The sequence below is a fragment of the Lepidochelys kempii genome, chromosome 1, assembly GCF_965140285.1.
Source record: "Lepidochelys kempii isolate rLepKem1 chromosome 1, rLepKem1.hap1, whole genome shotgun sequence".
NCBI lineage: Eukaryota > Metazoa > Chordata > Testudines > Cheloniidae > Lepidochelys > Lepidochelys kempii.
Genome location: NC_136380.1, coordinates 16,387,664 through 16,626,849, shown reverse-complemented (window position 1 = coordinate 16,626,849; position 239,186 = coordinate 16,387,664). Strand labels below are relative to the sequence as shown.

Here is a 239,186-nt window from a genome sequence, read left to right as displayed (position 1 = left end):
TAAGAGCAGCGAAGGGATCCCAGACACCTTCAGGAAATGATTGCAGCCAAAATCGTCATAAATATGAACAGACAGTGGAAAAATCCATAACTGGAGGCATTTTTGTAATGGGTCAGGCCAGTTTCAGTTGTGTACAGAGCAGCTCAAGAGAGCTATGATGGGAGGCAGTGCTGTCCTGGCTCTGCCACTGGCCTGCTGTGACAAGTCAGTTCACCTTTCTGTGCCTCAGTTTCCCCGTCCATAAAATGAGGATAGTGACACTCACATTTACAGAATGACTAAGTTGCACAGATGAAAAGTGCTACATAGGATGATTATTGCCCAGCTCATTAACCAGTCAGATTGCTTGCATTATCTTGCCTCATCACACCATGCTCATTGTTACATGATAAGGGTCTGGCACAGTGCCGACAGAGACACAGCCTTCGTGGTATAAGCAACAGGCTCGGAACACAGTTTCCAGAACACTCCTAGATCCATAGGCTCAGAGATCAGTAAAGTTGCTTCAGTCTTTCATCCCTTCCAAAGCAGACAAAGTGAGTCCCATGCAGGTCACTCTGTGATGTCCTTTCAGACGATACCGTACACAGCGATTCTCTCCACTCAGCATGTCATATAGTGCTTGTTGCTAGTTTTGGTGGCCCCCATCCCCATTGTCCTTGGCCAGAAATTCTGCTGCTCCCACTCTTATTCAGTGTGCTGCGAGACAGCTGGCTTATGTATGTAGGATCTGACTGTGCCTCCTACAATGAGAAAACCTGAGTGGGGAGGGACAGGAACCCTTGTGGGCTTCCTGGGGGAGGGGGGAGAGGGAGTGGGGAAAGGATTGAGATTGCACTGCGCAACCCCACATGGATAAGGGATTTGTCAATACACAAACCCATCCATGGGAAGAGTCCATGCCTATGTACTGGCTCCTTGCCCATTGTTGCCCTGTCCCAGTTCATTGATAATGCCACTTGCTCCAGCCCCCTCCTACCCGTGGAGCCCAGGACCAAAGAGCCCAGCTGTCTTCGGGAAGCCCTGTAAGATTCATCTATATGCCCAGGTTTTTCCATAAATTCCAGCTCACTTTCCCTGATCGTCTCCTGGCAGCATCCTCCTCATCGCTACTCTTCTAGAATCCTGGTGTGGAGTGGGGAGAATCAGACACTGATTTATTGCTCCTGGAGAGAAACATTGACTGAGGATCAGGTAAAGCTTGGTGTGCATTCAAAACAGGAAGCCAATAGGCCAGATCCACTCCTGCAGAGTGGGGTGGGGTGTACAAATTACACAGCCACACCCCAGCAGGAAGGACGCAGAGTACAAAGTCAAGCTCTGCTCCATTCACCAACTTTTGAATGTTATCAGGTAGCTGGAGTGCTAATGATGCACAAATGTCCAGATTTATTGACAACTGGCCTGGAGGCAGACAACAGGGCAAGGTGCTGCTTAGTAGGAAGTGCCAGTGAGCTACAGAGAGAGAGGTTTTGTAATCATCACGACAATTGTTCACTGTGGTAGGCAAGTAGATATTCAGCTCACTGATTTGTTACAGTTCCTTTGGGACAGGTGTATCCTGCACACCTCTTGTAGGCAGGATAAAACAGGGAGGCTGAGGAGTGAGGACTTGATTCTGCATTGCCTTGCACCTTGTACAGTTATTTACAGCTGGACAAAGTGGGTGTACAGAGGCTAGGTAGTGTTATAAACTCCAATTTGTAGAGGTGTAAATGATCACACAAGCGGAAAGGCTATGGGGATCAGGCTGTGAACAAGTACTGGGACGGGATTACTACATGTCAGCCTGACATTGATCTCAGGCAAGATAATGGAGCAGCTGATGAAAGGAGGGGGGTGTAATTAATGCAAATCATTATGGAAAATAGAGCCTGTCAAACTACACTGATACCTTTTATGAGATTACAAGTTTGGTTGATTATGTCAACACTATTACCTTCAAGAAATCTAAGTATATAAAGGCATCCAACTTTGTACCATACAACATTTTGATTAAAAAACTAGAACAGTATGAACTTAACCTGGCACACATTAAATAGATTAAAAACTGGCTAACTGATAGGTCTCAAAATGTATTTGTAAATAGGGAGTTGTCATCAAGTGGGTGTGTTTCTAGTGGGGTCCCACAGGAATCAGTTCTTGGCCCTACTCTATTTAACATGTTTAATCAATGACCAAGAAGAAAACCTAGACTTTTCACTTATAAAGTCTGCAGATGACATAAAAATTGGGGGAGTGGTAAGTAACAAAGAGGACAGGGAACTGATTCAGAGCGATCTGGGTCCCTTGGTAAATGGGGTGCAAGCAAACAATGTGTGTTTTAATATGACTAAATGTAAATGTCTACATCCAGAACAAAGATTGTAGGCCATACTTACAGAATGTGGGACTCTATTCTGGGAAGCAGTGACTCTGAAAAAGATTTGGGGGTTGTGGTGGATAATCAGCTGAACATGAGCTCCCGGTGTGATGCTGGTCAAAAGACCTAATGCCATCCTGGGATGCATAAACAGGGGAATCTCGAGTAGGAGCAGAGAGGTTATTTCACCTCTGTATTTGGCACTTGTGTAACTGCTGGAATCCTGCGTCCAGTTCTGGTGTCCACAATTCAGAAAGGATGCTGATAAATTGGAGAGGGACCAGAGAAAAGCTCTGAAAGTGATTAAAGGATTAGAAACCTGCCTTCTAGCAATAGACTCAAGGAGCTCAATCTATTTAGCTTAATAAAGAGAAGGTTAAGAGGTGGTGATTACAGTCTATAAGTATCTACATGGGGAGCAAATATTTAATAATGGGCTCTTCAATCTAGCAGACAAAGATATAACACGATCCAATGACTGGAGGTTGAAGCTAGACAAATTCAGACTGGAAATAAGAGGTCAATTTTTTTAACAGTGAGGGTAATTAACCGTTGGAACAATTTACCAATTGTTGGCAGATTCTCCAACACTGACAATTTGGAAATCAAGATCGGATGTTTTTCTAGAAGATCTGCTGTAGGAATTACTTTGGGACAGTTCTGTGGCCTGTGCTATATAGGAGGTCAGACAAGCTGATCACAGCGCTACCTTCTTGCCTTGGTATCTATCCTCTCAACTCCTAGGTCAAGACAGAGGCACATTAGCAGGGCCATGCTGAGAAGCTCACACTGCCACTGCCCATGCTGAACCTGTTCTCCGCCCTTTAGTCTCTAAGGCTGACAACTTGGCGTTTTTCACCAGCACTAAATCCTCTCAACTGTCTGCAGCTGAAAATACATATCCTGGGACCAAGGCGTGATCAGTCCTTTGATATACGTACTCTCCATTGGTTTGATCCTCCACCTCCTTGCAACTTGTGGTCACGTACATGTGTCAACCTCTTGATACCTTCACTGTCCCAGCGCTCCTAGCACTCATTTATATTGCAGCTGGGGGGGAGAACGGGAGGCTACCCCAATGACTCTTCAGCTGAGTTAGACTCGAGAGTGACAGCTGGGCATGTTTACCTTATTGGTTCTTAAAACATAATGACCGATTAAAAACCAACAGGGCTGTAGTGCAAATACAGAAAACATAAGAAACATGGACAAAGCTCTACACTGGGTGTGAAAAGCATGGGTTTTCTACTGTAATCTCTCTCAGCTGGCAGTCTCTGAAATCAGTTCATGAAAGACAGATGGAGAACAATCACCTGACAGGCCATACTGCTTCTGGAATCACTCCAGCAAGCTAATGCTCAGGAGCACATGCTAATTAACCACTGGTTAGGAGAAATTCCAGTCTTTAATTCTAAGCACCAATTCTATTCTTCTCTCCTGAGGCTTCAAGTTTCAACTAATTTCTCATCTAAAAATGAATTTGAAGAATCCGATTATCTTAAGGAGGAGTTGCATTTTCATACAAGGGCATTCATTAAAAGTGTAATTATACTTAATATAGCACAGCATACAGAACATCCTTTGGATGGCATTCTTGGTGACCTAACAAGCTGTGAACGGTCAATCAGCATATTCACCATCTTAGATATAGCCCCAAAACAGTCTAGCAGAGAGAGATTAAATACACTGACGCTCTCTGCACATTATCACACTCACCCAGTATCCTCAAAAGGAGAGATTGGGCTGTGGTTAGAGGGTTTCCAATGTATTTTAGTGTTTACCTGAAAAACTACATTAGGAAACCTCAGAAATGGAGGTTGTTCGTAACTCTGCAATGTCCGTAACGCTGAACAAAACATTACAGTGGTTCTTTCAAAAGTTCACAGCTGAACATTGACTTAAAATACAGCTTTGAAACTTTACTATGCAGAAGAAAAATGGCCTTCCCTTTTATTGTTTTAGTAGTTTACGTTTAACACAGTACTATACTGTATTTGCTTCTTCTTCTTCTTTTTTTTTTTGGTCTCTGCTGCTGCCTGAGGGTATGTCTACACTATGAAATTAGGTCGAATTTATAGAAGTCAGTTTTGTAGAAAGCGTTTTTATACAGTCGATTGTGTGTGTCCCCACACAAACGCTCGGAGTGCATGTAGTCGGCGGAGTGCGTCCACAGTACCGAGGCAACCGTCGACTTCCGGAGCGTTGCACTGTGGGTAACTATCCCACAGTTCCCGCAGTCTCCACCGCCCATTTGAATTCTGGGTAGAAATCCCAGTGCCTGATGGGGCTAAAACATTGTCGTGGGTGGTTCTGGGTACATATTGTCAGGCCCCCCTTCCCTCCCTCCTTCCGTGAAAGCAACGGCAGACAATCGTTTTGCACCTTTCTTCTTGAGTTACCTGTGCAGATGCCATACCACGGCAAGCATGGAGCCTGCTCAGCTCACCGTCACCGTATGTCTCCTGGGTGCTGGCAGATGTGGTACTGCATTGCTACACAGCAGCAGCTCATTGCCTTTTGGCAGCAGACAGTGCAGTATGACTGGTAGTCATCATCGATGTAGTCCTGGGTGCTCTTTTAACCTACCTCGATGAGGTCAGGAGCACCTGGGCAAACATGGGAGTGACTCAGCCAGGTCATTTCCCTTTTAATTTTCATCTCATGGCAATTGAGTCCTACCGGCAGTGCACAGTCTTTTAATCAGCAGCCAGCAGAAGACGATGGCCAGCAGTCATACTGCACCGTCTTCTGCCGAGCACCCAGGAGATGACGATGGCTAGCGGTCGTACTGCACAGTCTGAGGCCAGCAAGATGTATAAAGATAGATGAAGTGGCTCAAAACAAGAAATAGACCAGATTTGTTTTGTATTCATTTTCTCCTCCCTCCCTCTGTGAAATCAATGGCCTGCTAAACCCGGTTTTGAGTTCTATCCTTGAGGTTTTGAGTTCTATCCTTGAGGGGGCCATTCTGTTTCTTGCAAAGCCACCCCCTTTGTTGATTTTAATTCCCTGTAAGCCAACCCTGTAAGCCATGTCGTCAGTCGCCCCTCCCTCCGTCAGAGCAACGGCAGACAATCGTTCCTCGCCTTTTTTCTGTGCGGACGCCATACTACGGCAAGCATGGAGGCCACTCAGCTCACTTTGGCAGTTAGGAGCACATTAAACACCACACGCATTATCCAGCAGCATATGCAGCACCAGAACCTGGCAAAGCGATACCGGGCGAGGAGGCGACGTCAGCACGGTGACGAGAGTGATGAGGACATGGACACAGACTTCTCTCAAAGCACGGGCCCCGGCAATGTGAGCATCATGGTGCTAATGGGGCAGGTTCATGCTGTGGAACGCTGATTCTGGGCCCAGGAAACAAGCACAGACTGGTGGGACCGCATAGTGTTGCAGGTCTGGGACGATTCCCAGTGGCTGCGAAACTTTTGCATGCTTAAGGCCACTTTCATGGAACTTTGTGACTTGCTTTCCCCTGCCCTGAGGCGCAAGAATACCCTCACAGCCCTCACAGTTGAGAAGCGAGTGGCGATAGCCCTGTGGAAGCTTGCAATGCCAGACAGCTACCGGTCAGTCAGGAATCAATTTGGAGTGGGCAAATCTACTGTGGGGGCTGCTGTGATGCAAGTAGCCAACGCAATCAAAGATCTGCTGATATCAAGGGTAGTGACCCTGGGAAATGTGCAGGTCATAGTGGATGGCTTTGCTGCAATGGGATTCCCTAACTGTGGTGGGGCCATAGACGGAACCCATATCCCTATCTTGGCACCGGAGCACCAAGCCGGCGAGTACATAAACCGCAAGGGGTACTTTTCAATAGTGCTGCAAGCACTGGTGGATCACAAGGGACGTTTCACCAACATCAAAGGGGAAAGGAGTCCAGGAGAGCTGGCTGTATTTCAAGGAATCCCTGTTGAGGTTACAGGGACAAACCATCCCGATGAGTCAAAAGAATAGTAAATATGGCAGGCGACCAGCTTGGCTTAATGGTGAAATCCTAGCGGATCTTAAACATAAAAAAGAAGCTTACAAGAAGTGGAAGGTTGGACATATGACCAGGGAAGAGTATAAAAATATTGCTCGGGCATGTAGGAATGATATCAGGAGGGCCAAATCGCACCTGGGGCTGCAGCTAGCAAGAGATGTCAAGAGTAACAAGAAGGGTTTCTTCAGGTATGTTGGCAACAAGAAGAAAGCCAAGGAATGTGTGGGCCCCTTACTGAATGAGGGAGGCAACCTAGTGACGGAGGATGTGGAAAAAGCTAATGTACTCAATGCTTTTTTTGCCTCTGTTTTCACTAACAAGGTCAGCTCCCAGACTGCTGCGCTGGGCATCACAAAATGGGGAAGAGATGGCCAGCCCTCTGTGGAGATAGAGGTGGTTAGGGACTATTTAGAAAAGCTGGACGTGCACAAGTCCATGGGGCCGGACGAGTTGCGTCCGAGAGTGCTGAAGGAATTGGCGGCTGTGATTGCAGAGCCATTGGCCATTATCTTTGAAAACTCGTGGCGAACGGGGGAAGTCCCGGATGACTAGAAAAAGGCTAATGTAGTGCCAATCTTTAAAAAAGGGAAGAAGGAGGATCCAGGAAACTACAGGCCAGTCAGCCTCACCTCAGTCCCTGGAAAAATCATGGAGCAGGTGCTCAAAGAATCAATCCTGAAGCACTTGCATGAGAGGAAAGTGATCAGGAACAGCCAGCATGGATTCACCAAGGGAAGGTCATGCCTGACTAATCTAATTGCCTTTTATGATGAGATTACTGGTTCTGTGGATGAAGGGAAAGCAGTGGATGTATTGTTTCTTGACTTTAGCAAAGCTTTTGACACGGTCTCCCACAGTATTCTTGTCAGCAAGTTAAGGAAGTATGGGCTGGATGAATGCACTATAAGGTGGGTAGAAAGCTGGCTAGATTGTCGGGCTCAACGGGTAGTGATCAATGGCTCCATGTCTAGTTGGCAGCCGGTATCAAGTGGAGTGCCCCAAGGGTCGGTCCTGGGGCCGGTTTTGTTCAATATCTTCATAAATGATCTGGAGGATGGTGTGGATTGCACTCTCAGCAAATTTGCGGATGATACTAAACTGGGAGGAGTGGTAGATACGCTGGAGGGGAGGGATAGGATACAGAAGGACCTAGACAAATTGGAGGATTGGGCCAAAAGAAATCTGATGAGGTTCAATAAGGATAAGTGCAGGGTCCTGCACTTAGGATGGAAGAATCCAATGCACCGCTACAGACTAGGGACCGAATGGCTAGGCAGCAGTTCTGCGGAAAAGGACCTAGGGGTGACAGTGGACGAGAAGCTGGATATGAGTCAGCAGTGTGCCCTTGTTGCCAAGAAGGCCAATGGCATTTTGGGATGTATAAGTAGGGGCATAGCGAGCAGATCGAGGGACGTGATCGTTCCCCTCTATTCGACATTGGTGAGGCCTCATCTGGAGTACTGTGTCCAGTTTTGGGCCCCACACTACAAGAAGGATGTGGATAAATTGGAGAGTCCAGCGAAGGGCAACAAAAATGATTAGGGGTCTAGAACACATGACTTATGAGGAGAGGCTGAGGGAGCTGGGATTGTTTAGCCTGCAGAAGAGAAGAATGAGGGGGGATTTGATAGCTGCTTTCAACTACCTGAAAGGGGGTTCCAAAGAGGATGGTTCTAGACTGTTTTCAATGGTAGCAGATGACAGAACGAGGAGTAATGGTCTCAAGTTGCAGTGGGGGAGGTTTAGATTGGATATTAGGAAAAACTTTTTCACTAAGAGGGTGGTGAAACACTGGAATGCGTTACCTAGGGAGGTGGTAGAATCTCCTTCCTTAGAGGTTTTTAAGGTCAGGCTTGACAAAGCCCTGGCTGGGATGATTTAACTGGGAATTGGTCCTGCTTCGAGCAGGGGGTTGGACTAGATGACCTTCAGGGGTCCCTTCCAACCCTGATATTCTATGATCAGCGTGGGATGGCTGGGAAAGGTACATGACGCTCACATCTTCAGGAACTCTGGTCTGTTTCAAAAGCTGCAGGAAGGGACTTTCTTCCCAGACCAGAAAATAACCGTTGGGGATGTTGAAATGCCTATAGTTATCCTTGGGGACCCAGCCTACCCCTTAATGCCATGGCTCATGAAGCCCTACACAGGCACCCTGGACAGTAGGCAGGAGCTTTTCAACTGCAGGCCGAGCAAGTGCAGAATGGTGGTAGAATGTGCATTTGGATGTTTAAAAGCATGCTGGTGCAGATTACTCACTCGGTTAGACCTCAGCAAAACGAATATTCCCACCGTTATTACTGCTTGCTGTGCTCTCCACAATATCTGTGAGAGCAAGGGGGAGATGTTTATAGCAGGGTGGGAGTTTGAGGCAAATCGCCTGGCAGCTGGTTACGCACAGCCAGACACCAGGGCGGTTAGAAGAGCACAGGAGGGCGCAGTACGCATCAGAGAAGCTTTGAAAACCAGTTTCATGACTGGCCAGGCTACGGTGTAAAAGTTCTGTTTGTTTCTCCTTGATGAAACCTCCCGCCCCTTGGTTCACTCTACTTCCCTGTAAGCTACCCACCCCCTCCTCCTCCCTTCGATCACCGCTTGCAGAGGCAATAAAGTCATTGTTGCTTCACACATTCATATATTCTTTATTAATTCATCACACAAATAGGGGGATAACTACCAAGGTAGCCCAGGAGGGGTGGTGGAAGAGGGAAGGACAAGGCCACACAGCATTTTAAAAGTTTAAAACTTTAAAACTTATTGAATGCCAGCCTTCTGTTGCTTGGGCAATCCTCTGGGGTGGAGTGGCTGGTTTGCCGGAGGCCCCCCCATCGTGTTCTTGGGCGTCTGGGTGAGGAGGCTATGGAACTTGGGGAGGGGGGCGGTTGGTTACACAGGGGCGGTAGCGGCGGTCTGTGCTCCTGCTGCCTTTCCTGCAGCTCAACCATACGCTGGAGCATATTAGTTTGATCCTCCAGCAGCCTCAGCATTGAATCCTGCCTCCTCTCATCACGCTGCCGCCACCTTTCAACTTCAGCCCTCTCTTCAGCCTGCCACCTCTCCTCCCGGTCATTTTGTGCTTTCCTGCACTCTGACATTATTTGCCTCCACGCATTCGTCTGTGCTCTGTCAGTGTGGGAGGACAGCATGAGCTCAGAGAACATTTCATCACGAGTGCGTTTTTTTCACCTTCTAATCTTCGCTAGCCTCTGGGAAGGAGAAGATCCTGTGATCCTTGAAACACATGCAGCTGGTGGAGAAAAAAAAAGGGACAGTGGTATTTTAAAAGACACATTTTATAGAACAATGGGTACACTCTTTCATGGTAAACCTTGCTGTTAACATTATATACATAGCACATGTGCTTTCGTTCCAAGGTCGCATTTTGCCTCCCCCCACCGCGTGGCTAACCCCTCCCCATGGCTAACAGCAGGGAACATTTCTGTTCAGCCACAGGCAAACAGCCCAGCAGGAATGGGCACCTCTGAATGTCCCCTTAAGAAAAGCACCCTATTTCAACCAGGTGACCATGAATGATATCACTCTCCTGAGGATAACACAGAGAGATAAAGAACGGATGTTGTTTGAACGCCAGCAAACATACACTGCAATGGTTTGTTCTACAGTACGTGTTACTGGCCTGGAGTGGTAAAGTGTCCTACCATGGTGGACAGAATAAGGCTGCCCTCCCCAGAAACCTTTTGCAAAGACTTTGGGAGTACGTCCAGGAGAGCTGCGAATGCCATGGCAAATTAATCATGAAACATGCTTGCTTTTAAACCATGTATAGTATTTTAAAAGGTACACTCACCAGAGGTCCCTTCTCCACCTGGCGGGTCCGGGAGGCAGCCTTGGGTGGGTTCTGGGGGTACTGGCTCCAGGTCCAGGGTGAGAAACAGTTTGTGGCTGTCGGGAAAACCAGTTTCTCCGCTTGCTTGCTGTGAGCTATCATCTTCCTCTTCCCCAAAACCTGCCGTGTTGCCTCCATCTCCATTGAAGGAGTCAAACAACACAGCTGGGGTAGTGGTGGCTGAACCCCCTAAAATGGCATGCAGCTCATCATAGAAGCGGCATGTTTGGGGCTCTGACCCAGAGCAGCCGTTCGCCTCTCTGGTTTTCTGGTAGGCTTGCCTCAGCTCCTTAAGTTTCACGCGGCACTGCTTCGGGTCCCTGTTATGGCCTCTGTCCTTCATGCCCTGGGAGATTTTGACAAATGTTTTGGCATTTCGAAAACTGTAACGTAGTTCTGATAGCATGGATTCATCTCCCCATACAGCAATCAGATCCCCTACCTCCCATTCAGTCCATGCTGGAGCTCTTTTGCGATCCTGGGACTCCATCATTGTCACCTCTGCTGATGAGCTCTGCATGGTCACCTGCAGCTTGCCACGCTGGCCAAACAGGAAATTGAAATTCAAAAGTTCGCAGGCCTTTTCCTGTCTAGCTGGCCAGTGCATCTGAGCTGAGAGTGCTGTCCAGAGTGGTCACAGTGGAGCACTCTGGGATAGCTCCCAGAGGCCAATACCATCTAATTGTGTCCACAGTACCCCAAATTCGACCCAGCAAGGCCGATTTCAGAGCTAATTCCCTTGTCAGGGGTGCAGTAAGGAAATCGATTTTAAGAGCCCTTTAAGTCGGAAAAAAAGGGCTTCGTCATGTGGACGTGTGCAGGGTTAAATCAATTTAACGCTGCTAAATTCGACCTCAACTCCTAGTGTAGACCAGGGCTCAGTGATTACTTCCAGTTCCAACCGAGGGGTGCGGTTGACTGGTCAGTTTGTAACTCTGGTGTTTGTAAGTCTGAAGTTCTACTGTATGTATAAGGAGCCTGATCTACACCAAGTCAACGATGAGTTTTGCCATTGACTTTAATAGGAACAGGATTAGGTTCAGGAAGCATAACAACCGCCCTTGAAGGGACTGTAGTCTGATCTGCTGCACATCACAGGTCAGTAAAATTCACCCTGTTACCCTTCCATAGAGCCCAGTAACTTACGTTTGACTAAACCATACCTTCCAGAAAGGCGGCCTTGATTTGAAGACACCAAGAGATGGAAAATCCTTCCCTTCCCTTGGTAGTTTGTTCCAATGGATGATCACGCTCACTGTTAAAAAGTGTGCCTTATTTCTAATTTGAATTTGTCTATCTTCAGCTTCCAGGCATTGGTTCTTGTTAAGCCTCTTTCTGCTAGATTAAAGAGGTCTTTAGTATCCAGTTTTTCCTCCCAAGGAAGATACTGACACACTAATCAAGTCAGCTCTCAGGCCTGGTTTACACTATAGTCAGGTCAACCCACACCCCTAAGCGATATAATTAAGCTGAGCTAAGCCCTGGTGTAGACAGCCCTAGGTTCTAGGGGAGGTGGATTACCTACAGAGAACCCCTCCTATCAGGGGTGAAAGTAAGGGGGTACGGGCTGGTACAGCGTAGCAGTAAAAGGTAGCCGCCAGTACCGGCCCGTACCACTGACTTTAAAGTGCTGCCATAGCTGCCCCTTTTGCACCCCCGATTGGTGGCCCTGCTGGGTCCCTACCAGCAGGGTTGCCAATGGGGGAGGGGGGCACAAAAGGGGCAGCGACGACCCGGCAGGGCCGCTGATGGAGGGCGCCGAAAGGGCACGGCAACGCTTTAATATCGCCGCCTCTTTTGCCCACCCCCCAGCCGCTGACGGAGGGGGGGCAAAAGAAGTAGCTGCCCCCGGGGCCGCGATTTAAAAGAGTCTGAGGCTCCGGCTGCCGCTGCTGCGGCTCCGCTGGCCGGCACCCCAGGCCCTTTAAATCGCGGCTGGAGCCCCGGGCGGCGCGGGCCAAGGAGCACAGATGGACTGGCTGGGGGATGCTGACCCCTCAGCCCCACCCCTTCTGCCCGAGGCCACGCCCCTTCGGGGGGGGCGGGGCAGAGCAGCCCCCTACCGATAAGATCTGCATTTTACTTTCACCCCTGCCTCCTATTGAGATAAGTACTATCTACACTGAAGCGTGACAGCGGCCCAGCTGGAGAACTGACACTGTGGGGTTCAAGTGTAGACAATCCCCACATTGTTTTGTTTGTTTTGATAACCTAAACAGATTGAACTCTTTAAGGCTTTGTCTACGCTGCCAATTAACGACAAAACTTGTCGTTCACAGGTGCTTGAAAAAGCCCCTCTCCCGAAAGACAAAAGTTTTGCCGCGGCAAGTGGCAGTGTAAATGGCTCGTTGTCGGCAGGAGCGCTCTCGGCAAAAGTGCCAACAAACAGCATTTACACAGCCTGACTTTTAGCGACACGGACGTGTCGCTAAAAGCTGTGTAATGTAGACAAAGCCTAAGTCTCTCCCTGCAAGGCATTCCCTCCAGCCCTTGAAAAATTGCAGAGGGTGCAGTAAAGAGCCACAAAAATGATTCAACATCCTTTTTAAAGTTTGGGCATCAGAGCAGGATTCACTATTCTAGCATCAGTCTCTGGAATGCCGTACACAGAGGTGAAATTACCTCCCTAGTCTTGTTCACTACTCCCCTGTTAATACATCCAAGGGCCTTCCCTGGCCCTTTTTGCAACAGTGTCGCCTTGGGAGCTCAAATTGAGTTGTTTGCCCACTGTGATCCCTAAAGCCTTCTCAGAGTCACTGCTTTCTGGCAAACAGTCCCCCATTCTGGAGGTGTGGCCTCATTCCTGGTTTCTAGGTACATGACCTTGCAGTCGGCTGTATATAAACATTTGGTGTGAATGGGCCCATTTTACCAAGCAATCCAGATTATTCTGTATGACCGCCCTCAGGGTCTCATTCTGAAGGGAGCTGTACAAACATGTAACTGAGGACAGTCCCTGCCCCCAAGGGGCTTGCACACCCTGTAAGGGACAGATTTTGAGTTTACCAGGAAACACGAACAAGCGATGGAGCATTGCAATGCCACCCAGGGACAGATCTGTGCCTCAGACATAGTTTGCCCCCTGGTTCCTGTTACCCAGTGTTTTCAGAACCCATAGCAGTGATAACTTAACTGTTTTACTTTCAGCAATGTCAGGAATAAATTTTGCCTCTAAAAGCCTACTTTTAAATTAACCCTATACTATGTGGTGTTTTACTTTATTAATTTATGGTGGCTAAATGCACATAATATGGTTGCAATTGGCTTGATTACATTCTGGGGGATGTACACCCCTTAAATTTAGGGAAACAGTTCCCATCTTACTCCTAGCCAGAAATAATCTGCTACTGGCCCATACCTAGAGCAGGTTACTTCTCTCCCATTGCAACTCAGCTGCACTAGCATTATGGGACAGAGGTGGAGGCAAGGCTCTGCCCATTCCCCCCAGTAGTAGAGACAACCACTCCCAGAGCACCCCCTCATGGCCAGGGTTGTCTCTGCCAAGCCTTGACTCCATTTTCTCCTTCTTCAGGGCTCCTTAAACAAACTCCACACAGTCGGAAGGAAATTAAACATTCCCCAGCTGGAGGCCCAATTTATTCAGCCCTCAGGGCCCAACCCCAATTCAGTGTCTGTCCGCTAATAATCCAGAATAACACAAAGTCTTTCAAAACACAACACAAACTCACACAGTCCTCCTCCCAGTTTCAGCTGGGCATAGGCCCTCCTCCCTGACAATCTTCTTTTTCTGCCTCCCAGCTGGAGTCTGTCCTTCTCCACAGGCCTTCCCTATGGGTGCTTTCCCCTCTGCTGAGTCAGGGCCCAGCAGACATTGCCACAGATTCCAAGGCTTTCTCCTTTTTCTGCAGCTTCCCTATTGGAATCTCCTGACTCCTCTCAGGTGAGGCTCATTCTGTGATCTGGGCTGGCTTGCCCCAGCCCTCCAGTGCTTAAGGGGCGAGCCAGCCTGTGACACTCCCTCTCTCAGTGGGCATCTATGATGAGTAATGCAGCTGGTGGTAGCAGCCTGTCAGAGACTGTTCCCATTCCCCCACTGCACACTGGGGATGCAGGGTAATTTCACAGAGGAGCAAAGCAGCAATTCATACTGGTTAATTCTAGCATTTGATAAGAGGAGCCCTCATTAGAGAGGAAGAACGGCCTAGTGGCTAAAGGACTAGCTGGGGACTTGCAAGATGTAGGTTCAATTCTCTTTTGCCATCACAGGCTTCCTGTGTGACCTTGGGCAAGTCATTTAGCCTCCCTGTGCCCCAGTTCAAAATGGGGATAAAAGCACTGCCCTCCCTCACAGGGGGGTTGTGAGGATAAATACACTAACGCCTGTGAAGTGCTGTTACTGCAGTAATGTGATCCACATACATACTCCCTTACGCCAGTAGCTACAGGTGCAACTTGTATCCATTCTCATGGTAAAAGCATCTATCGGGGGTGGGGTTTTGTGTGCGTGTTTGAAGTCCGAACTACCCAGACAGGAACATCGCCAAACCAACAATAACTATAATGCTTATTTCTTGTTATCACAGAAGTGCCTGGAGGCCAGGACCCCCTGGTGCTAGGCGGTGTACAAACACGGAACAGAAAGTCAGCCCCTGCCCACATGAATTTACAATCTCAGTTTAAGATGAGAGTCACTAGGTGGGTGTGACAAACAGATCGGGTTTTAAGGCAGCAGTGAGATGAGTGGCTGTAGCATAGAGTGGAATATGGATGGAGGTGCCTAATGTTAGGCACATGACTTTGAACATTTTAACCAACGCATTTTAAAGGCTAGGCAGCTGGGGGAACTGCCTTCAGGCTGATCCAGTCGTCACAGCACACCAACTGCCTAACCATTAAAGTGCTTAGGCTAACACGTTTAAACTCACGTGCCTAAATTTAGGTACCTACATCCATATTTGTCACCTAAGCGGCTTGATTTTCAAAGGAGCTGATCACCTGCAGATGAGAGGACAGATGGTCCAGTGGTTAGGGAGTTAGCCTGGGACACCCAGGTTCAACTCCCTCCTCTGCCACAGACCTCCTGTGTGAGTCAGTTAGGCAAGTCAGTTAGGCCCTGGAGGTTTTTCGCTTTCTTCTGTAGCATGGGGCACAGGTCACTTGCTGGAGGAGTCTCTGCTCCTTGAAGTCTTTAAATTACGATTTGAGGACTTCAATAGCACAGATATAGGTGTGAGGGTTTTTTTTTTTGTAGGAGTGGTAGGTGAGATTCTGTGGCCTGCATTGTGCAGGAGGTCAGACTAGATGATCATAATGGTCCCTTCTGACCTAAATATCTATGAATCTATGAGTCTCTCAGTGCCTCAGTTTCCCATCTGCAAAGCAGGCATAACAGTACTGCCTTAACTCTCAAGGATATTGTGCAGATAAATCCATTAAAAGATTATAAACCTCTCAGATAATGCAAACTCTATAAGTACCTCAGCCAGACAGTTCCTATTAATTCAATGGGAGCTGCTGGTGCTTGTCATCTTTGAAAATGAGGAGACTTTTTTAGGTGCCTGATTTTGAAAATGTGGACCTTTATCTAGAGCACAATATTTTCTCTTGCTTATCTTTAGCACCTGCAAATACAACTCACTAAGTTCATTAACTATGCTGTGTTTGTACAGTGCTGGTACAGGATCCTGGTTCGCAACTGGGGTTCTTTTGCGCTACTGCAATAATAATGAATAATAATGCGCTTGGAAAAAAAGTTACCCTAAAGTCCAGTTCTGCTCTCAAAAGTGTCTATATGGAAAAAGACACCTTCATGTGCAGCAGATCTGCTCCCTGCGTGAGTTCAGTCGCATCTGCCCACTACATGACAAAGGTCCGATTTCACTGCATTTCAGTCCACTTCACCCTGCAAAGTCAATACACCCCAGAGAGAGTGAGCTGGATCGTATGCCTTCTGGTTTACTAATTTTCAATCAGTCACACCAGTGCAAAGTCAAGGAAGGCAACAGGGCTGCAGAGGTGTCCCCAAGGACTTATTTTGGCTCTCAGGATCTATATTGCTGGTGGTCCTGAGAAAGAAGGACCAAACCTTGCAGGACTGGCAGTCAGACACCTATTGTCAACAGTTAACATCTCCCATCCAAAGATCTTAATGTGTTTTACTAGCATCGTTATATTATGATGAATGGTTATTGCTTATTGTATACGTCCCAAAGATAGCCAGGCACTTCAGAGGACAAAGAATGACACTGTCCCTGCCTGAAAGCACTTACAAGCTACACTGTAGGCGTGACACAGTGAGTGGTCGTGGCATACAGCAGGGAGTGGTGGGAACAAAGGATGAAGGTTGTGGTAATACTGTTACATAGATACTGAGGCACATTATGGGACTTCGATTAAGATTTCTTTTCTCTGAACATATATATTTATAAGTATAAGATTGCTCTCAGAGAGTGAGTCTCTTTGACTTGTGTATTGTGTGTATCACAGAACAGGCATGTGCTTAAGAGCTATTGAAAGCCAGGCTGGTGGTTCTGGAGACTAGGAAAGAGAGGTTATTCTGTCCATCAAAAGCCGCGTGAAGACAGGATCATAGATACTTGCAAACATACTGAATTCAGTGTCACAACAACCTTGTGAAGTAGGAAAGTATTATTACTATTTATTACCTGCATTGCAGTGACACTGACAGGCCCCAGTGGAGATTGGGGGCCCACTGCGCTAGGTGCTGTACAAAAACATAGTAGAAAACAGTCCCCCTTACAGTCTACATAGAAAAGACAAACAATGGATGGGACTAAGGAAGTATAATTGACTCCTTAATTTCAGAGTGGGAACTGAGGCACAAAGAGGTTAAGTACTTGGCCAAGGCCACAGGAAGCTTGAGAATTGTACGCAGATGGGCAATGTCTTAATCACAGGATCATCCTTCCTTCATTCAATGAAATTAATTCTTCTCTGCCTCAAAGGGATTTTTCACTCACAATGCCCTTGTGAATTAGGGGATTATTCATCCTGTTTTTACATATGAAGAAACAGAGGTTATGTAAAGTGACTGGGATGGTGGAAGATCTGGGCTTGGGCCGGTAGAGGTAGGACTTAGGGATGGACGGAGATGTCAAATCTCCAAAGGACTCAGAAAGGTTTGGCTTAGGATCTGCATTTTTGGAGGATTATCTAAATATTTTTAAAATATTTAGATAATCCAAACTACCAAGTGGCACCATCTTGAAAGAGGTAACCACACACAGTGCAAAGGATATCTTCAATAGTACACTATCATTATTAATCATATTTATTATAGTAGTTCCCAAGAAGGAGGGCCCATGGCATGAGGCATTGTGCAAACACCCAGTAGTAAAACATCCCAGCTCTGAATACCATACAAGGGACAATTACTGGATATGCATCTGTAGGTAGGTCGTGTGTCCAACCCCTTCCAAGCTTAGCCCTCTCCACAGAGTAGTGTTACCTCTTGGGTGACTGGAAAAGTCACACTCACTACATTCTACGGATTGAAAAGGATACAAAAAATTGTGGGACAAAGAAGAAATTGTTTAACTAGGCCATTTTTCAGACTGCGTTGTCATTGCCCCATCCCTCGTTTGCACTTTGTCTACCTAGATAGTAGATCTCAGGGCAAGGATTCTGCCTTCAGACATGCCTGTAAAACAACTAACACACTATTGACACGATATGGATGATAGTAATGGTGCATGGAATCACAGGAATTAGAGAGGGAGAGGACACCGATTGAGCCATGAAGTACATTTCCCTGCCTATGCATGTATATTCTCCTGTGCTTTTTACCCATCCCGATTCCTATCATTCAAGAGATTGGGCTTTCACCACATCCTTGGAAAAGGTATTCTTCTATCCAGTAGTCACCCCAGTTGAGAAGTCTTCTCTGACATACAGCCTAAATGTTCCTTTGCTCAGTCTGTCTCACTAAGGCACTTTAATGGTCCTCTGTTACCATAGTATCTGAGCATCTTACAATCTTTAACGTATTTATCCTCATACCACCCCTGTGAGGTAGGGCAGTGTTATCATTCCATTGTACAGAGAGGGAACTGAGGCACAGAGAGGCTAACTGACTTGCCCAATACCACACAGGAAACCTATGGTAGCCCCTGGGAGCTGCAGGCAGCCATGCCTGCGGACGGTCAATGTAAACAAACTGTCCCTCGGCCCGCCAGCGGATTACCCTGATGGGCTGCAGGTTGCCCACCACTGTCCTAAAGTCTTTTTGAGGTATCCATATAACAGACATGTGGGTCAAGTAGAGCACTACCCTCCTATTTCTCTTAAATATATTAGAACACATACATTAGGGTAATACCCTAGAGGCTTCTATTAGGTTGGAGCCCCATTGTGCTAGGCATTGTACTGACATAGTCAAAGGCAGCCCCTGCCCCAGAGAGCCTACGATCTAAAAGACAGGCCAGAATAAGTGGATGATCCCAGCTGGGCCAGGAAAACAACAATAAAAGGATGCTTTAGCACAGACTAGTTGGGTGTGTAATCCTTGACCAGTTAGTATAATAATCACAATTTCTGATTAACAGTAAAACTGTCCATTCTTTCTAATTCTCCCAACAAAGCTGACTGTTGATTTCATGGACAGCAAAGTTCCACCTTTAATTATTCATCTGACTACTTTCCAGCTCTGATCTCAGTTTATGGGGGAAAGGGGAAAAGGGTGAAATCCCCACAAGACTGAAGGCAATAGGATTTTTGCCATTGACTCCAATGGGTGTAGGATTTCATCCAGAATATTTTGTGATGGAGTGGTGGTTTGTTTGTTTTTTTCCAGTAGGAAAGTTTTTAAAAGTGTCTTTAAAATTTACTTTTTATAATTATATACTCTTGGCCAGGTAGGTCATCACACTGTACTTTAACAAGGCAGTCTCTATCTTTGACTTCGCCGGTGCTCTCTTGCTGAGAAAGCTATCTGTTTATAACTCACTAGGTGTCTTTACACTAATGGATCAGCTTGAGGTCATGAAGATAGGTTACACTTGGAATGAGACGAGAACACCACCCCAACATAAGAGTATGTGACACCAGTAACATGCAGAAAATGCTAGAATTAATCACTACTCATGATCTGAATGCCCATGACACAGACTATTGGTAGACTTTTAACATACCAAGGGGCATTGATTAGCTTAGGGTATCTTTCACTTTAGGGGCTTGATCCCAAGCCCATGGAAGTAAATGGGAGTCTTTACATTGACTTCAGTAGCCTTTTGATCAGATCTTTAGTGACTGAGGTTGGGTTCTTGGCTTTGCCAAGTAGAATATTCTTCATAAATATGATGAACATCTGGACTATGGTACTCAGGGCACGAGGAGGAATGGCCATTTTTGACAAACACTGGTAAGTGCTAGGGGGGTATAATTTGCTGTTGGTGCATAGTTATTGACTGTTCAATTATGGCTCCAGCTATACAAAAACTTGCAAGAGAATATATAGTTGAGAAAGACCAAGGGGAAGTGGATCAAGTTTGTACAGGAAGCTTGTATGGCCCCAAAGTAGGTGAAATTTAGATTGGGTTGTGCTGCTGGCCCACCCGGTACCAGCTCATGCCAAGGCTCCTAGACCACAACTGAACACGAATGAATGCATGGCTGGAAACCAGTCTGGCTCGTCTGTGTATTAAAATAGGTATTAGATTTACAAAAATGTGTTTACTCTTTAGATTTTCTGAAAGGCTTGTCGGATGCTGCATGTATTAATCCAATTTAGCACCAGTACCCCATGTTATAAGGTTCTATTTAGGGCAGGTCTCCATAACACATGCTGCATCGGCACAGCTGCACCGCAGTCGTACTTTAAAGAAGACACCCTAAGGGGGCAGGAGAGGTGGTCGCTGACACAGCGCTGTGTACACGGGGGTTAAGGTCAGTATAACGACATCGCTCAGGGTGTGGATTCTTCACATCCCTGAGCGACACAGTTATACCGAAGTAAGTGTGTAGGGTAGACCTGGCCTAAGGGCATGGCTACACTTGCAGGTGTAAGTAGCTGGGAGCTAAACCAAGTGGCTGCATCGTGCTTTTCAAATGGGGGGGGGGTGGAGTGTGACAGGGAGTGTGTTTTGGGGGGCAGAGAGCATGTCAGCATGCTGTCTTGTAAGTTCAGACAGTAGCAGAACACCCTCCCACAGTCTCTCTCACACATACTCACAACAGCAGCATTCCACACTAACGGCTTGCTTTGTCCCTGAGCAGGTAAGCATGCCGGCTGTCAGAAACGGAGCTTTCAAAACAATGAGAAGAGTGGCCACTTGACTTCAGGGGATTATGGGATGTTTCCAGAGGCCAGTCACAGTGTAGGAATGCAACACCTCATTCACACTGATGCCTGGGCGGGGCGCAGCAAGCTCTATGCGTCTCTTGGAGGTGGATTACCAGGAGTGCTCCAGCTGCAGAGTCCAGGCGCCGTATGTGCCTGGCCAGTGTGGACACATCGGGAGTTAGCACGCCCGGGGCTGCTTTAATGCGCTCTAACTTGCAAGTGTAGCCAAGCCCTAAGTGTTTGCATTGTAAACCTCTGTAACTGTAACTCACCAAACAGGAAAGAAGCATTAATTAATGTGAAGGCTGGCTTCCTTCAGAAGGTGTTAGGTCTTGAACACAAGAAGGTCCACTGAAACCAAATGAGCCATTGTGAAACATCAAAGGACAAAGACTTTGTCGATTGCTCCCCCCACACCCAGGAAGAAATGTGCGCAAGGACTGGTCCCATCAGCTTCAACTCTGAGGGAAGGGAATAAAAATCCCTGACAGAAGAAATTGGGTCTTTATGTTTCTTTGATTCAGAGGGGCAAAGATTACTAAGGCCATGTTTACACTATGGATCTTCCAGTGGCACAGGTGTACCACTGCAGATGTGCGACCGTAAGGTCTCCTGTGTAGCCGTTCTGTGCCGGCGGGTGACGCTCTCCCACTGACATAGTGCTGTCCACACCAGTGCTTTTGTCAGTGAAACATATGTCAGTCAGGGGTGTATTTTTTCACACCCCGGGGCTGACAAAAGTTTTGCCGACAAAAGTGCTAGTGTAGACATAGCCTAAATCTTGATCTACACCAGTGTTCCCTCTAATTTTTCCCACCCACGTGCGGAATAAATGTTGTTACGTGCACCCATATGGAGGTGATGTGTGACACATCACCTTCATATTGGTGCACATAACAAAATTCATGTGGCGGGCGGTGGGGCTGAGGTGTTTGGAGTGTGGGAGGGGGCTCAGGCAGAGGGTTGGGGTGCGGGGGGGTGAGGACTCCAGCTGGGGAAGCGGGCTCTGGGTGTGGGGTGGGGATGGGGATGAGGGGCTCAGGGCTGGGGCAGAGGGTTGGGGTGTGGGGGATGAGGGCTCCGGAGTGGGGCCGGAGATGAGGGGCTCAGGCAGAGGGTTGGGGTGCGGGTGGGGGGTGAGGGCTCTGGATGGGGGTGCTGGCTCTGGGGTGGAGCTGTGGCTGAGGTGTTTGGGGTGCAGGCTGCCCTGGGGCTACGGCGGGGAGAGAAAACTCCCCCCAGCTGTCTCTCCCTACAGCAGCACCTGGGCTGGGGGGGAGGGTTTTTATATATATAAAATTATTGCAGGAACAAAATCAAACCCATTATTAATTGTTATTATTACTCACTACTTATTCACTGAGTACCCAAATATGTGCTATGCTGACCCATAGAAAGACCAGACACAGATCCTGCCCCAAAAGAATTATGCTCTAAAAGTCACAGATGCAATGAGAAAGCAAACCAGTGACACAGAAACAAGCTTCCACTAAGTAATTTGCAGCTTCACAAGGGCCCTGAAGCTTCCCTAGCCCCACATACACACAAGGGGAACCGTAACGTGGGCATTGGCTGCCTTCCAAGTGCTTCCCTTTGCAACCTTAATGTTTTTAACATCGTTTTTTAAAATATAATTTCCTAGGTTTTTAAAAAAAACAATAAAACAAAGCCTCTTCTTCCGATGGAACTATTTGCTAGATGAGCACCAAAGACCTCAACCAAAGCCCTTTGCAGTCAATGCCCCTCAATGAGGCATGGGCTTATTCAGAGTCTTGCTCACTCTGTGCACAGGCTAATGTGTTGTATGCTACATTTCACTGAGGCCGCATCATTACAGACACCACAATCATCTTGCAGGGAACTGATCTGGTACCTCCAGGACCACAAACACAGGCGCTGTCCTGTGGTGGGTTCCCAAAACACTCACACCCTTTGAGCTCTCAGAGACTCCAACCCTCAGGATATTTTCATGAGTGTCGGGATTTTGTCTGGGCTGGAGCCAGTGTCATGATGATGGAAGAAGCTCCAGGTCTTTCTGAATTTGAGTCTTCTGATTGGCCGCTTGCCTCATTTGCTCCCCCGCTAGGACTAAGAAACCAATCAGAGGTGGTGTAGGAAGAGCTCTTCCTCCCTCTCTCTCTCTCTTCAGCAACTTGAAGCCATTCTCACAGGAGCAGAGAGAGAAGCTAAGAGCCCAGCAGCTCAGGGCAGCTCCTCTGTTTTTCCCCTCTCACTCCTGCAGCACCTGGGCTGGAAAGGGGCGGAGGGAATGAAGGGCCCATGCCTGGCTACAACATAGACACCGCGGTTGTCTCGCAGGAATTAAATCCAGGTTCCCCAGCACAAGAAGCATAGACCTCTGCCATGAGAACGGAAGGAGACATCCTTTGCCAGGGAGAAAGGAACGGGCTGCTAACCAATCAGGCAAACCACTAGAGGGAGACATGATCACAGGCCCCAAGCCCATATGTTGCAATTAGAGCTGTGAAAACAACTGATTTTCCGGTTCGCTGGCAGTTTTGAAAAACTGGGGGAAAAAACAAATGATTTTCGATCAAGCCAAAACAGAAATTTTTGGCACCTCAAAATGTCAGAAAAAAAATAGTTTGGGGTCATTTGTTTCATTTTTGGACATGGTTAAATGTTTTTAAAATAAGAGCAAAGGTAATAAAGGGCTAGATTCACAAGGGGACTTAGGCACCATTCACAAAACAAGAATGGGGGTGTCCCCCTTCTACCCAGATGTCCCTCCTCTCAGGTTACTGCTCTAATCACTAGACTAGAGGGTCATCCTCATTCTCTGGCCCAGTGACTATTTAATTATTAATACAAAGTGGGCCAGCTTCCACAGGAGAGATTGAGAGCACCCCCAGTCCAGAATAACCAACAGCCCTGTGGGTAGGGCAGTCACCTGGGATACAGGAGACCTGGGGACAAGTCCCTGGTCCAGTGTGAGGATCTGAACCTGGGTCTTCCACCTCCCAGGTGAGTGGCCAGCCTGCAGGGCTAGTGGGCATAAGGGTGGCAACATGACCGCCATAATTTTGTGACTGGCACGTAAGTCGCGTTGTGAATCTAGCCCCCAAAATCAACACACCGCATTACGGAAACGTTTGAAAGGAACCGGTTTGACATTTCTGATGTTTTTCTTCAACCGAAGCAATTCACCAAAATCCACATGAATTCGTGAACCATTTCAGGTGACCTGAATCTGCATTGGAGGGGGGTGCGGGGAGTTTGGGCTGCAATATTTTGCCCTGCTCTAATTACAGTGGAGCAGGCAGAGTGGAGTAGCAGCTCTGCCACATCCCAAGTGCACGTTCAAGCGTCAGGCGGATGGGGTTGCACATACACTTTCAAAGACAGATATTTCTATTCTTATTACACACACACACCCCCTACAGGCACACACCCGACACATGCACACAGGTGACGCACACGACACACAATCACAGTGCCGCAAGAAAGCTGGGGAAATTGCTGCTCGCCCTTCCCCCACCAGGGTTAATTTAAAACCCAAATTGCAATGTGCGTCTGACATCTAAACGGATTTTAGTTCAACCAGGACAACTTGTGCGTGCAGACAAGGCCATAGATATTGCAAGGGGCCATGATACTGACAAGACTCAAGAAAATGCCAGTGAATAAGGCTACACCCATCATGCAGTCTAGGCAGAAGTCCCGTGGTAGCAAACAGATATAAACACGGCACATTACTGCCGTGAGTGTGAATGCCACTCAAACGTAGGGGAGTTATATTGTGGCCACTGTCAGGGTTGCTAGGCTCTCAAGAACAAATGCTGCAGGTGATGCACCAAGCAAACAAATTATATTTACCATGAGTTTTAAAATCTAGGTGATTTAACATGCTCCTGACCTTATGACCAGTAAGGCTTTGATGCAGCTAGCAAGAATGAAATGTCATACAGACACTAACGCTCCGCATTGCGAAACAGCCATGCTTGTCGCTGCAATAGCGCTAGGGAAGGAAGAACAGAAGCAGGGGCACCAGGGAGGCTCTGATGTGGTGTTGATGCTGAAACGCAGTGGAGTGAGTCTCATAACTGGAACGTCAGTATAGATGAGTGCAGTGTCCTGGAGAGCTAGGAAGTGACCAAGAGATGTAGGGGTGAGGCTATTGTAATGCCGACAGACCCTAGTCATTGGGGGGGTGGGATCGAACCTATGACCTCTGAAGCTTAGTGTATGAGCCTCTACTGCATGAACTAAAAGTGATGTGGCACTTAGCAAGGCTGTAGCAGACTCATCCATCTCTAGATGGTCTCGGTGCAATTAGAGGGGGACAGAGCTGCACACCAAGTAGGCCTGAGTTACAGGACAGCTAGGATTTCCAGAAGAGCTCAGCACTCAAAACTGGGGCCAGATTTTCAAAGCGCTCAAGGCACTGGGTACACGGGGGGTGCTGAGATCTTTTGAAAATCTGTTTTTCATTTAGATGCCTAAATGAGAACTGAGTTCATTTGAAAGTCTGGCCCCAAGTTGTGGGTGCTGAGCACTTGAAAGTCTGGCCCTGCGCTCTATTGAAGAGTGGGCCCCACAAGTCAGATATACTGAAGCACCAATGAGAGACACTTCAACTAAACCCCGTGAACATAATGACCTTAAAGTCATTGGGCCAGATCCTCAAGGATCTGTAAACTGGCATAGTTCCAATGGAGCTCCACTGATTTACCCCCCTTGAACATCTGGCCCTGTGAACCTAGGAAGCTAAGAAGAGTGGGTCGGTGACCCTTTTGGAGATAGGATGTAAAGGAATAAAAAACAAAGGAACAATGCCAGTGAACATATGGGGTTCCCTCAAAGTCCACTGGTGCCCCTTTTCTCACACCAGCCCAAGTGGGGTCGATTAATGGCCCAGCTCCTGATCAGCACTACTTTCTCCAGGCCATTTGAAGCATGCTCTACCAGTTCTCCCCCAGCAGCCAGGCAGAGAGGAGTCTCAGCCCACCTGAGTCTTGGCTTCAGCCAAGAGCTGCAGGGAGGGTGGCCCATAGTGGACACCTGAAAGGAAATTCTGATGGCCAGACAGAAAGCCAGCAATACAGGCATGGGGCTAGAGAAATGCTCTGAAAACCTCCGTTTCCAGCCACACACTGCCAGCTTGGCAGGAGTGCACCCAGCAGCAGGAGGAGAGCAAGAGAGGTGATGACAGGACAGGCCCTAGCTCAACTGAATAGCACGTAGCTCCTGTCAGAGCCCAGCTCTTGTCTGCACTCTGGTGGGTGCCGTTATTTTTATGATAAATGTGTATACAGCTTCCTTCTGCTCTCTGTTGAGCTAGCCAGTTCTCATGTGGTCTGTATCGCCATGGCATCTGAGCACCTCCAGTAAAACAGTTTATTTGTAACTGAGTAAATGCAATTTTCCCCATTGCTCTAGGTGCAGATACCTCCATCCACCAGCTGTATCGAGTCCTGGGCACAGTGCTTGTAAATTATACTGCAGTCCAGGCTTCAGCATGTGTGCGCCTGTGTCATCAGCTATTGCTTATTTTAAAATAATAATAGCAACGATTCTGAAGGCTCGATCCTGAGCCCTACAGGAAAAAAGCACTCAGCACCCACCGGCAGCCCCGCTGATCAGATCCTCCCCCTCCCCTCCAGGGCCTCCTGCCTGCCGGCAGGCCCTGCCAATCAGCTCCTCCCCCGCCCTCCCAGCGCCTCTCTCCCACTGTGATCAGCTGTTCAGCAGCGGGCAGGAGGCACTGGGGGAAGGACCGGGGGGGGGGGGTGCGCTTGGGAGAGGGGGCAGAACGGGAAGGGAAGAGGTGGGGCAGGATGGAGCAGGGGTGGGCAGAGGCAGGGCAGAGTGGGGCCTTGGGGGAAGGGGTGGAGTGGGGGCAGGGCCTGGTGCAGAGCAGGGATCGACCACCCCTGGGGAAATGAGGAAGCCGGCAACTGTGCAGAGCCATGTTAAATGGCCAACTGGGGTACCCCCAAGAAGCCAAAAGTATTAGAGGCATTGCCAGAGTTCGCTGTATTCCAGCGATCACTGGCTGGTGGCCGGACCCTTGTGTGCTAATTCAGCCAGCTCATGGTTTAGAGCCATCTTGAGGCAGCTCTAAACTGCACCCCTAGGATCAAGGAGCCACAACTGGCTCCTTTGTGGTTTCCCCACCTCGGCTGTGCCCTAAGTGTTAGTGTCATGTTATGTATATTGTTGTTGATTTGTGTTTGTGCTTTTCTTAAGCGTATTCTCTGTGCTTTTACTTTAGACCGTGATGGCTCACCCAGTCCATTGTTGGTTCATTTAGGAAGTCCCAAAGCAGTAAGCCAGGGCTCTGGGTTGTATTTTGAACACACAGTGCTTTTGGGGTGCACACTGGCAGATCTGGGGACTTCTCAGACCGGGTGAAAATGGCTAAAATCTGAAAATTAGGCCCTTCAATCCAGATCTCAGACCCTAGCCAAAAGGGGCCTGATTTTCAGTAGTGTTGAGCTAATGAAAGACAGTTCCCATCAGAGTCAATGGAGTTGCAACCTCTTACACCTGCACTGAGTTTGGCCCAAAGAGACAACTCAGGGCTGTAGCAGAAGTTTGACATTAACAACAAGCACAGACCCAGAGCTTTCTGTAGTCCACAAAAGGAGCAGAAACTCCATTATTTATGTACTTACATGGCCCTTATCACTGTAATTTCTGGGCACCCCACAATCATTAATGGATTTACTATTATCCCCATTTTGCAGGTTGGGAAACTGAGGAACAGATTAATGTAAGTGTCATTCCCAAGATGAGCCCCAGAAGTCTGTAGCTGAGGTGGGACTTAAATCCAGGTCTCCTAAAAGGCAGTCTAGTTGTGCTCTCCAGTAGGCGATTACTTTTATCAAGCTGTGGAAGGGGCTCAGATATCATGGTGATGAGTAGCAGTGCAAAGCACAATGCAGACAGATGGATGGATCCCCCAGGTCTGCTACAGTAGGTCCAGCAGCAAATAAGACAGGGCAAAACCCCCTTTGGAAACACAAACAAAAAATCAATGGTTCACAGGCATGTATTCATCATCTGAGACTCATCAGGAAACCAACATCAATATTTAAACCACCTCCAGTAAGGTCAGTCGACTTGCCCTGCATTCAATCTATTTGACAGGCCATGGCAGACAAAGGGCCAGAACAAAAGCCCCAACCTTTCCTCCGTTCCCGTGCTTCTGCATAGCCAGAGCATAACAATGCGCTGCTGGGCCATCCGATACAGGCTTATTGCCCTGAAATAGGCAGAGCCTCAAAAGGAGGGTAATTGCCTTTTGTACTCAGACCTCTGACAGCAACCGTGTCTTTGCAACAGCAACAAAATTAATCGAATTACATATCATTTCACAATGCAGCCAGGCCTTATTTCAGCATAAGTAGTCCAGGAGGCTGAACCAATCTGAGCAATATGCTTCCCTTGCTGTTGGAGCCAGCTGGTATTTCTGATCTGTTTCACCTGTTATTTATGGCAGAATTTAAAGATCCCAACTTAGATCAAGGCCCCGTTGTGCTAGGCACTATGCAGGCAAGAGGGTACTAAAGGGCTCTGTAGCCTAGCGGAGAAAGGGAAAACAAGAACCAGTGGATGGAAGTAAAAGCCAGATAAATTCAAATTAAAACTAATACACACATTTTTAACAGTGAGGATGATGATCCATAGGAACAAACCACCCAGGGAAGTGGTGGATTCTCCATCCTTTGATGTCTTCAGATCTAGACGGGATGCCTTTCTGGGCCATGTGCTTCAAACACAATTCCTTGGGCTCAGTACAGGAGTGAGAAGATTAAGTATAGTGGCCTGTAACATACAGGAGGTCAGACTAGCTGATCTAGTGGTCCCATACGGCCTTAAAATCTATGAACACATAGTAAGAGACTAGATTGTAAGCTCTGTGGAGCAGGATCTAAACAGATGAGGAGTGGGAGAGCTAAAGGCATATGGTCCTCATTGCAGAGAGAGGATTGAGGCACAGAGAGATCAGCTGTCTTGCCCAAAGTCACTCAGAAAGTGTATGCCAGAACTAGGAACTGAACCCAGATCTTAGCCTCACATCAGTGTCTTAACCACAAGATCATAATTCCTCTTTCTGCTGCAATTCAGTTTGTCATTTGTTACAGAGAGGGTCTTGCACGCAACTCTATTTGTGTTTTAACAATAACACCACCTTGCTTATAGGTCGTGCTTTTCATTTGTAAATCTCAAAACACTTTACAGGGGAGGTAAATAGTATTAGCCCCATTTCTTAGATCGGATCACAGCTGGGATAAGTGACATAGCCACGGTCACACAGGATATCAGTGGCAGAGCCAGGAATAGAATAATTAAAATGTAGAGGGGAAAGAGAAATCCAGCCACCTACACTGAGGCAGGACCATGTATACATAGACCATCCCTGACAGGTGTTAGTCCAACCTGTTGTTAAAAACTTCCAAGGACGGGGATTTCACAACCTCCCTTGGAAGCCTATTCCAGAGCTTAACTACCCTCATAGTTAGACTGTTTTTCCTAGTATCTAACCTAAAGCCCCCTTGCTACAGATTAAGCCCCTTATGTCTTGTCCTACCGTCCATGGACATGGAGAACAATTGATCTTTATAACCATCCCCTTTATAACAGCCCTGAACGTTTGAAGACTGTTATCAGGTACCCCCTCAGTCTTCTTTTCTCAACATGTCCAGTTTTTTAACCTTTCCTTATTGGTCAGATTTTCCAAACCTTTTATCATTTTTGTTGCTCTCCCCTGGACTCTCTCCAATTTGTCCACATCTTTCCTGAAGTGTAGCACCCAAAACTGGACGCAGTACTCCAGCTGAGGCCTCCCCAGTGCAGAGCAGAGTAGGACAATTACCTCCCGTGTCTTACCTACAACACTCCTGTTAATACACCCCAAAATGATATTGGTCTTTTTCACAGCTGCATCAGAGAACCCATGTCTCTTGTTGACTCCCCAGCCTGTGCCCTGGACCACAATGCATTCAGTAAGGAGTCAATTGCAGCCTAGCTTCTCTTTCTGCTTCATCCAGCAGCAGACTAATAGATAGTGTGACAAAGTTCCTTCTCTACCTTGGTGGGTCTTGCGCTTATTGGCGGATTTGCTCACCTTGGAGCTTCACGGCAGCCCTCAGCTTGGCCATTTTCGTGAACCCACAGTCCAGGTCAACTCCTCCTGTGTCTGACCAGGAGTTGGGAGGATTTGGGGGGAACCCGGGCCCGCCCTCTACTCCAGGTTCCAGCCTAGGGCCCTGTGGAATGCAGCTGTCTAGAGTGCCTCCTGGAACAGCTGTGTGACAGCTACAACTCCCTGGGCTACTTCCCCATGGCCTCCTCCCAACACCTTCTGTACCTCATCATAGGACCATCCTCCTGGTGTCTGATAATGCTTGTACTCCTCAGTCCTCCAACAGTACACCTTCTCACTCTCAGCTCCTAGCGCCTCTTGCTCCCAGCTCCTCGCACACATACCACAAACTGAAGTGAGCTCCTTTTTAATCCCAGGTGCCCTGATTAGCCTGCCTTAATTGATTCTAGCAGCTTCTTGATTGGCTGCAGGTGTTCTAATCAGCCTGTCTTAATTGTCTCCAGAAGGCTCTTGATTGTTCTGGAACCTTCCCTGTTACCTTACCCAGGGAAAAGGGACCTACTTAACCTGGGGCTAATATATCTTCCTTCTATTACTCTCCTGTAGCCATCCGGCCAGACCCTGTCACAATAGATAGCTAACTCTATCACTAAGAGTCCTGACTTTGCCACCTTTACACTGAGTAGCACCAGACTCCGTGTAGCCCCACTGATTTCGGCCTGGGTATCAGTGTCAGAATCAAGCCCTTAGCAGATAATGTTTCATCCTGAACGGTTTTCCCCAGTGTGAAAATCTTTGCCTAACTCGTCAGTGCAATCCAATCCATCTCCCTGACTTCTCTCATCTTCAAGGACCTGATCCAAAGCCAGGGTTGCTACCTCTAAGGGACAAAAACCCAGGACCTCCTGACCCCACAAATCTGGGCAGCTGGCAGTGTGTACTGAGCACGTGCACAGACTTCCCAGACAGCCACCCTCAAAACAGAAGGATCCTGGGAAAAGCTGGACAGCTGGCAACTCTATCCAAAGCCCACTGAAATTAACGGGAGTCTTGTCCCTGCTTTCAATGGGCTTTGGATCCACCCCCAGGTGAAAAGAACGGATCAGGATTAATAATGGGTCACAACTTGAAGACCTACTCAGTGTTTCCTCAGTCAAGACCCTAGTGACTTCAGTAGGACTTTGGCTTGAGCCAAAGTGTCTGTAAAAACCAAGGATCTCAGATTTAGCCCAACGGTAATAATGAAGACTTTGCTTTTCTACGTACCCTTCATTTCAAGCCCTTTGCTAACATGAATGAACGGATCCTCATGTGACTCCTGGCAGATATTATTATTATTTGTGATCTGTGTACAAGTCGAGACACAGAGAAATTACAACCAAAATTTCCAAACTTAGGTGCCTAACTTTAAGAACTCACATCCATATTCAGGAGCCTATATAAGTGTGGTCTGATTTTTCCTCTGATTTGAACAGGAGCTGCAGGGGCTCAGAAGCATAAAAAAGTTCTTATTCAGTTTATTATTTGTATTATGATAGCACCCAAAGGCCCCAACGTGCTAGGTGCCGAAGGGATACACAGTAAGAGACAGTCCATGCCCTGATGAGCATATAGTCTAATGTCAAGGGTGGGAGGGGAATCGGACACATGGTGATTTGTCACAAGTCATGCAGCAGGTCAGTGGAAGAGACAGAAAGTAAAAAAAAAAAACAACCAAGCCAAGCTTAAATTAGGTGCTTAAATCAGACCCGTTTTAAGTACCTGCTCTGTTCCAAGCCCTGTTCTTTCCAACATTCAAAGATTCCCCCTAAAGGGTAGGTTTTATTAGCACCCTTAATAATGATTTGCACTGTGGTCCAGTGAGACAGGGAGAGACAGTCCCTGCCCTGCAGACCTTACAATCTAATTTCTAAATGGGAGGTGAACATCCCATTTGCGCCTGCGACACCCACGGTTGCTCCTCCCACTTTTCCACTGCCCTGTTGCTAAACTGAGCGGTAAGGTTACACTTTTCTTACTAGTGAATTTAGTCCTGGTGAGAGATGCTCAGTTTGCTGACATCCTCTCCCCACACAGAACAGACACAACAAGGTTGGTGGCAGAACAGTTTTCCCCTCAGTCTTGACCTGGAGGGATGATCTCCAAGGGTGAGAGGGTAGTTCAGTCCCCATGGCCCCATCAGCCCTTGACCTCTCCACTGAGATCTTAATAATTTTATTAAGAGGATGTTAAAATAAAAAGGAAAACTGTACAGAGTTTAAGCATAGAAGTTTCTGGTTATTAGGGAATAAGATACAGATTATCAAGGGGCGCGAAGTTCGGTTCAGGAACGGGTGGCGTAAGGAATACATAATCTGCAATATCCCTGATTGGGGGTAAAAGGTTAACGGGTCAAAGTACAGACATTGAGATATGGGGGTATCTTGTTCATATAATGGCTATGTTCGGATGTGGAGTATAATGAGTGGATACGATGATGAGAATGGATTTACCCTCATTTGGTGAGATTTAAGGTTCAGTGAGTTTATGGTTCCAGTTCATACGGTCCAATGGAAAAAAGTCTCTCAGTCCCTTTCTCCTAGTTGAAGCACGATGTCATTCCGGCTCATGCCTCCTGGTACTGTCAGTGGCCGGTGACGTGTTTGGTGTAGATGTCCCTGGACCATCGGATGGTGTCCGAGACCATAAGGCGCCGCATGAGCCGTGCGTAGCATTGGCCGATCCCACAGGTCCGCAGCACACGCTCATTGCATGGGTCCCAAGCACCAGGGCTCCGACGATCAGGGCGTCTATCTGCACCTCGTAGCCCTTCGCTCTTGGGGTGTCGGCCAGGGGGGCGTATTTTTCCAGCTTACCAGCTCAGGCTTCGCTGAAGGCTGGGGTCCTGTTCTCAAAGGAGACTGTGATGTCATAGAATCATAGAATCATAGAATATCAGGGTTGGAAGGGACCCCAGAAGGTCATCTAGTCCAACCCCCTGCTCAAAGCAGGACCAATTCCCAGTTAAATCATCCCAGCCAGGGCTTTGTCAAGCCTGACCTTAAAAACCTCTAAGGAAGGAGATTCTACCACCTCCCTAGGTAACGCATTCCAGTGTTTCACCACTCTCTTAGTGAAAAAGTTTTTCCTAATATCCAATCTAAACCTCCCCCACTGCAACTTGAGACCATTACTCCTCATTCTGTCATCTGCTACCATTGAGAACAGTCTAGAGCCATCCTCTTTGGAACCCCCTTTCAGGTAGTTGAAAGCAGCTATCAAATCCCCCCTCATTCTTCTCTTCTGCAGGCTAAACAATCCCAGCTCCCTCAGCCTCTCCTCATAACTCATGTGTTCCAGTCCCCTAATCATTTTTGTTGCCCTTCGCTGGACTCTCTCCAATTTATCCACATCCTTCTTGAAGTGTGGGGCCCAAAACTGGACACAGTACTCCAGATGAGGCCTCACCAATGTCGACGAGGATGATCTTTTTCTGGGCCTCGTCGGTGACTACCACGTCAGGTCGCAACTGGCTGTCGGTACCGGGGATGGCGCAGTTCATGGCGACCTCCCCCAGGCGTGGTGCGATGGCTTTCACCAGGCGGTTCTGGATGGCATTGTGGCGCAGCTGCCAGGCTCTGGAGTGGGGCTTGCAGCTGCACAGGACGTGGGGCAGGGTCTCGTTGGAGTAGCCGCACTTCCTGCAACACTTTTCTCGGTTCCCATGGCGGACGGCTCCGTTGAGCGGGACGCAGTTGAGCCGGGTGCGGTGGATGAACTGCCAGTCGGCAAAACGGGTGAAGCCGCCCCCAGCGAGGAAGTGGTTGCTGGCATCCCACTTGCTGGTCAGTTCGAAGGCTTTACCCTGGTCCGGTTTACACTTCAGGGCTTCCATGTACAGCGAGTGGATGGCTGCCTTCAGGGTCCTCTCCAGCATGCCCCTGGCGCTCAGCGTGATGATGGTGTTGACCTGATCTGTGGCACCAGGACTCCCAGCTCCTCGCGCTCCTCACACCACTCCCAGCGGCAGCCGATGCACTTCCCCAGGCGACACGTGGCACTGCGAGAGCGGGACCACAGTGAAGCGACGTCACGCCCGTCCCGTCCGAATTCGCCATCCAGGGAACCACTCAAGAAGGTGGCAGTGTCTTGCTTGGAGGGGGCTCTGCCGATCCGCTTCTTTGTCGCATCAGGAAGGGCGTTTGCTGTGATGTTCCTTACCATGGTGTCGGGACACGTCGGCAGGCAGAAGGCATGGGTGATCACCGTGATGTCACACAGGTCACCCATGCGGGGGACGTTGGCACTGCCATGCCTGTGAGCAATGCAGACCAGCTCATTGCTGGATCTCTGGGGATGGAACAGCCACTTCTTCACCCGCTGCCGGACAATCTTGTCTGCCTTGTTGAGGGGTATCTTCGCCACAGCGGATCCCCTTAAGACGAACGAGATGCGGATCAGGAAGGTGTTCAGGGCATTTATCTTCTGCCATGGTGCTAGCAGGGAGGCGTCAATCTTGGCGGCGTCATGCAAGATCTCCTGGATGGTGTCCTCGGGTGTCTGCCAGACACGGAAACCTGTCGGCGTGCCAAGGTGCCCGTATGCCTGCCCCTCTGCCAGGGGGATGACGGGCTCGCCCTGGATCCGGAACCCCGTCGTCTGCACCGAGTCCCTTTTGCTGTCATCAATATGGAGAGTTGCGCACTTCTTTGCATTGAAGCGGAGCCCCATCCAATCGGCAGCTCGACTGGTGGCGTCTAGCATACCTTGGAGGCTCTATGGGTCATCCGCGGTCAGGACCAGGTCATCCGCGTAAGCCAGGACTCTCACTCTCTCACCGTGGAGGTTGAAGCCATCTGCACCACTGGAGATCGCTCGCAGCGACAGCTCCCTGGTGAGGTTAAAGATGATGGGGCTGAGGGGACAGCCCTGCTTAACTCCGCTCCGGATTGGGATCTCGGCGGTCTCCCCTTCGTGTAGATCTTATCTACACTGGAAACATACACTGGCCTAGCTTCATCTCTTAGGGGTGTACATCCACCCCCTGCCCCCCAGAGACGTAGCTGAGCCAACCTAACCCCCCAGTGGAGACAGCGCTAGGTTGACGGAAGTATTCTCCGGTCAACCTAGCTGCCCCCTCTCAGGGAGGTGGATTAACTGCAGGGATTCTTCACCTATTTACCATTGTGGGCCTCATATGCGTCTCTCCGTGTGACGTGGGCCACATCCACACAATATATATACTACCTGGATGGCCCTCGGGATATCACAGGGGCCGCAGCTGTGTGCTGATTGGGCCGCAGTTGGCCCGGGGGCCAGAGGCTGGGAACCACTGAATGATGGGAGAACCCCTCCTGTCGCTGCAGGGGGTGTCTTCGTTGCCACTGTGCAGCTGTTACATTTTTAGTGCAGCCAGAGCCTACGGGCCACCACCAAAATGCCCACCAGTCCATTCATCTGGTCTCCCTGCTCATGACTCAACTCCTCCCTTCCCTGAGATCTGACTCTCCAACATTTTTTAAAAAGCTAAACGCAACCACATGAGCCCACATCCCTGGCAGCTCTCTTCCACATTCCATCTCCCCTTTGGGTGGAGGCCTCAGATTTAGCCGGGGAAGCGAACGCTGGTAGTTGTCAGGGTCTGGCTTGAGAAACAAACAAATAGATTTGTACTGCTGTATCCCAAACGCCTCTTCTCCTCCGAGGCTCATCTTCAGCTGTGACAAAGGCTCACTCAGCAGGCTGGTCTACATAGCCCACAGGCTGGATTACTGCACCTCCTTACATGTCCTCTTTGGCAGGACTTGGCAATCAAGCGTGTGTCAGGAAGGAAATTATATCCTCGCATTACACCTGCCTTGACAGAGCACCCATCAGCTGTTCCCGACCCGATGGCGGATGGGGCTTAGCTTTGCATTCTTTGTTTATAAGCTTCTGCATGCGCCTTTACCAAATTACATGAATGATCTGTCAGCCCCTGCCATAAAGGGCAGCCTCGGGCCAGGCTGGACACACAGCCACAGAGGGAGCTTCTGGGACAGACTCTGTCTCTCGCTCTGGCCCCTGGAGGAGCATACGAAGACTGGAAAGGAGCCACAACAGGCTGGGGGGGAAGTCCCCCATGATAGGCACAGCGTAGGGCCACTGGAAGCAGCGGAGCAGACCCCTCACAAGGCTGGCAGAGGGTGCCGGGGAGCTCAGTAGAGGTGGGCATCAGTCTACATGCAGCTCGGGGTGAACTGCTGTAAATCGGAGCTGCTAGAGGGTTGCTCTAACTTACTCCAGGGATCGTTTGGGCTCCGCAGAGCAGCCCAGAATCTGGAGGGCACAAAGGTGGCATAAAAGCCACCTTTACATCCCCTGGGCTTGACCTCCTGGAGACACAGCACAGAGACAGGCTCACTAACGTCTCGCTCTGGGCTTCGGTGGTCCATGCTCCCTGCTTGCGCCACTGGTCGCTCCTCGGGAGTTAAGATCTGCTCCTGAATCCTTGCCCACCTTTAAGAGCAACTAAGGTCCTGTCTCCTTCCTCACTGGGTGCCTCGGATTGCCTCTAATTGCCCTGTTCCATCTCCCAAACCATGTGCACGTCCGCAAAGGGCTCAGCCAAAGGGCAGGGACCGTTCCAGCTTGTCTACCTGGAAAGCAGTGAGCACACCCTGGCTCGCCCACAAACAGATCATTGCATATGGCTCTCTCCTACCACAGTCAAAGGGAACCAGTCCCATTAATGCCCAGCAGTTACAATCTGACGATGCTATGTCAAGGAAGACAAATAAGATGTGCTTACACCTAAGAGAGCCAGATGTAGTTTCTCCTGATCGCCTCCCCACCCCCACCCCTTCCGCCTCCTTCTGCTGAGCTCTGCAGCCATTCTCCGCAGCTCCAGGAAAGGCTTTGCTAACCTGTGAGCTGGCAATACCTTCATTAATCACAAAATAATCCTTTCCATGGTAACCCAAGGATTGTGAAGTCACAAGTTAGCAAGCATGAGACAGAGACACTGGACGCAAACAGCTGGTCCAGGGAAAACAAAAAGTGATCGATATATCTTGCCCAGAGCTACAAGGGGCAAATTAATTAGAAATAAGACGACTGGGGCTGGGGTGGGCAGGGATGGGGTGTTGTACGTATGGGGCAGATTCTGATTGCAGCTCCGCTGGTGTAAATCTGGAATAACTGAAGATAGAGGCAATTCCTCCAAACTTACCCCTGTGGAACTGAGATCAGAAATCTCATCCTATATATTGAACTCATTCTGCACTCACTGAATTGCTCCTGGCACAGCACAATTGTTCTAACAGTGAAATGAAAAGCTTTCAATAACAAAGTCAATAACCTCCGCTGAAAAGCCCGCATCGCCAGCAGTCTATCATTATGGACTCACAATGACTAATAAATGCAATTCAGATAAAGCTATTTGGAAATCAGAGGAATTCAGAGTTTGCCATGCAACAGGTGATAACATTCCAATCCTTACCGCCCATCTACCTAGGTCCTGAAGTGGCCCTCATTACCACAGTACCTAAGCACCGCTTAATCATTAAAGGGTTTTTCCTTACCGGTAGGGAAGTATTATCCCCATTTTGCAAATGGGGAATTGAGGCACAAGGTAGACACAAAAAGAAAAGGAGGACTTGTGGCACCTTAGAGACTAACCAAGTGAGCTGTAGCTCACGAAAGCTTATGCTCAGATACATTGGTTAGTCTCTAAGGTGCCACACGTCCTCCTTTTCTTTTTGCGAATACAGACTAACACGGCTGCTACTCTGAAAGGTAGACACACTAAGTGACTTGTCCAAGTTCCCAGAGAGTCAGTGGCACAGCCAGGAGCAGACCCCAGCTCTCTTAAGTCCCCATCCAGTGCATTAAGCACAAGACCATGCTGCCTCTTCAGAGCTGTGTTGTGACCAAGAGCACCCCAGCTGTTCCAGGGAACCCATGGGGCCCTCACTGCAGGATCGGAGCTGGAACTGTAATCCAACACAGCTGGGCTTGCCAGAATGAAGCCACATTTTCATGGAACAGCTTCACTAAACGGCCAAAGCCTGACTGACCTGGTAGGGCTCTTTCATGGGGTGAGATCGGAATCCTCCCCACTGGAACATGGAGTCACTCCTGCATGAGCATGGCACCTTGGAGGCTGCAGGAGTGGCCTGGGCCTCTGCCAGCTCCCTCTGTGGAGGGTTTTGGCCAGGGGGAACCAGGAAGTCACAAATCCACTGGCCCATCTCAACTCTAAACTCTCTGTCCACATGGCTTTGGAGGGAGCATTGCTGCACAGCGGAGAGGGGGATGTAGAGCACTCCTATGCGGTTTCTCCACAGCCTGCCCACCATGCATTACAGCCACACTACTTCCATGGCACATAGGGCCTGAAATGGCCACAGGGCCAAGACGACAAAGGATTTTACCCCCTAAGAGACTCAGTGTAACTGGAATTGCCTTGCCATCTGTGCCTTTTACTTAGCTCAGAAGCTAATCACTAACTGCCCAGGGTTAGGAAGAGGTTCCCCCGAATGGTAGATTGTTCTATAATTGCCCATGAGAAACACTGTAACTGGCCACGACCAGAGACAGGATACAGAGATGGACCCACTGGTCTGATCCACTCTGGCAATTCCTACGTTCTACAGAAGCGTTGATGTTGGCAAGTCTGTTCATGATTTGGGATCTGAGGCCATTTTCTCTGTCGTGTCATCATTTGCAGAATCTTTGGTGATCATCCTTCGGAGGCCGGTGCTGGTGCTCCCCTTCTCACACCCACGCACAGCAGGTGGGGAGCATGGCCCGAAAAGCAACATTCTTCTCCGCAAATGAATTCAGCCTCCTTGTTGTTATGAAGTGACCCAAGCTAAATTAAGTAGATGCACGGAAAGTACAGAGCTCTTTAATCCTTGCTATGGAGGCAAAGCAGGACAATGAGTCCTGGACAAATATGGCTCTGAACATTTCTGGGAAGTTTTTACTTTTAGGCAGAGTTGATTTAGACTAGGACACCAGATCTGATTCACGTATCAGTGAACTCTTTAGGTATGCGGTGTCCCGCAGCCCAACCCTTCCACAAATACTCCAGCTGAACCCTTCATTTTCCTCAAACGGTGGAAACGGCTAAGGAGATTATGGACACTGATACGTCTAAAAGAAGAGCAGAGGATTCACGGGCATGATCCTGGTGTAATCAAAATCAGCAAACGCTCTGATATTAACAGCTACGATGAGAGAGCCTGAATGCGCAATTTGACAGGATTGGCAAGTGCACTGACAGCTTTGTTGTTAATAACCTGCGAGAAGCTACATTTTAAACAAAGCATTTTAGTGGGATTCAAAGCCCATAATGACGCCAGCAAAGCCAGGCAGAAAACTCCACCATGCAAATAACTATTTAAATGGTAGCAACTGCCGACTCAGTCAGGGCTGGGACACAAAAAAGCAAGCAAACCACCCAGTAAAGTGTTAATGTATTTACCGCCCAGAGAACCCACAGCTCTAAGAGGCTTTCCAGCAAATCCTTAAGAATCAAACAATCCAGACATCCTGTGCTGTACAGCCCCAGACCGGCACTGGTTACTGACTTACCTTAGCAGTACATCGAACCACTGTCTCCTTGAGTGCTCAGTGAATAGTCCAGGCTCCAGGGAAGCCCAGTCTGCCTGGCGAAGAGATTAACGTCCCAGGTAAACGAACAGCCCCCGCCTGGAAAGAGTTAAAGCACGGACCCTTCTCCTTGCCTGCCTGCCTCTCTCTCCCTGTGCCTACTTTGCCCACAGTACCTGGTACCGCGGAGTTGCCTCCCCATTCACACTCGCTGATCCTTCTTACTGAGGGGAGGAGCCGAGGAGTGATTAGAGAAGTGATGCTCGGGATCGCACTGACACAGGGCGCAGCAGGAGGCCTGGATTTTAAAGGGCAAGGTGACAGCGACATGTCTCCAGCCCCAGGACCCGATCCTGTTTTCCTGAGCTCACTGGGAGGTTTGGATGATTGTTTGCTTGCTTTGCAGTAGCATCACAGTATCCAGTCAAGGTCGGGGGCCCATTAGTAGGAGGGACCTAATCCAATTACAGGCCACAGTGAGCCTTAAAAGGAGACACTAATGCAAGGAATGTGCAAAGAAGGCAGGACAGATCCCCACTCTAGATACCTGTGCAGGATTGCACCTGCTCAGCTGTCCCAAGCCGGTGAAGTTTACAGTCTAAAAAGCAGGCACCAATCCACCCAGAGGCACTGCCAGACCCCCTGGGGGTGGTACCGCAGCTTATCCCATTTATCTGCAAGTGAAGAAGCTCCAACCTGCTACAGAATTTTAAGACAATCAACTTTGTTATGACCGAGTTACTGCAAGGCCAATATTTCCAAACCAGAGCACCTAGGGTTGGACTTCCAAACACAAATTGAGCAACCTAAACGGTAGGGGCTTCATTTACAAAGGAATGCCCAGTGCCCAGAAAACACTGGGGGCACTAGGTGCTCAGCATTGTACAGATCAAGCCATGTATATTTAGATGCCTCAGTAGCGGGGTTTAGGAGCTTAACCTCAGGCACCTGGGTTTGAACATTTTGGCCTCAGCTTGTAAATGCATATGAATGAATTCAATACATAGAAACTAGGGCTGTCAAGCGATTTAAAAAATTAATCTGTTAAACAATAACAGAATACCGGTTATTTAAATATTTGTGGATGTTTTCTACATTTTCAAATAGCTGGATTTCAATTACAACACAGAATACACAGTGTACAGTGCTCACTTTATATTTATTTTTTATTACAAATATTTGCACTGTAATAAATAGTATTTTTCAATTCACCTCATACAAGTACTGCTGTGCAATCTCTTTATCGTGAAAGTTGAACTTACAAATTGTACAAAAAAATAACTGCACTCAAAAATAAAACAATGTAAAACTTTAGAGCCTACAGGTCCACTCAGTCCTACCTCTTGTTCAGCCAGTCGCTCAGACAAACAAGTCTGTTTACATTTGCAGGAGAGAATGCTGCCCGCTTCTTATTTACAACGTCACCTGAAAGTGAGAACAGGCATTCACATGGCACGGTTGGAGCTGGTGTGGCAAGATATTTATGTGCCAGATGCGGTAAAGATTCATATGTCCCTTCATGCTTCAACCATCTTTCCAGAGGATGTGTGTCCCTGCTGATGATGGGTGCTGCTCAATAACAATCCAAAAAGCAATGGTTCGGTTTTTCCTGAAAAATGGGATGTTTTAAAAAAAGTTATCAAAACCATCAGTGGCACGGTTAGCAAGATATTTTTGGTTATGCCACACCTGGGTTTTTGGGGACCAAACCAGCTTATCCAAAATTTTTTTTAAAGGTTTGAACCCTTTGGGAAAGCAGCTGGGCCTATTTTTGAACCCTTTGGGAACAAAACGACATCGACATTTTGAAACGGTCTCAAAACGAGTTTTGCATTTTTTGCCCGCTCTCCGTTGTGGGCGGAGGGGAGCAGGCAAAGTTGGAGGGCAATGCAGGAGAAATGGGATGGTGCTCTCTGCCCTGTGTCACACAAGATGATCTAGTGGGCCGTAAAACTCTATGATATAGTGGCAACGCTTGAAGAATGAGGCCAGGCCACAAGTGATTTTGGTTCCCCAGCCTGAGATCCTGTAAAGGAACCTGCTTGTCAGAAAGTGCTGAAGCGCTGCCCGCTGGAAATCAGCCCCCTTCATGGTGTCTCTCCAGGGACCCAAGAACCCAGATTCCCCAAATCACTCGGGACTTTTTGTGAACTTTGGCCTGAATGCGTAACACCTGCAGGGAGGGCAATGGGGGAGGTGATGGATTTGGAAAGAGGGCTTGGGGATAGCAAACCCAATGATGGCTGGGAGTACCCAGACCCCCTCTGGCTCAGGCTGAGGATACAGGGTCCTGCCTATGCTCTGATCTGAAGTGAGCCACCGTGGAATGGATTGCTGACGACAATACACAGCGTGATCAGCCCCGAGGGAAAAGGCCCCACCTTGCTGGGGGAATTAGTCAGTAGCATCCAACTTGCTTGCAGTGTGCGTGAAGCCAGCAGCTGGAGCTCTCCCACGGACCTACCACCGATTTCCCCTGTGTGCACTCCAGCATCTAGAGCCTAGCGTACATGTGTGGCTGGAGAGAAGCAGCCCGAGGATCCTCTGCCTTGGACAGCAACCACTCAGCACAGCCTCCCGCAACCCTTGGATCACTAGCTAACCCCCAACTATTTAATGCCTTGGGCACTGGCCAAACCAGGGTTCCAACTGGGCCGCGAGAAGGTGCGGTACTAGGACCAGGGACCTGACTGAGATTCTTGCCATCAATTAATTTCAACAGGCCCTGTCTGTTTGTCAGGAGCCCCTCGATTCCTGCAGCCTGGCTCTGCTCCGGGCTGGATTAATGCTTAAGCATGTGCCTCGGGCCCAAATTCATGCAGGGAGCCCAACCTGAGCGGCGCGGCTCCCCCCAGTGGCCTGATCAGCCTTGCCCCACTTCTAGCAGCCTGTCCCTTCTGCGCTGCCTCGCTCGGCGACAGCCTCAAGGCCTGCACCAGGGATGGGAAGCTGTGGAGAGTTCCTGCGGGGGGTGGGGAGGAGCCGGCCAGGAGAGCGGCAGTGGGGAGCACTGCGGGGGTGGGAGGTGGACACAAGGTGGATAACAGGGCAGTGTCTGTGCAGCAGGAGCCAGTAGCCAGGGGTGCTGGAACAATTTTTATAGTGGGGGTGCTGAGAGCCATTGAACCAAATTGTAAACCCTGTGTATGATGGAAACCACTTCAAGCCAGGGGGTGCAGCAGCACCCCCAGCATCCCCAAGTTCCAGCACCTATGCCAGTGGTTGAATAGCCTGGATAGGAGAGGGTTAACTAAGCAACAGCCGAGCAGCAGGAGCAGGCCCTGGGTTAACAGATCACTTGTGTAGCTGCGCTGGTCAGGACATAGGGATCATTTTGCCTGCCACTGAAATGCAGCCACTTCTGGGGCAGAACACAGTAGCTCTTCAACAGCACACAGCAACAATGCACAACTCTTCAGGGCAGGCAGGGAATATAAATGCATCCACAGTGCGGGAGCATCTCGATTAACTGTGTGCCTAGCCCCAGGGATGGGTTAAGCCAGGCCTGGCTCTGATGACGCGTTCACCTCCCCCTCTGGCAGTTCCTGCTCACTCACTCCCTTGTACTGGGGGCCAGAGCGGGAGGCAGGGGAACCAGGGTCTCAGGCCAAGAGCAGTATTGCTGGCTGGCCGCGGAGAGCCCCACAAACAGGAGGCACAACAGCGCCACCTTGTGGACATGGGCTACAATCCTTCCCTCCATGCAGTTGCTCATGCAGATCACAGTAGGAGTTTTGCACACATCAAGGAAACACCAATCCGTTTACCTCTTGTTAAATATAAGTGAGCTGTGATCCTCAGCGGGTTCTTTTAACTCACAAGCAAGGTCCTAAGTGGCTGTTGCCCAGCTGTCTAACTGATCTGCCCTCTCCCTCCTCATTGGTGAAATTCCCCACTGTGCAGAGAGACCTTTGCAATAGTTAAATGTCTCTTAAGACCTATTTGAAAGGGTTGAGGAGGGGATAAATGGTGCCCGGGGCTCATGGTGGCTCTGCACTGGAGTGAATTTCACCCTGAAATCCCAGCCAAAGATTAGCGTAATCAGCAGGTGTGGGGAAGGCTAGGGAGGTAGAAGGGACAGCAGCTGTGGCAGGAAGGAGACGAGAAAATGGATCCGTCCTTGTTTTCTACCTCGTCCCATGATCTGATGCATGTTTCACTCCAGAAGGGGTGCCTTTCAGTGCTTGGTAATGCCATCCCTATGTGCATAGTCGTAAAGTGCTGTGGGACCCTTCGGAAAGAAATGTCCTATATATCTGTAATACGACACGTTATCCAAAGACGCCTAAGCACAACACACACTTTACAGAATGATTACAAGCAAAGTGTTACCAAGTGTCATAGGGATCATTTTGCCTGCCACTGAAATGCAGCCACCTCTGGGGCGGAACGCAGCAGCTCTTCAACAGCACACAGCAACAATGCACAACTGTTCAGGGCAGGCAGGGAAGAATACTGCACCGAGTTAAACGACAAGGAAATATTCAGCTAGGAAACTGACAATGGGCTGGGAAAAGTCTAATGTTAGCTGCTGAACTCCAGGCTCCCAGATCACAGGCATTCGTGCAGTTACAGCCCTGTCCCAACTCGCTCTGTTCTGATGGTTTAAACCATTAGAAGCACAGGGCTGCACTGTGCACAGGTAAGACGTGGGCCCTCAAGCGACTTTCCCCTCCCTTGTGTCCCTGCGTAGGTCCCAGCACCAAGCAGGTTGGTGAATGCACAGACTGTGCTAGTGTGATGCCAACTCTGGCATGAGGCACCCCCCCAAGAAGGTGAAAGTGCATACAGGGCTCCTCCCCCTCCCCCCATGTGCTGGCCAAGAAGAACCATACTGCTGCAGGATCCATGCAGGACTCCTGGCGGAAGCCCTCCTGCAGCTGTGCAGGGGTGGGACAGAACTGACCAGGTATCACGCGAAGGCTCAGCCACAGAAACCTCAGCTCAGAGATGAGCCTTTGCGGGTCCCAGCGTTTGCAAAAGGAGAAGAGCAGCAAGTGCAAAGGGGGCCAGCCTCTGCCCGAGCAGGGCCCCTGGCAGCTCTGAATTGCCAAAGGCATCTCACAGGGGCATTTATTTTCAGCGCTCCCACCGTGGACGTGCACACACGTCTCACCGGCCATGACTGTGTGGCCTTTTTGAGGGATGGAGCCTCTGGGGTGAATTAGGAAGCTTGAGTCCCTCTTCTGGAGGGGGACTGAGGATGTGCCCAAGCCCATTGTTCTCAGGAGTGGGAGAAGTCTCCCCTGCAGGCCCAGGGGTGAGGAGGAGTGTGGCTAGACACGGCTGCTCCCTTCAGTTTCCTCCTTTCCCACTCGTCCCATAAAGGGCTGGCCAGCCAGTCTGCTAGAGGAGTTTAGTGCCTGATCCCAGCAGCCTCCCCAACCCTCCCCTTACTGCAGACAGAGTTCCGAGAGTGGCCTTAAAGCCCCAGATCCAACTCCCACGGAGCTGCCCCCCTCCAGCAGCAGCCCCCCCACAACGCCCCCAGCCTTCTGCCTTCCGCCTTCCATCAGGCCCTTCCAGCATGAATAGTGGAGGCTCTAACATTGCTGATTGTTTGGCTGTTTTAATCCCTCTCCCTCCCTCTGTAGCTCTTCAGGGCTTTTCTGGTGGTTTTATACAGTACCAGGCACACAGCAGGGCTCTGCGCATACATAGAAATGTTAGTGTTTGAGCCAGGGGAAACCAGGGGCTTAGCAAGGAGGGACTGGAACCATTTCTTGTATTGGGCCCCTCCTGCTCCTTCATGTTTTAAAGTCTCTTTATAGTATGACTTTACATTCCCCTTGATTCTATTGTAAACTGGATAGGGCAGGGAATAGTTAGCCACAATTTGTCCATTACATATGTAAGCAGGGTCTGAATGAATTTCCCCCTGACAGCTAGCTGGGAGGGGGAGAGACTTCAGGTACAAACTGTATTTACACCTACTCTGCTTAGTTATCCAGCAGATAGAGCGGTGTTGCTCAAAGTAATCAACTTTGGCTGGTGATGGGTTACAAATAGTTAGTATTGAATGCAGGGGTAGTGAAATGCTGTTATCCATGTTGTTGTCTTTATTGTATGAATAAAGGGGAGCAGAACTGAGATTAACCTGTCCCAATTGAGGGGGCCACACTCAGCTGAAAGGACCTCATTAAGCCAGGGGCTCGAAAACCAGAGCTGTGTGAAAGTAAGATAGGTAAGGACGAATGTCCCAGCTAGGAGGTTTCAGAGTAACAGCCGTGTTAGTCTGTAGGGTCCCTGGTCTGGTTTAACCTGTTCCTGCCTGCTGTTCAAAGAAAGAACTAAATAGGCTTCATTGGGAGCCTCTTTGTTATTTTAAAATGCTTAATGAGAGCTGAAATCACTCATGGTAGGACCCTGTTTCTGCCCAGCCTGCTAAGAGCTAAACATCACAAGGAGACTGACCTGCAGAGGTTACAGCAGAGAAACAGGCAGCAGCAGAAGGTGACTGAGGGGCAGCCAGTGGAATGAGCAGCTGGCAGGGCAGCCAGCCAGAGCAAGTGCTCAGAGGGTGGAGCAGGCAAGGTGCCCTCTTCCTCGGGTGGGAAGTGAACTCACACAGATGCACCTCCAAACGCTCTCTGACCAAGGACAACCACTGTGAGTGGGGCGGGGTGAGGGAGCAGAGGGGGGCACAGTAGGGGAATTTTTGGTTGTAGAACTCAAGAACATGAGGCAGAAGACTCTGCCCCACGCATTCTGGGGTGGGGGTCTTGCTCACAGTTTTAGGTTTAGGAATCCTGCTTGTGGCATTTTCCCTAATTAATGTCGGGTGACTTCCCTCCTTTCATTAAAAATTTCTTTTCTACCTTCAGACTCCGTGCTTGCGAGTGGGGAAGCATTGCCTCTCAGAGGGGCCCGGAGGCGGTGTGTAATTTTCCCAGGTTACTGGGTGGGGGCTCAAGCCGGTTCCATGTCGTATTGTTGAAAAGGAACCTCTAGATGTTGAACTTGGCCCTGGTTGCTGCCGGCTCCACCTGGCTGAAGGGTTATACATACTTACCGTGATATAATAATCAATAATCCACAGAGTGTGTGCTATTGGTGTGGGACTCACTTCACTCACCTCTTTGTCTGTTTGCAGGGATTCCTCTGGTGGCAGTTTCCTTCCTCTTTTGTGGAGGCACCCGCTGGGAAAGGCCTGCTTTGCGAAGGTGGCTTAATTGGGGAAGAGGGGAATTGAGGCTCAAAGGGAGAGGGCTTTCTGGGAAATGTAGTCTTAGGCTGAAAGCTCAACTATGGGAAACGGACATAGGGGCCTGATTTGATTCTCAGTTACACCGCTGTAAATCTGCGGTAACTGCATCAACCTCAGCGGCATGCGTGAGTGCAGAATTTGGGTCTCTAACTTGATGAAGGCACTTTCCTGGAATTAAAGAGGTGTGGTTTTAGTTCACACTATCACCAGGTTGCATCATCACTGGGTTTTGTGGTCTGCTACCATCCAATTTGTAAATTCTCAGCCCTCTTTATGAATTACACCTGTGTGTTTTGCTGCGACAGTAAGGCATGCGTCTATGCCAACGGTCCCCAAACATTTGAGGGTTGCACTCCCCTGACACTGTCCGTGCCTCCCCCACCCCCCCAGGAATGCAGCCAGGGCTAAGGGGCCGAGGCTGGGGCTGTAGCTGGGTGCAGCCAGCGGCTGAGGCTGGGCTGTGAGTGGAACCGCACTGAGGCTGGGGAAGGGGCCAGGAGCTGAGAACATGGCTGGAGGTGGGACCAGAGCAGAGCTGGGGTGCCCACCCCCCCAGGGGATGCACCCCACAGTTTGGGGACCTCTGGTCTATGCCATGCCAAGAGTTCTAGACCACTATGATATCCAAGGTAACTCAGCCAATCACCACCCTTAATGTACAGCTAATCTGCATGCAATAATTTCATTGGTCGCATGAGGGAGACTGCAGAGAGGGTGGATTACCTGGCCCAACTGCCCATTCAGCATAGCATAGACAAGAAGCCCAAACACACACACAGCCCCTCATTGCAGCATGTACCCACCCCCTCCCAATTTGCCACCTACACAAATCTTCCAAGGGTGTCACTCTGTTTGGATGTCACGCTGACGCCCAGCATGTCAGCGGAGTCAGCATGAAGCGATGCAAACAGCCACCGGCCGGGCTGAGAGCTCTTTTGGTTACAGTATCACCAGGTCCAAACACCACTGGGAGACTTCAGCGGAGCGTTGGCGTCCAAAGGGTCCCTGGCAGTTGATCAGACAAAGTGGGGTAACAGCCATGTGGGGTATCAGAAGGTGTGCTGGGGGCAGCCCCGTGCAAAAACTTCAGGGCACAAGTGTGAACAGCAACACTGTCCCTGCAGCCCACCACATGGACACGAGCCCCCCATTATTGGTGTTGTGTACACACAAGACGTTACAAAGTACACCCGGGTGACAGCATGGGTTTTCAGCTATTAGTCTATATTTAAGCGCCTGACTGGAAGTGGCCTGGCTGTCAGAGGTGCTAAGCATGTCTATCTTCCACTGACTGTAAAGATAGTCGGGTTTGCTCCAGGGTGGATAAAAATCAATTTAAAAAAAAATCGGATTTTTAAAATTTAAATCGGATTTTTTTGATAAAATGCTTTTTGAGGGAAAAAAACCTATCTAAAGATCGTTTTAATTAAGATACATTATAGCTCAAAGATATCTCATCATGGAATAGGGATTATTAATTCTAATTCTATGGTATGAGACAACATATTCATGGAATGTTTAAGGAAAGTTTTGTAAATGAGTTCCAACAGTTCATGGATTAGGGACCCAATTTTATGAGGTTCCAGAGGCTTCTGTATAGATTATTTAGGTTAATCTTTCTATCTACGCTGTGGGACTCAGTGCTCAGTCTAGAAGATACCATTAGAGATGCTTAGTTTTGCTGTTGAAGAAAAAAATACATAACGTTGTTGTTTTAGTTAAATAAAACAATTTAAATGTCTGTCTGGTGATGTTCTCCTCCTAATGCAGCATGGCAAGAAAATCCTTCCAATATTAATGATTAACCTGTTGAATTGGAGATAGTTCACCTCCCAGTGACTTCATAAATATCTGCTTCAATTACCTTTGGTAAATGAAATAACCAAACAATCATTCATTTTCAGATATAGCTGTAAAACGAATCTGAAAAGTTTTCAAAATAAATCACTTTAAAAATGTATAGTGTGTACCTTCTAAAAATGAAACCTACATCTATCTCTGAGTTGTGAAGAATATGTATTGAGGTTATAACAACCAATAAGAATGCACTTTTATGTAGAAATCCATGATAAACTCGAGTCTTCCTGACTAGTGATTTAAATCAAATCCACCCTGGTTTGCTCAGCACCTCGGAAAGTTGGACCGCTTTAGTTCCTGTGCCTAACCATGGGCCCCCAATGAAAATGTCGACGCTGCTGCCCACAGGGCAGGCCGTGATGCCTGAGCTGATTTCACTTTCTCTGCTAGATGGATTTGCTGCCCTTTTTGAGTGTCCCCTTGAAATAGCTTCAGGGGTCAGAGGGCAAGCAGCCCATTTCCCCATCTCTGGTGGCTTCAGGGGAACAGGCAGCAGAGCAGCTCCCCCGCTGCACCTTCTGGGGTATTTCCACCTCACTCACTCCTGCAGGTGTAGGGGTGGTGAGGGTCCCTTCCTGCCCACTCCCCATCTCAGAGCTCCATTCTGTCTGGGAGGGATGCAGGGGCTTTTCTGCCACCCCCTTTCTTCTGCCTCCATGAGTATGACCAGGGCCTTTGCCTTGAAGGACTTTACCTGTTTTTTTCCCCCATGTGGGGAGGGAGACTTCTTTCTCCTGTTTGCTCCCCTTCCCTATGGGGCAGAGGGGCCGCAACACGAGGGCACTCGGTTTCCTCCTGTGACTCTCCTGCAATGGAGGCAAAGTGGGAGGGAGTGTGGCGTGGGGGCCCAGCAGTGCGATGGAAGCATACAGTACCGTCATGAGAGTTTGCTGGCTGTAAGCTCATCAGGTAGTCCAGGCAATTCCTCCAGTACAGCGATGCCACCAACACCTAAAGGAAAATGCCCAAAGTCTCATGGCTTTCAGAAGGTCCCCACAGCATGCTGTCCCTGCTTCTTCCTCTGTGACCGCCTCTTCGGCACGTAAATAAAAATTTGTGGGGGGGTAGAAGGATGAAATCACCTGGAGCTGCAGCTACTCCTGTCAGGGCTACCATGCAGCTCGCTGGTAGTAATAGGGCCGCAGAATGTAGCACTGCACAGATTCAGAGGCTGCCGGGGAAACCCCCCCAGGGGCACATGAATTACACTGGTGGCCTCTCCTGCCCCTCGAGCAGCCCAGAATTAGGGCACAAAAGGGGTGCATAGAACAGAGCCTCACACATAGTGTGGGGGCAGGGATCCACTGTCACTGGAATGCTGCTTTTCTGGCTTGAGAAAAGGAGTAACCTTTAACCACCGCAGCTCTTACCTGGACCCGATCCACATTCTCCAGCAGGTCTATCTGTGCCATGGCCGACTGTCTTTCAGGAGGAGAAGAGTTCTGGGGACTGGAAAGTTAGACCTTGACACTGTGTGGCTCATGGCCAGGTACACAGTGTAAGGGTTTGCTCTCAGATGAGAAGGATGCTCCCCAAATCTAGTCCTCCCCGCACATTCCCTTTCCCCATTGAGTGAACGTTTATTAGTGTAATCGGGTGTGCATACCGGTAGCTGTTTACTGACTTCACCTTAAGATCATGCCCATGACTTGGCTTGAATTAAAAGCTTGCAGAGAAATCAATTCGAAATGGAAGTTTATTGAAAAGAATCTAAAACTGAATAACCCAATCCATACAGTAGCCCTTGGGTTTGTGAAAGGGTTATGGAAGACCACGATATTTGGAACTGAGGGCGTTCAAATAAAATATATGCAATTTATTTATAGAAGGTACAATCTGTACAATTTTGGCTTTTTTTTTTTTTTTAACTGCATGTTTGGACTGCTCTTTGATCTGGTACAGCATGACACTTGGATGCTTTTGGTATACAAAGACATTTTCCCAGCCCATTTTAACACATAACACACCACAAAGTTTTATGTAATAAAGTGCAATACTGGATTCTTTGTGAGGAATGAAATGATTGATGGAAATAGCAGGCATTAAATCAAAGACAGCTCCTAGACCAACGAGGCTGACTGTAAAGTGCTGATCTGTCCCCCCAAAAAACAAACAAACAAATTTAACTTAAAACTTCTATTCATGTTACTGAAGTGGAAAAGACAGCAACATTTACAATGGAATGTCAATAGCTCCACTCCCAAATCTGCTTTAAAAGTAAAAGAGATCCAAATAAATGATGTAAGAAAAGATTCTTCTGTGGATGAGGAATAAAGCCTACTTCTATAATTTTGTTTCTTAAGAGAAAGAAAAATTGACCTAAAAGGATTACAAATATTAAGACATTTTGGTCCTGATATAATATGATGAAATTAAAAAGGCCGTAAAAACTCATCTTTCCTGTCATTATGGCTTGCTTGTCTGTAAGAAATAGACAAGATAGTTTGTGTATTGTGTAACTTTCCCTAGGAGCTAGTTCAGTGGTCCCCAAACTTTTTCACTTGCACTCCCCCGCCCCCACCCCGGGAGGGGCAGGAGGTAAGTGGGGCAGGACAGGGGAGAGGGAGCTGCGCTCCAGAGGTGGGGGGGGTGAATGGGGCTGGGCAGGGGAGGGGGAGCCACACTCCGGAGGTGGGGGGAGGTGAGTGGGGCATGAGGGGGAGGGGCAACTGCACTCCGGAGGTAGGGGGGTGACTAGGGTAGGAGTGGGAGGGGAAGCCGTGCTCTGGAGGTGGGGGGAGGTGACTGGGGCAGGACCGGGAGGGGGAGCTGTGCTTCAGAGGTGGGGCGGGGGGGCAGGGAGCCATCCCTGAGTGCTCCTCCGGGCTCCAGCAGCAGCAGCACCTGCTGCTCTTCCTGCCCCCGGTGGCAGAGGCCAGTTACTGCGACAAACCAGACAGAGTCTGGGCGGTTGGACCTGGGCTGGAGCAGAGCTGGGGGCAGAGCGAGGCTGGATGGTGCTCCCCCCTACCCCCCCAGATGTTCCTCTGCACCCCCCTGGGGGGCACGCACCACAGTTTGGGGACTACTGAACTAGTTAAAGGGGCCAGATTGGCTTTTCCATTTCCCCCTCTCCCAATTATCAATGAAAGACTGGGGTTGATACTTGGCAACGTAGACTACACCCAGCTGGAAGTGAGACAGCAGGCACTGGGTGGTGCAGCCATAATCTCCGCCTGCCCAAGGAGGATGGGATTCGCTGTTTTGGAAAGACTGGACATTTTCTCCTTCCAGCTGCTCTACAGCCAGTGTACAAACCTGGGCCCACTGTGCATACAAACGACCATGTACATTTACACCACTTAGAATCATAGAATGTCAGCGTTGGAAGGGACCTCAGGAGGTCATCTAGTCCAATCCCCTGCTCAAAGCAGGACCAACCCCCAGTTTTTGCCCCACATCCCTAAATGGCCCCCTCAAGGATTGAACTCACAACCCTGGGTTTAGCAGGCCAATGCTCAAACCACTGAGCTATCCCTCCCCCCCTGTTATCCACTTTTCTGAGATGCCACCACAGATATGTGATTAAAGGAGACTTCAGTGATGATGAATTTCTAAAACCAAGCAAGTAAATCGAAGAGGCATATTGCTTGGTGGGACCAATCTGCCCATCTCTGGGGGTGCGCAACATCCCCATGTAAACAAACAGCATCAGGGCATCCCACTCTGGCTGTCACAGAATGTACCATATGCCCAGTGCTTTCACACCGGCACAAACCACTTTAGTATTGGCTACAAATGATGCCTCGTGTGAGGAAAAGAATCATTTTGGTTCCCAAAAAGGCACCTTGTTTAACATTGAAAACATAAGACTGGCCCCTTCAAGTGTGATGCATGCATAGTTCATACACTCTTTCAGATGGTATGTATACTATATATATTTTATATTCACATATATGGCTCCAGAAGAAGACTCCTTGAGAAGCTAGACATTGGTGAGTTTGCTACTGCTGAGTAGTCTCACAGCAATACTTCCTGAAATGCCACTGGATTTTTTGTTCCCCTTGTCTTGGAGATGAAGGGTTTGCTGTGACAGATGGTCATCAGGGTCACCAGTTAGGGCCACCTGGCCCAGGAACTCGTCACTTATAATGTTATGGTTCCAGACCTAGAGAAACAAAACACAAAATGGGTGCTGTTCCTGTTGGGCCACATGCAGGCTTTCTGCTGCAACCTATTCTGCATGTACAAACATCTGTACAGGGTATATGGGATGCCTTTATCATTCTATTCTTGCTGTTATTGATTAGTTCTCTTGCAGTAGCACCGAGAGGCCCCAGATCAGATCAGGGCCATATTGTGCTGGGTGCTGTACATACGAGAAGCAAGACAGTCCCTGAGCTGAACAGCTTACAGTCTAAATAGACAAAACGGACAAAGGGTGGAAGAAAGGAAGTATAGTTATCTCCGTTTTACAAATGGGGACTTGGGACACAAAGAGACAAAGTGACTAAGTGACTTGCCCAAGGGCGCACAGGAAACCTGTGGGGACCAGATCTCCTGGAACTTAATCTCTAGACCAGCCTCTCTCTCCACCTCTGCAGCTGGTGAATCTTGATCTTCCTCCACTTTCGAAATGGTCACTGGGCTAATCATTTTCCTGGGTGGATGAGTGGACTTTTTAATCCTTGTCACTGGCCATACAGAGGGTATTTTAATAATGATGTGATGACTTGTGTCCTTGCCTCTCCCAGGATTAGATACACACCTCCTCTGATCACTGCAGGCTGGGGTCGGAACGACAGCATGGAAGCGTTGTTAGTGACTACAGGAGCTGAAAGGCAGTGAAGAACCAGACCCCACATTCCTTTTGTTTTTAGGGCTCCCTGAAGAGGCTATACTTGATGTGAAAAGTATCTGTAGTACCTCATAATGAGCCAACTCCTGAAGCCCTTACTGAGTTCTTATTACGGAATCCAAACTTGGGCAAACTCCCATTGACTTTAGTGGGAATTAGATCAGTGAAGAGCTTAGTAAAAAGGCTTGACAATTTGGCCACTAGTACCTACGCATTGTCTAAAGCACCAGACCTTCTTAAGCCCACATTTCTGCTTAAGACCTTGACAAATTAATACTTTCCACTTAACACGTTAAATAATTGAGCCTCACAATCCCCCAGGAAGCAAGTATGAGTATCACTGTTAGACAGGAAAACTGAGTCACAAAGTATTAAGATGAAATAGCCAATGCTGCCCTGCAGATCAGGGAATAGAACCTGAGTCCTGCTGGCTCCCCACAGACTGGCCTTCTAGTCACCTGCACAATGATGGGTTGTCCTGCCTTCTTGCGATAGAAGAGACCTTTCACATCAAACTCTGGAGCCAGGGTGTTTTTCTGCACTGGAGATCGAATTTTTTTCCCTTCGCACTTTATGATCACGTACGGGTCTGCTCCTGGGGAGAGGAAAGAGAATTTACCTCCTGCTGCAGCTAACATTGTTCCTCTTAGCCCTTGCTTGGGTCACTCCTGACAGTGGGTATTATAGTCTATAACCCACAAATGGCAGCAGGAAATCAAGTGAACTCCGTAAAATGGGGACAGTGATGCTCACCCACCTACGCAATGTCCTTTGAGATCTACAGATGTCAGGGGTCAAGGTTCATTTGCATTATGCATGGTGTCACCTCGGATGTGGGCTAGCGGCTGAGCAAACCAGCTGGAGGTGGTTCCCAAACAGTGAAGTGACAACATCACTGTAACATACAAGCCCAGATGTTCCGAACTGACTAGTGATTTTGGGTGCCCAGCTTGAAACACTCTGAAGAGGCCTGATTTTCAGACAACGGATGCTCAGCACATTCTGAAAATCAGAGCTCTTGCAGGTGTCTCCTGCTGGGCCCTCAAAATCACTAGCTGCTTCGGAGCATCTTAGCTGCAGGCCGTTGCAAAAAATAGCCCCATAAACATGAACAGAAGAAAACACACCACGGCCACATTGCAGTGCAATTGTTACCAGTGCAAGGACCTCGCTTCACTACTCAGTGAGTGTTTGCTGTCTAGTTACACTCTGCATGATACCACCAGAGCTATTTAGCTCTTAGAAGGCAAGACCCTACAAAGTGGCAGGCACTTTCTGAGAGGGGCTGAGCACCCTCAATGCCCACTGACGTCGGTGCAGTTGAGGGCACTCAACACCTTGCTGAATTGAGCCCACAGAGCATTTTTCATCCGTAGATCTCAAGACACTTTATAAAAGGAGGTAAGAACATAAGAACGTCCATACTGGGTCAGACCAAAGGTCCATCTAGTCCAGTATCCTGTCTTCTGACAGTGGCCAATGCCAGGTGCCCCAGAAGGAATGAACAGGTAATCTCAAGTGTTGCCCATTCCAAGCTTCTGGCAAACAAAGGCTAGGGACACCATCCCTGTCCATCCTGGCTAATAGCTAATGATGGACCTATCCTCTATGAACTTATCTAATTCTTTTTTGAACCCTGTTGTAGTCTTGGCCTTCACAACATCCTCTGGCAAGGAGTTCCACAGGTTGCCTGTGCATTGTGTGAAAAAATACTTCCTTTTGTTTGTTTTAAACCTACTGCCTATTAATTTCATTTGGTGCCCCCTAGTTCTCGTGTTATGAGAAGGAGTAAATAACACTTCCTTATTTCCTTTCTCCACACCAGCCATGATTTTATAAACCTCAATCCTATCCTCGCTTAGTCATCTCTTTTCTAAGATGAAGGATCACTGCCCCATTCTATAGATTGGGCAACTGACTTACCCAAAAGTTATAGGCAGACCTGGGGAAAGAACTCAAGTCTCCTACCTCCCAGGACATGCCTTAACCACTGGACCATGCTGCCACCTATAGGAACTTTGTAAGGGAAAGAGGTACCCAGGTTTCTACCCCACAGTCCACCAACTTGCACAATCTAGCCCTAAATGCAGAGGGCCAAAGGCTACCTTTGACTTGCAAGTGCAGTGTAATGTGGAGTCCCAGCCTTGTGCTGGATCACTGCATAATATGCTTTTATTGCTTGCGGGACAATCAAGGGACAAATTATCCCAGCTCATTACTTGTTCTCAGTCTCGTCTAGGTACAAGGCTTCGTCACAGTGAGGGCCTTTGGAGATGGACCAAGCTGTGTTCGATCCCTGCAGTGCTTCCCACACATCTGCTCATTGATTGTAGTTTATCTCACAACCCCCACTTGCCTTTGGGATGAACCCTGGCTAAAACCGAGCTCTGGGTTCCGCTCTCACAGGTGCCCATCAAGAGGAATGCCAGTGAAGCCAATGGAACTGCACTGGCGTCGAGGCAGTGCGAGAGGAGACTCGGGTCCTTGGCCTGTCCCACGTAGACACAGCCTTCTTGGAGCAACTTGTGAGACTCGCGGACAGCTGGTTGCTAACACCGGCCAAAAGTGACTCATTTGCTCTCACTACTTTGGTGGCTTGTGGGCTTTGGGTAAGGAAAAGCTCGATTTTACTCGAGACTGAGAGCAAACGACATTCACTCCATCGCTCAAGTCCCAAATCCCACCTCGGCGCCATGGGACTGGGGAGGCCACGGGGTGAATTCCACCCAGGATCGGTAACAATAATGGGACGGGGGAACGCTTCACGTGCGAGGTATGGTTAGAGGGTAAGGCCAGGTTTGTTAAGTAACCAGGCGTGTGTGCACTCAGCATTGGACAAGATCCAGAAAGGAGACGGGCTCTGCCTTGAAGAGTTTCCAATCCAGCAGAGCAGACAGGACACAGTAGGGCCCCCGGAAAAGGAATACATTCGGAGGGGCTTTAGAAAAAAACGGTTACCTACCTCTCGTAACTGTTGTTCTTCAAGATGTGTTGCTCGTGTCCAATCCAAGTAGGTGTGTGCATGCCGTGTGCACGGTCGTCGGAAGGTTTCCCCCTAGCGGTACCCATCGGGTCAGCTGTGGAGCCCCCTGGAGTCGCGCTTTCATGGCGGTGTATATAGGTCCCTGTCAACCCCCCACCTCTTCAGCTCCTTCTTGCCGGATACTCTGACAGCGGGGAGGCGGGTGGCTTGTGGAATGGACATGAACAACACATCTCGATCAACAATGACAAGAGGTAGGTAACCGTTTTTTCTTCCTGAAGTGCTTGCTCATGTCGATTCCAAGTAGGTGACTCCCAAGTCTTACCTAGGAGGCGAGGTCAGAGTTCACGGAATCGCTGATTGTAGCACTGTTCTGCTGAATGCTGCATCGTCTCTAGCCTGCGGCATAATGGCAGTGTGAGACGTAAAGGTGTGGATCGACGGCCACATCGCTGCCTTGCAGATGTCTTGAATAGGAACTTGTGCCAGGAACGCACCTGAGGATGCCTGTGCCCTTGTGGAGTGTGCCGTCAGCACGGGGGAAGGTATCTCTGCCAAGTCATAGCATGCCAGGATACAGGACATGATCCAAGAAGAGATCCTTTGGGACCAGACTGGAAGCCCTTTCATCCGCTCTACAATTGCAATGAAGAGTTGCAATGATTTTCGAAATGGCTTCGTTCTTCCAATGTAGAAGGCTAATGCTTATCTGACATCCAGGGAGTGAAGCATTCATTCCCTGTTGTTAGCGTGCAGCTTAGGAAAGAACACAGGAAGAAAAATATTGCGTGGAATTCGCGTGGAATATCGCGTGGAATTGAGAATTGAGGCACAAGTGGTGTTCTCGTCCATCCTCCCTGTGGAAGGAAAAGGCCCAGGTAGAGACCGTCGAATCGTGGAAGTCAACGAATAGCTATGCAGGTGGTGTCAGAGAGAAGGCTTTGGATTCTTTGACCATGAGATGGTGTTCCATGAAGGAGGAGTGCTGGGCAGAGATGGGCTCCACCTAACAAAGAGAGGGAAGAGTATCTTCGCAAGCAGGCTGGCTAACCTAGTGAGGAGGGCTTTAAACTAGGTTCACCGGGGGAAGGAGACCAAAGCCTTGAGGTAAGTGGGGAAGTGGGATACCGGGAGGAAGCACGAGCAGGAGAACGTGAGAGGGGAGGGCTCCTGCCTCATACTGAGAAAGGGGGACGATCAGCGAGTTATCTCAAGTGCCTATACACAAATGCAAGAAGCCTGGGAAACAGGCAGGGAGAATTGGAAGTCCTGGCACAGTCAAGGAATTATGATGTGATTGGAATATGATTGGTGGGATAACTCACATGACTGGAGTACTGTCATGGATGGATATAAACTGTTCAGGAAGGACAGGCAGGGTAGAAAAGGTGGGGAAGTTGTATTGTATGTAAGAGAGCAGTATGACTGCTCAGAGCTCCGGTATGAAACTGCAGAAAAACCTGAGTGTCTCTGGATTAAGTTTAGAAGTGTGAGCAATAAGGGTGATGTCGTGGTGGGAGTCTGCTACAGACCACCAGACCAAGGGGATGAGGTGGACAAGGCTTTCTTCCGGCAACTAACGGAAGTTACTAGATCGCAGGCCCTGGTTCTCATGGGAGACTTCAATCACCCTGATATCTGCTGGGAGAGGAATACAGCGGTGCACAGACAATCCAGGAAGTTTTTGGAAAGTGTAGGGGACAATTTCCTGGTGCAAGTGCTGGAGGAACCAACTAGGGGCAGAGCTCTTCTTGACCTGCTGCTCACAAACCGGGAAGAATTAGCAGGGGAAGCAAAAGTGGATGGGAACCTGGGAGGCAGTGACCATGAGACGGTCGAGTTCAGAATCCTGACACAAGGAAGAAAGGAGAGCAGCAGAATACGGACCCTGGACTTCAGAAAAGCAGACTTTGACTCCCTCAGGGAACTGATGGGCAGGATCCCCTGGGAGAATAACATGACGGGGAAAGGAGTCCAGGACAGCTGGCTGTATTTTAAAGAATCCTTATTGAGGTTACAGGGATAACCTCAATGTGTAGAAATCCCGATGTGTAGAAAGAATAGTAAATATGGCAGGCGACCAGCTTGGCTTAACAGTGAAATCCTTGCCGATCTTAAACACAAAAAAGAAGCTTACAAGAAGTGAAAGATTGGACAAATGACCAGGGAGGAGTATAAAAATATTGCTCAGGCATGCAGGAGTGAAATCAGGAAGGCCAAATCACACTTGGAGTTGCAGCTAGCAAGAGATGTTAAGAGTAACAAGAAGGGTTTCTTCAGGCATGTTAGCAACAAGAAGAAAGTCAAGGAAAGTGTGGGCAACTGACTGAATGAGGGAGGCAACCTAGTGACAGAGGATGTGGAAAAAGCTAATGTACTCAATGCTTTTTTGCCTCTGTCTTCACGAACAAGGTCAGCTCCCAGACTACTGCACTGGACAGCACAGCATGTGGAGAAAGAGGTGGTTTGGGACTATTTAGAAAAGCTGGACGAGCAAAAGTCCATGGGGCCGGATGCGCTGCATCCGAGAGTGCTAAAGGAGTTGGCGGATGTGATTGCAGAGCCATTGGCCATTATCTTTGAAAACTCATGGCGATCGGTGGAGGTCCCGGACAACTGGAAAAAGGCTAATGTAGTGCCCATCTTTAAAAAAGGGAAGGAGGAGGATCCGGGGAACTACAGGCCAGTCAACCTCACCTAAGTCCCTGGAAAAATCATGGAGCAGGTCCTCAAGGAATCAATTCTGAAGCACTTAGAGGAGAGGAAAGTGATCAGGAACAGTCAGCATGGATTCACCAAGGGCAAGTCATGCCTGACTAATCTAATTGCCTTCTATGACGAGATAACTGGCTCTGTGGATGAGGGGAAAGCAGTGGACATGTTATTCCCTGACTTTAGCAAAGCTTTTGACACGGTCTCCCACAGTATTCTTGCCAGCAAGTTAAAGAAGTATGGGCTGGATGAATGGATGATAAGGTGGATAGAAAGCTGGCTAGATTATTGGGTTCAACAGGTAGTGATCAATGGCTCCAAGTCTAGTTGGCAGCCAGTATTAAGCGCAGTGCCCCAAGGATCGGTCCTGGGGTCGGTTTTGTTCAATATCTTCATAAATGATCTGGAGGATGGCGTGGATTGCACCCTCAGCAAGTTTGCAGATGGCACTAAACTGGGAGGAGAGGTAGATACGCTGGAGGGTAGGGATAGGATACAGAGGGACCTAAACAAATTAGAGGATTGGGCCAAAAGAAATCTGATGAGGTTCAACAAGGACAAGTGCAGAGTCTTGCACTTAGGACAGAAGAATCCCATGCACTGCTACAGACTAGGGACCAAATGGCTAGGCAGCAGTTCTGCAGAAAAGGACCTACGGGTTACAGTGGACGAGAATCATAGAATCATAGAAGGCTAGGGTTGGAAGGGACCTCAGGAGGTCATCTAGTCCAACCCCCTGCTAGAAGCAGGACCAATCCCCAATTTTTGCCCCAGATCCCTAAATGGCCCCCTCAAGGATTGAACTCACAACCCTGGGTTTAGCAGGCCAATGCTCAAACCACTGAGCTCAAAAGATGGAAAAATCTACTACTTCCATTGGTAGTTTGTCCCAGTGGTTAGTCACCCTTCATTTCCATTTTCTTCATTGCATTTTACATATACATTCCAGGAGCTTATTCTATAAATGAGCAACTGAGAATGAACTGCAATGTAATTCAGAGACTCTGTACTCTAAAGTTTGGCAGATATACCCAAAGTAACACTCCATAATCAAGGCCTTCATGGACTGGAAGCCTAAGGAGTTTGGATATGGACAATATAATTATATTTCCTTTCATTATATGACCCCATGCGGTAGATTCACCACCAGTTGTAGTCACTCTAATCTAGATCAGTGTCCATATTAATGAGGGACTGTGTTTGTGAACCTAGAATAGCAGCTACACAAGTAGGGAAGAACATAAAAATTAAACCATGTATTGTTCCCTTGAGATCACAGTTCTCCACCTGGTATGTTGAATTCCAAGCCTGCTTCTGCCCTCTCTTACTTCTGTAGTGTAAACATCCCAAGTTCATTAAGTGGATCCCAAACCACCCGCCTGAGAGAATCACATTTATCTCGCTCTAGGCCCAAACCCTTCATTTCCCTCATACAGAGAAGCTGGACATGAGTCAACAGTGTGCCCTTGTTGCCAAGAAGGCCAATGGCATTTTGAGATGTATAAGTAGGGGCATTGCCAGCAGATCGAGGGACATGATCGTTCCCCTCTATTCGACACTGACGAGGCTTCATCTTGAGTACTGTGTCCAGTTTTGGGCCCCACACTACAAGAAGGATGTGAAAACATTGGAAAGCATCCAGCGGAGGGCAACAAAAATGATTAGGAGTCTGGAACACATGAGTTATGAGGAGAGGCTGAGGGAACTGGGATTGTTTAGTCTGCGGAAGAGAAGAATGAGGGGGGATTTGATAGCTGCTTTCAACTACCTGAAAGGGGGTTCCAAAGAGGATGGATCTAGACTGTTCTCAGTGGTAGCAGATGACAGAACGAGGAGTAATGGTCTCAAGTTGCAGTGGGGGAGGTTTAGATTGGATATTAGGAAAAACTTTTTCACTAGGAAGGCGGTGAAGCACTGGAATGCGTTACCTAGGGAGGTGGTGGAATCTCCTTCCTTAGAAGTTTTTAAGGTCAGGCTTGACAAAGCCCTGGCTGGGATGATTTAGTTGGGGATTGGTCCTGCTTTGAGCAGGGGGTTGGACTAGATGACCTCCTGAGGTCCCTTCCAACCCTGATATTCTATGATTCTATTATACATTTGGGAGAAAGGCCGAGTGCAGTCACAGCTGCACCCTGTCCTTATCGAAGTCCGTATATAGGGGTTCCAAAGTTAAGGCCTTAAGCTCAGACACCCTCTTGGCTGCCAGCAAGAATGCTACTTTCCAGGAAAGGCAGAGGAGGCAGCATGTTGCTAAGGGCTCTAAAGGAGGTCCCTTCAGCCTACAGAACACCAGGTTGAGATCCCATGGGGGAATTGGCTGTCTGAGGGTACAGCCTATCTAATCCTTTGAGGAAGTGGCCCACCATGCGGTTCGCGAAAACTGAGCGACCGGCTGAACAGGGCTGGAAAGCTGAGATGGTGGCCAGGTGAACCTTTACTAATGACACCGACAGATCTTATTGTTTCAGATGCAGCAAATAGTGCAGGATAAAGGGAATCAGTGACTGTAAGGGCGGAGTGTCTTTTTGTAATGCCCAAATGGAGAATCTTTTCCACTTGGCCAGATAAGTGGCCCTGGTGGATGGCTTTCTGCTGCCAAGGAGGACCTCTCAAACAGGGTCTGAGCATGTGAGCTCCAAAGGGTTTAGCCATAGAGTTTCCATGCCACAAGATTGAGAGACTGCAGATCAGGATGCTGGAGGCGGCCGTGGTCCTGCGTGATCAAGTCCGGGACCAGGGACAGGGTTATCGGCAAGTCCACTGACAGGTCTAGAAGCATGGTGAACCAACATTGGTGTGGCCACACTGGTGCTATTAAGATCATTGATGCTCCCTCCTGTCTGACCTTCAGCAGGACCTTGTGTACAAGCAGGAAGGGTGGGATAGCATATAGTAGGTGGTCCTTCCAAGGGAGGAGAAAAGCATCTGTGAATGAGCCCGGGCTGTGATTCAGGAAGGAGCAAAACTGGTGACACTTCCTGTTGTACTTTGTTGCAAACAAGTCTATTTGGGGAAACCCCCACCGACGGAAGATGTTGATCACAACCTCCAGGCGGAGGGACCACTCATGATTGTGAAATGACCTGCTGAGATGATCGGCCAGTTCGTTCTGGGAACCTGGGAGATACGATGCCTCTAGATGTATCGAATGGGTGATGCAGAAGTCCCACAGCTGGAGGGCTTCCTGGCACAGGGGAGAGAAGCGAGCACCATCCTGCCTGTTTATATAGAACGTTGCTGTTGTGTTGTCGCTCAATACTGATATACATACGCCCTCCAGATGGGCCTGGAACGTCTGGCAAGCAAGGGGGACCACTCTTAGCTCCCTGACATTGATGTGAAGTGAAAGTTCTGCCTGGAACCAGAGGCCCAGAGTCCTGAGTCTTCCTAAGTGCCAGCCCATCACTGATGCGTCCGTTACTAGATACAGCGAGGGATGGGGCCTTGAGTAGGGGACTCCCGTATACACCCCTTGTGGGTCGAGCTACCACCTGAGGGCCACCACCTTGAGGGTTGTGACCCTCAACTTGTCTAGGTGGTCTCGGTTCGGCCTGTACACCGAGGCTAGCCAAGCCTCAAGGGGTTGGAGTCGCAGCCTGGCGTGCTGTACTACATACGTACAAGCGGCCATATGGCCAAGCAGCCTCAGGCAATTTCATGCCAAAGTGGTCAGGTATCGCTTGAGTTCCTCTATGATGGCTCCCATGTAGAGAAAGCGAGTTTCCAGAAGGAATGCCCTGGCTTGGTGCCTTGCATCAGTCTTCACGGCTGAGGATGTGAGGGAGATTCCCAAACCTGAGCCATTCTTTTTAGGTGACAAATCTTAGGAACTGTCCCAGATTGAGGGGTCATTAGAGGAGGTTTTGGAACAAATTGATAAACTAAATAGTAATAAGCCACCAGGACCAGATGGTATTCACCCAAGAGTTCTGAAGGAACTCAAATGTGAAATTGCAGAACTACTAACTGTAGTCTGTAACCTATCATTTAAATCAGCTTCTGTACCAGATGACTGGAGGATAGCTAATGTGACGCCAATTTTTAAAAAGGGCTCCAGAGGTGATCCCGGCAATTACAGGCTGATTTCAGTACCGAGCAAACTAGTTGAAACTATAGTAAAGAACAAAATTGTCAGACATATAGATGAACATAATTTGTTGGGGAAGAGTCAACATGGTTTTTGTAAATCATGCCTCACTAATCTACTAGAATTCTTTGAGGGGGTCAACAAGCATGTGGCAAGGGGGATCCAGTGGATATTTCTTGAATTTTCAGAAAGCCTTTGACAAAGTCCCTCACCAAAGGCTGTTAAGCAAGGTAAGCTGTCATGGGATAAGAGGGAAAGTCCTCTTACAGATTGATAACTGGTTAAAGGATAGGAAACAAAGGGTAGGAATAAATGGTCAGTTTTCAGAATGGAGAGAGGTAAATAGTGGTGTCCCCAAAGGGTCTGTACGGGGCCCAGTCCTATTCAACATATTCATAAATGATCTGGAAAAAGGGGTAAACTGTGAGGTGGCAAAATTTGCAGATGATACAAAACTACTCAAGATAGTTAAGTCCCAGGCAGACTGTGAAGAGCTACAAAAGGATCTCTCAGAACTGGGTGACTGGGCAACAAAATGGCAAATGAAATTCAATGTTGATAAATGCAAAGTAATTCACACGGGAAAACATAATCCCAACTATACATATAAAATGATGGGGTCTAAATTAGCTGTTACCACTCAAGAAAGATCTTGGAGTCATTGTGGATAGTTCTCTGAAAACATCCACTCAATGTGCAGCGGCAGTCAAAAAAGCAAACAGAATGTTGGGAATTATTAAGAAAGGGATAGATAATAAAGCAGAAAATATCATATTGCCTCTATATAAATCCATGGTAGGCCCACATCTTGAATACTGCATGCAGATGTGGTTGCCCCATCTCAAAAAAGATATATTGGAATTGGAAAAGGTTCAGAAAAGGGCAACAAAAATTATTAGGGGTATGGAACGGCTGCCATATGAGGAGAGATTAATAAGACTGGGACGTTTCAGCTTGGAAAAGAGATGACTAAGGGGTGATATGATAGAGGTTTATAAAATAATGACTGGTGTGAAGAAAGTAAATAAGGAAGTGTTATTTACTCCTTCTCATAACTCAAGAACTAAGGGTCACCAAATGAAATTAATAGGAAGAAGATTTAAAACAAACAAAAGGAAGTATTTTTTCACACAATGCACAGTCAACCTGTGGAACTCCTTGACAGAGGATATTGTGAAGGCCAAGACTATAACAGGGTTCAAAAACAAACTAGATAAGTTCATGGAGGATACATCCATCAATGGTTATTAGCCAGAATGGACAGGGATGGTGTCCCTAGCCTCTGTTTGTCAGAAGCTGGGAATGGCTGATGAGATGGAACACTTGATTACTGTTCTGTTCATTCCCTCTGGGGCACCTGGCATTGGCCACTGTTGGAAGACAGGATACTGTACTAGATGGACCTTTGGTCTGAGCCAGTATGGCCGTTCTTATGTATGTTCTTATTTTCTTGACCGGAGTCTAGGAGAGCTCCGATGAACTCTATTCTCTGAGTTGGGGTTAAGGTCGACTTTGCCAGATTCAGTATCAGGCCGAACCTGTGGAATGTCGTTTGAATTAGGCTCACATGGACCTCCACCTGGGCCCTGGAGCGGCCTTTGATTAGCCAGTCATTGAGGTACGGGAATACTTGCACCTGCCGTTTCCGCAGGAAGGCTGCCACGACCAACATGGACTTGGTGAACACCCGAGGGGCTGCCGAAAAGGTGAAGGGTTGGGCTGTGAACTGTCAGTGGGTATTATTGACCACAAAGCAGAGGAACTATCTGTGGGACAGGATCATGGACATGTGAAAGTAAGTGTCCTTCAAGTTGAGGGCAGCGTACCAGTCCCCCGGATCCAGGAAGGGGACAATGGAAGCCAGGGAGACCATGCAGAACTTTATCTTCTTCATGAGTTTGTTGAGGTTTCACAGGTCTAAAATAGGTCTGAGCTCACCCTTGGCCTTCAGGATTAGGAAATATCGGGAATAGAATCTCCTGCCCCTGAATTCTAGAGGGACCTCCTCCACCACCCCAAGTTGTAGGAGCGTTTGCACCTCCTGCATGAGAAGTTACTCGTGAGAAGGGTCCCTGAAGAGGGATGGGGAAGGAGGGTGGGAAAGCAGGAGGGAACAGAATTGGAGAGAATATCCCAATTCTACTGTGCTCAAGACCCATTGGTCTGAGGTGATTTGTGCCCAGGCATGGTAGAAATGGGATAGACGATTCACAAAAGGAGGGGAAGGATCTGGGATCTGAACTGGTGCGTTGCCCTCAGGTGCACCTTCAAAAGTTTGGCTTCGAGGCTGAGGGCTGCTTTGCTGAGCCCTGGCCCTGGCTAGAGGAGGACTGAGAAGGTCTCTGTCTTTTTCTCCTGCACCGCTTTCTGCTATAGTCCTGTCTAGGAGGAGCTGGGTAGAAGTGAGGGGCAGTCTGCGGTTTAAAATGCTTCCTCCGGGGGGCTGGCATATGAAGCCCCAAGGACTTCAGAGTTGCCCGTGAGTCCTTCAGGCTGCGGAGCTTAGTGTCTGTTTGCTCCGAGAAGAGCCCTATGCAGGCGAAAGGCAAGTCCTGAATGGTCTGCAGGACCTCGTGTGGGAGTCCCGACAACTGAAACCATGAGCTCCTTCTCATGGCTATGGCTGTCGCCCTGGTATGGATTGCAGAGTCCGCTGAATCTAGGGAGGCCTGTAAGGAGATCCTCATGATGACCTTGCCTTCCTCAAGGACAGCAGCAAACTCTGAGCGGGAGTCTGCCAGAAGGAGCTCCTTAAATTTGGACATATTCCAAGAATTAAAACTATAGCGGCCAAGGACTGCCTGCTAGTTGGCAATGTGAAGCTGGAAACATCCCCACCCCCAATAGAATACACTTCGCCATCATCGCTACGAGGTCCCTTGCCGCCTCAAAGGTGTCCGGCATGGCAGGAAAGTCTAAATCCTCCTTCTGACACTTCTGCACTGGGGAGTCCACTAGAACCAGACTCGACGGACCTCCCTGCAAGGCCAGAGTCAACAGTGCCGGCTGAGTGGGAGCTGGAGCAGGGTGTCCTGGAGTGGGACACACCCCACTGGCACCTCCTCGTTCCACTGCTTTAGAGGGAGAGCGACCTCTGTCGGCCTTCTTTCTTTTGTGTGGCATCGGCGAATGGGAGTGGTGCTGGGCACTCATACCGGAGGAGGTCTTTGGCGCCAGGGAGTGGCGGTGCCTAGGGTCCCTGGAGCCCAGGTCCTTTCTCAGAACCACAGCCTCTCTTACGGAGGCCGGTGCACTCCACACCAAAGTGCTGGGCTTGGGGTTGGATGCACCTGTGCTGACTGGGGTCGAAGGGCTGACTCCATGAGGAGCCACGTCAGCCTAAATTCCCTCTCCTTTTTAGTCCTTGGGAAGAAGCCTCTACAGATTTTGCACTTCTCAGTCTGATGGGCTTCCCCCAGACACTTGAAGCAGGAGTTGTGTGGGTCTCCCTTTGGCATAGGCTTCAGACAGGACCCGCACAGTTTGAACCCTTGAGACCGAGGCATGCCCCGATCCCCAGGAGGAGAATGTGGTGGGGGGAACCTCCAACTGAAACTTATCTAAACTAACTAGGAACTACTTGAACTAATACTAAGTTTTCAACTATTTACAGGTATAACAAGAAAGAGGCCACTAGGGGATCGCTTGCCATTGCAAGAGAAGAGCTGCTCCAACGACTGTCACTGGCGATAAGAAGGAACTGAAGAGGCAACGGGTTGGCAGGGACCTATATACACCGCCAGGAAGGCGTGACTCCAGGGGTCTCCACAGCCGACCCAATGGGTACCCCTAGGAAACAACCTTCCGATGACTGTGCACACACACACCTCCTTGGAATCAACATGAGCAAGCACTCGAAGAAGAAATGAGAATTACAGGATAGTTGGATTATTTCTTGGGGGCAACATGTGTCTCAGGGAGGGGCTTGAGGGCAGAGAAGGTGGTGGCTTGTTGGAGCAAGGCAAAGATGTCCCAATTTTATAGGGACAGTGCCGATATTCGGGGCTTGTTCTCATATAGGTGCCTATTACGCTTCACCCTGTCCCAATTTTTCACATTTGCTACCTGGTCACTCGACTTGGGGCAGGCCCTCTGTACACTAGGGGGCAACAAAGAGAAGAGGCTGCAGGTTGGAGTGGGAGGTGGGATGAGCACGGGTGGAGGAGGGAGGGAGGGAGCAGGATGGTGTGGAGTCTTGAGGCTGAGAAGAATTGAAGCTAGACGTGATGGGTGGCAGGGGGACCAGGGGGAGGCTCAAGGATGGGCATGTTACAGAGTCAGCCTGCCAGGCAAGGCAGTTCATTGTAGCAGCTGTGCACTGGCTGGACTGGAAGGAGGTGTCACGGGGGCTGAGGGCAGGCCAGACACAGGGTGAAGCAATCAAGTCAGGGCCCGGGTGACTGCGTGAGCTGCAGGGCCAGAGAAGAAGGATCCCACCATAACCAACATTTCCCCGTTAGGAAGCAGGCCCATGTCCCTGTGTTTGTCGTGGAGAATGAATCATTGTTTGAGGAGCAGAGCAGGCTGCAAGGCTAATGCTCTCACAAGAGCCTTTGGTAACTGCCAAGGAAACACAGCCAGGTGTCAATGTTCCATCCAAGTGCACACTGGGAATGCTGAGGAACAAACCAATCCACTTCCCAAGGCCAGAGACTGAACTTCCTCATCTCTTGTTCCCAGAGAAAACTTGGCAGTGATTTACTGCCCCCCTACTCCGTAACTTTCCACTTCCCAGGGCTCCTTGCTTCCAGGATTAGAAACAGCTGCAGGATTTCGCAGCCATGCTTTCCAAACGCTTCTTTGGGAAGATCCATGAAAGCCTCATTTTCCACCAGCCAGAGCCAAATTCCACCCATAAATCACTGACCCCAAATGTCTGGGAAGGGTTGGGAGACAGGAGACACACAACTGCCCTGGGAACCACCAATGCACACGAATTGCTGAGTGTGGAGGACACGCTGCTGCTGGTATTGCTCTGCCCTGATCTCAGTGATCTCACATCTACTCAGAGGGCAGCATGCTTTGCGGCTTGAAGCAGTGGAACAGCTGGAATACAGCAGGGAAATGCCATTCCAGAGGCTGCAGGTGGCATCTTGGTGTAAAAGTCTCCACCTTGCAGCCGCCTAATCACACTGTACCCGGGACCCAGTTCTTCAGAGCCAAGATCTCGGAGGGTGTAGAAGAGGCTCTGTTGGTTGATTTCCTTCTCCAACAGAGCACGTCTTTAGAACAGCAGCATGGAATCCCAGGAAACTGGTTATCCATGAAAACCAGAGCACAGGTGGGAATGAGGACGAAGGAGCCCTACACCATACGATCCAGATGTCAGGCTGGATTCCCCGTTCACATCACTGACTTGATCCCCCTGATTTCTAAAGGTTCATAACCATGCTCATCGCCACAGTAGCGGAGTGCCTGAAAAAGGCTGGAAGGGGAAGCAATAGCCCGGAGATGATGTGACTTGCCCAGGAGCAGAGCTGGGACTAGAACCCAGCTCTCCGTCGTCTCAGACCAGCCCCCTAGTCAGCCCACTGACTCCATCTGCCAGTGAAGTGGAACTGCTCCTGGCTTACACCAGAGTAAGTGAGAGACGACTCAGGCTGATGGGTTCTATGAGTAGGGAGCCATCAAATCTTTGGCTCTCCCCTGAGGAGAAACCTGCCTCGGATAAACCCCTCTATGCCCCTGCTGGAGAGCCCAGAAGGGCGCTGTTTGCAGCATTCACAGCACAAGGAAGGAGCCGTGTTAGTCTTGGAACAGCCGGTTTGCCACAAGGATCCTTCTCAAGGCCCTGCAAGGGACGCCCTTGATGCAAATTGCCTGGGAACTCATTACCGGTCAGGGCAAGAGAGGTGGTGAGAAGGGCTGTGATAGGATGAGTTCCAATCTGGAAAAGTCATGAACGTCCACAGCAGCTCCCGTGTTTCTTTTAAAAGCAGAACTAGCAAAAGCCACCCCTCTCCCCCCGCCCAGCCACTATTATCCTAGGGTTTCTTGATCCAGATGTAAGTGGTGAAACTGAGTGGAGGGGTGGAGGCCCCTTGCAAGGTCTCTCTCTTTAGCAGCCAAGAAAGGAGCTAGGACTCACCAGCACAACTCGGGGGGGGGGGGGGCAGTACTGCTGTCTTCCTGATGAGAGGCCCTGAAAATGGCAAAGTGCCAAGAGAAGGTGCACGCCTCTGGAGAATCCACTGCCCATCCCCAAAGGATAGAGGAGGGGGGAGGCAAGCAGTTCAGTACCCTGGCAAGGGCCTAGACCTGATGCTTTAAAAAAGCCACATGAACCTCCCAGCACCCTCCCCACCATGCACCTGCCAGCTATGCAGAGATACATGCTCTGTAACCCTGTAACCACTTTGAGCCTGTGTAACTTCCCTTCTGGAATTGCAAAGGCCAGGCTTAGTGACGAACAGCGTCTGACCCTTTGTTTCTATCTCGCTAAACCATCGGTCTCCGTAACGCCTTGCAGCCCGTGATTTTGAGTGTGATTATGCACTGTGTAATGTGCTGCCTGTTATCTCTCGTACGCCTCCAGCCTTCTGCAATGTCCTTTCCGTGATCGTGCCTTACAGGGCAGGGTGATGCGGTGGCTCTAAATCTATGCAGAGCCATTCTGTTAGTGTCCCAGGATCTCAGCACGGCTATCACCTGTGAAAGCCTTGACACCCATAGAGGCCTTTTGATCTTTACGGAGCCCTTGCGAGTGTCTAGAGTGAGTCTCACAAGATGCTCCTCTTCTGCTGATTTTCTAACAGCGACTTCACTGTATCATTGGAACCCTCTGGCTCCCTGACCCATATCTCCAGGGGAGGTCGTGGGTCTGATTCTCCATTGCCTGGCACCTCGGGTAATCATACACCCATGCTGCACAGGGGTATGTGACCACGTAAGATGCAGGGCTGTGGAGAACCGATCCTGCAGGAGTATTATGAATGATGCCTGCAATGGCAGGGGACTGGGATCATTGACCCAGAAGGTCCCTCTCCATCCTGTCTTCCAAATGGGTCTCTGTGAAATAAACCACTGGGCCAAATCCGATCCATCTCTTGTATTTTGAAGGCACCTGTCCCCATGGTACTCTGCCTTAGCCCCTGTTGGATCATCATGGAACATGATCTGAAAACAAAGGACTTGGTCCTACTCTCCTTCGAACAAAACCAAAGCTCAGCATTGGTTCCCAGTCCCTCAGTGAGCACAGAACAAGCAATAAAACGGCCAGTACCTCCTTGGAAATCCTGATTCTTCAGCCCAGCTGCTGCCAGGACATGGACCTGGGACACCACTTGTGGATAGCCACACATTCCACTCCAGCAGGTGCGAGGAGGCTCGTCCAAGGTCAGCTCTCTGCGTGGGGAATCAACAGCAAGGGAGATGTCATGTCAGACACGCCTGGGCTCTCAGAGCTAATGGCTCTTTTTAACAGCAGAGCCGTTGGCACCGATTCCGTGGGTGCTCCGGGGCTGGAGCACCCACCCACAGCCACCCTGATCTGCGCCTCCCCCTCCCCACAGCGCCTCCTGCCCGCTGGCGGCCCCAATCAGCACCTCCCCAATCAGCACCAATCAGCACCTCCCCCTCTATCCCAGTGCCACCCGCAATCAGCTGTTCCTCGGGAGAAGCAAGGGCAGGGTGCACTCGGGGGAGGGGGTGGAACAGGGCGGGAAGAGGCAGGGTGGGGGTGGAGAGGAGGTGGGGCAGGGGTGGGGCCTTGGGGAAGGAGTGGAGTGGGGGCAGGGCCTGGGGCAAAGCGGGGGTTGAGCTCTCCCCGGCACAGTAGAAGTTGGTGCCTCTGAGCAGAGCCCTGTTGCGTGGCATTCTGAGGCAGATCTGGATATTGCTCCAGATGCTTCTGGAGGAGGGAGTGAGGTACACACGGCTGGCTGGCCAGTTGGGTCCCCACTGAAAGGAAGCCCACTGCAAACTCTGTGCGGGTTTGGTGACTGGAAGGGCAGAGGATGGGGAAGGCCAAGTGAGGTCACTTTGTTTCCACACCACATTAAACACGCGTTGCTTTGCAACTTAGCAGTTGGGAAATGGGGAGAGAAAAGAAAATACCCCCAGGAATCCCCCAATTCCTGTACAGCCTGCAATGAGTCTGGCAGAATTTACACCTCACTCCCGCCCTACCTTCCTTGCCATTTTCTTTCTTTCTTGCAGAGAATAAAAATAAGGGCGAAAGAAAGTGCAAATTCTAGGACAGGGCACATGTTAGTTGTGGAGCATGGATTTATTCCTCACATAAGGAGCAAGCTCCTTCTACCGAGCTAGCTATTGTACTGACATGGTGCCCCTCACCCGAGCATGTGAGCACCTCCCCATCTTTAACGTATTATCCTCTCAGTGAGGTAGGGAGGTGCTTTTATCCCCATTTTACAGATGGGACACTGAGGCACAGAGAGACCAAGCGACTGGCTCAAGGTCGCACAGGAAGTCTGTGGCAGAGCAGGGAACTGAAATTGGAATCCTAGGAATCTCCCAAGTCCCCAGTTAGTGCCCTAACCACTGGGCCATCCTTCCCTTCCTCATTTGTTTTACTAAGAAACACCTTAGTTTGCACACTGGGTCATTAACCCACTAGGTCGCCCTGTGATCACGAACATCTATCAGGTTCTTAAGCAGCTTGTGATCTGCAAATTCACCTGCTAAGTCACATTGTGCCAGAACACTCCTGCAACAGGCCCTTACTGAGAGCTTCCTTCGGGACAGGGCAGGGGTTCATAGAATCATAGAATATCAGGGTTGGAAGGGACCTCAGGAGGTCATCTAGTCCAACCCCCTGCTCAAAGCAGGACCAATCCCCAACTAAATCATCCCAGCCAGGGCTTTGCAAGCCTGACCTTAAAAACCTCAAAGGAAGGAGATTCCACCACCTCCCTAGGTAACACATTATAGTGTTTCACCACCTTCCTAGTGAAAAAGTATTTCCTAATATCCAACCTAAACCTCCTGCACTGTAACTTGAGACCATTACTCCTCGTTCTGTCATCAGCTACCACTGAGAACAGTCTAGAGCCATCCTCTTTGGAACCCCCTTTCAGGTAGTTGAAAGCAGCTATCAGATCCCCCCTCATTCTTCTCTTCCGCAGACTAAACAATCCCAGTTCCCTCAGCCTCTCCTCATAAGTCATGTGTTCCAGTCCTCTAATCACTTTTGTTGTCCTCCGCTGGACTCTTTCCAATTTTTCCACATCCTTCTTGTAGTGTGGGGCCCAAAACTGGACACAGTACTCAAGATGAGGCCTCACCAATGCCGAATAGAGGGGAACGATCACGTCCCTCGATCTGCTGGCAATGCCCCTACTTATACAGCCCCAAATGCCATTGGCCTTCTTGGCAACAAGGGCACACTGTTGATTCATATCCACCTTCTCGTCCACTGTAACCCCTAGGTCCTTTGCTGCAGAACTGCTGCCGAGCCATTCGGTCCCTAGTCTGTAGCGGTGCATGGGATTCTTCCGTCCTAAGTGCAGGACTCTGCACTTGTCCTTGTTGAACCTCATCAGATTTCTTTTGGCCCAATCGTGTAATTTGTCTAGGGCCCTCTGTATCCTATCCCTACCCTCCAGTGTATCTACCTCTCCTCCCAGTTTAGTGTCATCTGCAAACTTGCTGAGGGTGCAATCCACACCATCCTCCAGATCATTTATGGGAGCCCAGAGAGTTTACCCTGTTCCAGTTCGCCACGTGACACTGAGGATAAGAAGATGGGCTCCTTACCTGCAATCTGCAGGCACGTCTGTGAAAACCCGGAGAAGAAACTCTCCCATGTGACCCGGGTCGAAGGTAGTTGGAATGATGACATAGCGGCCTTCCTTCAGGTCTGTCCTCAGGAAGATGCTCCGGGAGTTAATGTAGATGGAGGTGGCCACTTGCTGCTGCAAGGTGTGCATCCTGTAATTCCGGTTCAGTTCAACCTGGGCACAGATCACAACAGGATACTCAGCCCCTCTTTTCAATACCCATGGAATGATGGCCCCTCGTGTGGGTGCATCTGCAGGGACTGAAACCACGGTGTCCGGGTCTAGAAGCAGAAGCCTCTGCAGCTTGAGCTAAAACATCAGCTCCAGCAGAGACAGGAGCAGACTCATAAACCGCTCTGTGTGGTCTAGCTACTAGCGAGAGATGGAGCACCACGCCAGGTAGGTTAAAGGGAGGTTGAGTGCTCAGGGTAACAGATCAACCATTCCTATTTAGCAGGGGCTATCCCTTCTGCTTTGCTGTGTGTGTGTGTGTGTGTATTTACTGCCCTACCTCTCTGAAAGCTCTCCCAGTGTCCCAATCTTTCTGATACTAACACCCTTGGTGCCCCCTCCTACCGCTTTCATGCTGACAGGTATGACTAAGCCAGTGGCACCCAGGAATACTAGTCATTTCCCGGCCACTGCCACATGACCCAGGCCAGGCTTAAAGTGTAGGTACCTTCAGTTTCTGGGAGAAAGTGATTTCAATTATCCCTGGCCTTGTTCTCTCTAGGATCCTCCCTCCTCTATCATGTCTTCCCACAACGCTTTTTCTACTACAGGTCTTCGGTTCCTCCGACCTCAGTTACAAGGACAGGCCAGAGATCTGGTGACCACAGACCCTGTCTGTGCAATGCACTGTCTTCCCATGTGTGTGAGTTGCTGACATCAGCAATCTGTGCCTGAGAACCCCACATTCGAGAGCAGTGACACCATGTGTAGGGTGCAATCCTCCTCTCCCCCTGTGCTACCAGCTGCAGAGAGGGGAGGAGCCTAGTAACACCTTCAACTCAGGTGACCATGCCCCCTAATGTCATGGGGCAGCTGGACTTTCCATCTATCCCTTACTTATGCACAGGGGAGTGCTACCAACAGCAGCATTCTGGGTCCTGCTTGGGTTTGCTGGGGAAGCTTCCTGAGCCATCTGCCCACTCTAATGCACCCAGGCAACAAGCATTCAGGCCAACAGTGTACATACCCCAGCTTACCTTGTGGATCTCAAACCCAATGGCCAAGTTCTCTCCTTTGCCCTCTCTGCGGCTGGTCCTCTTTGGTTTCTGCTGGATGCTGATTAGCACTTCGTCTTCTGCCTTTTTTACATCAAACGCGTACTAGAAGTAATGACACAACCGAGAGAGGAAAGGTGAGAGGCCTCCTGTTCTGTAAGGCATGCTGATGGCGAGGAGGAGCAGGGAGAGAAGGGGTGAGTGGTGCAAAGAGGGGTGCATGAGCTTTCTTACTTCTGGATATAACCTGGGTCCAAATCCAGCAAGTGAACCTGTGTTCAGTGGACTAAGCCTGATGCCAAGGGGACTTGCACTTGTGTCTGAAGTTCAGCACCCAGTCTGACCTGGCTCTGTCTGGGAAGGCCCAAGCATGGGTTGCACAGGATTTATCTCATCTATGCATCCTATCACTCTCGGATCTGAGCCCCTCACAATTTGTAATGTTTTTATCCTCACAACACCCCTGTGCTATTATCCCATTGTACAGATGGGGAACTGAGGTACAAAGGAGTTGGGCGGAGCAGGGACTTGAACCCAGGTCTTGTGCGAGTGCTCTAACCACTGGACCATGCTTCCTCTTGTTTCCAAAAGGCAGTGGCTTTGTTGTGCACAGACGTGTTTCCTTTGGTTTTGATGCACTTAGCCAAAAATCCAATGGCTAGCTCTCAGCGCCAGAGACAAAAAGCACAGAAAAGCACATTGCAGGGGGTTAACCCCAGAACAGCACCATGGCTGGCTGCTCTGTTTAGGAGTCTGGAAGCCACTCCAGACTTTGGCCTCCAATGGCCCAACCAGGCTCCTTATTACCCTGCCAGGCCTCGGGCCATTCCTGGCAGGTCCTCTTCTCCACGCCTCTCTGCTGTCTCACCTGGGGGTTCTGCAAGAAGGTGGCTTTGTGGTTGATACAGCCTCCGGAGCGGTTCTTGAGGGGCTCGTCGTGTCTCGTCCACGCCCCGCGCATCACCGCCTCCTCCCACGTCTTGTGGATGCTCAGGTAGGAGGTGTTTATGAGACGGCACTTGACGATGTCGGTGAAATATTTGCAGAAGTCTTCAAATGTCATCCTACAACAGGAAAGGGGTTATTGGCAGGGCTGAGCCTCGTGTGCCCACAGCTCACGTTGTGTGGCCAATACCGGGCAAGCAGCCAGGGATCAGCTGTTATGTACTGGGTGTGTGATGCTGCCCTCTAGTGGCTGGTGCTCCACAGAGTGGCTACGGGACATGCTCTCAGAGAAAGCAATGAGAACAATCCTTTAGCTCGAGTGGCAGAGACTTGCGGTTTTTGGAGCTGAAGGAGCAGAGTTCTAGTCCTGTCTTCCCACGCATGTATGGATGATTTATCTACTACTTGTGTCTGTTATAGGTGGAACACCAGAAGGATTTGAACCCAGCACTTACAGAGCTAAGGCTGGATTTCCAAAGGTGCTTAAGGAGTTAGGCACCCAAATCCCATTGAAAGACTCCTTTGAAAATCTCTACTTAAAAGTAGGGCTGTCAAGTGATTAAAAAAAATAATTGCGATTAATTGCACTGTTAAACAATAATAGAATACCATTTATTTAAATATTTTTGGATGTTTTCTACATTTTCAAATATATTGATTTCAATTACAACATAGAATACAAAGTGAGAATAGGCGTTTGCATTGCACTGTTGTAGCCAGCGTTGCAAGATATTTACGTGCCAGATGCGCTAAAGATTGGTATGGTCCTTCATGCCTCAACCACCATTCCAGAGAACGTGTCCATGCTGATGATGGGTTCTGCTCGATAACAACCCAAAGGAGTGAGGACCGGTGCATGTTCACTTTCATCATCTGAGTCAGATGCCACCAGCAGAAGGTTGATTTTCTTTTTTGGTGGTTCGGGTTCTATAGTTTCCACATCGGAGTGTTGCTCTTTTAAGACTTCTGAAAGCATGTTGCACACCTCATCGGTAGCATTCATACAAGGTTCATGCACTTGGCAACATTCAGGGCACACCCGGAGTGTTGTGTAGGAGCAGTGCACACACGGCTCCTCTCAAGAGCATGAACCTTGGAATCTCGCCCAGATGACATGAACCGTGGGAAGCCTCCCAGGACTGGGCTCAAAACCCCAGAGCAAGGAATGCGGTAGATAGATATTGGTCAATAAGAATATTATACAAAGCCAATGTATTCCTTTTATCTGTTGGAGTATGTAATGCGCGGGGGGAGAGAGAGAAATAAAGGAGAGGGTGGAAAAGCTGACAGGCGGATGAGCCCGTCGGCAGACCAGCCTGCTTGCTTGCTTAAAGCTTGTTTTGTCTTGTATTTGGACCGCAACACTCATCCCTCTCAGATTTTGGAAGGCACTTCAGATTCTTAAACCCTGGGTCGAGTGCTGTAGCTATCTTTAGAAATCTCACATTGGTACCTTCTTTGCATTTTGTCAAATCTGCAGTGAAAGTGTTCTTAAGACGAACAACATGTGCTGGGTCTTCATCCGAGACTGCTCTAAGATGAACTATATGCCAGCATGCAGGTAAAACAGAGCAGGAGACATACCCTGCTCATTGTCCCCCAAGGAGTTCAGTCACAAATTTAATTAACACATTGTTTTTTTAATGAGCGTTATCAGCACGGAAGCATGGTCCTCTGGAACGATGGCTGAAGCATGAAGAGACATGTGAATCTTTAGCACATCTGTCAAGTAAATGTCTTGTGATGCCAGCTACAGCAGTGCCATGCAAACGCCTGTTCTCACTTTCAGGTGACATTGTACACCGGAAGCAGGCAGCATTACCTCCCGTAAATACAAACAAACATTTTTGTCTTAGTGACTGGCTGAACAAGAAGTAGGACTTTGCAGGCTCTAAAATTTTACATTGTTTTGTTTTTCAGTGCAGTTATGTAACAAAAAAAAAAAATCTACATTTGTAAGGTACACTTTCACGATAAAGAGATTGCAGTACAGTACTTGTATGAGGTGAACTGAAAAATACTATTTCTTTTGTTTATATTATTATTTTTATTACAAATGTTTGCACTGTAAAAATGATAAAGTGAATAATGCACACTTTTGTATTCTGTGTTGTAATTGAAATCAATATATTTGAAAATGTAGAAACACATTCAAAAATACGGAGTAAATTTGAATTGGTATGCTGTCGACTAACAGTGCGATTAAAACCATGATGAATCACAATTAATTTTTTTGAGTTAATCGCGTGAGTTAACTGCTATTAATTGACAGCCCTACTTAAAAGCCCGTGCTTCTATGGCTTGAGTGAAGGACAAGTGAAAACCCCTGAATGCGGACCAGCCACTAGGGGGAGACAAAGAGCCATGCTCGCCTAGGGTTCCAGTCACAAAGAGCTAACTCCACGTGGTCTGACGCGTTCCCCCAAGGCTGTGAACTGGATCCTTCACTGAAGCTTGTCTGGCTTGGATTATTTTCAGACCGCCCTTTGTTACGTGCTGCGAGTCCTATGCCAGTTCAGTGGGAAATGGTTGGGTGGGAGTAATCAATCCACACAGCTTCCCCTTGACATTGTAGAAAACCCAGCAGGGACTCACCAGAACTCCCCATCGTCTTCCACCGTCATCCCCAGCTTCTCTCTCTCGCTCTTGCTCACCTTCTGCCACTCTTCAGAGCTGCCGAGGGGAACAGAAGGGAATCGTTACTGCGAGAAAAAGGGGAGACATGCCGGGGGTTCAGCTCTTTATTCAGCCTGGGGGATCTGCCCCAATTGGGGGGAAGGGGGGGGAGAGCGGAACGAGGCCTGTGCATGACTTTAGCCACATTTGAGCCCTCCAGTGCAGCAAAGGGGATAGACAGCTGGATGGCATAAAGCTTGTATAGCCCCTGGGCTGCTCTAGATTATACTGGGGGCTAGTTCAATCCCCAAGGATCAGGGGAGTGGGTAAGTGGCTTAGATCTAACATTTCCCTCCCCTCCCTGTGCCCTGAGCAGAGCGCACATTGGCCAGACTGGGGATCTGGCCCCCAGAGTTTGCAAACCCCCCCAGCTGTGCCAGACGAGCTTGCAAAATTGAACTTGCGCTGTCTGGCTGCTGCAAATAGAGCAACCACCTCAGGCTCCACCAGTGGGGCGAACAGATTCCACGAGCAGCACGGCCCAGCTGCTTGGCTAACCCAGCAGGGCCAGATCCGAGGCTCCAGCACCAGCCTCAGCAGCACAAAGCAGCTGGAAAGCCGCCCAGAAAGGGGCAGCTGAGGTTTCCCCATGACACAATGTGTGTGGGGGGGATAGATCTATGCTGTCTCTACATCACTTGCGCCCCCTACCTCCACAGAGGGGGCATCGGGGTGGGGTGTGCCAGGGCAGAGCATGCAATTCTCCCACAATTCTCGCCAGCTCTAAGGTGCCGTAGGTGGAGTCCTACTGGGGGCCACCTTGCCTAGCCCTGGACTGGGGGAGCCAAAAGGTGACTTCAAGCCACCCTCTACTCCCTCTTCAGCAGCGCTGGGTGTAAACAGGCTGAGGATCTGGCCCATAACATCCACTAGACCCTTGATGAACCATATAAAGTCTGCTGGGCCCCAGGGAGAGCGTTCAGCTCTTCGCAATCCCATCGCAAACAGCCCCCGAAGCCAGCGCCCGGCCTGCTCAGGAAAGGGCCTGTGTACATGAGTATTGGAGAAGCCAAACTGCCCATTGCTTGGCTGAGACATCAAGTGGCATCAGAAACATTTTCGAATAGCGAAGGGCCCCGAGTTTCACCAGACAGTCCATCCCATCTGCCCATAACACCCCTCGTCACACCACAGACCCCACAAACACACAGGATCTCGGCTGAGGAACGCTGGTGGGTGGCTGGCTGGCGACCCCCTCCAGGCCCCCTTGCCCCAGCTTTACTCACGTGTCGCTCCATGGGCCGTTCCACTCCCTCTCCCCCCAGGGGTTCCGCATCCGGATCATATCCAGCTTCTCCGACTTGAAGAAGGCCAGCAGGCCGTGGCCCAGACGGACTTTCCGCACATCCGTCACGGCGTAGGCGTGTCCTTTGACAAGACCGCAGTCCAGGCGGGCTTCCATGTCAGCTGCTGTGGTGGCCTGGCCAGGGAAACACAAAGCAGAGCCCCAGGGCCGGGGCTTTCAGCTCCAGGAAGGTTATATTCCTGTGATGGTCCGTATCACTATGTTCACCCTGTTTACAAAACTATAATGGATTTTGCACAAAGTAAGCCTTGTGAAGTATCATTTGAAAACTCATAATATGCTGTTCATTATTGTCCTGGTAAAATATGAGTAGCAACATTAACATAAGAACGGCCATACGGGGTCAGACCAAAGGTCCATCTTGCCCAGTATCCAGTCTTCTGACACTGACCAATGCCAGGTGCTCCCGAGGGAATGAACAGAACAGGTAATCATCAAGTGACCCATCCTGTCGCCCATTCCCAGCTTCCGGCAAACAGAGGCTAGGGATACCATCCCTGCCCATTCTTGCTAATAGCCATTAATGGACCTATCCTCCATGAATTTATCTAGTTCTTTCTTGAACCCTGTTACAGTCTTGGCCTTCAAAAGGTCCTGTGACAAAGAGTTGCACAGGTTGACTGTGCGTTGTGTGAAGAAATACTTACTTTTGTTTGTTTTAAACCTGCTGCCTATTAATTTCATTTGGTGACCCCTAGTTCTTGTGTTATGAGGAGTAAATAACACTTCCTTATTTACTTTCTCCACACTAATCATGATTTTATAGACCTCTATCATATCGCCCCTTAGTCATCTCTTTTCCAAGCTGAAAAGTCCCAGACTTATCAATCTCTTCTCATATGGAAGCTGCTCCATATCCCTAGTCATTTTTGTCACCCTTTACATTGTACGTAAAGTTATGAGATTCTACTGTATAACATTATTGAGACATATTCTAAGTTTAGAAAAGCAGGTACAAACCAGTTCCTCATAGACAAAAGGCAAACTGACGGCTCAGCCAGGTGTCAACAAAATCAGATGGACTATCACCTGGTCACGTGGCCATTCTTTGGTGGGAAAAAGGGTGTGAATGAGAAATTTACATCTTGGCAAAGAAGCAGCTGGAAGTTCACATCCCCACAGACTTGCTGTCTCCTGCACCCCAGCCGGAGATGAACCAACAGATCCTCACAGCTCTGGGGGTCTCCAGAAGGCAAGAGGCCTCTGAACTCACTCTGGGACCTGCATTACCAGGGTCTCCCTAGCTATGGCTGCCTCCCAGCCCACCCCTCCCCCCCACATCAAGGGTTTTCTCCCAGCACGGAGGTGCTTGTGGAAGGTAACTCAGCTTGGGGCTGTAAGAACTTTTCCTAGCAGGCTGCGTGTGGCTGTGGGGCAGGGGAGATTTTACTTCCTTAGTTCTGCCCCTGTCGCCTCCCTGTGCAGATCCCCAAACCCAGGGCGAGCCCCTCCATGGAACCCCAGGAAGGTAGGGAGGGACGGTGCCAAAGAGGCAGCTGGGGGTCTCCTTCTGCACCGAGCAAAGGGCTCCCACTGCATGTGGATCCCCGGTGGAAGAGCTGCCCCATTACAATCTGCAGCTCCAGAAGGAGGGGAGTGGGAAAGCCGAATGTCCTGCGGGGGGAAAGCGAGCGAAGGGAGGTGAGTGCTGGCTATCAGGGAACCCTGACGCAGTCCGACTGTGACACAGTCTCCCGAGGGACATGCTGGATGCTCAGCACCCGAGACAGTTAAAATAGCACCCAGGCTGGAGAATACACTGTAGGGAACAAGCATTCGTTTGCAAAAAAGCAGGGGGGTGGGCCAGATCCCGTACACAGACTGTCCCTTCTCCAGGCTCTACAATCTGTTACGACACACGTGCACGGGACGTCGGGAGAGGGGCTCCGTTATCACGGGCGAACCCAGGAAGCACTAGCATCGCAAGTGACCGAGTGACCACATCCATAGCGGGTTGAAAGCAAACCAGCCCAGATGCACGGCAAATCAGCCCATCCTTGTGTAAACCAGCCCAGACGCACGGCAAATCAGCCCATCCTTGTGTAAACCAGCCCAGACGCACTGCCATAGGAACTCCGAAAATAAAATTCTCCCTTACGTGTCTGCATCACCAAGGGGCCCAATTCTGATCTCCCAGGGGAAGATCAGGCGTCGCTCTGGCGGCAGAGAGATCTACGGCAGGCTCACACCATCTACCCGGATTGTCAGCTCTTTGAGGCAGTGACCATCCTTTCACTGCACTCGTGTGTGTGTGTGTGTGTGTGGAGAGCCGAGCTGATCCCTGACTGGGACCTCTCAGTGTGGCTACCAGACAAACCACAACAGCAACACGTCTTACTTTGATGGAGCAGCTGATGAGCCCTCCCCTGTTGTGGACCTTCAGCACTTGCTCAAAGAGGAGATTTCGTTTGGCTTCATCGTTAACATAGTTCCCTTCCATCAGGTCGATGGGCTCAGAGACGCCGCCAGTAAAATCTACTAGTGCATCCGCCGTGTTGCCTCCGTCTAGCGCCTCGTAACACCCGGCCAGCCTGCAAGAGGGGAGGAACGAAGACAGCACGTGTGGAGGTTAGCAGCAGTCACGGGGCTCTAGGAGAGGGTTGGAGCATGGTACAGAGCATGGTACATGCCCAATAATGCCTCCCAGGCTGGGCTCTGTCAGCATTTCCAGGACTGGGTGAGCCTCGACTGGTTTGTGTATTAAACAGGGGTGGTCAAGCAGCTTTTCACTGCGACTGTCCGTCTTCCCTCCTCCTTGCCTCTGCCCCCAGTTAAAAAGACAAACCAAACCCCAAACCACACACACGTAGCTAACAAAGCTGGGCCCATCCTTCATCAGATTTGTTTACTTGCATGTTGTTTCCCTACCCACTCCCCTTTGCAAGGACTGTCTTCTCCAATGGGGCCCTGATCCCAAGGATGCTACCTTACTAAAATAATAACTCAGCTACCAACCACCACCAAATCTTCGTGAAAATCTCCGGCCAAAACTTTCCTGAGTTTCAAAGAGGTTTGATCGACTTCCCTTCCCTTGGATTTCTCATGAGCTGGGGCAGAAAATGCTGAATGATTGTTTCCACTCCATTTCTGGCTCAAGCAGAAGTGAGGAGTATGAGAAGTCTCTCTGTGTGGCCAGCCCTGCACAAGTTTGGATAAGCAGCAGTGTTTGGTCTTCATCTGAACTGAAGCCATGGGCCAAGATTCTCCTCCTAGCAACCATTCCCCTGTAATTAATAGCAGCAAATGGTTGTGGGGTGTAAGGTACAGGAGTGGGGTCCCTAGACCGAGGCTCTATCCCAAGCTCTGCCTCAAACTTCCTTGAACTACCCAGCAAGTCACCCAGGCCAAAATGAAGACACTAAAACCTACATTGCAGGGGGGTTTGGTGAGTTTTCACTTGTTCATCGCTTTGAGACCTCGGGACGGAAGTTGCAAAGCACAATTATCATGTTTGCTGTTGTCAAACACAGCACAGGGCTGTTCAACACGTTCAGTTCTACGGGAGCGTTTTCTCCCCTCGCAAGGAATCTTGATCAAAAGCTAGTAACAGCTGGAGCGGACTGAAAGGTGTCCATTTTACTTCCTAGGGGCTCCCCCAAATGCTGCCTGGTTTTGATCCAGACGGATATATGTCCCATCTGAACTTCTCTAGCCAAAACGGCAATGAAATATCACACAGAACTGCTGCGCATCCCCTGCTTCCATGCAGAAAACTTGGGTAAACCACAAATTTTGCCCCATTTGGACACAAAACCTTAAAATCGCGCAGGGTGCGTTAAGAACAATCTGGACATAATGACAAAGCAGTGGGATGAACCAGTCCTCAGTTCTGAGCTTGCGATGAGGCACGCTGCTAGAGGAGGTTTACTGCTAGCATTTCAACAGGCCCCGGGGGAAGCATTTCGTTTTCATACCAAGCAGGGGCGTAGCCATGAGTGAGCCGTGGCCCGCCCACTTAGCATCCAGGCCCACCCAAATCAGGGCCGGAGCCCCCCAAATCCACAGGCTGGGACTCCTGGACCCTGGCTGAGTGTCCAGTCGGGTCCCGCTCCTGCCGGTGTCACACGCTGCTGCCCCGATCTCCAGCCCCAGCTAGGGGTCTGAGCCGGTGGTAGATTAGCCACTGGGCCAACGGGCCATGCCCCAGGGCCCTGGCCAATTGTGGGGCCCTGGAAAAATGGGCGCCCCGCGCCAGGGGAGCAGGGCGGGGGTGCAGCGGCTTGCCCCACTCCACCTACCGCCCCTGCTGAGGAGTGAGGCAAGCCCCCGCGCCCAGACCCTGCTCCCTGGCAGGAGCGCCAGGCAGGTGAAGCAGGGCAAGCCCTCACGCCTGGCCTCATTTCCCGACAGGAGCGCGGGGGCCACTGCAGGCGGAAGGGGTGGGGAGGGGCCCCCACTTGTCCTGGCCCAGGGCCCCACAAATTCATAATCCACCTCCGGTACCATGGGGGGAGGTAGCCCCCATGTCACTGCCGCCCACCCAGTTTTCCTGTCCTAGCTACGCCACTGATACCAAGGTGGGAAATATTCAGTGGCGGGGCCAGTGGACAGGTGACAGCGTCAGAATTCACAGTGCTGGGGCACTCCAGGACGCTCCAGCCCCCAAATGACTTGGATCCTGTAGCTGGGCAAGTTTTGAGCAGATGGCGGAGATGACGTTAACTTAAGGTGGCAGTAAGAAGAATAGACTTCCCGGCCTCTATATTAACAAGTTCCCTAATGGGAGAGCCAGGAGGCTATTGGGAGAGTGGGCTGCTGTTTCCTTCTTAGCCAGAATGAAGAGGCTGGTAACCATCTATGTCTGGGAAATGGGAGTGGGTGTGGTGCGGAGACAGTAGTTTTCATCTTGTGTCTAAGCCCGAAGCCTCCAGGTCCCTGGGCTAGTGTCATGCCTCCCAGCTAAAAGGAGCTGTTAGAGCCCAGGAAACTGGAGCTTCTGGGCCTGAGTTTGATCTCACTTACACTGGTGTGCAGCAGGAGTAATGGCCGAAGCCAAAGGAGTGATACCGATGCAGAGTGCAGATGTGGACAGAACTGAGGCCTCTGCTATGATGAACTCACTCTCTATTCAAGGGAGAAACCATTACACTGACGGCAAAAATTAGGGGCAAAAACTTTGGGCTAAGTGTGTTTGGGCAAACTCCAGGGGATGTAAAGGCTCTGCTCTGGTTTGCAACCTTGCATGGAGGCCTCACCTGTACCTCTCCACCGCCATGCACCTACGGGGGTGTTTTATATACATGTTCCAACAGGCAGGAATCAACCAGCTGCAGTGATTAGCTAGCTGCCAATTGCATTTACACAGAGACCCCATCGTTATGGCAGGAAGAACAAAGTGAGTTTTACCCTCTGGAAACATTTCTAGTTGGGCGTTGCCTGGAATGGGGCTGTTTTAAGGCTTTAGAGGTGGGGTCAGGAGCAGGGTGGCCAGAGAAAGGGCTTCTGGGTGGAGAGTCGAGCCGGTGCGCTTGCTTAGGAGTCCTGCCTTCTCAGATGCTGCAAATCCTCCTCGATTCACCTTGTAAGCTCCCTACATGACATGGGGGGACAAGAACTGGCAGGGAGAGGTTGGATGGCCAGGTGGAGAGGGCATCAGGAGACTGAGATGAGGAGCAGGGGGGCGGGGAGGATGGGAGTCCATGCTGGGAGAGACAGATGGAGCCAGCAGCAGTGGGGAAAAGGATTGAATAGTAAAAAGCATCTCTAGGCCTTGGGCCACTTGGGGTCAGCAGGCACAATCAGCAGTTGCAGGAGCTTCAAGGTGATTTCCGGGAGGTGGGGAGAGCAGGACGGGGAGCAGTAGCACACATCCTGCACCAGCTGCTTTCAGCACCATCCAGACTCCCTCTGAGTGCTGGGAGCCCCCATATTCACTGCAGGAGGGGTGCCTGCAGTGGGTCCCGATCAGAATTAGCATGCGGCTCGGATTCAGTGCAAGGCCACGTTAGGGCTAGTTCCCAGGTTTGGATTTGTCACAGCGGAGCCTACGAGGATGCTGCCATCTTGACAGTGTCATGAGATCAGCAGTTCTCCTGAGATTTTGGCTGCATTCAAGGCTATCACGGCAAACAACCCCCTGCTCACTTTTTTAGATCTAACCTGGAACCAGAACTGGGAAGGGTGGGGGCTTGACTGCAAAATGCAGTGGGGGCTTGACTGCAAAATGCTCCCCACCCCTTTCTGAAATTCAGAGGGACTCTACTAGGTTCCACTAAATGTGATGGTCCATTAAAATAGTTCCAAACTTTTAGCAAGCTCATCCACTCCAGGGAAGATGACAATCACCCTTGACCTGTAAGGAAAAGTTTGCCAGTGCCTCCCTTCGCCAGGGATAGATACAGAACTTTACAAAGTAAGGACTCATGATCAATAATAACCATACCTAGCTTTTATACATAGGGTTTTCAGGTGTCCAGTTTTTGACCGGAAAGGCAGGTCAAAAGGGGACCTGGCAGTGTCCGGTCAGATGTACTGACTGGACACCAAAAGTCTGATTACTGCGGGCTGCAGGCATTGTGGGGGAGGCGTTGGCTCATCAACCCGTGCCAATCCCTGCTCAGCCGGGGCTGCCTCCTATCTGCATCTCATGGGCGGGCGGGCAGGCTGCAGGCTCCTCATCTGGCTGCAGCTCCTGTCCCAGCCCCGGAGCAGAGGGAGCCCACCTGGGGGAGAAAGCAGGAAGAAGGAAGGTGGAGAGGCTCTAGTCACAGGAGAGCAGGAGGGAGGAGAGCAGTGAGTGATGCGACAGGAGCAAGCCGGGGCAGGGCCTCGGGGGAAGAGGTGGGCAAAGGGGTGGACCTCAGGGGAAGAGGCGGGGCAGTGGATGGGGCCTCAGGGGACTAGGTGGGGCAGGGCAGTCTGGTTTTCAGAAATTAGAAAGTTGGCTACCCTATTTATACGGCATTTGTCATCTGCAGATCTCAAAGCACTTGACAAATCAGGTCAGTATTATCATTCCCATTTTCCTGATGGGACAAACAGGGGCACAGAAAAGGACTTACCAAAGTCCACCAACAGGCCTGTGGCAGAGCCAGGACTCAAACCTAGGGCTTCCAAGTCCCAGGCCAGTGCTCTGTCCACTAGGCCATACTGCTTCCCACAGAGCTAAGTACACAGAGCACCAGGCAGGGCTGCAGTTCAGCCTCGATGGCTCCGGCTCGTATACCTACTTGGCATAGGCCTTCTCCACCAGTGCGCACCAGAACTCGTTCTTGGAGTTGGAGTGGCAGTAGATGAGCTGATTGTGAAGTGTCGGCAGGCGGTCGTCTATCACCACGTCCACCAAGTCACCGAATCGCCAGAACTGGAAGTGGAAAATCCCGGCGTAGTTCTCTGGTTTTTCGGCATTCCACTCCTGTTCCTTCCAGTCTGGGATGACCTGTGTGAGTTGGGGGAACAATGGCTTATTCACTTGTCCTGGAAAAGAAACTCCTGCCTCCAGCACTAATCAGGGAATATTAGAGTGTCGTGGAGCCTGTTAGAAATTGGGAAGGGGGAGGGGAGTCTGCTTCAATGGTTCTCCTATCCCAATATCCCATCTCCGCTACTGGCCAGTGACAGTGGCTTCAGAGGAAGGGCAAAGCACCCGGCAAACACGCCTGACTGGCGTACGGGGCCTGCAGCAGTTTAACACGAAACGGATTGAAATGCAGTTACATTGACACAGGTGGCTGTAAAAAAAATGGCACCTTCTTAGGTCCCGCTGGGCATGACTCTGGTGTGAGCTGTTGACTTTAGTGCCGATTTACGTTAGGGGAGGTGAGAGGAGAATCGGACCCTCTGTGTCCGAGTCCTAGGCGCGGACATTACTGGCTGCAACAGAGCAGCAGAATTCATCTCATGATCCACCCTGACAGCGGTCAGGACCCCGCGGTCGGCTTATTCACCCACCAGGCATTGGAGAAGTGGGGGCTGTGGGCACTAGGCCAGAAGAGATTCTGTAGGGGACAGTCAAGATAGGGGAGAAAGCTTAGGCCGAGGCATTATTATTTGTACTGTCAGTTAAGCCGAGCCCAAGCATAGGGTAAATCTGGACAACAGACTGACTTGATTGGGTGAATTCCACCAGCTCCGACTGCCATTAGCCCTGAAGCCCCTGTAGCACTGCTACAGCAGAGGCAGATGTTACCTGTCGGCTCAATTCCAAATGCAAAATCCTTCCAACTGGTGATGACATTTGAGTTGGTGATGGCCTGTCTGGAGTTCAGACCCCAGCTAGGCCTTGTGGTGCAGGCAGCTCCGACTTGTACCCTGATCATATGTGATCTGAGGTCACTGAGGGGACAAACACTGAAGCCCCCAGCATCCAGTGTAATTCCACTGGTTTTGCTGCCAACAAAGAGGCAGAAAATACTCTGCGAGGAAACAGTGTTGCTGCAGGCAACCTCTTAATAAGGTACAGCACTAGAGGAGACCTCAGAACCCCCCAGTTTGAAGTACAATTTCCTCTGATCATCACCAGGCCCGAAACAAGATTGTTAGTGACGCTTATGCATGTAGCACAGGAATTGCTAAAGAGAGTGGATGGGCCTGGCCAGGCAGGCACCCAACGCGCCTCTGAGTTGGCCTGGGAGAAAGAGAGGGTGACCTACTCTGAACTGAACCCCTATGTGACGATTCAGCTGAAGCCCAAACAGCCCAGCAGGCGGGCTGGAAAATACCCCCCACAAAACTCCAGTGCGGCATCAAACCTTCTCTTGGAAGCTAAACCCAGCAAGAGCCTTGTTTTGTGGATTTATTTACTTAACCCTCTTCCAAAGTCACATCAGCTAAACTGGAAAAAGGCGCCCCAGGTCTGAACGAGAATGTCCCCGTTCACATTCACCCCTTACCTCACAGACGACTTACAAAGGGAGCTCACAACCTGCATAATGTCCCATGGAGACATGCCCTAAATAAGGATGTTCTCTAGTTATGCCCTGGGAAAGCTGGGCTCTCCCTTTGTGGCAGGGAAGGGAGGAACCTAAGTAGCACCAAAGCCTCCACAGAGCAGCCCGCAGCCACAGCACACACTGGGTGCTTGTGTGGGAAGATTCCTCCCTCGCCCCGGGCATCGACTCAGCCTAGCTATTTGCTCCAGGTGCCAGCCTGAAGCCGTGGCCCTTAGCAACGACCCTCTCCACAGAATTCATTTTATTTTCCATGCTACTGCGGGTGCCATCCATATCTTGGCCTTTACCATTCCTGATAGTTAAAGATACATCAAGATATTCATTATGCCTTTCGTGCCGCACCCCGCCAGCGCAGCTGGCTGCAGTTCAACACCCCGCCAGCATCCCGCGCTGCAGTACCATACCCCACGAGCTACTGCCGCAGTACCATCCCCGAGGAGTATAGCTGACTGCCGTACAACACCCTGCCAGCATAGCTCGCTGCAGTACCACGTCCTGCCTAATTTCCATAAACTCCTTTCAAAAGCCAGCTCGCTCCCTGAAGTGGTTCTGATCAATAGACTGAACAGAGAGAGCCCTGAGAATGAGGGATTTGAGATTTCCAGGAACAGTTTGTGTCAATGAAGACATCTGCGCTCCCTCTGGGAAGCTGCCAGCAACGGAGTATACAGCACTCAAACCCACCTCCCCATCGATTCGCTCCTGACTGCAGATCACACTAATTAACCGTCATATTGGGTCATTGTGTTAATCAACTCACTTTTCATGCAGGCCTGTGAGTCATTAAACCATTTCTTACAGGTGACTTCCCAGCCAGAGTTTAAAGCAGCCATGCCCAGCAGGAGACCTGCCCGTAGTCCAAGAGCTGCCGAGAAATCTCAGGAGCCCAACATCTCCACTGACAGCCCTTTACTCTGAAAGGCTGGTGAAAATGGCCAGCACCACAGACGTCAACAGGAGCAGCATCAGAGCTGCAGAGATCAGCTCCTCGCAGCCTCACCAACGTGCCTCCGCACTGCCCTAAGCTAAGTCTCCCCAGCCTGTTCGGTCCTCGGTCTCACTGCATGGATTCCCGAGTGGTTAGCGAGGTGGATCCTAGGCTGACACCACCAACTCCTTTCACCCAGGGCCCAGAACCACTGTTAAGTGATGAGGGCTGTTGCCCACAACTGACTTGGGCTGGGCTTGACCTGAGATACAGGCTCTGAACCACAGAGAACAGTGCTTAGCTGGACAGAAGCTCGAGCACTGTGGTGTCCCCTAGAGGCTCCAATCAAGATCCCCCTTGTGCTAGGTGCTGTACATACACACAGTGGGAGACAGACCCTGCCCTAAAGAGCGGATACGATGAAGGATGGGAGGGGAAACTGAGGCACAGAGAGGTGATGTGACTTGCCCAAAGTCACACAGGAAGCCTGTGGCAGAGCAGGGAGAAAAACTTAGATCTCCTAAGTCTCCGCCCAATGCCTTAGAGCGCCAGCTCATGCCTCCTCTCAGAGCAGCACCAGCAATGAACCTAGAAGTAGTTTGTGGGTTACACCTTCCACAGAAGGGGTGCTGCAATGTGCCATTATAATAATGAAAATACCAATCCCATATATAGGGCTTCTGATCCATAGATTTCAAAGCACTTTACAAAGGAGGTCAGCACCACTGTCCCCATATGTAGATGGAGAAACTGAGGCACAGGGCGGTGACATGTCCTATCCAAGACCACCCAGCAGGCCAGTGGCAGAGATGGACTAGCACCCAGCTCAACCAAGTCCCAGGCCAGTGCTCTTCTCATTAGGCCACACTGCCTTCCTCTCTTCCAGACGATAAGTGGGTGCTCCCATAGCCCCAATTCCTCAGGAGGAACAGAGGCCCAAACCAAAGTTAAGGATCACTCGCGACAGGATACACTGAGCTATAGTAGATTCACTCTGAGCAACTCTAGCCTGTAATCACAAAGCTTCAAGGAGCTGACTTCAATTTCACTTTGCTGTAGAGAATCCCCAGGAGTTCCTCTGGCAAACACCAAATGAAGGCAGAAACAACACCAGAAATGACTAGTTGTGGTCACGGAAAAGGGCAAAAAGAAAAGGAGGACTTGTGGCACCTTAGAGACTAACCAATTTATTTGAGCATGAGCTTTCGTGAGATACATGCATCCGATGAAGTGAGCTGTAGCTCATGAAAGCTTATGCTCAAATAAATTGGTTAGTCTCTAAGGTGCCACAAGTACTCCTTTTCTTTTTGCGAATTCAGACTAGCACGGCTGCTACTCTGAAACCTGGAAAAGGGCAAAGTCATTCAATATCACCTTGAAAGCCCATTAGCAACCAATCAGACAGAAACAGAGAGTGAGAGGGGAAATTGACACACAGCTAATGAAGCTACAGCTAAGTAGGGTCAGAAACACAGCGATATTTGCACCATTAGCTGCCATGGGTGCAAGAGGGACAAGTACTAATGAGGGCACAGCAGCCGTAATTTAAGCATCAAACAGATTAAGATGGGGGAACAGCCACAGGAACTGTAAATGGAGCCACTGCCTTTACTCCTTTTAAGCCTTGATTCAGAAAAGCATCCCTATTAAGGACCGCATTCATAGATTCATAGATATTTAGGTCAGAAGGGACCATTATGATCATCTAGTGTGACCTCCTGCACAACGCAGGCCACAAAATTTTACCCACCAACTCCTGCAAAAAACCTCACACCCATATCTGTGCTATTGAAGTCCTCAAATCGTAGTTTAAAGACTTCAAGGAGCAGAGAATCCTCCAGCAAGTGACCCGTGCCCCATGCTACAGAGGAAGGCGAAAAATCTCCAGGGCCTCTTCCAATCTGCCCTGGAGGAAAATTCCTTCCCAACTCCAAATATGGCGATCAGCTAAACCCTGAGCATATGGGCAAGATTCATCAGCCAGATACTACAGAAAATTCTTTCCTGGGTAACTCGGATCTCACCCCATCTAATAGCCCATCACAGGCCATTGGGCCTATTTACCATGAATATTTAATTACCAAAACCATGTTATCCCATCATACCATCTCCTCCATAAACTTATCCAGTTTAATCTTAAAGCCAGATAGATCTTTTGCCCCCACGGCTTCCCTTGGAAGGCTATTCCAAAACTTCACTCCTCTGATGGTTAGAAACCTTCATCTAATTTCTACTCTAAATTTCCTGGTGGCCAGTTTATATCCATTTGTTCTTGTGTCCACATTGGTACCGAGCTTAAATAATTCTTCTCCCTCTCCGGTATTTATCCCTCTGATATATTTATAGAGAGCAATCATATCTCCCCTCAACCTTCTTTTAGTTAGGCTAAACAAGCCAAGCTCCTCGAGTCTCCTTTCATAAGACAAGTTTTCCATTCCTCGGATCAAATCCTAGTAGCCCTTCTCTGTACCTGTTCCAGTTTGAATTCATCCTTCTTAAACATGGGAGACCAGACCTGCACACAGTATTCCAGGTGAGGTCTCACCAGTGCCTTGTAAAACGGTACTAAAACCTCCTTATCCCTACTGGAAATACCTCTCCTGAGGCATCCCAAGACCGCATTAGCTTTTTTCACTGCCATATCACATTGGCAGCTCATAGTCATCCTATGATCAACCAATACTCCAAGGTCCTTTTCCTTCTCTGTTACTTCTAATTGATGCGTCCCTAGCTTATAACTAAAATTCTTGTTATTAATCCCTAAATGCGTGACCTTACACTTCTCACTATTAAATTTCATCCTATTACTATTACTCCAGTGTACAAGGTCATCCAGATCCTCCTGTAGAATATCCCTGTCCTTCTCTAAATTGGCAATACCTCCCAGCTTTGTATCATCCACAAACTTTATTAGCACACTCCCACTTTTTGTGCCAAGGTCAGTAATAAAAAGATTAAATAAGATTGGTCCCAAAACCGATTCAAACATGTCCATAAATTTAAGCAAGTCCTGAACTGGGGCCTTAAAACCTCTCTCTGTCCTAATACCACAGATTATTCCCAGCTGGTACTGGGCAGGAAAGCAGCCAGCTGAGACTTCTGCTTTTTGGCTAATTCCAGTTCTAGTGTCTCTTCATCCTCCTCTTCACCCAATCCTTGCTTGCCTCTTTCCTGTCTCTCCCCTTTCCACCTGATGCTTCCTGTCTGACACGGAGAGCATAAGCTGTCTTCAGAAGACTGTCTTCTTTGTTACCTGTCTATACACACCTAGCAGAATGGAGTCCTGATCTCTTTAGAAAAGCTGGACGAGCAAAAGTCCATGGGGCCGGATGCGCTGCATCCGAGAGTGCTAAAGGAGTTGGCGGATGTGATTGCAGAGCCATTGGCCATTATCTTTGAAAACTCATGGCGATCGGGGGAAGTTCCGGACGACTGGAAAAAGGCTAATGTAGTGTCCATCTTTAAAAAAGGGAAGGAGGAGGATCCGGGGAACTACAGGCCAGTCAGCCTCACCTCAGTCCCTGGAAAAATTATGGAGCAGTTCCTCAAGGAATCAATTCTGAAGCACTTAGAGGAGAGAAAAGTGATCAGGAACAGTCAGCATGGATTCACCAAGGGCAAGTCATGCCTGATTAATCTAATTGCCTTCTATGATGAGATAACTGGCTCTGTGGATGAGGGGAAAGCCGTGGACGTGTTGTTCCTTGACTTTAGCAAAGCTTTTGACACGGTCTCCCACAGTATTCTTGCCAGCAAGTTAAAGTAGTATGGGCTGGATGAATGGACTATAAGGTGGACAGAAAGTTGGCTAGATTGTAGGGCTCAACGGGTAGTGATCAATGGCTCCATGTCTAGTTGGCAGCTGGTATCAAGTGGAGTGCCCCAAGGGTCGGTCCTTGGGCCAGTTTTGTTTAATATCTTTATAAATGATCTTGAGAATGGTGTGGATTGCACCCTCAGCAAGTTTGCAGATGACACTAAACTGGGAGGAGTGGTAGATACGCTGGAGGGTAGAGATAGGATACAGAGGGCCCTAGACAAATTACACGATTGGGCCAAAAGAAATCTGATGAGGTTCAACAAGGATAAGTGCAGAGTCCTGCACTTAGGATGGAAGAACCCCATGCACCGCTACAGACTAGGGACCGAATGGCTCGGCAGCAGTTCGGCAGAAAAGGACCTAGGGGTGACAGTGGACGAGAAGCTGGATATGAGTCAACAGTGTGCCCTTGTTGCCAAGAAGGCCAATGGCATTTTAGGATATATATGTAGGGGCATTGCCAGCAGATCGAGGGACGTGATTGTTCCCCTCTATTCGACATTGGTTGTGGCCTCATCTTGAGTACTGTGTCCAGTTTTGGGCCCCACACTACAAGAAGGATGTGGAAAAATTGGAAAGAGTCCAGCAGAGGGCAATAAAAATGATTAGCGGACTGGAACACATGACTTATGAAGAAAGGCTGAGGGAACTGGGATTGTTTAGTCTGCGGAAGAGAAGAATGAGGGGGGATTTGATAGCTGCTTTCAACTACCTGAAAGGGGGCTCCCGAGAGGATGGCTCTAGACTGTTCTCAGTGGTAGCTGATGACAGGACAAGGAGCAATGGTCTCAAGTTGCAGTGGGGGAGGTTTAGGTTGGATATTAGGAAAAACTTTTTCACTAGGAGGGCGGTGAAACCCTGGAATGCGTTACCTAGGGAGGTGGTAGAATCTCCTTCCTTAGAGGTTTTTAAGGTCAGGCTTGACAAAGCCCTGGCTGGGATGATTTAACTGGGAATTGGTCCTGCTTCGAGCAGGGGGTTGGACTAGATGACCTTCTAGGGTCCCTTCCAACCCTGATAGTCTACGATTCTATGACAGAGGTTCCTAGCTACAACTGTAACAGCTATACTAAAGAAGAAGTTTGGAGGGAAAAATGTTTTAATTATTTTTAAAAGATTAATAATAGTGAATATAGATTAGAAAATGTGACCATTCCTCATGCAGGGCAGCAAATCTAAAGGTCACTGTGGAGAGGGCTTCGTCATGGTCGACAAGGGGCTGAGATTTCTGACTGGAGATGGGCTCCTAGTTTAGCCCATTACTTACATACAGGGGAGTAGTGAAATAGTGCCTTGTTGACCGGTATTGTCTCATTGTTTCCTTGTTCCCCCCATCTGTTGACATTTGCCTTATTCTTAGACTGTCCACTTTTTGGGGCAGGGGCTGTCTCTGTGTTCTGTGTTTGTACAGCACCTGGCACAATGGAGTTCTGGTCCATGATTGGGGCTCCTAGGCGCTACGATAATAAAAATAAATAATAATAATAATACGAACAAGGCTGAGAAAAGCTAGCAGGCTGAACTGGGACCCAATATGTCTACTTGTTGTGCTGGGGGAATGGAGATTGGGTGAAGTGGAGCTGTTGGGAAAGCTGGGTGTGTATGGGGGTGTGATGGGGCACCTGTCCCACTCTGGGCTCTACGGGGTTAATAGAGCCCTCGGGAGGCTGCACAGGAGGCAGCCAATCAGAGAGGGGCTACAAGGAGCAGCCAATCAGGGCTTGGCTGGCCCATATAAGAAGGGTTGCAGCTTCAGTCACTCCCTGGAGCTTGAGAATGGAGGAGAACTGGCTGCTTTGCAGGCTAAAGGCAGCAAGCACCCTGGACAGAGCAGTGCTGTAGGCAGACACCAAAGGAGCTAAAGGCAGCTCCTGGGGGGCTGCAGGGATTTGCTGGCTTAGGCCCTGAGGTAAGGGGCAAAGAGGGTGCTGGGGCCGTGAGGAAGTGGCCCAGGGAAATCTACTGAGGAGTTGGAGAGGGCGCTGCAAGTAGCAGCTATCTACAGGGTCCCTAGGCTGGGACCTGGAGTAGTGGACTGGCCTGGATTCCCTCCTGCCCGCTGTCCCCACTTGCCATTGAGGAGTGGCTGGACTAAGGGACTGCGACATTCCCCCAGAAAGGGGGAGCACAGAGTGCGGTGCAGCCAGAGGGCTGTGTCACGAAGAGGATGCTGCGGTCCTAGGAGTGACCTGGGTCCCTGGAGCAGATGTGATGGTGGCAAGATGCCACCAGAAGAGGGCGCACTGGCTAGTAAAGCTGATCCCAGGACAGCCAGCAGGGGGCACCGCAGTGGTGAGTCCCACCCCGTCACAGGAGGACAGAGGGGAGAACGGTGCGATGATCAGAGGTGGGGGGAGGAGGGATTGTTGGGGTAAATCAGTGTTATGCAGGCAGCGAGGGAAGCCCAGCACTTCTGTGCCAAGGCATTTCCACTTGAAGTAGCACAATGGGGATCCCTTCCTTATCTCCTCAGTGCATCGAGGAAGTAGGGGCGTCGGTGGCTCTTGACGTGTCAATGCCTGGTTGGTTCCTATGGCGCTGCGCCAAGGCGTTTGGTGCAGGGCCCCTGGCCTTCCCTCTGCTCCAGGCTCCTTGCCCAGCCACAGACCCTCCCCCCGCTTCTCCAGCCTCACCCACACACAAGCCTGTTTCCCCACTGTGCCCCGCTAACCTTGTCACTGCCCCCACTTGCCGGGTACCTCACCCCTGCTGTGCCCCCCATCCCTGCTCATCCCCCTCTCCACAGAGTCCCATCTCTCCCCACAACCCACCTCCATGCACCCAGCTGCCCGGTTTTGCCTCCACGGTCTCTGTGTGCGATGTTATCAGAATAAGCACCGGCATTTGACGCATGGCGTTCATGGGGACTGGAGCTATTCAGCCAGAGAAAGCTACCGAAATAAGGCAAACTTTCAAAAAGGAGCATTTTAAAACGTTGCCTCTTGCAAGCACCGGTAGCTACTTCACTAACAAAACAGCACAGATTGTGATGCCAAACCTGGAGCCTAACTTCAGTCATTAAAGCGCAGCTCAGAGGGATTTCAGAGCAAATCCCAGGAGAACCAGAACCATGGAGTCGCTACAAACACCTCCATGATCTGCAGACCACCGGGTTTCTACTTCCTTAGTAACCAGGGCAGCTAGCCCTGGTTCATCCTGACAGAGGCGTGGACACATGGCCACCACCCCGCTCACCATTTACTTTGTGCGTTGTAGACATGTTTAGCCAGCCCTCCTGGCTCACTGTGTCATATACCAGCCCAGAATGCAAGCCACTCCATGGGATAGCCCCCTGGAATTCCCAGGAGGCACTGCTCCAAGCACAGGGTGGCAGGTGTGTGCAAACAGCTCAGTGACAGCGGAGAAGGCCCAGCCCAGGCCATATTTGCTGCAAGAGGGTCAAGTGAGCGAGTCACACAATGGTCACAAAAGCACAGTGGTGTATGTAGTGCGGGCAGGGCTGCACGGCGTTTGTACATTGTGAAGTGATTTGATTTATCTCATAGCCCACAAGAATCCCATGGGAGGACACAACATGGTGGGTACACACCACTGATCCACCAGGTCCCATTCATGCCCTTGTAACATCTCTTCCTAACCACGACTTTGGAACAACCACGAGAAGAGACAGCCCCAGAGAATCCACCCCAGGTTTTCCATTGAGCCCAGGGCAGGCTGGGACAGGACTGTGGGAATGAGTGGGTGCTGTGGGAGCTCATCTCTGTGCCTCGATTCAAGGAGCCCCCAGACTCCAAGGACGCAACACTCAGTGTGGGGGGGATGACTGACAAAGGGCTCCAACGAAGGAAAGCAGAGGCACAATAACCACACAGCTCCGAGTCTGATTTTCAGGAGAGCTTGGGGAATTGTTTTTTTTTTTTTAAACAGTAAATGCCAATTAAGAAACGAGGCATCTGTGACTGGGAAGAATGGTCCTGTGGGGGGGAGAACTCAGAGACATCATTTCCTTAACAGGAGGCAAAGAGTGGGGTTCTCTCTGGGGACCTCCCCGACTCCCAAGGAGGGAGACCCAAGCTGTGCCTGTCATGAGACCTACATACAAACCAGGTGAAGCCCATCTCTGTGCAGAAAGGCTGGTGCATCACTTAAGCCATTTTCTGAGGATAAAGGAGCGCTCAGGACTTTCTGCTCACCCCTGTGCAGAAGGTCAGTTTCAGTAATGAGGCCAGACCCTCGGCTACTGTACGCTGGTACTGCTCCAGGGGCATGGAGGTTGGCTAATGTCCCTTCCCCCCAAACGGTGATGTCGATCTGAGATACACCGAGGAATCAGAACATTCTCTCTCTCACCCAACAGCTACATGAGCAGTTAAATATCCAGCAACACAGCTCACTCCAGGAATGAAGTTATTACATTTTACAGATCTTAAGCTCTTCAGTGTGTGGGGGGGGGAGGGGAGGAGAGGAAGACACCTAAAAATGGGGTGAAGATGTGTGGGTTCTCCTTTATTGTGTGTAAAACCAGGGCATTTTAGGTCAGAGGGAGACACATCCAACCTCATTCCTTAAGGGCTTTTATTTTCCATTGTACACAAATACATACCCAGCAGGATAAGCGCAGCATGAACTCGACACAGGCGGTGAGACACAAACAATGAATTACTGTTCAAGTGTCCTGACGACTCATAACAGCGATTTCGGTAATGGCTAGTGCTGGGACAGTCTGATTGGCCCATGTGGCATTTCAGGCCAGGAGCCAAACTCTGCTCTGGGGTGTGTGTGGGTGGTTTCGGTGGAAGGTTCCTGTTAAAATACCAGAGCAAAATCTGGCCCAAAGTTGCTACGTTTTGTGACAAAAGGGAATAGGAAAAACTGCTATTCCTGATCACCCGGTGCCTCGTTTCTTCAGGCAACGGCTCTAAACAGAGACAGAGAGAGCCAAACAAATAAAAGTGACAGCACAGAAGAATGCACCGGCCATGTTGTTGTTTTCTCCTGAAAAGACCCATGTTCCTCTGGTACCACAGTTAAGGGAGCTCTCTTCTGCACGTGTCTGATGTTGTCTCTCCAGCTTGCGTGACTCTCAGGCACATTTGCCTGCCTTCCGGCCCCATACCTTTGCTGCGTACGTAGTGGCTGCCACACCAGCTGCTTCCACGGTCGCCTTGCAGTTCAGAGTCTCTCTTTGGCAAAGAAATGAGCTTTCCCCATCCCCTGCACAGGGAAGCTTGTATATATCAGCTATAAAAATAAGGATGAACTTTGGGTAAGATCAAAGCATGAGAACTGAGCTGAGGTGGGTTTGTTTTTCATGCAATGACATAATATATACCCCGGAACAACTCTTAGTGCTTTGTCCTGCAAACACGCTCAGGTGTAATCCTGTTCAGGACGATGGGACAAAGAGTAGCATGTACTTAGCATTTCCATAGCACTTTTCAGTGGTGGTTCTTAAACTGCTTTACAAAAGAGGGTCCATATCATCACCTCTTTCACAGAGGGGAAACTAAGGCACAGAGCAGTTCAGTGACTTGCCCAAGTTCACACACCAACCCGCATAATGGTAGTGCTGTGAAGAGAACCCAGGTCTCCAGCTTCCACCCACATAGCCTATACACCAGACCATGGTGCATGTGATGACACCCCCTACAAAGCTCTATGCCTGGCAGGAAGCGTTAGCAGTATCAGTCCCTTAGGTGGTAAGCTCTTTGGTGCAAGGGAAGTTTCTTATTCTACCACTTGTAAAGCACTAGGCAAGCTTACAGCCCTAGGTAAATAACTAATAACCAATATATTTCTATGTGAGCTTGGAGAGATCACACACCTGTACTGTACTCTACAAAGGAAGAACACTGCAGAAGACCCACATCTGGCTCAGAGCTACACAGGGTTAAACTCTTCTCAGAAACCTTTGCTCTGCCCCTATAACTTTCTTTGCTCGGCACACTGCAGCAGATTGATCTTCCAACTGTTTTCAATACATAACATCCTCAGGCAGCACATTGTCACCGAGTTCAATTTGTACCACAGCAAGGCAAATGCACCATGAGCGTTACTCTCTGTGCACTAGGGAACAGATGAGCTGCTGACGTTAACATGGGTCCAAAGCCTGAAGTCCTCACTGGGGTTTGACCAGCAGGCCTGAAATTTGCAAAAGTAGCCATTGATTTCCGATGCATTAGGTGAGGGCGTGAGGGGCACCCCGAGACTCCCTGGGGCATGATCTTCAGAGGTACTGAGCTCCACAGATCCAGCTGAGGTCAACGTGAGCTGCAGACGTTCAGCTCCTCTGAAAACAAGTCTCTGGAAAGCTGGGTATCCAAAGTCACCTGACACGTTTGAAAATGATGGCCTTGAGACTGGAGCTCAGAGCACTGGTCTGCATCACCTTCCTTACTCCACACGACGACATGCAGTAGAGATCCTTAATATTTCCACGAGACCTTTAACTTCTATGTAAGGCAGTCGGTCAGGTTTGATCAGGGCAGGCCCACAGCTTTCAAGTCAGCTCGTCCCCATCTCAGCAGGCTGCCAGTCAAACAGCTCACCTTGCACAGCTGAATTAACTAGCATGCAATACTGCATTCTAGGCTACTAAAGCAACCGTCCTCTCCATCCAGCCAGCCACAAGACACAACCTGCTGGGGAAAGTCTCCCGGCACAGTGGGGAGCAGCCGGGGCAGCGTTATAGTCACCTGCCTATTCTCAAACCATGACTGCCGGCTGCGAATCAACACGGCACATTTTTTGTCATGCTGTCCCTTTAAAAGAAATGACCAATCACTGAATCGAAGCGAAGAGAAGGAAACATGAAGAGGTTGGGGGCAAGAGGTTTGGGATCTGCCCAGGATGGGATCGATCAGGCTTTGAACACTACAGAGCACTTGAGGTGGGCTGGGTCGAGGCCATCGGTGAAGGAGAGGAGGAAGTACATCACCTTGCGGATCTTGGCCAGCTCCATCAGCCTCTCCCCGAACTCCTGGGCATCTGCCTCATTACACTCCACTTCCTTGGTCCCTGGCTGCTTCCAGAAGATGCCCACTGGCTCCAGCAGCTGCCTGTTCATGAGGTTGGTGAGGTCGGGCGTCCAGTGCTGGGAGGTGCCCATCACCGTCACCTTCCCCGCTTTCTCCATCTGGATCTTCCAGCGCAGAAAGTACAGATTGTGCTGCTGGACGAAATCCACCCTGTAGATGTACTCGTTGGGCCGCAGCAGCTTCTCGCCATCCTGCGGCCGCTCGTTCCTCTGCTGGAGACTCTGTGCCCGCAGCCGCATACACTTGGTGAGCTGGACATCCTGGACGAAGGGGAACTCAAGCTCCGAAGCGTGGCCAGCCATCGCCTCTGCCTCTCTCCTCCCCGGCTCAGTTCTCAGCACTGTTTGACTCTCCAACAGGCCATCCTAGGAAAATGCAAATCCGAAGCCAATCGGCCCTCCCTCCCCGGTCCCAGCGGTGCTAGGCAACCTGGGTCAATGACGCAAAGTGCCCTCAGGGTTTCCTCTGGGTGCCCTCTTGTCTCATTTGCAGATGAGGAACAGATCCTGCCACTGTACAATAATCTATAGGGACGGGATCTCTGATGTCAGCCTCCCTGACAACCTCCTTGACAACCGCTCCCATGCAAGCCAGAGCACAGTTGTTTGTATTTAAATGAGGCCACCAAGTTACAGCACTGGGCAGCAGGACACACAGGGACATAGCTCCATGGGCCACCTGCTCTCTCAGAGATACCATCTTAGGGGCCAGGCTGTGCCCAGCCGCTGCAGAGGCAGATGGCCACAGGGAACCTCTCTGCAAGGATCCCGTCCTGAGCACAAAGGCTACTTCCTGCTAGCCCCACCTAAGGGGGCAGAGGAAGTGGCTCTGCCCAGAGGCATTATGGTACTGAAGGGGTCTAGCGGTGGGGTGGGCAGACTCCCCCTTACAGCTGCTGTGGAGGTCTTGAAGGCAGTGGCTCCCTGTGAGAGGTAAAACCTGCCAGGGCCCCTGCTAAGGTGGGACAACTCAGAACCATCCCACAACATTGAGCAATGGCTAAAAGCTACAACTGGGCTGGAAGTATTTACATCCACAGCTCTAGAAGTAGCATGGGATAGGCCTGATTTCCATGGGTCTGTCCTGCCACCTTGGAGGACAATCATGGGGTCCTGCGTTTAGATGATCCGAGCGTGTGTGTGTAATGGTTGCAGCACTGGACTGGGGGTCAGGACTCCTGGGTTCTTCTATTCCCAGCTCTGCCGCTGACTCACTGTGGCCTCTGCTTATAGGGGTGTTGTGGGACTTAACGTTTGGAAATTACTTTGGGAGCATGAAATAAAAGGTGCTGTATAAACATGAGGTATAGTTATTATCCTTGGAAAACACAGCACCAGGCTGCACTGTTGCATCAACTCGCAACAGCCCAGCAGGGACACACAGCCACGCAACGTCATCCCTCGAGGGCATGATTTCACGGGGTAACCAGTGTGTCGCCCTACAGGACACACATGTGCTCAGGTCATGTCCTGAAGCAACGGGCTCCTGAAAAAGTATCGAGAGCTCAGCTCAGTGCAAAAAGCGACAGGGGCCAGGAACTCCATCAGAGTCATTTTACTGTGAATGCCGGGGATTGACCTGCCTGCCCCTATTTCTCAAGCTTGGGGAGATCAGCACCGAGGTTGCTAATGGCTGCACAGAGGGACAGGGTGATAGCACCACAGCAGGGAACAAGTGAGGTCTAATAATAGCCCCACGCCTTCCCGCTGTCCTAGGCTTGTTTACTGGCTCACAAGCACCTTTAGGAACAACTTTCCATCCTGCCCAGGGGCTTTAAAGTTAAACATATTCAGTGACCGTTCAGTAGCTGAGCTCCCGGTGCTAGTCACAGGGACCTAGCGGGGCATGTTCTGAATGGCAATGGATCTTTTACCTACTAACCCGTCAGTCCAACACGCGTGGCAAGGCCAGGAGGACCGGAGCAGCCACGCTAGTACACAGGGTGGAGGAGGGGTTCCCCTGCAGGACTTTGAAATGTTGGCAAAGCTTAAAAATCCAAGCAACGTTTAAACTACGCAGCAGAGGCAGAGGGAGAGTGCAGCCCATTTCTGCAGCCACGTGGCCTGAACCCCCGGCTCTTTGCCCACAGGCCCCTGCCCACGAGAGAGTGGTTTGCATCACTTGCCTCTAGCTCGGGAAGTGAGGTGGGGCCGAATCCTGTGGTCATTACACAGTCAGAACTTCCATGAAGTCAAGTTCTGCTCTCAGCTACCTATGTGGATGCAACCTTCATGAGTCTGGATTACCACTCCTGGGGATATGGCAGCTGGGGAGAGGATTCGGAGGGCAGAGATTCCACAGCATCCCCTCGTGGAGTTTTAACTTGGATTATTCCACTGGGGCGCCGGATTTGCCCCCAATTCCTCCTCATGGCACGGACAGTGGTTCTTAGCCCAGACGCCGGGGAGCCCAGTACCAGCTCTGGGATCCCTGGCTCCTCAGCACAGCTTCATTGGAGCCACTCTACCAAGGTTTTCCCCAGCGGCATCTGCCCCTGAACACACTCCCTTGGAAGGCACAGACAGAATCAACAGAAGAGTGAATGTAGCCACAGGCTGATGTTTCCGATGTAGCCGCCCCCCCCCCTCCCCAGGCTCTGGGAGGCAGGAGTGGTGGGGAGGCACTTTTGGGGGACCTGCAGTCCCAGAGTGGCCCGGGGGATTAGCGGGAGACCAGGAGCAACCCGCTCCGCTTCCCTCACCCCGTCCCCAGCCCTGTCGCTCAGGGGAGGGGGCTTGGGGGAAGGGATCCCCCCCGCACTCACCGGCAGCGGTGGAAGCGGAGCAGCCTGGCCCCGGCCTGCTCCGCTCCGCCAGCTCCCAGCCGCGGCGTTCCGCTTCCCGCCGCAGGCGAGTGCGGGATCTTTCCCCAACCCCCCCACCCCAGCGACACGGCTGGGGCCCGGGCAAGGAAAGCGGAGCGGGCTGGGGCCGCGTCGCTCTGCTTCCCGCTGCCGGTGAGTGCGGAGTGTGTCCTTTCCCCAACCTCCCTGCAGTCACCGGCGGTGGAAGCGGAGCGCCGCGGCTGGGAGGTGGCAGAGTGGAGCGGGCTGGGGCCGCCTTGCTCCACCTCCCGCTGCTGCCAGCGAGTGCCTGTCAGGGGGCGGGGGGTGCTGATAGGGGTCGGATCCTGGGGGTGATTAGGGACAAGGGTCTCTGGAGGGGGCGGTCAGGGAACAAGGAATGGGGGGGCCAACGCAAGTTTGATATAACCTATAACGCGGTGAGATTTTTTGTCTCCCGAGGACCGCGTTATATTGGGGGAAGAGGCAATGGTGAGCTGGAGCTGGTTCACACCAGTTCGCTAGAACCAGTTGTGAAATTTAGAAGCCCTTTTAGAACCGGTTGTTCCACGAGGGCCTTCTAAATTTAACTGGCCAAAAGTGGCGCCTTAGGCGCCGACTCCTTGGGTGCTCCGGGGCTGGAGCACCCAAGGGGAAAATTTGGTGGGAGCAATGTAGCTTCGCGGGGGCCCCTGTGGCATGGGGCCCCAGACAATTGTCCTGCTCGCTACCCCCTAATGCCGTCCCTGGCTTTTATATGCAGAAAACCAGTTATTGTGGCACAGGTGGGCCGTGGAGTTTTTCTAGCAGGCCTTAAGTCTGTCGGACAATAGCTTAACTAAGCTAACTGAGCCCTAAGGCCTAAAGACTTAACATAAGCAACTAACCAGGAAGTGACCGTCTATCATAAGGTGCCACAAGACAGCAGTGATCCTGTATCACAGATGTCACCAGTCAGAATGCTCCATTCAGTGCTGCTGAACTGCTGACAGGTAATCACAAGACAACAGTTTGTACCAGCTTTGGATATTTTATGGTAGGAGCATCAGCAGACGTTCAGCCACAAAATAATGCCACAGTAACTAACTAACGCACATGCTACTAAGCTTGAAGTTAATGGCCTAGTAACCTATGGGAGAAGAGCCCCCCAATATTAGTAGGGTGAGGCAGGGTGGTGTGACAGGGTCAGGACAAATAGCTACAGGAGAGTGTTTTGTTTTGTTTTGTTTTGTTTCCCAGGGGACAGCACGAATGCAGTCCCCCACTACCACAAATTATGCAGTCGAGTTTCCCGCAGTTGGGGAAATTGCAGGGGTCAGCACACCTGCAGTGCAATGGATGAGCCTCACCCTGGGAAAACCGCCTTTGTGATCCTGGTATCTCCCCTGCCAGGTAAGTATTAGAAGGCAGATATATTAGCCCCAGATTAAGCAGGTCCATTTTCCCAGGGTAAGGTAACGGGGCAGTTCCAGAACAAGAAGGAACTTGCTGGAACAAATGCAGGCAGGCAGGCTAATTGGGACACCTGGAGCCAATTAAGAAGCTGCTAGAATCAATTAGGGCAGGCTGGCTAATCAGGGCACCTGAGTTTAAAAAGGACCTCACTTCAGTTTGTGGTGTGCGTGTGAGGAGCTGGGAGCAAGAGGCACTAGGAGCTGAGAGTGAGAAGGTGTACTGCTGGAGGACTGAGGAGTACAAGCATTATCAGACACCAGGAGGATGGTCCTATGATGAGGTACAGAAGGTGTTGGCAGGAGGCCATGGGGAAGTAGCCCAGGGAGTTGTAGCTGTCATGGAGCTGTTCCAGGAGGCACTCTAGACAGCGCAGTCCACAGGGCCCTGGGCTGGAACCCGGAGTAGAGGGCGGGCCCGGATTCCCCCCAAACCTCCTGATCAGACACAGGAGGAGTCAACCTGGACTGTGGGTTCCACCAAAGGGGAAGGTCTCTGGGCTGATCCCCAACACACATGATGGATTAGCAGAGACTGCGGGGATTGTTCTTCTTCCTTTTTCCCATGTTGGCCAGTGATGAGGTTAGCTGAGTGAACGGCAGGTTTGAGCCACTAGCAGAAGCAGCCAAACTCAAAGCTGCCGTGAACCTCTGAGGTAAGCAAATCTGCCAATAAGCACAGGACCCACCAGGGCAGAAGAGGAACTTTGTCACAGTAGATAAGGAAAAGAGGCTGAAATCTCTATTGCATATGCATGAGGTATAGGGGGCGTTAGCGTAACCCATTATAAAAGTGGGTATGTAGTGGGGTGGTCACTCCACTCAGGCCCTGAAGGGGCTAAAAGCAGCCCTGGAGAGGGCTGCAGCTAGGAAAAGCTAGGCTGATTGGGGGAAGCAGCCACAGCTGTGGCCAGCTCAATCCGGGCCCAGCTGGCCCATATAAGAGGGCTGGGGGCCAGGAGTTGAGGGAGTCTCACACTAGCCCTGGAGTGGAAAGGGCTAGCTGCCTGGGAGCAAGGTACCTGAACCAGAGCAGTGCTGGGGAAGGGCAAAGGGAGCTGGGGAGCTCGAGCCTGGTAAATCCCCAGACTGCAGGCCTTGTTGAAGGTCTACCAAAGGTACTGGGGCAGCCAAAGGATAGGCAAAGGCAGCAGGTCCTAACCCCTTGACAATGATGACTGGCCATAACAGACTGCAGTCAGCCCCAGTGAGCGGGGGCCAACGTTCCCTCTAATTTTTGACAGGCCGTGTGCGCAAAAAATTTCTTCTGTGCAAATTTTTGTGCACGCAGTGTTTCACTGTGTGTGTGGGGTTTAGGATCTGTGTGTACATGCACACAGCTTAGAGGGAACAGTGGCAGGGGCTAGATGAGGACTGGCAGTAGCCACTGAGACAAGGTGGGGATAGAGGGTTGGGGGTTCCCCTGGGAGGGGAAACCCAGAGTAAGGGGGGTACTGCTGGGGCACCAGGGTCCCGGAGGGATATGGGGCCAGCAGCAGGTGAGCCACCAGCCTGCAGAGGGCGCTCCGGAGCTGGTGAAGAGCTAATTCCCAAGACGACCAGCAGGAGGCGCCGCACCGGTGAGTCGTCACATCGCTACAGGGTACTTGGCCAATGAACCCCAGGGAGATTTCTGGGAACCCACCGGGCCAAGGACCACTTGTGGGTTATTCACTTACTGCAGGGCTCCCCGCTAAGGCTGATGTGAGTTTCTGAGCGCTGGATTACCTCGGGCTGCTCTCCTAGGTGACAGTGTTTGTGATCAGCTAATTGTGCTAATACAACCCTGACAAATTCAGGTGGCCTTCCCAAAAAGCAAATGTCACTCCCGCATGCGCAGAGAGCCTCGCTCTCAAACAAACTGCCAGGCTGTGGCCAATCTGGAGGCAACCCCCATCAGGTTAAACTGGAAATGCTAAATAACACCCAACCCATGGGTCAGGCAACATGGCAGGGCTTCCGGAGAAGATGTGCATCCTACATCTCCAGCCCGCACTGATTCTCCTCATGATGCCGGCAGCCTGCCCCAGGCCAGCTGCAGATTCCTGACCCCAAGGAGGGGGCTCTCTGAGGTCTAAGGAGAGTGGGACAGGCCCCCTAGGTGCCCCTACTAGTGATCTGGCCCCACGGGCTTTAGCGTGAGTTTTGCCTGCGTATGAGCTGTAGGGTAGAAGTCATTGTGATGGAGAGAAATGCAGCATTCCTTGCTCTAGACAGAAAGACACTGGGAGAGTTACAGACAGGACCTCCAAACTGTATGATCTAAAGTCCTGGTCTGAGCAAACTGCCCCATTGTCATCTCACCCACTACCACAGGTGCTGTGGGAGGTCACTGAGGTACTGAATGCTCATCATGGCAGCCTTCCGACGAGTTGAGGCAGCAGGCGATGTGCCCAGTACACAGCCCAGGGAAGACCAAAGGCTGCTGCCTGCCCTAGCCACTGCAGTGCCATATCCGCTGCTAGGAGGAAACCCAGGGGGATTTCTGGCACTTTGCCCATGACGCACGTGAACCCCCAAGGCAGATCAGCATGAGTCGGAAGCTGCTTCCCAATTACATCCATAACAGGCCTCTCAGGTGGCTGGGATAAGGGCTGCGAGGAAGGGGAAAACATGAAAAGCCAGTCTCCTGGGACATGTACAGTGTCACTCAGAGGAATTTCGAGGAATTTGTCCCCAGCTTTGCCCTGGTGGAAAAACACCAGCTAATGCTCTTGTCAAAGCCAGGTAAAATATAGAAGCATTTGGTCCTATCTCAAATATAGCCCTGGACACCCTGGACCACAGTGGTGTAGAGGTTAAAAAAAAAAAAGTGGATGAACTAACCTAACCTAAACTCCATAATCCTCAAATGAGAAGTGGGTTTACCCTCAACTACACTACTGCTGGGCCCAGTTCTGATCTCACTCTGGTGTTAGTCAATGGAGTCACATCACTGTAAATGCAGAACCTGGCCCAAGATCCCTTCCCCATTCTTTCAGTGAGCTTTATCGGCTTTATCCTCTTATCCGAGAGTCTGAATCAGAGGCTGGTCTCTTTCTAAACCAAAGAAGGGAAGAGCCTGAAGAAGCCTGGGCTATGCTTTCCTTTCTGATATTTGCACTCATGTATTTATTAATCAGTTAGAAACAGATTCTGCTACTGAAGTATACAGGAACAGTATCCCTTTAAATGGCCTGTGAACCCTCTAGTGGCGCTCACTGCGTTTTATATTTTAGAAGCAGTTAGAAGCCAATCTGAATGTATGTAGCTAGGCCTGGCATGGTTGTGTATATTAAACAAACACTATTACTGGGTATCCAACTGAACTTGTGTGGTTTGTTCACATTGTTATCGCTGTGTAAAGAGCTGAAGACACAACCATTCCCTTTATCCATGCTGAACAGCACCTTGTAGCCGCACTGATTTCAATAGAAGCCTGGAGTTTCAGCATAAGTAAGGGGGGCTGATCACAGCCTTTCACATGTGTGCATTGCGATGAAGATCTTGATCCCTTTGGAAGTACTAAACGAGAATGATCTTTACTAGTAGAGAAGGAACAAATTGCAATAGTTGGATCCCAGTTTGGAGTCTGATCTGACCTGTCTCAAAGTTTGGGTGGTGTTACGATTCAGGGTTTGGGTCAGGCCATTCAGGAGGCAGATAGAGTTATGGTGGTCAGACCTGGGTGTGGACAGGAAACTGCCCCAAGGTTTGGGGGGCAGGGATTAGATCCAGTGTTTCAGTTTGGACCCATCTGAATTTCTCATTTAAAAGTCACATGCTACCTGGCCTGGTACCTCTGTAGTTAGTGCTCTGTGCTGCCGTGAAAGACCCAAATTACTAAGCCAGTTTACAGATGGGGAAACTAAGGCACAGAAAAGTGAATTGATTTGTCTGAAGTCACACAGCAGGCCAGGCACAGGGCCAGCTCCAGGCACCAGCGAAGGAAGCAGGTGCCTGGGGCGGCCAATAGAGAGGGCCGGCACTCTGTCCGTGATTGGGGCGGCACGTCCGCATCTTCGGCGGCAATTTGGCAGCGGATCCATCTCTCCCTCTTCAGCGGCAATTCGGCGGCGGGCCCTGCTTCTTTTTTGATTTGCTGCTTGGGGTGGCAAAAACACTGGAGCCGGCCCTGGCCAGGCAGAGCTAGTTTTAAAACGCAGCTCTTCTACTCCTCTATCAAGCTGCAGCACCTTCCTCCCTCCCCTCACCTTCACAGCCAGTTCCTCTGGCCAGGGCTGTTTGAGCTGCAAGCCTGGGATGTGCCTCTTGCCGCGGTTTGGAGACAGAGGGTGCTGACAGCTCCGCGCAGCAGGCCCAACTGTAAAAAGACGCTGCCAGGGGGCAGAGAAGGAAAAGCACCATGGGTCTCCAGAACCTCTCTCCCAATACTGGGACCGACGCCAAGGCAAGCTGGCCCCTTGACTCGAAGGACCAAAGGACTTTAGAGCTCTCATGAAAATTATTTTGGCAAGGACCCCTCATATAACAACTCATGGCTTGGGTTAGCATCTCTATTTATGGAGTGTCCCACTGAGCCCTCAGCAAATGTTTGATCTGTTCCCTTTTCTATTCTAATACTCTACACTAGGAGTGGCCGACCTGGGGCTCCGGAGCCCCCTGCGGCTCTTCAGAAGTTAATACGCGGCTCCTTGTCTAGGCACCGACTCTGGGGCTGGAGCTACAGGCGTCAACGTTCTAACGTGCCGGGGGGGGCTCACGGCTCAACCCCTGGCTCTGCCACAGGCCCTGCCCCCACTCCACCCCTTCCCGCCCCCTCCCCTGAGCCTGCAGTGCCCTTGCTTCCTCCCTCCACCCAGAGCCTTCTGCACCCCACAAAACAGCTGATCAGGAGGTGAGGGGAGTGGGGGGAGTCACTGATGGGTGGGGCTGCCGGTGGGGGGGAAGCGCTGGGAGTAGGACGGGGAGCTGATGGGGGGCTGCTGACATATTACTGGGGCTCTTTGGTACATTGGTAAATTCTGGCTCCTGCTCAGGTTGGCCACCCCTGCACTACAGTACGGGTCTAAACAATACAGCTTCAATTGACAGTAGTAAACAAGGCACACATTTTTAACAGTGGGGGTGATTAACCATTGGAGCAAACTACCAAGGGAAGGGGTGGATTCCCCATCTCTTGATGTCTTCAGATCAAGACTAGATGTCTTTCTGGAAGATCTGCTTATTCAGACGCAAGTTACTGGGCTCCATACGTGACTGGCTGGATGAAAGGCTTTGCCCTGTGCTATACAGGTCAGCCTAATCTAATGCTCCCTTCTGGCCTTAAAAATCTATGAATCAGTAGCAATGCTGCAGTGTGCTCTTGGCCGGTGCTGTACAATGCTGCTGCATTTTCCAGATTACTAGAAAGAGGAGTGGTGGGAGAAGATTCTAGCCTTTGCCCCAGATCTGAACACAACTCCTCTTAAAAAAACAAAAAAAGAAAGGAAGGGGGAAAAAAAAAAGGATACAACAGGCAGGCAGGAAGGAGCCCCTGAGAATTACGGCTTGGAAAATCATGAACAAACAGAACAGAACTGCCAGGGGAGAAACAGCCATGAGAGAGGCAAGCAGAAATAATTAGCTCTCTAATGGTCACCACTTCTGCTAGATTGGAGGCTCTTAGGGCAGGGCCGGAAGCGAATGGTGAGTGGCGAACACAATTTGTATATTGCATTTAATAGCCTCAAAGTTTAAAAAAAGTCTCATCTTACATCACACAGACAGAATCCCTGAGAGGCAGTGAACTGTCACTGCAATGAGGGGGAAAGCGTAGAAAAGCCTCATTGATTACCCAGAGAGTGACTGGGTCTGTTAGAGAGCCAGAGCTCCCACTGAGGGGAAGCAGGGATGCTTTAAGAAATAAACATCCCCAATATGGAGCTTTAATCCACTGGATGGTTAGGGTCACAGCCCACAGGCATAGGGAGGTTTGATTAGGCTAACCAGGCTTTAAAAGCTAAATATCAGAGTCGTACAGCTTCTTGGTTACTAGCTGCACAAAAGGGAAGACAGGAACATTGCAGCTTATTCACCTGCAACATGGGGCCTGATCCAAAGATCCCGAAGAAGCTGATGGGAATATTTGACTTCAATGGGCACTGGATGAGGCCCTTAGACAGCACAGCAATGCAGAGTGCAGCAGCATAGGGCTTCCTGAAGGCAACACAGCTAATGAGCTTCTTAGCACAACCAGCCCTCCTGTAATCAGTGGCAGACTACTGCACGGGCCAACGGGGCTGGTGCCCAGGGGCCCTAACCAATTTAGGGCCCCCAGAAAAATCCTCCCCCTCCACGGCCCCAGGGCTAGAGGAGCTCTCGCTTCCTGCCAGGGCCCTGGGACCACATTGAGGGCACAGAGCTTCTCCAGTCTCAGGGCCACAGTGGGGAGGCAGGGTCTGGAAAAGAGCGAACGGGGGTGTGGGGCCACGGGTAAGGGGTGGAATGGGTGGGGCCATGGGTAGGGCCTCAGGGGAAGGGGCGGAATGGGGTGGGCCGTGGGCACAACAGGGTGGGGCCGTGGGCGGGGCCACAGGGGAAGGGGCGGAATGGGGAGAACAGGAGTGGGACCTCAGGCTGAAGGGGTGGGGCAGGACCATGGTTCTGGTGCTGGGGCCGCCCCACTTGCTCCGGCCCAGGGCCCCAGGAGACCTTAATCCGTCTCTGCCTGTAATACAGGAACTAGCTAAGATAAGAATCCAGGGTGTAAATCACACACAACCACAAAGGGCCCATGCTACGTAGCTGCTTGCATTCCTTGAACCAACCAGCCTAGAGTCAGTCTGGGGCCCTCAGTTAGCTTCTTGATTGAAGCTCAAGATTTGAGACCAGATCCTCAACTGATGTATATCAGCATCACTCTGTTGGCATCGATTAACAATCTGGCCCTCAGTGTATAGCCTGCCCCAAGTTTCTCTTCCAGGCAACTTTACAGGACAGGAGATGCAGAGAGAGGAACGTGCCCAGAGATGATGTGAGCATGTGTTTTGGAGATGGCAGAGGCTGCAGAACTGTGGACAGAGGGGACTCATTATTTTCTATAAGTTTTGTAGTTTTTAAAAGCCATTAGATGCCTCACTCCCTCCATCATAGCATTCCTGTTATACCATTTTTCTCATATTAATGTAACTGCCTCTCACGAAATTCTTGTGCTTGCCACCGCGGTCCCTCTGCCACCCAGCAGCAGCAACCCATCCTGCCCACAGAGCAGGGGCTGCTTTCGCAAACAGTGCTGCAAGGTGGGAATATTCTACAGGAGCGGCAGGAATGCGTTGCATTGCATTACAGCACACGGAGACAAGGGGAAGGCAGGCATTACTGTCTGACACCTCTAGAGGGCACCACTGGCTGCCTACTGCCGCTGGCATCTGGGAAAGCCTTCTGTAAGCTGCATTTACACCGCACTTTTGTCGGTGAAACTTGTGTCAGTTGGGGGGGGGTTCCACTCCCCGACCACCAGAAGTTTTACCAACAAAAGTGCTAGTGTAGACAAAGCCTAAGTCAAGCTTCAGCCCTGATTTACCTTCCTCTCACATATCCTTTGTAGATGCTCAAATATAGCAACAGGCGATTGTGTAACATTAACCATACTGTGGGTTAGATTCCCATCTTCTCCAACCCAGCTCCAGGCCATGGGGTGCCTGACAACAACTCAGGGGACAGAATCCCCATATGTAATTAAAACGGTCATGAGAACCTCTGCATTCTGCCCAGGGCCACAGGGTCTGAGCTGCGTTAATTCAGATATTACAGAGATGGGTGCAATTTAAATAACAAGAGAGAGATTAGATATAAACAAAGATGGGGCCAAATCAAACCTCTGGATCCAAACATCCTGAAATTTGGTGTGCGTAAAATCTGGATCCTAAATGTACAACCTGAGCTTGTTCTGGTGTTAATTCATTAAAACAAAGAAAGGGCCAAAATCCTCAGGTGATGTAAACACCGATTTACACTAGTTAAGCATCTGACCCAAAGAATCAGATCTGGTGTGGTGACACAGAGATCAGTGGAGTCACTTCTGATTTACACCAATTTAAGTGTGAGGAGAATCAGGCCTGTATAATTGTAAACCGTTTTCTAACAGGAGACATTATTCAGGAGACGACCTGTTAACTTCCTGAACACGGTGACACCAAAGCTTTGCAAAGGTGCCTTCACCAAGCGCAAGGACTTCCCTACCTTCTGCCACAGAGATTCCCGGGAAGCCAGAGAGGAGCAGGCTGCTACGAACCAGCAGTTCCCAACATGGCCTTGGTGCAAGTCATGGGAACTGATTCCATCCACAAAGAGATAGGGGTCGTCACAGATCTCCTAGAGGAAGAGAGAAAAAAAAACCCCACAAAAGGTGAATGGGAAGCAGGGTTAGGCTTGAGAATTGGGATTACCCTTGTCTTCACTAATGGCATGGCGTACCCCTCCCACAGCGTGCATGCATGCACACACTCCCTCCCTCCCTCCCTCCCTAATTTAGCAAGGTATCCGAGCCCACGTGTGACTTGCTCATGAGCAGCCCCAATACTTTTACAAGACAACTCATGCGCTTGAGGACCACGCGGGATCAGGGCCATCCCCAGGTGCAACTGAGAGCAGAAACTGCTCCTTGGTGCCAAGCACCACCGCCTGGGGGCTGCTCGAGCTGAAAGGGTCAAACCATTTACAACACACCTTTTGCAGAAAGCGTGTTAGATCTGCAGCGAAACAAGGCAGACTCTAGTCTCTTGTCTACAACACATGTACAGCATTGTGCTTGGCACAGCAGAGCCCTTATCTCAGCTGGGCCCTCTAGCTGCCACTGTGATACAAAGAATACAAAGAAATGATTCTGTACCTCTTAGTAATGGGTGCAGCTGAACCAGGACTACTAGATCATTAATGGGAGAAATGCTAAAAAGCCACTGTCATAAATATAAAGGGAAGGGTAAACCCCTTTGAAATCCCTCCTGGCCAGGGGAAAGCTCCTCTCACCTGTAAAGGGTTAAAAAGCTAAAGGTAACCTCGCTGGCACCTGACCAAAATGACCAATGAGGAGACAAGATACTTTCAAAAGCTGGGAGGAGGGAGAGAAACAAAGGGTCTGGGTCTGTCTATATGCTGGTCTTTACCGGGGATAGACCAGGAATGGAGTCTTAGAACTTTTAGTAAGTAATCTAGCTAGGTATGTGTTAGATTATGATTTCTTTAAATGGCTGAGAAAATTGTGCTGAATAGAATAACTATTTCTGTCTGTGTATCTTTTTTGTAACTTAAGGTTTTGCCTAGAGGGGTTCTCTATGTTTTTGAATCTAATTACCCTGTAAGATATCTACCATCCTGATTTTACAGGGGGGATTTCTTTATTTCTATTTACTTCTATTTTTTATTAAAAGTCTTCTTGTAAAAAACTGAATGCTTTTTCATTGTTCTCAGATCCAAGGGTTTGGGTCTGTGGTCACCTATGCAAATTGGTGAGGCTTTTTATCCAACATTTCCCAGGAAAGGGGGGGTGCAAGTGTTGGGAGGATTGTTCATTGTTCTTAAGATCCAAGGGTCTGGGTCTGTAGTCACCTAGGCAAATTGGTGAGGCTTTTTACCAAACCTTGTCCAGGAAGTGGGGTGCAAGGTTTTGGGAAGTATTTTGGGGGGAAGGACGCGTCCAAACAGCTCTTCCCCAGTAACCAGTATTAGTTTGGTGGTGGTAGCGACCAGTCCAAGGACAACGGGTGGAATATTTTGTACCTTGGGGAAGTTTTGACCTAAGCTGGTAAAGATAAGCTTACGAGGTTTTTCATGCAGGTCCCCACATCTGTACCCTAGAGTTCAGAGTGGGGGAGGAACCTTGACAGCCACAGAGCAGACAAGGTCTAACAGACTTCAGTGCTCGGAAGGGGCTTTCCCTGCTATTCGGATGCATTCCACTGATCAAGTTGCAGTGGGGGAGGTTTAGATTGGATATTAGGAAAAACTTTTTCACTAAGAGGGTGGTGAAACACTGGAATGCGTTACCTAGGGAGGTGGTAGAATCTCCTTCCTTAGAGGTTTTTAAGGTCAGGCTTGACAAAGCCCTGGCTGGGATGATTTAACTGGGAATTGGTCCTGCTTTGAGCAGGGGGTTAGACTAGATGACCTTCTGGGGTCCCTTCCAACCCTGATATTCTATGATTCTATGATCCTAACTGCACCCTTTTCTCCTGCCTTGCTCTTTGCGCTCTTCAGATAAATGGATTGTATCCCTCCGCTCCTAACCTCAGGCTTCACGTAGCCGAGTGGCAGACATTTTCCTCTTTTAGCCTTTCCTAACTAGTCAACCCCTCCAGCTCCTTCCTGGCTTTGGCTAGTATTATTATTGGTTATTATTTGTATTGCAGTGGCACCCAAGAGCCTGTCATGGACAGGGACCGCTTTGGTTTCGGCACAACTCCCCCCATCTTTCTATTTTTTGACATCTTCCCGGTAATGCAATATGCCAGCCATGGTCTTGCCACCGCCCAACAGGAGCAGCCTGCCCCAGATTTATAGAATTAAAGGCCATCTAGTCTGACCTCCTACGTAACAAAAAGCCAGGGGACCTCACCCAGTGATTTCTACATCAAGCCCATAACTTGTGGTTGAGCTAGAGCACATCTTTCAGAGAGATCTCCAGTCTTCACTTAAGGAGTTCAACTGATGGCGAATCCACCATGTTGCTAGGTAAACTGCTCCTATGGTTCATCCCCTTACGGTTCAAAACAGTGTGCCTCATTTCTAGTCTGAATTTGTCTAGCTTCAGTTTCCAATGGCTGGCTCTCTCTCCTGCTAGATTAAAGAGTCTTCTACCATCAGAAATCAAGCCATTTGTTTAACTCTCAGTTAGAGCAGTCAATAAACCTCTATTTAATTTCCATGGCTGTTGTGGATTTCATAAACAATGGAGCTTGTGGCGTGATAAACAGAAAATAGGCATGAAACACACGAAAAGCACGTTCCCACCAGCTCTTTTCTTATGGGGCAACAGGACAGAGGGTGAGCAGCCAAGGGCTGAGTGTGGACTTAGAAAGCATCCCCACTTTGAGGGGGTAATAGTTTAAGTACTAAGGGATTAACTTATTAGTGGGGTGATTCAGCTCATTAGCTGGAAACACTTAAAGGAGAGGCAGGAAGAGGGAGGGGGAGGCCAGAGAAGTGAGATCCCCCTCCCCCGGTAATAGGTAAAGGCTTGGGGAAAAGCCTTATGCTAAGGGGAACAAACGTTTCTAAAGCACGTTGCACAAAAAGCGCTGGGTACTGGTGTGCCAGAGGACTGCTGGCAGCAAGAATCCAGGGAGAGGGAATCCCACTCTGTGACAGGCTAGCACAGGGAAGTGGATGGTATGAAGCCACAGATCTGGTGGAGGTGGGGATGAGAGGGCAGGAGACCTGAGCTGGAGCCAGCTGGCATCTCCCTCAAACTGAGTCCCCCCGCCCCCCCCCCCCCGCACCAGACCATTGCATATAACAGGGGAGGAGGCAACAGAGAACACAGGCCTGTAGGAGATCGGGGCCTGGATCTCCCTGAGAGAACAGTGTTGCCTTTCCAGGAGTGAGACCTGCAAGGCAGCCCAGGGGATTGAGTCATATCTTCTATCCAAACTCAAGGAACACGTGTGTCTAAGGGCTGTCTTCACTGCAGAGTTAACTCAGGCTCTTATGCAGGGGTTGTCCCAACCCCCTCTGGACACAATAAAGCCTCCCGACCTGCATTTGGTGGTGCTTTCTACCTGGGTTAGCTGGCCCAACTGAGGATCTGGAGCCTGGGTGATGCTTTCACTAGGGCTGGTAACCTGCCCACTTTGCAGTGAGGATGCAGGCTAAATCCTTCGAATGCCAATGGTCCTCCAATCCCTTCCCACAATTCCCCCATGGGACCAAGTTACTTCACTGGGGAAGAACCACGGAGCAGCTCAGAGTACTGCAGCACAAAACCCCCGGGATGTGGCCCCAGTCACCCCCGGGTAGCACAGCACCAGTGAGGACACAGTTACTGGTGTATGACTTTGCAGTGTGACTGCTCCGGCCCGGGCTAGGCTAACCTGAGTTCACTCTGCCGTGAAGAAACATCCTAAATCCCCTAGACTGCTTTGAAAGTCTTAAGCGAGGGTTCTGCCCAGCAGCTTTTATGGCCTGAAGTGCAGGGGAGGTCTGGGCACATAGGGATTGTGGGGAAAGGCCCCTTTTCCTTTGACTCCAAGCTCTCTGGGGGGGGAGGGGGGGTTATGTCTTTGTACAGTACCCAGCACAACGGGGTCCCTGCTCAACTAGCGCTTCTAGGCACTGCCGCAACACACCAATAAATACATGGTTTTGATTTGCCTCGGGGGAGACTTTGGCACGTACTCAGGGGGAAGAGTCGTAGGTTCCTAGGCTAGCCAAGAAGATTGCGATCATCTGCTCTCACCTCCTAGTCACCCCAATGAAGGTCCGTCCCCATGCTCTTGAGATGACACCAGCAGGGGCAGCCGAAGCGCTGAAGCAGGAGGGTGAGATGTAAAGGCTGAAGGAAAATGGCTAGGAAAAGCCATGAAAAACACCAAGGACCCCCCTCCCCCCCCCCTTTTTTTTTTTCTGTAGATGGATTTCTGGAAGAGGGCACGTTACAGATGCAGAAGTTTATGTCACCGCAATGTTTTTAATTTCAGAGGGAAAGGGGAAGGGAGGAAGCAGCAACATGGTCACTGACCCTGGAAGGCCCAGAGCAGGCATTCCCCACAAGGATGGTTTATCTCACACACACACACAGCGTGGCTCTGACCGAGGGAAGCCAGGTGAACTCTAACATTAACACAGCCCCACCTGAAAGGCAAACAGTGAGTCAGTCTCTCTCCCGTCAGGCTGTGTGAGATCAGGAGAGTCAGACACAAACACATGCACCCAGGGCTGTGTTAAGCCTTATGGGTCACACCTAAAAGGGGGGGAGCACAGGCTCCCAGGCAACGAGCTCAAATAATCCTCAAGGTGCTAACCTGCCTCTACCTGGGCAAGAAGGTGGGTTTTCAATCAATCAAGGCCTCCTCTCTACAACCGTTTACAACACAGCCATTATTGAACAGCAGTGACAAATTCCAGGTTAATGTTAGAATGCCAGTGAGCTACTTGGAGAAGGAGAAAGTGTCGATCTTATACTCTGTTGAATACCCTTGTAGAAAGAGACACGGTGTATGGAGAATAAACGAACCCACGGGGCCTGTCCTGCCCTTCTGACTCACGTGAGCAGTCCCACTGACTCCGGTGGAAACATGCACATGAGGAAGGCCAGCAGGATGCACCCATCATGCACTGGGCCAGATTCACCAGCACTCACGGGTTCCTTTGAACCGGAGGGGCATCAACTTGGCGTAGCTGTTTCTGCCAGAGCAGCACAAAGCAGGCGAGGCATGCTGGTGACTCTGGCCCATCATCTTCATAACGATCATCCCCCGCACTGCTCATATAGCACTTTTCACCCCATCACAGTCAACCCCATTGCACCGGCGAGCAAAGTGAGACAGTTTAAGTGACTCCTTCAAGGACAGGTGGTGGGGTGAAATCTTGGCCCCATTAAAATCAATGGAAGTTTTGTCATTGACTTTGGTGGGGGCTGGGATTTTAACCCTGGAGTACCATACAGCTGCTGCTGGAAACTGGCCATGGAGCCAGCAGAACCAGCCCCAGTGCAGAGGATCCTCCAGCAGCACAGAGCCAATGTCCCGGCTCCTACCCACCTACACTCCCTGCTGCCAGTGAGAGGGCAAGGACAGAGCTAAGGGGGCCTGGCATGTGCCCTGCGCCGTGCCGATCCCCAGCTACCATTTCAGCTTGTTGGCAGCACATTTCATGGGGTCCAGCTCCACACACGGCTACTCCAGAATGAGGCTCAGGATATGCTACCTTTGCACCACCTGGCGCCACCCTATGCAACGGGCTTCTTGGGATCTAGCCCAGCAGAGTCAACGGCAGCACTGGTAGCAGAACCCAGAACTCATGTGTCCTGGTCCCATACGCGACACAGCGGACCACCCTGCCTCCATCAGCTCAGCGCAGCCACCAAACCCGCCAAGTAACAAAATCCCATGGTGCACCAGAGCTCTGATCTGCGGTGATTTATATTACAGTGATGCCTAGGGCTTCAGCTGAGACAGGGCTGCAGTGCGCTCGGTGCTGTACAGCCAGACAGGAAGAGCCAGTCCCTGCACCAGAGAGCTACACAGACAAGAGTCAGGTTTCAGAGTAACAGCCGTGTTAGTCTGTATTCGCAAAAAGAAAAGGAGGACTTGTGGCACCTTAGAGACTAACCAATTTATTTGAGCATAAGCTTTTGTGAGCTACAGCTCACTTCATTGGATGCACAGAACAGACAAGAGTGGCAAAGGAAAGCGAGAAGAGCCCAGGCACAGCTTTCGCTATGGAGCAGGGATCGCACGCTGTCCCCGGCTGTCTTTTAAAATCCCTTTCTACCCGCCACTTTAGATGTGTCCACGTGCAAACAGCTCGCTGGGAGCACAGTCCCCAATTGCGCTTCCCTTTAAAGCAGTGGTCCCCAAACTTTACAGCGTCGTGCCCCCCCCCTCCAGCCAGGGCTGGGAGCAGGGACGCGGCTCTGGTGGAGGGGAGGGGGATGCGGATGCGGACAGGGGTAAAGGAGTTGAGGCTGGGGGCGAGGCAGGAACAGAGCCGCAGCTGGGGTTGGGAGTGGAGTCCCGACCAGGAGCCAAGGCTGGGGGGTGGGGCCAGGAACGGAACTGAGGCTGGGGGCAGGGCCAGGGCCACGACTTGGGGAGAGAGTGGAGCAGAGCGGGGCTGGGTGGAGCGCCTTCCCTACCCCGTGCCTGGACTGGGCTCTGCGGCACCCCCAAAATGTTCCTCTGTGCTCTCCTGGGGTGGGGGGATGCCCCACAGTTTGGGGACCTCTGCTTTCAAGGGTTGACAAGTCTGGGTGGCATCAGAGAATCCTACAGGTCAAGATTTCAAAATAAAGTAAGATTTTGTAGCATTCCCTTCTCAGCTACAAGTGTACGTAGGATCATGTCTCAGAAACTAGCTCCTGGGGGCAGGGACTGTCCTTTTGTTCTGTGTTTGCACAGTGCCCAGCAGAATGGGCTCCTGGTCCGTGACGAGGGCTGCTGGGTGCTACTGCACTACAAATAACCAATAAAGAATATGGGAGGGAAACAGAGCCCAGAGTCAGGGTGCTGGGGAAAGAGAAAATGTCTCCATCAGGACATGTGGACACTTGTGGGCACTGAGCAACCTGGGTCTCAATTCAACTGAGGTCAATGGAGCTGGGCTGGCTTACCCCAGGACAGGGATAGGGGGATAGGGGGATTCCCTGGACAGTTCTACAGCTTCCCCGTTGTAGTCTCCAGTGTAGGGAGCATGTTGTGGATGCGGCAAAGGAGCATGCCCAAACTGCTACAGTGCTTTGGCTATTATTGGCTACGTCAAACAGACCCTGGGCCAATGGCAACTAAGTGTAAGTTAGAGCAGCCCTGAGACTGCTCTAATTTACGCCGGGAGGGGGTGTGTGACCTCAGAACACAGGGAGGCAAAAAGTTGACTTAAAGTCATATTTGCTCCCCTCCCCTCCCCTCCATTTCTGTATTAAGTGGAACTTGGGCAGAGCTAAGAATCAGGCCCAGAGCCTTTAAAGCATTTTGGGTCCTTCTGGATGAAAGGTGCTACGTACTGGTGCGATGGGGCATCTGCCCCACGCTGGCCAGTAAAGGGTTAATACAGCCCTAGGGAGCCTGCATGAAAAGCAGCCAATAGGAGAGGGGCTGTGAGGAATGTCCAATCAGGTCCCATATAAAAAAAGTCTCAGGGCACAGCAGGGTCAGTAGCTGTCTGGAGCTTGAGGAGGGTGGACTATGTCTGGAGTGGGCTGTAACCCTGTAGCACCTTGGACAGAGCAGTGCAGACAGGAGTCTGGGGAAAAGAGAAGGAGCTCCGGCCAGGCTGCTGAGACTGAGGAGGGTGCTGTGGCCGTGGGGAAGTGACCCAGGGAAATGCAGTGATAGCAGAGGCAAAGGAACGCAGTAAGTAATTGCAGTTCGGAGTGTCCCTGGGCTGGGTGGGTGGGCCCAGGTCCCCTGCACTCGCCACTGGGGAAGTAGCTGGACTAGGAGCTAAAACTTCTCCCAGAAGAGGGGGGTGGGGGGACACATTAATAGTGACATAGCCAGAAGGCTGAGCCACAAAGAGGATGCTGCAGTTCCTGAGGCTGCGAGAGGGACCGCAGGCAGATGCAGCGACGGTGTGCAAGCTGTGGACAGGGGGTGCTGGCCTTGAGCGAATACCCAGAGAGATCAGGAGATGCCGGACTAGCAGTGAATGACACGCCCCATGAGAAGAGGTAAAAGAAGGAACTATTTATAGTGACAGAGCCACACCCTAGAAGCAACTGTCTTCAATGGAGCCATGCCACTGTATGCCCGGTGAGTGCCTGGCCCTTGGCCTTTCAAGTCCATTATGAAAAACAAACTTATCGGAGCAAACGGATGTGCTATATTTAGTGCTTCGTGGCATGACTGTTTCCTACAGAAAAGCATCTGCACGATTCCTCTTCTTTCCCCGGTGCTGAGCGGTGGTTTTTCCTCCCACCATTATTTCAATGACAATTAAGCCAGAAACCATCCTCCTTGAGTTTTTCTGCCAGTCTGATATCGGGATGCGCTCAGCAAACCACCCTACGAAACTGGCTTCTCAATTGGTTACTGTCCCCTTGTAAATATATCCCGAAGCGGAGTATTGCCCTGGATTCAAGCAGGGGTCTGCTTCAAAGCCATCTGTCTGCGGGGGGGAGGGGAGGGGGAAATAACCGGGCAAGGTTCAGCGCAGACTGCATGCCAAGACCGCTTTCCACCAACAAGGTGTTACAAGAAACAGACCATTCCAGTTCCTCTGCCAAGCTGGATCATCCCAGAAGGGTCCAGCTCAGGGAGCCCTGGGTAAAGCAGCGGCAGTATCTCAGGCTGTCAGACAGGCGGATCCTTCTCTGGCCCCCGAGCACCAAGCCCTCTGCTGCGGGAAGGGGAGATGGGAAGAAGCCTCCTATGCTGCTAAGGCAGAACTGTCAGGGTGTCTCTCCACTGTAGTTTATGCAGGGGTCACCCCAAGCCCCTGTTCTGCCCACGCAAAACCCCCTCTCACCTGAGGTTGGTGGTGCTTTGACCCAGGCGAGCTGGCCTGGGGGAGGGTATAGGCCACAGCTCAGGTGCTGCTTTCACTCCGGCCGGTAACCCACCCACTGTGCGGTGAGGACGCAGGCTAAATCACGTGAGTGCCGATAGCCCTCCAATGCCTTCCCACCGTTCCCCCTTGAAGGACAGACGAGTCCTCGACAATTCACTGGGAAAGCGACTCCGCAAACTGCAGCACCAAGAACCCTGGGATATACCCGCAGGCATCCTAGGGACCCGGGGGGGGGGGGGGGGGGGGGGGGCGGGGAGTGCAGTATTGGTGAGCACAGTAACTTGGGTAGGGCTTCGCAGGGGGGCTGCTCCCACCTATCATCCCAGATAATGCTGCAGGGACCACACACCCGGTGACTGATAACACACGAGGATCCATTATACACATGGGAAAGGCGGCTGCTCCTCTTTCGCAGTGGTCCCTGCCCAATACCACCAAAGAGAAGCCCGTATAGCTCCTGAATACCACCCCTTAGCAGCATTCATTATTACTTGGCCCCAACTGGCATCAGGGCCCCACTGTGCTAGGCACAGTACAGACCACAGCAAGAAATACTCCCTGCCTCACAGAATTACAATCTACATAGACAAACGGTGGGAGGGGAAACTGAGGCACAGAGCAGGGACGTGACTTGCCCAAGATTCACCAGCAGGTCAGTGGCAGAGATAGGATTAAAACCCAGATCTCAATTCCTAATCCAGTGCGCGCTCTACCACACAATGTTGTCTCTCTCTCTCTATCACAGCCTCTACCTGATGGCTCTAATCACTTAGCATCCCACTGAACTAGTAGCCCTAATTCCAACCTCTGTCTGGACCATTTGCTTATAGGTAACCTCCCTGCACTTGCTATCTCTTCACTGTTGCCCCTTCCTGAAGTCACTAGAGGAAGAGCCCATAAACCTCACAAGCCCCAGTTTCAGCTGCTGCACCTTCCTACTGCAACTCCAGCCTGGTATCTCTGCCTGGGAGCCCATAAAGCCCAGCTCCACCCCACTCCATCCACAGCGGCTCTCACTGAGCCATTGCTGCCCCTAAAGTTACAGTTGTGGGGAGTCCATACAACTCTGCTCCAGCTGGGGCAGACACCGCTGCTGTCTCTGCACCACAGCCTTTGCCCGATGGACAGGGAGCAGTTCTTAGTAGCTCTTCCTAAGGGAATGGAGGCCAGGTCTGAGAGGCTTCTGCAACTGGCTTTAACTGATGAACCCCTCCATCCCTGGGCCCTTGTTGGTTCATTTTTTCCTCTGTCTGATGGTTCCTTTCCCTGCCCTCTCTAGCTCTATGAGATTCCCTGGCTGAAGGGCGACACCTGTTTGCTTTGCAATCTGCTCAGAGGCTGGAGTTCTCTGGTGTGTTTTGAAACCATTCACCCTTATTCATGGGGTGTTGACGAATTTGTGAATTCCTTTGGATTCAGTCCACGATCCATGGGAGAGGGGGTGTTGTCATCTTTATTTCTAGACTAGTGAAATGATTTAGATCCTAATCTTGCAAACACATAAGTACAAACTAAACTTTAAGCCAGTGACTAATCCCATTGAGTTCAGTGGGTCCAACCATACGCACAAAGTGCAGTGTGTGCTTAAGGGCTGGCAGGCTCATGACTGGCCATTTCAGGGACATATTGGTTTAATTCAGGCTAGCAAAATCATCAAGAAAACTTAATAGCCCAGGCACAAGATAAACTTGCCTGTCCTTACCCCAACAAGGACAAAACAACCTGTATAAATAAAAGTTACTCAACTAGGTGAGCAAATACAAATTTCAGCTCCAAAAGGAGATGGGAAAGGGTCAGATGGAGGGATCAGAAACGTCTGGGCTAATGTTTTCCAAGTGATAGTATTTCTGAGGGCCCCAGCGTGATGCACTTTAGGGAGGTGTGGTTTTCAGAAAGTGTTGAGCACCTCCCCTCTGAAAATCAGGGCCCTGTACGGCGTCTGAAGTCAGGCATCCAGAAACGGAGGCATCCAAAATTGCTAGTCACTTTTGAAAATCTTGGCCTAGATACATTTGGATCTGCTACTGATTCCGACCCTCTACATGAAGACCTGCAAGTTCCGTGCAGCCCAGCCCACCCAGTGCAAACAGGACCTGTTTTTAAGGTCACTTTAGAAAAACACACTCACAGTGAACTGCGTGGTACTTTGCTTGTGTACCTCAGAAGAAAATCGTGGAGAGAGGACACTAGAGTTGGCAAATGGATGAAGTGAGCTGTAGCTCACGAAAGCTCATGCTCAAATAAATTGGTTAGTCTCTAAGGTGCCACAAGTACTCCTTTTCTTTTTGCCGTCTAAAAGGTCATTTTTCGGGCTTAGCAACCTCAACAACGTCCCTAAAGGTTTCTGTCGTTGGTATCCGATGTACAAAGAAACAACGCAGAAATCTTGGTCAAAGCAATTAACCAGAGAGAGAGCCACAACCGCCTACGTGCTATGAGCGCACCGCGCTCCACTGAGACCAGCTGCTGGTCAAGCAGAGAACAAGGGAAGGAAAAAAGAAGCAAGAAGAAGAAAGGTCCCTCTGACAGCAAAGCCTCTCTTGACACTGGTGTCCACTTCCTCCCACCCACACTCTCCACAGACCTGCATTTGGAAAGCACATGCATTATTTACGGCCGAGGCCAATGCCAAGTGCTTTGGGGGCTGTTCCAAAGCCCAGCAATGGAAAGACTCTAATTGACTTCCTGGGGCTGAGATCAGGCTCTGAGGATATACACCGAACACCAGCTGCCTCTAAGCCACATTTCTGAAGGTTAGTTGTTTTGATATTTGCAACCACAGACCCATTAATAACAATGCTACATAGATATCATTAACACTTTTCAGCTATAGATCTCAAAGTGCTTTAAAAAGCAAGGAAGTGTCATCATCACCCCCCTCCCCTTCCTATCCCCACCAGGGCATTGGCAGAGCCCGGAATAGAATCCAGGTATCTTGAGTCCCAGTCTAGTACTCTGACCACTGGCTATAGCTGCCTCATTAATTCACTGCAGGACTTTCCTGACGCCAGGTTTCATACTGACAAAACACAGCTTGATCCCCAGTCCTCATAAAGTGCCCTTTGCATTGTTACACCCTAGGGGAACCCTCCAATGGCACAAATCCTTCTCTCTGCCCTCTTCAACATTGGAAAGCAGGCCCATTCTGTTCTCCATTTGATCCTCAGCCAGTGAAATGGTCCCTAGGGAACCGCCAGCTGGTACAATTTAGAGCAGCCCTTAGGTTGCTCTATGTTACACTGGGGGCCACCATTTCGATTGGACTGTGGATTGAGGGAGGCATAAAAGGTGGCTTAGAGCCATCTTTTCCTACTTCTATCCCTGAGCTGAGCCCACCAATTCATAGAAAATGGTACATTTTTACTGATTCCTAGAACATCTTTTCCCCTCACTTTGTGAATTTAGCACTTGTGAACGATGCCTATTGACCAGGCATGGTTTTAGCGTGGGATCATTTGCACCCAGAGAAATCATGAAACCAGGCAAACATACTCCTAACTGGGACCTCCCCTCCGCACTAGGCCTGGAGAAGTGTGTGTACTGTGCCCAGGAAGAAACAGTTGGAAGCAGGCTAGAGTCAGCTTAGCCAGATACACGGGTAGGAGCACAAAATAGCAATCTTCTTAAACATTGCAGGACTTGAGGCAGTTGATGTCTTCAATAGCATGCAACAAAGTCAGGCAGAGAGGTCAAGTTATGACACAATTTTGCAGAAAGTTGAAGAGTACTGTATACCTAAAAAGAATGAAACATTTGAAAGGTCTAAGTTTCACCTTAGAAGACAAAGGAAGGAGAGTCCATTGAAGAATTCCTAACAGAGCTGAAGCTAATGAGCCAAACCTGCAACTATGACCAGTTAACTGACGCAGTTATAAGGGATCCAATTGTAATAGGAATCAGAGATCCAAAGCTGCAAAAAAGACTAATGGAAGATATGGATCTCACTTTGGAGAAAGGAGCACGACCTGTGTCAGGCAGCAGAAATCACTCGCAACAGAATAAAAATAATGGAAGGAAAATAGGACATGGTTACTCTCGATAGAGTGACAAGAGGGGAAAAAAAAAAAACCCTGGCAAACACTAAGTCAGTACAAAAAATACTAAGGAGCAATGCACACGAGTTTGCAAGGAACAGTTTCAAGGACTGCATGAAATGTGGACACAAACACCGACTTCAACAGTGCCCAGCTGTTGGTAAGCACTGCAATATTTGTAAGAAATACAATCGTTTTGCCAAAGTCTGCAACCAGGATCAGAAGAGGAAGCAAGGCAGGTATGCTGATACAGTAATCCAGGAAGCTGACACAGCAACACAGAAAGGAGCTCTATCTAGGAGCTGTATCTGAAGTGGAAGGAACAGATGAATGGACAATTTCTTTAGAGACTAATGGGCTCTTACAAGCTACAGATTGGACACCAGTACTCAGGTAAATGTTGTTTCAGATATTAGTGTTAAACGGCTGAATTAAAAACCAGGGAACATGGTGAGCAAACAGGACAAAGCGAAAGCTTATAAAGGAGAACACATTCCTATGAGGTACATGAGTACTAGAAGCGAAGGTAAAAGATCAAATAGAATAGATCAACTTTGTGATAGTTCAAAGGAATAAACCACCTATATTGGGTCTAAAACACACCAAGGCCCTGGGCTAGTCCAAAGATAGAGGAGAAAAGGGACATATTGTCCAGAACATTTGATAAAACTAGTCAAAACAGAGGTGGAGTCAGACATAGTGCAAGTCAACTAGCTAAAAAAGAATTGTCCTGTCTCAGAAAGGAAGTGCAATGAATTTGCTGCAGCTACTGCTAATGATGAAACTTAATGGAGGGTAATTAAGGCTAATTACCTCAGGATGGCCAGGACATTACATACCAACTCCGTATTTCCAGTTCAAAGCAGAACGGTTAGTGATGACATATTGTTTAGAGGAAATAGAACAGTAGTGTCGAAAATGTTACACGCTGACATGCTCACAAGAATACAGGAAGGTCACTTGGGCCTGTAGAAATGTAAACACAGGGCCTGAGAGTTACTGTGTTGGCCACAAGCAAACAATGAGATACAGAAAGCTGTTAAAATGGGTCAAACGTCAAGAATACCAACCTAAACAGAAAAAAGAGCCTATTTTGATAAACAACAAACTGTTAAGGGCATGGTCTAAAGTTGGTGTGGATTTATTTACATATGCAAGTAAAGACTATGTTTTGGATTATTAGTCTCATTATCCAGAGGTTGTTTTATTAAAAAATACCACATCAAAACATGTAATAATGGGCATGAAAACTATATTTTCCAGGCACGGAATCCCTGAAGTGATCATGTCTGGTAACAGTCCACAGTTTGATGGATGTGAATTTAAAAGATTGGCTAGAGAGCACGGGGTTTAAGCATGTAGCTTCAAGTCCCAGGTATCCTCAGTCAATCCAACCGTCTTGTAGAGAATGGTGTTGAAATTGTTAAAGGGCCCCTGACTCAGGAACATATCTGGCTACACGGCGACACAGAGCAGCACCAATGAATCATGGACGGTCACCTGCAAAGTGACTTGGCAGGAAGTTGAGAACAAGACTCCCTAACTTAGGTATTGCCATTCAGGATCACTACTGAATTAGATGTGCATAAGCACCATCAGTGTAGAATTGAGGTGGGGGCACACCTAGTCCTTGTGCTGTCTGACATACGCCCCGGCAGCGTAGAGGTGGTCACAGGGGTGCAGGAACAAAACAGGAAAGTGACATTCCAGTGATGTCCCAGTGGCCCAGAAACTGTAAAACGCCACTGTGCCTTTACAAACCCTACCTAACCCTCACTACAGCCCTGTTAGAGAAGCATCCCTTCCCCTCCCCATTTTACAGAGAGGGTGGAGCTGAGGCATAGGGCCCAATCCTGCTTTCACTTGAGTCAATGGGAGCAAGCTTTAGCCCTAAAGGAGTGTCTGGCTCCCAGGCCTGTGCTCTGACCACCTGGCCATGCTTCTGTTTGGGGCAAGGACAGATCAGGGATGATCAGTGTGTCTCTGTTTACATGCAGGCCAGGCGGGTGCAAAGAGCCACAATGGGAGTGTGACGGGGTAACAGTTTGCGGTATTTCACTTAAATACAAGTTAACACTGTGCTGATGTGTTGAAATTTTGTTTGAAGGCTAGAATGTTATTGTGCTCAATGTAAGCTATTCATACAACATCACAAGGGTACACGGTGCTTTACAGTATGTTAAAAAGACACATCCATGACCTGAGAAGTTTACAATTTAAGATCGGCATTAGGCCCCATTCATCTCTGATTTAAGTCCGCTACATCAGTGAAGTTAACACAGGAATTAATCTAGCCGATACTGAATTTTGGGATTACAAAAATGGGGAGAGGACAAGTATGAAAGTTCATGAGATTGGATTGTGTTATGTACACATCTCCTTACAACAGGAGGTATTCTACCGTAATCATATCACACTGAGGGCATTTCAGGGGATGCTGTCAAGTTCAAAATCATTAAAATTTCTTCCCCGTGTTCCTGCAAGCATTCTTAAGGATGGAGCTGAACTCTAAAGATCTTGTTTACATCTCAGCAAGGCTCTTAAATGGTTGTCTCTAGACAGTTTCACGGCAGTTTCGCTGTTCTCTTAGCACTTCCTGCAGTCTTCGGGTCCGGGTTCCAAATGCTACAGGGGCAATGTTGAAATCAAAATAAAACAGGGCTAGACTGGCATTGAGATGGATCAATGGCTATGAACTCTCCTTTCACTTCTCTGCAGGCTATTCAGGACATGGAAACAAGTGTACAGGAGTAAGCCAGGGCTGTACACTCACTTCTTCCCTCCTGGGCAGAGTCTTGTCTCCATCACCCAACCTGCTGGCCAGCACAGGACAGGGTAGTGATGTGCTGCTCCAGTAAGCCAGGAGCAGATTACACCTCCTCCTGGAGCAAGGGAGAAGCAAGGAAGAAACTGGCTCCATGAGGAAGGATGGTTGAGTAGTTACTGTGCTAGCCTGGTACTTGCGAGATACAGGATCAATGCTCTACTCCGTCACACACTTCCTGTCTGACCCTGGGCAAGTCACTTAAGGCTCTTCGTGCCTGTTAAATCAGGATAATAGACTGCCCTACCTCACAGGGGTGTTGAGAGGATAAATACATAAAAGAGTGTGAGGTGCCCAGATACTATGGTGGTGAGAGCCACATAAGCAGACAAGATACATAAAATCCCTTTCTCCTGGGTTGTTTATTGGGCAGAGCAGCTGCACCCTTCCCCTTCCCAAGGGCTGGATCTTACTGGCCTAGCTCATTCTGCTTGCACTGAAGAACACTTATGAAGACACATCTGCATTTGGAGAAAAAAGGAAAGTTGACAGCAATGCATATAAGTTGGCAGCTAGGAATATTAGAAAATTGATAAATGAAGCAAAAGGACACAACAAGAAATCTATAGCCAGCAGAGTTAAGGACATTAAGGAAGAGCTTAAATACATTAGGAACAAAAGGAACCCTAACAATGGTATTGGTCTATTACTAGATGGAAATTATGTATGTGGGAAAATCCAGATGATATACTCATCATATGAGGATGATGAAATACTTCCATTTCAGTAACTAAGAAGGATGTTAAACAGCAGTTCCTAAAGTTAGACATTTTTAAAAAATCAAGTCCAGATAACTTGCACCCAAGAGTATTAAAAGATCTGGCCAAGGAGCCTCTGGACTGCTAATGTTGATTTTCAATGAGTCTTAAGACACTGTGGAAATTCCAGAGGACTGGAAAAAAGTTAATATTGTGCCTATAATTTAAAAGAGTAAATGGGATGACCCAGGTAATTATAAACCTGTCAGCCCATAATCCCAGGCAAAATAATGGAAAGGCTGATTCAGGACTCTCTTAATAAAGAATTAAAGGAAGGTAACATAAATAAAGCCAATTTTTATGAAGAATACATCCTGTCAAAATAACAATCATTAGGGGGTGAGATTACAAGTTTGATAAAGTTAATCATGTCGATGTAATATGCTTAGACTTCTGGAAGGCATTTGATTTGCTACTGAACTAGACTTTGCTATAGGAAACTCGGACAAGTAGATGACCAGCAAAGGTGGACCCTGCAAAGCCTCACATGAGCAACCCTGATTCACAGGGCCTGATCCAAAGCCCTGCAAAGTCCATGGGAGACTTTCCACTGACTTCTCTGGGCACTGGTGCAGGCATGCAGGCAACGCCATTGACGTCAACAGAACATCTTGCATTAGCAGGCTCAAACCTGACCATCCCGGTGTTGAGTGGCCTCAAATCCCATTGACTTCAGTGGGACCTGAGCAGCGTCATATTAACGCCTAGGCAGACAAGGCCTAGGCCTAGGGCGGCAAATTTATAATAGCAGCCAGAGGCTGCTTCCCCCGGCGCTAGTTCATACCCTCCACCCCTTCTCCGCCCCCTCCCTGCCCCTATTGCTCCCCTTCCCCAAATCCCCACCCCAGCCCCACCTCCTCTCCTGAGCGTGCCCTGTTCCTCCCTTTTCCCCCTTCCTTCACGAACCTGACAGGGAGCGGGGAGAAGCAGGACCCGGCGGCGCGCTCGGGGAGGATGCAGAGGTGAGCTGGGGTGGTGGGGGCGCAATTATTTCACGGCCTAGGGGCAGCAAAATCATTAATCCGCCACTGGACCTGAGGGCTAAGTGCAAGCACCCCAGAGGATCCTGCCCAGAGCTAATCTGAACTTGACATAAGCAAGCGAACATATGTGCTGGTCCCCTGTGTTCCCAAAAGCCCCATGCAGACTGTGAGTATGGATGGCAAAAGGGCCAGTTCCCCAACATTAAAGTCATTATCAGATCCAAACCGCGGCAGCTACGCTACAGATCAGCTGGTTTTAAGCTCTTCTTTTACTGTCAGGCTTGCTGCAGAAGTAAGGTCAAGATTAACTCAGGCATCAAATTGGCGCTCCAGCCTCCGAAGCTACTTTATCAGCAGCCCACAAGGTGCTGCAGAGCACAGTGCAGAGTGTTAATCTGAGAGCTTTCATGCCTGGCTGAAAATGAAGGGATAATAGACCAGAAGCAAATTAGTGGCCACATTCAAGTTCTCTCCCTGGAGTATGAACGTCTCAGAAGTGGAATAAAGCAGTGTCAGAGTGGATGCACTGCTCTACAGAACTCCACACGGTATATATTGTTTATCTGCATGCTCATGGGCACTGCTGCAGAGGGTCTGACTAAAGGGGTGTCATGTTTGGGTTCGTAGTGGGAGTTTTCAAGCCATACAGCAATGTAGCACCCAAGAGATTCTACAGCAGAGGCCAGCACATGTCACTGCAGTCAAGGCCCCAGTTCAGGAAGGTACATACGCACATGCATGAGAGTCCTCCCTGCTAGCTTAGGTACTTCTGCAGCTTCCATTACCATAGTATGTGAGCATCGCATAATCTCCAATGCATTCATTCACACAACATCCCCTGGGGTAGGGAAATGCTGTTTTACAGATAGGGAACTGAGGCACAAAAAGGGTAAGTATCTTGCCCAAGGTCACACAGGAAGTTTGTGGCAGAGCAGGAAATTGAACCCAGAACTCCCAGATCCTAGGCTAGGGCCCTAACCACTGGCCCATTTTTTCCTCCATTGTCTTCCATGGCCCACACATGTACTTATGTACCTTGCTGAATCAGGGCCTAAATCAATATCTACGGGCTACGCTCTCACAAAGCATGGGGCCAATCCTGCGTGGTGCTGAGTTCAGTCAGTTCCCACTGAGATGAAATGGAATTGAAGGCCTTCAGCAGTGCTCAGAATTCAGCCCTATTTATTACCGTAACTGCTGTATATTAACACTGCTGTAAGTAATTGCTGGAGAGGGCTTTCCCCCCTGCTTTTAACACAGCTACATTAAGATGGGGAAAGAGTCTGAGCCTGCTGACTTCAATGGGAGTTTTGCCTGAATACGTTCTGCAGGATTGATCCCATCCTTCTGGTGCCTGTAAGATAACAGGCTCTTTTGCTAATTTCTTATCAGAAGCTTTCATTGCTGTTCTGAGCTTCTGATGCTCTGAATCTTATCAGAACAGTTCCCCTGTGGGGGCAATGGTGAATGTTATCTGGCGGCTGTTATCTGTGCAACAGGGGCCCTAAGTCAGACTGAGGCCCTGGGCTCTGCTGGAGTACAAATAAGGACCCATAAAAGCAGGATGGTTTGTCAAGACCCAAAAGCTATTTAAATAAGAACAACAGAGAGAGACTGAGAGGTGACAATAAAGTCAATACATTTCATAGGCCTCAAAACAAGGTAGATTAAAGAAGCAAGTTAAATGACAACCAGCCCCTTTGCTGGCAAGAAGCATAGCTTTTGGATGTGCATCCAGCTGCACATTTTATTGCATGCCACAAATACGTTAACAGCCAAACGGTTTGTAAACATCATAGCTCAGAAATGAAAAGGGCTGAAGGGAATGCTGTTCCTTAATTACAGCTTCCTGGGTAGGGGATATTTTGCTGGGCTATAGAAGGAAACTACAGTTCTGGATGAGCACCACTGACCTCTTCTGGAGAGAATGAGAACTGTTCTGCTATGTGTCGGAGAATCTATCCTGCACTCAGATAAAAGAAGATTCTCCTTTAGCTCAAGTGCTAGAGGTCTATACTTCTGGAGCATGAGGATCTAAATTGTAATCCAGATATTGCCATGAGGTTTGGGTCATGACTGTGAAGGGGGAGGGATAGCTCAGCGGTTTGAGCATTGGCCTGATAAACCCAGGGTTGTGAGTTCAATCCTTAAGGGGGCCATTTAGGGATCTGGGGCAAAAATTGGGGGTTGGTCCTGCTTTGAGCAGGGGGTTGGACTAGATGACCTCCTGAGGTCCCTTCCAATCTGATATTTCATGGTCCTATGGTGTGCAGCACAGTGGCAATTATGAAGTCCTAGGCAGCCACGGATTTGTTACATCGGTTGGCCTGGATGGTTAGAATGGGAAAGCGCTGCTTCACTTTCTCGAGTTACCTTCTTCTAGCAAAGTGAAGAACAGGAGGAACTTAACCACTGACTCTTCCATTATCTTTACCCTCCAGCCTCTGCCTGCTCCTTTTCCCTGTATGTAGCACCCTCTGATCTTCAATGCAGGTGCATCCAGATGGGAGAATACCAGATCCTGCTTTGAGTGAATCAGTTCCCTCACAGGAAAAACACTCTTGGGACACCCTAGCTCTAATTGTGCATCCCTTACTAACCCCCCAGGTGCTGAAGGGAATGGAGCTACTCACATGAGGAAGTGCTTACTAACATGAAGCCTTATTCCATAACGTGGTAGGGTTAGAACAAAGTAACATGCTCTGATCTTGGAGCACCTCTTAGCAGTCAAAAAAGGGGACACTAAAATTAGGAGGAAGTAAAGAGGACTGGATATAATGGGAGAAAAGCACCTGGCCCAGAACAACGCCAGCCACAATAGGTCAACCTCTGAGTGATAAAACTGCACTTTGCATAGCAGCGTCCATGTGTCTTTACAAAATTAAATAATATCAGACAGAGAGAATAATGAAGGGATGCATAAGGGAAAAAACCACTAAGGGGAGCAAGATATATTTTGGCAGAGTCCTGAACTGAGATGGAGAAACTGGTGAGGACGACGACGCTCCCGATCCCAGGAGCTGCAAAGGTGAAAGGAAATTCATACGCTGGCCATAGCGAATTCCTGCGGAACAACAGAAAGGAGGGGAATGGAGGAAGCAGGAGGGGAAGCAGAGGGAGGAAGCGGTATCTTGATCAGTATCTGCAGCTGCTATGGGACACTGAAACCACTGCAAGACATTGAAATAAAAACTATTGAAACGGATTTCTGCTCCCCGGGAGTCTTCTGAAGGCTCCTGAATTTCTGGGCAGGTTTGTGACCCCGACAAGCATCTGGAATCTCTGAATACAGAGATGTACAGAGAGCTGACACCACTTGGTGTAGATGAGAAATCTACAGAATATGCGTACCATGCATTACAGTACCACGGCAGAGGCTTAGTCAATCGTTAGCAGTAAGTCTGATTCAGCCAGGAGAAGATGGTGCTTTTGACAGTGAGCAAAGCCAAACATTCTAGCCCTGCTGTAATAACGATGACGGCATAATGCTCTCTAAAACATCAATTGCCAAAAGAGCAAGCAGGTTGGCACCCTAGTCTTTGCCGCATTTGCACATTTCACCCTTTGAGGCCCATCAGTTTGCCACGTGCTGACCTGCAGTTCCAGACTTTACCCTTAATAACTTTTTCAGTACTGGTTCCCCGAAGGGGCAGCGGGTGCCAGACACAAGCGGAGATAAATCCCAGGTTACTGCAAAACCTCAGTAAAATGGAAAAGGGTATCAGTGATTCAGTTCTGCCTTCGGGCTTTGTCACTCCAGTTATAAAGGCAAACCAAGACATGGAGGCACTGGTCCTGGGAGGAGCTGGGGGTGTGTGTGTGTGGGCGGGGGGGCGCATGGGAGAATGCCTCGGAATTCCACCCATTCACATCAGCCAGGCTAGGTTTATGTGAAGCGAAAACAGAAGAGAATTATTCCCCAATGGTTACCAGGGTGGATAAAAATTGATGATATTCAAATTAAAAAAGAATCTGATTTTTTTAATTTAAATTAAATATCGGCTTACTCAAAAATAAATGTATTTTAAATTGACAACCTATGTTAAGGCCTAAATTTATTATGATCTATTAAAATCATTTAAATTTAACTACAAAAATAATATGAAGCAATACGTGTTTGCTGCTAAGTTTTAAAGAATTCAAACCATGGAATTGGTGGAAATCACTGGCTAAGCACCTGGAACCAGAGTCTGTGGAAGTGCTAAACCAGCTTTTGATAGCAGTAACCTCCTCTGAGGTGCAGAGAGAATATCTTCTTCATTTCAGTTTATTCAACTAGTTCTTCAAAGAAACCCAATTGACAGTTGAAAAAAGCAGAAAAGCTTGTTTTCCTTTTCCAATTTATGAATAAAAATAAAAATGTGAGGATGAGATCTACTAGTTCTGTAATCTTGAAGGACATGATGACCTGGCATGCAATACCAGCTACAACAGTGCCATGTGAACGTGTGTTCTCACTTGTGACATTGTAAATAAGAAGTGGGCAGCATTATCTCCCATAAATGTAAACAAACTTGTTTGTCTGAGAGATTGGCTGAACAAGAAGTAGGACTAAGTGGACTTGTAGGCTCTAACATTTTACATTGTTTTGGTTTTGAGTGCAGTTCTATTAATTAATTAATATTAAAAAATAATAATTCTACATTTGTAAGTTGCACTTTAATGATAAAGAGATTGCACTACAGTATTTGTCTGAGGTGAATTGAAAGATACTAAATTCTTTTGTTTCTTTTTTACAGTGCAAATATTTATAACAAAAAATAATAATATGAAGTGAGCACCATACACTTTGTATTCTGTGTTGTAATTGAAATCCATATATTTGAAAAATGTAGAAAAAAATCCAAAAATATTTATAATCAAATTAAATTGCTATTCTATTATTGTTAAACAGTGCAATTAAAACTGTGATTAATCGAGACTATTTTTTTAAGCTAGTTAATTTGTTTTGCATGAATCGCTTGCATTAACTGCAAATGACAGCCCTCATAAAAATTAATAAATATAAGCTAACCTATATAATTGCTTAAATAAATGTGTACAGATATAGTGTATCCTCCTGGTTAACAAAAAACGAACAAAAAAAGCACCAAATGTGGTGAAAAGGGTATATTTCGTTACAAATCAACATGTTTTAGTGGTTACCAACCAATGAGAATCAACATTTCTTTAGGGAAATAATTAAAGCACAACTGCAAAATACAATTAAAAATTGATGCTTTAAATCAGCAAACAAGAAACCTTGATTTAAATCAATCCCTCCGGATCGTTGCAAGAGACAGGGATAACACTGAACATCTAAACAGCTGCTAACACCATCCCCACTGCCTTGTTCAGCCCAAACAAGGGGAGTGGGGAGAGGAGAGGTCGTAGCTTCACAAGAGGAGGAGAGTATGTGGGGCTGTTAGGCCTCTCTGCCCCTAATCCCTGCCACCCTTCCCCATATCTCTCCCTCAGCCTCCCACACCTCCCCCAGCCTAACCTCACTGCCTCCCCCTGGCCTCAGCTTCACCAACCCATCTCCCCTATCACCCATCCCACTTCCCTGGCCATAGCCCCAAACTCTTCTCCACCTGTTCCCGACACTTCTCCACCTCTGATTCCACTTCCCAGCCCCCAGCATCCCCCACATTCTCTTCCCCGCTTATGATTACATTATCTCAACTGCGTACTTGAGTTTTCCTTCATCCCTCTATTTAATCAGTGCTAATTTCCCTTGATAATTCTTCTGAAGTAAAATCAGAGTCGGCAGGTGGGTTTTAGGCACTTTAAAATATCACTCAAACCAGAAACTTTGGTCTCGTGGCAGACCTTTCAAAATCACCCCCCTCCCCCCCTTACAAGGCAAGGAACACACAAACGGACATTTGCTGAAAGCTCCCAAGCTTAGGGCTTGAACCCACAGTGTGTGGGTGCAGCCCAGGCCTAATGACCACGGCAGGTCATCTTGAGCCACCCAATGACTGACACAGATTTTCTGGCAACCACTGGGTTCAACAGAGCCCTAGTCTGCTGCACTCGCACATTTTACCCTTTGAGGCCCATCACTTTGCCACGTGCCGACCTGCAGTTCCAAACTTTACTTAATAACTTTTTCAGTACTGGTTCCCCGAAGGGGCAGCGGACGCCAGACACAAGCTGAGATAAATCCCGAGTAATAGATCAGTTTAGGAAAGATCAGACCCATAGACTGACTGTACCTTTGTACTGTGCACAAAGAGTTAGAAGACTGAGGGGACTTTGTAAAATGGTGGGGGTTTAGGGTAGCTGTATCTTGGGAACCCCTTACTCAAATGACCCAACATTTGAAACACTGACACTGCCCAGCAGTCCCATGAGAGACAGCAAATTTCAAGATAATCTACTTCAGCCTGTGGATTTTAGACCACTTAGAACAGTCTACATTTAAACGGAAAACAATACTGCAACTGAACAAGAGCAGAGTTGGCACTGGGCTATGACAGAAGTTGCACCCGTGTAAGATTTTCTGGCTGCTGAAAGAAACTATTTGGCTGGAGTGAGTTCGCACGGTGCTGTTTGTGTATGTCTACATCCATACAGCAGCACACTGGATCACTAAAGCATAGTGCGTTGTGGGTAGGCAAAATACACTCAGGGTTTAATCAGAACATGCTAGTAAAAGACATCCAGTCGACATACTAGTCTTCGTCGGGCACAGGCCAGGGTCATAAGGGTCTAAGGATACTGGCTTAATGCACCCAAGCCCAGCTCCCACTGGGAGTTGCCTGCATGCACCTGAAGGCAGAATTTGGCCCATAATAGTTAGAAAGGCAGATTTTTCATCTCTCATATGGGTTCCCCGAGTCTTTGCACATTCCAGGCTGTACTCAGTAAGGCCCTGGCTTTGCTTTCAATGCATGGGCAGAACGTACAATACCCATGTGGAATGCCACGCTGGTATCCATTCGGACCACAAGTCTCATATGCCCAAAAGCCCAGAGCGGTTCATAGTAATACTGGACTAAAACTGCCAATGACTTGCACAGTTGAGATTAGCATCACTTGACATTTCTCTGCCCCTAATTCAGCAGCATCTGACCGCAGTCACTCCATGTAGGATTTCCTTTATTGGTAGCACTAGTAGTGTTAGTGTACAGGCCCCAACTCAAATTCCCATTGTGCTTGGTGCTGTACAAAACTCATGAGACACTCTCCCTCCTCCAAAGAGCTTACAATCTAAATCAGCAAGACTGGCAAAGAGTAGGAGAGGAAAGAGACCCAGAGAGATTAAGTGACTTATCCAAGGTCACTCAGCAGAGGAATAAGAACCCCAGGCTCCCAAGGCCTGCACCAGCGCACTAGCCACTGGACCATGCTGCCTTTCACTGCAATAGCTAAGTGCCAATACCATGAAGTTTTAGAAAGAGCCACAAACTCCACTCCAGTCAGCTCTGATCTACTTTGGCTCAGTGAGGAGAAAAATGAGCCCCAGCTTTTTGCGTATCTAATCATATTTCTAAGTGGATACTGCTAAAAGCAAAGCTCTTCCCCAGTCCCTGCCAGGAACAAGCCAGCCACTGGATTTGTTTTCTCCCCGAATACATTTCCTAAGAATGAACCTTCTGGCCACGCTGTGCCATCTCGCAGATTAACGCAAAGACAAATGGTAAACGACGCCAAGACCAATTACAGAATTAAACAGCTGTTGCCTCTGCGAAGTTTTGGCATCCACAGCGAAACTCCAAGTCAGAAGGAAGAGCAGGGAGGGGGTGAGAGTTGCACTGGAAGGAATAATGTTAATCAGTTCCAGGAAACGCTACCACACCAGATGTGGGAGAAAGGCCAACAAAACTGCAACACAACGGGGGGGCAGGCGCTGGCCTGTAGGTCATGATCTTTGTCCCTGCGGTTTGATCAGATGTGGCTTTACTGAAGGTCTAGATTTAAACCAGCCGCACAAGCCAGGCAAAAGGGACTCCAAGAACTGGGCCTGATTCTCCTTGCACACCACCTATACGCCAGTGTAATCCTACTGACGTCAGCGAGGCTACTGCTGATTTACACCAGCATAAGCAAGAGAAGGATCAGACCCCATGAATCTGAAAGGGTTCCCTCGTTACACAAGGGCCCAGTCTGATATGGGGCCGAGTACCACCAAACCCTAACGAGGTCAATAGAAGCTGAGGGCAAGCAGCGAGTCAGTACTTCTGCACCCTAACACAGGTACTTCCAAACTCCCATAGACTACAACAAGCCCACTCTCACCTGTGCATCTCTCTTCAGGGCGGGGACCCTGTCCCCACTGTATTTTTCAGAGACTACTTTACAAATGAAACTAAACACACTTCAGAACCTTTCCGTAGCATGTTTCCGGCGGACCGCAGTGCCTCAGCAGGGAGCCACGGCGCGTGCTGGTCCACACAGCTGCATGGCTTGCCTTGCGTTACTGTTTCCGAGAAGGGCGGGATGGAGTGAAGCGCAATCACTAGCAGGGGCTCAGGATAGCAGTGACGGTTCCCAGTGACGATTAGGCTGGGAGGCCGGCTGTGTGCACTGTCCAGTCTGCTGGAGCCCGGGGGTACGGTCACATTTGCTAGAATGTTCCTAGCCTCAAGATTCAGAGTAACTTAGGATTTGTCTACACACCCACTTTTGTCGGTAAAACTTCGGTCAGGAAGGGGCGTGAAAAAACCCACTCGTTGGGGGGTGGTTTCATTAGGCCGGCAGGAGAGCTCTCTCCTGCTGGCAAAGACGGCTACATGGAAGACCTTCCCGTGGTACAGCCATGCCACTGCAAGGTCCATAGTGTAGACATAGCCTAAGTTCCACACTCAGTTTCTATTAATGCTGCTGTCTTCTGACAGCGGCGCTCCTCCTGACACCCTCTGCTGAGTGGTAGCAGGTGTCTGGGGCCCTGCAGGTTGGCTCCCCAGTGGAGAAGTCAGGGACATGCAGTCTGGCTGTGCTCTAGGTGTAATTCGTTTTATTTCCATGTGCGCACACAATTCCTCCCTCCAAGAATCTCAGCCACATGGGTACCTGATTCTGCCTTCAGAATTGACTCTAACCGGAGACCGCGGCAGAGAGCTAGCAAGCCCTTAATCTGCACGGCTCTGACACCCAATGGTCTGAATTAACAGAGGCATGCAAGCTGGTTACTGAAAGCACGAGGTGCAAGATGCCTCCCTCTGCAGCTTCCCACAAGGTAGTGGCTTTTCTAGCAACATCCTCTAGCTCTTCCCCTTAGCCACCTGCAATTCCTCGATCAATAGGGAGAGCAGCTTGGAAAGTTCCCTGAATGGCAGCAGAGTAGCCTCAGGCTCGGAGATCATGTGCAGGAGTGGGGGCTGGGGAGGGCTTGCATCATTTTCGTGAAAGCTTAATAGCAAAAAAAACCTTCTGGGGCAAAAGCCAAGGAGAAACTCAAGCCTCTTTCCTGGATTCCATCAGCACAGCTCACAGAATCCAGCTGCCTGAGCAATGAGAAGGCGGCTCGCTCTATAGCAAAGACACCGCGGTAAACGTTTCCCCTGCAGATCTGAGGCTGGAGACTGCAGTGGGAGGGATGAGAGGAGAAGCTCTCCAATACATGCCCTGCAACAGCTCCAGGGGGCACTTGGAAGAAGAATACTGAATAGCCGTAGTATGGTAGCACACAGATGCCTATCCAGACCAGGGACCTCTTCCACGGGTGCTGAACACACACATGGGGTGAAATCCGATCCCTCCTGAAGCCACTGTCAAAACTCCCATTGACCTTCAGTGGGGCCATGATTTCACCTACAGGGCCCGCCCAAAGAGTTTACAATCTAAAACGATGAGCAACATCAAGGTGAAGGCAAGGGAGACAACCAAATAGCCAGCGTATAATGTTTACACGTGTACAGACACTTTGAAATGTTGTTGTAGCCAAGGCGATCCTTGGATGTTAGCCACACAAGGTGGGGGAGATAATATCTTTGGACCAACTTCTGTGGATAAGAGAGACAAACTTAAATTCCTAACCTTGCTGGACACTAAAAATCATGGTTGTAATAAAGACATGGGATTTATGCCTTATTACAACAATCTGTAACCCACTGACCCCCCTTTTTGTCCTGTGACTACAGGGGTGTAAACAGGCCACTTCACCGTGACTGGTCACATAGAATATGTGGTAACTACTTCTGCTAAACTATCTGATTTTGCATGTAGCTGTGACACTCTGGGTACCTTTCCCAGACCTGAAGAAGAGCTCTGTGCAGCTCAAAAACTTCTCTCTCATTAACAGAAGTTGGTCCCATCAAAGATATTGCCTCACCCTAGTGGACAGAGCACTGGTTGGGACTCAGGAGATCCAGGTTCTAGTCCCAGCTCTGCCACTGACCTACTGGGTGACTCTGTGCCTCAGTTTCCCTATCTGTAATATAGGGATAGAGATACTGACCTCCTTGGTAGAATACTTTGAGATCCGATTAAAAACACTGCGTAAGAACCAGGTATGGTTATTAACAACTTCAACAGGAGCAAGATTAGGCCCCACTTTATGAAGTTTAAATACACACACACACACCCCGTTGTAAGAATTCAGACAGAATCTGGACCTGTAATTAAGAATTTCATCTTTTGCATCAGACAGCAGAAAGTAGTTATTCTCCCCACTAAATCCCAAGGGCTTTGCTGGGGTGACTGACAGGAAGGAAACCCACTGGGGCTTTATGAAAAAACCTGTGAAATCACTTGTGGAGGCTTCCTGACCTTCAGAAGGTTTGCCTTCTGTTAACAAACAAGCGAATGAAAGCTGCAAATGAGGCTGATCTTTGTTTCCACCTGCAAAACAGCCTCATGGATTAAAGTGGCAGCAAAGAAAGAATTTAGGGCCAGATTCCCTTCTTTGCTGAATTTCTGCTCCGCACAGCAGGGTCTGCCCTGGAGCTGCTCTGATTTACACCATCTGGCAGCGATTCCTCTGGATCATCTGCCATCTGAGCATAGCCAAAGTGCAGTATGTTTTGACCACTCCTCCCCACCCCTGATGCACCTGGACCCTCAGGGGGAATTCTCAGCCAGCCAGATCTAGCCACTTTCCAGCTGTCTCCACGTAGTTTGCAGGCAAGATTACGAAATTCAAGGCCCAATTCTTGCAAGCTTCTCTCACATCAGTAAGCCCAACTCATGCAATTAGTACTACTGACTTTCTACTCATGTGAGGAAGGGTTCTAGGATCAGGCCCTAAAGCATATATACTGCCCTGAGAGCTATAACTGGGTCAAAGTTGTCCATGCTCAGACTGAGTTATCAACAATGACATTAGCATTGTTTACTGTCACAGCTGCTGGATTACCTCCCAGTCACATCTGGCTCTAATGCTGTTGATTAGATGACCTCCCAAGACAGAGACCATGGTATGACACCCAGGGATTTCCCATTTCAAACTCCCTCCCTGCAGAAACCACACACACACAATACCTTTCATCTAGCAAGGGGGCCCCTTGGGTCAGCAAAGGACAAAGGCTAAGAGCAAGAACTGTCACAGCTTGGATTCCGAGTCTTCTCCATGAATGCACTACAAGGTGGGTAGAAAGCTGGCTAGATTGTCGGGCTCAACGGGTAGTGATCAATGGCTCCATATCTAGTTGGCAGCCGGTATCAAGTGGAGTGCCCCAAGGGTCGGTCCTGGGTTTTGTTCAATATCTTCATAAATGATCTAGAGGATGGTGTGGATTGCACTCTCAGCAAATTTGCGGATGATACTAAACTGGGAGGAGTGGTAGATACGCTGGAGGGGAGGGATAGGATACAGAAGGACCTAGACAAATTGGAGGATTGGGCCAAAAGAAATCTGATGAGGTTCAATAAGGATAAGTGCAGGGTCCTGCACTTAGGACGGAAGAACCCAATGCACAGCTACAGACTAGGGACCGAATGGCTAGGCAGCAGTTCTGCAGAAAAAGGACCTAGGGGTGACAGTGGACGAGAAGCTGGATATGAGTCAGCAGTGTGCCCTTGTTGCCAAGAAGGCCAATGGCATTTTGGGATGTATAAGTAGGGGCATAGCGAGCAGTGATCGTTCCCCTCTATTCGACATTGGTGAGGCCTCATCTGGAGTACTGTGTCCAGTTTTGGGCCCCACACTACAAGAAGGATGTGGATAAATTGGAGAGAGTCCAGCGAAGGGCAACAAAAATGATTAGGGGTCTGGAACACATGAGTTATGAGGAGAGGCTGAGGGAGCTGGGATTGTTTAGCCTGCAGAAGAGAAGAATGAGGGGGGATTTGATAGCTGCTTTCAACTACCTGAAAGGGGGTTCTAAAGAGGATGGCTCTAGACTGTTCTCAATGGTAGCAGATGACAGAACGAGGAGTAATGGTCTCAAGTTGCAGTGGGGGAGGTTTAGATTGGATATTAGGAAAAACTTTTTCACTAAGAGGGTGGTGAAACACTGGAATGCGTTACCTAGGGAGGTGGTAGAATCTCCTTCCTTAGAGGTTTTTAAGGTCAGGCTTGACAAAGCCCTGGCTGGGATGATTTAATTGGGAATTGGTCCTGCTTTGAGCAGGGGGTTGGACTAGATGACCTTCTGGGGTCCCTTCCAACCCTGATATTCTATGATTCTATGATTCTAAGGGAGGTTTGCAAACACATGAACAGGATAGGAAAGGACGGTAGCTACCCTTCTGATTTCCACAGAGGTATGGGGGCACAGATGCTCAAGAGCAGGTACAGCCAAACTTTGCCCAACTGCAAGCAGCATAAACTTGCCAAACGTCAGACAGCTGAATGTAATAAACATGAAATAGAGCAGATTGCAGTCACCCTCATACTTGATCAGGAGTGTGGTGTGCAATAAGTCACCGGTGTCTTTCGGGTAGATTGCATATTGGAGAAATATTTTCAGAAGAGCTAGAAAAAAAATCCTCCCCTGTAACCCCTTCAGATAACGACCCTTTTCTTTCTTCAGAAGCAGTGACGACTCTATAAACAGTTAGGGCCAAATTGTCAGCGCTGACCTCTGGTTTTATGGCTACAATTACACGCCAGCAAATAGGCAACTATTCACACAATAACGGTTAGACATTTGGATGAAATGTAGGTTATTCTACTGATGAAAAGTGTTATGGAGAGAGATTACTATTTGGTCAGTGACGCTCAACAACTTCCGTTCTCATGACTTGAGAAAAAAATTGGGACCCCCTTTCCCATCCAGCCATAAAGAAAAGGAGGGTAAAACTGGCTTATGATAGCCCCACAGTAAGGTGATCACAACTAATTCACATTGTCCACTTCCCATTTACTTGCTTTCTCCTCCTGGTGGCTCCTGTTGCGTGTTTTGACTGTCTGCTCTTTGGTGCAGTGATCGTCTTCTTATTCTATGAGTGTACATTACTATAGCAAAAGCGCCTGACCCCCACGGGGGCCCCTTGGTGCTATCATAATAGAAATAAACACTAATAACTAAATACTAATCATTAATGTATACATACTATCATAGACCTAATACCCATGCATAGAATATAATACCACAATAGAAATATTAACTAAATCCTAATATATAAATACTGCTATATATATATATACACACACACACACGCATTATGAATAATATATACAAATATATCTTTATTAAAATAAAGAACTACAGACTAATGAACCAGACACTGATAATAACAAAGTACTGTAATGAACAGCATCTGCATGGATTAGTAGGTGCTACATTGTGCCTGCAGAAATGAGGCCTGGTGGGAAAGCTTTGGCGAGCTCTGGAAAGGTCAGTTTCTGTTGTCCGGCCCTGTGTGTGTCATTCCGGTGCAGGTTTAACAGGGTTTTCCACATGCCACGCGACAGCCCAGGGCCCACACTGTTCTAGGGAAGCAAACAAACGAACAGCTGCCTTCTCTGTCAACACCGAAAATGGACAAACACATACAGAGAATGGGCCCAGCTCCCCTGCAGTGAAGAATGAGGAAAGCGAACCTCTTGGGAGACAAATCCTGGCCCTGCCACCCTTATGGCCTCTTTGCAGTGGAACCAGTCTGGCTCTGCTCCGCAGAGGGAGAGCACAGGTGCTCCCCGCAAGTCCCCTGAGCAGCAGCGCACAGTGGGCAGGAAGAGCAAGGCTTGGTAGCCACTCCATTGCCACAGGGGAAGGATTCTTCCTCCGACCCACACGACTTCCTAGCGTTCACCCCGGCAAATCACGCCAGGCGCTGGGAGCTGGATGGGCCCCTCACTGCAGGAGGCAAGCTAACGAGATGGGAAGTCCTTCAACCCCCTTCCTCTCCCAGCGTCGTAACTGGATGTCGGCAGCAGCTGCAATGCAGCATGTGGATGCGTGCTACTGATCATACGCGTAGCATTTCGTCCTGCAAAGCGTTGAACCCCCTGAACCCCCCAGTGACAGCCAAGGCACCCGCCAATGCACAGAACAGGACCCCGAGGCGCTTCTGAAGCAGTATCTCATTAAGGCCGTACAGGCACAGTGCTGCGGGAGGTGCTGTCTTGCAGATGAGACTGAGCTGCTGACTCCTTGTAGTACTAATCCCTGCCTCCTGCAGTTTGGCCAATTACCTTTTGCCTACATCAAACTCCCCCACCACCCCCCACCCAAGCACCCGCGGCATCCCCCGGGCCGCCTTGCCCCTAGATTTAGTCCATATAGTACAAGTCATGGACCGTGAATTTTTGTTTTGACTTTTACTAAAAATACCCGTGACTAAAACAGAGCCTTATTTATGATACGATCTTTAATTGGATGATCACGTACCAGTTTTTCCACAGGACCCCTGCCTCATTTTGTGCACAGAACTGGCCAGCTCTGGATCCTTGGGATTTCCCATGAACGTATTTCATTAGCTAAACACAGATTTATGGGCCAGTGTGATGAATGGAACCATGTCTAGCTAGGGAAGAGGAACACAATAAAAAGGCAATCACAAGCTGCCACCATTGCGAGAAGATTCCCAGTCTAGGTGCCACTCAGGGGAGAACTGAGTCCCACAGAGTTCCTCTGCAAGAGCAGGAAGACAGCAGGGAAGAGCCCTGCACCACCAACTACTGAAGTCAGCTTTTGGAATTGCTTTTCTCAAACCTGCAGTACAGGGAGCAGCCCCCTAATGGAACTATAAGGAGTCACCCACTTTGGCCTGGCACCGTGCCTCAGGAGGTAAGCCCTTCCCTGCCAGAAAGAGGGCCCAGAGCTTCCTCAGCATAGCCCAATTCTTCCCTGGGACCAGCGGTGGCCAGGGGGATATTGTTTGTGGTGAACCTGCTAGGGCTGTTCCTGTAATTCACAGGATCGCCAGAGCAAGCCAATCAGTGTCTGCTGTACTCTTGTGCCCAGATTGATGAAAGGGTGAAGGTGTGTGACCCTTTAAGCACTCCAATGCCAGATGGCATGGAGTTCCCTGAAATGTCCCAGTGAGTCCCAGCTGGCCTGACCAACTCAGTGCACCTCACACACTGATGTCATGGTATTTATCCAAAGGTGGCATGTAATATATAACTGGAAAACTAATAACTCACTGATATCTGTGTGTGGTGTATGTAGAGCTAACCTACACAGACAGGCTGGAAATATGGGACTTAAAACTAGGTACGTCAGGGGAAGTTGATAAATGGGTTTTTCCAGATATAGGGAAGGGGGGCTGACACCTCAAGCCAGGTGTGGCAAGGCCAGTGAGCTACTGGTTTGTATCAGAGATTGCAGGAAGATCATCTGCATTGTAAAAATCACAAGTGGGGGAGAAGCCAGCTTGGCGACTGCTCCCATACAGCACAGCGTCTACACCCAGGAGGTGGAGGGAGCCTTATCTGGGGCTACATTTCAGAAGAATACATTTCAAAGTTTAATGGACTATAAAGAGAGGGGAGAGAACCCTTAAGTTATCCTTCACTTGAGGAGACATAAAACACTCAGTGCTTTGAGGTCTGGGATTGGGTCCTGGCTGAGGACTAGCCAGCCATGCCAGAAGAATGACTATGGTGAGAAAACTTTGAGCAAAGGACTCTAGTTCGTTAAGTTGAGTTTCACTCTTAGTAGTAAATTTTCAATTTTGTGGGTGGCCATTTCTATCTCTATTACCTCTACCTGACATCCTGGAAACCTGGATCCTTTTGCTTATAAATGTGTTCTACTTGTACTATACAACAACTCCATGCAGTGATGGAAGGGGAGACTGTATTAACCCCAGCTGAGCTTACAGGCTGCTGTGTATTGTCTCTTTAAGGCAGCAGTGAACTTGTTACAGTGTTGGGAGTGCTACAGTGAGAGGGGCTGTGCACTGCACAAAGACATTTCAGGGGGAAGAGCTGGGGCTGGAAAGGTTGTTGGGGTCCCTCTGCAAGGAGTAACTGGGCAATGGAAGCCTGGGTGAGACCTCCATGCTCATGTGCAGAGAGCCACAGCAGAACTGTATTCTAGGCACCCTGAGCCCCTTACTGGCCTGGGTAAAGCCCAAAGTATCACAGGGCTGGATATCTCATTGTCATGGAACCATAACACCTGGCGATGGGAGAGACCCACTAGGCCAGCTGGCCAGGCCCTGCCCAAGTGTTCCCTTGAGTCCATTATGTATTTATTTAGATTTAGAGTAATGAAGATGCCTGTCTATGGCTATAGGAACTTGATCATTAATTATACAATAAATACCATTCAATTAAGCCTCAGCATTAAAGTCATCAGCTCCCCAGGAACTCAGCCAGCCGCTTGCTCTGGCCTATCCATCCAGCTATGTTTTTATATAGTGCCCATCACTATAGTGTGGCCACACCCACACACGCTTTAAGATGCTAGACACAGAAAAAAGGCCTATTGGACCAACCAGTCCATTCCCTGGGGCCAGCCCAGGTTTGTCCCCATCGTGCATGTTTTTAGTGCTTGGTACAGACTAGTCTCATAGTGCAGGCTGGAAGCAATGGGGCTCCCGCCAGTTCCCATAGGAAAACTGACTGAAAAGATACCCCAACGCATCCTTAACGTTACACGGGAGCTTCCCATAGAGCAGAGGTCCCCAAACTGTGGGGCGTGCCCTGCAACAGAGGCACGGAGGAACATTCAGGGGGGCACGGCTGGAGCACGGGCCAGCCCCCACGGGGGGTGGGGAGGGAGCACCACCCAGCTCCACTCCTGGCCCCAGTTGCCGGCCCAGCCATCCACCCAAGGCTCAGCTCCCAGACCCGCCCCCTGACCCCAGCTGTGGCCCCAGCCTTGGCCCCCTTTCCATGGCCCTCCGTTCCCAGCTCTGGGGTTGGGGTGTGGACAGGGGTGGGGGAGGGCGAGGAAAAAAGTTTGGGGACCACTGCTATAGAGGTACTGTGCTGGTGTAGCCAGTCCATTTTCAGCAAGGCAGCACGCCCGCTTCGGTGGTGGCCCAGCCCAAAGCTGCCCCTCCTGCCACGCACGGCACACAAAGAATCAATTCAGCCCATACCCTCCCTTTCCACAAAGCCTTTTTATTCCCTCCCCCACTCCCTCCTGGATAAAGGCTCCACTGTCACTCTGGAAAGACAAGCTGGCTTTCTAGAGACTCCCAGCTGGGGCAGAGAGAGGCACCATGGTTGCTCAGAGCAGCTCTGAGAAATCTTGGCAGATAGCTGGTGTGCCCTGCAGGGAGACTAAGGCAGCGCTGGAGCCAGGGGGTTGCTCTGGGAGGACCTAAGGTGTGTTACAGGCTTGGTTAGAAAGGAGTAAAGGAGTGACGGGGTGAGGTTGGGCGTAACGAGCTACAGAGTAAAGCCCCAGCTGGGGGGGGGGAGGGGGGGAGGGAGAGCAGGACCACCCCTCTCCTCCTCCCAACCCCAAGGACGGCTGACCCAGTACGCTGCCCGCACACTGCAGCCCCTGTCACCAAGCAGAGGTGGCCCCGCAGTCCCCCCAGCCAAGAGTCCCAGCTCCCCGGCTCTGCTGGCTCACATGACCTGAGGCAGTGCTGGGTGGGAGCCCAGAGCCAGAGCTCAGCTCCACTCAGGCTACCTCAGCAGCTCCTCACGCACTGCTCCCACCCTCACGGCCTCCCTGCCCCAGGCCTCCAGAAGAGGGAGCTCTAGGTCCCCAGCGGCTCCCCCATGGCTAGCACCCTCTGAGAGGCAGGGTGGGGCTAGACCTCAGATCAATCAGGACACAGATCCATGACCCATCGCCCCCACAGGCAGCATGGGGCCCACCCCCAATACCTCCAGTGTCCAGCCTGCTAGAGCAGGCAGTGCCCGGATTCCCAGAGGTTAATCACCGACGGAAGCTGAAGTGACCGCCTCAGTCAGGCCCTGCATGCAGCACTGGGAACACAGGGAGCACCCCAGGGAGCAAATGCCAGGTGCATCAAACTGTTGGCAGCCGATCGCAGTGCCCTGCATGACCTCCCTCCCAGCCAAAGAGAACGTCGTCAGGTGCATTTCCTTGTGCCGAGGAGACACGGACAGACAGAGACACAGGACCACAGGTCACAGCCCCGTCCTTTCCACGTGCGATCAAGGATGAACTGTGCTGCTGGCCCCCCTCCACCCCGGCAGCATTCACCTCAATTCCCAGCACCCCCACTTCGTCTCTTTGTGTATTTCCGATGCATCCATCTCTGCGGTGTGTAGGCATCTCTGGGGCTATCGCCGCATGCAGAGCAAAGAGGAAAAACAGCACCTGAAGGGGGACCAGCAAGTAACAGAGGTCCAGAGCTACAGAAATCTCTGGGAGACCTTTGGGACAGAGGCTGCTGCAGCTGACAAGCCATTAAATAATGGGTTAGAACTGCGTGATAATCATCCAAAACCAAATAAATAAAACTCAGCCACTAGGATCGTAGCAGCACTTTGCAAACATCAGTTAGTCCCTGAGAGGATTAGCAACAACATCTAGCCCTCCTATAGCTTAGGTCTATTGTTATATTCACTTTACAAACACAGTTGAATTATGGTTACAAGTCACCGTTGAGGGACAAGCCCAAGGTCATGTGCTGAGTTAGTGGCAGAGGAAGGAGCAAACAAACATCTTGAACACCTGCAACTCCAATTGGCTTCAATGAGCCAGAAGGGACTGCCATTGAAGACAATGCCAGAACTCCCACTGACTTCAGAGGAGCAGGACCGGTCCCAACGGGAGCTGCTGGTATCCGGGATGTGGCCTGTAGAAACTCAGGAGTCCCAATTCCCAGATTCCTGTTCCAACACTAAACACACTGTCGTGTCACATGTCCGACAGGTCATGCTTCCCTTCAGACAGCTCCCTTGCTTTGAGCACACACAAGAACAGGGGCTCTTGCAGAGGGCGAAGGTAAAGGAAAGATAATCCAGTGATTAGCAGGCCATCTTGAGAATCAAGGGACCCAGGTTCAGTTCCCTGCTGTGCTACAGACCTCCTCTGTGACCTTGGACAAGTCTCTCTGTGCCTCAGTTTCCCCATCTCTACAATGGGGATAATAGCACAGCCCTACTTCCCAGAATTTGATTTAGTTGGGGATTGATCCTTCTTTGAGCAGGGGGTTGGACTAGATGACCTCCTGAGGTCCCTTCCAACCCTGATAGTCTAGGATTCTATGAATTGGTGGGAGGATCGATACATTAGAGATGAAAAACAACAAGGAGTCCGGTGGCACCTTAAAGACTAACAGATTTATTTGGGCATAAACTTTCATGGGTAATGCATCTGAAGAAATGGGGTTTTTACCCACGAAAGCTTATGCCCAAATAAATCTGTTAGTCTTTAAGGTGCCACCGGACTCCTCATAGTTTTTGTGGATACAGACTAAACACGGCTACCCACCTGATATATTAGAGATGGCGAGGAGCTCAGATACTACGGTAACAGGGTACCTACGGTAGATAGCGTGCTGGGGAGCAGTTACTTGATTTTTAAGGTGTGACCCCAGGGGAGCGGCACAAGGATGTGCACAGGGAGGACATTCAAGCCTCACTTACGTTCGGACGTTTCCACTGGACGCCTTGAACGCGTGACTTGTAGAAGAGGGAGTCGTCATTGGCGGGGAAGAGCGGGTCCTCGAAGAGCACCTTCTGCCGCTGGCAGTGTTTCTTCAGGGCCGAGAAGTCCTGATTCTCGTAGGGCTTCACTGAGGAGAACATCCTTCACCCCAGCCGCTAGGGGACAAAGCAACATGGATGAGACACAGAGCCCTGCCTAGAACCAGGCTCACTCTTCCCGCTCCGTAGTGCCCAGCAAAAACATTCAGATACAGAGAGGAAAAGAGGCCACCTGAATGACAGGAAACAGATGCTTCCACTAGGTTAAAGCTCATCTAACAGGCCACCAAACAGCGTGACGGGATAGATCCCATTTGCCCCCCTCCATGACACCTCAGGTGCTCAGATACCATGGTGACGGGCGCAGTAAAAAACCCAAATAGCGCTATGCCTGCAGCCTCTGATGTCCTAGTGAAATAACGAAGTCCATGTAGGAAGGGTGCAGCCCTTCAAGCAAACCACAGGGAAGATGCTGCCGTGCATGGTTCCAATAAAGAAGCAGGTGCGTACCAGAGTTTACCAGGGCTTTGATGAGCGGGGAAGTTTGCGTTGAGGAAGGACAGCGGCCCCGCACCCCCCATTTATGCCCCAGTGGCAGAGAACCAGCCACACCCACCCACCCGCCCAGCCTCCCACACCCTGTGAGCAAACATGCGCCTCTAAGCCAGGCAATAAGGAACGTTGGTACCCAGCCCAAAAGGCTGGCTCAGCTGCTCCTCTTTCCACCTGGCATGCAGGACCTATGCCCCAAGCTTAGGGCCAGGCAGGGCAGGAGCATTCCACCAGCATTGTTAAAGGCACGGGCTCCCATTGCCCTGTTAGTATGAACTGTAACAAGCTATGCCTGAGCTGTGGGAGCAGCCAGCTCCATCCCTTCAAAGTCAGCAGGAACACCGGAGAAGTCACACGATTGCAATGGGGAAGCGTACGTGGCCCCAGAGGTCTGTGACACAGGACACCCCCCTACCCCTCCAGAGACGTTAGCAAGCAAGAGGATGCTCTACCCTCCCCGCCATCCAAATTCAGACACACACACGCTCCATGACTTCAGTGGCGACGCCAGGTTTAATAGAGATTCTCAGATGTCCCAACCTCTTTTAATTAAAAAGGCCTCCTGGCACAGAGCCATGTCTTTCTCGATTAATTGCGCTCTTTCAACAAGCCGCTGGCATCCTGGGAGCAGGCGTGATTTTATCAACCCAGAGGAGACGAGGAAATCATGTCCCATGTACACCCACGAGATACAGTCGCACCTGAACCTGTCCACGCTAGTTCTCCACCAGCATGGTGGCTCCCACAAACTGCATACCAGCTCCTTTGATTGGCATTCTAGACACCCCCATCTATGCCTGCCTCCCATAGGGTAAGAGAGTGTCCTTACACCGGGCTGTCTGCACCACCTGATAGAATATGCAGCGATCTCGGTGATGGGCACCAATTGAGCCAAGGTATTATTCTGGTAAATAGGCATCGCCCAAAGACATTGGGAATCACTGCTCAATGGCTAGAAAGTTAGAACAAGTAACTGCATAAGGATTGGTGACGAGTGTCCAGGGGACTAGGCGATGGACACATTTGGACATCTGTTTGGAAGCAATTAATTTAGTTAAATGATTAGGATTAGTATGGAGAAAAAAAAACCTGGCTTCTAACCCACCCCCATCCTAACCAGGGTAATTATTCATGACGACTGCTAGGCAAATCTGCCTACTCTTACCTGGGTGAGATGAAAACTCTTAATTTAGGAGACTTCTGCTGAGAGCAAACCAAATATTTTAGTTTGCCTTAGTTATCAATCTGATCAGCAGCAAAAATGCTCATTACTCAGTGCCTAAATGAAACCAAAACAACATCCATGCTGATTGCACTGGATGACACTACCCAGGTTCTGCCACTGTTACGACTCATTTACCGAAATATTCATTTTCTTCTGCTTCATCCCAGTCACTCTCCATGGTCCTGAGTCATCTCAAGTGATGTGGACTCTCCTGGGAGCCAGGAACAGCAAAAGGCTTTGTGGATGGGCAATTCTGTTCTTTACTGCAATGCGACCTGAGAATATAGGGCTTAGATCACGCCTCGAAGTAGCAGGGGTGTGTGTGGAAGTGGTATCAGTATCTCCAGCAGGAGCCTGGGACATTCCAAGGTGCAGCATCTCCTCTGCTCCGAGCCAGCTTTGGTGACTGGTGTGGAGCAAGAAGCCTTGTGCCCACTGGAGAAGGCTGCCGCTGCTAATGGCACGAACCTCAAGCAGACCTTCCGTTCGCTGGGCTAGGCCAATAAATTGAATAGAAAATTTAATTCTATGGATGGGGAGACATGTGGGCTAGTAGACAGGGCACGGGTACTAGACACGGCTAGTAGACAGGGCACGGTAGCTCAGGAGACCTGTATTCTATTCCCAGCTCTGTCACCGACCTGCTACGTGACCTTGGGCAAGTCACTACCTCCATTTCCCCTCCTTCCTTGGTCTGCCTGATCTATTTGGGTGGAATTCACCAGGGTATTTAGACACCTAACACCTACTGATTTCAAATTAATGGGCATTAGGTGCCTAAATACCTTGGTGAAGCCTACCCTTGGATTCTAAATCCCTCTCCAAAGCAGGGATTGTATGTTACTATGGCCAGGTCTACACTACATACTCACATTTGTATAACCACGTCGCTCAAGGGTGTGAAAAATTCACACCCCCAAACAATGCAGTTATACTGCTTTAACCCTCCTGTGTAAATACGCTATGTTGATGAGAGAGCTTCTCCCATCAATACAGCTACTGCCTCTCAGGGAGGTGGATGAACTACTCCGACAGGAGAAGCCCTCTCGGGCGTTTTCACTAAAGCGTTACAGCAGCTCAGCTGCACCGTCGGAGCGCAGTACGTGAAGACAAGCCCTATGTCTTTGTACAGTGCCTCGTGCAATGGAGCCCCAATTAACACTGAGCGTTCCTGTAATAGAAACAACAGCATGCGAACCATTCTGTGGCATTTTGAAGCCATCTAATAGTGAATCTCAGATGTATACCCCTGCTACATAGCATTTTATGGGTTTCTTTGAAAACTGCATAGAAAGATTCTTCTTCTTTATCAAATTCTACAGCACTTTTTGCAGCCTTTGGTCACACTTTATATTAAGAATCCACTGACAAATAGTTTATGAAGGATTAATAAAGGATTAGTAGAGGTTTTAATAAATGGTTAATCAATTGGTACACAATCCAAACAGGTCAATAAGTGACTTTTAACCATCTTCAACACGTTACTTACGTTTGTAGCAAGTGTATAACATCTGATTATTTATTAACCCTTTATAAATAAAACCTTAATATAAAATGTGACCCGTTTTTCTTTTTTAACCAACAGTATTTCTGAACCTTGAGGATATTCAGCTTTTTACTCTTTGTATCCAAACTGATTTCCATTCCCTTGGTGAGAAGCACAGAATCATAGAAGATTCGGGTTGGAAGAGACCTCAGGAGGTCATCTAGTCCAATCCCCTGCTCAAAGCAGGGCCAACACCAACTAAATCATCCCAGCCAGGGCTTTGTCAAGCCAGGCCTTAAAAACCTCTAAGGATGGAGATTCCACCACCTCCCTAGGTAACCCATCCCAGTGCTTCACCACCCTCCCCGTGAAATAGTGTTTCCTAATATCCAATCTTGACCTCCCCACCTGCAACTTGAGACCACTGCTTCTTGTTCTGTCACCTGCCAACACTGAGAACAGCCTAGCTCCATCCTCTTTGGAACCCCCCTTCTTCAGGTAGTTGAAGGCTGCTATCAAATCCCCCCTCATTCTTCTCTTCTGCAGACTAAATAACTCCAATTCCCTCAGCCTCTCCTCCTAAGTCATGTGCCCCAGCCCACTAATAATTTTCGTTGCCCTCCGCTGGGCTCTCTTCAAAGCATATTTCTGAATGTAGCACAGCCAATGATCCAGAAGAGTGGAGGGCAGCAAAATGTTCTTAGATTTGAAATGGGTTCTATGGGTGATCTGAGAAATTGCATGCCAGCCAACCTTGTATCTGTACCTGGCAAACTGCATGAAGTGATCATTAAAACCAGAATAATGAAACACCTGGAAGATCAGGATATGACCAACCTGGTTTCAGCAATGGAGAATAGTGTCTCACTAATCTCTCCAAATTCTTTAAACGTGTCAGTAATGCAGTGGATATAAAGGAGAACCTGACGACAATTGATTTTCCCTTACAAAATACCCCAGATAAGGTCCCGGACAAGAGGCTACTAAAGAAGCTAAGCAGTCATGGATAAGAGACCAAGTACTGTCATGGATCAAAAACTAGCAGACAGTCAAGAGTAGGATTAAATGGTCAATTCCCATCATTACAAAACAGCAGGCCTGAAGGTTCCATACTAAGTCCTGGGTTGTTTAAATGTATTTAACAACAATTGGGAAGGGGGGGGTGAGCAGTGAGGTAGCAAAATTTGCAGATGACACAAAGTTATTTAGTTTAGCCAGGATCCGAGTGGTCTACGAGGAACTTCAGGGAGACCTTCCCAAACTGCGGGAATGGGCAACATTCAGGCAGATGAAACTGAATGCTGATAAATGCCAAGGAGAGAGGGAACTGTAAACCACTTATACAAAAGCTCTAAGAGAAAATATTCTGTCTCACCACATGTGATTAAACCGAGGGGCTCATTGCAGCCATGAACTAAACGGGATTCAAAGAGGGATTGGCTGTTTCTGTGGATAGCAAGGCTATCCAGAGTTACAACTAACAATAAAAACTTTGGAAGGGACATTAAACCTTGTGCTTTGGGTCTGAAGCCAATCTACCCAGAAAGCAGGAATCACGGCAGGGAGCCTCAGAGCCAGGGCCTGCAGATTTGGGCTTGTATTACAGCTCTAAAAATACTGATAGACGTTCGGGCTTGGGCTGGAGCTTGGGCTTTGAATCCACCCCTCTCCCCAGGCTTCAGAGCCTGAGCCCAAATGCTTCCACAGCTACTTTTAGTGCTGCAGAGCAAGCCCAAGCCTGCAGACCCAGGCTCTGACACTCACTGCTGCAGCTCCGGCTTGTCGTGTAGACGTAGCCTGAGGGATTAAATACTCTGAGGGGGCATCTACACAGCAGAACAAAACAACAAAAACCCACCCGGCAGCCGGTGAGTCTCAGAGCCCAGGTCAGCAGGCTGGCGGGGCTATCGCGGCGGGGGTAAGAAGAGCAGTAGAGACTTGCAGGCCGGAGCCCGGGCTCTGAGTTGGGAAGGTCTCAAAGCCCAGGCGTCTACACTGCTATGTTTAGCCCTGCAGTGTGAGCCCCTGGGCCCTCATCAGTTGACCCAGGCTCTCAGACTCACTGCCATAGGGGGGTTTGCTGTGTAGACACACTCTCAGAGATCAGGAGGAGACACACACAGGGGGCAGAGAGAACCCTACTTTAGGGGAGGGTGGGATTAACACCTGTTACTAGCAACCTTCCAGAGACAGGATACAGGACTAACTGGACCTCAGGTCTGCTCCGGTCTGGCAGGAGAAACAATCAAGAAACACCGGTTAAACCAGGTTCTTGTACAAGTCTGAACAAAACACCTGTTTTAGGCACCACCAGCCATCCAAATCCTGCTGCTAAGGGGAAAACAAGCTGGGAATCCCACATCACAGGAGCCTGCACTGTTTGGCTTTTTATACAGTGAGCACACACTTGCACCTGGAAACCAAATGTGTCCCTGTTCCTCAAAGGTCCTGGTCACGGGATTAACCCACTGTCAGGCCAGCAGGCAGAGGAAGGTGGTCTGGTGGTCAGAGCATTAGCCTGGGATTGGGGAGACTTGGGCTTAATTCTCTGTTCTGCCAGTCACTTCCTCTGTGACCTTGGGCAAGTCACTTAGCCCCTCTGAGCTTCACTTGCCCACCTCTGCAACGGGGATACAGTACTTCCCTGCCGCACACGGGTTTTGTGAGAAGTACAATGAGATTGTGAGGCACCCAGATATGGTGGTGATGGGGACCATGCAATTACCTAAGACACACAGACTGAGTGCTGATTTGGACATCATGCTGAGCCTGTCCTCATGTGCAGAGCCTAGGGGAAAATAAACCCTCCAGCCAGACACAAAGCAACCCCCAAAGCAGAGCGCAAAAATCAGCTGCACTGCACTGGGGGTGGATCCTGGAATGTCAGTCAGGGAGAGACTTGAGTCCTGTGGAAATCGTACCCCATGCAGGGATGAGGCCAGGGGGAGAAAGGGGGGCACGTTTGCAGGGCATCCAGTGGAGTCACCGCACAGCCACTAATAGAGCTTCTGCACTGGCTGCCCCTGAGCTCCCCATGTGCCTCTCCCATCCTGCCTCTGCCCTCCTGTCAAGTCCCTCCTGGATAGTGACTTGGGGACAGTCGGTGCTCCATGGTGCACAAAGGACTCTCTCCCTCCCTGCAGCTGGCAATCCAGCACCAGTTCCACTGTCCTTAAGGATACCCAAAGACTCTCCCACTGGCCCTAAAATCCTGCCATGGGTGTCAGCACCCACACACAAGCACCACGGAGATGCCCAGCTGGGGCAGCTTTTAAAAATTAAAACGGCTTGACATCAACCAGCATGACGACACCGGACACGTCAGTCACTCAGAAAAATAATGGGGCAAATAATCAAGCAAGCAATTTGCAAACATCTAGAAGATAATAAGGTGATAAGTAACAGTAAGCACGGATTTGTCAAAAACAAATCATGTCAAACCAGCCTGATAGCTTTCTTTGCCAGGGTAACAAGCCATTGGGGGGGGGGGGGGGATATCTTCACTTTTGTACGACTTTTGATACTGTCCTGCGTGACCTTCTCATAAACAAAACCAGAGAAATGCAACCTGTTAGGATATAGATATTCAGGCCTGCCTGTAAAGGCCTGTACTTTAAGAATGTAGGTATATGTTTATCATTTAGCTATTAATAGAGGTATACAAGAAAGAATCTGTGTAAGGGCCTTCTCTCACAGTGACAGTCTGAGACCCTGTTCTTAGGCCAATGCCTTTGGCTAAGCAGCAGGGGCAGCCATAAGCTGGGAAGCGACCGGTCACATCCTCACATTCCAAACTAGTCAATATGGGGCTGTTAGGAAGGTGATCCGACCTATCACCTCCAGAGAAAGGGAAGAGCCTAGAAGATGTAAAAGGACATTTAGGTTGATAGTTTTCTGTCTGGTAAGAACTCACTTATCAATAGACACAGCTGGGAAACCCTTATGTCTTTTTAGATGTAGCTGTGAAATCCTCACTTCTGTATTGTCTTGTCATTATAGTTCCCACTTTGCTATTGTTTATTTGCATGGTCTCTGTCTGGTTCTGTGATTGTTTCTGTCTGCTGTATAATTAATTTTGCTGGATGTAAACTAATTAAGATGGTGGGATATAATTGGTTAGCTAATCATGTTACAATATGTTAGGATTGGTTAGGTAAATTTCAGTAGAACGATTGGTTAAGGTATAGCTAAGAATATTACTATATAAATTAGGGGCAAACAGGAGGTAAGTTTCAGAGTAGCAGCTGTGTTAGTCTGTAGTCACAAAAAGAAAAAGGAGGACTTGTGGCACCTTAGAGACTAACAAATTTATTTGAGCATAAGCTTTCGTGAGCTACAGCTCACTTCATTGGATGCATTCAGTGGAAAATACAGTGGGGAGATTTATATACATAGAGAACATGAAACAATGGGTGTTACCATACACACTGTAACAAGAGTAATCAGGTAAGGTGAGCTATTACCAGCAGGAGAGCGGGGGGGGGGGGGAAGGGGAACTATTTCCCCAATATATTTCCTCCCCACTGTTCCTCAGAAGTTCTTGTCAACTGCTGGAAATGGCCCACCTTGATTATCACTACAAAAGGTGTCTCCTCCCCGCCCCCACTCCTCCCCGCCCCCCTGCTCTCCTGCTGGTAATAGCTCACCTTACCTGATCACTCTCTGTGCCACACCCTGTACAGTTTGGAACACCTTTTGGGTGACTCATCACAGTCTGGCATGGACAATACAACAGAGTGATACATTTTGAGAGAGGAAACCACATGGTCTCGTGGTCAACGCACAGCCTGGGAATCAAGGAGACCTGGGTTCTGTGCTCTGCAGTTCACTTCCTTTCAGAGAGGAACTTCACTTATCCCTGCTTCAGTTTCCCCAAGAGACTAATATAAAACTCACCCACTACCTTGAAGTGCTGTGAGAGTAAAGGCATGAGGGTTTGGAAAGTACTTTCATATCCTTTAGATGGAAAGTGCCAAACTTTGTTTTAAGAAAAGGAGGACTTGTGGCACCTTAGAGACTAACCAATTTATTTGAGCATAAGCTTTCGTGAGCTACAGCTCACTTCATCAGATGCATAAAGTGGAAAATACAGTGAGGAGATTTATATACATACACAGACCATGAAAAAATGGGTGTTTATCATACATATTGAAAGGAGAGTGATCACTTAAGATGAGCTATTACCAACAGGAGAGTGGGGTGGGGGGAGAGAAAACCTTTTGAAGTGATAATCAAGGTGGGCCATTTCCAGCACATTTCCAGGAGTTTACAAGAACATCTGAGGAACAGTGGGGGGGGGGGAGGAATAAACAAGGGGAAATAGTTTTACTTTGTATAATGACTCGACCACTCCCAGTCTCTATTCAAGCCTAAGTTAATTGTATCCAATTTGCAGATTAATTCCAATTCAGCAGTCTCTCATTGGAGTCTGTTTTCAAAGTTTTTTTGTTGAAGAATAGTCCCTTTTAGATCAGAAATCGAGTGACCAGAGTGTTTTAACTGTGCACTGTTCCGTGACCAGACTTACAACTGGTGAATTCCTTCGACTTCAGGGCCTTAATGCTAACGAGGCATTTGCTCTCTTGACCTCAGTGGGAACAGGACTGGGCACTTATGCTGTAAGCCCCTTGGGACAGCAGCTCCCTGTATTTATTGTACAGTGCTCTTTATGCATGGTTATTTGTCCAGCATCATCTGAGCACATGCAGAGCAGAGCTGGGGCACTGGAAGAAAGAGGGGTAAAGAAATGCCAAAATGAAATTCCTAAAGGGTCTTGTAAGAGCCCCATAAGAGAATCTGGGTATGAGCAATCCATCGACTGTAGGGCCCCCAAGGATCTCAAGCAGGTATAGATGATGTGGAGGGCAAAGACTGGTGATTATTATTGTTGTTTGTATTACCGTAGCACCTATGAGCCCTAGTCACGGACCAAGAGCCTGCTGTGCTAGGCGCTGTACAAACACAGAACAAAGAGATGGTCCCTGCCCCCAAAGAGTTACAATCTAACTATAAGACAAGAGACAACAGATAGATGACAGACAGAGGAGGAAATACAAGAAAACACAGATAGTGCTGTCAGCAGGACAGACAGTGGTCTCAGCACATCCTCAGATTAAGCCAATTTTTTTCTAGGCAAGACGGCAAAGGAAAGTTTTGAAGGAGGGATGAGGTAGCTTTGCAGATGTTTACGGAAAGCACCTCCCAAGCATGAGGTGCAACATGGGAGAAAGCACGAAGGTGCTTGTTTGAAAATTTAACAAGAGGCCAATGGAGGCTAGGATCAATGCAATTGGAGGCGGAAGTCGACATCTTGATAGTGAAGGAGGGAGGATGGGAAGGGGGATATGCGACTTATCTTGACCTTCACAGCCTATGTTTGATAGGATAGAAAAGGGGGAGGCAGGGGAAGCAAGCAAAGAGGGGTAACATGGTCAAAGCAACAGAAACTGGGTATCCGCGAGGCAAGATTGCATTTGTCAAGGGCAGAGAGAAGGATAGAGCAGCAATCGATACGGGAGATGAGAGCCTGGACGAGCATTTTAGCTGCGCAGATGGCTAGGAAAGGCCATAGCTTGGAGAGGTTATGTAGAAGGAATCAGCAAAATTTAAATCTAGCTTGGATATCTTTCTAAGAGACATGCTTTAACTTAACTCAAAGTTTAGCTGATGCAGAAACCACTTGGTGAAATGCTATGGTGGGTGTCTGTAGGAGGTCAGGCCAGAGGGACTGTAATGATCCCTCTTGGCTTTAAAATCTATGACTACATGGTAATTACATCTCCCAACGTAGGAGCTCTGGGTGTGAACTAATCACTTTAGGCTCTGCTTTTTAATGCAGAAGCATGTGTTTCTTTTGCAAACGAGAACTCTGACAGGTTTCTTCCCACCTACAGTCTCCACCATGGTGCTCAGAGAACTGTGCTAAGCTACAATCTTATAATTCAGTAGGTGGCACTCTCCCTCTCAGTCAGTACTGAACCCACATAGTGTTAGGGGACACTATTACTGGATGTACCACCATCCATGTGAGATGTAAAACAGAGGTCCCAACAATCTGATCACTGAGTCTACATAGCTGCTGAGAGCTATTAAACAGCAGGTACTTTCCACCCAAGAGGGGCTCCATTTCAGCATGTAGGGTGATTTGATTCCTGTTTGGAAAGTACTTTGGGATCCCCTGGGATGGTAGGCACTATGCAAATATACCTTTAATTATTATAAACGAATGACTCACTCACAGAAATCGATTTGGTTTCCAAAAGGAGACTCTAGTGAAACGAGAAAGAATATTTGTTAAAAACCATTAAAGAGAAAGGCAGAATTCTGACACTGCCTGCTGTTAAATCCATCATTGCTTCCAATTTACACATTAGATCTGGCACATTAAAATGTTCTGGGTAGCCTAATTGCTTTTTTCTCTTGCACAAAAGCCAGGAGAACCAAGTTCAGAAACCTCAAAGGAGTATTAGAAACAGACAATTCCATGGCTGCTGCAAAATAAATACAACCTGGGCGAGAAAGATCAAGGCCATCACGTTACAGCAACAATGGAAATAGGATGCACAGACAGTGGATTAAAACACTGGTGGATTAAAACAAAGCTTGAATCCAGATGTCTGGCACAGCTGTTAAGAGGCTGAAAGGGTTAAACTGGGAGAGAAAGTTTCTTGGAGGAGAAGGTCAATCATATGACTCAGCTATATGATGGAATTCCCTTTATTGCCTCCAGAGATTTTGGGGCATTGGAGCCAGCCAGCACTGCCAGCTGGTAGTGATTACGCTCATGAGTGCTGAAACCAGGATAACTATTTAAAGCGCTTATACAGGTAGGGTCCGATTGCAAACTAAAAGGCTATTCTCTTCCCACTGCAGAAATTCCACCCCTCTAGAACCGGGGCTCCTACGGCTCAACATCTGGGCTTAATGGCATGACTCCGCATGCAATCTGGCACGACAACACACGCCACTTGGGGCAACTTCTAGAATTCAGTTGTCTGATCCCAGCACGGTACAGTAGGAAGTGTCTAGTAGGTCTTTAGCCTTCTGATCATAGGGGGAAATCCTGGTCCCATTGAAGTGAGAGGGAGTTTCGCCGTTTACTTCAATGGAGCCTAGATTTCACCCATAATGTCTAATCTTCACATTATGTTGCTAGCAGTACCCGAGTTCTTTCAAGGTTTGCGGTCTGCAGTGAAGCGGATACACTGCACTTGATTAAAGCCCATGTGGCCAGATTCCCTCCTTATAAACAAATACATTCAACAAAGCTGGAAACATACCGCACGCACAGCAAGCCAATACTGCTTTGTGTGCCCTCTCCCTCACGTGGTTTGCCCCACTAAACAAGCAGTGAGTCAACCAACTTGTTTTTCCACCTGTTCCTGGGAGACTCAGAACAGCTTGGGTGTTACCAGATCCACCGAACCACAAAAGAAACTACTTCACCCAGTTTCTACACAGAACATGGACTGACAGAAATCTAGGCTGGAAAGGACCTCAAGAAGCTGAGTCCATCTCCCACGCCCCACACTGCCGGGGGTTTACATACATCTCCTAATTAAACCATCCCTGACAGGTGTTTGCTTCAAGTGTAGACCAGCCCTAAGGGAGTGTCTGCACTGCATTGTAAATCTGGGTCTGCGGGACTTGTGCTTGCACACTCGGTGTTTCCAAGCCAGCACTTGCGGGTCCACTCTGCAATTGCTGGACCACGTTAAAACATCCATACTGCATTGCACAGACCTTCTGACTCAGGTCTGTGGCTTGAGCCGCATCCACGTTGCCAAGTGACAGGCGTTGGATCTGAGTCACAGCAGGTCCTAGGGCCCGTGTCCTGAGTGCTCACTAATCCGAGGAGACTGATGTGTGTGTGGATGGAAGGGGAGCTTGGGCTCAAACCTGAGTCAGAGCCCAGGCTTAGAGGGCAGTGTAGACATACCCTCCATGATCACACAAGAGGCCTGTTGCAGAGCAGGGAATAGGGTCTCCTGAGTCCAGCTCAATGCCCTGCCTGGACACAGCTTTTTGTGTAGACATTGTGAAGAAACTGTCTGTAAATCTCATTTGAATAAGGTTCCACTTGAAAAGGCTTTTGGCCTGGAGTGTTGGGGTTAAACCTAAGAGTCACTGGTTTCGCCTCACTGATGCAAATACCAACGGGACCTCCCACTTCTTAGCGCCACCTTTGCAAAATACTTAGAAGTTCCTCATTCCTCACACTGAACCATATATGAATTACTGGCCCATTACCAGACAGTTGCTGTGGATACAAACAACTCTGAGGAAGTGGGAAGAGAGCGAACAACAACAAACAGCCTAGAACAACGTTTGCTACCAGGGCATCCCTAGACATTTTGGTGCCCTACACAGCCCCCCTGCAGGGGGAGGGGTGGCCACAGGCCTCCGTGGTGGGGCCCTTTCAACCCCATCTCAATTCACTTCACTTCCACACTTGGATCTTACACCTTCATCACAGCTGGTGACACACAGCTGTCTTGAATCAGTTTCACTTTTCAGTTTCTCCTGTGCCATCACAATGCTTAAACATTTGGTTTCCTGACACCCCAGGGGCAAGTTTCTTTTCAACCCGGTTTCCACTGGAATTTAAAAAAAAAATTGCAGAAACGTTGTGTGGTCAACCTTTTTCTTGTTTTGTTTTGTTTTAAACCACAAAAGCTCAGAACAGGAGCATGTGGCCAGCCCCTGCTTATGCTCCAAAAGGGAACCAGCAACACAGTGCTGGGGAGAAACTATTCTTTATAAGAATATTTGTGTGCACAAAATTCACTTGTTTCATTACTGCAGCACCTCTTAGACAAATTATTTCAACTATCCAGAGATACCAAGGCCAGAAGGGACCATTGCAATCATCTCATCTGACCTCCTGCATAACCCAGATCACAGAACTTCACCTAGTAATTCCTGCATCCAGCCCTCCCTTCTGTTTGAGCCATAGCATATCTTTTAGAGAAATATCCAATCTTGGCTTATGGGGTGAGGAATTATCCTAGTGGTGGAACGAGCTCGTAAATTGCAGCTCAGGGATGGGAACCAAGAATCCCTGGGTTCTAATCCTGATGCTGTCAGGCTCCGATACTAATTAGCCTGCAGAATATTTTGCAAACACATAGCACTTTACAAGCATTACTTAGTTAGGACTCGTCACATCACCATCAGGTGAATAAATACTATTGTGCCCAGTTTGCAGAGAGGGGACGCTGAGGATCAAAGGCGTGGGCTACACTGGGGCGGGTTCGAACTAAGATACCCAACTTCAGCTGTTGGATCATATTAAAGAAGTTCTGTATTAAAATCACAAATGAGTTTGATTCCCCAGAGTTTAAATTCCAGGGTATTACTAATTAAGAGGTCTCTTGGTTTTTGGTACTCTTTCTCTCCCTCTATGTGTGAAACTTGCAAGCTGCTAACCGTGTTAGTACATTCTAAGACAGAGTCTGTTCTCAAAGCAGTTCACACAGAGAGAGACTCAAAGCAATACTCTAACAACAGAAACAACACCCAGAGACTCCCCGCCCTTTTGTTGTATTAACAATTGTGATTAAAATAGAGATAGAGGATGTATGTGGATGGATGCTTGGTGTGGATAATAACTGAATGATCAGGGAGGTGCCAGCCTAAGAATCCAGTGTCCATCGGCTGAAGAAGGCGTCAATTGGAAATAACCAGACGACCCCCACCCCGGAGGGCAGACTGGAATCCACCCAACAGCCTCAAGGATGGGAGAACCAAAGAACAAGATAACATCTTGGAGCCGTCAGGAATGTGCTATCTGCTGATTGATTCAGCAACAGCATGATGAAGCAATTCCCATAGACTGGCATAGGAAGAAATTCCTATAAAAATAGACTCTAAAAAGTGAGAACTTTGGGGTCTGATTCTGCAAACCAACTTCCAGGAGCATCAGATGAGCATCTGACAAGGCCCTGCTCCCTCCTCATGTCCAGGCCACCTGGCCAGTGGCTTGGCATGAGCAACTCTAAGGCTGGTAACTATGATAACAACCTTGCAGAACCTGTGTGTGTGGGTGTGTGTGTGTGTGTGTTTGTATGAATGAATGTGTGAATAAATATGAGATTGAATGGAATGTTATAGCTATAACTAACTGCTTACTATGATTCTTTCTGTATTCACAATAAATGTGGTATTTTGCCTTTTTCCCTTTAATAAGATCCTGCTGGTTTTTATTTTATTGGTACAACATTTTGGTGGAGAATTGCGAAAGGGGGAATATTGGTAAAAAACCTCAGTTATTGTAAATATTGGTGTGCACACCGCCAGCTCTAGTGAGCTAGGCATCTCTATTAGGTTAACCAGACCTGCTGGCCTCCAAGAAGGTAGCAGGGAACCTGCTGGCCTCCGAGAAGGTAGCAGGAAAAACAGATTAAACCAGACCTGCTGGCCTCCGAGAAGGTAGCAGGGGACCTGCTGGCCTCCGAGAAGGTAGCAGGAAAAACAGATTAAACCAGACCTGCTGGCCTCCGAGAAGGTAGCAGGAGACCTGCTGGCCTCCGAGAAGGTAGTAGGGAAAACAGATTAAACCAGACCTGCTGGCCTCCGAGAAGGTAGCAGGAGACCTGCTGGCCTCCGAGAAGGTAGTAGGGAAAACAGATTAAACCAGACCTGCTGGCCTCCGAGAAGGTAGCAGGGGACCTGCTGGCCTCCGAGAAGGTAGTAGGGAAAACAGATTAAACCAGACCTGCTGGCCTCCGAGAAGGTAGCAGGGGACCTGCTGGCCTCCGAGAAGGTAGCAGGAAAAACAGATTAAACCAGACCTGCTGGCCTCCGAGAAGGTAGCAGGGGACCTGCTGGCCTCCGAGAAGGTAGTAGGGAAAACAGATTAAACCAGACCTGCTGGCCTCCGAGAAGGTAGCAGGGGACCTGCTGGCCTCCGAGAAGGTAGCAGGGAAGAACAGGTTAACTGGACCTGCTGGCCTCCGAGAAGGTAGCAGGGAGAAACAGGTTAACCAGACCTGTTGCCCTCCGAGAAGGTAGCAGGGAGAAATAGGTTAACTGGACCTGCTGGCCTCTGGGAAGGTAGCAGGGGACCTGCTGGCCTCCGGGAAGGTAGCAGGGGAAAAACGCATAGATTAAGCTATGATTTCAGAATCTAGGCTGTGTCACTTGCTAAGTAATACCAGCAGTGACAAAGAGATTGAAATATCCATGTTAAGATGTTTAAAAGAAAACAGGGTAAGCCAGTACTAGAGGGAGAAATGGAGTCAGAAGGAACTCCAACCTCACCTTTTGTTAAAGAAATTACACCTTTTAAACAAATCCTTCAAAAATTTGGGCACAGTCCTTGGACTAAACAAGGCCTAGCTGATGTCTGCACTATTTCGGACCTAGAGGATAGATTGGCTCAGTATATCCTCATATACAAACCTTCTAGTGCTGCCAAAAGAGATGCAGCAGCAATTTGGTTGTTGTGGGAGGCATGTAAGGATTCTTCCCTCTGCTTGTCTTCATGTAAAGAGGAAAAGGCACAAATGGAAAAGGGAGCAGACAATTGGAAGGTGCTGGCTACAAATATCCAAAGCCAGCTGAAAATAGTGAAAGAGGCACTCCAGGAATACAAAAAGAGTGAAAAAGTTAACTCTGCAGAGGCTGGAGGGAGGCAGGTAAAGGGGGAGAAGGTCCTATGTACGGCACCCCCAGGCATAATTACAAAGAGAAAAGAGAGTAAAAAAAAAAAAAAAAAAAAAAAGTTAACTCTGCAGAGGCTGGAGGGAATTAAGCAGTTAAACTTTGTATTTCACCCAAACAACTTTTAACCGAAAATGTTAAAAAGGAAAAGTGTTAGAGCATTCTTGGTTTCTTTGCAGCCATTCTGAAAGAAAAATGGGCCCTTTTCCAAAGGAATGTCTGTAAATTAGCCAGGCAAAAATAAACTATCTGATTAAAATCATTTGACTGGACAATTTAGTCAAATTTGCTAAAAGAACATAAGAGGGTTCTATTGGAACTTAACTGCCTCAAATGTATAAAGGGAATGTAAGATGTAAAAAACAGAGCAGTGTGGAAGGGATGTTAAGGAAAAGAAAATGTGTATGTATCTGTCTGTGTGTGTGTAAATATGTAAAGTTCTAAGGACCAGTTAGTTTTGGTTTTTTTTAAATAATGCCACTAAAAATCCATTTGACTCTTTAATTCAAAGTTGCAAAACTGACAGACCTTTTTGCTAGACACAGGTAATTAGTGTTGTTTGGCTTTGGGATTTGGCATTTAACCCTTAAAAGGTAACTCAATGCTTTACAAAATTTAAAATGTTTTTAAGTTGTGGCTGCAGCAGGGCAGTCAAAATCAGGAGAATATAAAAAAAAAAATTTTTGGATTCTTTTTGTTTGTTTTTTGTTTGTTTGTTTTTGTAACAAAATAGCAGATGAGAGTTGTAGTAAAAAAAAAAATTAAAAAAGACAGTGCCTCTCTGAAGCAACAGCAGGGGTGAGGTGCACAAAACAAAAAGGAGCAATGTTAGAAACACTGAGTCTTAAAATGGCTCTGAGTAATCAGACTGTCACTTTGATAAAGGTACATGAAAACTCTGTAAGCAAAAAAAGAAATAGTGACACCTTATGTAAAAATGGATCTGGATAATGTTATAGAAGTTAAACTATGGAAGGAATGTGCATTTGCCCCAGAACATGTGCAGGGTATATTGTAGAAGGGGCAAAAGAAATGCAAACATACCATGCTACTTAATTAAAATGCTATTAGGGCTCCAAAGGGAGCCACAATAGGTTGGGTTTTCTTTTTCAGATTGCTGTGTGTTTTGGAAGCAGAAGTTAAAAGTAATCAAAACTCTGGTGAAAGTTGATTGTGTCCCTTTTAAGATAGAGTCTCTGAGCTGCTGATGGTTTTAAATCCAAAAGCAGGAAGTTTCTGTGAAAATGCAAATTACCTAAATGATAAAGGAAGGAAAGAACTAGCAGCACAAAGGAGCTGCAGATAAAGGACATACCTGGTCAGCAAACAAATTGTCTAAATAAAAGGCATGGGATAACAAGATAATTTTAATAAATTTAATGATAATAAGTATCCCTGTAACAACGTATAGTGTGTATGATTTTTGGAAAAATCCTTTAAGGTCGTATGGTAATGATGCTTCTCAGTTATTACCTGTAAATAAAACTTAAAGCTTAACACAGCAGGAAAAACATTATAAACTTGGTCTGCTGTATAAGAAGGAAAACTCAGGGATTTAATGACTAAACAGTGGGATAATTTCCCCATAACCCTTAAAAGATAAAAGCCTTTGAAACCTGGCCTGCCTATAGAACAAAAACAGGAAAATATGGAGGCAATTTCTCTGTTTTGCCTGCAATCAGCAAGGGTATTTGTAAAAGAAATACTTTAAGCAATAATCTGCCACCCCAAAAGGGGTAGAAACATGTTCTTTTTGTCTTTCAGAAAATCAGGAAAAGCTGCCAGCTGAAAAGCAACCCAATACCATGAATCTACTGTCACAATAGAAATTGTGTTCTGTGTTCTATGTTTTGTCTTGTGTTTTGTGTTGTTGCTAGCACTGTTGTGTGTTTAAAAAAAAAATATATACTGAAGACCTGCAGGAACTTAAAAATAAATTAAGCTTTCTGTCCCAGCTACAGGACAGCCTGATACAAAAACAAGTACATGCCAATGTAGACTTGGTCCAAATTGGTCTGGGTAACCTAAAAGGCCAATGGAATCTTTAGTAATGGCTTAATACTACCACATGGCTTATCCATAAGAAAAAAAAATATATTAGAAATAGGAAACTACACAGCCATAGCTATGGGATGCACTGAAATGCAGATACTTGCACTAGCTACTTTGGAACACAAAATGTTCTGGGTCATATTGGGAAATATTAAGGGTTTGATGCATTTGTTAAAAAAGAAAGAGATCATTGTTTGACACTTATCAATATGAATGGATGCAATATGTTTCCACTATTGTAAACCAGACTTGTTAATGGGAGAAATTGTTGTCAAAATTGCACACCAACAGTCCCTGGAGGCAAAGGTATTGAAGGTTAACCCTCTCCCCATATTACACATGGGATCCTTTTGGCTACCCTGGACCTTGAGCCAGTGGGCTGGGGAGGGAGGGAAGCTATTGGACACTAGAGGTTGTACCGAATGGACTCCTCAAAAGTGGGTGTGCCTCACCTTGCCTGTTGCCCCAGAACCTTGTAGTAAAGATACATCACTAGGATCATGTATGTGGCATGAATTGGAATCATAAACTCAAATTGCCTCACAGTACTTTCTCTTGAATAGGCTACATAGAAAGTGACACTGACGATTATAAATCTTAGTGTCAAAAGGGGGATTATGTTGGATCATATTAAAGAAGTTCTGTATTAAAATCACAAATGAGTTTGATTCCCCAGAGTTTAAATTCCAGGGTATTACTAATTAAGAGGTCTCTTGGTTTTTGGTACTCTTTCTCTCCCTCTATGTGTGAAACTTGCAAGCTGCTAACCGTGTTAGTACATTCTAAGACAGAGTCTGTTCTCAAAGCAGTTCACACAGAGAGAGACTCAAAGCAATACTCTAACAACAGAAACAACACCCAGAGACTCCCCGCCCTTTTGTTGTATTAACAATTGTGATTAAAATAGAGATAGAGGATGTATGTGGATGGATGCTTGGTGTGGATAATAACTGAATGATCAGGGAGGTGCCAGCCTAAGAATCCAGTGTCCATCGGCTGAAGAAGGCGTCAATTGGAAATAACCAGACGACCCCCACCCCGGAGGGCAGACTGGAATCCACCCAACAGCCTCAAGGATGGGAGAACCAAAGAACAAGATAACATCTTGGAGCCGTCAGGAATGTGCTATCTGCTGATTGATTCAGCAACAGCATGATGAAGCAATTCCCATAGACTGGCATAGGAAGAAATTCCTATAAAAATAGACTCTAAAAAGTGAGAACTTTGGGGTCTGATTCTGCAAACCAACTTCCAGGAGCATCAGATGAGCATCTGACAAGGCCCTGCTCCCTCCTCATGTCCAGGCCACCTGGCCAGTGGCTTGGCATGAGCAACTCTAAGGCTGGTAACTATGATAACAACCTTGCAGAACCTGTGTGTGTGGGTGTGTATGTGTGTGTGTGTGTGTTTGTATGAATGAATGTGTGAATAAATATGAGATTGAATGGAATGTTATAGCTATAACTAACTGCTTACTATGATTCTTTCTGTATTCACAATAAATGTGGTATTTTGCCTTTTTCCCTTTAATAAGATCCTGCTGGTTTTTATTTTATTGGTACAACACAGCTACGCTATTCGCATAGCTGAAGTCCAAGTATCTTAGTTCGACTTACCTGGCCCTCCTCACGGCGGTGAGTCGACCGCGGCAGCTCCCCCATCAACTCCGCTTACTCCTCCTACCGAGGCGGAGTACAGGCGTTAATTCGGGGATCGATTTATCGCATCTAGACGAGACGCGATAAATCGATCCCCAAGAGATCGATCACTACCCGTCAATGCAGTAGGTAGTGAAGATGTACCCAAAGAGGTTAACTGCCCAAGTCACAAACCAAATGTCAGAATCAGAATCCAAATCACCCGAGTCCCAGTCTAGTGGCTAGATGAGACAAATGAAAATGGGTATGTCTGTTTCACAGGCATCTCAAGTCAGTTTCAGTAGCGGTTTCTCCTGTGCTCTCACAATGATTCAGCGCTGGGGTTCCTAACACCACAGGGGCAGGTTTCGCTTCAAACCTGTTGACAATGGAATCTTAAACCAAATAAATAAATAAATACCTGCAGAATCATGTATGGTGGGCTTTGGTGTGATAAGCGGATTTTTTTAAACCACAAAACCTTACAATTTGGACTCAAGTGGAGTGTAATTAACTAATGTTTGTGAAGCGCATTAAGATATTCTAATGAAAGTTTCCAGGAGCCTGATCCAAAACCCACTGAGATCAATGGCAAAACTCTCTCCGGCTTCAGGAGGCTTTGGATCAGATCCTGTTACTAACAACAGTGTCATTAGCACCTCACACAGCTAGACACTTGCAGACCCGTTGTCTAGACAGAGCGTATGGAGACACAACACTCGCTATTGCTGAGGGGCAGTTTCATCAGGCAGTTTTAACATTGCAAGTGGGGACACCAATTTCACCTACGTGACATGTTTGGACAAGTTAGGGTCCTAACCATCCTGGCCCTGCAGCCCCCTGTGCACCAGTTAGGCTGGCATAAAGGGGGTGCAGGACATGCTTACAAGTCTCTGTAGCTGGGGCACACATCGGGGAGATGCTCTGGGGCAGGGCGCGGGTGAACCAGAGGGGCAGGAGGGGGCATGCAAAGGCAGACTTGCTCCTCAGTGATTCTATGCCATGCCAAGCTGTGACCCAGGAACTTCTGAATGCAACTAGCAGAGGGCCTAAGGGGTGCATCAGGGTTACAGGAATCCCCTGCACCTGGGATTTACATTCTAGTTCACCAAAGCGGGTCATGTAAGGTGTCTAATGAAACCTTGTGTCTTCATCCCCACTGCAAGCTGTATGTGTGGGAACAGATGAGGAGTTAGAGAACATCATTTTAAGTGTGTGTATACCTAGGTCTGTAGTTAAAAAACAGGCCACGCAAAGGCAGCGCGTCTTGATACAAACTCCTCCAGACAGGGGATGGGAGACACTTATCTGGGCGGGCGCTGTGTATTGCATGGCATTAGACCGAAGTCTCTGAGCATTCTAAGTCAAATGCTAACAAAGAGCTGGCAGAGACTTCAGAAGGAAGCTAACAGGAGGAGAAAAGAAAAGGAGTACTTGTGGCACCTTAGAGACCAACCAATTTATTTGAGCATAAGCTTTCGTGAGCTACAGCTCACTTCATCGGATGCATAAAGTGGAAAATACAGAAGATGTTTTTATACACACAAAGCATGAAAAAATGGGTGTTTACCACTACAAAAGGTTTTCTCTCCCCCCACCCCACTCTCCTGCTGGTAATAGCTTATCTAAAGTGATCACTCTCCTTCCAATGTGTATGATAATCAAGGTGGGCCATTTCCAGCACAAATCCAGGGTTTAACAAGAATGTCTGAGGAACACTGGGGAGGGGGAAAAGGGGAAATAGGTTACTTTTTATAATGAATCAACCATTCCCAGTCTCTATTCAAGCTTAAGTTAATTGTATCCAATTTGCAAATTAATTCCAATTCAGCAGTCTCTCGTTGGAGTCTGTTTGAGGATTTTTTGTTGAAGGATAGTCACTTTGAGATCAGAATACAGAATACTTTTTGCGAATACAGACTAACACGGCTGTTACTCTGAAACCTAACAGGAGGAGGTAACCAGTGAGGGGTGGGGGAACCTATCAAGATAAACAGCGGGAGATGGGGGAGAACCTATCTTGAGGTGAGCAACAAAGGTCTGTTCTGGTATATTCAGGTGTGCAAACAGACATCCTGGCATCCTTCACCTAGTAAGTAAACTGACAGCAAGTTTGCTTCAGGAAAAAGGGATCTCAGTCAGGCTTGGTGGCAAATGCCAAAGAGAACTTTGGGCAAGATCAACTTCTTTAGCCGAGAGGTTAATCATTGGTCTCTAGAACGCATGTTACGATTTTGCTTTCTCCGTAACCATTTTCCCATCTCTCCTACGGGTTATTATTTGAACCTCATTTCCTTTTGTTTTATAATTGAACTCAAGTGCTGTGTGTAACACAGCAGCAGTGATCTAAGGTAAAGCCAGGGTACACTGTCCCACTGGGATCACAGGATCTGGGATTTCTGTGGGTATCCAGCGATCGGGGCTGGATACCACGGGGGAAACTTTGAAGGGACTCAGAGACTGGGGTGCATCTGTTATCAACCTGCAAGGCAAAGAGGGGGCTGGTGGAGCACAGAAGAGAGTGGCTGACAGGTTGGCTGTGTTAGGGGGCTGACACCCAGCTTGTACAGACAAGACTCCTTTGTGCTGGAGGCAGGTAGCAAGAAAGTGATTCTCAGCCCTGAGATGCATCACACAAGTCCCCACGGGGGGATTTGAAATAGGGGCATGAGTTAGGGCAGCTTTCAGGGCTGGTGCAGCCCCAGTGACCCCTGCATGGGGGAGGCCATTTGCACCTCCTCTCTGTCCTTGCGCTACACCTCCCCTGCCATACACAGAGCTGGCGTAAGCATTTCCACAGGGGCACTCTGCCTTGCCACGAGTGTCGCTCCCCTCCTCTTACCAGCACTCGGGATATGCGGAAAGAGCAGGACCCGGGCTCCATGCACAGCTCTGACAATGGCAGGATATCCTCCGCCCAAGAAGCGCTTCCTCCTAGGGAGTCACTGGAGGGCACATTCCTGGCATTCACTCACCAGCCGCCAAGCCGCGCACAGGCAGAGCCCGTGGACACGGCTGGCACCCAGTTCTAGACCCCCCCGCAATGCGCTGCTATCTCCTGGGAGCTGCTATTTCTCCGAGAGATGCTGAAGGAGGAAGTGATCGCAATGATGCAGTCCTAGGCCCCGATCCGAAACCCACCACAGTCAGCAGAAAGTCTCCCATTGACTTCAAGGGGCTTTCATGGTTGTTTAACCCTTCTGTTGCAACAGCGCCTGAAGGCCTCAACCAGGGAAGCCCCGTTGTGCAAGGTACTGTGCAAAGGTATGGTAAGTGATGGTCCCCGGCCCACGGAGCTGACAGTGTGAACCACAAGACCGAACAGGGGAACATGAACAAACGGAGTGAGAGAGACAACAAGTCTGACAGGATGTGCACAATGCTCAGCAGCAATGCTTCCGCAGTTAGCAGTAGAGGCAGGTGTGCTAATGGACAGACCCTTGGACTGGACCTCGGCAGACTTAGGAGGTACAGTAGTACAATAATAAATAATCACCACCCCCTAGGAGCTCTAGTCAGGGCCAGGACCCCATTGTGCTAGGTGCTGTACAAACACAGAACAAAAAGCTGGTCCGCGCCTCAAGGAGCTTTCAGTCTCTTCCAGCTCAGCCACTGGCCTGCTGGGTGACTTCGGGCAAGTCATGTCCCACCCTGTGCCTCAGTTTCCCCATCTGGTAAAATGGAGATCGCAATACTGGCCTTCTTTGTAAAGTGCTTTGAGATCTACTGATGAAAAGCGCTGAGTAAGAGCAACGTATTTATTTAGCAAGTTGCAGTCTCCTGCCTGTATTCTGGGACTGGGACTAGGGCATGGTGGTGGTTTTACGGATTGTGACTTGGAGCTTTTCGCACTCCTAAGGGAGAGAAAGCAGGAAAGTGCTTGTCAAAGAAAAGCGGACTCAGGCAATAGAGGCTCAAATCTCGGGAGTCAAGATAATAGGATGCAGAGGGAAAGTAGGGATAAACTGTAGAGGGTTTTGTAAGTGAGGACAAGGTATGTTTGACAAGGTGAAGGGGCAGGGGGGCAATGGAGGGATTTAAAGATGGAGTGACAATCAGAGCGACAGGCCAAGAAGATGATCTTAGCTGCAGCATTGTGAATGGGCTGGAGGGATGGCAGGAGCCAGCTAGGCTAAACAGCAGGAGATGAGGTCAAGCCCTGAGATGAAGGCTTGGACAAGACCTTTGGCAGCATGGGCACAGAGCTGCTGTCTGATTGCTGAGTGGTTGTGCAGGAAGAAGTGACAGCTGGAGACACAACCTGGATGTGTGGGGGGCGGGGGAGAGAGAGAATGATGGCAGAGTCAAAGACAAAGCCAAGATTATGGGCTTGAGTGACAGGGAAAACTATGGTGCTTTCCACCGTGGTAGAGAAAGGATCCTCTGAGCAAAGACCAGGTCCCCGTAGTCCTAGATGCTGCACAGACAAGCCACTAGGAAGACAGTCCCTTGGACTGGACCCAGAGAGCTCACAATCTGCATATCAGCGAGAACACACATGGAATGGGAGCCGGCCAGGAGAATAAGGCTACGGACAGAAACATCTAGCAGAAAAGCGGAAAACCCAACTCGTTGTCTGCCTGCCTGGTGCCGGATGGGAGGGATAGCAGTGGAGTTGTGTCTGCTCGGCACGCCAGAAAAAGTAGGTCTCTGGCTTCTTGTTTGACAGCACCAACCTGTGAAGTGGGGATAAAACCTGCCTCCCCCGCCACACTGTCGCCAACGAGCTGTATGCGAGGTGCTCGGACAATATAAAGTCCTAGAACTCTGCAGTGAGATATCGACCATGTGGTCCCCTGCGCTCTGAAGTGTAGCCGTTTGCCTCACACCCTGCCCGCATCTGCTACGCTCAAGCCACAGCTTCCTTTCTGTGCCGCCATCCAATTTGTAACAGCAAAACCACCTTCCCGTGGAAGAGCTGGCTGCACGGTGCAGAAAAGGGAGGGATGAAGATGTGCCGAGGGGTGAGGAGGGGGAAAGTTGGGAGTTCAGAGCAAATGTATCTGCCATACAGTAGCATCTACCATCTATCCAACTGAGATCAAGACCCAGTAAGCTGGGTGCTGTACATACATAGGTACACACACGCACAATATAATTAGACAAGACAGGCAAGGAATTGGCAGGGGAAACAGTGGCCCAGAGAGGTGAAGTGACTTGCCCAAGGACACCCAGGGGGTGAGTGGCAGAACATGGAGTGCAGAGACCCCGCCCCGTGCTGTACCTGTTGGACCACACTGCGCCAAGCAAGACCAGTCCCCTTCCCTTTGGAGATCTGGGGGTTCTTTGAGTCTGAAATTCAGGGGGAACCCTTGGGAAGAGGCAAAAGCCAAGCTCAAAGCAGCAAACAAGTTTCCACGAAACTCCCAGCTCCTTCCAGCCCAGTTAACCTGTCTGGATCAGCTAAGCCTGTCGGCAACAGCCTCTCCCCCACACAAGAGAAACCTGTGCAGGGCAGGAATTACCATACCTTCCTTCCCAGCTGTTCTGTCAGGGGAAGGGGAAGGAGTTCCTCCTGTGCCTTGTGTAGGAGCAGGGTGCTTCACACATCTCTGCACATCCAGATGCCCAAACCACCCCCCACTACAATGCTGGCATTAGCTACCCGCTGTGTCTGTGCGGTAGCAGCCGGGCAGTAGCCCCAGTGGGAACTAACCCATTAACCCTGCTCAGGTATCAGAGGGATCTGCAGCGGGAGCTTGGCATGGAGCATAGCTCTTCCCCCTGAATGCCCAGGAAGCAAACACTCTGCCTAGCTCCCCTAAAGCCTGGTGTGACGGGAAGGCTCCTTCTCCTTTCTGGCTCCACCCCGCACACCCCAACGGAGAGGCCATAATGGCCCACCTCCGAGGACCGTTCCTCTTTGCTGTGCACAGAGGCTGTATATACAGCACACGTGGCCTAGAGGGCTGCTCCAAAGCCCTACGCACATATCAGAATTTGGGAGAAGCTATTATGATTCCCCCTCACCCCTATGACTTTTGATCTAGAGCTCAAGATGCAGCATACAACCAGTAAAGAACCATCTATTACTGAGCTCTGCAGCTGGATAAACCTCCCTTGGAAAATACACTTCTTGGCGTATCAATTCCTCATCTCCTCCCTCTGTGCTCTTGGCAGCCCTGACCCACTTGCTTCATGACAAGCCAGTTAATAATTACAAGCAGCAGCAGGAGCCGTAAAAGAGAGAGTGAGCCCACGAAGCACACATTCTGAGCATGCCCGTAACTCCCCAGGGCTTGTAACAAATCACAGCTCTGGTAAATTACAGGAATCTTCTTCCAGGCCTCACTGTACAGACACAGAGACAGTCCATACCCAGAGAGCTTTCAATCCGGCTTGAGACAAGACACAAGGGAATGTCACAAACGAGCATTTGGATAATTATATTCTGGGAGGAAAAGGGGCTGGGGACTATGACCTGGAGGATATTCAGACCCCCTATATATAAACATCTCTTCCCATCCACATTCAGATTGTGTGGACACGCACACCCGTTCACCACCTAAAGACACCCAAGAGGAAAAGGCCTTTGAGTCTCTCTTCTGCGCTGGGGTAATGGGACTGTGATATTCCCGGAGTCTCAGTTCAGCCTGAGGGTCATGCCCTAAAGAGCTTATGGTCTAGATCATTTGGCATCTAGCAGACCTGATTACTTATTAGCCTATTGTAATCACTAGCTATCCCCTGACTTATGCTTTGCTTTGAATACAGGCCAGTTGTGTTACTTACAAGCTGTTAGATATGTCCAGCCTGGCTGTGGTGGTTTCCCAGGAACTCCCTGTTAGTACCCATATGGGTTACCCTTGGCAATACAGGGATGTTGTCTTTGTAGGTGTGGACTGAACATACACTTGTATTATCTACTGCAAAAGAATCTCCCATTAAAGCTAATGGAAAGAGCCTCATTGTCTACAAAGGGAGCAGGACTGGGCCCCTACAGACACCAGTCCGGACCAGTAGTTCTCAACCAGGGGTACGCATACCCTTGGGGGTACTCAGAGGTCTTCCAGGGGATACATCAGCAGGCTCCATAATAAGCACTAGCAAAGTCAGCACAAACTAAAATTTCATCCAATGACCAGTTTATACTGCTCTATATATGATCACTGACATGTAAGTACAGTATTTATATTCCAATTGATTTATTTTATAATTATATGGTAAAAATGAGAATGTCGGCCATTGTTCAGTAATAGTGGGCTGTGACACTTCTGTACTTTCGTGTCTGATTTTGTCAGCAAGCAGGTTTTAAATCAGGTGAAACGTGCGGGTATGCAAGGCAAATCAGCCTCCTGAAAGGGGTACAATAGTCTGGAAAGGTTGAGAGCCGCTGGTCTAGACATTCGACATATACTGTTCAGATAATTGAGGCATGAGGGCAAGGGGAATGGTTCAGGTCAGGCAGAAGAGCTTTTAGTGGAAATAATGGACTTTGGGGACCAGGACTGAGAGGTCTGGGGTTCAGATAACTGAAGTTTCACTGTTCCAGAGAATTCCTAGCATAGATAAACTATAGCACATGGCTATGCCCACGCTGAACCTCCAATTACCCTTGGTCCCACTATTGTAAAAATCATTTACAGAGCCGTAAATATCCATGCTGCTAGCTCAGTGCCAAAGAGATCACAGGTCACTGTTTTAGGACCACAACACTGAAGAGTTGATAGGGCACATTACTAGCCACTACAATGGACAGCATTTGACACATATACCACACCACGGCAGCTCCTGATACAAGGAAGTTCCAGGCTGTCTGCAGACTCAGGCAGACATCCTTGCCGCAGGTCACATCTTGAAGACTTTCCTTGCAACTCCAAAGGCTAGAGAGAGTTTCATTCTTCTTTCAAATGAAAACAGAGCCAACGAAGACCAAGCTGTCAGACTCATGGGGAAGCATCTGCTCAGCTCAACCTTTAGTAGTGACTCACTGCCCAATGCCAACACAGGCTTGGCGTAACTACAATGGGTGCACTCCCCTAATTAAGAGTTGATAGATATCTAAATTGGCTTAGTCACCATGGCGATACATGCTCTGTTTATCCAGCTCTGCATCCTTGCAGGACCGCCCTCAGCTGTTTTCCTCCCACAGGTGTGGCAGGGCCATGAATTTTTTTCCCATTGGTTAAATTATGCAGCACTATAGACCTAGGGAGGTGTCCTCTGGTTCAGGACATTCCCAGAGTTCCAGGATCTCTGCATCCAGGGTTTTAGCTCAACCCTTGTAGGCCAGTCACAAAGTCCAGATCCAGGTGAGACCATCTCCCAGTGTTTGGGGATGGTTCTGGCTAACCCAACAACTCTAGTGTAAAACCTTCCCCAAGCCAGGCCCCCCGGTGAGAGTCTACTATGTACATAGGTTTCAGAATAGCAGCCGTGTTAGTTTGTATTCGCAAAAAGAAAAGGAGGACTTGTGGCACCTTAGAGACTAATCAATTTATTTGAGCATAAGCTTTCGTGAGCTACAGCTCACTTCATCAGATGCATACATAGTAGACTCTCACTGGGGGCCTGCAACGTACATTGCCCCAGCCCATGTTACAGCAGTTTCCGGGCTGAAAAGTTCTTCCTGCCCTTTCTGCACTCCACAGCTCACACCATGCTGGACAGCAGGGCCTGCATTCCCACTACGGATCCATGCATTTATTCTTTGGCCACCCCAGCCAGGATGGAGGGAGAACGTACCGGGCTGAGGAGAGTGTCTGAGGATCATACCTATCACGTTAAGGCCATATGCGCAGTGGCATGCCACGGGAGGTGCACCAGGCTCTGTCTATGGGACACAACGGGGGCATAGCCTTGTTTGTGGCTGGGGGGCATCTACGGCAAAGGGCCGCACCGCACGCGGTGACACATTGCTTTGGGAATGGGCCGCCCAGGTCCCTGCCCCCACGTGACACATTTTACGTAGCTCTAAGGAGCCGTTCCCCTTACCTACGCACAGCTCATGTGGGCGTGGCCGTGTGCCCTCGCCTAGGATTTGTGGGCATGGCAGGATGCCGTACCCCTGCCCAGGCTGCAGTGTGGCAGGGCATTTTCCTGCACGGGTTTGTTGAGGCTTCTCCTTAGCATTTCCCCTCAACATGGCGGCCCAGAGCAGCACGCGTGGGCTTTGCTAGCTGCTAAGCACACCCACCCTGAGCTTTCAGAGTAGCAGCCGTGTTAGTCTGTATTCACAAAAAGAAAAAGGAGTACTTGTGGCACCTTAGAGACTAACAAATTTATTTGAGCATAAGCTTTCGTGAGCTACAGCTCACTTCATCTGAGCTGTACATCATTGCAGGGTACAGGCCAGCTCTTCCCTTTCACCACCCCTTCCAATGACGGGCATTCACTTTACAGCAACTCTGGGGCAACTTTAGTGGAGCAAAAGTCACCTACCTGTTCTGGTGTCACCTGAGTGAACAGAGGAAGGTTTATAAAGGGGCAGTAACTCCATGTACTGAGACTTTAACCACACAGCAGCAACCCCCCTGCAGGCCTTGTGCACTAGCCACCTCCCTGACAGCCACACGGCACCTTGCTCCCACATGTAACTAGAGAGAGAATCAGGCCTCAAACAGTTACTCAGGTGACGGGCTGCTTCTCACAGACTTTAAGGCCAGAACTGACTATTGTGATGATCTAGTGAGTCTGACCTCCTGCACATTGCAGGCCCCAGAACCTCACCCACCCATTCCTGTGATAGACCCCTAATCTCTGGCTGAGTTACTGAAATCCTCAGATCATGATTTTAAAACATCAAGTTACAGAGATCAGAGTAACAGCCGTGTTAGTCTGTATTCGCAAAAAGAAAAGGAGTACTTGTGGCACCTTAGAGACTAACCAATTTATTTGAGCATAAGCTTTCGTGAGCTACAGCTCACTTCATCAGATGCATCACGAAAGCTTATGCTCAAATAAATTGGTTAGTCTCTAAGGTGCCACAAGTCCTCCTTTTCTTTTTAAGTCACAGAGAATCCACCATTTCCGCTAGTTTAAACCTGCAAGTGACTCCTACCCCATGCTGCACAGGAAGGTGAAAACCCCCCAGGGTCTCTGCCAATCTGCCTGGGGGAAAATTCCTTTTGGACCTCAAATATGGAGACCAGTTAGACCCTGAGCATGTGAGCAAGACCCAGCAACCAGATACCGGGGAAAGAATTCTCTGCAGTAACTCAGAGCCCTCCCCCTCACACCATCTAGTGTCCCATCTCCTGCCATTGTGAATAAACGTTGTAGGCGGTGTTAAAAAGATTTCTCCAGGACTCCACAGAAGTCTTATCCCTGTGTGGATAAGAAGCAGCCACCTGCATGGGCCAGGGTGAAGAGGGCTTAACTCATCATATTTCAAAGACTTCTGCTAATCTACAGCAATTTAGCATGGCCAGCACCTCCTCCCACTCCTAGGGAAGTCAGCAGGACATTTTACAGAATCCATAAAGACCCACAGCGACCTACAAACAACAAAAGCAGAGAGAGAGAGAGAGAGAGAGAGAGAGAGAGATCTGAGCTGCAAACTTGGGACCTACCTGTCATAAAGCTTGGGAGTTGGTTTGGATCAAGGATTTTGGGTCAGGCTGACATCTGAGCAATAGTTCCTAGGGGTCAGGAGTTCCTCACACAACAGTCCCTAAGAGAGAGAGAGGGGAAGAGGGTATTGTAGTTCAGGCACTGGACCCGGTCCAGGAGACCTGGGTTAAATTCCTGGCTCTGCCACAGATTCCCTGTGTGACCTTGGGCAAGTCACTTAGGTTATGTCCACACTTAGCCCAGGCTCTAACTCAGGTTTGAGCCCAAGCCCCCTTTCCATCCACACATGAATGAGCCTAACACGGGCCAGCAAGCATTCAGGTCCTGGGTCCTAGAACTCTGCTAGGGCTTGGATCAGTGCTCAAGTCCCACTATGACTTGGGTCCAAACCCGGTCATTTTGCAGTGTGGACACAGCTCACGCCACAGAGCTGAGTCAGAAGATCTGCATAGTCAAGTATGGACGTATTCGTACAGCTGTGTGACCCTCGTCCAGAAATTGTAAACCTTGATTTACAAGGCAGCGTGGACACTCAAGCTCGGATTTGGGAACACAAAGTATACAAGTACAAGTCCACAGACCTGGGTGTACAATGCAGTAGACGTACCCACAGTCTTGGGGCTTGTCTGTACAATCTCTTAGCTCGCGGCAAGCTGAGGTGTAACTGCCTTGCCCTGGGTGTCTGTGCGGACCCTTCTGCTGCAAACTACAAGTTCCCTAGTGCAGTTTGGTCCACTCCTGTTTCCAAGCAGAGTGGATCAAAGTGCACGAGGGAGCTTTTAGTGCATGGCAGCAGGACCCACATGGACACGTAGTGTATGGCACACTAGTGCGAGGTAGACTGACACCCCAGCTTGCCACAAACACAAGTTCGTATAGACAAGCCCTCAGACCCTCAGGGCATGGCGGCACTGTAATAGAAGACCTGTGGGTGGCCCTGGCCATCTGACTCAGGCTGGCAGGAGGGTGGGGGCTCCAGGGCTATAAAAATGCAGTATAGACATTCAGGCTCCCCCCTCACAGGGTCCTAAAGCCCAAACGTCCACACTGAAAGTTTATAGCCTCCCAGCCCAAGCCCCACGAGCCCAAATCAGCTGACTTGGGCCAGCCGGGGGCCATACCGGGGCTCCTTTATCACTTTAGCACAGTGTAGATGGTACCCTCTGTTCCCCACCTGTAGAAAGGAGATAATACGTCTGGGGTCTGTTTGCACGGTGACCTCCCCAAGGTCTGTCTCTTACTATGTGCACTTATGCACCTAGCACAATGGGGCCCTGATCTCCGACCGGGCCCCCTGCTGCTACCGTGACACAAATAAACACAAGCCGGCTGCGTGAGGCTATGTTACCTTCCCCTTGTCGGGGGCGTGGAGAACCCCAGCTACGGCTCTTTTAAACAAAGGAACCAAGGTACGCTCAGTGGATGCTGACAGGAATTTACCTTCTCTCAGTGGGGGTCTGTCAAGGTTCCTCCCCCACTCTGAACTCTAGGGTACAGATGTGGGGACCTGCATGAAAAACCTCCTAAGCTTATCTTTACCAGCTTAGGTCAAAACTTCCCCAAGGTAACAAATATTACCCCCGTTGTCCTTGGAATGGCCGCTACCACCACCAAACTAATACTGGTTACTGGGGAAGAGCTGTTTGGACGCGTCCTTCCCCCCAAAATACTTCACAAAACCTTGCACCCCACTTCCTGGACAAGGTTTGGTAAAAAGCCTCACCAATTTGCATAGGTGACCACAGACCCAGACCCTTGGATCTTAAGAACAATGAACAATCCTCCCAACACTTGCACCCCCCCTTTCCTGGGAAATGTTGGATAAAAAGCCTCACCAATTTGCATAGGTGACCACAAACCCAAACCCTTGGATCTGAGAACAATGAAAAAGCATTCAGTGTTTTACAAGAAGACTTTTAATAAAAAATAGAAGTAAATAGAAATAAAGAAATCCCCCCTGTAAAATCAGGATGGTATATATCTTACAGGGTAATTAGATTAAAAAAACATAGAGAACCCCTCTAGGCAAAACCTTAAGTTACAAAAAAGATACACAGACAGAAATAGTTATTCTATTCAGCACAATTCTTTTCTCAGCCATTTAAAGAAATCATAATCTAACACATACCTAGCTAGATTACTTACTAAAAGTTCTAAGACTCCATTCCTGTTCTGTCCCCGGCCAAGACGACTACAGACAGACCCTTTGTTCCTCTCCCTCCTCCCAGCTTTTGAAAGTATCTTGTCTCCTCATTGGTCATTTTGGTCAGGTGCCAGCGAGGTTACCTTTAGCTTCTTAACCCTTTACAGGTGAGAGGAGCTTTCCCCTGGCCAGGAGGGATTTCAAAGGGGTTTACCCTTCCCTTTATATTTATGACACGCCCCCCAAATCTCAGCTAGGGTGAAACACTGGCTGGGATTTCTTCCTGGAGCTCTAGGAAAACAGAGTTAATAAGACACATGCATCTCTAAATATACTACCAAGTACATAAAGACTAACAATATTTTCCACATCTCAAGGACGATTTTAACCAGTTGATTCTGGGAAACTTTCACGGGAGAGTGCATCAGCCACTTTGTTAGAAGCTCCTGAGATGTGTTGGATGTCGAAATCAAAATCTTGGAGAGCTAAACTCCACAGAAGAAGTTTTTTGTTAGTTTCTTTGACGGTGTGAAGCCACTTTAGTGCAGCATGGTCGGTTTGCAGGTGGAAACGCCGTCCCCAAACATATGGGCGTAGCTTTTCCAGAGCGTAGACAATGGCATAACATTCTTTTTCAGTGACTGACCAGTTGCTTTCCCTCTCAGACAGTTTTTTGCTGAGAAACACTACAGGGTGGAATTCTTGATCAGGTCCTTTCTGCATTAAAACTGCTCCCACACCACGCTCGGATGCATCTGTGGTTACTAGGAACGGTTTGTCAAAGTCTGGGGCCCTTAGTACAGGGTCAGACATGAGTGTCGCTTTAAGCTTGTTAAAGGCCTTCTGACACTTTCCGGTCCACTGAACAGCATTTGGCTGTTTCTTTTTGGTTAGGTCTGTCAGTGGGGCAGCCATTTGGCTGTAGTGCGGTACAAATCGTCTGAAATAACCAGCCAAGCCTAAGAAGGATTGAACCTGTTTCTTTGACTTTGGGACAGGCCACTTTTGGATAGCATCCACTTTGGCCTGTAGGGGGCTGATAGTTCCTTGACCCACCTGGTGTCCAAGGTAAGTCACTCTGTTTAGGCCTATTTGACACTTCTTAGCCTTAACAGTTAGTCCTGCCTCCCTTATGCGCTCAAGGACTTTTTGTAGATGTTCCAGGTGGTCTGCCCAGGAATCCGAAAATATGGCCACATCGTCAAGGTAGGCGACTGCATATTCTCCTAATCCCGCTAGGAGACCATCTACAAGTCTTTGGAAAGTGGCGGGTGCATTTCGCAGCCCGAAAGGGAGTACATTAAATTCATACAGCCCGAGATGTGTGATGAAGGCTGACCTTTCCTTGGCAGATTCATCTAGCGGTACCTGCCAGTACCCCTTGGTTAAGTCCAAGGTAGAGATGAACTGGGCCCTTCCCAGTTTCTCTAATAGTTCATCTGTGCGTGGCATGGGATAGTTGTCTGGGCAAGTTACAGCATTTAGCTTACGGTAGTCCACGCTAAAACGTATTTCCCCATCTGGTTTGGGAACTAGAACCACTGGAGATGCCCATGCACTTTCAGAGGGGCGGATTACACCCATCTGTAACATATCCTGGATCTCCCGTTCTATAGCAGTTTTAGCTTGAGGAGACACCCGGTAAGGTTGGACCCTAATTGGGTGAGCATTACCTGTGTCAATGGAGTGGTATGCCCGTTCAGTCAGTCCTGGGGTGGCTGAGAACGTTGGCGCGTAGCTAGTGCACAGCTCCTGGATCTGCTGTCGCTGCATACGCCCAAGGGTCATGGAGAGGTTCACCTCTTCCACACCACCAGCACATTTCCCTTCGTAGTAGACACCTTCAGGCCACTCAGCGTCGTCTCCTCCCTGGGCTGTAAACTGACAAACCTTTAATTCTCTGGAATAAAAGGGCTTTAGAGAATTAATATGATACACCTTAGGCTTTCGGTTGGAGGTGGGGAATGCTATGAGATAATTAACAGCTCCCAGGCGCTCCTGGACCACGAATGGCCCTTCCCACGATGCTTCCATTTTATGGGCCTGGAGCGCCTTTAAGACCATGACCTGGTCTCCTACTTTGAAGGAACGCTCTCTGGCATGTTTATCATACCAGGCTTTTTGCTCTTTTTGAGCATCCTTTAAGTTTCCTCTAGCAAGGGCTAAAGAGGTTCGGAGGGTGTTTTGTAGGTTGGTTACAAAGTCCAGAATGTTAGTTCCTGGAGAAGGTGTAAATCCCTCCCATTGCTGCTTCACCAACTGCAATGGCCCCTTAACCTCACGGCCATATACAAGTTCAAATGGGGAAAACCCTAAACTGGGATGTGGTACAGCTCTGTAGGCAAAGAGCAACTGCTGCAATACTAGGTCCCAATCATTGGAGTGCTTATTTACGAATTTACGTATCATGGCCCCCAAAGTTCCATTAAACTTCTCCACCATGCCATTTGTTTGATGATGGTAAGGAGTGGCAACCAAGTGATTTACCCCATGAGCTTCCCAAAGGTTTTTCATAGTTCCTGCCAGGAAATTAGTCCCTGCATCTGTGAGGATGTCAGAGGGCCAACCTACCCTGGCAAAAATGTCTGCTAGTGCCTGGCACACACTTTTAGCCCTGGTGTTGCTTAGAGCTACTGCTTCCGGCCATCGGGTGGCAAAATCCATGAAAGTCAGTATGTACTGCTTTCCTCTGGGTGTCTTTTTCGGAAAAGGACCCAGAATATCCACAGCTACTCGCTGAAATGGAACTTCAATGATGGGGAGTGGCTGGAGAGGAGCTTTGACCTGGTCTTGGGGTTTTCCCACTCTTTGGCACACCTCACAAGACTGGACATAGGTAGAAACATCCTTGCCCATTCCCTCCCAGTGGAATGACCCCCCCAAACGGTCTTTGGTCCTGTTCACCCCAGCATGGCCACTAGGGTGATCATGGGCTAAGCTCAAGAGCTTGGCCCGGTATTTAGTTGGAACTACCAACTGTCTCTGAGGATGCCAGTCTTCCTGGTGTCCCCCAGAAAGAGTTTCCTTGTATAAAAGTCCTCTTTCTACAACAAACCTGGATCGATTAGAAGAGCTGAGAGGCGGTGGGTTGCTCCGTGCCGCCGTCCAAGCTCTCTGGAGGCTTTCATCTGCTTCCTGTTCGGTCTGGAACTGTTCCCTTGATGCTGGAGACATCAGTTCCTCATGGGATTGTGGACCTAGGCTTGGTCCCTCTGGAAGCGATATAGGGGATGGAGCTGTTTCTGTTGACTGTGAACCGCTCTCCGCTGGTGTACTATGTTGGGATTCAGGCTCCGGCTGAGCCTCTTGTGTAGGGTTATCGGCTGCTGCCAGTTCAGGTTCGGTGGGGCCCTCTGGTGTTGAGGTTGCAAGTACTGGATTCAGTGCTGACACGGGGTCTGGTGTTGGTTGTTCGGCTGGTTCCGGTTCTGGGACTGGTTCCGTCTGGGTCTCTGGGACTGGATCCACTACTGCTGTTGCAGACATTGGCCTGGGGTCCAGGTCCATCACCTCTGACTGGGTCCTGATAGAAGTTTCCGGAACAGAGCTAGGCCTCACGGCTTGTTTAGCCTGGTTGCGGGTGACCATTCCCACCCTCTTGGCCTGCTTCACATGATTGGCCAAGTCTTCCCCCAACAGCATGGGGATGGGATAATCATCATAGACTGCAAAAGTCCACATTCCTGACCAGCCCTTGTACTGGACAGGCAACTTGGCTGTAGGCAAATTGAAAGAGTTGGACTTGAAGGGTTGAATCGTCACTTGGATCTCTGGGTTGATTAAATTGGGGTCCACTAAGGAAGCATGGATAGCTGACACTTGTGCTCCGGTGTCCCTCCACGCGGTGACCTTCTTCCCACCCACACTCACAGTTTCCCTCCGCTCCAAGGGTATCTGGGAGGTATCTGGGCCTGTGGACCTCTGGTGTGATTCCGGTGCAATGAACTGTAATCTGTTGGGGTTCTTGGGGCAGTTGGCCTTTACATGCCCCAGCTCGTTACACTTAAAACATCGTCCAGCTGACGGGTCACTGGGGCGAGGAGGGTTGCTGGAGAACGGGGTGGTGGGACGATAAGGGGTCTGGAGGGTTCTTTGGGAGGTAGGTGGGGCTTTGGGCGGCCCCCGGTAATAGGGTGTGGTCTGGGGTGGTCCCTTCTGGTCTCCGCTCCAACTGCGACCAGTTTTCTTCTTCTCTGCCACCTCCACCCATCTGGCTCCAATCTCTCCTGCCTCAATTACAGTTTTGGGTTTCCCATCTAGGATGTATCTTTCTATTTCCTCAGGAACACCCTCTAAGAATTGTTCCATTTGCATTAGGAAGGGCAAATTTACTGGAGATTCAACACTTGCTCCTGATATCCAGGCATCCCAATGTTTTACAATGTGGTAGGCATGTCGGGTAAATGACATGTCTGGTTTCCACCTTAGGGCTCTGAACCTCCGACGAGACTGGTCTCCGCTCCAACTGCGACCAGTTTTCTTCTTCTCTGCCACCTCCACCCATCTGGCTCCAATCTCTCCTGCCTCAATTACAGTTTTGGGTTTCCCATCTAGGATGTATCTTTCTATTTCCTCAGGAACACCCTCTAAGAATTGTTCCATTTGCATTAGGAAGGGCAAATTTACTGGAGATTCAACACTTGCTCCTGATATCCAGGCATCCCAATGTTTTACAATGTGGTAGGCATGTCGGGTAAATGACATGTCTGGTTTCCACCTTAGGGCTCTGAACCTCCGACGAGACTGCTCGGGTGTTATCCCCATTCTGACTCTCGCCTTGGATTTAAACAGTTCATACTTGTTCATGTGTTCTTTAGGCATTTCAGCTGCCACCTCAGCTAAGGGTCCACTGAGCTGCGGCCTCAGCTCTACCATGTATTGGTCAGTAGAGATGTTGTACCCAAGGCAGGCCCTTTCGAAGTTTTCTAAGAAGGCCTCAGTATCATCACCTGCCTTGTAGGTGGGGAACTTTCTGGGATGGGAAGTGGTACCTGGAGAAGGATTGCTAGGGTTTGTTGGTATATTCTGCTGGGCCTTTATCCTCTCCATCTCCTCCACATGCTTCCTCTCTTTTTCCTTCTCCTCCTCCTTCAGCCGCATGAGTTCTATCTGTCTTTCATGTTCCCTTTGTTTTTCCTCAGCCTGAAATTTGGCTAATTCCAGCTGTAGTCGAGCTGAGGATTTGGCCATTCTAACCTCTCTGTTTTTAACTAACTTTACACCCGAGGTTTAGAAATAAACAAACAAAACTTGGCTGTAAAATTTTGCTGTGCTGGAATAGAATACCTATTCTCTGATAGTGATTGTCAGCCTACAGAAAAAGACAATTCCCTTGTCTCTGCTCTGGGCCCAAATTAAAGCAAAAACCCTCCAACTACTTGGAAACCTGCTTACCCAGCCCAAAGAAGAAAAAAAATTTCTTTTCAAACCTGTGCTCCTTGTAAAACAAAAAAAAAAAAAATCAAAATCCTAAAAAAAACCCTGCCACTTTTGTCTCCAGGCAAATGGGTAGAGCACACACCCCCTATTTACTTTTAGGAAGAAAAGAAAAGAAAAAAAAACCTCTGGGTTGGAAGACTGTGAATTTCCCTGCAGGAGTTAAGTACCCTGCCTCCAGGCAAAGAAAACCTGCAATTCACAAGATAATCCCCTTTTGTCTCTGCTTGGCCACAAAGCAGAGAGAAACCAAGCTGCTTTCAGTTTCAAAGCTGCCTTCTGGACTTCCTAAAAATTCCTTTTTAAAATCTGTATTTCTAGTTCAAAAAATCTCAACTGGATCTCAAAATGATTTCAGGTTAATCCCACCACTGTGCCACCATGTCAAGGTTCCTCCCCCACTCTGAACTCTAGGGTACAGATGTGGGGACCTGCATGAAAAACCTCCTAAGCTTATCTTTACCAGCTTAGGTCAAAACTTCCCCAAGGTACAAAATATTACCCCCGTTATCCTTGGAATGGCCGCTACCACCACCAAACTAATACTGGTTACTGGGGAAGAGCTGTTTGGACGCGTCCTTCCCCCCAAAATACTTCACAAAACCTTGCACCCCACTTCCTGGACAAGGTTTGGTAAAAAGCCTCACCAATTTGCATAGGTGACCACAGACCCAGACCCTTGGATCTTAAGAACAATGAACAATCCTCCCAACACTTGCACCCCCCCTTTCCTGGGAAATGTTGGATAAAAAGCCTCACCAATTTGCATAGGTGACCACAAACCCAAACCCTTGGATCTGAGAACAATGAAAAAGCATTCAGTGTTTTACAAGAAGACTTTTAATAAAAAATAGAAGTAAATAGAAATAAAGAAATCCCCCCTGTAAAATCAGGATGGTATATATCTTACAGGGTAATTAGATTAAAAAAACATAGAGAACCCCTCTAGGCAAAACCTTAAGTTACAAAAAAGATACACAGACAGAAATAGTTATTCTATTCAGCACAATTCTTTTCTCAGCCATTTAAAGAAATCATAATCTAACACATACCTAGCTAGATTACTTACTAAAAGTTCTAAGACTCCATTCCTGTTCTGTCCCCGGCCAAGACGACTACAGACAGACCCTTTGTTCCTCTCCCTCCTCCCAGCTTTTGAAAGTATCTTGTCTCCTCATTGGTCATTTTGGTCAGGTGCCAGCGAGGTTACCTTTAGCTTCTTAACCCTTTACAGGTGAGAGGAGCTTTCCCCTGGCCAGGAGGGATTTCAAAGGGGTTTACCCTTCCCTTTATATTTATGACAGGGTCCCACCTGGGCCTAGAAAGGACAGAGAGTGTCTCTAAGCACCCCACATGCCTGCAGCAACCCTACAGAAGACAAGCATGTCACAAGGATCCCCTGAGACTTACCCATGACAAGTCAGAGAATTTCACTTCCCTAGGCACTGGAGAAGTTTGCTTTGGATTACATCAGACTCTCTCATGACCACTAATTCTGTTCACTCCCCTGCCTCGCCTCACCCCACCCCAATATAAATAGCACCCTGCTGTGAGACATCGCCAGGAAGAGCCTAGGACAGGGGTGGGCAAACTTTTCGGCTCAAGGGCCACATCGGGGTGCAAAACTCTATGGAGGGCCGGGTAGGGAAGGCTGTGCCTCCCCAAACAGCCTGGCCCCCGCCCCCATCCGACCCCTCTCACTTCCTGCCCCCTCAGAACCCCCCCACCCATCCAACCCCTCCTACTCCTTGTCCCCTGGCCGTCCTCTCCCAGGACACCCCCCCGCCTCGACCACCCCCCAGGACTCTACCCCCATCCAACCCCCCCGTTCCCCATCCTCTGCCCCATCCAACCGCCCCCTGCTCCCTGTCTGCCCCCCGGGACCCCCTGCCCCATATCCAACCCCCTGGTCCCGGCCCCCTTACCATGCCACTCAGAGCAGCATGTCTGGAGCCGCACAGCTGGAGCCAGACGCACTGTCCTGCATGACCACGCAGCCCCGCTACGCAGAGCCCTGCCCGTGCGGCCACGTGGCTGCAGTGAAGGGGGAACAGTGGCGGAGGGGCCAGGGGCTAGCCTCCCCGGCCAGGAGCTCATGGGCTGGGCAGGACGGTCCCGCGGGCCAGATGTGGCCCACGGGCCGTAGTTTACCCACTTCTGGCCTAGGAAATGATCAGCTGGGCGACTTCATAGCCGCACGGGCTGACGCTAGACCCCAGCAACAGGTGCAAGGCACCTCGGCACCTTGCATAAGGCCTTGATCTTGCAGCCTTCACCTGAGCAAGTGTCCCACTCACTTTGATGAGAGTTATACTTGCGTAAGAACTGCAGGATCAAGCCCTTAATTGCTTACTGGCTGCTTTGTAAGCCAGCCGGTACCCCCTGGAGCACTGTTCACACAGCCCTAGAAAACTGGTAAAACCAGCTCTGCACAGACTGACTGTGCTGGGCTTTCCGGGACATGCCTTCCTTAGCAAGGCCTTAGCTGCCAGAGGGTTTTTCCTGGGGCAAGAAGCTGCTGTTGAAGGGTTGGAGGGGCTGAATATATATATAAGATAGGTTTCCGAGTAACAGCCATGTTAGTCTGTATTCGCAAAAAGAAAAGGAGGACTTGTGGCACCTTAGAAACTAACCAGCTTATTTGAGCATAAGCTTTCGTGAGCTACAGCTCACTTCATCGGATGCATCCTGTGGAAAATACAGAAGATGTTTTTATACACACACAAAGCATGAAAAAATACCTCCCCACACCCCACTCTCCTGCTGGTAAATAGCTTATCTAAAGTGACCACTCTCCTTACAATGTGTATGATAATCAAGGTGGGCCATTTCCAGCACAAATCCAGAGTTTAACAAGAACGTCTGAGGAACGGGAGGGGGGTTAGGTTGTTTCCCCTTGTTTTCCTAACCCCCCTCCCGTTCCTCAGACTTTCTTGTTAAACCCTGGATTTGTGCTGGAAATGGCCCACCTTGATTATCATACACATTGGAAGGAGAGTGATCACTTTAGATAAGCTATTTACCAGCAGGAGAGTGGGGTGGGGGGAGGTATTTTTTCATGCTTTGTGTGTGTATAAAAACATCTTCTGTATTTTCCACAGGATGCATCTGATGAAGTGAGCTGTAGCTCACGAAAGCTTATGCTCAAATAAGCTGGTTAGTTTCTAAGGTGCCACAAGTACTCCTTTTGTTTTTGCGAATACAGACTAACACGGCTGTTACTCTGAAACCTGTGTTTATAATGCTTAGTTTGGGGATAATATCCCTTTAATGTTGGTTCACCCTTAAGTTATTGATACAAACTCTCAAATCCCCCTCTCTGTTCCTCAGCAGGAGGTCACAAATGCATGGATCTCCTCCCTTGACACTACGAAGGAGAGGGAAGGGCTTTCCCAAATTACCTGAATGCCCTCTCCTGGTCTGGGTACTCCACTAACCAATTTATTTGAGCATAAGCTTTCGTGAGCTACAGCTCATTTCATCGGATGCATAAAGATGTTTTTATGCACACAAATCACTACAAAAGGTTCTCTCCCCCCACCCCACTCTCCTGCTCCAGAGCATTAGGACACTTGGTGAAGAAATAGGTTTAGAGTTACACTGCCTGGAATGATTAAAGGGAGCAGGATAAAATTATATGGTGGGATAATAAATGGCACAAGTAATAAAAATTCACCACCTCTGGGCATGTCAGGGGATAGAAAAAGACATTACATTGTATGATGCTTTCTAGGGGGAAAAAGTCAGAGTATCATAAACCATCTATAACGCACCATAAATATACATAGCACGTTTGCTCCAGAGTAGACCAAGGACCCAGTCCAACTTCCACTAAAGATAACAGGAGTTGGATCAGGTTCAACAAACAGGTCCCATGCTCAGATCATCATCCAGCTAGACCCCTGGGTCAGTATGACTATGCCTTGCAAAGGTATCTTCTCTAGCCCTAAGGATGCAGGCTCCCCACCCCACAGTAATTCCAAGACAGGTACAGTGATTTGTAGCAGCAGTTCAATAAAAATTAGAAGGTAAGTGTCAATCCACATCGCGAGGGGGAAGCCTGGGAGATTAACAGGCTACATCTAAAGGGAAAGAAACAGAAAAAAGGATATCTTAGGGCTTGTCTACACCATGCAGCTTTTAGCAACAAGGCTGTGTTGCCACAGCCTTGTTGCTAAAAGTCAGCATGTAAATGCTCTTTGTCAGTACTTTGTCGGCACTTTTGCCAACCAAATACTTCCAGCTCCGCAAGAGCGCTCCTGCCAACAAAGCCGTGTTCACACTGCCACTTGTGTTGGCAAAACTTGTCTTTCGTGGGGGGGCTTTAAGTACTTGTGAAAGACAAAAGTTTTGTCGACAACTTCACAGTGTAGACAAAACCCCTAGTCTCTTCCCAATAAAGAAAAATCTTGCTTTTTGGGGCAGGTGGAGAAAAACCCCTGCTGAAAGAAAAAGGGTGGAGAAGAGTTAGGTCAGAAGCATGAAGGTAGTAATTCCTGTTTCCATTGTAATCAAGGGGAGCTACCCATATCCCAAGGCTGGAGAATCAGGCCTACTGTTTAACACAATGACGCTACTCCAGCAGAGGTTTGCTTTAGATTTAGCACAAGGTCAGTATTAAAGTGGCCCCAGCTACATACATAGCAATGAGGTGAATGAGAAAACTAAAGGCAGGAAAGGGCTAACTTTGCTGCAGTGGGGAATGGGAGGGATGGGACACACACACACAGAATCTCAGCTGGTGCAAATGAAGGGAGTGCCAAAGAACTCAATAGAGCTGCCCCCATTCTCCCCTGGTGCAATCTTGGCCCATTGTCTCTAATCAACTGGAAGTGCTTGAGTCAGGGTAGCGGGAGCAGCTCTCCCTGCTGCATCCAAGCACTGTCGAGGCCCCTAAAGCTAGGTCTACATAGGGATAAAACCTGCGGCTGGCCTGGGTCAACCAGAGCTGAAAAATCACTGTGTAGATGCTTGGGCTGCAGCCTGAGCTCTGGGACCTAGCGAGGGTGGAGGACTTTTATCCCTGTGTTGTAGAGCAGGCCTGTGGCCGCCCATGCTCCTAGAACTTCCCACAAGGCTTTGGGATGCTGCAGAGAGAGCCTGCCAAACTAGCCCTGTGACCCCAGAGCACAAGATAAGGATGCTCAGGACCTCACCCCCAGGGTCATATCTTATAGGATGCAGTTAGAGGAGACTTCTGCTTGAGATAGTCGTAAGATGTGAGGAGGGGCTGACAGCACCAAAGAGTTGAGGGGGGAAGGGAAGAGGCCGCTATCCCCCTGCCAGAGTTACAGGAGCTGACTCTGGGGATTGCACCCTTAGAAAGTTTGCAGATGACACTAAGCTGTGGGTGGGTGGGGGGGTGGGGGGGGAGAATATGCTGGAGGGTAGGGATAGGGTCCAGAGTGACCTAGACAAATTGGAGGATTGGGCCAAAAGAAATCTGATGAGGATCAACAAAGGACAAGTGCAGAGTCCTGCACTTAGGATGGAAGAATCCCATTCACTGCTACAGACTACGGACTGAATGGCTTGGCAGCAGTTCTGCAGAAAAGAACCTGGGGTAGACAGTGCTCAGGGAAGGAGGCAGGGACTCCTGGAAATAACCAGCTGTGAGCATGTAACTAGAGACAGGTTTCAGAGTAGCAGCAGTGTTAGTCTGTATCCACAAAAAGAAAAGGAGTATTTGTGGCACCTTAGAGACTAACCAATTTATTTGAGCATAAGCTTTCGTGAGCTACAGCTCACTTCATCAGATGCATTCAATGAAGTGAGCTGTAGCTCACGAAAGCTTATGCTCAAATAAACTTGTTAGCCTCCAACGTGCCACAAGTCCTCCTTTTCTTTTTGTAACTAGAGATTGTCTGGTAACCAACATGCACCAGTGGCCAGAGCTATGGTTGCACTCAAAAGTCAGGGAAGGACAATCTGAACATTCTCATAGGGCCCGACCTAAAGCCTGGGAATCTAACAGGCTCTTAACGTGAGGAGGTTTTGATTTCCTAGGTGTTTCTATTGTTTTATAAAGAGGTAAATTCAAAGCCGTCCCTTAGGTAGGTGATGTGGCTGGACATCACAAGGGTGCCAGAAGTGAAATAATATTTGCACAATGTGAAGTCAGAAATGTAATATGCCTTGAGCAGAAAGCTTTCCACGGTGCCCTTCCCTTCATGGGCCATGCCAACCTTTATGCTCCTAAAGTGTGAATTTTGCTGACTTCAGACGTACAGGGTCTTCTCCTAAATCGTTTCATGCATGCACAGGCAGGCCCACAGGACCAGCAGCGGAAACGTGGGAGATCAGGGTTGATTGCCTGCTCTGCTACAAACTTCCTGTGTGCGCCTGGGCATGTCACCTAGCCTGTCTTTGCTGCAGTTCCCAGTCTGTAAAATGGGGATAACAGCACTTTCATAACCTCACAGGGGTGTTGGGAGGATGAATGCATTGAAAGATTGTGAGGCACTCAGATACCGCAGTAATGGGAGCCATATAAGAACCTTAGATAGATGGGCAGTTCAGGGACTCCATATTCAATTCTGGTATCATAGCGCCTCTGACTGAGCTTGCTACTGTAAAAGCCAGGCACAGACTAAATAATTTGGGGCAGCAGCAGGGTAGTGGTTTATCTAGCAAAGGGACCTCAGAAGAAATACAGAGAGGCATTGCTGGCACCTGATGGCATATATCACATTGGTAGATGTGCAGGTGAACGTGACAGAGCGAGCCAGAAGAGTACCCAGAAGTCACCTACTACAGGACAGGCCTAACAAAGAAAATAACAGAACGCCACTAGCCACCACCTTCAGCCCCCAACTAAAACCCCTCCAACGCATCATCAAGGATCTACAACCTATCCTGAAGGATGACTCATCACTCTCACAGATCTTGGGGGACAGGCCAGTCCTTGCTTACAGGCAGCCCCCCAACCTGAAGCAAATACTCACCAGCAACCACACAACAGAACCACTAACCCAGGAACCTATCCTTGCAACAAAGCCCGTTGCCAACTGTGTCCACATATCTATTCAGGGGACACCATCCTAGGGCCTAATCACATCAGCCACACTATCAGAGGCTGTTCACCTGCACATCCACCAATGTGATATATGCCATCATGTGCCAGCAATGCCCCTCTGCCATGTACATTGGTCAAACTGGACAGTCTCTACATAAAAGAATAAATGGACACAAATCAGACATCAAGAATTATAACATTGAAAAACCAGTCGGAGAACACTTCAATCTCTTTGGTCACTCAATTACACACCTAAAAGTGAAAAGAAAAGGAGTACTTGTGGCACCTTAGAGACTAACCAATTTATTTGAGCATGAGCTTTCGCGAGCTACAGCTCACTTCACGAAAGCTCATGCTCTTCACGAAAGCTCATGCTCAAATAAATTGGTTAGTCTCTAAGGTGCCACAAGTACTCCTTTTCTTTTTGCAAATACAGACTAACACGGCTGTTACTCTGAGACCTAAAAGTGGCAATTCTTCAACAAAAAACAGACTCCAAGGAGAGACTGCTGAATTGGAATTAATTTGCAAACTGGATACAATTAACTTAGGCTTGAATAGAGACTGGGAGTGGATGGGTCATTACACAAAGTAAAAACTATTTCCCCATGTTTATTCCCCCTTACCACCCCCCACTGTTCCTCAGATGTTCTTGTCACTGCTGGAAATGGCCCACCTTGATTATCACTACAAAAGGTTTTCCCCCCACCCTGCTCTCCTGCTGGCAATAGCTCACCTTAAGTGATCACTCTGGTTACGGTGTGTATGGTAACACCCACTGTTTCATGTTCTCTACGTACATAAATCTCCCCACTGTATTTTCCATTGAATGCATCTGATGAAGTGAGCTGTAGCTCACAAAAGCTTATGCTCAAATAAATTGGTTAGTCTCTAAGGTGCCACAAGTCCTCCTTTTCTTTTTCCTCACACAAGTCACCAAAATGGCCTGTTTCTCTGGATGGTGATGTAACAAGAGCTACCTCAAGAATAACCCAGCCCTGTATTTTCAGTTTCACCTCTGCTGTGCTCTTCAGCTAGGTAGTTCTCTACTCCTCCACTCTCTCCTGCCAGAGATAAGGAGTCTGGACAAACAGCACGTTTCAAAAGACATCCCATGCATGCAGGAATAACTATTACCCTACGAGTCAAGCAAACAAGAAGCATGCATGTAATATGTGCATAGCTAGAGAGCAAACATGTAATATACTGTTGTGTGTGTGTGCATGCAACCATGCACATGCACGCACACTGCTCCCCTCTACAACAAATATTTATAATTATTCAATGTTGGGTCATAGACCCTGTACTGCTAACAGCTAATGGAGATTCTCCTTCCGCTCAGCTGAGTGCTACAAAGTACACCACCTGCACCTCTTCCAAGGATAATCAGCTCTCTGGAGGGGCCGTCAACAGGAATCAAACCCTCAGTCTTTAGCTTCAAAGCACAGATTCTACAGCTTAAGCAGAAAGACTAAATTCATTAGCTGTGAACAGCAGCCAGTGGCCTTTCTCTGTGGATCTGCCACGCAGCTGGACAGACACACATCTGGCCAGGGTCCCTGGTTCTTAGCTCTGTGCCAGCTCTTTTGTCTTTGACCTTCCATCATGACCACCACCAAGGGTCCAATCCTGGGATGATCTGGCTGTAGACGCTCGCAGCAGGAGATGTTACTTGTGCATGTGATTTCAGCCAGAGTAATCGGTTACCTAGAGAGAGGATTGCCTTGTGCTGACTCAAGCACAAAGTCAGCCCCATGGAAGATTGCTATGCTAACAAGCACCAGCACATACAGCATGGCCCTCTGAAATCTCTATTGGTTACACAACTGTGTAGCCATAAAAATCAGGCAGCTGGAACACCGCCACCTGCCAGATAAAACACCAGCTCGGCCATGTGGCGACACACAAACACGCCCCTGCCCCTTTCCAGAAACATACCTCTTTTCAGAGTGGTCCACGAGCACTTTCCCTGTCCTCCTCCCTACTCCAGCCAGACAGATGCAGCAAGAAAAAGCAGCCAGAGAATTTAACAGGAAGTTTCCTGATCACTGCCCTGCTTTTACCTCTGGCTCGTGTCTGATTATTCACCCCCACCCCATCCCCAAACAAACCGCTTACTTTCCCTCACCACAAAGCTCAGAACACTGAGGAGCGAATAGGCAGTTCTGTTCTTGGTGATAAATCTGAGTGCCAAGCATGTAAGCCACACCCTGCAGGACATGCAAGGCAGGTAAATTAGTTGTGTGCATTTGTACCTGTGATCCCTACAGAGCGGGCAGCGTACCTGGCTCCTAGCTGTCTAAGGGGAAGTCTATCTGAGGCTTCTTTACCAAAAGTTTCCCTCTGGCAGTAGCAGGGCTGGTAGTTGCGGGCATTTTAACTACCGGGGCCTGACTTTCAGAGGTGTCACACACTGCAGGGTGCAGCTCCCACTGACTTCAGCTGGAGGTGGGGGTGCTCAGCAACTCCGTGAATCAGACCCCTGGTCAGAGCAGGCAGCAGCAGGACCCATAGTTGCCCTAACACAGGACAGTGCATGGAGGTCTCCGGATGGGTATCTACATTAGGCTTTTTTGCCAAAAATGTTCCCCTGTTGCTAGCGGCTGCTGCCCGTGTCAGAGCCCAAGCTCGGGCTTCAGCCCCAGCCTGGAAACCCAACGAGTGGGGAGGGTCTCGGAGCCTGGGCTCCAGCCCGAGTCCAAACGTCTGCACTGCTATTTGTAGGCCCTCAGACTCCCTGCCTTTCGGGGTGTTTCTGCTGTGTAGACGGTCCCAGGAGGCTAAGGCCCCAGTTCAGCAACGTACCTACGCAGATGCTTAACTTGAAGCACAGGAGCACGGTTGACTTGAGTGGGAATACTCCTATCTAAAGTTAGGTACTTAATTAGCTATGCAGTGTTCCTGAATTGGGGACCTCTGGCGGCAGGGGATTCTCATCAGCAGAGGGCCCTCAGCTCTGGGACCGCTCCCCTTGTCACCCAGAACAGCTCCCCCTCGCCATTTTACCCCAAGCATCAGCTCCTTAGGCTCTGCATTCGCGCTGGGTGGGCTGGCATGGCGATGGCTGTTGCCTCCCCTAGGTAGTGGATAGGGTGTTTAAATTTGGAAAAGGCTCCCACAGGCTGCAGGGAGGGGCGCACATGAAATCCCTGGGCAAACACCAGCAAGGCCACTTACTCCAAGAGCTCTTGCTCTGCCGTGTGCCGAGGGTCTCATGGCCTGAGGCGAGCTGCCCTTTGACCGGGGAGTTCAAGGGAAGATCCTAACCCAGCACCCACCAGCCTGCCCGAGCCCAGGGCGGAGGCAGAACACTTCTGCGGCTCCTGCGGCCTGACAGGCACGCCGCAAACTTGGGAACACATGGAAACCCAGCCGGAGACCCCGCAACCAGCCGCAGAAGAATAGACACGGGGGGGGGGGATGCTCCCCTCCCCCCTCGGAGCCAGGCAGGCACCAGACTCCGCATTTCTCTAGTCGTTGCCCTTGAACGCTGGCTCTTTGGTGGGAAAACATCCCCCCCCCCGGCAGCCAGGCACCCCCGCCCCTGCACCTGGAGGAGGATTTTTAGGCTGGGGGAGGGACACTCCATGCAAATGGCAACACGCTGGCTCCCGCAGCGGCCCCTTCCAGCTCCACGCCACTTCCCCGCGGCGGTGCATTTGCCGAGCTGGGCGCCCGGTGCATGGCCAGGGCGCCCGTGCCTGGGTCTGATGCCCAGAGCGGGTGGCCCTGCAGCCTGCGAGAGCAGAGCCCGGCCCGCCCCCGCTGCGCCCCTCACCTGCTGGCTGGGCTTGTCCCGAGAGCGGCTCGGCCAGCGGCGGAGCGGCCAGATGTTGCCTCCGCTCTGCAGCTGCAACGCCGTGTGCCGGCTCCAGGCAGCAGCGCCGCCCGGCCTCCACGGGGAGGGGCTGCCGGGGGGGCAGGCAGCTTGCGCCTGCGCTGGCTGAGACTCATGCCCAGGGAGGGAGCCGTGTGTGTGTGTGTGTCCAGGGAGGATCAGGTGCAGCGCGGGGGGCTGGGACAGTGACTTCCCCCTTTTACAGCTGTTCTGAGCTGGGATTTAAGGTCGCTCGCCTGGGGCTTTTAGGTGGGGGAGAAGACCTGACACTTGATTTCAGCCAGGCTGCGGGCACCGCCCCGCCCCGCCTGATATGCTCGCAGGCACCCTAGGGAGATGAGATCCAGGTGCAATCTCCACAGCAGGCTGCGGGACCGGGCTCAAGGAGTAGCGATCCGTGGGTTTGCTGCCAAACTGGGAGGAGGTGGTGGGATCCCACAGGGGGTCTGTCCTGGGGCGGGACGGTTCACTGTGTTCATTAATGACTTGGATAATTAGGGGGAGCCTACACTTCTAAAATGGGCACAGGAGGGAGCTGCGGGCCTGCCGGCGGAGAGGGTTGCAATTCAGTGTGTCCTTGAGAAACTGGACAATGGGTCTGAACGATGAAATTCAGTAAAGGCAAGTGAAAAGCGCTGCACTTAGGAAGGAATAAAATGAGAAGCACAATTACAAAATGGCAGCGTGGATTTAATTGAAATCACTAGTCCGGAAGACTCGATTTAATCCTCGATTTTCTACATAAAAGTGCCTTCTGGACTATGCCGCTGCAGCAGTTTCACTTTTGTTTCTACTGCCTGTCCCTCCCTTCTCACAGTTATCTCCCGCCTTCTTCTCCTTGTCCAGATCTATTCTGCCCCCACCCATCTTCTATTCATTGAACTTTTTGAAACTTTGCACTTTTAAAGAGAGGTAGGGGATTGACTCGGTGTACACAAATTTGCAGAGGGACAACAGGGGTGAGGTCTGTTAAAACATTTTTGCCGTTAACAAGCATGTTATCTCTGGAGACACAACTCCACAGTTTGAGAACTGCAAAAGGAAGCATCTCTGATGGTATCGTCGAGACTGATCACTGAGTCCCACTGGGTAGATAGAAAGATTAACCTAAATGATCTATACAGAAGCCCCTAGAACCCCATAAAATTGGGTCCCTAATCCATGAACTGTTGGAACTCATGTACAAAACTTTTCTTAAACATTCCATGACTATATTGTCTCATACTATAGAATTAGAATTTATAATCCCTATTCCATGATGAGATATCTTTGAGCTATAAAGTATCTATCTTAAGATATGCTTTTTGAGGAAAAAACTTTTATCAAAAAAATCCGATTTAAATTTTAAAAAATTGATTTTTTTGATTTTTTTTTTAAAAAAATCATTGATTTTTAACCACCCTGCAAAATGGGGAATACCTGGCGAGGTGGTAGCAGGGCTGAGAAGGATTGGGGGCAGGGGCTACAGTGGATCACAAATTGAACTGAGTTGCAAAAAATGCTAATATACTGGGGGTGTATTAACAGGAGTGGGGTGCACGTAAGATACAGGAGTTAATTGCATTGCTCTTATTGAGGGTGCAGGAACAAACCATCCCAATGTGCAGAAAGAAGAGCAAATATGGCAGGCGACCAGCTTGGCTTAACAGAGAAATCTTCAGTGAGCTTAAACACAAAAAGGAAACTTACAAGAAGTGGAAACTTGGAAAGATGACTAGGGAGGAGTATAAAAATAAATATTGCTTGAGCATGAAGGGGTGTAATCAGGAAAGTCAAAACACAACTGGAGTTGCAGCTAGCAAGGGATGTGAAGGGCAACAAGAAGGGTTTCTACAGGTATGTTAGCAACAAGAAGAATGTCAGGGAAAGCATGGGACCCTTACTGAATGGGGGAGGCAACATAGTGACAGATGATGTGGCAAAAGCTGAAGTACTCAATGATTTTTTTTGCCTTGGTCTTCACAGACAAGGTCAGCTCCCAGACTGCTGCACTAGGCAATACAGCATGGGGGAATAGGTGAGCAGCCCTTAGTGGTGAAAGACCAGGTTAAGGACTATTTAGAAAAACTGGACATGCACCAGTCCATGGGGCCAGATCTAATGCATCTGAGGGTGCAGAGGGAGTTGGCTGATGTGATTGTAGATCCATTGGCCATTATCTTTGAAAACTCATGGCAATTGGGGGAGGTCCCGGATGATTGGAGAAAGGCAAATATAGTGCCCATCTTTAAAAAAGGGAAGAAGGAGAATCCAGGGAGCTACAGACAGGTCAGCCTACCTCAGTCCCTAGAAAAATAATGGAGAAGTCCTCAAAGAATCCATTTTGAAGTGCTTGGAGGAGAGGAAGGTGATCAGGAACAGTCAACATGGATTCACCAAGAGCAAGTCATGCCTGACTAACCTAATTGCCTTCTATGATTAGATAAATGGCTCTGTGGATATGGGGAAAGCAGTGGACAGGATATATCTTGACTTTACCAAACCTTTTGATATGGTCTCCCACAGTATTCTTGCCAGCAACTTAAAAAAAGTATGGATTGGATGAACGGATTATAAGGTGGATAGAAAGCTGGCTAGATCATCATGCTCAATGCGTAGTGATCAACGGCTCGATGTCTAGTTGGCAGCTGGTATCAAGCCGATATCAAGGGATCTGTCCTGGGGGCCGGTTTTGTTCAACATCTTCATTAAAGATCTGGATGATGGGATGGATTGCACCCTCAGCAAGTTTGCAGATGACACTAAGATGGGGAGAGAGGTAGATACACTGGAGGGTATGGATAGCGTCACCTAGACAAATTGGAGGATTGGGCCAAAAGAAATCTGATGAGGTCCAACAAGGACAAGTGCAGAGTCCTGCACTTAGCATGGAAGAATCCCATGCACTGCTGGGGACCAACTGGCTAAGCAGCAATTCTGCAGAAAAGGACCTGGGGATTACAGTGGACGAGAATCTGGATAAAAGTCAACAGTTTGCCCTTCTTGCCAAGAAGGCCAACAGCATATTGGGCTGCATTAGTAGGAGCATTGCCAACAAATCCAGGGAAGTGATTATTCCCCTCTATTCAGCAATGGTGAGGCCACATCTGGAGTATTGCGTCCAGTTTTGGGCCCCCCACTACAGAAAGGATGTGGACAAATTGGAGAGAATCCAGCGGAGGGCAACAAAAATTATTAGCGGGCTGGGGCACAAGACTTACGAGGAGAGGCTGAGGGAACTGGGCTTATTTAGTCTGTAGAAGAGATGGGGGCGGGGGGGGGATTTGATAGCAGGGGAGGTTCCAAAGAGGATGGAGCTCGGCTGTTCTCAGTGGTGGCAGGTGACAGAACAAGGAGCAATGGTCTTAAGTTGCAGTGTGGGAGGTCTAGGTTGGATAGCAGGAAACACTATTTCACTAGGAAGGCGGTGAAGCATTGGAATTGGTTACCTAGGGAGGTGGTGGAATCTCCATCCTTTGAGGTTTTTAAGGCCCGGCTCGACAAAGCCCTGGCTGGGATGATTTAGTTGATGTTGGTCCTGCTTTGAGCAGGGGGTTGAACTCAATGACCTCGAGGTCTCTTCCAACCCTAATCTTCTCTGATTCTATGATTCTTCTATGCTTGGCATGGGGGAGGCCTCAGCTGGAGAACTGTGTACAATCCTGGGCATCACAGTTTAGAAAAGATGTGGATAAATTGGAGAGCGTCCTAAGGAAAGCAACACAAAATGATAAAAGGTTTAGAAAACCTGGCCTATGAGAAAAACTTAAAAACCTGGGTACGTTTTGTCTTGAGAAAAGGAGACTGAGAGGATCTCATAACAGTCTTCAAATCTGTGAAGGGCTGTTACACAGAGGACAGGGATCAATTGTTCTCCATGGCCACTGAAAATAGGACAAAAAGTAATGAGCTTAATCTGCAGCAAGGGAGATTTAGGGTAGATATTAGGAAAAACTTTCTAACTCTCAGGGTAGTTAAGCTCTGGAATAGGATTCCAATGGAGGCTGTGGAATACCCATCATTGGAGGTTTTTAAGAACAGGTTGGACAAACATCTGTCAGGGATGGTCTAGGTTTACTTGGTCCTACCTCAGCACAGGGGGCTGGACTTGTTGACTTCTTGAGGTTCCTTGCAGCCCTACATTTCTATGAAAAGCACATCCAGGAGGCAACACAGGATGATCTCTGCAGGATACACAGAAGAGGGAAACCCAAAATCTCATATTAAACCAGGATCATACAAGAAGGGGAGTAACTGGGGATCCAGCTGCAAATTCCCATCAGGGATTCACTGGCAGTGGAAAGTTATTTTTGCATTGGTATAATGGGAGCAACTGCAGGTTCCAGCTGGCTTTGTGCTGTATAAACAGATAGCATGTGCCACTCCCTGCCCCCAGAGTTTACAATCTAAACAGACAAGCCCTACAAAGGGTGGGAGGAAGGAAAGATTATCACCCCAATTTTAGAGCTGGGGAACTGAACATAGAGAGACTAAATGACTTGTAGAAAGTCCAACCGTGAGGGGTGGCAGAGACAGAAATTGATCCCAGCCCAGTGTATTAGCCACCAGACCAACCTTCCTCGGACAAAGTGTTTGCAAATGAACCAGTGCTAACAAACTCGCCTGTCGTGTCGGGATGTTTGCACAGCCAGACCAGCCGTGCACAGCTGATGTGAAAATGGACAGCCCAAGAACCCAAATCTACCGCAATGGCGGGGGATAATGAATACAACCCATCAGAACACACCCACTCACCACAGAATAGAGAAGAGCTAATACTATCTTGTAAGGCTGCAACCGTTGTAAAGGGTATAGTAGACAGAGCCTGGAGTACGGGGCCTGGTGCAAAATCTGAGGCCTGAACAAGAGGCTTTGAACCCACGTCAGGCCACATATTAAAGCAAATGCTTATAAGTTCACTGTTCAGTACAGGAACTTGGCAAAGTTGCCTCTAGTCTACTAGGTGATAGATATTTACGTACATATATTCCAGCACAGATACATCCCAATCTAGGACAAGATAAGATGGTCTGATGGAATAACGAATAGGGGTGTTTTGTCCAAGATATCAGGAACAAGGGGAAGTAACAAACAGATGTCATGAATCAAGTCTGTGGTCTTTCTTTATGAATAACATCCAGGACTGCTGGAGAGCAGGCTGCCTGATCTGCTGTTAGTAGTGATGCACTGCCGCTCCCTGGGCAGTTTGAACAGCATTACCGAGGCAACAACATTCCCACCCTTTATGGCAGCACATAACAACACTGGGCTGATGAATCCAGGTCCTGAAATTGATCGTGACACCCCATGAATGCCACAACTAGTGCTTGTGGGACAATCCCAGAACATCTGGAACAGGTGGCAACTCTGCCCACACAACCCTCTTGCCAGACACTGGTTCCCGCTTCATTAGCTGTAAGGCAGAGCCTTAGACTGGAGTTTCTAGCCCAGGTAGCTGTACTAAATGGATTCCAGCTACCACCATAATGATCAGAGAAATGAGAAACAGAAAACGAACCCCTTTTAGGACATCTACAAAAAGTAGCCCAATGAATAGCATTATATGCGTGGCAGTGAAGCCTAGAGGATAGAGCACTGGACTGTGACTCATGAGGTCTGGGTTCTATTTCCAGCTCCGCCACTGACCTTGGGCAAGTTGCTTTGCTGCTCTGTGCCTCAGTTTCCCCATCCATAAAATGGAGATAATGATACCGCCCTCCCTTAGTGCTTTGAGATCTGCTGATGAACAGCCCTGTATAAGAGCCATTAATTATTTTATTAATGATGAATTATTATAATAAAGCATCAGTAAGACAATTATAAGTGCATGAGATTAGATCTCTGCCAGAGCAGGATTGTTCCAAATGGCATACTGTGATGAACAGGCTATCACTGCCCTCTGCTGGATAAAATCAGATCGTTTCCTCTATGTCGTGGGTCCTGTGCTGCTAACAGTTAATGGAGATTATTACCTCAGGAGGTATCCAACGTGAAATCTTTGCAATGACGGTGAGGAGAGAACCGAGATCTTTCTGTTCCAAGGAGACATACTGTGCAGCACATCAGCAACCCAGGACTCGATGGAAGTTTTGCCGTTGAGTTAAGTGGAAGTGGGATTTAGTCTTGATCTTGTCTTGTCCACTCTAGTTTTAAAGATGGCAAGCAATGGAGCGTCCATCTCTTTTCATGGGAAACTAGCCCACTGTAGAAATGGTTTGGAAAGTAAAGAAGAGTCTACGATCCTCCATCACCCTGTCCCCCCTGTCCCCCACCAGCAAACCAAATAAATAAAAATGATATACACACACGTCTGAGGTTTTGTTCTGAAATTTCAAGTCATTTGTTTTTAGCCTTTTTCCTTTTCAGAGGAATAGCCCGCTGAGAAGGACGAGCTTCCGGCTGAGAAAAGCCGCTGGCGCCTCCCTGAAGCCTACTCCAGCAATCTTAAAGCAGGAACTGCACTCAGGCCCCTATTCAACACAACAGCCCCATCCAAGACAATAAGACATCTCCCCTGCTTGAAAATAGGCACATGCCCGGGGTGCTGGAATGGGGGGGGGCAATGCCCCCCCCAAACTATACCCGTGGGCATCCCCAGCCCCACTGCTCTGGTCCCCGGAAACCACGTGGGTGCATGATGGCTCTTGCAGCTTCCCTTTGCTTCCCTGTCATTTTCTGCAGGGAAGCAAAGAAATCTGTGGAGGGACCTGAATTCTGTGCCCACGCAGTGGCACAGAATTCCCCCAAGAGTAGTTTGTACAGCACCTAGTGCATTGGGAACCTGAAAGGTCCATGAAAGGGACTCCTAGGCACTACGACAATACAAATAACATGTAAATGAAAATTATTGTGACGTCCTGTCGCTCCGGAGCAATGTACAAATGTGCCTACAAAGAGGCCAAGTGAAGATGATGGGATGCTGTTCAGTAGGGAAAGGGGAAGAGATATGATCACTTAAACGCTAATCCATAAAAGGGGTTAATTGTAGTAATAGGGAAAAACCAGAGTTAAGCCCAAACATGAGATAAGGCAGAGGGGTGGTAGTAAACAAGTGATTCATTCAGCAAATACAAGGGCGTTTCACTGTTATTTCAGGGAGTTTAAAGAATCAAGGAACCAGGTTTCTTCTTCCTTCCCTGAATAAATATTTGCTGTCCCTGTTGGCTCTGGAGTCATAGCAATAGCCCCAAAGGCCTGAGTCTCCTCACAGCTGTCTGAGAGCTGTGTCACTCCATTGGCTTAGGAGAGTTATTTCTGAACGACACTGGTGTGACAGGAAAATCAGGCCCTGCACTGCCATAGGAATTGGCATTCTGGATCAGGTTAAGGGACCACCTCGTCGGATAGCCCGTCTCTGACAGGGACAGCACCAGAGGCTACAGATGGAGGTGCCAGTACCCTGCAGTGTTAGCTATGGACTAATCCATTGTGAACCAGAGGATCCTCACCGGCCCAGGGAGCTTGGCAGCGTAAGATGGGACTTTCTTGGGGCAGGTCACACTTAAAACACTGCAATGGTGCCACTGTAGGGCTTCGGAGAAGACGCTACTACGTTGACGCGAGAGGTTCTCCCGTCGGCGTAGTTAATCCACGTCCTCGAGAGGAGGTAGCTATGCTGATGGGAGAAGCTCTCCCGCCGATGTTACACTGTCTATACCGAGGGATGGGTCGGTATAACTGTGTCGCTCAGGGGCCCCGAGTGACGTCGTTATACCGATGTAAGTTTCTAGTGTAGACCTGGCCACATGTAGGTTCCAGACCCCTCCCACTCCCAGCAACCTTTGCAAGCATTGGTGGTTAATGACAGCCAACTGAACCATACCCTACTCCTGATTTCCTGGGGTAGTCCACTACTACAACTGCTTCTCGATGTACTTGGGACCCGATCCTGAAAGGTATTGGGACTCCTAATGTCTATTGAAATCAATTAATTAATTTATTATTATTATTATTATTTTGAGAATCTGGGCCTTGGTTGTGGGTTTTTTAACACCCAGTGACAGTTCATTCTGTCACTTGTATGCACAAGGGATGTTTCTTCTTACGCCACATTAGTTATAGGTTGGTTTATGCCTGATGGGTTGATAGTCTTCCAAAACTCTTGGGACAAGACTAAGACTGATTAGTGATCTTGGGTATCTTGATGCTACTTCACACACCTTAAAGGGGCCTGGTTTTCTGAGGGCAAGAGCCCTGCTCTTTCTGTAAATCAAGCCCCTTTAAGGAGTCTCAAGCAGAGCACCCAAACTCACCAGCCACTTGTGAAAATCCTGCCCAATTGGTTTTGTATTTTGGTTTTGTTTAAACCCTTGCTATTGTATCTCTGGCTGGTTTTATTATCCATATAAATCTCCAGCCCTTTTTGGCATCCCGCTAAGGTAAAGATTAAGCATGTTTGCTTTTTCCAGCCGGTCCCAGTGGACATCTGTCCGCATCTCAAAAACCACACACCCAGTAAATAATACTAACACTTAGCAATTATGTAGCTATTCTAGCCTTCATGTGTCATCAAATTTGCCCATGCAGAGGGCCAACACAAGACCTGTGCACCATTTAAGTTCTCAAAGTAGGGCCTTCTGCACGGGGTGAATTCTGCACTGGAATGCGTTACCTAGGGAGGTGGTGGAATCTCCTTCCTTAGAAGTTTTTAAGGTCAGGCTTGACAAAGCCCTGGCTGGGATGATTTAGTTGGGGATTGGTCCTGCTTTGAGCAGGAGGTTGGACTAGATGACCTCCTGAGGTCCCTTCCAACCTTGATATTCTATGATTCTATGATTCAGCCGCAAGTATTTGGTCTTCATTAGTAGATTTTAAGGCCAGAGGGAACTATCAGATTTTCCAGTCTTGGCAGTCGGCATTTCACAGGCCAAGAAATAAAGCACATCTTTCAGAAAGACATCCAGTTCTGATCAGAAGACGTCAAGAGATTGAGAATCCACCATTTCCCTTGGTAGTTTGTTCCAATGGTTAATCATCCTCACTGTTAAAAATACTTCTGAAGCTCACTGGGCTATTTGCCTCAATAGAACCCCATAGAACATCAATAAGAGGTGGGATGGTCCAGTGGTTAGGGCACTAGGCTGGGACCTGGGAAATATGGGTTCAATTCGCTGCTCTGTTGTAAACTTCCTGTGTGACCTTGGGCAAGTCACTGAGCCTCTGTGCCTTAGTTCCCCATACAATGGGGATAATAGCACTGCTCTACCTTCCCAAGGTGTTGCGAGGATAAATCCATTGGAGATGGTGAGGTGCTCCAAAATTATGGTGATGGAGGCTATAGAACAGGGGAAGTACAGAATTTATTTTATTCTGCCTATAAAGGTAGCAGCCCAGTTCCCTAGTCACTTGATTTATTTAAGCAGGCACTCAGATATACTGAGGCAGAGGGATTTATGTATTTATTGCTGATAATTTAAATGACTCCCTCCCTAGAGCTTGTCATTTGCCTGATTCTGAATTATTTCCGGTCAAGAATAGATGTTTAAGAAAACTAAGTGCTAGGCAAGGTCATTCCAGGTGATGATGCATCACTCATGGCAAAGATAATGGATTAATTGCTTTCTCCACCAAAGCCACTAGACCAAAAAAGAGCAAGAGCATTACATTCAAATGCCGGAAAACTGCAGCAAGGAAAGCATCTTGTTAGAAGCACCTCTTGGATGAGCAATGAAATTTCTGCCCCCCAACCAGCGCAGAGAAAGATTCATAGATGTGACCGTTACGCTCATCAGTCTGACCTCCTGCGTAATGCAAGTAATGGATCTCCGCCCAGTGCTTTCTGCAACGAACCCATGAAACTTGTGGCTGAACAACGGACTCTCTTACAGAAAGACGTCCAATCTTGATTTAAAGACTCCCAATGATGGAGAATTTATCGCATCTCTTGTGAAGCTGTTCCAGAGATTAATTACTCTGATTGTTGAAAACATGCATCTCATTTCCAGGTGTGATTACTTCAATTCCCAGCTCTTGAATGTTGTTCTGCCCCCCCCCCTTTTTTTTTTTGGTCGACTTAAGAGCTGTTTAGTATCAGCAATCTTCTCCGTGCATTACGAGTTAGGAATTACACAGTGCCCGTCATGACAGGGAATCACAGCCCATATTAAACAGAAGAGTTTATTAAAGAAAACAACTGCAAACGAAGGGCTGGGCTACTCTGAAAAGTTACATTGGCATAGCTCCGTCTCTCAGGAGTGTGAAAAATCCACACCCTTCAGAGACTTAGGCTTTGTTTACACTGCCAACTGAACAACAAAACTTTTGTTGTTCACGGTTGCTTTAAAAAGAATCCCCCGAAAGACACAAGTTTTGCTGCAGCAAGTGGCAGTGTAAACGGTTCACTCTCCTGTCGACGACACGAACCCCACTCGTGGGGGGGGGAAGTATTTTGTTGGCAAAAGTGCCGACAAATGGCAGTTACATTGCCCAACTTCTAGCAACATGGCCGTGTCGCTGAAAAGCTGGGTTGTGTAGACAAAGCCTTAGCTAAGCCAATTTAACCCCTGGTGTAGACAGAACTAGGTTGATGGAAGAATTCTACTGCTTCTCAAAGAGGTGGATTACTTACAGTTTCAAGAGAAACCCTCCTGTCACTGTAGAAAGGGCTTGGCTACACTTGCAAGTTAGAGTGCATTAAAGCAGCCCCGGGTGCCCTAGCTCACTACCCGTCCACACTGGCAAGGCACGTCGAGTGCTCTGACTCCACGGCTAGAGCGCTCCTGGTACTCCACCTCGGCAAGTGGAATAACGTTTGCTGCACCCCCGCTGCAATGCTCCGGTGTCAGTGTGAACGAGGTGTTGCATTACTGCGCTCTGATCAGCCTCCAGAAACGTCCCATAATCCCATTAAATCAAGTGGCCACTTTTGTCATTGTTTTGGAATCGCTGCAGGAATGCGGATATGCCCTTTCAAAGCTCTGTTTCTGACAGCTGGTATTCTTATCTGCTCCGAGACAAAGCAACCATTACTGTGTGAGAGAGAGAGGCGGAGGAAGGGGAAGTCTGCTGCTGTCTGAACTTACAAGACAGCATGCTGACATGCTCTCAGCCCCCCCAAAACCCCACTCTCTCTCCCCCCACATACACACAACACACTCCCTGTCACACTCAACCCCACCCCACCCCCATTTGAAAAGCACGTTGCAGTCACTTGCATGCTGGGATAGATGCCCATAATGCACCGCTCCCAATGCCGCTGCAAGTGCTGCAAATGTGGCCACGCCAGTGCACTTGAAGCTGTCAGTGTGGACAGACTGCAGCGCTTTCCCTATGCGCTTTACAAAGGCTGGTTTAACTCAAAGCGCTCTACATCTGCAAGTGTAGCCATGCCCTAAGTGTCTACACTGAAGCACTTCAGCTGTGCTGCTGTAGCATTTTAAGTGTAGACAGAACCTAAGATATAAACTGATTAAAGGTCTCGAAAACATGACGTATGAGGGATGATTGAAATAATTGGGTTTGTTTAGTCTGTAAAAAGAAGATTGAGGGGGAGATTAGTCTTTGCAAAGTCCTATTGTCCTTCCTAATGGCCCATCTAGGCTGTTTGCCTGCTGTCTGGTGGGCTTTCCCCAGGTGAAAACACCATTGTAATGATTATATAGTCTATATTTCTGACTTCAGATACAGAAATGATACATGCACACAAATTGGATAATCACATTCAGTAAATCAAAACCTTTCCAATGATACCTCACATGACCCATCTTGCATCAAATGCGTCTTCATTATGCCATTTCATATCATAAACATATTTCTATGACGAATATGGGGCCTAATGTCACAGTCACTTTTTACAGGATGTGGTGAATTCGGGCTATGTCTGTACAACTTATACAGTCTGGTTGATGTTGTCAGGCTGATTTATGAAAACTGCTGTGTCATGAGTACCTAACATGTATGTGGATCCACCCTTGTGGACAGGTCCTATGGCAGGTACACACCAGACAGATAACCTGAGGGGGGTTTAGGACTCAGTGACGTATCTGTCTCAGAGCAGAAGGAATGAATATCATTCCCTGCCTGTGTCTGCTTTACAATATTTTGTCTAGCCTAGGTGCTCTCATTATAACTGCACATTAGTGACGGGAGCGCTTTCAAAACTGGGACTGCCAGATCGTATCGAACCTTGGATTCATCTAGCCCAGTGTCTTATCTCTGAAGAAAAAGTGAGAGGAGAAAGAAAGTGAGAGGAACCCATGTTTGGGATCATCCACCCACATGAATGTCTCATCCTAAATCATAATAGCTAGAAATCACCTTAAACCCTGGAACTTGAGGTTTAATATTCCTTCCAAACCCGCTTCTTTATCATTTACTCTCATACAGGTCTTGTTATCCACATAAACATCCAGTCCCTCTTTGAATCTGGCTAAGTTCTCAGCTACAGCAGCATCCTGTGGCAGGGAGTTTCACAATCCAACAGCATACAGTGTGGAAGAGTCCTGAGAAAACCAGTTTAGGTGACTCCTCTGAAAGGAGGGAGAAGGAAGGAGCCGTGGAAATTTCTCCAAGAGACAAAACAAGGGAAGCCGAGGGAGAGGGGGATTTCAATAGCCAATTACACAAGAACAGGAGGAGCACTGAGCAGGACAGGAAGAGGAAGGGTGAGGCAGGAGACAGCTAGGTCACAAAAGCAGGGCTCTATGAGGGAGAGACCACTCTCCGTGTAACAGCTTGTATGTCAGATTCTGAGCTAAGGAGGGAGGTCATGTTGCTTCACAACAGCCGCACGCCCCTGAGAGAGTCAAACTGTAACCAGAGGAGTCTCACCTTTAGGGTGGAGTTCTGGTGTATAAGTAACTGGGGCATTGCAGGGGGTCAGCGCTGATCCTGGGCATCCAGGGCAGATGGTAGGCGCTACTTTGCATGAAAGGGTAACAGACAGTCAGGGACAGGAAACGTGCCAGAGGCCAAGGAAGGAAACAGTGCTGCAGCCCACTGAGACACAGGGGACCTTCTAATACCCTGAAATCCAGGGTTTACCTACCCATGCTAAAATCACAACTTCGCGTACAGTGTAAACATCCCGCAGGTCACAGCCTTGCTAAATTCTAATTGGGTAATTATATTTTTCTACTTATCTTGGCTATTCCAGCTGGATTCAGTTGAGAAGTGTGCTGCTTGCCTGGAGCTAAAATTCAGGATGTGACGGAGTGTCTGCCGAGACTGATCAAGGCCTTGGGCCGCTATCCCTTCCTACTTCTCCATGTGGGCACCAGTGATACTGCCAAGAATGACCTTGAGTGGTCACTGCAGACTACGTGGCTCTGGGAAGAAGGATAAAAGAGTTTGAGGCACAAGTCGTGTTCTTGTCCATCCTCCCTGTTGAAGGATAAGGCCCAGATAGGGACCATCAAATTGTGGAGGTAAATGTGTGGTTACGCAGGTGGTGTCGGAGAGAGGGCTTTGGATCTTCGACCATGGGATATTGTTCCAGGAAGAAGGATTGCTAGGAAGAGATGGAATCCATCTAACAAAGAGAGGGAAGAGCATCTTCGCAGGCAGGCTTGCTAACCCAGTGAGGAGGGCTTTATACTAGGTTAGCCAGGGGGTGGTGACCTAAGCCCAGAGGTAAGTGGGGAAGTGGGATACTGGGAGGAAACACAAGGAGGAGGGTGCAACAGAGGAGGCCTCCTGATTCATACAGAGAAAGTAGGGCAATCGGTTAGTTATCTTAGGTGCCTGTATACGAACGCAAGAAGCCTGGGAAACAAGCAGGAAGAATTGGAAGTCCTGGCACAGTCAAGGAACTACAGAATCATAGAACTGACAGGGACCTCGAGAGGTCATCTAGTCCAATCCCCTGCATTCAAGGCAGGACTAAGTATTATCTAGACCATCCCTGGCAGGTGTTTGTCCAACCTGCTCTTAAAAATCCCCAATGATGGAGATTCCTCAGCCTCCCTAGGCAATTTATTCCAGTGCTTAACCACTCTGACAGTTAAGAAGATTTTCCCTAATGTCCAAGCTAAACTGTCCTTGCTGCAATTTAAGCCCATTGCTTCTTGTCCTATCCTCAGGGGTTAAGAAGAACAATTTTTCTCCCTCCTCCTTGTAACAACCTATAATATGACTGGAATAACAGAGACTTGGGGGGGGGGGGGGGTAACTCACATGACTGGAGCACTGTCATGGATGGGTATAAACAGTTCAGGAAGGACAGGCAGTGGAGGAAAGGTGGAGGAGTTGCATTGTGTGTAAGGGAGCAATATGACTGCGCAGAGCTCCAGTATGAAACTGGAGAAAAGCCTGTTGAGAGTCTTCGGGTTCATAGGCGCCAACTTTTCCAGGTGCCGGTGGTGCTCGCCTCCGCCCTGACTCCGCCCCTGCCCATCCCCATCCCCACCCCTTCCCCAAAGTCCCCGCCCCCAACTCCGCCCCCTCCCGGCCCCTGTTGGACCCCTTCCCCAAATCCCCAACCCAGACCCCCTCTTCCCGGAGCGCGCCGCGTTCCCCTTCCTCCCCCCTCCCTCCCAGCGCTTGCCGCCGCGACACAGCTGGGAGTGAGGGGGAGAAGCGGGGCCGCGGCATGCTCAGGGGAGGAGGCAGAGGCAGAGTGGAGGAGGAGGTGAGCCGGGGGGAGTGGGGCTGGGGGCACTGCCGGTGGGTGCAGAGCATCCACCAATTTTTCCCCTTGGGTGCTCCAGCCCCAGAGCACCCACGGAGTCGGCGCTTATGTTTGGGTTAAGTTTAGAGGCGAAAGCAACAAGGGTGATGGCGTGGTGGGCATCTGCAATAGACCACCAGACTGTTATTTCATCCAGAAATAGTCAGGAAACTACACTCACAGAAATCAGTCTGAGCCCAAAATAAAAATCCTTAATGGAGGGATGGGCCCAAATCCAAATCAGATCCAAGCACTGCTGGACTGTGGGAATTAGATGTTTTCACGAGGGGCAGGCTCTCTATCCAAATAAGGATTTTCCAGCTAGCTCTGCAATGAGCCAAGCCACCCCCAAGATTCTAATGTCCTGAACTCAGAGATGTTTAAAATACATGTGCCAAACCCACAGAATTGAGATCCAGATTTTAAAGCACTGCCAGAATTCCCTCCATTCATGGGGGACTGGGGAGATACTACCAAGGGAGCAGAATAGCTCTCTTCCATTGACAGTACCACGCCCAGGCATGGGAAAACTCATTACAGAATTGCTCGCCTCCCATCACACAACCATAGAGCCCAGCTGTGGGAAAGGAGGAGGCTTCTGCTGAGCCTAGGATCTCTTTGTGAAGCAGAAGAACTGGAGAGGAACACGGGCTCAACTTTCCTGACAATGGGAGGGACACCACATCAGTTTTGCTGTGGGCACTTCACAGACACCCTCCCAGCCTCCAGAAGCTCACAGCCTGGGTAGACCACATACAAACACAGGGATGGGCAGCACCATGCAGTCCTCTGTTTTTTCCTGAAAAAGGAAAGGCGTTTGGCAACATCCCAACCCCTGCTCAGCGGAGCTGGTGGAATGACTCAGAAGAATAAGCACGGTCACAGTGGCAGGGTCTGGCCCACAATGGCTGGCAGGTCACAAGCAAGTTGACGCCCTCAGGAAGTGGGAGAAGCAATGTCACGGTTACAGAACAAGTTGCGCCTCAGCCCCCTTTTTGTCCCTCCTGTGTGCACCCCTTTGGGGAAAGGTTTCGCTACCTTCACCCCTGTGTGGGTGGAACCACACGGTCCTACCACCCTGCCTGGAGCTCTGCACTGCAGCCCTCCTGCTTCCCAACCTCCTTTACCTGATAGGCCCAACGATGTTCGGCACCTGTAAGCCCTTTTCCTTGGGGAGCCTGGGACAGCAGTTGACTAAAGTGACCCTCCAGTTTCTCTCTCTCTCTGTGTCAGGGTACATCAGAACGGCCACACTGGGTCAGACCAATGGTCCATCTAGCCCAGTGGCCAATGCCAGGTGCCCCAGAGGGAATGAACAGAACAGGTAATCATCAAGTGATCCATCCCATCGCCCATTCCCAGCTTCTGGCAAACAGAGGCTAGGTACCCTTCAGAGCATGGTTTTGCAACCCTACCCACCCTGGCTAATAGCCATTGACGGACCAGACCTCCATGAACTTACCTAATTCTTTTTTGAACCCAGTTATACTTTTGGCCTTCATATCGTCATCTGGCAGTGAGTTCCACAGATTGACTATGCGTTGTCTGAAGACGTACTTCCTTTCCTTTGTTTTAAATGCAGCGCTTGTTAATTTCATTGAGTGACCTCTGATTCCTGTGTTATGTGAAGGGATAAATAACACTTCCTTATGCACTTTCTCCAATACCAATCACGATTTTATAGACCTCTAGCATATCCCCCCTTCGTCATCTCTTTTCCATGCTGAACAGTCCCAGTCTTTTTAATCCCTCCTCATGTGGAAGCTGTTCCATACCCCTCATCATTTTTGTTGCCCTTCTCTGTACTTTCTCCATTTCTAATTGATCTTTATTGACATCTGTGCTGCAGCTGGGAGCATGGTTCCCAGTGTGGGTAGACATGTGCTAGCGTGCACATGAGTGAGCGTGCTAAATAGAGCAGCTTAGCCAGGGTAGCACAGGTCGCAGCTGAGGTTAGTCCCCAAGAACGTACCCACGGGATCCAGGTGGGTTTCTACTCAGGCTACCCCAGCTACACCGCTATTTTCAGTGGACTAGTTCAAGCACAGCTCGCCCGTGACTCCCCGCCCTGGGGCAACGGATTCTTCCTAAAAGTGTGTGTGTGGGAGCGGGGGGTACAAGGCCCCACACCTGCCCCTCCTCTTCCCCCCGAGGCCCCACCCCCTGGCCAAGCCAGAAAGCCAGGCCTGGGCCAGGGAGCCTGGGCCCCTCCACCTGCCCGGAGTGGGGGGACCCAAGAAAAGGGGATAGCTCAGTGGTTTGAGCACTGGCCTGCTAAACCCACGGTTGTGAGTTCAATCCTTGAGGGGGCCATTTAGGGATCTGGGGCAAAAAAAAAAAAAAAAAAAAATTGGGGATTGTGCCTGCTTTGAGCAGGGGGTTGGACTAGATGATCTCCTGAGGTCCCTTCCAACCCTGATATTCTATGATTCCCTAAGAGCAGCCCCCAGCCTGTGTACCCGCCCTTGGCAGGTGAGGGTCTATGGCTTCCCACCGCTGCCTGCGTGGTTCTTACCCTGACCCGACTTCTGGCCTGGCCTGGGACCAGGCCTCAGGGGCTGAAAAGCCAGAGCCAGGCCATAGTAAGAGCTGCCCAGGCAGCTGTTGGGAGCCATGGACCCTCCATCTGCCCTGAGCAGGAATCCCAGGGGCAGGGACATGGGCCGGGGGCTGCTCTGGTCCCTTCCCCAGCCAGGTAGAGGGTCCACAGCTCCCCTGCAGCTGCCCAGGCTCCCCGGGCCACTCTTACCTGGGTTGGGCTCCAGCTTCTGGCCTGGCCAGAGGATGGGGCCTCGGGGGGAAGGAGGGACAGGGGGCCTGGCCTGTCCACTTGCAAAAGTGGGAGTTCCATGGCCCCTTGACCCCCCTTGCTCCCCACATTCTCCTTGTTCCAGGGAGTCCTTTTAATTGTTTGTGGTCTTTTTGCTTTCTAGGCTTTGAGCCTTGGACACCCAGCTGCCCATCTTCCCACTTCATGGCCCAGCTATTGCTATCTTAACTCCCTTGAAGTTGTTAACCCCAGGTGTCTTCTCTTGGGCATAGTTTCATTTCCTCTAACAGCCTTTAACTCTATGCAGCCAGGCAGGATAATATCAAAGGGGATGCGTCACAGTCAGGTCCATGACCCCTATTCACAACTTGACCTTCCCAGCAGTCACTCAGTCCCTTTCTTCATCTCACAGACGGAGGTAAACTGGAGTTAGCCTCTTATTCACTGGGGACTAGTTAATGTCCCTGCACCTGATCATGTGGATGAATTGGAATTTTGGAACAAGTGGATCTGTTGACCCCCTACGCCCCTGAAAAAATAACTGGGTAAGTGCAGGAAAGAAAGCAGGACCTCACGCCTGCTTATTTAAGAGCTAGTGAGGAACCAAAACCCAATAGGCCTTTCTGTTGCTCTTGGCCATGCTGATCAGCCTCTTGTGAGTCCAGGGCACCCTCTCACTAGCAGGAAGCGCTGCTGTATGGTAGAGTGAACTCAGTGTAACCCATGTGCCTAATAGGGAGATATCTGTTTAAGAGACCCATTTGGGGGAGATAGGAGTGAGTTTAAGGTTACTATACATCCATATTTTCCCAGATATGTCCAGCTTTTTAGTTCTTAAATCGCTGTCTGGGAGGAATTTTTAAATATCTAAAAAAGTCCGGGAAAATAGGGATGTATGGTAACCCTAGATGGGAGCTGCCGGAGCCGCGGAGTAGGGTCGGGTGGCTCTCTGCCCATTCCTGGTGCCTGCAAGCCCCGACCCTAGGAGCCAGAGGGACCTGCCGGATGCTTCCTGGGAGCCGCCCCAGATAAGCAACGCCGGGACTCCCCACCTTGCCCGCCAGCAGGTCCCTCTGGCTCTTAGGGTCGGGTCGGGTTGGGGGGGGCGGAGGGCTCTCTGTGCACTGCCAGCGCCTGCAAGCCCCGCCCTGCGGCTCCGGCAGCTCCCATTGGCGCTTTTCCCGGCCAATGGGAGCCACGGAGCTCGCGCTTGTGGCGGGCGCAGCACGTGGAGACCCCTCGGCTGCCCTTGATCCTAGGAGCCGAGGGACCTGCAGCAGGAGGGGTCAGTAGGCGAGTGGGGGGTGGTGGTGAAGAAGCGAGCAGCGAGGGAGCCAGCGGCGGGTGGGTGGGCAGCGAGCCAGCGGCAGGAGGGGGTTCTCAGGGCGGGCATGGGGGTTTCTGGCAGGGGAGTGAGGTGGTGAGAGGCAGGTGGGAGGAGGCGAGCGGTGGGTGGGGGACTGAGGAGGGCCAGGGGGTGAGGAGGGGGGCGGTGGCGGGGCCGAGTGGGGAGGGGGCAGGACCTGGGGCAGAGTGGGGGTGGAGCATGGGAGGAGCGGGGGTGGACTATGGGCGGGACCGACAGCACCCCAATGTGGAGTGTCCTCTATTTTGAATGTTCAAATACGGTAACCCTAAGTCAGCTGTGTCTGGGTCATTGTTGCTAGGCAGATTTAGCACTCCACAGCCAGAAGCTTCTGGAATTGGGTGTGGTAGTTTTGGGTCTGCTCCAATAGGTTCCCTGTTGCTGGGGTCAGACTCCAGGAGGGCAAGTGGTCAGGACAGCTGCCTTTCAGGGGGCCGCCCTGGCTGAGTTGGGAGAAGCTGAGCCCAGGAGCAGGCAGCAAGCTGTTGTCCCTAACTCTGAAGCATTTTGCAGCAGGTTAGGGATATTGCTAACTCTCTAAGAGGGAAGCCTGGGCAATATTAATTATAGCAAAGGGAAACTGGAAGGGAAAAATAACTTCTTCTATTTTAATTGTATGCTTTGAATGTTGTTTTGATTTTAGCCAAACCGTTCTCTAGTTAAATTGTCTCAACTCGTGCAATTCACCAACTTTTCTGTAAATGTAGTACAGTAATGGGGAAAGAGTCATTTATATTTTGCTATTCTCAGTTTTGTATTTTCTTGTAACAGGGTTTTCTTTAAATCTATACCCTTAACTGAGTGGTTGGTTAATCAGTTAGCTGACTGGCTAGCAGTGATTTCAGCAGAAGAAGAGTCTGCATGGATTCCAACTGAAGATTCCTGCAAGCAAATGGAGGGAAGATGTTTTAGACTCTGCGAACTGTATAGATTTGGTGATCAAACACTCTGAGATTTAGATGAACTAAACCTAAGGTTTTGGGAACTTTCAGTTTCTTCGCACTGTGTTTCTGTGGGGACTGAACTGTTCAGTTATACATAAATAAAGAAAAATTAAAATCTGAAGATAATGTCTGTGGATTATAAAATAGCCATGTCATGCTGTAAAAATTAGATTGTTTCTTTATCATAAGATTTTATAAAGTTATTTAATTAAATTCATTTCTTTAGTTCCTTTTCAGACTTGAATGTGAGGAGGTTGACCCTGTGCAATCCTTGCTGAAAATCCTTAGAGCCTGAACTCTGGGTCTCCAGCTCCTTTTCTATGGGAGTTGTGGTTTTTTAGGCATTGGAGAAGGGCAGTGAATGAACTCTAGCTCACCCCAAGGTTACATCAGCACAGCACTGCCATGTCTGGACAGAAGGAGAACCCCAAGCATAAGATTAGAGTTATTCCACCCTCTCTGGAGGCAGAGCCGCCGTGATCTTGAAGAGGAAGCATGGAACAAAATACCTCTTCTGTCATAGTTGCCTCCACACTGTAATAAGGATACACACCGGCAACCCAGCTGATGAAAAATTATGCAGTCTTTAAGAGAAAAGATCTCAGTCACAGTTCTTTATGTGTTCTATGAGCCGAGCCTCCACGTGGCATCTTTATACTTGGACATTAAAGCTTCGAGAGCTGGGAATGATCTTCACAACATGTCACAGAAGTTTCCAGGTTTGAAAACATTAGCAGCGGATCCCTGGAAACAACATATAATGACTGAATTACACATAACCAATGCTAGATGGTCAGCTGTACAACTGAATGTCCTGTGGGCATGTCATAAGCCTCACACGAGGCCAACATGGTACGTGAGCAGATAAGATCTCAGAGCGCACGTTTGTCCTGACTAAATAATTCAGGACAATTCATATGATAAAAATAATCTTTCCTGAAACACTAGTGAGGCTCCATGCCAGAGTAAGGCACATATGTCAATATCATGGGTTAGGTTCAGCCTTAGCTGTTTGAAGCACTGGGGATCTCTAGATAACAATTACAGGCTACTGAAGAATGTGGAAAAAGCAGATAGGAAAGATTATCCAAGGTATTTTAAAGCCACCTTTTACAGTGGTATGTAAGTGCTTAACAGGTTAAAAGCAACAAGCACAAAAAACTTCTAATTTGCTATGTATTTATAGTGAGACTGGCAACATCAGGGACGCATCTCACTGCTGCATCTAGTAACTGGCTCCATCTACAGGCCATATTTAGTGCTGGAAATCAGCCCATCTTCACTGAGCTGACCTCCCATCACAAAGGGATCAGCATGGGGAGCCTTGATTTAAATCCACCTCTGCTTGTGGTGTACATAGAGTTTCAGGAGAGATTTCCTCAGTGCCTGTTTTTTCCATAAGTTTTCCATCATAGCCAAACACTGGGTTTTCCATAATAAACAAACAAGATGAAAGAAATCACTAACTCCACTCCCATGACTTAGGGAGACAGGGATAAAAACCCCAATTCTTTATTTTGTCCTTTTTTCAGTTGCTCTTGATTTATGTCACCAAGGGATCAGAATCAGACCTAACAAATGCTGACTCTAAATGCAGTTATGCCAAGGGCCTTTCAGATGATTTTCCTACAGGGACTGCCCTGGGATTCCAGAAAAACATTCTTTGAAAAACTTCAGTTTCCAGCAAATAGACTTTTAAAATCTCATTTTCACCACCCATTCACCAACCCAGAATCTAAGGAGAATCGATGAAGGCAAAGCTATAAGTTAGAGCCTTTTTCACATAGATCTGACTGCAGAGAACAAGCATTTCTGTGACAACGGGACAAATTCTGATCTCATATCAGTGTTAATCAATGCTGACTTCAATGGAATTACTGAATTTACAGCGGAGAAACTGAGATCAGAATTTGGCCTTTTATCCAGTTCCTTCTGCTTCAAGTTACAGGTCACAGTTTAAAATACTATCCCGTGATATAATAAAGACTTGTGGAAGGCCGTTTTTCTAGAGTGAATCTTATTAGAAATTATGAGCTCCGCTGTATCTCTATTGCTTTGAAAAAATGCCCATCCATTTTTTTTTAGTTGCATCCCACTCTAACAATAAGCCAAGTCTACAGCATGTAAATATAACATTGCATTAATATTGCATTAATGCCTTGGAGTGTCCACACAGCATTAAGATACAATTTATGAACAGCTTGAAGTGTAATTAACAGACTCTCATCTAATTTAAGTTGTGTCATAAATACCTTCTCTCTCACACATGGACATTTTGAGCCAGATACTCAGCTGGTAAAAATTGGCAATGTACACTAGCGAAGTATTTGGCCCATTTTGTATTTCATGCTTTCAGTAGTTCCAGCTGCTGTCTAGAGGTTAGAGCAATGGGCTGGAAGTCAGAACCTGCTCAGGCAAGAAGAAGGACCCATTATCCCCATTCAGCCATGCAGGTTGAGAACAACTGAACTAGAGAATGTGTATATGTACCCATGCCTTCTACTGGAAGAAAATCAGAGCTGCCCTAGACCGTGTGCTGCTAATAGTGGAGTCCCTTGGAAAGCTGACACTTCTGTGTGGATCAGGTCGTGTCTGCCTCCTATTGGCCACTAGAATCCTCAGGGTGCTCGCTAGACCCACTGTATATGGCCCTTGGGTCCAATCCCTCCCCCGTATCCTGGTCCAGGACAGAACACCTCTCCTCTCCTGCCTCACTCCAGGTGCCTAGAGCTCACCCAGTTCCATTCACACACTATTCGCCCCTCTTTGACTCTCTGTCCCAGGGATTGTTCCTCTTCATTCACAGGGCCCCACATTTCTCAGGGCCATCGCCCACTTCCCAGTCATCAGAAGGGCACGGCTTGAATACCTGTCCCACCAGCCCACTAGGAGTGGTCCTTCCTCTAAGGTGGTCTGACAAGCCTCACATACACTCAGGGGAGAAAATGAGCAGGGGTTCCCTGCCTCCCCCCTTGGCTGAAATAGTACTCCACGTAGTTTCACTCCATTAATGGGCATTCTCCCACCATGTCCAGGTTTTCCATATTGGTAACCTCTTACCAGGAATTCCCAGTCACCCCAAGGGGAATTTCCCCTAGATTGTGAGGCTGACTGGGGGAGGAGAGAGGTAACCCTTCTGAACCCTACATCTAGGGCTACCCCGGACCCTCTCCCATTGAGCATTTGCCCCAGCCTCCCCAGGTTGGGCCTATTCTGACACTTCCAATCTAGCATGCTGCTCAGCTGCCTTCGCCTTTGTAGGCCTCTGCTCTCTCCACCACTTCATCCACACACAATGGCCAAAAATGCTTTACCCAGCTTTGGGCTCCCACAGACAGGATCTGCAAAAATTGTTCCAGAACCACCTGGTCCATGGTTCTCTCTACAGAGCACATCAGGACACAACTGACGGGTAGTGAGGTCCCGCAGCTGCTGGGCTACTAGACATGGATGCGCTCCCCATGGAAATGTCTCAAGCAGGGACAGGTGACAATACGCCTCCAGAGTCAGTCCCAGCCTGTCTAAAATGGCTGGGGGGTTTTTCAGGACACGAGCCAGATTGCTTGTTGCTCAAGGCTCATTATGCTGCCTGGGCCTATCCCATCAGAAAAGGGGCCAACCTGGCCACCCAAGTCAACTCTTTCCAGTCAGAAGCACTGGCCATTTGCTCAAAGATAGTGAGGAAAGCCTCAGGGTCACTTTCTAGACCCAACTTCACCAACCCAGGGCCAGGCCTACCTGAGCTTCCCTGTCTAGGCTCAACAAGACTCTCTGGAGCCCACTTCCAAAGTGCATCAGAAACTGCTTCTGTTGCTGGCCCTCTGGGAGAATTGCCTGGGGCTTTGATTCTGGTGTTCCTGTTGGTGCTGCTGTACCACCTCCATTGGGCAGAGAACATCCTCCATCTTTTCCCTTTCACATTAGGGAAAAAAAAAAAACACAAAGGGGGACCCCACCAGACGTTTCCCTCTCCCCTGCCCCGGCTCAGCTGTCACTTCTGCAGCAGTCTTTTCCATAGCTGCTTTTGTTTTCTCTTCTGCTGCCTCAATTTCCCCTGAGTTCATAGATTCATAGATTCATAGATATTTAGGTCAGAAGGGACCATTATGATCATCTAGTCTGACCTCCTGCACAATGCAGGCCACAGAATTTCACCCACCACTCCTAAAAAAGACCTCACACCTATATCTGTGCTATTGAAGTCCTCAAATTGTAGTTTGAAGACCTCAAGGAGCAGAGAATCCTCCAGCAAGTGACCCGTGCCCCATGCTACAGAGGAAGGCGAAAAACCTCCAGGGCCTTCCAATCTGCCCTGGAGGAAAATTCCTTCCCGACCCCAAATATGGCGATCAGCTAAACCCTGAGCATATGGGCAAGATTCATCAGCCAGATACTACAGAAAATTCTTTCCCGGGTAACTTGGATCTTACCCCATCTAAAAACCCATCACAGGCCATTGGGCCTATTTACCATGAATATTTAATTACCAAAACCATGTTATCCCATCATACCATCTCCTCCATAAACTTATCGAGTTTAATCTTAAAGCAAGATAGATCTTTTGCCCCCACTACTTCCCTCGGAAGGCTATTCCAAAACTTCACTCCTCTGATGGTTAGAAACCTTCGTCTAATTTCTAATCTAAATTTCCTAGTGGCCAGTTTATATCCATTTGTTCTTGTGTCCACATTGGTATTGAGTTTAAATAATTCCTCTCCCTCTCTGGTATTTATCCCTCTGATATATTTATAGAGAGCAATCATATCTCCCCTCAACCTTCTTTTAGTTAGGCTAAACAAGCCAAGCTCCCTGAGTCTCCTTTCATAAGACAAGTTTTCCATTCCTCGGATCATCCTAGTAGCCCTTCTCTGTACCTGTTCCAGTTTGAATTCATCCTTCTTAAACATGGGAGACCAGAACTGCACACAGTATTCCAGGTGAGGTCTCACCAGTGCCTTATATAACGGTACTAAAACCTCCTTATCCCTACTGGAAATACCTCTCCTGATGCATCCCAAGACGACATTAGCTTTTTTCACAGCCATATCACATTGGCAGCTCATAGTCAACCTATGATCAACCAATACTCCAAGGTCCTTTTCCTCCTCCGTTACTTCTAGTTGATGCGTCCCTAGCTTATAACTAAAATTCTTGTTATTAATCCCTAAATGCATGACCTTACACTTCTCACTATTAAATTTCATCCTATTCCTATTACTCCAGTTTACAAGGTCATCCAGATCCTCCTGTAGGGTATCCCTGTCCTTCTCTAAATTAGCAATACCTCCCAGCTTTGTATCATCTGCAAACTTTATTAGCACACTCCCACTTTTTGTGCCCAGGTCAGTAATAAAAAGATTAAATAAGATTGGTCCCAAAACTGATCCTTGAGGAACTCCACTGGTAACCTCCCTCCAACTTGACAGTTCACCTTTCAGTAGGACCCGTTGTAGTCTCCCCTTTAACCAATTCCCTATCCACCTTTCAATTTTCCTATTGATGCCCATCTTATCCAATTTAACTAATAATTCCCCATGTGGCACAGTATCAAACGCCTTACTAAAATCTAAATAAATTAGATCCACTGCGTTTCCTTTATCTAAAAAATCTGTTACTCTCTCAAAGAAGGAAATCAGGTTGGTTTGGCACGATCTACCTTTTGTAAAACCATGTTGTATTTTGTCCCATTTACCATTGACTTCAATGTCCTTAACTACCTTCTCCTTCAAAATTTTTTCCAAGACCTTGCATACTACAGATGTCAAACTAACAGGCCTATAATTACTTGGATCACTTTTTTTCCCTTTCTTAAAAATAGGAACTATGTTAGCAATTCTCCAATCATATGGTACAACCCCTGAATTTACAGATTCATTAAAAATTCTTGCTAATGGGCTTGCAATTTCTTGTGCCAATTCTTTTAATATTCTTGGATGAAGATTATCTGGGCCCCCCGATTTAGCCCCATTAAGCTGTTTGAGTTTCGCTTCTACCTCAGATATGGTGATGTCTACCTCCATATCCTCATTCCCATTTATCATGCTACCATTATCCCTAAGATCCTCTTTAGTCTTATTAAAGACTGAGGCAAAGTATTTGTTTAGATATTGGGCCATGCCTAGATTATCCTTGACCTCCACTCCATCCTCAGTTTTTAGCGGTCCCACTTCTTCTTTCTTTGTTTTTTTCCTATTTATATGACTATAGAACCTTTTACTATTGGTTTTAATTCCCTTTGCAAGGTCCAACTCTACTTGACTTTTAGCCTGTCTCACTTTATCCCTACATATTCTGACCTCAATAAGGTAGCTTTCCTTACTGATCCCTCCCTTCTTCCACTCCCTATATGCTTTCTGCTTTTTCTTAATTACCTCTCTAAGATGCTTGCTCATCCAGCTTGGTCTACAACTCCTGCCTATGAATTTTTTCCCCTTTCTTGGGATGCAGGCTTCCGATAGCTTCTGCAGCTTTAATTTAAAATAATCCCAGGCCTCCTCTACCTTTAAACCCATAAATTCTTCAGTCCAATCCACTTCCCTAACTAATTTCCTTAATTTTTGAAAGTCAGCCCTTTTGAAATCAAAAACCCTAGTTGCAGATTTATTTTTGTTAATCCTTCCATTCAATTTGAACTGAATTAGCTCATGATCACTTGAGCCAAGATTATCCCCTACAACCATTTCCTCTATGAGATCCTCATTACTCGCCAAGACCAGATCTAAAATGGCATCCCCTCTAGTCGGTTCAGCAACTACTTGTTGAAGGAATCCATCAGCTATCGCATCTAGGAAAATCTGAGCCCTATTATTATTACTAGCACTCATCCTCCAGTCTATATCTGGGAAGTTAAAGTCTCCCATGATCACACAGTTTCCATTAGTATTTACTTTATTAAAAACATTAAAAAGGGCTCTATCCATATCCAAATTAGATCCCGGTGGTCTATAGCACACCCCAAGCACTATCCTAGGGGAGGCTCTAATAGTTTTCTTCCCCAATTTAATTATTGCCCAGACAGACTCAGTCATATCCATTTCATCGCTTCTTATTTCTTTACATTCTATCTCATCATTGATATACAGTGCTACTCCACCACCTTTACCTTTATTTCGGTCTTTCCTAAACAGCACATACCCTTCAATACCTGTAGCCCAATCATGACTACTATTCCACCAGGTCTCTGTTATACCTATAATATCTGGTTTCACTTCCTGCACCAGTAACTCTAGTTCCTCCATTTTGTTACCTAGGCTCCTTGCATTAGTGTACAAACATCTTAATTTTTGCTGTTTGGCCTCACTCACATTCTGTACCCTATTAGGCACGGTTATTTTACTACCAGTATAACCTATTAGACTTGTATCTACACTGCCCTTCCTCCTACCTACAGCTGTATCCACTCTTACTTCATTTTCTTTCCACTCTATGCTAAATTCTGGCGTGGAGATTACCTGGACATCTCCCAACCATCTCCCCCAAATTCCTAGTTTAAAGCTCTCTTAATCAGTTGTGCCAGCCTCCATCCTAGAAGTCTATTTCCTTCCCTACTCAGATGAAGTCCATCCCGAGAGAACTGTCCTCTATCCATGAATGCCTCCCAATGGCCATACATCCCAAAGCCCTCCTTATAGCACCACTGCCTAAGCCATCTATTGATAGTCATAATCTTGTCACACCTTTGTTGCCCTTCTCTAGGAACAGGCAAAATCCCACTAAAGATCACCTGAGCCTCAATTTCCTTAAGCGTCCTCCCCAGCCTAACATAGTCTCCCTTAATACTTTCCAGTGAGAATCTAGCCGTATCATTTGTTCCCACATGAAGGATAATTAGGGGATTCTTTCCCGCTCCCTTTAGAATCCTTTTTAACCTCAGGTCTACATCCCGTATCTTAGCACCTGGAAGACAGCACACCCTCCTATTTTCTGGATCAGCTCTGGTTACAGGCCTATCTATTCTTCTCAATAAAGAGTCCCCAATCACATAGACCTGCCTTTTCCTAGTGACGGTGCTATTCTCCAGTCTATCCCCTGTTCCCTCTGGCTGCAAGTTTTTTCCATTCCCATTCTCCCTTGTAATCCTTTTTAACCCATCCTGTATCCTCCTGGGGCTCATATTTGGTGTAATCTCCATTAACTCTTCCCCTTTTCCTATAGGACTAACCGCTCTTCTCTTCTTCCTTGCCCTGTCACCTTCAGTGACTACCTGCTGAGCCCCTTCTTCATTTTCCAACTCTGCAAACCTATTCTGAAGCTCTATTTCTCCTTCACTAGCCCGTCTTTTCCTCTGCCTAGTTCTTTTAGTCACATGCTTCCACTGACCACTTTCCTCACCCAGTCTCCCCTCAAAATTCCCTAGTCCTGCTTCCATCTGCAAGTCTGAGCTTTTCCCTTCAGATACCTCATGTCTTTGCTCCATAATCTGCTCAAACCCCTTCCTAAACTCTACCAGACTTTCCACCTGCATCTCCAAACCTCTGATCTTTTCCTCCATCAGCTCTATCAGACGGCATTTCATGCAGACAAAACTCTTACCAGGTGCCCCCTCCAGGATCATGTACATACCACAGCTTCCACATCCAGTCATCTTCATTGTGTCATCTGCTGCATGGGTCACTCCCACTGCCACCTCTGAATCTGTCATAGCCTTCCCACCTAAATCCTGTTAATCTGGGAAACACAAACCACACCAAAACACCACCACCCACAGCAAAACCAAACCCCACACAAGCACCACAAGACAAACTCCGCTTTCAAACTCCCACTCAAACTCCCCTGTTTACAGCTCTGTTTGCTAGCTCCTGTGCTGCTGCAGCTGTCTGTGCTGCTGCCTGACTGGCTGCTACCTTTATAGGACCCCTAGTCAGTGAAGCCCCGCCCCCTAATCAGGGCTCAGCTTCTCTTCCAGCACAAAGCCCCTACAAGCCTCTACACATACAAATACTACCAATACAAAGCCAAACAATCACAAATACCTTCTCCTCCAACAGAACTCCCACTCAAACTCCCCTGTTTACAGCTCTGTTTGCTAGCTCCTGTGCTGCTGCAGCTGTCTGTGCTGCTGCCTGACTGGCTGCTACCTTTATAGGACCCCTAGTCAGTGAAGCCCCGCCCCCTAATCAGGGCTCAGCTTCTCTTCCAGCACAAAGCCCCTACAAGCCTCTACACATACAAATACTACCAATACAAAGCCAAACAATCACAAATACCTTCTCCTCCAACAGAACTCCCACTCAAACTCCCCTGTTTACAGCTCTGTTTGCTAGCTCCTGTGCTGCTGCAGCTGTCTGTGCTGCTGCCTGACTGGCTGCTACCTTTATAGGACCCCTAGTCAGTGAAGCCCCGCCCCCTAATCAGGGCTCAGCTTCTCTTCCAGCACAAAGCCCCTACAAGCCTCTACACATACAAATACTACCAATACAAAGCCAAACAATCACAAATACCTTCTCCTCCAACAGAACTCCCACTCAAACTCCCCTGTTTACAGCTCTGTTTGCTAGCTCCTGTGCTGCTGCAGCTGTCTGTGAGTTCTGGAGGTCAGTCACGTGCTCGTGTTCTCCACCACTTGAAGGGCTGCTGGCCTGTCTCCCCAGCTTAGGGATGAGTCACACTATGCCCACAGGATGGCCAGCCCGTCCATCAGGGCACAGTTTTAATCTTCTACAACAACAAAAACCCCTCACAAATAAAGCAGGCTGCAGGGACTCAGAGGCCTCTCCCCTGGTGTCTCTTCTCCAGGGCCTGCCATAGGAGCTAACCACCTTCCTGCAGCCTGCTCCATCTGACATCTCTTAGACCCTTGGATAAAACATCTGAGCCCTTCCCAGCTAGGCCTGACAATCCAGTAGGGCTAGCTAGCACCAAGCCCCCTGGTTTTTAAAGGTGTGGATGACCCTGTTTCTGGGAGATTTCTGCTGGTCAGTCTAGCAATTGGAGCCTATCTTTGTGTGTTCTATTTACTGATCCAGCTGCATTCTTGCCTTCTAGTCATACCCACATCCTAGCTGTTAGTTACATGGAGTCTTTCTGAAATAGATCCGGATATTGAAAATATATTGACAGTGCTCAAAACTACACTCACGTTACAAGTATAGTGTGCTTACTAATAGCGCTAATGCCGGCGTCTCAACATTTCATAGCCCTTAAGGCCAGAAGAGACCATTGGACCATCTACTCTGACTTCCTGTATTTCACAGATTATAGAATTCTGTCAAGTTACTCACTGTTTGAGACCAAGAACCTGTATTTGACTAAATCATCTCTTGCAGAAAGGCATCCAGTCTTGATCTGAAGACTTCAAGAGCTTGAGAACCCACCACTTCCCCTGGTAGTCTATTCCAGTGGTTAATCATCCTCACTCTTAAAAAGTTGTGCCTTATTTATCATTTGAATTTGTCTGGCTTCAGCTTCCAGCCATTGGTTTTTCTTATACTGTTCTCTGCTAGATTAAAATAGTCCTTTGATAACCTGGTATTGGCTCTCCACATGGTACTTATACAGCATAATCAAGTCATCACTCGCTCTTCTTTTTGATAAGCTAAAACGACTGAGCTTGTGAAGTCTCTCACTGGTATGCATTTTCTCCCCTACCTTTGGAATTGTTTTTCTGGCTCTCCTGGCTATTTGGGGTAAATAGCACTGACAGGAATATGGAACTGACCTTACCAGTTATGAGATACCTTTCTTCACATAGTTCAGCAAGGTGCCCAGAGTTTTTGAGTTGACTGTAGTGCTGATGGAAGGTCCTGGACCAACAGCCTTGGAGCTGAATGGGCAGTAGCAATGCCATCCTGCCCCATCCCTGAATCCCAAAGAGAAGGGCTGATAGGGCAGCTTGGCCTTCATACTCCATTCAGCCCCTAGTTTCTCTACCAACAGCCCCCGCAGGAGTGACAAATAGCGCTCATTGTGGTGGTGGGTTTGTGACATTTGCCCACTAAGAACTGGGTTGCCACTCACTACATTCACTTAGTCCTCTGATTAGCCATCAACTGCTAACCGGTTCAGATCACTACTAAATGGCAACAGTATTCTTGTCAGCAAGTTAAGGAAGTATGGGCTGGATGAATGCACTATAAGGTGGGTAGAAAGCTGGCTAGATTGTCGGGCTCAACAGGTAGTGATCAATGGCTCCATGTCTAGTTGGCAGCCGGTATCAAGTGGAGTGCCCCAAGGGTCGGTCCTGGGGCCGGTTTTGTTCAATATCTTCATAAATGATCTGGAGGATGGTGTGGATTGCACTCTCAGCAAATTTGCGGATGATACTAAACTGGGAGGAGTGGTAGGTACGCTGGAGGGGAGGGATAGGATACAGAAGGACCTAGACAAATTGGAGGATTGGGCCAAAAGAAATCTGATGAGGTTCAATAAGGATAAGTGCAGGGTCCTGCACTTAGGACGGAAGAACCCAATGCACAGCTACAGACTAGGGACCGAATGGCTAGGCAGCAGTTCTGCGGAAAAGGACCTAGGGGTGACAGTGGACGAGAAGCTGGATATGAGTCAGCAGTGTGCCCTTGTTGCCAAGAAGGCCAATGGCATTTTGGGATGTATAAGTAGGGGCATAGCGAGCAGATCGAGGGACGTGATCATTCCCCTCTATTCGACATTGGTGAGGCCTCATCTGGAGTACTGTGTCCAGTTTTGGGCCCCACACTACAAGAAGGATGTGGATAAATTGGAGAGAGTCCAGCGAAGGGCAACAAAAATGATTAGGGATCTGGAACACATGAGTTATGAGGAGAGGCTGAGGGAGCTGGGATTGTTTAGCCTGCAGAAGAGAAGAATGAGGGGGGATTTGATAGCTGCTTTCAACTACCTGAAAGGGGGTTCCAAGGAGGATGGCTCTAGACTATTCTCAATGGTAGCAGATGACAGAACGAGGAGTAATGGTCTCAAGTTGCAGTGGGGGAGGTTTAGATTGGATATTAGGAAAAACTTTTTCACTAAGAGGGTGGTGAAACACTGGAATGCGTTACCTAGGGAGGTGGTAGAATCTCCTTCCTTAGAGGTTTTTAAGGTCAGGCTTGACAAAGCCCTGGCTGGGATGATTTAACTGGGAATTGGTCCTGCTTCGAGCAGGGGGTTGGACTAGATGACCTTCTGGGGTCCCTTCCAACCCTGATATTCTATGATTCTATGATTCCTCAGGGGCAGTTAATGTGTGTAAAAGCCCTCTGAGGGCAGTGTCTTTATCTTCATTGCAAACACGTTCCATTGAATTGCTTTATGTGGCGCATTCCTGTTTTTTAGCAGTAGGTGGCAGCACCATTCCAAAGTGGCTGGGAGTAGATTCAACAAAATTCAAAGTGGAAAACAGATGTAAATTTTTATCCGGGAGGGTAATTAACCATTGGAACAGCTTCCCAAGGGATGTGAGAAATCTGCAATCCCTTGGGGTCTTTTATAAAAGTCCAGCACTAGTGCAATTGTTGAACTCAAAGCAGGGATGTCTGGGAGCAGTTCTCTGGCCTGTGCTATGTGGTGGTCAGTAGGGTCCCTTCTGGCCATGGAAAGCAAAGTTAATGGGAGTAGGTGAGAATGTTCGGGGAGGGAATTGCAGAGACTCCTTGTGGAACACAAACAGGATACAAAGTCCTAGATAAACCAGCGCTGGTTCCCCCTTTTCCTGTGTGGGGAGCAAAGCACTCTTACATGGTTTTGAATCAAGTTACTTACAGGGTACGGGCCATGCCCTCAGCTGGTACAGCCTATGAAGGGCATGCAGAAAAGTTACAAATACTTTCTTTACCAAAAAATGTGGAAAACCGCCTGCCCTCACGTCCCTTCTGCATCTGAGGTCAGGGTCCTGGGTCCCCCACGTGGAGGTGATGACAACAAAGTCTCCTCAAGCCGTGGAAGGGGGGAGCAGTATCTGACTGTTACGGGGGCACTCAGAGAACGGGGTTGTAGTCATACAGTTAGGCAGGTAAAGCAAAGGAGAAACTTCTTGTGATACGGGCATCTCTGGTCACAAGGGCTTAACACTTTGTGTTTTCAAATATTTTTGGTCATTTTAAAGTCTGCCCCTTCGTTTCTCACTCACTGATCCGGTATGTTAAATAGTGTATTTCAAACAGAGATGGCAAGATGAGGGACAGATTCAGATCCATACTCTGGGGGAGTCTGGATTTGGGGTCCTGCTGTTACCCAATATAAAAATGGACTTTAGGTCAGCTTGGAATCCAAGCATTTGGGGTGGGTGGAAAGGCTTATTTTGAAACATTGCCGCTCTTATGTTGAAACATTGCAGGTCACTTTTTAGAAAGTAACCTACAGCGATATTTTAAAAATTGGGTTTATGTCCTTTCTTGTTTTTTTTACTGTGGACAAAAAAAGACCTGAACAGTGTTTGAGGGCCTTCTTACTTTGGACCTTGTCTACACACAAGTTTTGCACCGGTATAGCTCTGTTGGTTAGGAGTTGATTTTTCCTGCACAGGAATAGCTCTCCTGGCATTAAGCATTTATACCAATTGTGACAGGGTCGGGCCAGATGTCTATAAGAGTAAATTTTTTTTTTTTGAAGCAAAAAAAGGTGTTTTTTTCATTTGCATAACACACTTACACATTGCATATGCTGTTTTGTTTTGTAACACAGCAACCAATAACAATTGTTTTCTCATTAGCTTCAGGGGAGGGAAGTGTTCAAGCTTGCTTGGGCCCAGAGCGGGGGGCTTCCTCGACTCTTGTGGTCTTCCACCCTTCCGAGTTACCTGGTGGTCCAGAGCGAGGGGGCTTCATCGACTCTCGAGGTCTGCCACCCCCTCGAGTTACCTGGTGCCACGCCCAAGTGTCACCAACCATTCCCTCCGCTGAAAGCACCCAACAAAAGGGGCAGGCTGTGGGGTGGACAACCCGGGGGGGGGGCACGTGCACCCACGTGTGAAAGGACCCCTCTAAGGTGGTGGTGTCCGCAGCAACAATGGCTGGGGCTGGGGCCCCTTACTCTCTCCCCCAATCAAAGGGTCAAAATAAAGGGAGCCGGATGGGGACACCGAGCAGAGAGCCTCGGACAGCACCCACCGCTCCTCAAAAGCATCAAGGGAGTCAGTGGACGCCACCCAGAGGAACTTCGCCCGGATACGTGAACGGATCGAGGATCGGAAAACGGCCCCACAGTCAGAGGAAACTCCATCAGCCAACCTCCTCTCTCTGGTTTTATAGATGGCCGTTTTAGCCAGGGCCAGGAGGAGGTTAACTAAGAGATCCCGTGACTTTGTGAGGCCACGGATGGGGAGTGCATAAATAAAAAGGTGAGGGGAAAAATGCAACCAAAAACATAATAAAAGATTTGTGAGGAGCCGGAACAGGGGCTGCAGCCTGGCGCACTCCAAATATACGTGCGCCAGGGTTTCCCTCACACTGCAAAAGGGACAAGTATCTGGGATGGGGGTGAACCGCGCCAAGGATGTGCCCATGCTCACAGCTCCGTGAAGGAGCCGTCAACTGATGTCCCCGACGGGCCTCGGAACCAAGGTGGAATATAGGGTGGCCCACCGGGGCTGCTCACCCTCCAAAGGTGGCAGAAGGTCTCGCCACTTTGTGTCGGGGCGGGACACTAGGGTGAGGGCGTGAAGGGTGTGGAGGACAAGCGTGTATAGATGTTTCCTTGGCGCGGTTTGGAAGCATACCGGCTACAGTTCATGCAGCTGGCTCGCCGTAAAGGGGTGAGGGGGTCGATTGGGTCTACGGGGCAGGGGTCCGATTAAAAGGTCCGGCAGGCCTGGGGTAGAGGGTGGGCGGGGCGTGCCTTCGAGCAGGACCAGATCGAGGTAAGCTCTAGCAGCGGGCGGCAAAGCGGCCTTCACCTCCTGAAGTACGCGCCGGGGGGTACGAGGTCTGGAGAGCCCCATGCGCCGAGTGAGCGTCAGGGGATCCAGCCGGTTTCCCTGGTCGTAGTCCAGGAGGTCTCCGACTCTCGTGACTTCTGCCAGGATCAAGCTCTGGCACACCGAGCAGGACTCCGCCACCTGCACACAGAGCTGGGGGTTGTGTAGCAGGGGCTCTGCGAGGAGATCTGCCCCCTCGGTGGCCGCCACGGACCTGGTCATTAAAAACCATTTCCAAGTCTAGAGGAGATCCTGGTAGAAGACCGGCAGCCTGGAGAAGTCTCGTGGAAGACCTCCTGGACAGAGATAAAAGAGCTGCCGGTCATATCGGAGCCCTCGGATGCAGCGCAAGAAGGTATGCACCAGTATGCTCCACGCCGAACTGCCTGCACTATAAAGGAGCCTCTGTAGGGCCTGGAGACAGAAGACGCAGACCTGAGTGTGGAGACAATTCAGGCCCTGTCCTCCTTCCTTCAGGGATAGATGAAGAACCCCTACAGGGGCCCAGTGCAGTCCTGACTAAAAGAACCCCAGAATTGATGTCCGGAGGTTGGTCAGGAAACCTGGGGCCGGGACCAGGGTGTTGAGCTGGTACCAGAGCTTGGACAGGACTAGTTGATTAAGCACCAGCGCTCTCCCATGAAGGGAGAGACATCGGAGTAGCCTCGTCCATTTCCGGAGCTGCTTTATCACCCCGCCCTCTAAATTTTCCCAGTTCTCTGGCAGAGAGGGATGCGTGGCAGAAAGATAAACGCCGAGGTAGAGCAGCGGACCGGCACTCCACCGGATGGTCTGAAGCGCGGGTGGGAGGGAGCTCGCCTGCCACCAGTCTCCTACCGCCAAGCCAGAGCTCTTGACCCAGTTGACCCGGGCAGAGGAGGCTGCTGAATAAATGGCCTGGCAAGCCTCCACCCGCGCTAAGTCGCCCGAGTCCTGGACCACGAGGAGCATGTCATTGGTGTACGCCGACAGGACCAGCCGCAGCTCCGGCTCCCGCAGCACCAACCCTGTCAACCTCCTTTGGAGGAGACCGAGGAAGGGCTCGATTGCCAGAGCGTACAGCTGGCCCAAGAGGGGGCACCCCTGCCGTACTCCTCGCCCGAAGCTGACCGGTTCGGTCAGGGTCCAGTTGAGCTTAACCAGACACTCTGCAGAGGCGTACAGCACCCGGAGAAAACCCACAAACTGGGGTCTGAAGCCAAATGCTCACAGAGTGTTCAGGAGGTACCCGTGGTCCACCTTATCGAACGCCTTCTCCTGATCTAGGGACAGGAAGGCGAATGACAGACCTTCTCTACGCCCGAGTTCCAAAAGGTCCCGAACCAGAAATAGGTTATCAAAGATACTGCGGTCCGGGATGGTGTAGGTCTGGTCTGGTTGGATCACGTCCGCCAGCACAGTCCCTAGCCGCAGCGAGATTGCTTTCGCTACGATTTTGTAGTCCGTGCTGAGGAGCGAGATGGGACGCCAATTTCGTAAATCGCGGCGGTCCCCCTTCTTTGGCAATAAGGTGAGCACTGCTCGCCTGCACGAAAGAGGGGGACCCCACTCTGCAGAGACTCGGCCCAGAGGGTGACTAGGTCTGGGCCAAGGACGTCCCAAACCACGCAGTAGAACTCCACGGTCAGCCTGTCCATGCCTGGAGACTTATTAGTGGGCATACGACGGAGGGCTTCCAAGAACTCGGCCAGAGTGAGAGGCAGCTCTAGCTGGTCTCTGTCGCTCGCGCTGACCGTAGGGAGCTCCTCCCAGAGCACTCTGCAAGCACCAGGGTCAGTTGGATCTGGGGAGAAAAGACTTGCATAGAAGGCTTGGGCCCTCCCACACATCTCCACTGGTTCCGTGAGGGGGGTGCCATCTTCTGCCAGGAAGCAGGTGACGTGTTTCTTGGTCCCCCTAATTTTCTCCAGGGCATAGAAGAAGCGGGAGCCGCAATCCATCTCCCGAAGGAGGAGGATGCGGGATCGAACAAAGGTGCCCCGGGTCCGATGGTGCTCATGGGCCCGGAGCTCCTCCCGCTTCTCTTGGCACGCTCCACAGAGGAGCGGGTCCTCGGGGCTGGCTCCCAGACACCTCTCCAGCTCTATCACCGCATTTCTCCGTCGGCTGGTGCCCCGGTTGTAGTCGCAGCAGAAAAGCCGGGCGCGCACCTTCCCCACCATCCCTGCGCCGAGGGAAAGGCACGCTGCTGCCCTCGCCAGGCCAGCCAGAATTCCCAGAAAGACGTCACGAAGCCCTCATCTTCCAACAGGCTGTTGTTAAAATGCCAGTAGGCCAGCCCCGGCCTCTCCACACAGAGGGAGGCTGTCATGGTGGCTAGATGATGGTCAGAAAATGGGGCCAGCCGAATGCTGGAGGAGTGGGCTCGTGAGAGATGGAAGTGTGATAAATAAATGCGGTCCAACCGGAAGTGGCTCGACCAATGGGCTTCCATCCGGACAAAGGTGAACGTGGAAGTGTCATCCGGGTGGTGGTCGCGCCAGATGTCCACTAGGGAGCGATGTTCGACTATCTCCCGGAGGGTGTCCACGGCGGCCGGGCTCTGCTCGGTCCCCGAGCGGTCCTGTTCCTCAAGGGTGGTATTAAAGTCCCCTCCCAGGACCAGGAACTCGTGAAAATCTAAGGTGCCGAGGAAGGCAGACGCCCGCTGGTAGAATTGCAGCCGCTCCAGGCCCGATGTCAGGGCATAGACGTTAATGAGGTTAACCACGAGCCCCTCCATACGGACCTGGAGATGCAGCAGGCGACCCAGCATGGCCTCGGTGACCCCTAGCACCTTGGGCCATAGGTCAGGGGAGAACAGGGTCGCCACTCCAGCCTGTCGAACTGTGGCATGGCTAAAGTAGACCCTGTCCCCCCACTCCAGCCGTCAACTGTCTTTGGCGGTTGGGTCCGTATGGGTCTCCTGCAGGAAAACCACAGAGTACCCTCCCTCCCGAAGGAAGGAGAGCACCTGGGACCTGCGGAGAGCCATCCTACAACGCCGGGTGTTCAACGTTGCAATGGTGAGAGGTGTCATGGGGAGGGTTGGGGGGGGTCCTCACTGGCAGGGAAGCTCACATCTCCCAGCGGGCCGCGCAGCAGTCCATGACCCATTCTGCAGGTGAGTAATTGTTCACGGAAGACACGGACCCGCCAGTAGGCCGTGGCATCCTGCTTCCCCGTCCTTTTACCTTCCCCCATGAGGGCCCTTGTGGCCTGGAGGATTTAAGAAAAGTCCCCCCCATCGCTGGAAAGCAAGTTGTACCTTGTTGCGGGAGCCACGGACATCCTCTAAAAACTTCCGCAGCTCTTCTCGCAGCTCATGGGCGGGTTGGGGTTACGGTTTCCCGGTTGTTCCCCGGCGGTGCCCTTGGTGCAGCCCTGTGGTCCACTAAAATGGACAAGCAGGGTGCGGACCCCCGACGGGGTGCCTGATGGGCTGGAGTTTCTAGGTCCACCTCAAGCTCTGGGGCGATAGGGGCGGTGGAGGGAAAATAGCAGCTCCTAATGGGTCGGGGCAAGAGAACACAAAGGCCGCTCCCTGGGGGCCATCAGTTGGGAAAGGGAAGGAAACAGCCCCGGGGGCGGCAATGACATTGGAGGAGGTAAACTGGATGGGGTAGGGGCAGGAGCAGAGGCGAGGTTCTGGGTTTCGGGAGGCAAGCAGCTAGATGGTGGTGCCTCCTGATCAGGCTCAAGGGTTAAGAGGGTGGGGAGGGAGCTCTCAGTGACACTGGGCGCGCGCTCTGTGGTGGATTTAGCGGCCACAGCATCAGGAGGTGGATTATCTTCTGTAGGGCCCCCGCCCGTGAAGGAAGTCGATTGCTCCGCACCAACGGGGGGTGCCCCTGGCGACTCGTGCCCTGACCACGTGGCACTGGTTGTCACCTGAGCAGGCTCGGTGGTCGTCAGCGGGGTGCCATCAGTGGCTGGGTTGGTGGAGGAGTCCAGGGGCTCCTCGGAGGTGGGAGCGGAAGCAGCAGTTAAAGGGAGGGAGCATGGGGAAAAGAGGGATGGAGTGAGGTCGCCCAGATCGAGTTTTGCTGGCAAAAGGTAGTCCACCCCCTAGGCGACCGGGGTCAGATCTAAGGCCTCGATCTCCTCAAACATGGAGAAGAGGACACTTTCCGCCGCCCCGGGGTTCTCCCCGCCAGCACCCGCCACAACGGTTGCCTCGGGGTTCACAGGGGCTTCGGGTAGCGTCAGGACAGAAGAGGCTTCCTCAAGGGTCTCGGAGGGGAGGGTCTCCCGTGGAGGGGAGACACTACCCTCCCGTGCTGCCACGTCTTTCCCGGCTGACACCAGTGGATGGGACACACTCGTGGGCAAAGCGGAAGGTTCGGCATCGGTGCCCTCCTTCCTGGGCTTCTGGGTGGCCTCCGCCTCGGGCAGATGCTCAAGCTACAATTGTGGATGCTCTGCTGGGCTCCGAAGATAACAAGATGGCCGCCTCAAAGAGTGCTGAGTTGGCATGACCCAGACCGATTCAAACCTCGCTGTCAGTTACAGGAACCACGAAGGACTGCTTGTGCCAACAGTGAGTGCTCATTACCTCTGGGGGGAATTGCATCATTCTGGGGGATTGGACAGGGGGTTTAGGCAGGTTAGTTCAATTTAGCAGAAACATCCCTTTAAATGTGCTTATCCCCACAGTCTCAGGCTGCCTCCTCTGTATCAAAAGCCCCAGCTGTCAAACTCTCCCCTGAAAACTTCTGCAAGGCAGGTATGTTTGGTCACTACAAAATTCCGCATTGAACATCCAACAGAAACCTCCACAGAATCCCCAGCCTTCTGCACTGGAGTGCTGCAGCATCCAGAGACCTCGCTGCAGGTACATGTGGCCTTGATAATAAATGTTCTGGTTTTGTGTGCGATCAGCTCACCCTCTATTGGCAGGCCTACAGAAGGTACCTCGACACAGCGGCTGGGAAAATGATTCCCAGCTCAGGTAGACATACACATGCTAGCTCCGTTTGAGCCAGTGTGCAAAAAATAGCCTTACGACTAGACAGTACAGGTGGCTGCTTGGGTTTGCTGGCAGAGTACAATCCCACCCAATCCCCTGGTATGGATTTAGGTGGCTAGCCCAAGCCACTGCCCATGCTGTTGTTGCCACATTGCTATTTTTAGCCCACTGACTTGAGCAGAGCTTGCACCTGTATGTCTGCACAAGATGGGAATCACTCTCATAATTACTCTGTAGACATACTCAGAGAGGCTAAGGGACTTATTCTTTATACAAGCTAAAGAGCTCAGATCATGTGGTTGAAGGCTTGGATGTAGAAAGTCTGTCCCAGCTCTTCTGGTGGGTGAGGTTTATCCAGCAATTGGATCAGTCATCTGCAGCACATGGATTCATTACCAGTAATTAATCTGTTCAACTCCCAGCAGATTGTGGGGGTAGGGAAGCAGGGAGAACACAACCCAGTTAAGGTCATAAAGCTGCAGCTGGGAGGCAAAATTCACCTTGCTGTGGTGAATTTAGGAACTGATCATGCAATCCACAGAAAGAAGATAATCAAAATTTCTAAGATATACAGGTTGCTGAATGCTTCGAGCCTTGGAATGGAGTATAGAGGGGAAGGGGAAGAATTCATCTCGACTTCTGCCGCTCACAGATAAACCACTGATCAAGCATACAGAGACACCGGCACACCCCCTTCCTTCGTCCAGTTGCATAAATCCTGGAACTTTGCTCTAAAATATGGTCATCTCTTAACAAGGTCATTCATAATGCAGTAGTTGTGTTCACGTACCCGCTTCAGACTAGAGTTGGCTTTGCTTCTTAATGCAGTAAAAAATGAAGACAAAACAGTGCTGGCATCCATTAAACAGTGCTGGCTCCAGAATCTCTCTTTAAATACACTACAGTATACAACGTCTTATCGAACAGGCTTGTCAACAGGAGATTCAGTTCTGTGGACACTTGGATTCTTCTATCTAAGTAGCGATATGGCCCCCTTGTCTATAGTATCTGAATGCTCTACAACTGTGTGATGTATGTATCCTCACCACACCCCTGGGAGGTAAGGCAGTGCCGTTATGCCCATCCGACAGATGGGGAACTGTGGTACAGCAAGACTAATGGCACATCTATGCTGAAAATGCTGCATCAGTGCAGCTGTGCCAATCCACTTTCCCAAGAGGCAGTAGCTATGTTGGCAGGAGAAGCTCTCCTGCCGACATAACCCTGTCTACACCAGAGGGGTTAGGGTCAGTATAGGTCACCTGTTACTGAGCAACACAGTTATATCGATACAGTTCTGCAGAGTAGACCAGACCTAAGTGACTTGCCCAAGGTCACACAAAGTCCATGGTGGAAGAGGGAATTGAACCCAGGTCTGCTGCACCCTGAATGGTGCCTTTAACCACTATGGCAGCCTTCCTCCCTAGCACCCACTAGCCTTTCTTCACTTTATATACATTTAGCACTGATATTTACTAAAAGAGGCACTTTTCAAAGTGTTTGCGGACTGGCAGCTTCTGCCATCAGATAATGCAACACAGACACATTCATCATTTACACCAAAATCCTTAGAACACACATTTCTTAACTAGTCTGCTGAACAGATCAGAATGTGTCAGAAGAGATTGTTGTCGACGACCTGGCATAAACAACTAGTCCTGTGGATTTCTTCTCCAGGTACTTATGTGGCCCCATCAGTAGGGCAGTTGAGCACCTCACAAACTGATTTATCCTCAAGAAGTGGAAGGGAGGCACAGAGAGACTAAGTGATTTGCCCAAAGTCACACAGTAAGTCTATGGCAGAGTCAGAAATTGAATCCTGTACACCTGAGTCTCAGTGCAGTACCTTAAGCACAAGATCATCCTCATTTTCTTATGGGGAAGGCAGTTTGTTTCCTTTGTGCAATGCACATGGTTGTGAGTTTCTTTGGCACAGTCACAGAGAGCAGCATGCACTATGTAGCAAGGGCCAAGGGGGAATTTGATACTGATTCCCTCGGTCCATTTCCTCCTTCTGGTAGAGA

General features: G+C 49.1%; 2 protein-coding genes and 1 non-coding gene across 9 annotated transcripts; all 3 read right to left on the bottom strand.

Moving 5' to 3' along the window:
- Nucleotides 1–49,852: 49,852 nt before the first annotated feature.
- On the bottom strand, nt 49,853–197,914 carry CAPN5 (calpain 5). 7 transcript variants are annotated; one of them, XM_073335229.2, is made up of 14 exons: nt 197,664–197,914; nt 179,291–179,391; nt 149,105–149,281; nt 111,681–111,812; nt 85,817–86,025; nt 80,986–81,178; nt 78,568–78,761; nt 77,261–77,338; nt 74,589–74,784; nt 73,703–73,825; nt 72,472–72,668; nt 69,977–70,098; nt 53,431–53,567; nt 49,853–52,282 (listed from the first exon to the last, which is right to left on the bottom strand). In XM_073335229.2, exons 3-14 carry the CDS (start codon nt 149,264–149,266, stop codon nt 52,100–52,102), a joined length of 1,926 nt encoding a protein of 641 aa, XP_073191330.2. In that variant the 5' UTR covers nt 149,267–149,281; nt 179,291–179,391; nt 197,664–197,914; the 3' UTR covers nt 49,853–52,099. The 7 variants fall into 7 exon arrangements, with proteins under 7 accessions (XP_073191330.2, XP_078708273.1, XP_073191345.2 ...); XM_078852147.1 differs by lacking the exon at nt 197,664–197,914 and adding an exon at nt 183,108–183,182; XM_073335244.2 differs by lacking the exon at nt 197,664–197,914 and adding an exon at nt 181,437–181,607.
- OMP (olfactory marker protein) lies at nt 97,853–99,697 on the bottom strand. The gene has a single exon (XM_073316501.1). The coding sequence runs from the start codon at nt 99,584–99,586 to the stop codon at nt 99,107–99,109; it is 480 nt and encodes a 159-aa protein (XP_073172602.1). The 5' UTR covers nt 99,587–99,697; the 3' UTR covers nt 97,853–99,106.
- On the bottom strand, nt 103,303–103,466 carry LOC140905658 (U1 spliceosomal RNA). Its single transcript, XR_012156903.1, has one exon. It is a non-coding gene; the product is annotated as a U1 spliceosomal RNA (small nuclear RNA).
- Nucleotides 197,915–239,186: the final 41,272 nt, after the last annotated feature.

Bases quoted from the DNA above. Each gene is read 5' to 3' on its own strand.
- OMP (XM_073316501.1), bottom strand. From the start codon at position 99,586: ATGGCTGGCCACGCTTCGGAGCTTGAGTTCCCCTTCGTCCAGGATGTC.
- CAPN5 (XM_073335229.2), bottom strand. From the start codon at position 149,266: ATGTTCTCCTCAGTGAAGCCCTACGAGAATCAGGACTTCTCGGCCCTG. The intron at 74,785-77,260 runs GTGAGTCCCTGC...TTCCTGTTGTAG, and splicing joins GAAGACGATGGGGAGTTCTG to GATGACATTTGAAGACTTCT. The intron at 73,826-74,588 runs GTGAGACAGCAG...CATTACTTCTAG, and splicing joins CCTTCTTGCAGAACCCCCAG to TACGCGTTTGATGTAAAAAA.